Source organism: Microcaecilia unicolor, chromosome 9, assembly GCF_901765095.1.
Source record: "Microcaecilia unicolor chromosome 9, aMicUni1.1, whole genome shotgun sequence".
Lineage (NCBI taxonomy): Eukaryota > Metazoa > Chordata > Amphibia > Gymnophiona > Siphonopidae > Microcaecilia > Microcaecilia unicolor.
In genome coordinates this window covers 82,977,731-83,266,088 of record NC_044039.1, presented here as the reverse complement: position 1 = coordinate 83,266,088, position 288,358 = coordinate 82,977,731, and the positions used below count along the sequence as shown (strand labels likewise).

Genomic DNA, 288,358 nt, shown 5'->3' with positions numbered 1-288,358 from the left:
GATGAGCATGTGAAAGATTCCTTAATGTTGAATATTTTTCCTTTGTGAATGACTGTGGGGTTCTGTGAAATATTTTGGCATAGTTTGCAGCTGGATATATTGCAAGGATGTGTGACATTCTTTTCTTTTTGAGTCTGTGTTGGGATTTATTTCTAATTAGCTTGTATTTTAAGTTGGGTGGCTGTCGGAAGGCCAGCACTGGTGGGGATGGGAATATCTCTTTCAGTAATTCATCCTCCTGGAGTAGAGGCTGAAGATCTTTTATGATTTTCCTTAATTTTTCCAGCTCTGGGTTGTATGTCACTATAAGGGGGATTCTGTCTGTCTTTTTTTTTTTCTTTGTACTGAAGCAGATTTTCCCTGGGTGTTTTGAGGCAGGAGGCAACATTCTTGGAGATTATTTTGGGGTTGTAGCCTTTCAGTTCGAAGAATGCAGTCAGGGTTTCAAGGTGTCTGTCTCTGTCCCCTGGGTCTGAGCAGATACGGTGGTATCTTGTGGCTTGGCTGTAAATAATGGATCTTTTTGTATGTGAAGGGTGGAAGCTGGAGTTGTGGAGGTAGCTGCATTTGTCTGTGGGTTTCTTGTATATGGATGTTTGTATATAGCCATCGCTGATTGAGACTTTGGTGTCCAAAAAGTTGACTTTTTCTTCCAATGTAGTATATGTCATTCAGTGTAAAAAATGCAACGAAGGCTGCTACATTGGAGAAACAAGTCAGATGCTAAAGAAGAGATTTAATTTACATAGATACCATATGAAAAATGCTAGTACCAATAAAGATGTCACGCCTGTGGGGCAGCACTTTACAAAACCAGAACACTGTACCAGTGATTTCATGGTAAGAATCCTAAAAGGGAATTTTAAAACAATACAGGAACATAAGACCTTTGAAGTCAGAATGATCAAATATTTTGACACCCACCAGACAGGACTTAACAAAGATCTGGGTTTTCTAGCCCATTATAAAGCATAAAATTGTATTGCTCTGTAAATTGTATTACTCTGTCACCTTCCTGTCTCCCTAACTCTCACCTATCCACCCCTATCCTGTTAGACTGTCACTGAAATGCTTTAATGTTTCATTCAGAAATACTGTCATTGCCCTCCTGTCTCCATGCATATAGACTGTCACTGAAATGCTTTGATGTTTCACTCATATATACTGTCATCTACCAACATTTGCTTATTTCCGATCTGACGAAGAAGGGCAACCTTCGAAAGCTAATCAAGAAATGTATTAAGTTATGTCCAATAAAAAAGGTATCATCTTATTTTCTTTTCCATGTTTTATTTTGTTTTATTTCTATTGATAAACAGGAGTGGAAGTGAGCCTATCTTGTCCATTGGAAGCATGGAAGCCAATTAAGATAGCCTGAGTTTCCCCTTCCCAGCGCAGCCGTCATCCCCGTTTACTCAAAACAAAGCAAGCAGACCTATGAGCTGCTGCATCCACATTGTCGTTTTTTTATTGTTGGTCCACTATAACAAGTCTAAAACTGTTTCAATTGGACAGGCAGTGCCTTCAAAGGTGGAGGACAAAAGTTGTTTGTGTTTTATTTTAACTTATTGGACAGCTTTTTAATTTATTTGAAAGCTTCCCATATGTAGATACAGTATAAATATCATGAAATAACAGTTGAATATCACTAAGTAATTTCACAACTGGATTACGGGAAATATCTATGTAAGCTTATTGGCTGGTAATTTGAAGTGATTACAGTCTGTAAAATATGGCTGTAAGTTTACTAGGGAATTTTTAAAAATTTCATCATGTTATGCCATTGTTTAAGCACTATCATTGGCTTCCAATAGGGCAGTGGATTAAATTCAAGTTGTTAAAATTAGTTTATGCTGGTCTTTATTTGGAGCAGCCTTCTTTGAAATCTTTTATAACTCCATATTTCCAACTAGAACGTTGCAGTCATTGGATGGTAATAAATTAGTAGTACAAGTAAGTCATATGGCTTATGTCAATGGTTTTGTAAAAAGGCCTTTTTTTTTATGTCCCCACAATACTGGAATGTGTTGGGTTGCCTGAAATGGTTAGGGGTGAACTGAATGGTAAAACGTTTGACCTTGTTAAAAACTTTTTTTTTTTTCAGACAGGCTTTCCCTAGTGCAGAATTATGAGGGATGCATTTGTGAAATTTCTGCAAAATATTAGTTTTTTTTTAATTTTATTAAAATTTTAGTGTATTTAGTATGTGTGGGATGAATGTTGTCTTGGTGTGTCTTAGACAGGCTATTCTATTACTCATTGGTGTCTCTTAATTTTGATGTTGTGGGCCCCACCAGAAGGGGCAAAAGTGTGTCAGGGTGGGAGGCCCGGTGGCAGCTGTGACAGTATTGGTCAAAGTATTTTTTTTTCATGGAATCTGCAGTTCTACAGCACATAATGAAGCAGGACTGCTGAGAGGGGGGGGGGCAACATTCTCCAAGCCCAACCTCGAAGAGGGGACCTGGCTGACCCAGCAGCATAGAGGGCCTAGGCCCCTCCACTTTGCACTTGCCGCCCTGGTATGAGGAAGTCAGCGGTATGCTTTCTAGCAGCAGACGCCAGCACTCCATGCATGAACTGAGCATGCACAGAGTGCCAACGTTGGTGGTCAGAAAGCATGCTGCTGACTTCCTCACATCAGGGAAGGTTCGGGCCACGGATCTATTTGGCTGGCGAGGCTTGGGCATCCCAACCAGTAAAGATAACATTTTTAATGGGGGGGGGGGAATGGAGTCAGGGAGAGAGCAGAAAGGAATGGGTGACCCCAGAGTTCCTCCCCCTATGCGCCTGCTTTCCTGACTGATGGTGCAGTGGGGTTGGGGGGGCCCTTAAGACCTGCTTTTGTCTCTTGGCGGCCCTGCTCTGAAGGATAGATTTCAGAAAGGTGATGGTGATACAGAACTTGACACCAAACTCAAAAGTAGAAGTGGGAAATGTAATAGGTGACTCTCAGAAAGAGACCAAGATATGACATTGTTCAACACAGTGAGTACATTAACCTTAGTTAAGGGTACACATTTCACAAATGTTTAGGACATCATCTGAATCCCCTGCTATAAATGTCACCGCAGGCCAAAGTTTTCCAATAGATATGTTGATGTTCTGCTCCCCACTGCAGTGTTTACAGTGCTGCCTTTTCCTTTGAAGGCTCTTGTTGTGTGGCTTCAGGAAGTTATAACTCTTAAGATATGGTAGCATTGCTCAATAGGTCCTGAGTGATTTTGTAAGGTTTTGTATTACTTCATAGTATGCCTGGTACTGGATTCTGAATTGGGATTTAGCTCATGCCTCTTTTAGTTATAGCTCAATGCAAATTACATTTAGGTATTTTCCTGTCTCTGGAGGTTGTCTGTTTGTACCTGAGGCCCTGATAGCTTAAGCCTTGTCTAAGATCTCAAGGAGTAGCATTAGATATAGATAATACATATTCCAAATGTGTCTGGTAACTCAACAATAAACTAAAAGTCAGCAGATTTGAAGCCTGGTGGCCATTTGGCAACTTATCAAAAACATCTGATAAGCAAACCATTTTATTGTTGCCATTAACCATAAGATTTCTCTTAAGTACGCCACTGTTCAGATGGTCAACAGATGCTAGCCTCTCTGGGAGCCAAATGTCAAAATACTTGTATATATTTCCAGAATACTGAAAATATTGTTCTGTTTAATTTGTTGTATTATTTTGGTGCATTATTTTGATTTTTTTTTACACATAATTCCTGGAGTGTATTCAATGTAATTTGTATTGTGTCTGGCAACCCCAGTCATTCTGAAATGGTATTGCCTATGCACAGACAGACCCTCACCAAATACAAGCCACAAATTAAAAATAGAAATATGAAAACACAAGTTGAACTCAGAGCACCAAGAAGTCAAACTCAGCCATGTATCACAACACTGGAGAAACATAAACAGAAATGCAATTCCTCTTGTACTGAATACAATACCAAGATATTCCAGTTAATAAATTCAAAATAAAAATGTGTTTTTCTACCTTTGTTGGCTGAACACTTTAATTTCTCCAATCATAGTTCCAATGAGTTTCTATCTTCTGCTTTTCTGTCTGTCTTCTGCTAACTTTTTCCAGTGGCTGCTGTCCTTTGTCCTCTCTCCTCCTGTCTTTTTCCATTCCATATTGATTTGTCCCTTTTAGCTCTTTCCTCTCTATTTTCTTTTCTGCATTTCTGTTCACTCAAATTTCATCCTCTCTTATCCTCTAGTTCTCCACCTACCTATCAACTTTCCTTCTCCTCTCAGTCCTTACCTCTCCCATTTCCACTTTCACTCCTTCCCCAGTCTCCAATTCCTTTCTGTCATCTGCTCTCCATTACCACATTTTTACTCTGTCCTCTCCTCTCACTTGTCTGCTTTACACCCCCCATGGCCTCCCACCTAGTTCCATCTAGTTTAGCATCTCCTCTCCCTCCCTCCACCCTTGTAGCTCAGCTTCTCATCTCTCTCTCTCTCTCTTTCCTTCTCTCCACTCCCACCCTGGTAGCCCAATATATTCCCCACATTTGTAGCCTAGCATCTTCCTGACCCCTCTTCCTTTCAACTGTGCAGCTTCTGCCCTTCTCTCTCTAGCCCCCATAGTCAGCATTCCCCCTTTCTATCCTCCCCTCCCCAAGTCAGCATCTTCCATCTGCCTCCCTTCTCCTCCTTTCCCTATAGTCAGCATCTCTCCCCCTCCTCCTTCATCTCCTTCCCCCACAGTCAGCACCCCTCTCTCTCGCCACGCCTCCTCCCCTTCTTCACAGTTGGCATCGCCCCACTCTTTTCCACTTTATATCCAGAATCCTGCAATCTCTTCCTTCTCTTGTCTTCCTTTTCTCCTCTCATCCCTGTGTAACATTTCTTCTTTTCTACCCCCTCCCCCATGCTCCAATACCTTTCCCTCTGTCTTCCCTGTGACCCAGCATCGCTCCCTCCTACTTCCAAGATGGTACTTGACATCTCCCTCTCAATGCCTTCCACCACCCCTCCCCATACCTGTACAACAGAAGAAGAGTTTTAGAGGTGGCTGGCAGTGAGCAACGATTTATACAAGCTGCTCATGGCTGAACCCAGAGTCTTCCCTCTGACGCTTCCCATCTAAGCAGAAATAGGAAATATGTCAGAAGGAAGACTCTGGTGTCAGCCATGAATAGCATACATGAATTGCTGCTCCCTGGCAGCGACCTCTATAACAGAAAAAAAAGTTTTAAGGGTACAGGGGGTTGGGGGGGGCATTAAGAGACAAGGAGAGATGGCAGTTGCTGGCTGGAGAGGGGACAGGAGCAATGGAAGCCGGACTGTAGGAAGAAGTTAACCCTGGGGGGTGGGGGTGAAAACACTAGGATCGGAACATGAGGTCACTTCCTGGGCATAAGAAATGCCCGAACGCCATTCCACTCTTCCAACACAAATTAAGCCATGGCTCTAAGAACTGAAATATCCACCACAGATCTTCATTAACAATCAGGATATATCAATAATCCAACATCAAACCTTATCTTTCTGCCTGGGGACAGAGTCTTAGCCCTCCTGCCCTCCTCAGAAAGAAAACTATTATGCAAGTGGCAAGGACCTTATGAAATAGTGGAGAAGACAGGTCAATTACAAGATGGCCCAACCAGAATAGACCTTCAAAATTAAGTTTGCCTATAGATATAAGAGATCACTTTTTTAACGCCAGTTTTATCATACAGTTCTATTTCAATTTATAGAAACAATTTTTACTTATCTTAATTCTCTTGATCCAGCCAGAGAGTGATTGATTTTGTCCTTCTTGACTGACATGGGAGAGATTGGTAGACGCAATTAACTCTTTAAGATCAATATTGGACTTTTTGCTTGACTAGAGTGGTCCCTAATGGATTAAGTTTAGAAGTGGAATGGTGTTGCTGATTTGAATGTGACCACTTGTTGTTTATTGGCTGTTTGAATCATGTGACTATTGTATTAACAATACCGACACCATTGTATGCCCATACACTGAAGATTGCAATGGTATTCTGAAGAGCTAATGGCCTGGCCATTATGGAACAGAGAGAATTTTGTGAGTTTTATCCCTGATACATTATAAGTTATACACACATCTCTGGCATTTAGGTGCACACACTTAAGCCACTTTCCAGCCGGGTCAACAACCAGGAGTCAATCATTTGAGACACTGTCTGTACTTTTCTGTAATTGCACAGGTCGCTATTCACCATTACCCATCACTTGCAGAAGGCTCTGCAGTAACCCTATCCTGTGCAGAAGCAGTTAAAGAGAAATGGAGGAGATTAAATTCTGGATGTCAAATAGTAGGGTTATCTACAAGGGTTGAATTGGCCATAAGTGCCAACTTCCGTTTCTCTCTTCACTGAGCTGCCTTATCAAAGCGTTCCATGTTTCTCCATAGTGGATATCATGAGGTAAGATGGTAATACCAGCAGCTGTGAAACAGGCCCCAGTAAGGATTAGTATAGTTTATATTTTAATTTAGTTTAGTTTATTTATTTATATTCCACTTATACCTAAGTGGAGTACAATAAACATATATAATCAAAATCACAGCCCTTCAGTGCCGTGCAGGAGGTTCAATACAAGGCCGCGCAGCAATGCTGTCACAAACCATTCACTTTGAAAGGGCTGTGTCGGCATTACTGCACCAGCAGTTGCTAGCATGGCTTTGTAAAAAGGGGGGGGGGGGTTAAGTTTGGTGTGTGAAGATGATCAGATTGGTGTACAATACGTGGCCAGGGATGATATACAAGTAAAGTCACACTCACACATGCACAAGCATGAAGGAGTTGGAAAGAGTTCAATACGCCAGGCTCTACATGTTTTTCTTACTTGTTACACACTGCCAATAGCTGTAGGAAAAGTTGAAAGTTTCAAGACATGGTTAGACACTGCTATTTGTCTAAGTGTGAACCTGAGAGAAAAACTGACTTTGGGGAGATAGTTTAGGATTTTATGATGAGAAAGTCCAGAAAAATAAAGCTTTAGTTTAAATTGGTCTATTTACAAAGGTGGTCATTTTACAAGGACTATTTGTGCTTTAAACATCTCAATCCTAGAACATGTGTTTTTGCGGCCAAAATATATAAACTGGTATTTTACAAAAAGGCACTAAAATGTATAGGGCCAGCATGTTGACAGCATGGGGGAGTGTCAAGGGCAGATCTGTGTCAGCAACATCTATCCCCGATTCTGGATAGCATGCCAACATACATCTAGCACCTGACGAACACTGGGACATAGACCATCTTTAAGTCACATATAAGTGCTGCTGCAGTATGTCCCTGTGACTGTTTGCATTGGTGCTGACTGTGATACAGGTGAGAGAAAGTCTGTGAGCCTGATTGCTGTTTCTGTCCACCAAGGTCTGTCATCTGAAACCCCTCTGTCTCCATGCCTGCTTCTTCCCTCACCTTGCAATACCATGCCAAATACCTTTAGCCCCTCACCTGTTGCTTCCTCCTCCTCCTCTGGGCTACAGTAGGTCCCTTCTGTGATTCTGTCTGGTTCTCAGCTTGTTTCTCAGTTTGCCCCCTGTACTGTGTGAAATGAGGTTTCCCTTGCAGAACAAGAACTGGTTCTTTGGAGCCAATACAAACCTTTCTGTGCGGCCTCTGCCAGAGGTTGTAAAATGGCAAGCATGACGTTTACATATGCTTTTTAAAAACATCTAGGTGGGGGGTGGGGGTTGTAAACATTGCTATTTGGTATGTCCAAGTTTCTAAAATTGCTGGCAGCAATAAATGTTTAGGACTGAAAAACATCTGTGCCTGCTATTTTACAAAGCCTGAGCAGCTTCTCTGGCTCAGTACTGAAATGTGAGCCAGAGAAAATTTGGGTGGTATATCATTCTTTTTTTTTCAATTGCTTTATGTGATTATGTGTTAATGATGTATGTACTTTGTTCCATTTCTGTGCACTGCTGTGCACTGCTGAGGAAATAAAGGTTAGAAACAAAAGCCTGCTGCTAAATGTTTTGTACTGCTCTGAGGGGATTTGGAACCAGGTACCTCAGGATGTCAAGTCTAGTGCGCTAACCACTAAGCTATTCTTCCACTCACTACTAAGATACAAAATGTTTTGCCCTGTTCTCAGCTTAGTGGTTACAGCACTAGACTTGATGGTTCAAATCCCACTGCTGTTCCTTGTGATCATGAGCACATCCCTTAACCCTCCATTGTCTTAGGTACAAAATTAGGTTGGGAGCCTGACAGAGAAATACCTAGTGTACCCTGAATGTAACTTACCTTGATTTACTACTGAAAAAGGTATGAGCAAAATATTGATAAAGAAAACTTTTGCACCCCAGAGCAGGGCAAAACGTTTTACAATGGACAATGAAGTGAAGAAGTAGCTTAGTGGTTAGAGCACGGGGCTTGATATCTAGAGGTGCCTAGTTCAAACTGCAATACTGCTCAGGCACATCAATGAGTCCTCCATTGTCTTAGGTACAGAGTTAGATTGTGAGCCTGATGGGTTGAGCTACTGCTGAAAAAGGTGTGAACAAAATCAAAATAAATAAATAAACATTTTACACCCCAGGGCAGTACTAAATGTTTCGCACACACTACACATTTTGTACCACCACCACAGGTGGCACTAGACATTTTCCCCTGCAAGCACTGAATGGACACCAGGGACATGGCCACTCATAGGCTATGCTGTGCTATGGGGGCAGGGCATGATGATGTGAGATCATGTGGGAGAGCGACCAAGGAAGCCAAAGACAGGAAGATGTACATTAATAAAAAGGTTTATTTGAAGTATGAAGACTCGACACAACGTTGTGGTTCGGCCATTAGGCCTGCATCAGGAGTCTCTTACACAGGATGTTTCTGAAAAATTATGAAGAGAAATCTTCAAAAGTAGCACAATAGTCTTGAAAAAGACTGTTGCTAGCGTGGACGCGTTGGTCTAAACAGACTTCTGCACGCAGGGTCAACCAAATCGGTATAATCAAAAGCCGATTTTGGGCATCCCCAACTGCTTTCCGTCACGGGAATGACCAAAGTTCACAGGGGCGTGTTGGAGGTGTAGTGAAAGCGGGACTTGGGCATGCCTAACACATGGGCGTCCTCGACCCATAATGGAAAAAAAAAAGGGAATCCCTGACGAGCACTTGGACGACTTTACCTGGTCCTGTTTTTCTTACAACCAAGGCACAAAAAGGTGGCCAAACTGACCAGATGACCACCAGAGAGAATCGGGGATCACCTCCCCTTACCCCCCCCAGTGGTCACTAACCCCCTCCCACCCTCAAAAAACATCTTTAAAAATATTTTGTGCCAGCCTCTATACCAGCCTCAAATGTCATAATCGGGTCCCTTGAGCAGTTTTAGTGGGTGCAGTGCACTTCAGGCAGGCAGACCCAGGCCCATCCCCCCCTACCTGTTACACTTGTGGTAGTAAATGTGAGCCCTCCAAAACCCACCACAAACCCACTGTACCCACATCTAGGTGCCCCGCTTCACCCCTAAGAGCTATGGTAGTGGTGTACAGTTGTGGGTAGTGGGGTTGGGGAGCTCAGCACACAAGGTAAGGGAGCTATGTACCTGGGAACAATTTACGAAGTCCATTGCAGTGCCCCCTAGGGTGCCCCGTTGGTGTCCTGGCATGTCAGGGGGACCAGTGCACTACGAATGCTGGCTTCTCCCATGACCAAAGGGCTTGCATTTGGTCGTTTCTGAGATGGGCGTCCTTGGCCTCCATTATCGCCGAACATTAGAAACGACCAAGTCTAGGGACGACCATCTCTAAGGATGACCTAAATGTCAAGATTTGGGTGTCTCCGACTGTATTATCGAAACGAAAGATGGATGTCCATCTTGTTTTGATAATATGGGTTTCCCCGCCCCTCCACCAGGACGTTTTGCGAGAACGTCTTCAGCAAAACTTGGGCGTCCCTTTCGATTATTCCCCTCTTTTATTTTTCCAGACGTTTTACATTACCACATTTTGAGATATTGCCATTGATATGCTGATATGTTTTTGAATGCTTGTAGGATGCCTTAGTCAGGGAACAGAGATATGTTGATTTTACATTAGCCTTCTATGTTTTGTCCTGCGTTTGTAAAATATGTCACAGGCTCTACACATTTTGACTAAAACACCTATATGCTGACATCCATGACATCTGAAATGGCGCTGCACATTTTTGCTGCCATGTTAGCTCAATAAAACATAAAACACCAATTGACTGGATAGTAGCACTATTAAGATAAATAGCCAATCATCAATACAGAACTCTTACTGCATGGCCATGTGGCGGGGATCCCTTACCGCCACCCATTAAGGTGGCAATAAAGGCTCCCGCAATAACACGGCAGCACACCACCATGTAAGCCATTTCCAGGGGTTTTCTTTTTCCCCCGGAAATGGCACATGCTCAGGGCAGGACTACCACCAATGGCCGTGTTGGGTCGGCAGTAAGCCCAACACGGGCTTCCCGCCACACTGTAAAAGGGCCCCTCAATGAGGTAAACTTGAAAACAGTAAATTGAAAACTAATAATAGAACTACCATGAAACAGTACACATCACTATCTGCACCTTCGTCAAAAGAAATTGTACAATGTGATACCCGCCAGTGAGCCTTCTCAGGAGTAGCCCCGACGCTCTGGAATTTGAGGGGATACGTATAATACTTGGGAAGCAGGTGAAATCCTGGCTCTTTTCTCAAACCTTTAATACATAGGGTGACTGACTATACACTCATTCTGCACCTAGACTAGCTTGCTACACACACTTTAACTTAGATCAGTTCCTTATCTCTTGTTTAACTATACAGTGAACTTGCCTTGCGTTTAACTAACCATCAAATTATCCCAACTGACTCTGTACCATGCATCTTGTTCCCATCATATATCTGCAGGTGGTCCCTCAGCTCATGGGCGTAGACTGGGGGGAGCGAGGGGGGGCAATGCCCCCCCAAACTGTTCTTACCGGAAGTCGCGGGGCGCCACTGTTAAAGCACCAAACAGGAAACACCTCGACTTCGTCCTTCGCTTCCCTGCCCTCAGCGTTCTGCCCGGCCGAAAAGAAATGACATCAGTGGAAGGCGGGACGCTGCTGATAGGGCAGGGAAGCAAAGGATGGAGTCGAGGTGCAGGTGCTTCCTGTTTGGTGCGTTACCACCATTTGGAGTTCGCGTTCACCGCTCTGCTCTTCGCGGAATCGCGCCGGTAATAGTGGAGTGAGCCAGCCACCAGTCCACACACAAGGAAGAAGGGAGTAGTAGGCGCCGCAAAGCCAGGTAAATGAAATGTTTCCACTCCCCCGCGCAGCCAGCCGTCGCCGTTACACACAGCAAAGTTGATGGTGTTTACTGGATATAAAACCACAGTGTAATGTAATGTAAAGCCAAAAGCCTCCCAGCAGTGGCTGGCCCCGTTCCCAGAAGCTGCTCTGTCTACTGGCCCTCCTGCCTGCAGTGTCTAAGCCAGTATTCAGCAGGAGATAACTGGGTAGGAGAAACGGGATAACTCCCAGCAGACTGCTAACTGTACAGATGTTCAGTGCTATCTGGCTAGGTACCAGTATTGAACATTCAGCTATAATTCAGCCGGCAGCAGCCATCATTTAAAAAAACATTGACTGCCTTTGGCTGAATCCCCCCGGGTTTTTTTTGCTGCAGCCTCCCTTAATCTCTACCAGGGAGCATTCCCTACCAAAAACAAAAAAAAAGCATTACATTTGCATAACTTGAATTCTCTTGGAGCATATTCCTAGGTAAATATTCTCTCATTCAGTTGTTTAAAAAAAGTATACCGTATGATTGAAAACTGGCCTAACCAGTTTAATGCTTTCACCAAGTATCACATGGGGACATGGAGGGATGCTGGACTGAAGTAAGGGAAGGAGGATATGCTGGACAGAAGAGGGTGAGAGAAAGAGAATATACTGGTCAGAGGAGTGAAAATAGGGAGAGAGGGTGCTGGAAGAGGGGAGAATTAGCAAAATAAACAGGAATAACAGGATGAAGATTGGGGTGAGGGACACGTTGAGGGCAGATACTGAAACTCGAGGAAGGGTAGGAACAGGGCTACTGCATAAAACAGAAGACACTGGAACCAAAGCAAATAGAAAAACTAAATGATGAGACAACAAAGGTAGAAAAAAGTATTTTATTCAGAATTTATTAATTGGAATATGTCAACTTTTGGAAATGTGCATCTGTGATATTTTGCATGTAAGTTTCAATTTTTCTGGTATTGCTGCATGCTGAGTCTGTCCTTGGAATTAGTGCTGTTATGGTTTAGTGAGAATATGAGTGTGTTTTTGCACAAGTTTGTGTATAGCATTTTGCAATGGAGAGATTGTGTGTTGGCCTTACTGAGGTGGCACCAAAACATCAGGATGTAGAGCCTAAATCATGACACACTACCTCTTGAAGGATCTACATATAGAGCCTATGCATTTCTAAGGTCAACACTAGCATGGAATGGGAAAGGGGGTGGGGAAATACTACTGGAGATGAAGAGGGAGTGCTGGGTAAGGAGGAAGGAAGGAAGGAAGGGAGAAAGAGCTGGCTTGATATCTCATACATATTCATTATGGTTATTCCCAAAAAAAGCCAGCTCTTTCCCTTCCTTCCTCCATATTAGCATATTCATTTGCATATGTATATATGCAAATTAATATGCTAATATGCTCCACCCCCATCCTTTGCCCCCCCAAATGAAACAGTCAAACTACGCCTATGCCTCAGTATATGGTAAACCATATTGTAGTAGAAATCCACCAAAGTGGAGAACTTCAAGATCCCACAGGATGCAACAGCAACAGGAGACAAGTGGTATAACAACTGTGGACTCCAGAAACAAAAGGGACAAGCTTGATACCTTAAGGACAATTTATTGATAAAAAGACTCAACGTGGCACCGTGTTTTCACCTATGGCCTGCCTTGCTTTTTTTCATTCAGTGCATTGGTTAAGCGACCAGAGGTAGCACTGATGTCGATTGTTATCACAAGGTCTTTTTTAAGACTCCTCTTTAACATTTTTTGCCAAAAGGATACTACACTGGAGATTTTTATCATCTATTTGTCATCAACAGACTCCTGAGGCAAGCCATAGGCCGAAACACGGTGCCGTGTCGAGTCTTTTTATCAACAAATCATCCTTAAAGTATCAAGGTTGCCTCTTTTGTTTCTGGAGTCTACGGTTGTTTTCCCAAGTCGTATTGTAGAAAATCTTTAGCATCATATCTATGTTAGTTGAATGTTCTAATGCATGCTTATTAGGTGTATCATTAGTGTTACATAAGTACTTAAGTATTGCCATACTGGGAAAGACCAAAGGTCCATCAAGCCCAGCATCCCGTTCCCAACAGTGGCCAATCCAGGTCACAAACACCTGGCAAGATCCAAAAAAAGTACAAAACATTTTATACTGCTTATCCCAGAAATAGTGGATTTTCCCCAAGTACATTTAATAATGGTCTAGGGACTTTTCCTTTAGGAAGCCGTCCAAACATTTTTTAAACTCCGCTAAGCTAACCGCCTTTACCACATTCTCTGGCAACGAATTCCAGAGTTCTTCACGTTGAGTGAAGAAAACTTTTCTCCGATTCGTTTTAAATTTACTACATTGTAGCTTCATTGCATGCCCCCTAGTCCTAGTATTTTTGGAAAGCGTAAACAGATGTTTCACATCTACCCGTTCAACTCCACTCATTTTTTTATAGACCTCTATCATATCTCCCCTCAGCCGCCTTTTCTCCAAGCTGAAGAGCACTAGCTGCTTTAGCCTTTCCTCATAGGGAAGTCGTCACATCCCCTTTATCACTTTTGTTGCCCTTCTCTGCACCTTTTCTAATTCCACTGTATCTTTTTTGAGATGCGGCGACCAGAATTGAACACAATATTCGAGGTGCAGTCGCACCATGGAGTGATACAAAAGCATTATAACATCCTCATTTTTGTTTTCCATTCCTTTCTTAATAATACCCAACATTCTATTTGCTTTCTTAGCCGCTGCAGCACACTGAGCAGAAGGTTTATACGTATCCTCAATGACGACACCTAGATCCCTTTCTTGGTCTGTGACTCCTAACGTGGAACCTTGCATGACGTAGCTATAATTCGGGTTCCTCTTTCCCACATGCATCACTTTGCACTTGCTCACATTAAACGTCATCTGCCATTTAGACGCCCAGTCTCCCAGTCTCGTAAGGTCCTCTTGTAATTTTTCACAATCCTCCAGCGATTTAACGACTTTGAGTAAGTTTGAACAACTTTGCGTCATCAGCAAATTTAATTACCTCACTAGTTACTCCCATCTCTAGGTCATTTATAAATATGGTAAAAAGCAGCGGTCCCAGCACAGACCCCTGGGGAACCCCACAAACTACCCTTCTACATTGAGAATACTGACCATTTAACCCTACACTCTGTTTTTATCTTTTAACCAGTTTTTTTTGTTTTTTTTTTTAGATTTCAACTTTTTTATTGATGGCAAAGCTTATCAAACAGATACTTTCCCAAAAAAGAAAAAGGGGAAAATATTACAGCAAAAGAATATACAGTATCGTACAGCAGTTTTTAACATTGAAACCCCCTCCATCTTCCCCCCTCCCTTTTTAACCAGTTTTTAATCCACAATAGAACACTACCTCCTATCCCATGACTCCCCAATTTACTCTGTAGTCTTTCATGAGGTACTTTGTCAAACGCCTTCTGAAAATTCAGATACACAATCGGCTTATTTTCAAAAGAGAATGGCGCCCATCTTTTGACACACATTGGGAGATGGGCGTCCTTCTCTCAGGGTCGCCCAAATCGGCAAAATTGAAAGCCAATTTTGGGCGTCCCCAACTGCTTCCCGTCGCGGGGACGACCAAAGTTCCCGGGGGCGTGTAGGAGGCGTAGCGAAGGCGGGACTGGGGCGTGCCTAACAGATGGGTGTCCTCAAGCGATAATGGAAAAAAAGAAAGGCGTCCCTGACGAACACTTGGCCGACTTTACTTGGTCCTTTTTTTTTTTTTACAACCAAGCCACAAAAATGTGCCCTAAATGACCAGATGACCACCGGAGGGAATCGGGGATGACCTCTCCTGACTCCCCCAGTGGTCACTAACCACCTCCCACCCCGAAAAAAACAACTTTAAAAACTTTTGTCTTTTTTTTTTTAGAGTATGGGTTAAGGACGTCTTTCACTATGCCTCCATTCCTGTGACAGCAGTTGAGGACGTCATTTGCTATGCCTCTGTCCCTGGGATGGCAGTTTAGGACGTCCAAAATGTGGATGTTTCTGTGAGAAGGATGTCCATGCCTGGATGTTTCTGTGAGAAGGATGTTCATGTCTGCTATGCCTCTGACACCCCCTTTATTTATTTGGATTTTGGATCACAAGTAGAAGCAGTGGGATTTGAACTGGCCACTGCTGGATTGCAAGACCAGTGCTCTAACCACTAGGCCACTCCTCCACTCCCTTGAAATTTGGTCATCCCTGTGGGGGGGGGGGGCAGTATGCAGGTCCCTGGGGGGTGGAGGTATGTGTGTGTCAGCGGAGGCATAACGAAGGTGTGGACGTCCTTCTTTCAAACATTTTGGACGTCCTCAACTGCCCCCCTCCCCCCCCACAGTTCTGAGACAACAAATATTATGGCAACTAAAATTTATAAAGCCAATTGTTCCAATAGACATGAAGATTGAAAGTGAATGTGACCGCGTGGTAAACAGTGGTGTAGCTACAGGGGGCCTCGGGGGCCTAGGCCCCCGCATTCCTCTCTCAGCCCCCCCTAGCAATGGTGGCCAGCCAGGTGCCTGCATGTCCGTGCACTGCACCCCTGTCCCCAACTGTCCATGGATGTTCCCAATGCAGGCGTCTCCCCTTCTCTCTCCCCAGGGTCCTTCCACTTTGCCTCGCAGCGGCACCACAGTAATTGAAGCAGGACAGACAGCAGAGCTGCCTCGGAGCCTCAGCCATCCCTGGAGCATACCCCACCCTCCTCTGTAACATCATTTCTGCCCACCCTCGCAGAAGCAGGAAGTTACTTCAGAGGAGAGTAGGGTGGGGTATTGTAGAAGCAGATGGCTGCTGGGGCATCATTACATTTCACTGGAGGATACAATGGAAGAGTTCCATGCTGTGCTGTAGCACTAGAAAAGCTCTTGAACATTTATGTGGCTATATCAGTGAAACTCCACATAAATGTTCAAGAGCCTTCCTTCCTAGTGCAACAGCACAGCATGGAACTCTTCCATTGCATCCTCCAGTGAAATGTATTGATGCTGAACAAAGATTGCCTTTTGTGCAGTCCTGTCTGCTTGGTTTGCTTTGTAGGCATTGGCACTGAATAAGGCTGGTGCCCACAAAACTACTGGCTCCTCTTCGCCTCTGATCACAGACTACCTTGCATTAAAATGCACAGCGCTGCAGCAGTCAGAAGCACTGTTCCCTCTAAGCTGAGTGAGAATTTTCCAACTGCATTGCTGCCAGTGGGGGGTGGTGCTTCAATATTGTGTTTTCAATCACTAGACACAGGCAGGTTCTCTGGAGTCCTGCAGAGCGTGCCTGACCCTCACTATTGAAAATGTAATAGTAAAACAGCACCACCCACTGGTAGGACTGTAGGCGGAGGATTCCTGCTCAGCTTAGAGGGAACAGTGGTCAGAGGAGATATTCAGCGGCTCTAGCGTACCAAGGGCGGGGCAGTGGGGGTGGTCTGCCCTGGGTGCAGGCAGCAAGGGGGTGCATGGATCAGTTGCACAGCTCTTGGCTCCGCCGGTTCCCTGCCCCCTCTGACGTTATTTCTGGGGCAGGGAACCGGTGGAGCCCACAGCCATGTGACTGCTCTGTGCACCCCATGTGGTGAGGATAAAGGATTGCGCTTCAGGGGGAGGGGGGCATAGCAGCAACCTGCTCTGGGTGGCAGATAACCTAGGTGCACCACTGTTCAACGGCATGGTATGGTTTAAATGCCACTGAATATCCGGGAACAAATCACTGAGCAGGTTTTAAATGGGCAAGAGCCTCTCCTGTCTGCTTAAACCCCTTTGAATATCTCTACCACTTAGTAAGTAGGTCTTTATCTTTTATAACATTACAGGAATTACTCAACATGCACAATTAGTAAATGACCCCCAATGCCTCTTGTCTTACCCATTTTGTTTGTCCTCTGCTACCTATTAAGATGTTTAATTGTATTGTGCCAACACTGTGAGCATCAGATCTGTCATATAAATGTTCTACCACGCCTTCCTATTATGGTATCATTTGTATCAGTTATATGAAAGTTCTACTGTGCAGTTTTAATGTGTACATTCCTGACACTGTATCATTAATATTAAAAGGACTTAATTTGCCCATCTCTGTTTACATCATTGTTCTATCTATTACAGTGAAATGTAATCATTTTACTATTGTAATGCTGTTAATACAACATAAGTTGTTTTATTTCAAGCTATATTTGTTGTACACCACCTTGTGTAAATCTCTTCATAAAGGTGGTTAATAGACCATAATAGATAAATTACCTCTTAGGTTATCTGCTGGCTTTTGGTGGACAAATTTTAGAGGTACTCTGAAATGACTGTGCAGCTGATGTACGAACATATGAAGCTCTACAGCATTACGGCTGTTCTTTAGGTACTTGTCCAACAAGTGTAAGGAGCTTATTTTAGAAGCACTATTCATGCATAAACCAGCATTTAGATGTGTATATTTGCATGTCTAAATCCCAATTTTTCAAAGCCAGGATATACATGTCTAAAACACACAAATATGCGTATAGCAAGAGGTATGGTCTGAGTATATTTTGGGGAGGATTGGACCTAAAAAATAAATGTCTACCCCATTTCATAAGAGGAATGCACGCCTATATCCAAATAGATATACCTGGGATTTGTAGTATGGAGTGTTGTCACGATTTGGGTTTCTGCCAGGTACTTGTGACCTGGCTTGGCTACTAATTGGAAAACAGGATACTGGGCTAGATGGACCATTGGTCTGACCCAGTATGGCTACTCTTATGTTCTTATGTAAGAGATTGACATCAAAATTTACATCTGCTACCAAGAAAGTCTAGGTTTCAGAAAGGTGCTTGTATTGAGCAGTGCTCCACTGGAGGGATTTGAAAAAGTCACACACCCCTTTAATTCCCTAGTGGTTTATGTCCATCCTCGTCCCTCCCACCCTCACAAGCAAAACTGGCAAGGGATGTTGAGCTTTGTGACAGCTTAGGGAAAAAAACATATGTATGTGGTTAGAGTGGTGGACTTTGGTCCTGGGGAACTGGGTTCAATTCCCACCGCAGGCACAGGCAGCTCCTTGTGACTCTTGGCAAGTCACTTAACCCTCCATTGCCCCATGTAAGCCGCATTGAGCCTGCCATGAGTGGGAAAGCGCGGGGTACAAATAAAAAAAAAATTGCCGATATAAATATGTATGTTTTTGGTACATTCATGTTTATGTTGCTATTTCATAATGAAAATGCATATAGTAACATAGTAGATGACGGCAGAAAAAGACCTGCACGGTCCATCCAGTCTGCTCAACAAGATAAACTCAAATGTGCTACTTTATGTGTATACCTGACCTTGATTTGTACCTGCCGTTTTCAGGGCACAGATCGTAGAAGTCTGCCCTATATGTGCCGGCACATGCATGTTTATGTCCCTGCTGTTTTAGACATTTATGGTTATAAAATGGATGCTTCTGTTGCACATAAATGTCCATTCCTTAATGTATTTTAGAACAGGCTCTACGTTGGCACAGCCTGTTATAAAATAATACTGTAACTTGACACGTCTTGACCTGGGTGGTCTCAATTCTGATTTGTAGGTCCTTTCTAAAACATCATCCCGCAATGTAATGTTTATTTATAGTGGCCCTTTGCAGCCTTTTGTCTTGGTAAGACAGTACAAGTTGATACTAGCACTGCTTCCCTGCTGTATCCTTCCTGGAAATCACCCTAGGCGCCAGTTCCGAATCTGGTCTGTTCTACCGCTTTTGAGACAAAGGACAAGTTAGAAATGGGTCTATAGAACAGAATCCTGGGTCTAGTCTAGACTTTTTCAGGACACGGCAGCTGGCAAACTTCATTGAAGCATTCATTCTATCCTACCATTGAATCAATACCACTTCCCCCTGCAGTTGTTTTATAACACTACTGGTCATGATTTTAAGCAGTTGAATGTGGGTCATGGTTGACTTAATAGAATCTTAAACTCTATCATTGAACCCGCCTGAAACATCTCCAGACTGTTCTGGTGCTGGAGACACTTCAAAGTATTTTACATTCCTACTGTTTTCTTGTGACTTCTCTTTAATTTTGTTCAATGTGAAAACTAGGGATCCCAATTATCAAATTGATTTCATTTTTCTGGGTAAAAATATCAAGTTAGCTAGAGTTTTGTCTGTTTGTGACCTTAGCTGCTTTTAAAATTACATGCCAGTGAACAGTGTGTTAAACTGGCTATCGAGCCGGCTATAAATGTTAGTAACTTAATACCAGAAGAAAAAAGAGAAGAGTGGGGGAAGATAGGCTCTTTCCAATCAATAAGGGAGACGTATATTTGAAAAAGGTATAATGTTTATTATAACAGGTCGACTCAACACGGCCTCGCTTGCTGTGTGCATTTCTGTCACTACTCTGAAAGAGAAGGAACTGCATGTTCTTCAAAATTGTTTTTCTTGGAGTATTAAACACTCAAGTACTCGATATACTGTTGGAAAACTCCTGAAGAAGGCGCTACGTCGCCGAAACACAGCTGTGTTGAGTCGACCTGTTATAATAAACATTATACCTTTTTCAAATATACGTCTCCCTTATTGATTGGAAAGAGCCTATCTTCCCCCACTCTTCTCTTTTTTTCTTCCTGTATTGTTTCGTGGGGATTAAGTGCACCTCCACACTTTGTGTGGCTTCCTTTTTTAGTAACTTAATACCACCCATAACAGAATTAGAAACAAGCCAACCAAGTTCCATCAAAATCAAGGGAATGAGGTTGCTGTTAAGTTGTGGTTTTCTCTTTTGAAGAGTGATGATGCTAGCTATAAACAAAGTTGATCTCTGGGGAAGCATCCTACTATTTTTTTCATTCACTCAGCAGAGCTAAAATGTTTGCTGGAGACCTGCCATTTTTATTCATGTACAAGCACAGATGCTGAAAGCAGCCAATAAGTCCTGTAAATGTCTTTGCATTTTAACATAACATGATTCTTCATTGCATATGAGGAAAGTTTTCTTCACCTTTTGACCTGGCTAATCATTTTAAGTTACTGTAAATATAGATAGTTTAATAATTTAAAGAACATGATATATGCCACCTTTCTTTACTAAAAGATCAGAGTGGTTTGCAATGTATAGAAACAATTAAGTATTGACCTGGGTTCTGGAAGAAAAGTGATAAATTAGCTTAGGTCATATTTGAAGAAAATAGAAGTGGAGGTTATAAATGAAATGATAACCTGAGATGATTCAGACATAGGGTTCCATGAGGGTTATCATCTCGCACACCTAAATTAAGATGAATTTTCAGCTCAAAATGTTGGGAGTAATATTCAGACCAAAGCAGTCAGTGATTTTTATCCGTTGGTTGACCTGAGCATAGATTTTCAACACCGGGCCACGTCTAGACACCAGAATTGCATTTCCAGGTCACAGCAGCCACCCGGAAGCTAACTGTATAAGGTAGATATTCAGACCAGTGTGCAGTGTGGCAGATAAAGTTAGGACAGCCTTTATTCTGACCTAACTTTATATTACTTAACCGATTAACATACTGAATATCGCTTCTAGCCAGTTAAGTACTGGCTCTGCCTACAGACCACCCTGGCACTGACTGGACACTGCAACGGTGGTCAGAGCTGATAGTCAGTGGCACTGTCCAATTAAGTACCATTAAATATTGGTGGCCAGAGCGCTGAATGCAATTTAACTGGATAAGGAACCTCTCTGCCCAGTTAAATGGTTTTGAATATTGATCCTCTAGGCTCCTAAATTTGGCCGAAAATAGAACATAAATTTTGGAACCTACTTCAGGAGCCCAAATTTAGCTTTTTGTGAATAGCAGGTCCTTAATATCAGTAAAATTGAGATCCTAAAAGGTAAGCTTAGTTATCCTGTTGAACATTTCCTTACAAATGCTAGTAGCAGAGACCCTTTATACCCTAGAATCTGAGATTAGAGATCTGGGGATAGGATTCAACCACTCAACCACTCATTTTCCTTGCAAATCTGTATTCATGGAGAGGCAAGAACAGCATTCCATGATCTCCTTATTAAATTATTGTAACACCCATGTATGGGCTTCCCAGAAAGATAAACATGCAACCTGTACATGTGGGTACCAATGACACAGGAAAATGTGGAAGGAAGGTTCTGGAAGCCAAATTTAGGCTCTTAGGTAGAAAGCTGAAATCCAGAACCTCCAGAGTAGCATTTTCAGAAGTGCTCCCCATTCAACATGCAGAACTCCAGAGTCTCAATGTGTGGATGAGACGATGGTGCAGAGGAGGGTTTTAGATTTGTTAGGAACTGGATAATATTCTGGGCAAGGGGGAGCCTATTCCAGAAAGATGGACGCCACCTTAACCAAGGTGGAACCAGGCTACTGGCATCAACATTTAAAAAGGAGACAGAGCAGCTTTTAAAGTAGACACTAGGGGAAGGCTGACAGCCGCTCAAAAGTGCATGGTTTGGAACAAGGTATCTTTTTTTTAAAAGATATTCCCAAAAGGCATTTTGATAGCAAGGTTGCAATAAAGACCATAGTAGACAAGGGGCCTCATTTTCAAAGCACATAGACTTACAAAGTTAAATAGGTTACTGTGGGGCTCATTTTCAAAAGTGAAAAACATCCAAAAAGTGTCAAAGCAGCATTTGAATGAATTTCTCCTCAAAACGTCTAGATCAGTATTTCTGAAATCTGTTTTGCAGATGTTTATCGATGCAGTGCGTTCAAATCACAAGGGGGCGTTTGGGGGCGGGCTTAGGGCATTCTTAACACTTGGATGTTTTACAGCCATAATGGAACAAAACAAAAAAGTCAAGGGCTGAAACGTCAACATTTTGGCCTAGATTTGTTTTTAGAACAAATAAAGCACAAAGGATGCCCTAAATGACCAGATGACCACTGGAGGGAATCAGGGATGACCTCCTCCCACCCCGCAAAGATGTGATTAAAAATATTACTTACCAGTGGTCAGTGAAGTGCACTATAGAGAGGAAGACCCAGGCCCATATCCCACTCTACCTGTTACATTTGTTGTGTAAAGTGTGAGCCCTTCTACACTCCCCCAAAACCTACTTTACCCACATATAGGTGACCCCTTCTCCTATAAGGGCTATTGTAGTGGTGTACAGTTGTGTACAGTAGGTTTTTGGTGGGTTTGAAGGGATCAGCATACAGAATAAGGGAGCAACAGTGAGATGTGTACCTAGGAGATTTTATATGAAGTCTACTGCAGTGCCCCCTATGGTGCCCTACTGCTCTCCTGGGATGTCTGTGTGGCCAGTCTACTAAGAATACTGGCTCTTCCTACATCCCAAAGGCTTGATTTACATTAGCATTTAACTTTCAAAAAGAAGACTATGATAAAATGAGGAAAACAGTAAAAAAAAAAAAAAAAATTTAAGAGTAGCTGCTGCAAAGATCAAAAATTTACATCAGGTGTGGATGTTATTCAAAAATACCATCTTAGAAGCCCAGATCAGATATATTCCATGTAACAAAAAAGGAGAATGGAAGGCCAAACGACAGCCAGCATGGTTAAAAAGTGAGGTGAAGGAAGCTATTAGAGCTAAAAGAAAATCCTTCAGAAAATGGAAGAAGGATCCAACTGAAGATAATAGAAAGCATCATAAGAAATGTTAAGTCAAATGCAAAGCTCTGATAAGAAAGGCAAAGAGAGACTTGTACGTTGGTATGGCTGCTTCAGGAGTTAAGACATTGCAGATAGTCCACAATGCTGCTGTGAGAACATTTGTGGCTTTATCTAGATTTTCACATGTGACACCTGCTCTTAAGCAACTACACTGGCTTCCAGTGGCACAAAGGATTCATTTTAAGGTGCTGACAATTTTTCATCAGACGTTGTTTGCTTCTGCTCTGTTTTATCTGAAGCAAGCACTGCAGGTGCACCATCCTAGACGTATGTTAAGATCTGAATCTACTATTCATAACTGGGCGGAGAGGTTCCTTATCCAGTTAAATTGCATTCAGCGCTCTGGCCACCAATATTTAATGGCACTTAATTGGGCAGTGCCACTGAATATCAGCTCTGACTACCGTTGCAGTGTCCAATCAGTGCCAGGGTGGTCTGTAGGCAGAGCCAGTACTTAACTGGCTAGAAGCGATATTCAGTATGTTAATCGGTTAAGTAAGTCTATAAATTGCAATATGCTGATACAAGAGCTTCGACTTTTGTGTCAGCTGGAATCTCCTTGTGGAATGAACTATCTGGCCAGCTACGGTGATGCTCTGACCTTAAGCAGTTTAAAAAACAAAACTGCTTCAACGTTTTAGTAATAATACATGAGTCTGCTGTTTGATGCTGAGAAATGTTTTTGTATTTGTGGTTGATTATGAATGTTTTTATGGTAGCCACCTAATTATAGGTGGTATAGAAGTTTTTTTTAAATTAATGAATGAATGTAAAAACTTTTTTAGGTGTATTAGAAACAAGAAGCTGGTAAAAGAACAAGTTGAACCCTTAGATGACTAACCAGCTTATTTTCGAAAGAGAAAAATGCCTATAGTGTGACCTAAATCGGGAGATAGACGTTTGTCTCGCAAAGGCGCCCAAATCGGTATAATCGAAAGCTGATTTTGGGCGTTTCCAACTGCACTCCGTCGCGGAAACGAATAAAGTTGACGGGGGCATGTCGGAGGCGTGGTGGAGGCGGAACTGGGGCGTGGTTATCAGCCGAGGAGAGATGGGCGTCTTTAGCTGATAATCGAAAAAAAAGGCGTTTTTACCACGATATTGGGTCACTTTTTTGGATCCTTTTTTTTCACGAACAAGTCCCAAAAAAGTGCTCCAACTGCCCAGATGACCACTGGAGGGAATCGGGGATGACCTCCCCGGACTCCCCCAGTGGTCACTAACCCCCTCCCACCAAAAAAACCCCACTTTAAAAACGTTTTTTCCAGCCTGTATGCCAGTCTCAAATGCCGTACCCACCTCCATGACAGCAGAATGTGTTCGATCCTCTCATAGCCTTTCCCTGGGTCAGATGTGGCTCTCGGGTGCAGTACAGGGTCACATCAGCATTGCATTGTGGTGGGTGTAGGGTATTGGGCTCCGTGATTTCATTAGCTTGTGTTACAGTCTCACGATGTTGGTAGTTGGTAGGCTCTTCTCCCATGGTGCTTTTCCCCCTGCCTACTGGGTCAGAGTGTGCCCTGTTGTGTTTCCTGTTGTAGTCCATGCGGTAGTAGCCATTTTTGTAAGCCAGTTTTAGTTCCCTTTCCTGTGTTAGCCACGTTAGACAACTTAGTTCTTCCCTTGAATGTGGCTGAAAGAGGGCATTGTACAGCATTCTGCCAGCTCTGACCTACTGCTCATCTCAGTACCAGGGAGACTCGTTGCCAGTGGGGCACAACCTCTGATCTGCAGTTAACTGTGAGTAAAGGCAGTTATTCCAATAAAGGACGTTTTCGGAGAGATTAGTCTTCAGGTGTCAACTGGTGTGCCAATGTTATATAGCAGCAACCAGTCCTAGAGGCCTGCGTGTATGCAGGTCCCCGGAGCACTTTTAGTGGGTACCGCAGTGCACTTCAGCCAGGTGGCCCCAGGCCCATCCCCCCCCCCATCTGTAACACTTGTGCTGGTAAATGGGAGGCCTCCAAAACCCACTGTACCCACATATAGGTGACCCCTTCACCCCTAAGAGCTATGGTAGTGTTGTACATTTGTGGGTAGTGGGTTTTGGGGGAGGGGGGATGGGAGCTCAGTACCCGTGGTAAGGGAGCTATGCATGTGGGAGCTTTTTCTGAAGTCCACCGCACTGACCTAGGGTGCCCAGTTGGTGTCCTGGCATATCAGGGGGCCAGTGTACTACAAATCCTGGCCCCTCCCGCGACCAAATGGCTCGGATTAGGACGTTTTTGAGCTAGGCGTTTGTTTTTTTTAGCGATAATGGAAACTAAAAATGCCCAGCTCAAAAACATCCATTTTTTTTCGAAAATACGGTTCGGCCCGCCCCTTCACGGACCCGTTCTTGGAGATAAACGCCCATGGAGATAGGCGTTTCCGTTCGATTATGCCCCTCCATGGGGTAAAAAGGGCACTTTCCATAGTGAAAAGATTAAATGATTGACCAGGCAAGATAGTAATATATAGTAACATTGTAAATGACGGCAGATAAAGACCTGTATGGTCCATCCAGTCTGCCCAAGATAAACTCATTTTATATGGTATGCAATACTTTTTATGTACAGTGGGGGAAATAAGTATTTGATCCCTTGCTGATTTTGTAAGTTTGCCCACTGACAAAGACATGAGCAGCCCATAATTGAAGGGTAGGTTATTGGTAACAGTGAGAGATAGCACATCACAAATTAAATCCGGAAAATCACATTGTGGAAAGTATATGAATTTATTTGCATTCTGCAGAGGGAAATAAGTATTTAATCCCTCTGGCAAACAAGACCTAATACTTGGTGGCAAAACCCTTGTTGGCAAGCACAGCGGTCAGACGTCTTCTGTAGTTGATGATGAGGTTTGCACACATGTCAGGAGGAATTTTGGTCCACTCCTCTTTGCAGATCATCTCTAAATCATTAAGAGTTCTGGGCTGTCGCTTGGCAACTCGCAGCTTCAGCTCCCTCCATAAGTTTTCAATGGGATTAAGGTCTGGTGACTGGCTAGGCCACTCCATGACCCTAATGTGCTTCTTCCTGAGCCACTCCTTTGTTGCCTTGGCTGTATGTTTTGGGTCATTGTCGTGCTGGAAGACCCAGCCACGACCCATTTTTAAGGCCCTGGCGGAGGGAAGGAGGTTGTCACTCAGAATTGTACGGTACATGGCCCCATCCATTCTCCCATTGATGCGGTGAAGTAGTCCTGTGCCCTTAGCAGAGAAACACCCCCAAAACATAACATTTCCACCTCCATGCTTGACAGTGGGGACGGTGTTCTTTGGGTCATAGGCAGCATTTCTCTTCCTCCAAACACGGCGAGTTGAGTTCATGCCAAAGAGCTCAATTTTTGTCTCATCTGACCACAGCACCTTCTCCCAATCACTCTCGGCATCATCCAGGTGTTCACTGGCAAACTTCAGACGGGCCGTCACATGTGCCTTCCGGAGCAGGGGGACCTTGCGGGCACTGCAGGATTGCAATCCGTTATGTCGTAATGTGTTACCAATGGTTTTCGTGGTGACAGTGGTCCCAGCTGCCTTGAGATCATTGACAAGTTCCCCCCTTGTAGTTGTAGGCTGATTTCTAACCTTCCTCATGATCAAGGATACCCCACGAGGTGAGATTTTGCGTGGAGCCCCAGATCTTTGTCGATTGACAGTCATTTTGTACTTCTTCCATTTTCTTACTATGGCACCAACAGTTGTCTCCTTCTCGCCCAGCGTCTTACTGATGGTTTTGTAGCCCATTCCAGCCTTGTGCAGGTGTATGATCTTGTCCCTGACATCCTTAGACAGCTCCTTGCTCTTGGCCATTTTGTAGAGGTTAGAGTCTGACTGATTCACTGAGTCTGTGGACAGGTGTCTTTCATACAGGTGACCATTGCCGACAGCTGTCTGTCATGCAGGTAACGAGTTGATTTGGAGCATCTACCTGGTCTGTAGGGGCCAGATCTCTTACTGGTTGGTGGGGGATCAAATACTTATTTCCCTCTGCAGAATGCAAATAAATTCATATACTTTCCACAATGTGATTTTCCGGATTTAATTTGTGATGTGCTATCTCTCACTGTTACCAATAACCTACCCTTCAATTATGGGCTGCTCATGTCTTTGTCAGTGGGCAAACTTACAAAATCAGCAAGGGATCAAATACTTATTTCCCCCACTGTATGCCCGGCACTGTTCTTTATAAGTTCTGAAGCTAACGTCGAAGCCCCTTAAAATTTACACTCCAGCCCATCCATATCTATTCAGTCACGATCAGGGCACAGACCGTAGAAATCTGCCCAGTACTGGTTTTGCTTCCCAATTACCAGTGTTGCCACCCAATCTCCGCTAAGATTCCATGGATCCATTCCTTCTGAACAGGATTCCTTTGTGTTTATCCCACGCATGTTTGAATTCCATTACCGTTTTCATCTCCACCACCTCCCAAGGGAGGGCATTCCATATATCCACCACCCTTTCCATGAAAAAATACTTCCTGACATTACTCCTGAGTCTGCTCCCCTTCAACCTCAATTCATGTCCTCTAGTTCTACCGCCTTCCCGTCTCTGGAAAAGGTTTGTTTGCAGATTAATACCTTTCAAATATTTGAACGTCTGTGTCTTTCAAATTTTAATTACCGTTATTGAGCTGATAGCAAGGAGTTTCAGAACTTGATTATTATAAATGGTTACATTTGGTATGTGATACTTCATATGTATACCTGATCTTGATTTGTCCTTGCCATTTTCAGGGCATAGACCATAGAAGTCTGCCCAGCACTGTCCTCAGTCTCCAACTTCTGAAGCTGAAATCTGTCCAGCCACGATCAGAGCACAGACCGTAGAAATTTGCCCTATTGGTGTTGCTTCCTAATCTCTGCTAAGCTTCTTTAGATCAATTCCTTCTAAACAGGATTCCATTGTGTTTATACCATTAAGTTTTGAATTCCGTTACAGTTTTCAACTCCACCATCTCTCACGGGAGGGTATTTCACATATCTACCACCCTCTCCGTGAAAAAATACTTCCTGACATTATTTCTGAGTCTGCCCCCTTTCAACTTCAATTCATGTCCTCTAGTTCTAGCATCTTCTCTGGAAAAGGTTTGTTTGCGGATTAATACCTTTCAAATATTTGAACATCTATATCATATCACCCGTTTCTCCTTTCCTCCATGGTATACATGTTCAGGTCAGCAAGTCTCTCCTCGTATATCTTGCAACGCAAATCGCATTCCATTTTCATCGCTTTTCTTTGAACAGCTTCAAGTCTTTACATCCTTAGTAAGATACGGCCTCCAAAACTGAACACAACACTCCAAGTGAGGCCTCACCAACAACTTGTAGAGGAGCATCAACACCTCCTTTCTTCTACTGGTTATACCCCTCTCTATGCAGCCTAGCATCCTTCTGGCAATGGCCACCACCTTGTCACATTGTTTTGTCACTTTCAGATCCTCAGACACCATCACCCAAGGCACCTCTCCTGAGCCGAGTTTACCAATCTCTCCCCCTCCTATTTGGTATATTACTACTACTACTACTACTTAACATTTCTAAAGTGCTACTAGGGTTACGCAGCGCTGTACAGTTTAACATGGAAGGACAGTCCCTGCTCGAAGAGCTTACAATCTTTTGGATTTCTGCACCCTAGTTGCACCACTCTGCACTTCTTGGCATTAAATTTTATCTGCAAGGCCCTTGATCATTCTTCTAATGTTTGGAGATCCCTTCTGATGGTTTTTACTCCCTCCAGGGTATCCACTCTATTGGCTATCTTCTTGTCATCTGGCAAAATTTTCCTTCAAATCCTTCAGTAATGTCTCTCACAAATATATTACACAGAATCGGCTCCAGCACCAACCCCCTGTGAAGATGTGTTAGTATGACAGGTAAACTTTGCTCCCTACCATGAAAACATTTTACTAATCGGGTGGCCAAGTGGTGACCATAAAACCTGTCCTGAGTGCCCAGTGCTCTTCAGGAGGCAGAGGATAACCATAAAGGTTAATGGCTTTTTTTTGTTTTACATTGGTGTCCTTCTTAGTGGTGTTCTTAATCCCTACCCTTCTGGACATTTTCTCACCAATCAGAGAATTTCAACCTGCTAGAATCCTACTACAAATCATGGGTGCTAGATGTGAATCAAGGAAAGACAAAGGATATGGAAGGAAATACTCTGCATTATGGCCAATGTCCAAAATCTAAATGTATGTTGAGAATACACCTGTAATAACCCTGGATGACTAGTTATATATTTAAAGTTTGCCTTGCTATTTGGCTGTCAGCAGTTCAATGGAGAAGTTATACGTTCAGCAGTTGAATTTCATCACTGAGGGCCCTGTTTACTAAGCAGCACTATAGGAACGGTAGCATCTTTAATGCGCGTTAACTGTGTACGCACCTGCAATATCCCTACAGGCACCTACACAGTTAATGCGCGCGCTAATTGTAGGCATGTTAAAAATGCTAACAAGCCTTAGTAAACAGGGCCCTGAATGGATAATTTGATTTTTTCCCCATTGTATCTGCAACTAGTCTTCTTACATTAGTGAGATCCAGTGCTTTTTTTGAGGGGGTACTTGGGGGTACTAAGTACCGCCACCTTTTCCATTGTCTGCTAAAATTGACCCATGATCCCCAAGTTTTAATGAAAGAGCTCAGGCTCTATACACCAATTCTGCCTTATCATAGATTCTGTGGCTGGTTGCAGGGGTCTTGGCTATTGTGAAGTGGATCCCTCAGTGATCACCCCATCCCTGAAAGGTGGCCTGGCATTTGAGTACAGGCACCTTTTTCACTAGAAAAAATGCACTGGTGAGATCTGAAGTCTGTCAACCCTATACAGAATGGGGCATAATCCCAGCAGAAGCCTTCCACGCCTAGTTCTGCAAAAAAACTGGCATTTCTTGTCCAGCGGGTGCCCCTATTCATGGGAGCAAAACAGAACTAGGTATCCCCTTACCACTCACTGTAGAAATAAATATACATGCTGTGGTGTAATCTTGGTAGCAATGATACTTCTATGAGTGCCTGGTAGTAGGGGGTGGGAGATGGGGGTTAACTGAACACTCTAAAAACACATACTAAGCACCTGCGTAGCATGCCTGCCCTACCAAAACAGTACTCATTTCCACAATTTAAAGAAGCAAAAACCCTATCTATAAAATGGCAGCACTAAAAATGTTGCAGTGTTCTCGAGAACACAATACACCTTTGACTGGGAAATGCAAATTGGAGCACTGAACAAGCTGAGCACTGAGCTGCTACAGATCTCTATATATAACTATATGCTAGCAGAATATCTCAACTCGTCATACATTCAAAACACATATAAACTCTCACCAAATATAAAATGTGACCACAGATTAGAAATAAAAATATGCAGACAAAAACTAAACTGGAAACCCCAAGAAGTCATATTCTACATGCAGTGCAAAGCTAAAAGAAAAAGAAATGCATTTCCTCCTGTTGGAGGAGGCAGAAGGCCTCCAATATTCAATGCACAGAATTAATTTTTCATATTTTAGACAGGGAGGAATGAAGATTTCTCTCCTTCTGATCATGAGAAAAGTTATTGCTGGAATAGCAATTCACTCTACCCCTCCCCTCCTGCTCAGCCAGGTATTTGTCAACCTATCTGCCTAAGACTCCCCCATTAATGTGAGCAGGCCCCCAGGGGAATTCGAGGGACAGAATTCTTCCCCATGTCCTTTGAAGTAAGGCCACTTCAAACCAAGAGAGAATGACCTTTTTCTTGTAACTGTGAGAGGAAATAACAAATAACACCTTGCAGGGACTTCTGGTTCTGAGGGACAATAGATCAAATACTGTACCTCACAAAGGAGAGCCAAAGACCTCCCTTTGAGAAACAGACTTTTGGAGCCAGGTAGCAGTAGCTTTTTATTATGTATTTCTTTGAACACAGGATCTGGGTCTGTCAGGTGAGAGATATATCACCTCTAAAAGGAAACAGTTTAAACTCTTGTCTTCCTCTCTTTAGAATAAAGAATAAGAATAGAATATTGAGACAAAATATCAAAAGTTCTGACATATATTCTTTTGTGGGATACTGTAAAAATGATCAGAAAAGAGATAATGATCAAAAACATCTTGTCACTTCTAACAACAGGACAAATGCACCTTCTAAGGAAATGCAAACATATGCAATGTATTTCTTCGTTGACACTATAAATACAGATCCTGACTGTATTTACAAGATGCTAACTAGGGGGGGAGAGAACCTCCCCTCCCTCTTACTCATTGTACTATTTAAACTCTTTTGTAAGGCAGGAAGATGGTCGGCGTACATCTCTGTTGGGCCCAAGCCAGGGTGACTGACAGAATGTCCTGACCACTTTCTCACTGTATTTCCATTTCTGTAAAATGCTCTTCTTTCTATTCTGATCTGTATCTATTCTATTTCTTATCTTTTGTCCTAATTTTGGATAAAGAATAAACCTGAGTTAACCCCAAAGAAGCTTCTTTTGGTTCTGTTTCTTTTGTTATTGTTTTAAGCAGACTTAACCAGCTGTCCGGGTTTCTAAGATACCAGTTGAGAGGATTTGTCTGCGCAAGTACTGCTGGTCCAATTCGGCTCTGGGACGCAGCACGAAAAGGCGCAAACACTCCTATACTGTATAAAATATATTTTTTGATGGGCAGTTTATATAAAATTGAAATAATGACATCAAAAGAGAAATGGAGGAGTAGCCTAGTGGTTAGTGCAGTGGCCTTTGATCCTTGGGAACTGGGATCAATTCCCACTGCAGTTCCTTTGACTCTGGGCAAGTCACTTAACCCTCCATTGTCCTAGGTACAAAGAATTACCTGTATATACTATGTAAACTGCTTTGAACGTAGTTGCAAAAACCATAGAAAGGTGGTATATACTACTACTACTTATCATTTCTATAGTGCTACTAGACGTACGCAGTGCTGGACATGAAGAGACAGTCCCTGCTTGACAGAGCTTAATTAGGACAGACAAACAGGACAAATAAGGGAATTACTAAGGTAAGCATGATAAAAACATGGGTACTGAACAAGTGAGTAAGGGTTAGGAGTTAAAAGCAGCATCAAAAAGGTGGGCTTTTAGCCTAGGTTTGAAGATGGCCAGAGATGGAGAGTGACGTACCAGCTCAGGAAGTCTATTCCAGGCACATGGTGCAGCAAGATAAAAAGGAACAGAGTCTGGAGTTAGCAGTGGAAGAGAAGGGTGCAGATAAGTCCCAATTCCCTTCTCTATATTTCCCAAAATTGACAGAGAAAAATGAAAGACTTTCTACAAATGAATGGGCAAAACTCCTAGGGGAAAACAGCAGTATGTTGCATTCTGTCAGTAGCAGAACCCAGAAAATGCCTTTTCAATTTTATTTTACTGCTGTCACAATTAGGTATTTTTGCTTCTTGTAACTATTATAAACTGTCATGCCTTTGAAATTTCCTGAATTGGAAGAGGGCAGGAAACAGATTGGTGAGGTCAGATCTGGGGGTGGAGTCCATTGCCTTTTGATGCACTGTTACTAGGAAAGGAGAAGGCGTGTCGGCAGGGAATTCTGCGCTCTTTGAGTATCATTTAAAAATAAGTACAGAAACAAAGTTATTACTCCAACAGAGCAATTATTTTGTTTGATTTTGACAAAATACACAATTTAAATTCTTTTTTTTTTTCCACAGAACTCCCCCCAGAGTAGCTTTGCAAACCTAGGGGTCCTTTTACTAAGTTGTGTAAGCGTCTACGTGCACCCAACATGCGCCAAAATGGAGTTACCCCCAACTACCGCATGGCTTTTGTGGTAATTTCATTTTTGTCATGCGTCCGATACATATTTTCGGGCATGCGTAATGGATGCACGCCAAGTGGCATTTGACACGCATAGGTCATTACAACCTGGAGCAACAATGTAAATGTTTTTTTGCAGTGGCAACTAGAACATTTCAACTAAAGCCCCGGCCCTGAAGAACTAGTGTGTGGAATATCTTTCAGTATCTTGTATAAATTGCCAGAAAGAAATTGTAAAGTATTATTGGGAAATACACAAAAATCCATGTGCATATATTGAATATGAGGGGTAGAGGTTAGGGGAAAGTGGTATTAACTATGCACGCCAATGCCATTATTGTGCATTATCAGACACGTGACTCACAGCATGAAGGGGGGGGGGGATTCTATATATGGAGCCTAAAAAATCAGCACAGACAACATGTTTGCCTAAGTGTATTCTATAAGCGGCACCTAGATTTAGGCATGGTATATAGAATACGCTTAGTTGATATCCCAGTGCCTACTATGCATATCCATTTACACCAAGGAAAACATGGCGTAAATCCCGGTCTGTAAATGTAAGCGCAGAGGGCCATATTCTACAACTATGAATGTAAATTTCAGAACGCCCACTTCCCCACCCATAACCATGCCCCTTTTGCCTGTATACATTAAAACTTAGGCGCACTGCATTACAGAATACGCTTAGTGAGCTGTGCATGTAAATTCTAATTATTGCCAATTAGTGCTCATTGTTGTTTGTTAATTGCTGTTATCAATGCTAATTAGCTAGTCAAGTTATGCACGTTGTTATAGAATCCACCTGGATTTCGGCATGGTTCTCTAGGTGCGCTATATAGAATCCAGGGGGAAATCAGTAACATGTTGTACCACCTTCCGTAGACAACTAAAGCAGTTCAAAAAACATAATACATCAAAAATATCAAAACAGAATTCAAATATACAAATTAATGCAGATCATAAAAATATAAAGCATACATGTCTAACAAAATACAATACAAAAATGTTTATAATAAGCTGCAAGCTCTCTTGAGTACTGAAAGATCCATGGTGAAGTTTTTCCTAGTATCAGCACTTTTAAACATTCTCCTGTATTTCTCTGAGCTTGTTGCTTTGGGCAGTAGTATGATTTTTTTTTCTCTTGTTCAGAACCAAAATACGAAAGTGCTAAACCCTTACAGGAGAAACTACACTGGCTACCACTCAAGGAACGCATCACTTTCAAAGTATGCACCTTAGTCCATAAAATCATTCACGGTGAAGCCCCTGCATACATGTCTGATTTAAGAGACCTACCACCCAGAAACGCTAAAAGATCTTCCCGAACCTTCCTCAATCTCCATTTCCCTAAGTGCAAAGGAATAAAATACAAAGCATTGCACGGATCGACCTTCGCATACATGAGCACACAACTCTGGAATACACTACCACGCAATCTGAAAACGATCTATAAACTGACCGACTTCCGCAAACAACTGAAAACTTATCTCTTTGAGAAAATCTACAGCAAGGATCAAAACACATGAAGTCCATACAAACTAATAGATACGCACCAAAACACTCTATCCTGAAGTCTCTTCTCCCGTATCCTCACCACTCTTAAAACCCTACCCACAAATAAAAATGTTAGACCTTTATGTTCCCTTGATATTGTTTGTCCCCCTCTCAACTCACCACTGTTATCTTCTGATGTTCTATTCCCAAATGATATCCTGAATTTATTCTGTCTTCTATAACTCATCATAATGTAATCCATAATCGTACTGTAACCAATCATTTTCAAAGTATTGTAAGCCACACTGAGCCCGCAAATAGGTGGGAAAATGTGGGATACAAATGCAAATAAATAAATACAGTACATATTAACTAAGGCTGAGGCTTGATGTTACATAGAATCCCTTTATATGTCTTAAATAATCTAGGAAAGCACAATTTGTGAAAACTTGAACCTTTCAACTATGAGTAACTGGGGCACTGTTTTCACCAAGTCCCTATTTGGATGTTACATGTCCAATTTTCCAAAAACTCAGGGCAATATGCAACCCCTTCTCTCATAAAGCAAACCTTGATTAAGCATAAAATCACAACATCATATTTAAACATTTTTATTTATTTACTGGAATTTATTAACTGCCTTTATGAAGAGATTCACCCAAGGTGAGGTGCAGTGTATGCAGTGTGTAAACTAAATCGGGGGCGTAGCCAGACTTCCGTGGGAGGGGGGCCCAGAGCTCGAGGGGAGGGGGCACATTTTAGCCCCCCCCCCGTCTCTGCCGACCCCCCTCCCGCCACAAACCCTCCCCCGCTTCCACCTACCTTCCGTTTTGCTGGCGGGGGACCCCACTCCCCGACAGCCGACGTCCTCTCCGACCGTTCTACTGCAGAGAAAAGTCTTCTTCCTTGCATGCTGACGTCCTGCACGTTGTACGTGCAGGACATCAGACTCAGAGAACAGTTCTCTGAGTCACTGTCTGACGTCCTGCACGTACAACGTGCAGGACGTCAGCATGCAAGGAAGAAGACTTTTCTCTGCAGCAGAACGGTCGGAGAGGACGTCGGCTGGCGGGGAGTGGGGTCTCCCGCCAGCAAAACGGAAGGTAGGCGGCGGCGGGTTCGCCGGGAGGGGGGTCCCGACTGAAATCTACGGGGGCCCAGGCCCCCTCAGGCCCCACGTAGCTACGCCACTGAACTAAATACTTTAGAAGTACACATCTGCAAAAATAAAAAATAAAAATCTAAAGCTATACAAATCCCAGAATCAGAAAATGCTACTTTTATATCAAATCTTTGCTGCACAAAAATACAAGAATACTCTGTTTGAATTTAGAAACAGTCACCTACATCACAATACAGACAGTATTAATCTATCACTTGTCACCGTCAGACCTCAATTAGCATTTAAACCATTTTTAAGATTACATAAGAACATAAGAGTAGCCACACTGGGTCAGACCAATGGTCTGTCTAGCCCAGTATCCTATTTTCCAAACAGTGGCCAAGCCAGGTCACAAGTACCTGGCAGAAACCCAAATTGTGGCAACACTCCATACTACAAATCCCAGGGCAAGCAGTTGCTCCCCACGTCTGTCTCAATAGCAGAGTATGGACTTTTCCTCCAGTAATTTGTCCAAACCTTTTTTAAAGCCAGATACGCTAACTGCTGTTACCAAATCCTCTGGCAAAGAGTTCCAGAGCTTAACTATTCGTTGAGTGAAAAAATATTTCCTCCTATTTGTTTTAAAAGTATTTCCATGTAACTTCCTCGAGTGTCTCCTAGGCTTTGTAGTTTTGGAACGAGTAAAAAATCGATTTATTTCTACTTGTTCTACACCACTCAGGATTTTGTAGACCTCAATCATATCTCCCCCCTCTTCTGTCTCTTTTCCAAGCTGAAGAGCCCTAACCTCTTTAGCCTTTCCTCATACAAGAGGAGTTCCATCCCCTTTATCATTTTGGTCACTCTTCTTTTAGCCTTTTCTAATTCTGCTACATCTTTTTTGAGATACGGCGACCAGAACTGAACGCAATACTCAAGGTGCGGACGTACCATGGAGCAATACAAAGGCATTATAGTGTTTTCAGTCTTATTCACCATCCCTTTCCTAATAATTCCTAGCATCCTATTTGCTTTTTTGGCTGCCACCGCACACTGCGCAGAAGATTTCAGCGTATTATCTACGACGACACCCAGATCTTTTTCTTGAGCGCTGACCCCCAAGGTGGACCCTAGCATCAGGTAACTATGATTTGGACTTTTCTTTCCAATGTGCATCACTTTGCATTTGTCCACATTAAATTTCATCTGCCATTTGGACGCCCAGTGTTCCAATTTCCTAAGGTCTTCCTGCAATATTTCACAGTCCGCAGGTGGTTTAGCAACCTTGAATAGTTTTGTATTATCTGCAAATTTGATCACCTCACTCGTCATTCCGATTTCCATATCATTTATAAATATGTTAAATATTGCTAATTAAAACCATTGTATACAAATTTGTTTTAGTGAACAGGATCCCAAATTATTATTATCACCACATGACCAACAGAAGAACTCTGGAAAGGTATCACTTTGTGAACGCTGCTGCTCGTGTTACTAAATAGCAAAATATCAAGCGACTTTCCTGTAACATGAATCAGTTGACACCACCAACCTGGACAATACTCCCTTTTCTCGTGTGCTCACATGGGGCCCTTTTACTAAGCCGCATAAGTGTCTACGCGCCCAATGCACGCCAAAATGGAGTTACCGCACAGCTACCGTGTGACCCTTGTGGTAATTTCATTTTTTGCGCCTTAAAAATATTTTTTATTTTCTGCCGTGCATCAGCTATGCACACCAAGCGGCATTTGGTGTGCATAGGTCATTACCACCCAGTTACCACATGAGACTTTACCACTCGGTCAGTGGCTTGCGGTAAGCTCTCAGACCCAAAATGGACGCACGGCGATTTTCATTTTGCCGCACATGCATTTGAGGCAAAATTTTTAAAAAGCATTTTTTTGCAGGTGCGCTGAAAAATGTTTCTGCAGGCGCCCAAAACACGCGTCTACACTACCGCAGGCCATTTTTCAGCGCACCTTAGTAAAAGGACCCCATACACTCACGCTCACACATGCAACAGCAAGCATAAGATTTTCTTCAGTCTGCATCCAAAATAGTATCACTAGAGGAGCTGCTTTTGCCAATATTATGTCACAATGTACCGGATATGTGAAGCCTGCCTAAGCCTTTATGTAACAGACTCTTTAGCTTCTGGTCTCCACTACAGAAATGAGTTAGGTTTGGAAGCAGTCTGCCCGTTAAGTTCGCTGTCATCCTAGGATGGACTTGCCAAAAAAGAGAAAATCTTATCACTTAACTCTTCACTTATCTGCAGTCTTTGACACAGCCGTTCTAAAAAGGGATCAGAATCAGAAATACCCATACAGGCTCCATCAGTCTAAAATAAAAATCTTGCAAGAGATAATGGACTAGCCAGAAGGTAACGATATCTAAATTGCAGGGCTGTATTTTTCGCAAAAAACATGCATAGAAATAAATCCTAATCATAACGTTAAATACATATCCGACTTTCCTTACTTGGCAAACTTCAAGCATAAAACTATATGCTAACACATGCAACTCCAGTCATTAACCCGGCATACTAGTTAAATCGTTTCCAAGTCCACTGCATCACACTGTGGCATGCAAATCCATTTCAGTTAGATGTTTGGTCAGCGATTAAAGTATGTACATTTAAGCACACGTTCTCAAGAATGAAACGTTAAAAATAATTCAGATGTCACATTAACCCCCATTCCCTACGCATGACACAAGTTAATATGGTTTCTCAATCTCCAGTACCTGTCGTTCCTGTCCAGCTGGTGTGTGTGACCTCCTCCAGTTCTACCAGCACAGGGCTCCCTGAGAACATTTCATCATTTCCTGTTAGCTGCTGAAATCCTTGCAGCTTTCTCTAAGGTCATTCCACCACACTGCAGCTGACAGCTCCCTCCTCCCCCACCTCTTGGTTTGGGCTGCTTACATGCTGCAGTAAATTACAGCAGCATTTCCAAAGCACTAGCATGCACCTGAAGGGGTCATCTGCCAGCCAAACGAATGCAGTGTTCAAAAATGCTAGGCATCCTGACTGAGTACATTCACAGGTGTAAGTTCTCTGGGTGAACAATACCCTTATTGTATCCATAGAAAACAGGCAATTTGTGTTGAGTTTTACAACCCACATTGTTTTGAAAAGTTGACTCCCATGAATATATTGACAGTATAAAGACAAGAAAGAACACCAGTTCACTTATTTGCTAAACAAAAAACCAAAACACTTTTAAGAATCTTTAGTCAGTTAATCACACATCAAACCTCACCTTTTGCAGACCTGTCTGAATATAGCTTATCAAGGAGGTAGCTAAGCTAGTGCTTAAATTCAGTCACAAATACAAGACCAGCTGTTTGAAACAGACCTTCCATACAGGGGCATGACCCTTTACTCCTCTTTACCATTTTGTTTAGGAAGGGGGTCTAACTAATCAAACTCTGCCCCACCTCTGAAGCTCTCTAGTTGGTGATGTCCCGTGGGGCAAAATGTTTCTTGGGCCATGACCTCACCCTCCTCTGTTCCACTGCCTATGTTTATACTGTATATACTGAACAAGTATTTTTTCACGGAGAGAGTAGTGGATTGTTGGCATGCCCTCCCGCGGGAGGTGGTGGAAATGAAAACGGTAACAGAATTCAAACACGTGTGGGATAAACATAAAGGAATCCTGTTCAGAAGGAATGGATCCTAAGGAGCTTAGCCGAGATTGGGTGGCAGAGCCGGTGGCGGGAGGCGGGGATAGTGCTGGGCAGACTTACACGGTCTGTGCCCTGAAAAGGACAGGTACAAATCAAGGTAAGGTATACACAAAATGAGTTTATCTTGTTGGGCAGACTGGATGGACCATGCAGGTCTTTTTCTGCTGTCATTTACTATGTTACTATGAACACAAGTAAATTCTAATTTCATATACTTTCTGGTAATTTACAGTAGGAACTTTCTTTTTGTTTGTTTGTTTTTTTGTTTCTACACTGTATGCTGTTCAACAGAGACTGAAACACAAAAAAAGTTTAGTCTAAGTCTGCAATAATTATAATACACACATACATACATTTCTTTAAACAATTCTAACCGATTAATGAAGTTAAAGGCATTTTCTATTACAGCAAATTTTATAATACCAAAATCGTTCTAACTGTTGTTTTTCTAATGGGTAAAATATTTTACCTTTTAAATAGTTTCAGAACCACTCTTTTCCATACTGTCATTCACAGTGGACTTGGTTATCATTGATCTAAGGGGGGGGGGGGGGGTAGTTTAGGCAAGACTCAAGACACTAATTTGAAAGTTCATTATAGTAGGGAAAAAATCCTTCTTGAATTCCTGGGTAGCCTCGGAGCCTCCATCTATTTGGTCCTGGCGATGTGGGAGGCGAGAGATGCAGCACTTTCTGCAAAAAGAGAAAACTATCTTTCTATATGGGACCACAATTGCTGTCACTCACGCAGACAAGAAGCTTGATTCTGAGTCACATTTATACACCTAGCAGAGCATAGGAGGGCTTGACAAAAGTTTTATTGTTTCCACTTAATTGGATTGTTATAATCTTTGGGTTTGGGGAGGGGGAGGAGGGGGGGTTCAACTGGAAGAATTATAGTATTTGTTTGACTATGCCAGGGGGCTATAAGAAATCAAGCTTTTTATGCTGCTTGAGTTCTACTTTTCTTTTTTTGGAGCTGTACTGTTCTTTCAATAAACAGATTTGACATAAATGCAGTTTCAGGTTTTCCTAGTATATAACACCCAAAGCAGAATTTTGGCACAAACAAACTAGGTACATACCCAGACCGCAAATGTGTAGGAGGGGTCTTCTCAGATGTGTTAATTAAATGGCTCACAAGAAAGATTTTTGCCCTGGTAAATCAGCTGCTGGCAGAAAGAAATATGGGTGGAGGGGACCAGACCACCATTATCCACCAGCGGTTTGTCTGTTCTACCCATGGTGGTTTAATTGACAGGAGATGGCATAAGCTGTAGCTGCCATCTTGATACACTCAAACCAAAGCAAACTACTGGCCCATGCCAAGCCACACTTAGGCAGTCCTTATTTCTAATAAGCATTTGCTATTGTTGGCTTCAGGCCACATAATGGGCCAAGCACGCTCCCGCTGTCTCCTGTCAATTAAATCCATCCCCCATGCCTTGCCCTCCAGTAGGCAGAGGAGTCAATAAGCAGTACTTTCCTGCTGTTTCCTTCTCTGCAGTCCAAACCATTGTGGGGCTCCATTTGTTGGAGTTCTAAAATATGTTTATAGTATGGGTGCCAATTAGATCCAGATTCACCCAAGAGGGTTGATCCAGTCCTGGGCTTACTCCACTGCATGCAGGGACTAAAGCAAGGCTACAAGTCCCTGCATGCATTGGGGTAAGACCAGGACTGGATCAACTCTGTCGGGTGACTCTGGATATAGTTGGTAACTGCAATTTAAACGCTTGTGTAAGGCCCATCAAAGTGTTAACCCAGTACACCTGGGCATCTCCTGTTAAGATCCAGGGTGCAGAATAGGCAGAAAGTTCAATGTTATAAAGAATGTTGAGATGGGAATTGAAATGTCCAGATCAGGAAGTTCACAGTTCCCCTGATATTTTACAAAAGCTCTGCCAAACACAAACTATCATGCAAAATACATTTAAGGACATGCGGGACTGCACCGGTATTTGTCACCACAATCAGTGAATGCAATGATTTTAAAAAGGCACACATGGGGCAAAGAGCATGCTGTTGTTCCCTAATTATGTTTGAGAGCAGCTTTTTAAAATCATAATCACAACAATATCTATCCCCCCTCACCTACCCCTGTGATGTCCAACAACACCTGTGATACCTACCCCACCCTGGACATCCATTACCATCCCCAGCACCCAATAGTACTTCCAACATTCCTCAAACATCCATTAGCACCTCTGACACTCCCAAACATTCATTATTATCCCTTCTCACTCCCGACATCCAATAGAATGCATGATGCTCATGTTGAATATCCATTATCATGCCCCATCACCCTTGACATCCAATAGCATCCAACACCCTCTCCTGACAGCCAGTAGTACACCCTCCCCCGACTCTTACAGTGGTCCCTGGTTGTCTAATGGAAGCAGGAGAAAACCCAATTACTTCTGTTCATTGCAGCCTGAGCTCAAAATGGCACTCTTGATTCCCTAGCATTAATCTCACAGTACTACTGCTAGAGGTTATGCTGCCAAAGAATGCTCTTGTCTAATAATTTGACCCCAGCAATAATAGCAGATTACTGCTAAGTTGTCAAGGGCATCATTTTGAACCTGGGGACACAATGAGCCTGATGCACAAAACAGCACTGAAAACTAGCCCTTAATGACCAAAGCAAATGAGATGCAAATTTTATGCACGCTAGTAATGCGAAGGCAAAGGGAGGAATGTGACTGACACATGTGCACAAGAGCTGCGCTTACCACAAAACTCCTGTGTGTATGTACCAGGCAAAACAGGATGTACAAGAGAACATTGGCATCCTTCCCCCATGCCATGAAATATACCCCCCCCCCCCCAATTTTGCAGTTTAAATCCCCTAAGAGGCTCACACTATAGCGCAGGAAAACAGACACCAATGTCCGCCTTCACCTCCTGCTTTGCTCAGACTTGCAGGCATGTTTTTTTCCTCACTATCAGCACTACATGCTGCATAGGCTTCTTTCTCCTTTAAAAAAAAATAGACAAAACCCAGCAATTTAATGTGAAAATGCAGAAGAAAACCTCTCCTCAAAACCTGAACGCCATCCCTGGGGGTGTGTTTTCAGCATTAAGACCAGTGTTTCTGCGCTGTCTTCTGAGTAGTGGGAGTGAATAGTCTGAATACATAATCACCCTGATTTGAATCCATTTCAATGTATTTAAATACAATTTGTGCTAATCTTCAGTGCTCAGTGTCGCAGTCTGTCGCAGTCTGTCACGAGTGTCCTGGGTACAGCCACCTAGAGCAGAGGTACCAGGCCCAAAGGCGAGTGAAAGGACTACCAGGAGTGATACCAGTCTAGACAGCAGAGGAAGGAGGCAGGTCAGCGGCCTTTTCCAGAGGGCAGCCACCGGCCCCAGGCAAAGGAGGTTAAGGCAGACAGCAACAGTAGGCAGAGTCAGGATCAGGCAAAGGTACAGGCAGGCGGCAAACAAAAGGCAAGGTCAGGTTCAGGCAGAGGTTTAGCCAGGCATAGTCAATAGACAGTAATCGCACCAGTGCCATCCAACAAAGCAGTAGTTGAGGCAAAGAAACACTGGATGATTCTTAAGAGCTGAAGGTGTCTGTCAAAGGAGGACTGCGTCCTTCCTGCGCATGCCACCACCTGAAGGAGCACCAGAACGACGTGCTGCAGCCTGAGAACGCACTGAAATCACATGCCTAGAGCAGGTGGAGAGACACACATTGCATACACCCGTCTAGATCAGGAACGCCATGGGTGCAAGTGCCTGACACCCCATGTCTGATTCCGGGTTTGTGACAGTACCCCCTCCTCACGGGCCCCCCTCCGACCCGGGCCTAGTTTGGATGGGTAGCAAGAGTGTGAATCCAGGATCAAGTCAGGAGCATGAATATTGGTGACTGGTTCCCAAGAGTTATCTCCAGGGCCAAAGTGTTTCCAAGGCAGTAAATAATAAAGTTTCCTAGCATGTCATTTGGAATCCAAGATATGAGCTACCTCATATTCCGGATCTGGAGAGGTTTCAGGAATGATGGGCTGCTTAGGGTCAGGATGCCACTTAGAGGGTAAGAGAGGTTTCAGAAGAGACACTTGGAAGACATTGTGTATCCTGAGATTAGAAGGCAATAGTAATCGATACGTGACAGCTCCCACATTGGAGCATATAGACAAAGGACCAATAAATCTGGAAGCAAATTTAAAAGACAGTAGATGCAATCTCAGATACGTGGTACTGAGCCGCACTTTCTGGAAAGTCAGGTCTGGAAAGTAGGAGCAGCTCTTCTCTTAGGATCAGCAAAGTGCTTAAAATGGTTCATGGCTTGTTGGAGGTGTTCCTGGACCTTGTTCCATATATTGTGAATCTCCTGAAGAGTGCGGTGAACCGCTGGAGATTGAGGAGTTACAGGAATCGGTAGAGGCAGCTGGGAATTGTCAGGATGGCTGCATGTCAGGATTGATGAAACCAGTTTCTGACTTCTGAGAACTCCCCCCTCCGTCAGGAATCACTAAGGATGGCAAATGGACCAAATGGTGTCCAGCTGTCTGCTAGCCCTGTGTTTTCTTAATTATCCCTGATTAACATACCTTTTGTCCTATCTGGGAGCAGGGCTCTCTAAGAACAAAGAAAGCCAGGCAGATAGGCTCCAGAACTAGGACTTCAAAGAGTAAAACCTGTGAAAATGGTCACCTTGACTTCAGGAAAGTAAACTGGGGTTTGGCTGGGAAGGAAAGAAGTTATTTGATCCCTTTTTTTGTTACATTTGTACCCTGCACTTTCCCACTCATGGCAGGCTCAATGTGGCTTACATGGGGCAAGGGAGGGTTAAGTGACTTGTCCAGAGTCACAAGAAGCTGCCTGTGCCTGAAGTAGGAATCGAACTCAGTTCCTCAGGACCAAAGTCCACCACCTTAACCACTAGGCCACTCCTCCACACACTGTTTCTGAGGTATAAAAAGGAGAAGCACATGATTCTGGGCAGCTTTTCTTTCTTTCTTTTGCTACACACACACATCTTCAGCCCCTGGCACTGGGCCCCCCTTTCTCCTTCAGCCCTACTCAGAGCACATGGCTCTGCTTTCTTAGGCTCTTTCTCTTTCTTTGCACACACACATCTCCAGCCCTACCTCAAGGCTTCCCTCTTTCTCTGCACCCCCCATTCTTACCTTTCTCTCATTGATCCCCATCTAAACCCACACACACAGATACAGCATTGTAATATTTTCCTGTACTAAGTGCTGTGAGCCTATATGTGTACATACAATATACTTTCTATATATATCCAAACCCGTGTGGATTGTGTATTCTTTGGGAACCCACTGCCTCTACGAACCCACTGCCTCTGTGAAATGGACCCAGGACCATCCCTGGACAATGAATGCTGACATATGGGGGCTCCGTCTCAGGTTTCGCAAGAGGATCTCCAGCTGGGTAAGAAAAAATTCTTTTTGCTTTCTGCATGTTTGGATATGTACTTCTAGGCTTGTTAGGGGGGCTGAAAGTTGAATTAATTTAATGCTGTGTTTGGGGCTGCTCAGAAAAGACTGATAGATCTTCCAACTTTGTATTGGAAGGGTACCAAGTGGAACAGTCCCACATTTTAATACACTACATATCTGTCTTTGGTAATCACTTAATTTTCTGTCACTTTAAACTATTTCTCTATCCAGCGAATCTCTGTCCTGGTGAAAGTCAGCTCAGCCTGACAGGGACTGACAGTTGGCATATCTAATCTTTTAACACCTGCCTTGCTTAATCTATATTCATTCTGAAGTGTTCTCCAGTCCCTCTTCTCTATAAAAGAGGGCATTTCCAACTCCAAGAGCCACACAGAGCTAGTTCCATATACATATATCTATAAAGAAACTAGCCAGGCCCCGGTACCAATAAAAAGACAAACTAGAATTTGGCAGAATGTCCACAGAAATTCTGTTGGAAGGAAAGGATCCTCCGCCACAACAGCAATATCTGGTACCTCATCAGGCAATAGAACCCGAAGCTAAGATTATACAGGTACTGGAAGAGAGGGGCATAATTAGACCAATCTCCTCTACATGCAACTCACCAGCTTGGCCATTAGTTAAACCAGGAGGCTCCTTTAGACTGACCATAGATTTCTGCGCCCTAAATCAAGTATCAAAATCTGTGGTGCTGGTGATAGTCTCATACCCGGAAATGATCTCTAAATTAAACCCCAACTGTGAATTTTTTTCTGTCCTAGACATTTCAAATGGGTTTTGGAGCCTGCCCCTGGCCCCGGAATGCCAGTACAAAACAGCATTTCAGTGGCTAAATAAACAGTACACATGGACTGTGTTACCTCAGGGTTATAAGGATTCTCCATCCATTTTCCACAAATACATGCAGGAAGCCCTAGCCCATGTGTCTTGTAGAGACAATATAATCCAATATTTTGATGACATTCTAATTCAATCTGAAACTGAATCTGACCACTGGGCCCATGTAAGAGAGATTTTAAAAGCTCTTTTGGAAGCTGGGCTTAAAGTAAATCTGGCCAAAGCTTAGCTGTGTAAACCACAGGTTTCCTTTCTAGGAGTCACTATTGGCCAGGAAGGTAAATCCATAGATTCTCAGAGAATAGATCTCATACAGAAATTACCTCTTCCTACAGATCAGAAATCCCTCCAATCATTTCTAGGGCTTACAGGGTTCTGCCGTGATTTTATGCACAACTATACTGAAGTGGCTGCTCCACTATACTCCCTGCTTAAACATAAAGAATATGTTTGGGAGGCAGAGCACACAGAGGCAGTGACTAAACTCAAGCAGACTTTGACTTCTGCTCCTGTCCTTGCTCCCCCAGATCACGAGCAGAATTTTTTCCTATACCCAGTGGTTGGTGAGAGCAGTATAGGGGCTGCCCTAACACAGCGCTTAGGAGGGACAGACTGGCCAATTGCTTTCTTTTTCAGACTTCTCACTTCTCCAGAACTTAAAATGGGAACCTGTGAAAAACATGTTCTGGCTGCATATGCTGCTATACAAAAATTTACGTATATCATTGGTGCTCAAACCACTTACATATGTAGCCACCACATCCCCCTTAAATTAATTGTGGAGGGCAAGTTGGCTTGTAGTAGAATTAGGATGGAGAGAATAGTCCATTGGACCCTGATGTTGCAGGCACAGAATGTGAAGTTTGAATTACTAAAAGAGCCTAAAGTGCAGGTTGCAGGGATCTTACTGGAGGGACAACCTCATGACTGTCAGTCTTCACCCAGTACCCCCAATCATTTGATATTTAAAGAAGTGGTACTGGATAGAATATCCCCTTTTCTTCCTACAGTATATATTGATGGCAGTAGCCAATGTGAGGGAGGAAGGAGACTAGCAGGTTTTGCAATTGTACAACTGGGCCCAGATAACAAAGTAATTCTGCAAAGGCAGTATTCCTGTGGTCAGCCTCAGCACAATACTGTGAATTGGCTGCCTTTGTGGCCTCTTTGCAGCAATATCAAGACTCCCACCCTGAAATACAGATAATATTAGATGCAGATTACGTATTCAGAAGTGCCATTGCATTGCTGCCCTGGTGGTTAAGCCACAACTTTAAATCCACAGATGGGTCCATGGTAAAAAAATTCAGCACTATGGGCTACGGCACAAGAACTCAGTGAAAATTTTCAGAAAGTTCATTTAGTGAAGGTGAAAGCACACAGAAAGAAAGGCCCTTTAGTGAAAGGAAACATTTTAGCAGATTCACTAGCCAAGGAAGCATGTCATGTAGGCCCTATATGGCCCTGGTATGAGCAGACCCGAATGGTAGCCACAGCCACAATGTCCACTGATTATGATCAGGTGGTACCACCAGATTATTTCTGTACACTGCAGGAAAATGACTCAGAGCTTTCCAATCTGAAACAACTAGTGCAACATACCCCAGATAACACTTACCAGCATACACCCTTTCTCATACTCACCATACAGAAAGACATGCTGTATGTGAAGAAGGAGGAAGGATTGGTTATAGCTATCCCCAGAGCTCAAGGGAAAGATTGGATGCAGTGGGTTAATGGAGCAGGTCCCATGGGGCACCCTAAAACTGAAGAGATGCTGGCAGCCCTGAATGTGTTGGTCTGGTGTCCAGAAATGAAACATGACATACAGGATCATGTGGCCTCTTGTGTGATTTGTGCCTCATTTGGGAGACAACCTAAAAAGAAAAGAGGACAGCTGATGAGAGCGCCACCACGGGGCCCATTTGAGAGGCTACAGATAGATCATGTGGGTCCTCTTCCTTTAACAGCTAGGAAAAACAGATTTTTACTCACAGTAGTCGATTCCTTTTCCCACTGGGTAGAAGCATTTCCTGTATCAGATCAAACTGCCAGAACCACAGCTGAGGTCTTAACTATGCAATTTTTTACATGTTGAGGAATTCCTAAAACTATTGAATCTGATAATGGTCCTGCTTTTGTTTCTCAGCTAGTCAAGGAATTGTTTGATTTTCTAGGCATAGAACAGTAATTGCACATTTCGTACCATCCCCAAGCAGCGGGGCAGGTAGAACGTATGAATCAAACAATCAAAGCACATCTCAGCCCTATGCTGAATCTGACAGGGAAAAATTGGGATTAGGCCCTCCCTTTGGTCCTTATACATATCAGAGCCAATGTCTGTAAGTCCACAGGTTTTGCCCCCTATGAAGCCTTAATGGGAAGGCCAATGCCTTGATGGGAAAACCTGCTACACCTTTTTCTCCCGGAGGATCAGACTGTAGTTCTTGCAAATGAGTGGATGAAATCCCTGCAAGAACACCTAAAAGAAATCCAGACCACTGTGCTGGCAAACACAGAAAAGTCTATGGATTATCCACAGGAGGTGCAGGCCAAAGATTCTGATTTATGACGACTCAAAGTGGGGAGTAAAGTGATGCTCCTAAACCCTAGACCAAATCTCCCCTTTGGCACAGCAAAGTGGGATGGAACTTGGTTACAGATACCTTAGGCCCAAGCCTATATCAGATTCTAAGGCCAGACAACCAACGAAGTTAGAAACACATCACTCAGTTGAAAACATATCGATAATGAGTGGTTACCAGTTTCTGTTCTCAGATTCCACCTGAATACAGCACAGACGACTGATTCCTGAATACAGCACAGAAGGCTGCCCCCCCCCCCCCCGCCCGAACAAAGATGTTTGAAGAGTGGTAACTACTGTATAGTAGTCACTCATGATGTATAGTATCTGTATAGTTGATACACGCATTCAATAGTGATAATAATACTTAGTAAACATTATTTCTGTTGAGGTGTTATTTAAGTAAGTTTATAAGTAGGTTAGTTATTGTACTGTAATAATCAGTGTGCTTCTAGTATGGCACGTTTTCTGTTTAGTATGGTATGTGTTCTCCTTTACCCATGTCTCTTTAAAGGAACTATCGTCCAAATATGCACAATTAGTTGGGCCAATTCCACAGATGGAGTACATCGCTATCAAGAAATACCCCCCACCATTCCCTGAAGGAAAAGACCTGGTTATCCTGAGTTTCTGTTCAGCGCAAGACAGGCTGTCTAACATCAAGGTGGTCTTCCTGCCACCAAACACTACCTCTCTGATCCAAGCTATGGATCAGGGCATAATAGCCAATTTCAAACAACAATATCGGGCTCTTGTGCTACGTCGTCTGATGAGCATTGTGGATGACCAGACTAGCAAGGATAAACGTGCTGTTGAACTGGCTCGGAATCTATCGCTGTTGGATTCCCTACATTTGCAGAAAGAAGCTTGGAATCATGTTACACAGGCAACCATTGTGAACTGCTACAAGCGGGCAAGCTTTGTTAAGGATGTGGAGGGGGATGCAGCTCTTGCAAACGTGTCAGATGAACAGGTTATTGACATCCCAGCCGGTGTTACTGAAGAGGAGTTTCATCGCTACGTAGCTGTTGATTACGATCTACAAACAGCTGACGACAGCACTGATGTCGAGATATGCACCTACACGCAGGCAACAACGGCTGATGATGAAACAGAGGATGAAATGAGCAGCGAGGCACATGCTGACAAAATTCAACAACCTCCACCTGTCACTTTTGGAAGAGTGCTGGAGAGTCTCAACACCGTGTGGGCCTATCTGATTTCCTCCTCCCACCCCCAATGGCATGACTGGAGCCACCTCATCCACCCCCACTCCTCCAACACCTGAGGCTCCCGGGCCTACCATGTAGTATCTTGGTCCAGTGGGATTCTAAGAGTAGGAGCAATGCCCACTCACTCCTGCTATTGTGTCTTCTTGTCCAAAATTGCTACCGTGAGTTCTAGAAGCAGCCTCGTGGTACTAGCGTGTACCAAGGAGGTTTTATGACAGGAGACGGCATGAGCCTATCTGGCCCATTCTGTGGGCTGAAGCCAGTGGGTGGAGCTTGCTGCCATATTGAATGACCCCAAATATTTGCAGACGCTATTGAAAACAATAGCAAATTTGTGAGGTTTATAATTGAATTGTTTTAGCAAACCTCCTTGGTTTTGCATTCTTGTTAGGAGGGGATCGGGGGTGGGGGATGTAAGGGGAGTTGAGGATGGGGTTAGGGGAGTTTTTTAGGGATCTGTGAAGGAGAGTAAAGGTTATATTCAAAATGTATTTGTCATTGCTCCAGAGCTTGCTTTTTTATTTGCAGTGCTGTATTGTGGATTTCAGTGCTGCACCATATGCCTTTATTTTTGCTTATGATGAAAGCTTCCCATATGTAGATATGTATCATGAAATAAAATTGAAAATCACTAAAACTGCATACAAACTTTTTGTAGCTGGTAGATACAGCAGTAATAAACTCTCTATATTTTGTGCTCATTTTTCTATACTGTTCTGTAGAATGCTGTAATACACAGCCAAATTTCAGTGAAGTATCCTGTTTCCTGATTAATTCATCTAACTGTTGTTGTAATCTGCCTTGGGAAACCTGGTGTTACTACTCTAACCGATGAAAGGTAATTCTGTTCTGTAACCTGAGGTTAAATTGGGTTTTGTTTTAAACATCGTGGAGGTGAGTTGCAGTCATGCCGCAGCTGGAACAGCAGACTTGTCTTTGGAGCTGTGGGAGTTCCCACAATTCAGCTCCAAGGCTCAAGCAGAGCTGAGGCCTTTCTTAAAGCTGCCCCCGCAGCTCTAAAAACAAGTCTGCCACTCTGGCGGGACTGCAGCTTGGCCCCCACCCAAGGTCACCAACAGGAGTCTCCTCACCCTTCAGAGGTACAAATAATTTAACCTTGGGACAAAATTTTGACAGTTCCTCTGTGTACATCCATATGCTGATAGTTTGTTTGTTTAGGGTACACCAATATGGCAGCTATGCGAGGGTTGACGGCTTCTACTTTTTGACATAATGCCATCTCCTGTCATAAAACCTCCTTGCCGAGTACTGCAAGACTTCCGCTAGAGGTCACAGCAGCCATTTTGGACAAGGAGTCGCAATCGGCAGGAGTGAGTGGTCATTGTTCTTGCCCTTAGGATCCCATTGGACTACCAGGATGGTACATGGTAGTCCTGTGGAGGCCTACAGGAGTGGAGTGGGTGGGTGAGGGGGCCCGGTCAGTTTTTCTTGCTGTCAGGGGTGGGAGGGAGAGAGATCAGCATTGTGGGGAAGGGAGGGGGCACCAGGAAGGTAGATGCCACAACCTGAAAGTTGAGTGGAGGAGTGGCCTAGTGGTTAGAGCACCAGACTTGCAATCCAGAGGTGACTAGTTCAAATCCCACTGCTGCTCCTTGTGATCTTGAGCAAGTCACTTAACCCTCCATTGCCTCAGGTACTAACTTAGATTGTGAGCCCTCCTGGGACAGAGAAATATCCAGAGTACCTGAATATAACTCACCTTGAGCTACTACTGAAAAAGGTGTGAGTAAGATCTAAATAAATAAACTGGACACCAGCCCATATTCAGACTGGTGCCTAGTTAGCTTTGCGGCTAAAGTTTAAGACAGCCTTTTTGCTGTCCTAACTTTAGCCACTTACTTAACCGGCTAGTGACCTGAATGTGGCCACTAGCTGGTTAAATCCTGGCTCCTCCCAGGCCCAGCCCACAGACTACCCCAGCACCAATAGGACAGTGCAGGGGCAGTCTGTAGTGATATTTAGTGTACTATCCAGTTCAGTGCCACTGACTATCAACAGTTAGGCGGTTACAAGTGATTTAAGCAGGCGGGAGCTTCTCCTGCCCAGTTAAATCACTTTAACTATTGTGTGGCTTCTATTTTTTTGTATAGTTATGTTTTTTTCCCCTCTCTTCTTCTCTGTCTCTGTCTCCAGTCTTCTACATTCATCCCAGGCCTGCAGCGGAACCAGTGTCAGGCATTCATATTTGAGACCTGCGGATTTTCCACCCCTAATATTTTTTGCTCTTAAAGCAAGAATAATGCATGCATTTTGTGAAAACATCTGCTCAACCACTCTTCGTCGGATTGAGTGCTGATCACCTCGGCAAATCTAGTAAAGGAAGGCGCACTGAATAAAACAAGAGATTGCATTTTAGAAGATCATAAATATTTATGTTGTGGATCCTAACAAGAACAGTGAATTGACATGGCAAAATAGAAAGACAAGAGATTGTGATATTGCACTTTGTCAGTAAACCAATCTAGTCTCAAATAGTCTCATTAAAAATGAACTTAACTGAGATTTCTGTAAGTGTCCTAAGAAAAAAAAAAAGCTTTCTATTTCTGCCTCACTGAAGTATTTAATGTTTTGAGTATATGAGCAAAGATGCAGACTGAGGTGGGTCTGGCCCAGCCTTTAGGTCCCTGTCTTCATGATTTGCAATTATATCTGTTTCAATTGACCAGTCTCTTGCTGCTGTATCATAGTTGTAAATAAACGTCACCAATTTTTTTTTTTACTATCTTTGATAGAATACCTTTTGAGTGGGAGAAACACTATGAGCCAAACTGATCTCTTTGTAGTGTAGTCTGCAACCAATTACTGTTCATAAGTACAACCAGTTCTTTACTTCCATAACTCCCCTTAGCCCATAATAAACAGAAACCATTTGCCATGAGTCCCATTTAAGCTCAGGTCTCACATACCTTGTCAACCCTTTTCTATCTTTTTGTGCTCCAGAGGGAAATCTTGGTTTGGAAGTCCTCTGTGCTCCAGTGTACATGTAGTAGCATGTGATGCAGAGATGACACTCTGTACTAAGGTTTACTTCCTAATTTTCTGTCAACCAGCAGGACTGAATCAACCACACACATAGGAGACATCGCGCAACAGCACCAGGTCAGAATAGCTCTCCCAGAACTTAGAACTAGTTCATAATTATGGCCCTTCTCGCATGCAGCATTCATGGATTTCATTTTTTCATTTGTTGTTCTGCTTTGCATGACACGTTTGAAGGCAGTTTACAATTAAAAGCAAAGCAATAAAGAATAAAACAATTGCATTAATATGACAACTGAAAAGTTTCAACATTCTATAAAGGAGTATATAGGAGAAATCCGTGATGTTCCTTAAGGGAATACAGCTCAGCCCACTTTAACAAGATATAGCTGGGGACCCTGACTTTGATGGTGGGGAAAATTACTAAAATCAGCAGGAAGCAAGTCTGAAAGAGCTGGAAGTGAAGCCAGGTCAACAGCTGCAAAGTTCCTATACTCTTGTCTCACTTGCGAAGGATGAGATAAAACAGATGTCATAGTCAAAGAAAGAGAGATTAAGCAGTGGTCAGTCCAAGATAGCAGAACTGTATAAAAATCAGCACAAACCATAGAAGTGGCTGTGTCAGAAACGAGGTCAAGCGTATGACCTGCAGAGTGAGTCGGAAAATGTATATGTTGTGACAATCCAAGGTCAGCTAAGAAATTAAGAAAATGCAGTGACTGCAGGACATCAATAATATCTACATGAATATTAAGGTCACTTAATTCATCAAATTAGGAAACCTAATAGTTGCCTCTGCTAAGTTTCGATAGACCAATTCCCAATCTGAAGCGGAGATGGAAGGAGGACAATAGCAGAGAAGATAAATAATGTAGGATGGCCTACAATGTGAACCAGATAGACCTCAGGACAAGGAAACGAAGAAATAGAAACATATTTAACTACCAGAAAAATCCATGTAAATAAGTGTAACTTGCCTTGAGCTACTGTGAGTGAGCTACTATTGAAAACAAATATGAGCCAAAATCCCTTCCCTAAGTGGTCCTGCTCAAGCTTACAATATAATTCCCTACAAAACAACTTCTAGTTTTTCTCTCTGCCAAATGGACATGAAAGAAAAGCCCTCCTGAAGAAGTTTTTGAAGAGATCCCCCTTGTGTGTTCTGATGTTGTTTTCATCATTTCTTCTTCCATTTTAATCTTTTTCAATTATAGCCCCCCAAAATATAGTATTAGACTTGTCTTTTTTTGTTTTTAATTTATCTCACCACAAGCTAAACCACGGTTCCATGTCTGCCCCCACTCCATGATAGAAGAATGGCAAACACTAATAACTGTGACATTAATGTTATCTGTTATGACAATCATAGGTCATGCCCTGTCTTGGGAGTAGCCACTAGAGCAGGGTTGTCCAACCTAGGTCTTCGAGGGCCGCAATCCAGTTAGGTTTTCAGGATTTCCCCAATTAATATGCATGAGATCTATTTGCATGCACTGCCTTCATTGTATGTAAATAGATCTCCTGAATATTAATTGTCTAACAACTCAACTCTTACATAAATTGGGTAAATAAGTTGCAATATAGCTGTATACAATTATGTCTCTATCCAAACATCTATGCTTATATTGAAAAACTTTATTAAATATTCAAACCACTTTGCAACTTTGCAACTACCCAATTACTCTAATACCTTCACACTCTAATTTGACTAGACTCAAAATTACTCCACAAACACACGATTTATTGATAGCATACACATGGTATCCCCACCCAACCCTGATAAAAAACGTACTTATCTAATACTGAAGCACGATTGTTCCTTCCCAAAGTAATTCTTGCATCCCACTGTATGTTATATCAATTGACCAGTTCATCCATCAAATATGGTGAAATCCTCTAGGGTTTGGAACTTGAACAACCATCAGGTGTCTCATACATATGCCAGGCTGTTGCAAGTCAGTAGAACCAGAAATCCCAACTGGAACCATGCAATACTTTTACTACCTGACCTCCCATAAAAATTTCCAAATAAAAGGTAGACATTCCTTTATGTGCGTCACTCAAAATGCACATTTATATACTAATCAGCTCATTATAATAGTTTTGCATACAATTCTCATTAGCTGCTATAGTGAATGGAAAAGAGCCTGCAGAACTTGTTTGTGCATTTCTCACTGAATACCGTGCTTACTAAACTTGAACTGGTCAAACTTGCACTTCATTGTTCTAGTAAGTTTTGTGTATCAGGGATTAGATTCTTAAACAAGAAAGAGATATCTACTTTAGTGGGTTTACTGAAAAGAAGTTTTTGCAATGTGATTATGGTGATTATAATGTAGTAAAAACACTCTTATTTTGAAATAAAGACTAACCACTAGGGGTGGAGGACAGGACTGTAAGGTCATAGTGAAATATTGTCCTGTTCAAGAGGTGATGGCTGTTAAACTGAGTTCCTGGTACACTATTGCAAGGGCTCAGTTCAACCTTCTTACCAGAACTGTGTTAAAGGGCAGATAACCATCACAATATTGCTTGGAGGAGGCTAACTATGGGTCTAATTTGTATAAGCCTAATTTACATATCACCTATAATCTTCTAAGTATGTTTTGTCACCCGAAAAACCCTGATTGCTTAATAAAAAGTACAAGAACTACTCTTTTGTCCAAGGAAAGTTTTCCAGTGGATGAAGGGACTGTCTTATAGCTGATAAGAAAGTCACCCTGAGTATGAAGAGTTCCCACATTATGGACTACTAGTGTATAGGCAATACTAAAACTGATTTATTTCTTAATTTTTCTCTTGGAGAAAAAGTTTAAGTATAACATGAATGAAAGTAGTTACTAGTACTGAATATCCAGGACTTTTGCAGTTATTAGAAATTATCCAGCTTTAGTTAATATTTACTGCCAGTAATATAATAACATAATAAATAATGGCAGATAAGGATCTATACAATCCATCTAGTCTATCCAATAAGATAAACTCATAGTGTAAGGTATGATGTAATACTACATACATATGATTGATCTTGATTTGTCCTTGACAATTTTGGGGCACAGACTGTAGAAGTCTACATGGCACTGTCATTGTTCTTGAGTTACTGAAGCTGAATCTGTCCAGCCATGATCAGGGCACAGTCCAATTACTGATGTTGCCACCTAATCACTGCCATGTTTGTTTGATTCCGAGCCTTCTATACAAGATTCCTTTGTGTTTATCCCACAAATTTTTGAATTCCGTTACCGCTTTCATCTCCACCACTTCCCGTGGGAGGTTCATTCCAGGTATCTACCACCCTCTCCATGAAAAAGTACTTCCTGAGTCGGTCCCTCTGCAACCTCTATTCATGTCCTCTAGTTCTACCACCTTCCCATCTCTGGAAAAAGTTTGTTTGTAGATTAATACTTTTCAAATATTTGAATTTCTGTATTATATTACCCCTGACTCTCCTTTCCTTCAAGGTATACTTCAGGTCCTCCAGTCTCTCCTCATACATCTTGTGACACAAACCCCATTTTGGTTGTTTTTCTCTGAACAGATAACTGGGCATAGTTAGGACTGCTTTTTATTTGATCCTTCTTGCCTGGTTAGTTATCCAGGTACCAGCACTGAATATCAGTGGTGCTCGGTTACCTTCTGGATACACCCTGGTGCTAATCTGATAGTGATGGTAGTCAGAGCTGATATTTAGTGGAATTTTTCAGTTAAGTGCCTGTGCTGCTCAGTGCTATTTAACCAGACAGGAAGTTTTTCTACCCAATTAAATAGCATTGAATATCAATTTCTAAGCATTTACTGGGTGGTGAAAAATCAGGAGTCCTGCCTATCCTCCATCTAGACTCTGCCTATGTGTAGGCCTACCTGTAAAATACATGCTGTATATATACACAATACATGCAGAGCTGCTGAGATACCCATTCCAGGAGGGAGACTTTTTGGCCGGTACTGGATTTCTGCCAACCTCATCCTGTTGCATTATGGGTCCTGCAGCACTTTCAATGGATAGAATCATGGACTACAAATACTGCATTGCTTTGGGATAAGAACATAAGAATAGCCATACTGGGTCAGACTAAAGGTCCATCTAGCTCAGTTTCCTGCTTCCAACCGTAGCCAATCCAGATCACAAGTACCTGGCAGAAACCCAAATAGTGGCAAGATTCTATGTTACCAAATCCCAGGGCAAGCAGTGACTTCCTCATGTCTGTCTCAATAGCAGACAATGTGCATTTCCTCCAGGAACTTGTCAAAACCTTTTTAAACCTAGATACGTTAACAGCTGTTACTATATCCTCCAGGTTATCAATAGAAATCAAACAAAATAAAACATGGAAAAGAAAATAAGATGATACCTTTTTTATTGGACATAACTTAATACATTTCTTGATTAGCTTTCGAAGGTTGCCCTTCTTCCTCAGATCGGAAATAAGCAAATGTGCTAGCTGACAGTGTATATAAGTGAAAACATTCAAGCATTACTATGACAGTCTGACAGGGTGGGAGGAGGGGGGTGGGTAGGAAGTATGCATGGGGACATCAAAGCATATCATTGATATTCTAACAGGGTGGGTGTGGATAGGTGAGGGGAGGGTGATCAACAGAGACATACAACTTTATGGTTTATAATGGGCTAGGAACCCCAGATCCTTGTTAAGTCCTTTCTGTTGGGTGTTAAAATATTCAATCATTCTGACTTCAAAGGTCTTACGTTCTTGTATGGTTTTAAAGTTACCTTTGAGGATTCTCACTGTAAAGTCACTGGTACAGTGTCCTGGTCCTGTAAAATGTTGACCAACAGGCGTGGGAACCCTGCTGGCACCAGTATTGTTCATATGATGTCTATGTAAATTGAATCTTGTCTTAAGCATCTGGCCTGTTTCTCCAATATAGCATCCTTCGTTACATTTTTTACACTGAATGATATATACCACATTGGAAGATGAGCAAGTGAAAGATCCCTTTATGTTGAATATCTTTCCTTTGTGGATGACTTTGGGGTCCTGTGAAATATTTTGGCATAGTTTGCAACTGGATAAATTACAGGGAAGTGTGCCCTTCTGTTCCTTTTCAGTCTGTGAAGGAAGTTTACTTCTGATTAGCTTGTGTTTTAAATTGGGTGGCTGTCGGAAGGCCAGTACTGGTGGGGATGGGAATATCTCTTTCAGTAATTCATCCTCCTGGAGTATAGGTTGTAGATCTCTTATGATTTTCCTCAGTTTGGTCAACATTTTACAGGACTAACACGGCTACCACACTCCTCTACTTATATCCTCCAGAAAAGAATTCTAGAGCTTAACTATTCATTGAGTGAAAAAATATTTCCTCCTGTTTGTTAGAAAAGTATTTCCATGTAACTTCCTCGAGTGTCCCCTAGTCTTTGTATTTTTGGAACAAGTAAAAAATCGATTTACTTCTACTCGTTCTACACAACTCAGGATTTTGTAGACCTCAATCATATCTCCCCTCATCCCTCTCTTTTCCAAGCTGAAAAGCCCTAATCTATTTAGTTTTTCCTCATACGAGAGGAGTTCCATCCCCTTTATCATTATGTTCACTCTTTGAACCTTTTCTAATTCCGCTATATGTTTTTTGAGACACAGCGACCAGAATTGAACGCAATACTTAAGGTGAGATTGTACTATGGAGCGATACGGAAGCATTATAGTATTTTCAGTCTTATTTATCATCTCTTAATAATTCCTAGCATCTTGTTTGATTTTTTGGCCACTGACGCACACTGAGCAGAAGATTTCAGCATATTATCTACAACAACATCTAGATCTTTTTCTTCAGTGCTGACCCCCAAGGTGGACCCTAGCATCAGGTAACTATGATTCGGATTATTCTTTCCAATGTGCATCACCTTGCATTCGTCCACATTAAATTTCATCTGCCATTTGGATGCCCAGTCTTCCAAGTTCCTAAGGTCTTTCTGCAATTTTTTTACAGTCCGCAGGATGTAAATTTAAAACTAGGACCAGCCAAAAAGTCTCCCTCTTGAACACATATGCACATATATGCATTATTCTAATGATTTATACACTCAGAGTAGGCATGTAAACCTTAGAATTACCCCCCATAGCATGCCTGTGCTGGGCAGGGCAACCTTTGAATTCTCCCACTCCATGGTAGCTGGCTCCTCTCCCTTGGGCAGCTCTAGTGACAGGCTACTTCCTTCCTCCACATACTCCATGGAACCTCTCTCTCCCTTTGTCTCTCCTGGTGACTGAGAGCCTCCAGGAAATCTGCTCTCCCCTTCTCACGGCTGGGGGGAATTATATACTGACTAGGAAAAAAGGCCCGTTTCTGAAACGAATGAAACGGACGCTAGCAAGGTGTTTCCTCAGAGTGTGTATGTCTGAAAGAGTGTGTGTGAGAGTGAGTGTATGAGAGAGAGAGAGAGAGAGAGAGAGAGAGAGAGTGTGAATATGCAAGTGTGTGTGTGTGTGTGTGTGTGTGTGTGTGTGTGTGTGTGACAGAGAGAGAGTGAGACTGGGTGCATGTGTGTTTGTGAGAGAGAGAGTATGTGTGTGATAATGAGTGTGTGTGTGTGTGGGGGGGGTTGCCCCCTCCCCTCAGTCCCTTCCAGTTCCATTGTTGTCCATCCGTCCGAGTTCCTGGGCTTTCGTCACTCCCCACTTCCCCCCCTCTTCCATGGTCGTCCCTACCTCCCACTTCCAGGTTTGGTCCCTCCCTACCTCCCAGTTCCAGGTCCCCCACTCCCTCTCTCCAGGTTGCAGCTCCCTCCCTCCCGGTTCCGGCTCCCTCCCTCCCTCTGAGTTTGATGATCCCCCCTCCCTCCCTGTTTCTGGGTCCCTCCCTCCATCGCAGTTGGAGTGTCCTCTCTCCCTCCCAGTTCCAGAGTGCTCCCTGACTTCTCTTTCTTTTCTCCTACATTGCCCTCCCATGCAGCATCTGTCCCCACCAACCCCATGTCCACAATCACTCCCTTTCTCTTCCCATCCCTGCCCCAACCCCCTGACTCCTCCAGTCGCCCCTGCCCCTGAGATCACCGGTCACTGCCCCCCCCCTCGTCTTATCTCCGTTAAAAAGTGCTGCACGCAGCAGGCCAGGCCATCCATGCCCCTCCCCTTGAGCTGTCCATTCGCCCCTGCCCCCGAGATCGGCGGTCACCGTTTCCCCCCCGTTGTACCTCTGTTTCTAAGTGCTGCACGCAGAAGGCCAGCGCAGTAGTTCGCTTCCTTTTCGTGTCTTCTTCCTTCCTTGTGTCCTGCCCTCGTGTGACGTTACTTCCGCAAGGGCAGGACACAGGGAGGGAAGAGAAGCAATGTGCTGGACTGCTGCGTGGTATTTGAGAGGCTGTGTTCCTTCAATGGAGGGAGCGTGGGCTGTTGCTAGAAAGGGGGGAGGGGCGGGTGGAGCTGCGAAGTTGTGTACAGAGCGGTGACCTGGGTGGGGGAGCGAGCGAGCGACTTGGGGGGGGGGTACTGGCCAGAGGCTTCTGGGGATGATTTTCTACAGGAAAGGGTGTTGTCCAGTGTGTCGCGCCACGGGGGGGGGGGGGTCCGGGGGGCAGTACCATGAAGGGAGGGGTGGTGTTGAAATCGGAGAGAGGGGCGTGAGGGGCGTTGAAGTGGGAGGGATGGAGGAAGGGCGTGACATGTGTATCGGTGGGGGTGGGTTCGAATGTTTAGAGCGATCCCTTTACTGTCATTGTTCCGCCCTCGACGTCATCACGTTTGACGCAAGGGAGGGGCAGAGAGACATGGTGAGTGGGATGGCTTCACCACCATGAATTGACGAACCCTTAATGTAGTGACTGAGTGACTTCAGAACGTTGTCTTCAGAACGTTGAGGGTGCGTTTTATTATAGTAGATGGTAAAGCCAGGGAAACTGAGCTTCATCCTCCCCTCGCCCTCTAGTGGGGATGGGAGTAACAGGCTCACCCAGCCTCGAGCCATTGCTCCCCCTGCTGGGACTGGGAATCCATTCCATCTTTTTAGGACTACTCTCCTCACTCATTCTTTCAATGACTTCTGGATCCCGTAGTTCTGGGCTCAACTACTTCACTGGGGAGTCTCTGGGGCTTAACTTGTCACACCACGCATATTAGACATGTGCCAAAAATGAAGTTACCGCAAGAGCTGTGCGCATTTTGGCACGCGTTGGGCACACGTAGACACTTGCACAGCTTAGTAAAAGGGCATAGAATGGGGAAAAAGTCTTAGGGCCCCTGTTTACTAAGCTGCGCTGTAGGCACGCTAGAAATTTTAGCGCACGCTAAAAATGCAAGCGCACCTTAGTAAACAAGGCCCTTAGTGAATAAAACCTGATGTCTTGAAAGGAAAGGTCACCTAAGATCATACTTTCTACTATTTGAGTGTGCTGATAAAAAGGAATGTTTTTGAAACACCATAAATGTGTTTAAAGCAAGCAGGCAGTCACCTGCCCCCGCTTCTTCTGATAAGCACCAGATGCAGCCAAATAGCAGTACACACAGCAAAGCCCAGAATCAGCAGAGTTTATTGGCTGCACAGAGCTGGATAAAACCTTTCTTGATTGGTGGACACTAGCTTTCACTTAACAGGCAACTTCAAATTCAGTTTTGACTGAACCAATCAACTCCTACATTAAAGTATAAACATAAGCTATGCTTCACCTAAGTTTGAAAAAAACAATCCACGGCACTAAAGTGATAACAAAACTATGGGCACAAGATTATAAACCTAGAAACTGTATAATTTATGCACAGAATAAGTTACCCATACTCAAATATCTGAAATTCAGAAAAGTATTTAATATATATAATTTGAGAAGTTTTTTTTATGAAGGAAGAATAGTCAGAAGACTGTTAGGTTCGGCTACATAAGGGGGTTTCTTGATATAGCTTCTTGCGAAACATGTGCCAATTAACTCAGAACAGTATCCCCTAGCCAACTTCTTCATTGTACCAGTTGAGTATACAGTACAACCTTTTATGAAGATATAAAGTTAAACTGCTAAAATGCTGAAAAGCTGACCTATGACGATTTATGTGCAAAGTGCTCTGCAGTAAAGTATTGATCTATGTGAGGTTAAAAAAAAAACAAAACTTCTCCAATCATATATATTAAAAACATTTCTGAATTGCAGATATTTGAGTATGGGTAAATTATTCTGTGTATAAGTTATACACAGTTTCTAGGTTTATCACTTAAGTTTGAAACATGAAGTTCATCAATGTTTCAGAAACAAAATGGCAAGTGAAAGAAAACATATTTATATAAAAAGCCCAAAAAATCAAAGCAAAGCAAAACAAGAAAAAAACAACCCAGCAACAATAAAAACAATGACGTTATACACCAGATTATGGAAATGTCTGGATCTGACCTCTATGGAAATTATGAGCACAAAGGATTTTGTTATCTGTTAAATCACCTATGGCACACTATAAGCTATCTGATGGAACTGTGCTTGTATTATTGCTGGCAAGATGACAGATTGCTTGGTCCTCTGATTTTAAACTGAAAGTCTGGTTCAAAACCTCTGCAGTCAATATGGACAATTTGTGCTTTCAGATTTTTCAGTGCTCCAGCGCTGTTCTGGAAGAAAACCAAGTGTCAGGCCTGCACATGCTTAAAAAATCCATTAATGTAGACACACAGGGCCAGCAAGCAGAAGCTTCAGATTTCATTAATTCTCCTGATAAACAGCTAGGGTTTAAAACCGAAGAACTATTTTAGTCTCAGGAAACCACAATGCTCAGCAATTGCTACAGAGAGTTCAGATCCGGCTGTGCTAAGAAGGCTGTCTGAGAGAGTGCAACCAAAACCAGGCCGCTTTCAGAGGTTTTAAAACAGTGTTGCATCAAATGTTCACTTCACAAAAATGCCGCTCCTGCATGTATATACTGAAATGTTCCCCTAGTGAGAAAATAAAGGGGTTCTTTTACTAAGTTGCATTAGACGCTAACACATGCGCCAGGCATCCTACAGTAACACTCAGGCATCCTGTGGTAACTGCCACATGTGTGTGTGCTAAAAAATTAGAGGTGGGCAACTAACCCGTTAATAACACGTGTAACCTGGGTCTTGCCACTAGCTCAGTTTCAACCTCTGACCTCGGTCACAGGCATGAAAGCACTTTCTGTCTCTATCCTCCATGTACCACATTCTCACTCACTCCACACTCTCCAGTCAACATAGTCCTTCCAGTTTGAGCTTGGGAGTGGGTCAAGGTCCGGAATAGAGATCCGGGGATTGGGAAATTTTAAGTGGGACTTTTCAGTACTACTTTATCAGTCCAGGGACCAAGTGTCCTCACTCCCGATTCAAAGAAATACACAGCACTCCAAGGATATTGACTTAATACAAACGCAACTTTATTGAATCTTCTGAACTGAAACAGGCAGGCAAACCATTTGTATATCTCTATTTGTACAGTAACTTCTCCAGTACATCCAAGATTGTACACAATAATCTTAGTCCCTTTATTTAAATGTGATCTTCTTTGTACTTTCCCATATTTACACAAAATACAAGACCTCCTGTCCTTTACCCATCCCAGAGGCTGGTAATAATCGAAGGCTGCTCCTTACTCCTCTGATCACAATCCTTATCTCCTCAGGCACAGACCCTTTAGGCTGTCCTTCTTCCAGGGTCGCACTTCTTGAGTTGCAGCCTGGCCTTGGAGAGGCTCCCTCTGTCCTGATTCCTGCTTTGGGCTGGGTTCCCCTTACCCACCCTTAGCTCTCACTTCTTCACAGTTGATACTGAATGGGGCAGCACTACTCCTCAATTCAGCCTGAATTTATTTCACCACTTTGGGGTCCCCTCTCTACTATGGGACCTGATGGGGGTTACTGGCAACCAAAGACCACTCCCCCCCCCCCAAGCAGGAGCCTTTATCACCTCCAGCTCCACCTCCCTTATCAATTAAAAAAAAAACAAACCCACTTTCTTTCTGTAGTTTTTTTCCAACACCACACCCCTTGGTCTGGGCTTCCTTCCCACCCAGGGACATCCCTACTTTCCCCCCAGTGACTCCAGGGAAAGCTAACACCACTCAGTAATCCCCATGTAATGGGGGATTAGACACGATTAACATGTTAAAATTTTAACGCAAACCAGGATTTATAATGCCGCCCTATGTATGTATTTTAACACTGCCCCCCCCCCAATGCATTTATCTCTATAGACTTTCTCTTCACTGGGTATCAGGCAGCGGCAGTGATCCGGAAGCCTTGCCTCTGCCACATACTGCCTCTCTTCTGACACAACTTCCTATTTTGCTGTCGAACGCTGCAAAGACAAGGCTTCTGGGTTAGCTGAACGCAGCATGTGGGAATCACTGCTGTTGCTAGAACCCAAGCAAGACCAGCAACAAAAGAGGGTCAACGCACACAGCACAGAAACGAAGTAAAAAGAAAAACTGCACCAAGGGCCAGCAAGATTGGGATAAGGAGCAATCCTTTATTGATGGACCCAATATGGGCCGTGTTTCGGCATTAAACTCCTGTGTCAGTGGTCTATTCAAAACAATATAACACATTTATAGTTCTCAGCAAGTGTAACCCAGTGGGTTTAATTTAAAAAGTAGAGAGCTAGCAGTTGCTATAGTTAAAAAAAACTGTTCTGACTTTAGCATCAAGAGCTGTTTACACTATCATTGAGAACTCAGTAAAAGTTGGTAGTATATGATATTTGAGATTTTGCTTCTAATATGCTCCTGTTTAAAATAAATTGATGAATAAGGTGATAGAGAACATAAATGTGAAAATTATCACTTTGACTTTCACATGAAAAGGTATATACAGTAACAAAAGCCCGCTCTGAGTTGGTAGTCTGTAGCTGGTGCCCTGTGAGTACATGACTGTTATAAGAAGATATATTTGTGGGGAGGGTCAGAAGGGACTCTTGAATTAGCTGTTTGTTTTCTTAGTTAGCATAGGGAAATAATAAAATTTCTTATGATAGCCAGTGGCGTAGCTAGGGGGGTGCCAGAGGAGCGACCACTCCCCCAAACGTAGTTCTGCTGGCACCAGCACCTATTTTTTCTCAATGTGCTGCATTGAAAATGAGCACCAGCGCCAGCGGAAATCTGGTCTCGTGCCGCTTTCACTCCCCCCACGCTGTCAACCTGGCTCCGCTTCTGATGATAGCTCTAGTATAGCTTCAGGGTATTACCTTGCTGATTTATTAAAGTCAGACAGTAGGGTTCCTGAACGGAGAAATCTGGGAAGAACATCTAAGAGCTCCAACTAAAGAAAGGAGAAAAAACGAAGAATAACAAGAAAGGCCCAAAAGAAGAAAGTGAGGTGACAGACGGACATTTAAATGTATGGACTAACAATTCAAACACAAAATAATACTCACCTGATAAACTAAGTTCCCGAAGTAATTAATTTTGAAAGACAAAAAGGTGACACAAAGAATCATTTCTAGTTTAGACAGTGGGTTGATAACATTAAAAATTTTGATTATAAAGATGTTAGTGTAAAAACATTACTTATCTGATCTGGGTTTTTTTTTCTGTTTGTACATGCTTTCTCTTGTTTGCCATACAGTTTTGTAAACTGGATCCAGTCAGGATACTATAAGAAAAATATAAAAACATTTGCTTATAATTCGTCCGACCATGAATTATATGATTTGGAGGCACATGAGAGAGTTTGGGTGAAGGCACAAGGGGGCACATGAGACAGAATGGGAGAAAGGCACAGGGGCACATATGAGAGAGAGAGAGAGAATGGGTGAAAGCACAGGGGCGAACAGAGAATGAGTGAAGGTACGGAGGGAGAGAGAATGGGTGAAGGCACAGGGGAGTTACATGAAAGAGAATGGGTAAAGGCACAGGGGGGCACCTGAGATAGAATGGGTGAGGGCATGGTCACCTGAGAGAGAGAATGGGTGAAGGCACAGAGGTCACTTGAGAGAGAGAATGGGGGAAGGCACAGGGGCACATATGAGAGAGAGAGAATGGGTGAAGGAACGGGGGCACATGAGAGAGTGAGAAAGAATGAGTGAAGGCAGAGGGGGGCACATAGAATGGGTGAAGGCACAGGGGGGACATGAGAGAGAATGGGTGAAGGCACAGAGGGACACATTTGAGAGAGATAGAGAAAGAATGGGTGAAGGCACGGGGGGGGGGGGGGGGAGCACAGAGAATGGGTGATGGCCCCAACTTGACATTTCATCCTTTAGATTGTAAGCTCCTTCGAGCAAGGACTGTCCTTTGTTAAACTGTACAGCGCTGCGTAACCCTTGTAGCGCTCTAGAAATGTTAAGTAGTAGTAGTAGTAGTAGTGCTTATAACTTGGTGTTTTAAAGTTTTTTTTTAGAAGAAATTTTTGTGTAATTTAAGAAAAGTAAAATTTACCCCATTCCTTCCCTGAACTTTCCTCATTCCCTAACCTATTTTCCTTCCTTAATTTTCCTATAATTTATGTGAGACCGTCCTCCAGAAGAAAGCCACACCTGAGGTAAAGGTCATTGACTACAAAGAATAAAGTAAAGGTAAGGTGTGGTTGGCTCCTGGGTTGCGGGGCTTACAGAAGCACAGAACACAAACTGTTTAAAGACAGGTGTCTGTGCTGATTAGAAATAAAACAAATTACTGAGTCAAACATGCAATTCAAAACCGCAAAACATCGAAAGTGGAACTAAAAAATACATAGCTAATAATATTGAGTGAAATACAAATAAACATGTACAGAAAAAAAGTAAATGAGGGCAATTGAAGCATAGCAGTGCATTGGAAATATGCCGTTAATACAATCATGATTGAGCATATGAAGATGTGAAACAATCTGTGTCCAGACAACACCCTGAGTGAGAAAATAATAATAGCAAAAAATGATCCTTACTGACTAAATTGATCTGAACTGATAAAAATCCAGAGTGGGATGTTAAAACCCAAACAGTTTAAAACCTTAGGGATGATATGAAAGCTCAATTAAAACCTATTGTATCATTAAGAAATGTAAAACAAAGGGGAAAAACTTTAAAAATGAGTAGCTTCTATTTTATCGAACAAAAATTACTACCCCCAAAATACTTTTTTATTTTTGTTTATTTTACTTATATTCATTTAAATTTTACAATCAAGTATATACTTGTACAGAAAGGTATACTATTCAGAAATAGTTTTTAAGTAAATAAAAAAGAAGGAATAAGGGAAATATAATAGTTACTCTCAAGTCCTCTAAATTAGATCCAAAATTAACATAAGTGGAATTATTGTACAAGAAATATTATCATTCGCCAAAAAAGAAAACATGTTCATGATGTAACAAAAAAGAATGTTTATCCATTACAGAGCACATTAATACTTATGTAAATGACAATATATCATTAACATTCTCTTCACTCCAATGATCTTTTGGCCACAAGAAATTCTGTTAAATGTGAGAGCTCAAAAAATACATATTTTGTCGACTGAAAATGTACTACACATTTACATGGGTAACGCAGGTAGAAGGTTGCACCAATCTGAAGAAATCCTAATTTAAGCAATAAAAATTGACAACGTCTTTTTTGAGTTTCTTTTGCTACATCTGGGAAAATACATATTTTGTGTCCCATAAACTCCTTATCCTTATTCTTAAAGAACATCTTCATTATCCATGTTTTATCCAAAGTTAAAGCTACAGTAGCCAATAACATAGATGAGGAAACCAAGTCTGTATCAAAAGATTCCAAAATTGCTGACACATCCAAAGGTGGGTCAGTTTGTTCAGCGGTTGTTGAGGCTCCAGGAGGCATATTTTCAAAGCACTTTGGGAGGCTAAGTTCCATAGGTTTCTATGGAACTTTGGGAGGCTACGTGCTTTGAAAATGAGCCTCCAAGTGGCTTACTCGGCAAATAGTAGACCTGGGAGAAAGGGGGAATAGCTTCATCCGAAGCGCCAAATATTTCTTTTATGTACCTTCTCAACATTTCCCTAGGTGTTATCGATATTACTCTAGGGAAAATAAAAAATCTTAAATTATTAATTCTCAGGGAATTTTCTAGAGATTTAATTTTCCTTCGCATATTTGTTGTGCCTTTCATTGTAATTGTTTGAATTTCTTGAATTCTGTCACATCCTTCGCTCCCTCCGGCTGCTCCTCTGCGGGAAGCAAGGGCTGGGAGGAAGGACCCACAGCCAGAGAGGACTTACCCGACGGTTCCCCAGATGGACGCCTGTCTTGAGTGCAGCCGGGGCCGAGCCAGTGTCCCTTGCGGTGAAGGCCGGCCATTCTGAGGTCGCGGCTGAGAGCCAGGACCTGTCGCAGCGGTGGTCGCCCTGTCCGGGGCCGGGCCTGTGGGCCGGCGATCGCGGCTTCCGGGCTATCGGTCGCCGGCTGCGGAGTCCGCATTTGCACCAGTAGGGAAGATGGTGCTGAGATGCGATGGCCGGCGTTTTCTCCACGTTCGGGCGTGGGAACCCGAAGCTCCGCCTCAGAGGAACCAGATCGGGATGCTGGTACTGTAGTCCCGCCTGGGAGGCCGGACGGAACCAACCAGAGGGATTTCTTCAGTAGCCGAGTTCCGATTGGCCGGCCATGTCGGCTGGGGCTGGGCGGTTGAATGCTGACAGTATTTAAGGAGCAGGGCTGGAACAGGACGTTGCTTCAGGTTCTGTTTCCCGAGGCCAGTCTTCGTGTGTTCCTGTTCTCTGTGCGTTCCCTTGCTCTCCTGGTTTGACCTTTGGACTGTTACTGGACAACTCTGATAGCTGCCTGCCCTGACTTGTTGCCTGTTCTTGGACGACTCTGATAGCCATCTGCCTTGACCTGTTGCCTGTTTCTGGACTTCTCTGATTTCCACCTGCCCTCCCCGCTCCCGGTTCGGTGCTAGGTCAGTCCGTCAATCCCGTGGTTCTGGAAGTCCCGTTGGCCGCCTGCAGCTGGGGGCTCAACCCCCGGTGAACGGCGGTCGCCGCGGGTGAAGACTTGGGGTTGCACGGCTGTCCTCTGAGGTCCTTCGGGGCCTTGCGGGACCTAAGGGCTCACTCTCTTCCCAGACAAGACAGGAACCTGAAGCCATGAGCTTGCCAACGCAACCCGATCTACGAGACCTGGCTAAGATTCTCCAGCAGCAGCAGGAGCAGTTGAATGCCCTGTCGGGGGCCCTGCAGAATGTCTGCTCCCAGCTAACCACGGTCCAGGCGCAGAACCAGGCCGCTGCGGCGAACCAGGCTGCTGCAGCGGCTCCCCGTCAGGGAGGGTCCTTCCTGGGACCTCGGTTCCCTGAGCCTACCCGGTTTGATGGTGTCCCTGGAAGCTGCCGAGGGTTCCTCAACCAGTGCAACTTGTACGTTAAAATGCAACCAGAGGCTTTTGCCTCAGACCAGGTAAAAGTGGCCTATGTTATTTCTTTGCTAACTGGACGAGCACTAGCCTGGGCGTCTCCGCTATGTGAACAGCAAGATCCGCTTTTGGACAACTACGTGGAGTTCCAGCGCTGGTTCCGCATGGTGTTTGATCTCCCAGGAAGGCCGTCTTCCGCCGCTTCCGAGCTGCTGCGGATTCAGCAGGGCGAAGGGACTGTGGCGGACTATGCGAGCTGGTTTCGGACTCTGGCAACAGAATTGCACTGGAATCAGGAGTCCCTATCCGCTATCTTCCTGGAGGGGCTTCAGGATCGGATCAAGGACGAGCTGGCCGGTCGGGAGGTTCCGGGGCAGCTGGACGCTTTGATCTCGCTCTGTGTTCGGGTGGATACCCGATTCCAGGAAAGGGCTAGAACCCGTGCCGACCAGCGGAGGGGGTCCAGAGGCGGGCCCCGGCCTAGTCGGGTACTCTCTCCCCGACGGGGCTCCAGAGGGCCGAGAGAGGTCTCCGAGGAGCCTATAGTCATTGGCCGTCAACGGTTAACCCCGTCTGAGAGGTCTCAATGCCTCCGGGGGCGGCCTTTGCCTGTATTGCGGCGAGGCCGGGCACTTCATCAGCACTTGCCCCGCAAGGCCGGGAAACGCTGTTCCCAAGGCGCCATAAGGGGAGGGGTCTTGGGGCACTCTAATCTCCTACCAGACAATTTGATTACTCTCCCGGTGACCCTGCGGTGGCAGGAGACGGTGGTTCATCCCCGAACCTTATTGGAATCTGGGGCAGGGGGAAATTTTATTAGTCTAGAGCTCCTGCGACAGATGGGATGGCCTATACTGCCCTATCGGCCCGCCTTGCAAGTGACGTCCATCCAGGGAACGGCGTTACCCCAGCCGATCACTGAGGTGACCCCATTCCTGGGGCTCCAGGTGGGGGAAGACCACCGAGAGGAGGCTCAATTTCTGATCCTGCCCCGTACCATTCATCCCGTGGTGCTGGGCCTGCCCTGGTTACGGCGTCATACCCCTGTAATAGATTGGACTCTAGGGAAGATTCAAGCCTGGGGTGGCGCCTGCGCCGAGACCTGTTTGAGGGGTCGGGAGTCCAGCTGCCCCGCTGTGGTGGCCACTCCTAGAACCGTGCCAGTCTGTCAAGTTGCTCTGCCAGAAGAGTACCGGGACTTCGCAGATGTGTTCAATCCCATGGAAGCGGACGTGCTACCCCCACATCGGTTCTTTGATTGCGCTATTAATTTGATGACCGGCAAAATGCCACAGCGGGGCCGGCTCTATACGTTATCCTGAAAGGAATCGAAGGTCATGCAAGCCTACATTCGGGAGAATCTCCAAAAGGGGTTCATTTGCTCCTCCACGTCCCCTGCTGGGGCAGGATTCTTTTTTGTGACCAAGAAGGATGGCTCCTTGAGGCCCTGTATCGACTACCGGGGTCTAAATGCCATCACCGTAAAGGACCGATATCCTCTGCCCCTTATCCCGGAGTTGTTTGATCGGCTGCAGGGGGCCCAGATCTTTATCAAGTTGGACCTCCATGGGGCCTACAACTTGGTCCGTATCCGGCAGGGGGACAAATGGAAAACCGCGTTCAACACGCACGAGGGGCACTTTGAATACCGGGTGATGCCCTTCGGCCTGTGCAACGCTCCAGGGGTGTTTCAAAGGTTCATGAACTTTGCCCTTGAAGACCTGCTTTATTCCACTGTAATTGTCTACCTGGACGACATCCTGATTTTCTCTAAAGATCTCCAGGAGCATGTGGCCCACGTCCGGACCGTCCTCCAGCGCTTGCGGCAGTACCGCTTGTTTGCCAAACTTAGCAAATGCTCTTTCCACCAGCAGACTTTGCCTTTTCTAGGGCATATTCTCCTACCTGGGGGTCTGCAGATGGATCCAGACAAACTCCGCGCTATCCGGGAGTGGCCCCAACCCCAAGGCCTGAAGGCGCTGCAACGGGTCTTGGGGTTTGCTAATTACTATCGTCAATTTATTCCCCATTATTCTCAATTGACGGCTCCGTTGACAGCGCTCACTAAGAAGCATGCGGATGTCAAGAACTGGACGGCTGAGGTGCACACGGCATTCGGTCAGTTGAAGAAAGCGTTTGAATCCGCTCCCATTCTTCAGGCCCCGGATCCGGACAAACCTTTTGTGGTAGAGGTGGACGCCTCTGCTTTGGGCGCCGGGGCTGTCCTCTCTCAAGTTAACGCCAAGGGCCGGCGCCAACCCTGTTTCTTCTTCTCCCGGAAGTTTTCCCCAGTGGAGCGCAACTATACCGTAGGGGATAGAGAACTGCTAGCCTTGAAGTTAGCTCTGCAAGAGTGGAGACATCTGCTGGAAGGGGCAGAGCATCGATTTACAGTGATTACGGATCACAAGAATCTTTTGTATCTCCAGGAGGCACTAAGGTTGAATCCGCGGCAGGCCCGCTGGTCGTTGTTCTTCGCCAGGTTCCGGTTTCAACTAGTGTTCCGGTCGGCTGCGCAAAATACCCCTGCGGACTCCCTCTCCAGAGCCTTCGAAGTTCCAGAGGACCTAGAGGAACCTCATCCTATGTTGGATCCGGCCTGCCTCTGTGCAGCCCAGGGTGGGGTCACCCCTACGCGGGAATTCGTGCCTCCGCAGAACCGGGAAAAGGTAATGCACTGGGGACACTCGTCTGTATTGGCCGGACACTTCGGGTTCCAAAAAACCCTTCGTCTGATTACTCGACAGTACCGATGGCCTCGTATGAACCAAGATATCCTTCAGTTTGTCACGACCTGCCCCACCTGTGCCCGGACCAAGTCTGTTGTAGGGCGCCCCTGGGGGAATCTGCAGCCCTTGCCCATTCCTGCAGCCCCCTGGGAAGAATTATCTATGGACTTCATTACGGATCTTCCCCGCTCCCAGGGGCACACAGTGATTTGGGTGGTGGTGGGCCGGTTCTCCTGCATGGCACACTTTGTTCCCCTGACAGGCCTTCCGTCGGCAGCACTGTTAGCCCAGCATTTCATCCAGCACATCTTCCGGCTCCATGGGCTACCAGTCAGGATCATCAGCGACCGGGGAGCCCAATTCACTTCGCGATTCTGGAGAGCCCTGTGTTCCGCCCTGGGGGTCGTCACCCATTTCTCCTCTGCCTACCATCCCCAGACCAACGGGATGGTCAAGCGGATTAACCAGACGCTAAAGGGATTCCTGCGGGCTTTTGTCAACAGGCGGCAAGACAACTGGGCATCTCTTCTCCCTTGGGCCGAGTTCGCCTATAACCACAGTGAACACTCTGCTTCCGGGCAATCTCCATTCTTCATTGTATACAGACAACATCCACAGCGTCCTCCGCCCATTCCCTCTGACTCATCTACGCCCCTGGTTACTCAAACCCTTGCTGATCTGCGGGAAGTCTGGAACATGGTCCGAGAACAACTACAGAAAGCAGCTGTCAGGTATAAGTCGTTCGCAGACTGGCACCGGCACCCCGCTCCGGTCCTTCAGCCAGGGCAAAAGGTATGCCTGAGTACTAAATACCTGAGGCTCCGGGTGCCCTCCTGGAGGCTGGGGCCGCGGTTCATCGGGACATTCATGATCCAGTCTCGGATCGGAGCTGTGACATACCACCTGCGGTTACCTAGAACTCTGCGAAAACATAATGCTTTCAGGGGTCTAAGTGGCATCCACAGGGTAAAGAGTCAGTTGTTCCAGAGGCTGACCCCAATCCTGAGTACGAAGTTGAAGAAATCTTAGACTCCAAGAGGCGCCGGGGAAAGCTGCTCTACCTGTTATCATGGAAGCATTTCGGTCCCGAGGACAACTCTTGGGAGCCGGCCACCAATGTACATGCCCCAGAGTTGGTACGGGCCTTCCATGATCGTTATCCTCAGAAACCAGGACCCAGAAGGAAGGGGGCATCCGGGGAGGATACTGCCACATCCTTCGCTCCCTCCGGCTGCTCCTCTGCGGAAAGCAAGGGCCGGGAGGAAGGACCTGCAGCCAGAGAGGACTTACCCGACGGTTCCCCAGATGGACGCCTGTCTCGAGTGCAGCCTGGGCTGAGCCAGTGTCCCTTGCGGCGATGGCCGGCCATTCTGAGGCCGCGGCTGAGAGCCAGGACCCGTCGCAGCAGTGGCTGCCCTGTCCGGGGCCGGGCCCGTGGGCCGGCGATCGCGGCTTCCAGGCTATCGGTCGCTGGCTGCGGAGTCCGCATTTGCACCAGTAGGGAAGATGGCGCCGAGATGCGATGGCCGGCGTTTTCTCCACGTTCGGGCATGGGAATCCGAAGCTCCGCCTCAGAGGAACCAGATCGGGATGCCGGTACTGTAGTCCCGCCTGGGAGGCCAGATGGAACCAACCAGAGGGATTTCTTCAGTAGCCGAGTTCCGATTGGCCGGCCATGTCGGCTGGGGCTGGGCGGTTGAATGCTGACAGTATTTAAGGAGCAGGGCTGGAACAGGACGTTGCTTCAGGTTCTGTTTCCCGAGGCCAGTCTTCGTGTGTTCCTGTTCTCTGTGCGTTCCCTTGCTCTCCTGGTTTGACCTTTGGACTGTTACTGGACAACTCTGATAGCTGCCTGCCCTGACTTGTTGCCTGTTCTTGGACGACTCTGATAGCCGTCTGCCTTGACCTGTTGCCTGTTTCTGGACTTCTCTGATTTCCACCTGCCCTCCCCGCTCCCGGTTCGGTGCTGGGTCAGTCCGTCAATCCCGTGGTTCCGGAAGTCCCGTTGGCTGCCTGCAGCTGGGGGCTCAACCCCCGGTGAATGGCGGTCGCTGTGGGTGAAGACTTGGGGTTGCACGGCTGTCCTCTGAGGTCCTTCGGGGCCTTGCGGGACCTAAGGGCTCACTCTCTTCCCAGACAAGACAAATTCTAACCAGATCTTTTTCTCCAACATTTGCTTCATACCAGTTTCTACTATTTCCGACTTCTCTTCTAGTTTATTATCTGAGTTTCCAAGTCCACAATTCAAGGATATAAAATTGTTCCCAGATATGTAATTAAAATCCACAAGTTATCAAGAGTAACCTCTGATGGTTTCACCTCCAAGAAACTTAAAAAAGATTAGGTTTGTACCTTATCAGATGAAAGGTTTAAAACAGATATTTCTTCACCTGTAACCTGTCCCGCAGCGACTGATGACTTCTCCGCTACTTGTTGGGAACTAGAAAAACTTTTAGCTCCTTGGTTTCCCAATGGTTGTTCTTTAGGCCCCACATCTGCTGAGAGGACGCTGCCAACATCAGAGAACTTGTGCTACAGGGCTGCGGGGGAGGAGCTCTTGGATTGGGGCTCAAGGTCACATCCAGCACAGGCGTTGCTCCAGGGCCTCCACTCGCACTGGGCATCGCAAGCGTGCTACCCACCAAACCCTCAGACATTCCAGACCTACTCAAAAATGATTCGATAGAACCAGCTGTCAAAGCAAGAGACCGGCCTGGGGTCCCCATCGGTGCCGGCTTCCCACTGCATTTCAGCATTTCTCAAAATTGAAAAAGAAGAAAGCGTGGAGGACCGCTACAGGTTCAATCTGCCATCTTGGATCCACAATCTCATACTTTTTGTTTTATTAAGTTGAAAAGATTTTGTTCTATCAACAAATACTCCTTAGGTGCAGACGTACCACTATGCATTGAAACAATATACACAAAAACCTTTCTCCTATAGTGCTGTTAACCCAAAAAGGCATGTGCACGCAGATGCCATCAAAATATTAATGCTAATAGATGTGGAGGGGCATTTTCGATATGTCTAAATCTGAATTTGGATGTTTTATACAAAATGTCCAAATTCTGAACAGGAAAGAAGGTAATTTTCGAAAAAGAAAAACGTCTATCTTTTTTTCAAAAATACTATCAGGCTTATTTTCGAAAGAGAAAGATGCCCATATTTTGACCCAAATCGGGAGATGGGCGCCTTTCTCTCATGGGCGCCCAAATCGGTATAATCGAAAGCGGATTTTGGGCGCCTCCAACTGCAGTCCGTCGCGGGAACGTACAAAATTGACAGAGGCGTGTCGGAGGCGTGGTGAAGGCGGGACTGGGGCGTGCTTATCGGCTGAGGAGAGATGGGTGCGCTTGGCCGATAATGGAAAAAAGAAGGGCGCCAGAAGCGAGAATTTGGGTCACTTTTTCTGGACCCTTTTTTCTCACGAACAAGTCCCCAAAAAGTGCCCCAACTGCCCAGATGACCACCGGAGGGAATCGGGGATGACCTCCCCTGACTCCCCCCGTGGTCACTAACCCCCTCCCACCAAAAAAAAAAAAGAACTTTAAAAACTTTTTTTTTCCAGCCTGTATGCCAGCCTCAAATGTCATACCCAGCTCCATCACTGCAGTATGCAGGTCCCTGGAGCAGTTGTTGGTGGGTGCAGTGGACTTCAGGCAGGTGGACCCAGGCCCATCCCCCCCCCACCTGTTACACTTGTGCTGGTAAATGGGAGCCCTCCAAACCACCCCCAAAACTCACTGTAGCCACATCTAGGTGCCCCCCTTCAGCCATAAGTGCTATGGTAATGGTGTAGAGTTGTGGGGAGTGGGTTTTGGGGGGATTTGGGGGGCTCAGCACCCAAGGTAAGGGAGCTATGGACTTGGGAGGTATTTTAAATTTTTTTTTAATTGTTACAAGTGCCCCCTAGGGTGCCCGGTTGGTGTCCTGGCTTGTGAGGGGGCCAGTGCACTACGAATCCTGGCCCCTCCCATGACCAAATGTCTTGGATTTGTTCGTTTTTGAGCTAGGCGCCTTTGGTTTCCATTATCACTGAAAACCGATATCGTCCAGCTCAAATCCGCCCAAATCCGATGCCTTTGCCCGGCACCAACTGTATTATCGAAACAAAAGATGGACACCCATCTTTTTCGAAAATATGGTCTGGCCCGCCCCTTTGCGAACCCGTCCTCGGAGATAGATGCCCATGGAGATGGGCACGCGCGTTCGATTATGCCCCTCTATGGACGTTTTGTATTTTGGAAACAGCACCTTTGGACACCCACCGGTACAATAATAATACAGTCCACACAAACCGAGTGGGAAAATAACTTTAACTGCAGCTGACACTTTCAATACTGGAAATATTATGCAGGGTTGAAAAAGAGACCTCAGATGCCTGTGCTTTTTTATGCTGTTATATAATATAACAATTACAGCACAGTACTGACTTCAATCATCAGTCTCAAAATGTCCTAACAACCCAATTTTGTAATGTTCTAATTTTTATAGTGATGCAATGAAATCTTAGTGCATTAAAACATGAATATGAAAAACATATCATTTTTTGTAACTTATCTTTTGAGCAACAGTTTGTGGCATAAGTGAAACGTCCCAACGTTTCACCAAAAATGGCTTCTTCAGGGGACTTTATGATGCCATCGCTGTTGGTAAGCTGTTCAAAATACAAAAAGAACAATTAAAAAGTAGAAAGAGTCACCAGCCAAGTCTCGTAAATACAAAAATGAAATACACGAGGAGGAGCAAATTCCATTATACCTCAATGTGTGTAGCTTGTATTATAGCCACTAAGAGCCAAAACATGGTGGCACAAAGAAACGTCAGCGCATGCGCACCCCCCCTTTTTTAAATGAAAGGTGTCACTGTTAAGTAGATCAAAGCTGGAAGGTTTAAAGATTATATATATATATATATATATATATATATATATATATATACAGAAAAACATATCACCACACTTTAACAAACGTGGTGAATTCTGCTACCCTTTAGAAAAAAGCAGACCAATCAACCCTCATGTTAAGACCAAGCAGGAGAGACCCCGGCGCCAGGTCCCCCTTGGAGGCCCTCTTGGCGGCCCTGCCCTCTGGTGTCACAGACCACTCCTGTAGTTCTTAGTTTACCTCACACCTCCTCTTCTCGTCAGCGGCCCAGAAATAGAGAAATAACTCGCTACTCCTAGGGGAGTTCTCCCCATGTCCAGAAAAAAATGGCATCGTCCCACTTGTTCTGGTAATAAAATCAATTTTAGCTGGTAGGAAGTTAGGTGCTGTTTTTAAAGCCCTTTTGGGACTGTTTAGTCTAGTCGAGGGTAGGTGTGTAGGGCGGATTTAGTAGTAGCTTAGTTTTGCTCATAGTTAATCTGGGCACAGTTCTCTCATCGTCATCTTAGTCACCGTTTTCAAGGTGATCTGTCTACCAAAAGGGAACATCTTAAAAGTAGAGCTTCTTTGTTTACAAATTACACTAGAATATAGATGCTTCTCTCTGTTAACTGGTTTTCTAATTAGCTTATTTAGAACATGTCTTTGAAGTTCTGGCTGGCTTGTGTATAAAATATTTTTTGTAGCATAGTATATACTCGAATAATCTTTTACTACACTTTTCTATGTCCTAGAAAGGAGAAAGTCAATTTTCTTGTAGGGAGTTTTCTGGTTTTCAACATGACCGTTTGATTCTGTTTTGAAGGAAGGACATTTATTCAGATATAAGACTTTGCTGATGGTCAAATGTTGGGGAAATCCAGCCTGCTGCTTATATTGCAGAATCTGTTGACTCAGAAATGTGGCTACAATATAGTTTGACTTGTTTAATCAGCTTTTGAATTTGAGCCAATATTACTTATTTTGCAGATAGCTCAGGAGAACTCTTCCCCCTCTCCCTGCTTCTCAGATAGCTGGGGGAGGGGGACTCCTCCCCCCCCCCCCCCCCCCCCCACACACTCTTTCTGAGCTGTTGGGCTATTTTCAGCGCTCACTCAAAAAATGTTTTTCACGCAGCAGGGTCGCTCCTTAGAGGGAACACTGACCATATCCATAAACAACTTTAAAAACATCCTATAAAAACATATGAATACAAATCATTCTCAAGAATTTCAAGCCATGCGTTTTAGAGTGCAAAAATGAAATATATTGGTCATGATCCCCAAATGGAGAAAAGGTAAGTTGTCCAAACACACAGACGAAAAGTGAAATGTACATACATATAAGAATGAAGCATACATACAATCCACAACAAAAATCTCTACTTACAAAATCAATTATGGGCAAAAACAATTAAAAAATGATATATACCAACATACAAAAATAAAACATACATGAGATCCACATCATTAGCCACTCCAACAATCTAGACCTGTTGAATACCCTTGCTCTTATTAAGGAGCAAAATAAACTATACATAGCAGATATCTCATATTACAATAATTACAAACATATATGTTCATAGCTTATGAAACAAAACATATCAATTGCATCAATATAAAGAACAAAGAAAAATAATGAAAAATAATGAGGACATGACACAAGCATCAAATTATGATATAAAATTATGATATCAAAAGTTGTAAAATAAAATGATAAAGTAAAAAGACTTTTAAAAACCCAGATAAATCCATTTTCACCTTCTTGGGATACAGTATCCAGCTCAAAGGTACAACTCTATTCTTGTAACAAGATTTCGTCTATGATACCACCACGCTATGATATCCTTGCCACTTTGAACACCAACAATCTTATTTCTTAATGTGAAAAATCAAGACAATGCTGCACAAGTGGGGCAGTAATATTGCCCCTTCTGCTAGTGCTTCTATGTTCTATCATCCCGGTTTTACCTTTCCTTATGTTTTTTTTCCAACATACATCAAAGAACAGGGGCATATAATAATATACACTGCCTTCTCAGTATTACAATCAGAATAGTGCTTCAAGAGATATGTTTTACCTGTATGGATGTATAAAATCTATGATGGACAATGATGAACAAACAGAACATGAACCACATGGATGATGGCCTAAACTGAAATTGGTGGCTTTAATATTCTTACCACAAGTGTATGCTGTTGTCAATTTTTATCTTTAAAGCATTGGTATCCCACCAGAATATTCCAATTTTCTCCAGACTTTTCTGAATATCTCCTGAAAGACATGAAAACTTCAATTGCCTTGATTTCAACTAATCGTCAGATTATCCCAACTGACTGTGTACCACGCATCTTGTTCCCTTCATACACCTGCTCTTGGTCCCTCAGCTATATGGTAAGCTGTATTGTAGAAAATCTTTAGCATCATATCTATATTAGTTGAATGTTCTAATACATGCTTATTAGGTGTATCATTAGTATTATGTAACACTGTATTATATATCTGATATTTTAATTCCAGTGCTGTTAAATGTGTATATTTTGATACTGTTTCACGGTAGTTCTATTATTAGGTTTCAATTTACTGTTTTCAAGTTTATCTCATTTATTGTATTTATGTTTATTCTTGGTTATTTTACTATTGTTATGCTGCTAACAAAATTATAAGTTTTATGTTAAACTGTACCTACTGTAAACCACCTTGGGTGAATCTCTTCATAAAGGCGGTTAATAAATCCCAATCAATCAATCAATAAATTACATACAATATCTGGTTTTGGTCTATCTGCATGTGGGGTAAGAAGTATGTCTCTGTTTTTTTAATCCCTTAGCATGACACCATCCAGGATAACCTCTTTCTCTAAACCTACTTGTCATAGGTAGCATTTGTTTCTCAAACTCATCGAAACTGCTATGTAACCTTAAGCGGTGAAACGGTGAGTATGGTAACTTTTCCTTCAAACATCTTTATTTTTTAATGTCATAAGTTGGATCCATTTCCTAGTGGGACATAAAAGGTGATATCGGATAATTGGCACTGAACCTCCCTAACATAATCAGTGGTGTTCAGAATCACTAATCCTCCACCCTTGTCTGCAGATTTGATCATGATATCCCTATTATCTTTCAAACTCTTTATTGCTAGATTCTCCTTCCCAGAGAGGTTATAGTAGATTATTTTTTTCTTTTTTTCTAATGTATCCACATCCCTAGGCACACATTGATTAAAAGTGGAAATCAAGGGATCAGTGGGGCCAGGTGGAACCCAACAAGATTTCCTCCTAACCATTGAATTATCCAGATTTGAAGTCATTAAGTAATCCTTTGTTTCCTCTGAACTGAAAAAGATATATCCTAGTTTGCAAATGGTCATATGAGGTAGTGGGAACAAATTCAAGGCCTTTTTGTAAAACATATAATTGTGCAGCGGTTACTTGAGCCACAGATTCTCGATATCTGAGGCTCAAGTGCCAGAAGTTGCTCATTCTCCAGCCTCACCCTCTGCCTCAGCCCCTTCCTCTGAATTCCATCCTTTAAAGCGGGCGATAATCTCTGCTGGCACCTCTCTTATTGGTGTTCATTTCCCATATCATGTATAAAAAAGTAATTTGCTCACAGTTATCCCCATTATCACCTGTGGAGCCATTTATAGGTGTAGAGCAGGGTGAAATGGATAGTTCATCTGAATCATTCCTAATTCTTTTGTATGTTCTCTCATGAGTAGATTTAGATGTCCCTTCTCCACTACATATTACTGTCTGATTTAGTGCGTGGTTATCTCTAAGGCTTACCCTATGCTTGTTTAGTTTTTGCATCTTGGGTATTACCCAGGGGTAAATATTTCCCTTTTTGTAATCATTCTTATCTCTCTTGAACTTGTCATATTTAATTTTTTAAAAATATTTTTTCTAAAGCTGTACAATTTTGATTTCAGAGAGGTCATACAAGTCTCAAAATTGGAATCTTCTATTTTAAGATTCTCAATTTTCTCAGTCAAACCTGCTTTGAACCCATCTAACCTTTATTTAATGTCTCTATTAATAGGAACCTAAGATCAAGAGATCATTTGTTCAGAATTTCACACCACTTATATCCAGAAATGCTTTATCTCTAATCAATTGGTACTCTTTCTGAATTCTCAGCCCCCTTGGTATCCGTTGTACCCTACAGTATTGTATTAGGGTTGTATAATGGAGTTTATGTCTTATTAAATCCTGTTTCAACTCTATCAGGTACTGCTATTTCAGGTAAAGATCCTTAATCTGAATTGTCAAAGACCGTTGGCTCCTGGAGAAGATAATGTAATCAATCTTCCAGATAACTCAGTATATTATCCCAATTCTTGAAGGCTATCCTTCAATTGTACATAGTACAATAACAAAAGAGGGTCAAAACACACAGCAAAGAAACACAGTCAAAAACAGCACAAAGGGGAGTCAAGTCAAGATGGCCGCATGAACGACAGCGTTGCCTCTTGGAAGGTCTGAAGCTCTGGCTTATTTTCCTCTGTTCCTGTTATGCCTCTTACCAAGTGAAAAGAAGTGGTGAAGTTGGGTACCTCTGCTAGCCGTATGTCCACTCCTGTGCAACAGTCCATTGAGAAGTATCTAACTGGTATTTCTGCCCTTGCTGGAGTTGGAGAGCCCGTGGGTTTTTTTCCAGTGGAGGAGTGCTGGAAAATTTGGGCCTCAATCTATCTTGGTCTCCTCCAATCTGCAAGCCACCTCCCTGTCTGGCAGAAATGAAGGGAGAGGCAGCGGTAGCGTCAACTATGGAAGGCATTATTATATCGCCATCAAAGGAAGCCTTTCTTCGAATTGCCAGCACTGCTGAGGGTCCATTCACTGGAGGCGTCAAGTCAACTGTAGTCCCAAGTGGAGTGTCGGGGGTGTGTGTGGTAGAGTAAGGGGGTCTGAAGGTCCATCGGACCTCCCACCCCTGTGTTGGGTTACGTTTGACAGGTTCAGGTTTTTTTGTTGACAGCCTGGACCTGTCAACAACTTCTGCGGAGGATTGTGCCTTGGGTGCATGTTCAGGCACATCCTCCTGCAGAAGTACCCTGATGATAAAAACTATAGCGCATATAATTTACATGCTATTAGTTTTGATCTTTGGGGCACTGTTTCCCCGTGCAAATTTCACAGCACTGTTCAGAACAGCATGGGGAAATTGATCATTGGGGCATCAGAGAGCTGATACCATCTCTAAGCAGGAGCCGCTGAGTATCTCATCAACTGACTTGCCTTTGTGTGAGTGGTTACTATCTTTGAATACAGCACTGACACTCTGAAAAAACATCCTAGGTTTACTTAACAACTAAGGAACAGTGAGAAGTATGACTTCACCAAATTGGTAAGCAGGTCAAGGATGTAAAGAGAATGTTACTACTGATATTTGCTGCTGGAGGAGGAACAAGATGAATTGTGTATACAGTTGGTCATCTGTTTAAAGGATATGCATCTGTTACCTTAATCATTTGAAAACAGTAAAGTTGTTGGTTCAGACAAGAGACTGGTTGTCTATAAATAAATTGGTGTTCAATCCTGCAAAAACAACAGCTTGCTGGCTTACTGGCAATCACCCTAGACCCTCTTCTACTCTTACACTCTTTAATCTACAGATCTCACCAGTTGATTCTTTCAAATACCTAGGTGTTCATTTTGAGTCCAATGTTTCATTTGAGAAGCAAATCTCTCAGGTTGTTCAACAGGGTTTCCTGCTTCTTCTTAACCTCCAGCCAATTAAGAAGTTCTTTGATTTTTGACTCTGCATACATGCATCCACTCATTTCTAATATCATGAATTGATTACTGTAATGTAGCTTATGCTGATCTTCCTCAACATCAACTTCGATGCTTACAAACCTTACATAATACTGCAGTACATTTTCTTTGACAGGCTCGCAGGAATGATCATGTCACCCCACTTCCGGCTAAATTACATTGGCTACTAGTGAAGTATCACATTTTCTTTAAGGTTCTCTGTTTAGTTCATAAAGTTCTGCATTTGGGCAGCCACTATCTCTCTTCTTTGACTACACCAAGTCGAGCACTGTAATAAAAGTGAATTTTAAAGATTGTTTTTCAACTCTGCCTTGACCGACCAGTGCACTTGGGGTCTGTATTTTTGATTAGAAGTAATTCTGTTTAAAAATGATTGTTTAACTTTGATTGTGTGAAAATAAGTTGGAATGTAGAAGATAAGACACAGCTCTAATTAATTTGTTATGTGAAGGGAAAAGATGGAGCTTGTTTTGAGTTCAGATTGGCCACCTGGACTGGGAAACATGTGACCACATTCTACTACTACTACTACTTATCACTTCTATAGCACTACAAGACATACACAGCGCTGTACACCATACATGAAAAGACAGTCCCTGCTCAAAGAGCTCACAATCTAAATAGGACAGGCAAACAGACAGAACAACTAAGAGGTAAGGGAATTAAAGAGGTGGGGATAAAAGGGTACAGGGCAAGTGAGTAGTGGTTAGGAGTCAAAAGCAGCGTTAAAGAGGTGGGCTTTTAGCCTGGATTTGAAAATGGCCAAAGACGGGGCCAGACGTACAGGCTCGGGAAGTCTATTCCAGGCGTGAGGTGCAGCAAGATAAAAGGAAAGGAGTATGTTTCTCAAGCATCCTGTAATTTTCCTTAGCTCTGAACATCAGTTCTAAGCCTAATAAAAAGGGGAGTTTCTTTCAGTGAAATTGGGAGCTCATCTGTGAGTAACATATGAACTGCGCAGAGAACCGTGTTTCCTGGTCAAAGAAACTCCTGGCTTTCACTGTGAACAGGGCCCCCCAGCTGATGATAAGAGCCTGGACGATGTAAGGTCCAGTGATGATTGTTTTATTGCTTCTTTTCCTGGTCTAGGAACTCTTAGCATTGCTTAGATGTAGAGACCAGTGATGTAATGATTGTTTATAGATAGGTATTGTTTCTTTTAAGTTATATAGCTAATCGTTGTGTGTATATAGCTAATCATTGTATATATCTTAATCATTGTAGAATTTAGAACCTATAATAAAGGTCTCAATTACCTAATACGAATCCAAAAGAATCCACAGTAATTATTGAGTAGTCTGTGTCAGTGAAGCAGGCTAGTACAAGCACTTCGTTCACTTGACTTTTACTGTCTGGTCTTACACCTGCCCAAATGGGCACATTATGAAGCCACAAGGCAATCTGCTTTTTTATTTTACTTTCTAAATTATGGAACGTCTTACCCTCACACATCAGATCAGAACTTTCATTTCTGAAATGTAAATGTCAATTCAAAGCCTTTTATTTTATTTTCAACAGGCTTTTGGATTTGCTCTCCCTATTACTGGGGAAAGTGAAGTGGGCCAGTGATTGGAGAAACAGCATCGTGTGATTGATTTTTGTTTATTTATTATTTTTATTATCCTTATGGACATCTGCTATGGTTAATTATTATGAAAGGTCTTGAATTGATTAGTAATACTTTCCTTTATTAAATATGGAGTTCCTTTCCTTATTTTTACTGACATTTTATTGTAAACCGCTATGATGTGACACGTCAGTAATGGCAGTATATCAAATGCTTATTAAACATAAACTTGTGTGGACTGAATTCTTTGAGTGGGAGTCTAAAGTCTAATGCATGCTTGTTCAGCCTAGTCCTGGCCCTGGTCCCTCAACCAATAGATAAGAAAGTGTGCCCCTTTCCCCAACTTTCCAGGCTTACACTAGGCATCCACCTAGGGGAATCAACAAGGGGGTTACATTAGCAAAGGGTCTCATTGCCCAAAATGGACCCTGTGCTAAAATACCTTACTTAACAGTAGCTCACATTGATAACTTCTCCCTAAGTATCATAGTTATGCCTAGAATTATTTTCTTATATGATGAATTTCCTGAATTAGTATTTGAATTATATTGGATAAAAATGTATTTAAATAAAGGCCCATTTCTCGAGCAGTAAAAGGTTGATCACTTGCAGAATATCATTCCTTATTTGAGTCAGATTTTGTTTCCTTCCTTAGTCATACTTTACCCATAATGGTTAGATGAGTATTAATATCCAATGTATAATGCAACTGTTGCCTGCTTAAACCCCACTCAGCAACCCAGTACCTGATATTCAGCAGCACTTTACCAATTAGTGCCACTTAACATCGCTGCTGGTTGGCCATCTTCTAACCTTTAGGTTGGGCGGGCCAAAGTCAAAGCACCTACTAGCCCTTACTAATGATGTCACTACACTGTGCCAAACTCCTCCCACACATCGCTGAGCTGGAAAATACTGCCAGATGTTAGAAATCAAGTTAAATAGTGTAATCTCTTTGGATTTTGCTTTTCTGTACAAGTGGATTGCTTGAGTGTAATTTGAAATGTTCTAGAGATAAAAAATGTTTTAATATATTGGTAAGACAAGGCTTACCTTTGTTGAACCCAATGCTGATTGTTTCCATTAACTATATGGCCAATAATTTTATTTTTTTTAATATGGCTTCCACTATTTTGCCTGGCACAAATGTCAGGCTCACTGTCTATAGCTTCCTGGCTCACCTCTAGAGCCTTATAAAAATTGACATTATTATGTCTACCCTCCAATCCTCTCATAAATTTGCCATTTTGGATGATAGGTTATAGATAACTAGTAACAGATTAGCAATTTAATGTTTGATTCAGGACTCTGGGGTGAGTGCCGTCTGATACTGTTGATTTGTTGTCCTTGAGTTTGTCAATCTGATCTAGTACATCTTCTAGACTTAAAGTGATGTGCTTTAGTTGCCTCAAATCATCATCATCAAAGCAAATTTCCAGTGTGGGTATAACTTTAACATTCTCCTCAGTAAAGACCAAGGTTAAAAAATGTTAGTTTTTTCTGCTATTACCTTATTCTCCAGCTGCTTAGGGCAGTAAACAGCATCTGCAGTCAATGCAAAATGAGAGATCCTGACAACCACACAATTTCAGAGAAATATCAGTGTGTACATACACACTTTTATGTGTTTTGCATTTTGAGCTGTGGTATTGAGGTGAGTTTTGTTATCAAAATCTCAGGGAAGGAAGAAGGCTATGAACCTAAAGTTAATTGAGGTGGGCGCAAGGCGAAACATTCATGTAGGGTACTTAATTCACTTGCAGTGAGTGACCCTAGAGATGCACAGTTTATTTGCTCTTTCTAATGCATCCACAGTGTTTTTGTCAGAGTAGTACATTTATTCTTATCATATGAGAACAGGGGGCATTGAATAATTTTATAGATGAAAAATGATTCTATGGCTCTTACTCCCTGCTTGTCCAGAACAATAATCTTCTGATTAGACATCAGTCTGCTAAACACATACCTCAAGCTGTTAAAATAATGGGCTCCGAAAGACAAATTAACTAATCTGGCTTATTAAGGAGGACAACTGTGAGATACACCATGACTGTATCTTACCCAGAACCAACTCAAGAGAAAGTGGCATCCTAAGCCAACTAGCTTTGGTGGTGCCACCTCCTATCGCATCGCTTCCAGTGCCCCCTGACCCCCAAGTTTGGCATCCCTCCTCCCCCCCTCAAGGGTCCAGTCTCTCTTTCCCTTTTGTCTGTCCCCTTTCCTGTGAGTCTGGCAGTGATCCCTCATCTCTCTCCCTCCCCTGTGGTCCTGTAAAGTCTAGGTCAGTTGCCAACAGCAGCAGGAACAGCATGACAGACTGCCTTTGGCCAGCCCCAGGTCTTCCTTCCGCCATGTCCTGCCCACAGCTGCATCAGAGGAGGAAGGACACAGAAGAGGGAAGACCCAGGGGCTGACCAAAGGCAGCCTGTCATGCTGCTGCTGCTTCCAGCAACCGAAATAGACTTTATAGGACCACAGGGGAGGAAGAGATGTGAGGAAGCATTGCCAGACCCACGGGGAGGAGAAGAAAAGGCTTAACCTGCAGACCAGGTGAGGTCAGAGGCTGGGTATTTTGGTGCCCTTATTCGCCAGCGCATTGGGCCACAGCCTTACCTGGTTCAATGGTTAAGCCGGCCCTGATCTTACCTGACTGTCCAGTCTAATATGGAGAAAAGGGCATTAATTTATCCTATTAAAAAAGGTTCAAGAGGTGACAAAATTATCAAAACTATTATAACGAACAAAATGACTGAACATATACATAAACTTGAAACACTACAGTGTCTTCATCTACTACAAAAGTGTTTTATCTACTTCGTAGTGACCTCAGCTGTGCTCATTGCCAACAGTGTTTTTTTGGCAATGGATCAAGCACACAGTTCTTCATCGGCTCACTTTTAACGCCACTTTTAATTATTTTATATTATAAATAACTTATTTTTATATATATTTTGTTTCAAATACTTATCTTTCATGAGTTGTATCAGGTCAGGGGATTGATGCTATCGCCCGACATGCATGTTTCGCCCTAATCCAGGGCTGTCTCAAGGACTGACCCCCCTTGCCATCTTAGTGTCAGCTGTGCTTTATAATTAAAGGGATGTATCCCTTTGCGGGGATATATCCCTTTGCAGGGATACATCCCTTTAATTATAAAGCACAGCTGATGCTAAGACGGCAAGGGGGGGTCAGTCCTTGAGACAGCCCTGGACTAGGGCGAAACATACATGTCGGGCGATAACATCAATCCCCTGACACAACTCATAAAAGATGAGTATTTGAAACAAAATATATATAAAAATAAGTTATTTATAATATAAAATAATTAAAAGTGGCGTTAAAAGTGAGCCGATGAAGAACTGTGTGCTTGATCCATTGCCAAAAAAACACTGTTGGCAATGAGCACAGCTGAGGTCACTACGAAGTAGATAAAACCTCTTTTGTAGTAGATGAAGACACTGTAGTGTTTCAAGTTCTTGAATCTGGGACCCAAGGGTGATATAGAGAGAAATTATAGAGGTTCCTGAAAGTATACACTGAGAAGAAGCCACTTAGATTGGTGAACATATACATAGGCATGGATTAATGGGACAAAGCCAACATGGATTTAGCCAAGGGAAATCTTGCTTCACCATTCTGCTACATTTTTTTTGAATGGGCGAATAAATGTGAATCTGTATTTTCAGAAAGCATAACTTCTGAGGAAGTTAAAAAGTCACAGGATAGGAGGCAGTGCCCTATTGTGGATTAAGAGCTGATTAAAGGAAAACAGAGAGAGGGTTAATTAGTCAATATTCTCAAAGCAAAAGAGTAAATAGTGGGGCTCCCCAGGAATCTGTGTGCTGGGAGTGCTGTTTTTTTTTTAACATATTTATAAATGATCTGGAAACAGGAATAATGAGTGAGGTGATCAAATTTGCTCATGACATGAAGTTATTCAAAGTTGTTAAATCACAAGATGATTGTGAGAAATTGCAAGAAGACTTTGCAAGACTGTGAGTCTGGGCATCTAAATAGCAAATTAAATTTTAATGTTAGCAAATGTAAAATGATGCATGTAGGGAAGAGCAACCCAAACTACAGATAAATAATGCAAGTTTCCATTAGAAGTCATGACTCAAGAAAAGGATCTAGGTGTTATCATTGATGACACATTGAAATCCTCTGCTCAGTGTGCAGCAGTGACCATGAAAGGAATTATTAAGAAAGGACTAGAGAATAAAACATAGGATGTTATAATTCCTTTGTATCGCTCCATAGTGTGACTGTATCTCAAACATTGTGTGCAATTCTGGTCACCACATCTCAAAAAAGAAATAGCATAATTAGAAAAGGTGCACAGAAGAGATACCAAAATGATAAAGGGGATGAAATGACTCCCCTACGAGGAAAGGCTGAAGAGGCTAGGGCTTCTCAGCTTGGAGAAGAGATGGCTGGGGGAAGATATGATAGAGATATATAAAATTATGAGCGCAGTGTAAAGGGTAAATGTGAATTAACTGTTCACTCTTTCCAAAAGTACAAAGACTAGAGAGCATGCAGTGAAGTTACTAAGTTGTACATTTAAAACAAATCAGAGAAGAAATTTCTTCACTCACCGTATAATCAAGCTCTAGAATTCATTGCCAGAGAATGTGGTAAAAGTGGTTTGCTTAAAAGGGTTTTTAAAAGGTTTGGATAAGGTCCTAAAAGTCCATAAACCATTATTAAGGCACATTCGGGAAAATCCACTGTGTATCTATTTTACTCTTTGGAGATTGCGACTAAGGAGTGAGCTATAAATTTTGATAACAAAATATTAATGTCTTTTTAATGTGTAAATAAGCATGTAGATAAGAATGATCTGGCAAATATAGAATATCTGGATTTTTCAGAAGACATTTGACAAAGTCCCACATGGCAGAGTCTTTAGCAAATTAAAAGGCAGGGAATAAGATGAAAATAGAAATAGCTTCTATCTTAGGACATTTTTATGTCCTATTTGGGATTGGTAACCAGTTAAAAGATAGGATATAGAGTATTTTTAAATGATTAGCTTTTATCAAATAAGTGTCTACCAGGTGCCAGGTTATAGAATTGCCCCAAATGAGTGCTATCAAGATGGGAGGGGAAGGAGCAGAATCAGCATGAGGAAAAGCAGGACCTTGGAAGTGTTGGTATTAATTTGTAGGGGACAATAAAATTGCCGTTGCTAAAAGTGACTTTAGAGATTTTACAATTTCTGCTAGCGGTATATAATAACCCCTTTTAAGACAGTAGGGTTAGTGATGCAAAGTGAGAGTATCAACCTTTGTACAGGGAGGGATTTTGTCCTTCCTTATCCAATTTTCCTTGGAGGTGCCAAGATTGGAGGGGAATGTTTGGTCTCTAAGGAGAGATCTCTGAGGGCCAAGGCAGTCTAGGGACAGGATACAAAATATCCACTGTGTTTGGCATCTATCTCCCAACAGATGTTAGAAAAGTGAAGAAAGAGGAAAAGGCTGGTAGCAGAAGTCTGGCCACCAGCCTGAAGACTGCAAAGACCTATGGAGATTTTGGATTTTAGATTTATAACTCACCATTTCCAAATATGAGTGCAGGATGAATTATAATCGGTACATGTATTATTTCCTTGCCCAAATGGGCTCACAATAATCTAAGTTGCACCTGAAGCAATGGAGGAAGAAGTGACTTGCCCAGGGTCAACGCACTTACCCCCCCCCCCCCCAATATTCAACGCTATTTAACCGGCCAGAACGGCTGCTGGCTGGTTAAATAGTGCTTAACCGGCTATCCGCCAATATTCAGCAGGGGATTACTTGCTATGCTCCGCTGATTATCCCCACTTAGTGGCTAGCAAATAGCCGGTTATATTCATTTTTAAAGCTGGTTTAGGCCTCGTGAAAACATGGAATACTTTTTGGTCGGTTTAAAGATAACTGACTACATCTGAATATTGACTTAGCCGGTTATTTTTAAACTGGCCAAAAATAAACTGGCTATTCAATGCCTGTTACCAGAAGTGGCCTGGCAATGAATATCTAGGCTCAGTGCTGACCGCAGGAGTTAGCTGGTCCACAGTCTGAATATCAGCCACTTAGACTTACAAAGTTTCATAGTAACATATGGAACTTTGTATGTCTAAGTGCTTTGAAAATGAGCCCAAAGAGTATCAGTGGAAGAAACAGGATTTGAACTCTGGCTTGTAATAAGTTTGTCTACCCACTAAGTTACTTCCTCTCTCCATAGATGAATATATAAAATCTATGTGGACAGAACTTCCCTTTATCAGAAAAAGTCCCGCAGCACTTTTTGCAGAAGTCTTTACTCTTATATATTGTGAGCACTCTGGAGTGCTGATGCGGGGAAAAGGGGATAGGGGTTCTTTCAGCCGTCAGCATCCCCGGTCATTTAGCCCAGCTAGGAGAGCGGTGTGCCCTCTAGGGGCCAAAATGACAGAGAAAGCTTTAGTTCAGGAGAGAAACTACACTCCCCAGAAGCCAGTGCAGGGTCAGCTGAACTCCCAGGAGGGGGAGGGAGGAATGACTGATTGGGAGATGAGGTCTGATCCTGGAGATGGGGAATAGCTGGTGGAGCTTGGGGAGGAGGAGGAGATGGATTGTAATAAAGAGGAGGTGGAAGGAGAAGGGGGAGAGGAGTGTATGGAAGTGGCTGGTTTGGCTCAGACTTGAGGAGAAAAGGTAAAAGCTTTTGTGGCCTCCGTACTGCCAAGACTGTGGATGTTGGGGGAGGCTAAAGTGAGCGAGTGGATGAGGAAGCTGGTGGAAACAACTAACCCAGCCCTGGTTAACCCCATGCATCCGTTACCTTCGCTCCTGCACCAGATCTGCTGAACGACTCTGGAGGAAATCTCGCACCCTGTCAGAATTCACCCATTACAAATTCATGCTATCCTCCTTCCAGTCCTCCCTATTCCTTGCCAAACAGGAATATTATTCTCAATTAACCAATTCTCTTGGCTCCAACCCTCGTCGCCTCTTCGCAACCCTCAACTCCCTACTTAAAGTGCCCTCCGCTCCCACCCCCCCCCTCACTCTCTCCTCAAACATTAGCTGACTACTTCCACGATAAAGTGCAGAAGATAAACCTTGAATTCACCTCCAAGCCTTCTCCTCCCTGTGACTTCTTAACCCACTCCCTCAACCAACCTAACCTGTCCTCCTTCTCCTCCTTCCCTGAGATCACCGAAGAGGAAACTGTTCGCCTTCTTTCTTCCTCTAAATGCACCACCTGTTCCTCTGACCCCATTCCCACCAATCTGCTTACCAACATCTCTCCTACAGTTAACCCCTCAATCTGTCACATCCTCAACCTCTCTCTCTCCACTGCTACTGTCCCCGACACCTTCAAGCACGCTGTAGTCTCTCCACTTCTTAAAAAACCATCACTTGACCCCCCCTGTCCCTCCAATTACCGCCCCATCTCCCTTCTACCCTTCCTCTCCAAATTACTTGAACGAGCTGTCCACAGCCGCTGCCTTGATTTCCTCTCCTCTCAGGCCATCCTTGATCCGCTTCAATCCGGCTTTCGCCCACTACACTCAACAGAAACAGCTCTCTCCAAAGTCTGCAATGACCTATTCCTTGCCAAATCCAAAGGTCACTACTCCATCCTTATCCTCCTCGACTTATCTGCCGCCTTCGACACCGTCAATCATAATTTACTTCTTGACACACTGTCCTCATTTGGATTCCAGGGCTCCGTCCTCTCCTGGTTCTCCTCGTATCTTTCCCAACGCACCTTCAGAGTATCTTCTAATGGCTCTTCTTCCACCCCCGTCCCGCTCTCTGTTGGAGTTCCCCAAGGATCTGTCCTTGGACCGCTTCTTTTCTCAATATACACCTCTTCCCTGGGCTCACTGATCTCATCACATGGTTTCCACTACCTTCTCTATGCCGATGACACCCAGCTCTACCTCTCCACTCCCAACATCACAGTCGAAACCCATGCCAAAGTCTCGGCCTGCCTCTCAGATATCGCCGCCTGGATGTCCAACCGTCACCTGAAACTGAACATGGCAAAGACTGAGCTCCTTGTCTTCCCACCCAAACCCTCCTCTCCTCTTCCCCCACTCTCTGTCTCTGTTGACAACGCCCTCATCCTCCCCGTCTCGTCAGCCCGCAATCTTGGAGTCATTTTCGACTCCTCCCTCTCCTTCTCTGCCCATATCCAGCAGACAGCTAAGACCTGTCGCTTCTTCCTCTATAATATTAGCAAAATCCGCCCATTCCTCTCTGAACAGACCACCCGAACCCTCGTCGCACTCACTCGTTACCCTCTCGTCTTGACTATTGCAACCTTCTCCTTGCTGGTTTCCCGCTTAGCCACCTATCCCCCCTTCAATCTGTCCAAAATTCCGCTGCATGTCTTATCTACCGCATGAACCGATACTCTCATATCACCCCTCTCCTCAAGTCGCTTCACTGGCTCCCGATTCACTACCGTATTCAGTTCAAGCTTCTCCTAATGACCTTCAAATGCACTCAATCTGCTGCCCCCCATTACCTCTCTACCCTCCTCTCCCCCTATGTCCCCACCCGTAACCTCCGCTCTCAGGACAAATCACTCCTATCTGTACCCTTCTCCACCACCGCTAACTCCAGACTCCGTCCCTTCTGCCTCGCATCACCCTATGCCTGGAACAGACTCCCCGAGCCCATACGCCATGCGCCCTCCCTGCCCATCTTTAAGTCCTTACTCAAAACCCATCTCTTCTCCCTTGCTTTTGGCGCCTAACCACCTTCCCCATTCATGATACACTGACTACACTGACTACATAGTTTGTTACCTTTAGATTGTAAGCTCTCTTGAGCAGGGACTGTCCTTCCCCATGTTTTAACTTGTACAGCGCTGCGTAACCCTAGTAGCGCTATAGAAATGCTAAGTAGTAGTAGTAGAAACTGTCTGCTTATAAAAGATAGTGCTGTGGGGTTAGCAGAGTCAGTAACTGTCATGTGGAAAATAGGACAGAACTTTGTTGGATATAATGACTGTTAAGGATAAGCTGAACTATCTGTGCTGGAGGAGAGATTGAACTATGTGACAATAATGACTGTTGATAATAAGCTGAACTATTCATGCTGGAGGAACTGATGCAAGATCACAGCTAATACTGTGTTTAAGAGCTTGAACAATAAAGCCTTGGATTTTTATAAGAACTTTGAGTGTGTTAAAGTCTCTGGAAGCGAGTGGAGAAAGAAACTAAGGGCTATACTGACCCTAACCAACGGAGGGAGAGACTGAGTGAGAGGAAGCCAGTCTGATCCAGGAGGTGTGCAGGAAAGCTCAGCTCATGAGAAGCAGCTGAAGCTAAGCAGGGACAGCCTTGGTCCCATCTGGAAGGGTGACCCAGTTACAATATGGTGGTAGTGGTGGGATCGATTTGAACGACCCGCCAGTGAAAGAAGTGTGATTTCTCCGTGTTCCGGTAAGCATATATGGGACTCGGGTAACCGGAAGGAGGGTGTTGCAGGGGACTTTTGCTGTTGGAAACCGCACTTGGAGAGTGTTTTTTTTTCTTGTTCTCCTTTCTCTCAGGTGTTACGTGGTTAAGACAACATGGATCCGAAGGAGCTGCAGTCCTTTATGGCCCACCAGTTCCAAAAGCAGCAAGAGATGGCTCAGAAACTTCTAGAGGACTCCTTAGCTGCTTCTCGAGCGCAGCAACAACCTTTGTTGGATTTGGTGCAGGAAATGTTATGTGCAGTACCCTTGCAGAGGAGGGAGAGTACTCCATTGGAGTCTACAGCTACTGGGGCAGTGCCTGGGACCATGGAGCCTGGACGGGTCAATTGGCTGCCCTGGGGCAAAATTAACAGAGCATGGTGACATTGAAGACTATCTTGGGACTTTGAGAGAGTAGCGCTGGCGGCAGCCTGCGCCTTGCATTTGCTTTGACCACTCCTTATGCTTCTTCTTGTTATTTTCAGACGGTTCCTTCTTCCATTTTCTGAAGGCGTTTCTTTTAGCCCTAATAGCTTCCTTCACCTCACTTTTCAACCACGCCGGCTGTCTTTTGGACTTCCGTCTTTCTTTTCTAATTCGTGGAATATGTTTGGCCTGGGCTTCCAGGATGGTATTTTTGAACAGCGTCCACGCCTGTTGTACAGTTTTTACCCTCTCAGTTGCCCCCATAAGTTTTTTTTCACCGTTCTCCTCATTTTATCATAGTCTCCTTTTTTAAAGTTAAACGCTAACGTATTTGACTTCCTGTGTATAGTTACTTCAAGGTTGATATCAAAACTGATCATATTATGATCAATGTTATCAAGCGGCCCCAGTACCATAACGTCCCTCACCACATCATGCACTCCACTAAGGACCAAGTCTAGAATTTTTCCTTCTCTCGTCGGCTCCTGCACCAGCTGCTCCATAAAGCTGTCCTTGATTTCATCAAGGAATTGTACCTCTCTAGCATGTCCCGATGTTACATTTACCCAGTCTATATTTGGATAATTGAAGTCACATTGCCCATTTTGTTTGCGTCTCTGATTTCTTTTATCATTTCTGCGTCTACCTGCTCATCCTGGTGAGGCGGACGGTAGTACACTCCTATTACCGTCCTTTTCCCGTTTATGCATGGAATTTCAACCCACAATGATTCAAGGGTGTGATTTGTGTCCTGCTGAATTTGTAATCTATCTGAGTCTCTGATTTCTTTTATCATTTCTGCGTCTACCTGCTCATCCTGGCGAGGTGGACGGTAGTACACTCCTATTACCATCCTTTTCCCGTTTATGCATGGAATTTCAACCCACAATGATTCAAGGGTGTGATTTGTGTCCTGCTGAATTTGTAATCTATCTGAGTCAAGGCTCTCGTTAATATATAATGCTACCCCTCCACCAGACCGGTCCACCCTACGATATACTTTGTACCCCGGTATGGACAGTGTCCCACTGGTTTATCCTCCTTCCACCAGGTCTCAGTAATGCCTATTATATCCAATTTTCATTTAGTGCATATATTCCAACTCTCCCATCTTATTTCTTAGACTCCTAGCATTTGCATATAGACATTTCAAAGTATGTTTGTTGTTCCTATTTGCATGATGCTTAGTACTTGACACTATTGATTGGCCATCTTTTGTCTGATCTTTAGTTGTATTTAAGGGCACCTGACCTACCACGGTCTGTTGTGCAACCTCACTATCCAGAAACCCTGTCTTCCCTGTTTGTGAGGTATCCTTGCAAGATACCTTATCCCGAACCATGCGCTTTTGAGCGACTGTCGGCCTCCCCCCCATTTCTAGTTTAAAAGCTGCTCTATCTCCTTTTTAAATGCTGACGCCAGCAGCCTGGTCCCACCCTGGTTAAGGTGGAGCCCATCCTTTCGGAATAGGCTCCCCCTTCCCCAGAATGTTGCCCAGTTCCTAACAAAACTAAAACCATCCTCCCTGCACCATCGTCTCATCCACGCATTGAGACTCCGGAGCTCTGCCTGTCTCTTGGGCCCTGCACGTGGAACAGGTAGCATTTCAGAAAATGCTACCCTAGAGGATCTGGATTTGAGCTTTCTACCTAAGAACCTAAATTTGGCTTCCAGAGCCTCTCTCCCACATTTTCCTATGTCATTGGTACCCACATGTACCAAGACAGCTGACTCCTCCCCAGCACTATCTAAAATCTTATCTAGGTGATGTGTGAGGTCTGCCACCTTCGCACCAGGCAGGCAAGTCACCAGGCGATCCTCACGTCCATCAGCCACCCAGCTATCTATATGCCTAATGATCAAATCACCAACTACAACAGCTGTCCTAACCTTTCCCTCCCGGGCAACACTCGGAGACATATCCTCGGTGCGAGAGGATAGTACATCCCCTGATGGGCAGGTCCTGGCTACAGGAGTACTTCCTACTTCACCAGGGTGATGCTCTCCTTCTAGGAGACCTCCCTCCTCCAAGGTAGCACAAGGGCTACCAGACTGGAGGTGGGACTTCTCTGCAACATCCCTGTAGGTCTCCTCTATGTACCTCTCTGTCTCCCTCAGCTCCCTGGCAGCGCTATAGAAATGCTTAGTAGTAGTAGTAGTAGTACATGTGACACTCAATGCAAAAGACTGGATAGCGCCCCTCTCGCTGCTGGACTGCTGACTCCATCTTAGAGTTTTTCAATAATTTAAAACTTGCTACAGTATTAAGGATATTAGCCTAATATAAAAGTGTTGTTTAGTTTATATAGTAAATGGGAGAAAAATTAATGTAAAGAGAAAAATGTCCCGCGCGCGCCAGATCGGGGTGGACCTGGGAGTCACCCCGGATACAGCTGTGAGTTAATGCAGAAGGGCTGCAAGTCCTCCACAGCACCTGGTGGGAGCGCTGGGCACCTAGAGCTGAGGCCCTGAGTGGAACGGAGTGGACCTGGGAGTCACCTCGGAGAAGGCAGGATATGCAGATGTGCTTCAAGTCCTCCACAGCACCTGAAAGGCAGCCGGTGGTAGAGCTGGGCACCTCTCAGCTGAGAAAAGGCTTACCAGGGGTTAGGCCGAAACCAGCATTCCTCCCCCTGAGGGTCGCCTGATCCTAGCCAAAAAGCTAAGGCTAAGTTGGGACTCAACTCTCATGTTACCTCCTCTAAGGAACCCTAGTTTACGCATTGGGTTAGGATAGGGGGGGTCCCGGTGAAAGGACTATTAGACTCCGGGGCGGACCACACAATGTGCTCCCAGAAGTTGTGGGGTCAGATTGTCAGGAAAGGAGGAGGGCAGCTTAGAAGGGGTAGCCGGTCCGTGTCTATTCAGTGCATACACGGGGCCTCTTTGAGGTATCCGGTCAGGCTAGTAGACATACAGGACCAGGAAGGGCTTCATTGGGTGTGGGTGGCTGTACTCCCTAGGCTTCCACAGGATCTTATTTTGGGACTGGATTGGGCCCCATTTACACACTGTCTTGGGGTAAACAAGCATTGGTATCTACCCGATCACAGGAGAGGCAGGAGAAAGAACAAGAACTGTCCTTAGCACAAATATTTCCGTTCCAAGGGGAGACTGTGGGGCAGCCAGGGAGGACGAGGAGAGGCTCTCAGCAAAAAGAAGTGAGCTCAGGAGCAAAGGCGACAGCATTGCCAAGAGCTCCTTAATCAGGGAAGTTAACAAACTGAGGGAAGATGGCTTCCCCCTCCTGATCCACCCATTCCCAACCATATTGCAATGTCTGGTCATCTTTTTTTTCCAAAGAACAAAAAGATGACCAGACATTGCAATATGGCTGGGAATGGGTGGATCAGGAGGGGGAAGCCATCTTTCCTCAGTTTGTTAGTGACAAGAGGTTACTATACCGGGTGACATATCTAAGAGGGGTGGAGAAACCTCAGAAACAGTTGGTAGTACCGAAGGGGTTCAGGGACCTGGTGATGCACGTATCCCATGATTATCTCTTGGGGGGACATAAGGGGGCTCAGAATACTCTCCGGCAGGTATTAAATCGGTTTTATTGGCCCAGAGTGTATAAAGAGGTAGAACAATTTTGTGGCTCCTGTGGGCAGTGTCAGAGAGTATCCGAGCAATTACTGAGTAGAGTGCCCCTACAGCCACTTCCTCGCATTGGAGCTGTTACCCGTATGGCAATGGATATGATTGGGCCTATTGTTAAGTCCCGAAGGGGATATTCCTATATTTTAGTGATCATGGATATGGTCACAAGGTACCCTTGGGCAGTGCCTCTCCATACCACCTCAGCTAAAGTTATTGCGGCCCAGCTAATTCAGATCTTTTGTGAGGTTGGGTTTCCCAGGGAAATGATTACAGACAGGGGGGCCAACTTCATGTCACGGACCCTGGCCCAGGTATGGGAGGCCTTCGGGTACAGCGGCTTACCACCCTCAGACTAATGGCCTGGTGGAAAGGTTCAATAAAACATTGAAAATGTTGTTGAGGAAAGGGTTGGGTTCCTCCCCTGAAGAATGAGATCTGTTATTACTGTTTGTTTTGTATGTGTGTAGGGAGAACATTCAGTCCTCTCTGGGAGTCTCACCATTTGAATTAATGTATGGGAGATCACCCCGGGGAGTGTTGGACGTGTTAAGGGAGCAGTGGGTTCCTCCGGAGGAGGAGGATCGTGATGTAGTGAGCTACCTAGTGAAGCTGAAGGAGAGGTTGCTTAAATTGAGCAGCGGTGCTCAGCAACAGTGGGAGAGGAGTCAGGACTACCAGAAAGCCTATTATGATCGAAAAGGGGTGGAGCGGGCATTGGAAGTAGGGGACAAAGTGTTGATCATGGTTTCGGACTCGCCTCATAAGTTCACAGGACGCTGGCGGGGTCCTGCTGTCATAGAGAAGAAGTTAGGTCCAGTCACCTATTTAGTGAGGAATGAGCAAGGCTGAGGGCAAACATATCATATTAACATGCTTAAACCTTGGCAGGAGAGAAGGGGGCTATTGAGTCAGACTAGAGTAGAAGCTGAGGAGGAATTAGGCCCTCAGATTACTGAGATATTTAAGGCAGGAGAGCCTCAAATTGTTACTACATTGCCAGAAAGTCAGCAAAAAGAGATTCAGGCACTTCTGGAGGAATTTCAAGATGTTCTGACTCCTTGCCCAGGTGAAACCCACCTTATCATGCACGTTATCATCTCGGAGCCAGGCAGGGTGGTCAGGCAGAGACCTTACTGGCTCTCACCCCCAAAGAGACAAGAGGTTGTCCGGCAGGTACAGGAGATGCTAAATTTTGGGGTTATTGAGGAATCTGTCAGTCCGTGATCGAGTCCAGTAGTGCTAGTGCCCAAGTCCGATGGTACGTGGCGGTTCTGCATCGACTTTAGGCAGGTTAATGCGCTGTCGGTTTCCGATGCCTACCCGATGCCACGTATCGACGAGCTTTTGAATCGGTTGGGTACTGCCAGGTATCTGTCCACCCTGGACTTGACCAAAGGGTACTGGCAGATCCCTCTGACTCCGGAGGCCAGACCTAAGACAGCATTCTCCACGCCTATGGGTCTCTATCAATTTAAACGCATGCCGTTTGGCCTTAATTCCGCGGCTACTTCCTGCCAGCGGTTGTTAGACCAGGTGTTAAGACCACATCAGCAGTATGCTGCTGCCTACCTGGACGATGTTATCATTCAGAGTGAGGATTGGACCTCTCATATCATAAGGGTGAGGGCGGTATTAGAGGCTTTCCGTCAAGCAGGTTTGACTTTGAACCCTCAGAAGTGCTGTTTTGGGGCAGGAGAGGGTTAAGTATCTGGGATACTGGGTGGGAAATGGTCAGATAACTCCTCCCTGGGATAAGGTGGCGAGTATCCGAGAATTTCCTTGCCCCAAAAATAAGAAACAGTTAAGGAGTTTTTTGGGCTTAATAGGATACTATAGGAGATTCATACCCCACTTTGCCTCCATTGCTACGCCCCTTACTAATAAACTTTAGAAGGGGGCACCCAACAGTCTACGATGGGAGGAGGAAGGGCTACGGGTATTCATTGAATTGAGGTTGGCCCTATGCCAAGAACCCCTGCTGAGAGCAGTGGATTTTGCTAAGCCCTTTGTGCTGCAGGCTGATGCCTCCGGGGTAGGTTTGGGGGCAGTATTATCACAGGTACATGAGGGACAGGAGCATCCCCTTATGTATCTGAGTCGGAAGCTGCTACCTCATGAGGTTCGGTACTCAACCATAGAGAGGGAGTGTTTGGCCATAAAATGGGCAGTGCAGATGTGCCATTACTATTTAGATGGCCGTAGATTCACTCTGGTTACTGATCATGCGCCTCTGCGGTGGTTAGGCCAGATGAAGAATAGTAATGGTCATCTCACATGATGGTATCTGGCCTTACAGCCCTATCAATTCCAGGTGGAGCATAGATCAGGCAAGTTTCTAACAAACGCAGATGTTTAGCTTAGCTAAACGCGTTGTGATTGGCTCAGGGATTTCCAGGTCTCTCAGCTGAGTGAAGCACGGCCAAAAAAGACGTTTTTATTATTGCAGGGGAGGGGGGAAATGACGGCCAAAATAGACGTTTTTTTTAAATGGGTGTCCTCAACTGCACTGAGCCGCATCGGAGGGGGTGAGCGGCGCGGCGTCTTTGGGCGGCACAGGGAGGTGTATTTGGCATGCACAGAGCAGCCAGCATAATGCTTGGCTGCTCTGCACATGCTCGAACGGCCGATTGGCCGAGTGTTTAACGATGGAATAGAGAATGCAAGTGAGCTACAATGAGCAGCTCATTTGCATTCCTATTCCTTGATGCATGCCCGTTCCTTACCGATTCGCTAAGGGAATCGGTAAGGGAAGGGCTCTAACAATTGTTTAGTGCATCTAGGCCTGAATAGAGAGACACAGATCACTTTGTTTGTAGCATTCCATATGCTGGACCTGAACCGAAATACTGCTAAGTGATTTCTGATTATCTTATTCTAGTTTCTCAACTTTTTGGCTATAGGTTTAGCTACCTGATATTCACCTTAATTTAATGCTTATTGCTTAATTAATTTGTCCTGTGAATCTGTATTGTGGTGCACTTCTCTGTCTTCTAATCCTGCCTAGTTATCTGTCATCTAATCCTGCCTAGTTATATTCTAGTGGAATTTGAAAGTTAAATCAACTGAAAATTCTTTGATCAGACTGTAGCATTCTGGTCATACCTAGAGATCTTTTCTTGATACAGCACTTGGCTCACTGGGACTTATAGGCCCACCCACCCTCCCCACATCCCACCCATCCCAGAGTTTTCCAGTCATATATAGACAAGCCAAAATTCATTAACTTTACTCCTCAGTCACATACAGGTGATCTTGCAGACTGTTAACCCCATCATAGTACACCTGTTCATACCCATTTCAACCAATCAGAATGACTTTTATTCTCTGTAATAATTGTGGTGCTTTAGTTTCAAGGCCAATCATCTGGAGACTTAAGGCTTGTCCTATCTATCTTCAGCTTGCTAGTTTAAAACAGGAGCTAAATAAAGTAAAGCAGGAATTGGATGCACTTAAAGCAGCTTCTAGGACTGCACAGAATTTATTTGTTTGTTGCATTTGTACCCCACATTTTCCCAACTATTTGCAGGCTCAATGTGGCTTACATAGTACCGTCAAAGGCGTTTGCCCAGTCGGCTGATAACAAATACAAGGTTGTATAGTGATCTTATGAGGTATATGTGGAGGGTCGGAAGGGATGAAGATTGCGTGTTGTTCAGTACAAGCATAGTCATGCTGTGTTGCTGGGTGAAGAGGTTTACGTTGGCTCGTTGGGGTAGGCCTTTTTGAAAAGGTTGGTTTTTAGTGATTTCCTGAAGTTCAGGTGGTCGTGGATTGTTTTCACAAATTTTGGGAGGCCATTCCATAGTTGTGCACTTATGTAGGAGAAACCGGATGCATAAGTTGTTTTGTATTTCAGTCCTTTGCAATTTGGGTAGCGTAGGTAGGATCTTGATGATCTGACTTTGTTTCTTATTGGTAGATCTATAAGGTCTATCATGTATCCTGGGACTACGCCGTATATGATTTTGTGGATTAAGATGCAGATTTTGAAAATGATCCGTTCTTTGATTGGGAGCCAATGCAACTTTTCTCGAAGGGGTTTGGCACTTTTGAAGCATGTTTTGCTGAATATCAGCCTGGCTGCTGTATTTTGGGTGGTCTGGAGTTTTTTTTATGAGTTGTTCTTTGCAACCTGCGTAGATTCCGTTGCAATAATCTGCATGGCTTAGGACCATTGATTGTATTAGGTTTCGAAAGGTTGCTCTTGGGAAGAAAGGTTTTAATCATTTGAGCTTCCACATGGAATAGAACATTTTCTTTGTTACAGAGTTTACTTGGCTTTCGAGAGTAAGATTGCGGTCGAGTATGATGCCGAGTATTTTCAAGCTGTTTGAGGTAGGGATGGTATGTCCTGGGGTTTTATGGTTGTGGGTTTGTACTTGTTATGTTGAGAGGAAAGGATGAGGCAGTGTGTTTTTTCAGTGTTCAGTTTCAGTTGGAATAAGTTTGCCCAGGAGTCCATGATGTTCAGGCCATCATTGATTCTATTGGTTATTTCTGTCAGATCATGTCTGAAGGGGATGTAGATTGTAACATCAGCTGCGTAAATGAATGGGTTAAGGCCTTGATTGGATAAGGACTGTGCCAGTGGGATCATCATCGAAGAGTACTGGTGATAATGGTGATCCTGAGGTACTCCGCAGACTGCTTTCCACGGTGGTCCACTGCCTCAAAGGATAAAACCACCGTAGAAAGCAGATGGTTCACGGTAGGCTCAGGCAGACTACGTCATGTGGCACAGAAGCATCCGCCCTCACAAGTGTTGCCTCTACAGAATTCTTTTGCTCCATTATAGCACTGTAATATTCCTGAAAATAGAACTGAGGCGGAAGAAGAAGCAATGAAGGTGGAACAAAAAGATATGAAGGTACCCAAAGAGAAAAGACACCCCCAAATCACTAATGTTGAAACTCATACCAGGAAACTGTTGCTAGGAGAGTCCATTATCAGAGGCATTAACTTTGAAACACAGTTCACGGGGCCATGCAAATTGAAATGCCTTCTAGGCTCTTCAGCTACCAGGAGTACCAAGCAAATAATCTCTATAATCAGAGAAGAAACTAAGGAGTCAAACACTGATGTTGTTATCTACCTGGGAACAAATGACTTGTCCAGTAATACCCCACTTGCCACGCAGAGAGCTTTTCAGGAGCTCGGAGAGGGGTTAAAACCTTTGATACAAACAACAGCTTTCTCTGAAGTACTACCTACCTTTGGAAAGGGAGAGAAAAGATTGCAAAGTACTGAGAATTTCAATAGCTGGCTCAAAGCCTGGTGTCACCAAGAAGGATTTAAGTACATAGGAGGATGGGGCAATACATGGAAAAACAAAAGACTATACTGTAACGATGGGCTGCATCTCACTGTGGCAGAAAAAAAATCCTTGGAGAGAAATTCAGACAATATATTTCTAGGCATTTAAACTAGGAGGCGGGGTGGCATATGGAGGCAGTTTACTTAAAGTGGTCACCCCCAGCTAAAGCTAAAGACAAGATGCGTCAGTAGAAAAGAAAGCAATGAAAACAGCAATCTTAGCAAATCACTTCTTACCAACACAGCAAGAAGTGAGACTAAACAAAAAACTAAACAGAAGATAAAAATTCCACTGAAATGTAGATGGAAAGCGATGACCACAAATGCTCGCAGTCTAAGCAATAAAGTTCATGACCTTCAAGCCCTGATGTTGGAGGCAGACTTAGATGTTGTTGCAATCACGGAGACATGGCTCAATGGTTCCCATGAATGGGATTAAAACATACCAGGCTATAATCTATTTAGGAAGGATAGAGATGGTCGTAAAGGTGGAGGAGTAGCTCTGTATGTGAGAAATGATATTGCAGCGACTGAAATGACAGGGACCTGGAGAAAGGAAGAAGTGATATGGATCACCTTAAAAAGAGATGATTGAACCTCTGTCCACGTGGGTGTTGTCTACAGATCTCCAACACAATTGGAGGAACTAGATAAAGATCTGATCGCGGATATTCAAAAGTTGGGAAAGAAGAGAGAGGTGCTGTTGCTGGGAGATTTCAATCTGCCGGATGTAGATTGGAAGGTTCCATCTGCGGAATCAGAAAGAAGTAGAGAGATCGTGGATGCTTTTCAAAGTGCTCTGCTCAGACAAATGGTGACGGAACCCACGAGGGAGGGAGCGACGCTGGATCTGGTGCTCACAAATGGGAATAGTGTGTCAAATGTCCGAGTGGGTGTCCACTTGGGCAGCAGTGACCATCAAACAGTCTGGTTTGATATGACAGCTGAAGTGGAGGGCAGCCACTCAAAGTCCTGGATTTCAAGCATGCTGACTTTAGTAAAATGGGGGAATACCTGAGGAAGGAGCTGATGGGCTGGGAGGACGTATGAGAAGTGGAAGGACAGTGGTCCAGGCTGAAAGAAGCTATAAATATGGCCTCAAACCTTTATGTAAGGAGAGTAAATAAAAGCAAGAGAAAAAGGAAACCGATATGGTTCTCCAAGCAAGTGGCTGAGAAAATAAAGGCTAAAGAGTTGGCGTTCCTGAAATACAGAAAAACTCAAAAAGAGGAACACGGAGAGAGGAATACCAGATGAAACTGAAAGAAGCCAAGAGAGAGATACGTCTGGTGAAAGCGCAAGCGGAAGAACAAAAGGCTAGAAATGTAAGGAGGGGTGACAAAAATTTCTTCAGGTATATTAGTGACAGGAGGAAGACTAAAAAGGAAATTGTGAGACTGAAAGATGCTGCGAACCGCTATGTAGATAATGATGAAGAAAAAGCAAATTTGCTAAATAGATACCTTTGTTCTGTTTTCACAGAAGAAAATCCTGGAGGACTGCGATTGACTAGGAAAAGTACATATGAGAATGGAGTGGATATAGCACCGTTCACGGAAGAGAGTGTGTATGAACAACTTGAAAATCTAAAGATGAACAAAGCCATGGGACCGGACGGGATCCACCCCAGGATATTGAGGGAGCTCAGAGAGGTTCTGGCGGGTCCTCTTAAAGATTTGTTTAATAAATCCTTGGAGATGGGAGATGTTCGTGGGATTGGAGAACAGCAGTAGTGGTCCCTCTTCACAAAAGTTGTGATAGGGAAGAAGCTGGAAACTACAGGCCGGTAAGCCTCACTTTGGTTATTGGAAAAGTAACGGAAGCGATGCTGAAGGAAAGGATAGTGAATTTCTCGGAAGCCAATAAGTTACAAGATCCGAGACAACATGGTTTTACCAAAGGTAAATCATGCCAAACGAATCTCATTGAATTCTTTGACTGGGTGACCAGAGAATTGAAACATGGACATGCTATAGACGTAATCTACTTAGATTTCAGCAAAGTTTTTGACACGGTTCCCCACAGGAGGCTCTTGAATAAACTTGACAGGCTGAAGATAGGACCTAACGTGGTGAACTGGATTAGGAACTGGTTGATGGACAGAGGGTGGTGGTTAATGGAATTCGCTCGGATGAGGGAAAGGTGAGTAGTGGAGTGCCTCAGGGATTGGTGCTGGGGCCGATTCTGTTCAATATATTTGTGAGTGACATTGCAGAAGGGTTAGAAGGTAAAGTTTGCCTTTTTGTGGATGATACTAAAATTTGTAACAGAGTGGACACCCAGGAGGGAGTGGAAAACATGAAAAAGATCTGCAGAAGCTAGAAGAATTGTCTAAGGTTTGGCAATTAAAATTCAATGCGAAGAAATGCAAAGTGATGCACTTAGGGAGTAGAAATCCACGGGAGACGTATGTGTTAGGCGGTGAGAGTCTGATATGTACAGACGGGGAGAAGGATCTTGGGATGATAGTATCTGAGGATCTGAAGGCGACGAAACAGTGTGACAAGGCAGTGACCGTAGCTAGAAGGTTGCTAGACTTTACTTGGTCCATTTTTTTCATGACCAAGCCATGAAAAGATGCCCGAACTGAGCAGATGACCACCGGAGGGAATCGGGGATGACCTCCCCTTACTCTCCCAGTGGTCACTAACCCCCTCCCACCATAAACAGGTTAAAAATACATTTTTTCCAGCCTCAAATGACATACTCAGGTCCATCACAGCAGTATACAGGTCCCTGGAGCAGTTGTAGTGGGTGCACTGTACTTCAGGCAGGCGGGACCTTGGGGGGGGGGGGGGGGGTCAGCACCCAAGGTAAGGGAGATATGTACCTGGGAGCAATTTGTGAAGTCCACTGCAGTGCCCCCTAGGGTGCCCGGTTGGTGTCCTGGCATATGAGGGGGACCAGTGCACTACAAATGCTGGCTCCTCCCACGACCAAATGGCTTGGATTTGGCCGTTTTTGAGATGGACGTCTTTGGTTTCCATTATCGGCGAAAACCAAGGTCAGCCATTTCTAAGGGCGGCCATCTCTAAGGTCGACCTAAATGTCAAGATTTGGGCATCCCTGACTGTATTATCGAAACGAAAGATGGACGCCCATCTTGTTTCGATAATATGGGTTTCCCTGTTCCTTTGTGGTGCTGTCCTTAGAGATTGGCGCCCCCATTCGATTATGCCCCTCCACGTTACTAGAGGGGAAACACCCCCCTGCCCCCACTGAAGGCTTCAACATGGGGGCCACTGCAGAAACCGTTTTATCATTTAATGGATGTGTCATTTTGTCTACATTTGTCACATATTTAAGTGAAACATGTAGGAGATTTCTGTAGTACAATGCGCCCAATAAATCCAAGCAGACCCTAGAAAATCAATCCCTTGAAGAGGCATTCAGAGTTTTACATAAAAGCAGAGAAAGATGAAAGCAGATAAAAACCATATGGCCTATCCAATCTGCCCACCCATGCCATCTACTACCCTACAAGTAATTCTATCCTCTGTAAAAAGCTGCTCGCTAGAGTTAAACTAGTTGGACTAACTTTATACATGGGTTTTCATTCGTAAACGCTGTTATACACACATAAAATACATCTTATAAAATTTGCCCATATGAACAAGAAGGCCTTTAATGTACATGACCTGGGGGTTAGCATGTTTGGGGAAGACTTTGGCAGGGCACAGGTAGAGTCAGATAGCACATGCAGAGATTACTACATTCATGCCTATGTGCCAGGAGCATAGACAGAAGTTGATTTGGGGAAGGGGTTGGACTGCGGGGGTTCTAACCATTTCATCTCTGTCCCCCCAAGCCCTGCCAGATGAAGTTTCACTGTTGGAGCCCTGCATGTGCTGTTTGAGAAGTGGGGAAGCAAGCAGGCCGCTCCAGCCTCTGACGGCAGCACAAATACATGAACTGAGCATAGGCGGAAGTGCAAGCATCGGCGGCTTGAGCCCCCTCCCGACTTCCTGTTGCTCAGGTAGAACAGGTAGGACTGTGGAGGCGAAACTCTATGGCTGGCAGGGCTTTGAGCACCCCCACCAGCCATGAATTGGATGCTACAGTGTTGGAGGGGGCCTGAGCTCAAAGTGGGGAGGGAGGCTCAGGCCCCTGAAGCCCTCCTCCCCCATGGCTACACCACTGCTATGTGCATACTTTAACCAAGTACATTTACACCTTCTTTCAAGCCAGTGTAAATATACATGACTGCACTTTAGACACAATTATGGCTGTTTTTGTGCTTTTTTTTTATAGATAGACATGTGGAGGGGCATTTTCGATATGATGTTTAAATCCAAATTGAACAAACTTATGAGCTGAAAATAACATTCTGTTCATTTATCTCTTTATGTCAAACAATATTCAGTATACTCAAATTACTCTGAGTCTATAATCATTAATGGAGGTAAAAGACATCAAATGTCCCAGCGTGGCAGTAAGTTTGTATAATCTTCAATCATTATTGAAAATTTATATTAGAGGCACTAAAAGATTGGTGTATGTTTTATAGGTGATATGATACGAGTACTTAGTCCCCTGAAGAAACTTGATCAAATAGTGAAACAGAGAGCCCCGTTGGGCACAAGAATGAAGCTAAGTGCTTTACAGTGATACCTCAGTATTCGTTGATAATCCGTCCGAAAACAATCAACGAAAACCGAAACAGACGAAAACCGAGGCAATTATTTCCATATGAATCAATGTAAATCCAATGAGCAGGAGAACGCGTGGGTTGCCCTTTGTTTTCGCAAAATTAGCAGCGAAAACCGAGGCAACCAACGAAATCCGAGACAAATTTTTCACTGAAAAAATCAACAAAAATCGAAACCGACGATAACCAAAGTCAACGAAAACCGAGGTTTCACTGTATGTAATTATTATATCAACTGGAAAAGTAACACTGCGAGGCTCTTTTACTAAGGCGTGCTGAAAAATGGCCTGCGGTAATGTACATACGTGTTTTGGGTGCACACAGAATCATTTTTCAGTGCACCTGTAAAAAATGCCTTTTAAAATTTTTTGCCAAAAATGGACATTTGGCAAAATGCCGTGTGCCCATTTTGAGCTGAGATCTTTCCGCCAGCCATTGACCTAGCGGTAAGGTCTCATGCGGTAACTGGGTGGTAATGGTCTAAGCGTGTAAAATGCCAATTACTGCCCACGCACCAGAAAACAAAAATATTTTCCGGGTCGCCTAGTGGACGCACATCAAAAATGAAATTACCACAAAGGCTGCACGGTAGCCAGGCGGTAACTCAAAATTTACGTGCATTGAATGCACTTAGGCGCCTACGCAGCTTAGTAAAATGGCCCTTTTATGAACAATTGAATTAAAATGTGGGAAGACATGGAGACTCTAGAGTGCACAATATTTATGTATAAAATAAAAAATTATTATTTGGAGGTTTTTTAGACCAATGAGAAGACTGGAGTGCAATATGAGCTGGCACGAAGATATTTAACTTGCTGCCAAGCTGGGACATTTGAAGTCTTTTCCCTCCATTAATGATTATAGACTCAGAGTAATTTGAGTATACTGAATATTGTTTGACATAAGAGATATACGAACAGAGTGATATTTTCAGCTCATAAGTTTGTTGTATACTGACTTTTTGCTGAAATTATGTCTAGAGATTGGTTTGAATGGGTAGTTAAATCCAAATTGAGACATTTACTGAAAATGTCTCAAAAAAAAATCTAGTTCACAGCCATAATTGATCCACAAAAACATTTAAATTTTGGGTTTGATTATGGCTTTGAGCCCTACATTTTCATGTTTAACACGTCCAGTGGTGTGCTGGAGCAGGCTCTCACAGGCTTGCAAGAGCCGGTTGTTAAGTTTTTAAGAATTTTGGGAGCCGGTTGTTAAAGTAAGGCCCTCCATGGCTACTTTAACAACTGGCTCCCAAAATGTGGGCTTGGGTCCCCTGCTGAATTCTCTTTTACTTTGCTGGTGGGGATGCTGAGCCCTGCCAGCCAAGTAAATAGACTACTGCTGCTCCCCGCTCCTTGTTTCCAGCATGCTGTTCAGAGCAAGACGTTGGGAGTGGTGGCAATCCATTTATTGGCTGCCAGCAAAGGTATGCCTAGCGTGCCCGCACGAAGGGAGGGAGGAGAGAGAGGCAAGTGTTGCTCCCCCCCACCCCCCCGCCACCCCTGGCCCTTCCAACTGCAGAGCTGGCTACGTCCGGAGAAAGAGCCTGTTGTTAAAAATTTACCAGCACACCCCTGAACACATCCATCTGTAAGTACTATTTTGGGGAGGAAAAAATGTCCCAGGGAAAAAAGTAGAAAAACAAGCTGTAGGGACCTTGGTCTGGCAGCATTGCTGGTAAACTGGCCACATAGACTTCCCAGCAGTGCAGAGGGGCAGCCTAGTGGTCAGTGCAGTGGGTGTCATTTAAAGGGACCCAGGTACAAATCCCACCTAAATCCCTTCATATTATATGGTGAGCTCTTCAGGAACAAAGAAAACCTACTGTACCTAAAGGTCCACCACTACAATAGCCATCAGGCTTGCACTTATATATTTAAGTGTAAGAGGTATTTCTATGTTCTAGGAGGGCTCACATATGTTTACTGAAATTAAAGAGTTCAAGTAGGAATTAAACCTGGGTCCCATTGTTCACTGTCCACTGCACTGACTACTAGGCTACTCCATCCACTTGCTTGCTGCTTTCTTAGGAATGGTCATACCATCTGGAGTTGTCAGAGTCTGGTATCTACTGTCACTATCACATCTTTGGGGGGTGGGAGGGGGGGTCATGCCTTAATCCTTCCAGTAGTCAGTTGGTCAATTAGGGCAGGGGCGTAGCTACGGGTGGGCCTGGGTGGGCCCAGGCCCACCCAATTCCAGCCCAGGCCCGCCCAGCGCCAGCGCCAGCTCCCATTGCCGGCCACTGCTGCTTTTCGTGATGAGCAGCAGGGCCGGCGCCCGGCGCTACAAAAAGAAGAAGCGCTCAGCTGACTGAGCTGAGCGCCAACGCGTCGCTAAGGACAAGAAAAAATGTTTTAAAAAAAATGCGGCACCGCAGGCAGCCTCGAACCATTGGCTGCTGGCTCTGTGCAGGCTCCTCCCGTCTCTTACATCACTGCCCCTGTAGCGAAGCAGGGGCAGTGACGTAAGAGACGGAAGGAGCCTGCAGAGCCAGCAGCCAATGCTTCGAGGCTGTGTGCAGTGCCGCGTTTTTTTTAAAACATTTTTTCTCGTCGGGTTAGCAACGCGTTGGCGCTCAGCTCAGTCAGCTGAGCGCTTCTTCTTTTTGTAGCGCCGGCCCTGCTGCTCATCAGGAAAAGCAGCAGTGGCCGGCAATGGGAGCTGGGGCTGGTGGGCCTGAATGTGGGAGAGGGAAAATGGATGGCAGGATGGGGAGAAAGAGGGAAAATGGAAGGATGGGGAGAGAAAGAGGGAAAACAGATGGGAGAATGGCAGAGAAAGAGGGAAAATGGAAGGATGGGGGAGAGAAAGAGGGAAAACAGATGGCAGGATGGGGAGAAAGAGGGAAAATGGAAGGATGGGGAGAGAAAGAGGGAAAACAGATGGCAGGATGGCAGAGAAAGAGGGAAAATGGAAGGATGGGGAGAGAAAGAGGGAAAATGGAAGGATGGGGAGAGAAAGAGGGAAAACAGATGGCAGGATGGGGAGAAAGAGGGAAAATGGAAGGATGGGGAGAGAAAGAGGGAAAACAGATGGGAGGATGGCAGAGAAAGAGGGAAAATGGAAGGATGGGGAGAGAAAGAGGGAAAACAGATGGCAGGATGGGGAGAGAAAGAGGGAAAATGGAAGGATGGGGAGAGAAAGAGGGAAAACAGATGGGAGGATGGCAGAGAAAGAGGGAAAATGGAAGGAAATCAGGGACGCAAACAAACTGGGCAACACAATAATAATGGGGGATTTCAATTACCCGCATATAGACTGGGTTAATGTAACATCTGTACACGCAAGGGACATAAGATTTCTTGATGAAATCAAGGACAGCTTCATGGAACAGCTAGTTCAGGAGCCGACAAGAGAAGGAAAAATACTAGACTTAGTCCTTAGTGGTGCTCATGATCTAGTGCAGGGGGTAACGATACGAGGGCCGCTTGATAACAATGATCATAATATGATCGGTTTTGATATTGGCATTGAAGGAAGTGAAACTAGGAAATCAAGTACGCTAGCGTTTAACTATAGAAAAGGTGATTACGACAAAATGAGAAAAATGGTGAAAAAAAGACTGAAAGGAGCAGCTCGCAGAGTAAAAAACTTGCATCAGGCGTGGATGCTGTTTAAAAACACCATCCTGGAGGTTCAGGACAAATATATTCCACGTATTAGAAAAAAGGGAAAAAAGACTAAACGTCAGCCGGCGTGGCTAAACAGTAAGATAAAGGAAATCATTAGAGCCAAAAAACAATCCTTCAGAAAGTGGAGAAGAGAACCAACTGAAAGTAACAGGATAGATCATAAGGAATGCCAAGCCAAATGCAAAGCGGAGATAAGGAGGGCAAAAAAGGACTTTGAGAAGAAATTAGCGTTGGAAGCAAAAATACATAGTAAAAATTTTTTTAGATACATTAAAAGCAGGAAACCGGCCAAAGAGTCGGTTGGGCCGCTGGACGAAAATGGTGTTAAAGGGGTGATCAAGGAGGACAAAGCCGTAGCGGAGAAATTAAATGAATTCTTTGCTTCGGTCTTCACCGAGGAGGATTTGGGGGGGACACCGGTGCCGGAAAGAATATTTGAAGCGGGGGAGTCGGAGAAACTAAACAAATTCTCTGTAACCTTGGAGGATGTAATGGGTCAGTTCAGCAAGCTGAAGAGTAGTAAATCACCGGGACCTGATGGTATTCATCCCAGAGTATTAATAGAACTAAAAAATGAACTTGCGGAGCTACTGTTAGAAATATGCAATCTGTCCCTAAAATCGAGTGTAGTACCGGAAGACTGGAGGGTAGCCAATGTTACTCCGATTTTTAAGAAGGGTTCCAGAGGAGATCCGGGAAATTATAGACCGGTGAGTCTGACGTCGGTGCCGGGCAAGATGGTGGAGGCTATTATTAAGAATAAAATTGCAGAGCATATACAAAAACATGGACTGATGAGACAAAGTCAGCACGGATTTAGTGAAGGGAAGTCTTGCCTCACCAATCTAATGCATTTTTTTGAGGGGGTAAGCAAACATGTGGACAATGGGGAGCCGGTTGATATTGTATATCTGGATTTTCAGAAGGCGTTTGACAAAGTGCCGCACGAAAGACTCCTGAAGAAATTGCAGAGTCATGGAATCGGAGGTAGGGTATTATTATGGATTAAGAACTGGTTGAAAGATAGGAAGCAGAGAGTAGGATTGCGTGGCCAGTATTCTCAGTGGAGGAGGGTAGTTAGTGGGGTCCCGCAGGGGTCTGTGCTGGGTCCGTTGCTTTTTAATGTATTTATAAATGACCTAGAGATGGGAATAACTAGTGAGGTAATTAAATTCGCCGATGACACAAAATTATTCAGGGTCGTCAAGTCGCAGGAGGAATGTGAACGATTACAGGAGGACCTTGCGAGACTGGGAGAATGGGCGTGCAAGTGGCAGATGAAGTTCAATGTTGACAAGTGCAAAGTGATGCATGTGGGTAAGAGGAACCCGAATTATAGCTACGTCTTGCAAGGTTCCGCGTTAGGAGTTACGGATCAAGAAAGGGATCTGGGTGTCGTCGTCGATGATACGCTGAAACCTTCTGCTCAGTGTGCTGCTGCGGCTAGGAAAGCGAATAGAATGTTGGGTGTTATTAGGAAGGGTATGGAGTCCAGGTGTGCGGATGTTATAATGCCGTTGTATCGCTCCATGGTGCGACCGCACCTGGAGTATTGTGTTCAGTACTGGTCTCCGTATCTCAAAAAAGATATAGTAGAATTGGAAAAGGTACAGCGAAGGGTGACGAAAATGATAGTGGGGATGGGACGACTTTCCTATGAAGAGAGGCTGAGAAGGCTAGGCTTTTCAGCTTGGAGAAGAGACGGCTGAGGGGAGATATGATAGAAGTGTATAAAATAATGAGTGGAATGGATCGGGTGGATGTGAAGCGACTGTTCACGCTATCCAAAAATACTAGGACTAGAGGGCATGAGTTGAAGCTACAGTGTGGTAAATTTAAAACGAATCGGAGAAAATGTTTCTTCACCCAACGTGTAATTAGACTCTGGAATTCGTTGCCGGAGAACGTGGTACGGGCGGTTAGCTTGACGGAGTTTAAAAAGGGGTTAGATAGATTCCTAAAGGACAAGTCCATAGACCGCTATTAAATGGACTTGGAAAAATTCCGCATTTTTAGGTATAACTTGTCTGGAATGTTTTTACGTTTGGGGAGCGTGCCAGGTGCCCTTGACCTGGATTGGCCACTGTCGGTGACAGGATGCTGGGCTAGATGGACCTTTGGTCTTTCCCAGTATGGCACTACTTATGTACTTATGTACTTAAGGATGTGGAGAGAAAGAGGGAAAACAGATGGGAGGATGGCAGAGAAAGAGGGAAAACGGAGGATGGGGAGAGAAAGAGGGAAAACAGATGGGAGGATGGCAGAGAAAGAGGGGAGATGGATGAAAGGATGCAGAGAAAAAGGGGAGAGTGGAAGGATGTGGAGAGAGAAGGGACACTGAACAGAAAAGGGTAGAGAGATAGACACTGGTTAGAAGGAGGGAGAGAGACATTAGATGGAAGGATCAGGAGAGAGGGTAGATGGGTGGAAGGATGGGGAGAGAAAGAGGGAAGACGCTGGATGGAAGGGTAGGGAGAAAGGTGACACTGGATGGAAGGATGCAGAAAGAAAGAGGGGAGACTATTGGAAGGATGGGGAGAGAGAGGGGAGACACTGGAAGGATGGGGAGAGAAAGAGGAGAGCTGCTGCATGGAAAGGGGGAGTAGTGAAAGATTGGAGAATAAGAGGAAGGGGCATGGGGAGAACAAGGGTGAGAAAAAGATGAAAAGCCATAAGTTGATGAAGGAAATTAAAGAATGGATAGTAAGAATGAATTAAATCTGGACACAGAGAGAGGCAGAAAAATATTGAAGAAAGCAAAGAAAAAGGAGAGAAAAATGACAAATGGCCAGGAAACCCTGGCAGAAGAGTCAAGCGAAAATGAAGGAAAGCAGAATCTAGAGACTGGGAGCAACACAATGAGAAAAAGTAAATGGCCATACAACAAAGGTAAAGAAAATAATTTTATTTTTAATTTAGGATAAAGTAATATGGTGTTAATAAAGTTTCAGAGACCAATACTTCCTTCCTTAGGTCAGGAGAGGATACCGTAACAGCATTATACTGACCTGAGGCAGGAGGTTTTGGCCTCTGAAAGCTCACTGAAAAGGGTGTTAAGGCTATTAAATAAATTGTCTGAAATCTGATGCACTGAAAAGCAGCACTTTACCCTGTGTGACAAATGCATCTGAGTGTGACTACATTTTGCTGGGGGGGGGGGGGGGGGGGGGGGGGGGGGGGGGGGGGGGGGGTAGAGAGAAAATTTTGTGCCCACCCACTTTGGGTTCAGGCTCACCCAAAATTGGCAGTCTGGCTACGCCACTGAATTAGGGCACCCTTTTCTGACTTAGTTGTGACCGAGCGAAAACACAAGCAAGAGTCCACACTCCTCCAAAGCAAACAAGTAAAGAATAAACAGCGTAGGCTACAGACTTGCTATATGAAAATCATCCAATATAAAATTTAGGTGCAAGCTGTCAATCAAACTGCCAAATCCCAATTGTTGGACAAAAATACTGAAAGGAGGAAAAAAACTTCAGATGCTCAGGTCAATGTCCTCATTGTTATCGTACCGGACTTGCAGCTGAGCAGCTTCTTCACCAGTCTAAAGAACCTCCTTACATCATATAATTAAAAAAAAAAAAAGATATACAATGAAAGGAGGCTTTTAGACTGATTATGAAGAAGCTGCTCAGCTGCAAGTCCGGAATGATAACAACAGGAGGACATTGACCTGAGCATCTGAAGTTTTTTTCCTCCTTTCAGTATTTTTGTCAAACAAAAGTATGTCTTTGACAAGCAATTCTTCAAAATGACTTGACATGGTGTGCAGGCATAGTATGATATCTGCATTTACACATCTGGTTACTGGACGTTCAGTTAAACTGAACCATACTAGCAACTGCAATTCTTCACAGGTTGTATACATATAGGCGCCTTTATACAAAGGCGCGATAGGCTCTATGCTCATGTAATGTGCGCCAAAACAAGACTACTGCCAGGCTAGCACACACCCCTGGTGGTAATTTCGGATTTGGCACACGCCCATAATGCCAGGACAATTTTTTTTATTTTATTTATTTATATTTTTCAAAATAAATGACAAGTAATATATTACAATGTCAAAGCAAAACAGCACCATATTAACCATTAAATATAAAATAATGATTAATTCCAAATTTTAAAGAAAAATTAAAGAATAGGTAATTTATCATTATTATTATTCTTTCCTATAATCAAACAGTATCTTGCTTCCTTAGACCACAAAATTAGAGAAAAGAGGGGGGGTAGTCAAACATAATAGAGAAGAATTCTTACATATTCTAATTCAAAAGTAAGGCTTCATGCACTCCCAAGCTTATAGGTTACTATTCAAGCTTTTAGAATCTAGAAAGACTTTCAAATGGTCTGGTGAAAAAAAGACATATTTCGTTAATCCTAACCATACTATACATTTACAGGGATAAGTCAGTAGAAAAATTCCTCCCACTTCCAAAGTTTTTTGTTTCATCTCTAGAAACAATTTCCTTCTTTGTTGAGTAGTTTTTGTGACATCCTGAAACATCCAAACTTTGGCACCAGCAAATAGAGTAGATGAGTTTCGGAAATATAAACGCAACATTGCATTAAGGTCCTGTTCAAAAACGAACGAAACTAATAGTGTCACTCCCTGAGTAGTAGCATCCAATGACTGTTCCAATATTGCTGATATATTCTCTAAGTCCAAAGATTTATCTCCAGCAGCACCTGGTTCATCCAATCTCTTTCCTTTCTTCTGGGGTAGATAGTAAATCTTATTTAAGGGGGGAATCGCTTCATGAGGCAATTTTAATATTTCAGTGGCATATCATTTAAACATATCTAATGGTAAGATTCCAGGTGCTTTTGGGAAATTCAAAATTCTTAAATTTAATCGTCTGTTGTAGTTCTCAATTTGTTCAATTTTATTGTGAATAAAGACTTTATCTTTAACAACAGATGTCTTAAATTCAGAGAATAAATCTACTTCTTTTTGTAAATTTTGTACTCTATCTGAGAGTTCAGTTTGGATCTTCTCCACTGTAACTTGCAATTCACCAACTTTAATAGTTAGGACACTTACTTCGCCCAGAGATTCCTGTAAGGAAGATTCCATTTTCTTTAACACCAGCCAGATCGACTCTAGATTCACCTCCGTTGTTCTTCCTGGGTTCCCCTTCGAAACAGAGTCCTCTTGTTCCAGCATCTTCCTCTGCAGTATGAAATCCCGCACAGGGATCTCACCACCCGCACTTCCGGCGGAGTTTGACTCTCCTTTCCTCGCCGCCGCCACTGCTGCAAATGCAGGTATTTTAGAAGCTGGAGGGGGGATAACAATGTTTCATTAGCCCGTAGAGAGTCGTCTTCTCCAGGGCTCTCTACCGCGGGTCCCGTCTCTCTATTTTCAAGCTGGGAGCTTCCAGTCAGGAATCGCTCCAGGGTAGACTGTAGCGGCGTTGAGGATGAGGTTGGCGGGATTCCCATCCTCATCGCGCCTTTCCTCTTTGTATGCGGCATTAAACCTCTGATGTTTTAATAATTCCAAAACGCTGCGGTATAGCAAACAAAGAGGTACAGAGACCACGGAGAGTTTCACTAAGCGACCAGATGCAGCGCCATCTTGACACGCCCCCAAATTATTATTTTTTATTTCTTACCACACACAGCTTTTCCGGTGTTAATCAGCAGCTGGCACGTGCCGACCGGTCACTACTGCTAGATCAATGGGTGGTGCTAAGGGCTCAGAACGTAAATAGGTGCACGCTGGTTTCAATTTTACTGCAGGCCCTTTTCCCGGCCCATGGAAAAAAAGCCCTTTTCACAGACACGGTAAAAACTGGCCTGGTGTGCATCAAAAACATACACCCATACTACTGCAGGCCACCTTTTGCCGCACCTTAGTAAAAGGATCCTATAGTTCTTTGTCTGTGCAACCTAATGTATATAAGAAAAACAGAGAGAGTTGTGAACACCAGATTGATTGAACATCAACCTTGTATTTCATGCAACATTCAGTCAGCACTGCTCGTTGAACATTGGAGGTAGAACGAGAGGACATGAAATGAGATTGAAGGGGGGCAGACTCAAGAAAAATGTCAGGAAGTATTTTTTCACGGAGAGAGTAGTGGATGCTTGGAATGCCCTCCTGTGGGAGGTGGTGGAAATGAAAACGGTAATGGAATTCAAACATGCGTGGGATAAGCATAAAGGAATCCTGTGCCGAAGGAATGGATCCTCAGGAGCTTAGTTGAGATCGGGAGGCAGGGCTGGTGGTTGGGAGGCGGGGATAGTGCTGGGCAGACTTATACGGTCTGTGCCAGAGCCGGTGGTGGGAAGCGGGACTGGTGGTTGGGAGGTGGGGATAGTGCTGGGCAGACTTGTAGGTCTGTGCCAGAGCTGGTGGTTGGGAGGCAGGGCTGGTGGTTGGGAGGCGAGGATAGTGCTGGGCAGACTTATACAATCTGTGCCAGAGCCGGTGGTTGGGAGGTGGGGCTGGTGGTTGGGAGGCGGGGATAGTGCTGGGCAGACTTATACGGTCTGTGCCCTGAAAAGCACAGGTACAAATCAAAGTAGGGTATACGCAAAAAGTAGCAAATATGAGTTATCTTGTTGGGCAGACTGGATGGACCGTGCAGGTCTTTTTCTGCCGTCATCTACTATGTTACTATGTTACTATGCCATTTGATGACCTGCAATATTTTGTTTTGTTGTCTAGACTTCTAGCCTAAGCACATGCTTATAGGTATGCATTTGTTGACATACCATTTTTATTGTATTCTATTGACATATCCTTTTGATTATTCTAATTGTATTTTACTTATATTCTTTTATATTGTTATGATCATCATTGTAATTATTTATTAATGCAAGTTATTATTTGTATGTACATTTTTAGTTAGTTTTTATTGTAGTTTGGGGATTAACATTTTTTACTTTTAGCCATCCTATTTTGATATATATGAGTTTTATTATGTTGTTTAGATTGTATATGTATTTGTATTTTTATTTGTAGACTCCTGACACAGGCCCTGTAATTGAAACTTGGTCCGTATCAAGTCCCTTTGAAGAATTGCTTATTAAAGACACTCTGCCATCCTCATCTGCCTAGTTGTGACTTAAACAGGTTAAAAAAAAAACATACTTTTTTTCTACCCTGGGCCTTTTTTTCTGTTCCATTATCACTGAAAAACATCTAGATTGTAAGTCAACCCAAAACACGCCAACACACCCCCTTGCAATTTAGATAAACTGTGGAGTTAAATGTCCCATTTTTGAGTTTCAAAAATCGCGACTTAGACGATCTTGAGAGAAAAATGTCCATCTGTTGCTCTGTGCCGCTTTTGAGACACTTTTCTATTTTGAAAATGAGCGGCATAGGCATCTATGTATCTTTATAAAATAGACCTCAAATAGGCACCTACTTGGCCTTCCAAGCTAGGCAACCTGTTAACTCTCCTTTATAGGGCAGGCCTGTTGTCACAGGCAGTAAAGCCTCATAAGAATGTTGACATCTGAAGATGCGGGATATCTTTTCAGTTCCCTCACCGGCAGATATATATTTTGTAGAAACTATGAAGGCTGCCTTTTTGGTGACAGCTCCACTACTGTGGAATAAACTCCCCAAATATTTGTGCTTGTGGCCAAATTTGCAACAATTTAAACAGGCAATAAAAACTCATTTGTTTCTGCAAGCTTTTGTAGATGTATGATGATATGATTGTGTAGATTGAGTTTCTGGAGGTATATATTACTGTGAGTGGTTATATGTTTCTTTTTTAATTTATATTTTATTTGTAAGCTGCTTAGGTTCAAGTGGGGTATAAATGTTATAATTAAACATAAATAAATAAATACTGATAGAGGCCAGTTTCCACTGACCCGGAAGCGCAGAAAAGCAGGAGGAATCTGCTGGGACAAAAATAAAATACAACAAAATGCCCCAAGAAACTTTAAATGCAAAAAGGTAGGGGAAACAGCTGCCTTCTGAAAGGGAATGCTGTTTTGAACTATAGTGGAGAACTGTTACAGTAACCCAACTTATTACAGGAACCAGGAAAGTTTAGATTAACTTAGCCTCCAGGCTCTGTTGCCTCTTGACACAAGAGCAGACTTTATATTATTTACAAAGGTGCTCCACCAGTTGAGGAAAATAGAGAACCTGTAGATAGTACCCTGGCCAGTAAAAATACTGAGGAGTGTGTGAACCTGCTCAGTTATGTGGAAATCCAAGCAAGATACTGGCTGATGACTGTCTCTCTTTCTAACAGGATCCACTTATAGGGAATGTCTGAAGAGACAGACAATGGTCAGTTCTCTCTATTCCCCAGATAGTGAATAAGAAATAGTGAATACAACACAGGAGAAGAAAGGGAAGGGTTCAGTTCTGTTGCCTCTGCTTTTTAACATCTACATCAGTCCTTTGGCAGATCTTATTCAAACCTTCAATATCAAAATATTTTTCTATGCTGATATTTTACTCATCTTTCCAACTTCTCCTTTCAGTATCAATGTTTCTCCTCTCCAGAATCATCTTTTTGCTCTTGCTTCCTTGCTTTCTGATCACAAGTTAGTTTTAAACACGGATTGAAAATGTGTTGTACCCTTCAGAGCTGAGACCATTCTACAATGTTATGTAATAGAGGTTGCAGCATCTCTGACATATGCATGCCTTTAAAGTCATTTTTTTCAATGCAGGATTCAATATTGACCAAATTCATCGTTTTTTTTTTTTTTTTACTGGAAATGTTTCTAAAGCCTGAACTTGCATAAACTGATTTACCCTTGGGTTTTCTAATTCAAATACTAATTTGAAACAAACACCATTTATTGCAATTTCTCAGAATCTGTTTTTCTTAGTTATATTTGCCAAATTTTATTTAATGTTTATGAACTATGAAGTATATAATAATAAAACAGGTATTATACGGTTACATGTACTGTAATATGCCAGAATATTCACCACCTAGCCAGGGGCATGGCTAGGTGGGTTGCCAGGGGAGTGGCTGCTCCCCCAAATGGACTTCCGACAGCACGATTGCCTATTTCTGATGTGATCTGTCACACTTAAATTAAGTACCGGCGCCGGTCTGCTCTCTGCTCCCCCTGTACCCTCAACCTGGCTACACTTCTGCATCTAGCATCAAAGAAATTTTTATCCTAAGCAAATATCTAGTATCTTTGTGCATACACGTGTGGAGCAGAATTTTAGAAAGGATGTACAAATTGGAATTGAGACATAGAGGTTGAGACGTGGCAAGTTCCACCAGCATTTTTAATTTTTATGGTTATTGTAAATCTCTCATTTTGATCTGATGGGAAGTTTATTAAATTTTTTAATAAACTGTAATAAAAACTGTTGATGTAGAGCCTGTTCTAAAAAATACAATGAGGAATGGACTGGTTACATGCAACAGGAATATCCATTTCAGAACCTATAAATGTCTAAAATATCAATGAGGCAAAAAGGGGGAAAACATTTTTTCCTTGTCATCAAGCAGATGAAGCCATTACATATGGGTTGTGTCCATCAACCAGCAGGGAGAGATAGAGAGTACTCAACTTTTCACAGTGCCTCATGGCCAGCCAGCTCCACTGCCTCTTCAGTATTCTCTATCTCCCCAAGCAGGGTGGCTGCAGCTTCTTCGAGCTCCATCAAAAATCTGCCTGGGGGTGGCTCCTGGCTTGCCAGTTGTTAGCCGGGGTGTTAGAGGCTATAGCAGCTTCACTTTGAAGGCACATAGGTTAGCCCTTTCCCTGCCTTACCCATGGCCCCATGGATGTGGACATATTAGCTTGCTTTTCCCTGTCCTTTCCCACTCAGTGGATGCAGGCACATTGGTTCGCCTTTCCCACTCATCTGAGCCTCAGGATTTCTTGTTACCTCTGCTTTCCTCACAGCGTTAAAAAAAAAAAAAATGGAAGAGAGGTTTTCCTTTGATTCTTCTATGGGACTGGAGCTGTGATACTCGGTCCAGTGAGGTAACAGTGTTTTCTAACTCCTGCGGGGTGGGCCCGCAATCGGGGCGTTTTTGGCGCGAAACCGCCATTTTGAATTTTCCCGCCATTTTCGGCAATGGCTGCAGAGAATGTAAAGTGTTGTTCCCGGTGTGGCAAGCGCAAATCAGCAGCGGGGCTCTGTAAATCGTGCTGTACAGGTGTAAGAGCCGGCCCGAGCATGGCGAGCGATAATTCTTCCCGCTCAGAGCTGGCAGCGGACGCCATTTTGAATTCTCCGCATGGCGCGGCTTCCGTAGAGATGGAGAGCCCTGAGCCCGGGGGGGGGGGGACCTCGAATTGAGGCTATTCAGGGAGCGGCTAGCCCCGGGCGGGATCTGGGTGCCCAGGGCGAGTTTTTCTCCCCTGATTTTGTGTTATTATTGCATAAAGCATACATGCTTAAAAAGAGCTCTCCCTCAAGGGTTGTCTGAGGCCCCTTCTATTGTCCCCCCCGGTGGATTCTGGCCTGGGACTGCCCGCTGAGGCTATTTTCCCTGCTAATTGGCATAAAGCGTAGAAGGGCTAATTCCCCTTCAGAGTGTGGTGCACCTCCTCTCCCCCCCCCCCCCCCCCCCCGTGATCGGGCTGTGAGGATTGGAAGAGTTCTGGCAGGCCTTTGTGGTCTGAGGAGCCAGAGTCAGGTGCAGAATTACCACAGGATCTGGATGATCCCTCTGCGGTGAGGATTTTCCACCATGATGAGCTGCCAGCGCTTATTTCAGATGCCCTACAGGTCCTTTCTATTGAAGAGCCTGACAATGGCACAGCCTCCTCTGTGAATCCTAGGATGGCTAGTACCAAAAAGCCTGCTCGAGCCTTTCCTTTGCATGACTCCATCCAAGAGCTTATTTCCGCTCAGTGGGCTGACCCCGAGGGACCTTTGAAAATTTCCAGGACTATGGGGCAATTATACCCTCTGCGTGAGGAGCATTTGGCTCGCTTTGCAATGCCTAAAGTAGATGCCTTAGTCACTGCGGTGACAAAGAGAACAACCCTCCCTGTGGAAGGAGGAGTTGCCCTGAAGAATATACAAGAGCGTAGGCTGGAAGCAGCACTTAAACGGTCTTTTGAAATTGCAGGTCTTACTGTTCGGGCGTCTGCATGCAGTTGTTATGCTGCTAAAGCCTGCCTGGCGTGGTTGCAACAGGCAGTGGAACAGCCCGGAGATGGAGTGGAGCCCTTCTCGGATGTGGCTCCGCGGCTGGAGTTGGCCTTGTCCTTTTTGGCTGATGCCCTTTATGATATTGTCAGAGCTTTGGCTAAACAAATGGCAGTAGCAGTGGTGGCTCGCCATCTTATTTGGCTACGACATTGGGCAGCGGACATGGCCTCTAAGCAAAGGTTGGTGAAGTTGCCCTTTCAAGGCCTTCTCCTATTTGGTGAGGAGTTGGAAAAAAAAATTGTTAAAGGCCTGGGAGATCCTAAACCCCAGCGCTTGCCCGAAGATAGGCCGAGGCCTTCCTCCAAGGGCCAGGCGGTCCACTCCTCTTATAGACCTTGCTTCCGTGAACCTAGAAGGTACCGCCCGGGGCGTTCTGCTGGGTTCACTTCTCGTGCCCGTTTTTCAGCAGAGGAACTCCTTTCGCTCAGACAAGCGTTCCGCAGCCACCGGCTCTAGGCCTGGAGTTCAGGGGCGACCCTCTCAATGATGGTGAGCCGGCCCCCTCCTTGCTTCCTGTCATCGGAGGACGTCTTTCCCTCTTTGCTGAGGAGTGGGCCAATATTTCCTCAGATCAGTGGGTTCTGGACCTGATCAGAGATGGCTACAGAATAGAATTCAACGCCCCCGTAAGAGACGTGTTTGTGGAGTCCCGATGCGGTTCTGCCGCCAAACAGGCAGCGGTAGAGGAGACTTTGCAAGGTCTGATTCAGTTAGGGACCATGTCCCCGGTACCTCCCGCCGAACACGGCTACGGTTGATACTCCATCTACTTTGTGGTGCCGCGAAAAGGTGGGTCTTTTCGCCCTATTCTGGACTTAAAAGAATTAAACAAGTCCCTGAGAGTGCGGCATTTCCACATGGAAACCCTGCGCTCCGTCATTGCTGCGGTACAGCCAGGAGAGTTTCTCACGTCTCTAGACCTGAAAGAAGCTTACTTGCACATACCAATTTGGCCCCCGCACCAGAAGTTTCTGAGGTTTGCGGTGTTGGGAAAACATTTCCAGTTCCAGACCTTGCCTTTTGGCCTCGCCACAGCTCCCCGAACCTTTTCGAAGGTAATGGTGGTAGTAGCTGCTTTGCTCAGGCGAGAAGGTATCAGGGTTCACCCGTACCTAGACGACTGGCTCATCAGAGCAGACTCTGTAACAGAGAGCTATCAAACTACAGCCAGAGTGGTCTCAGTACTTCAATCTCTAGGCTGGGTCGTCAATATGGCCAAAAGTCACCTGACCCCTCGCAATCTCTAGAATATTTGGGGGCCGGTTCAACACAGACTCGGGCTATGTATACCTACCCGAGCTAAGGCGGTGCAAACTTCAGAATCAGGTCCGTCTGCTCCTGAGGATGCCCCGCCCGCGAGCTTGGGACATTGTCCAGCTGCTGGGATCGATGACAGCCACACTGGAAGTGGTGCCCTGGGCGAGAGCGCACCTGAGACCTCTACAGTATTCCCTACTTCAAAGATGGTCTCCAGTTTCTCAGGACTATCAATGCAGACTTTCTTGGCTCCCTGCGGCCCGACTCAGCATGGAGTGGTGGCTCTCAGACAGCATGCTGCGGTGAGGAATGCCGCTGGCGCTCCCCGATTGGTGTCAAGTAGTGACAGATGCCAGCCTGAAGGGCTGGGGCGCACATTGCAAGGGGAAGCATGCCCAGGGTCTATGGACACCTGAGGAGTCGGAGTGATCCATCAACCGCCTGGAGTTGAAAGCGGTGTTTCAGGCGCTTCTGGCCTTTCAAGTGACCCTGGAAGGATTGGCTGTCAGAGTGATAGCGGACACCACGACAGCAGTGGCCTACATAAATCGACAAGGCGGCACTCAGTGCAGAGCACTGGCCGCGCAGGCCGAACAGATTTGCCACTGGGCCGAGCTGCATCTTCAGTTTCTGTCGGCAGCTCACATTGCAGGTCAGAGCAACGTGCAAGCCGATTATCTAAGCAGGCATCAGTTTGATCCAGCAGAATGAGAACTAGCAGACGAAGTATTCCTACAGATATGTGCCAAATGGGGCAAGCCCGTGATGGATCTTATGGCGACAAGTTCAAATGCCAAAGTCCCGTGCTTCTTCAGCAGATGGAGAGATCCTCGCTCGGCAGGGTTGGATGCCTTGACTCAGCCCTGGCCTCCAGGCCTACTATATGTGTTCCCTCCATGGCCCTTGATAGGACGCGTGCTCCTGCGGATTCGGCTGCACTCAGGAGAAGTTGTCCTCATCGCTCTGGATTGGCCCAAGAGGCCTTGGTATGCGGACCTCCGACAGATGCTAGTGGAGGCTCCCCTTCCTTTACCTCTGGTGCCGAACCTGTTCTCACAGGGCCCGGTAGCCATGGAGGACGCCTGCCACTTTGGTCTTATGGCATGGCGATTGAGAGGGTGCAATTGAGGGACAAAGGCTATTCAAGCACAGTCATTTCCACTCTCCTGCAGGCCCGCAAGCGTTCCACGTCCGTGGCTTATGCCAGGATTTGGCGCCAGTTTGAGTCTTGGTGTGCTTCAAAAGCGATCACACCCATGCGGGCTCCTGTCTCGCCGATTCTGGACTTTTTGCAGGATGGTGTACAAATAAGCTTGGCCTATAATTCCCTGCGGGTGCAAGTGGCAGAGTTGGCCTCCCTTCGTGGTAAGGGTGAAGGCGTGTCTTTAGCTGCTCATCCAGATGTGGCACGGTTTCTTAGTGGGGTGCTTCGGCTCCGGCCTTCCGTGCGAGCACCCTGTCCAGCTTGGAACCTGGGGCTAGTTTTGAAGGCCCTGCAGGCTTCTCCTTTTGAACTGCTTCGGCGAGCATCGGAGAAAGATTTGACACTAAAGGCTGTTTTTCTTGTGGCCATTACTTTGGCGAGACGGGTGTCAGAGCTTCAGGCGCTGTCCTGTAGAGACCCATTTCTGCTATTCTCAGAGTCCGGGGTCACGGTTCGGACCGTGCCTTCCTTCATGCCTAAGGTGGTTTCAGCGTTTCACCTAAACCAGCCTATTTTCTTGCCCTCCTTTGATAAGGAGGAGTTTCCAGAATCTTTTGGGCAGTTGCACCTGTTGGATGTGCGCAGGACTCTGCTGCAGTATCTGCGAGTTACTATCTCTTTCAGGATCTATGATCATCTTTTTGTTTTGCTATCAGGTCCTCGCAGAGGGTCTCCAGCGTCTAAAGCCACTATTGCCCGCTGGCTCAAAGAAACTATCTTTTTAGCTTATCTGCTTGCCAGCCGGTCTCCGCCTGTAGCCTTTAAGGCGCATTCTACCATAGCGATTTCTTCCTCTTGGGCTGAAACTGGAGCACTCTCTCGTCAAGAGATATGCAGTGCAGCAACATGGGCTTCTAAGCTCTCTTTTGCCCGACATTACAGGCTGGATGTGGCTGCTAGGAGGGATGCGCGTTTTGGAGCACGTGGTGTGACCTGTTCTCACCCTACATAGGGATTGCTTTGTTACATCCCATACGTAATGGCTTCATCTGTTGATGACAAGGAAGGGAAAATTAGGCTCTTACCTTGGTAATTTTCTTTCCTTTAGTCATAGCAGATGAAGCCATGAGCCCTCCCTGTATGATTGTCTGTATGCTGTGAATCTGTTTCAGGCTCTGTTCTTGTTTCCTGAAGTTCCTTCCTTGGGAGAAAGTTGGAAAACAGTCTTCAGGATTCATGTTCACTTATAGGAGGATGAGTCCATTCCCTCCAGTTTATGTTTTGGAGGATGAGTTTATTCCCTCCAGGAGGTTGCGTGTATCCCCTCCAGTTATACAATAAGGAGGATGTGTTCATTCCCTCCTTTTGAGTTCATGCCCTTGTTAAGGAGCCATCGTTCGCTGTGAGGAATGTTCATGTTATTCCCATTGGGGTTTGGCATACTGCTTTGGAAGCTTCAAATACTGAAGAGACAGTGGAGCTGGCTGGCCATGAGGCACTGTGAAAAGTTGAGTGCTCTCTATCTCCCCCTGCTGGTTGATGGACACAACCCATACATAATGGCTTCATCTGCTATGACTAAAGGAAAGAAAATTACCAAGGTAAGAACCTAATTTTCCCATTTAAAAATGTCTATCCCACACTAACTCACAGTTCTAGGCAGGTGCATGTGCTGCAGTGGTGCACCCTTTCTGTTGCTGTCAGGAATCCCCAAGCCCTACCAACTGAAAACCTCATATGTATGCAACTGTGTATTTGCCCTGTGCCAGCTTCATCAAGGTCTTACGATCAGTGTCTCCTACCTACTCAGACTTATGACACATTTATCTCTATGTTGGATGTTCAGCGCTGTGTGCGTCTGGTAGCGCTATACAAATGTTAATAATGATAAGAATAATTTGTTTCAGATGTGAATGACCCCTGACACAGGCACTATTTGCCGAAACACAGCTGTGTCGGGTCTTTTTGTTTGTGGTCTTCTTCGTGGGGACCTCATTCTTCTCTGGTGTACCACCAGCTGAAAACCTCTTCCAGTACTCTGAAGGAACTCAGAACACCAGGCTGCCAAGTTTGGCAGTAAGCATTCCTGAGCCCAAGCCAGTACTTAAGGTGTACTCAAGCATGACAATCTGAGCCTGCTTGTAGGACAACAGGATATCTTCAGCTGGCAGGACTTGGGGATCCCTGCTAGCTCAGGTATTTACACTGTGAGTTGAGAGGTGGGGACAGGGAGGGGCAGAGAGTGGGAGGCAGAGAAAATATTTCATACCCACCCATTTTGCCCCCAGGCCAACCTAAAATTTGCTGTCTGGTTACACTACTGATGTGCTGACAAATACTGTATATATGTTCTGAAAGAGCAATATACATGCGTATGTGCCAGAATATACATGTTTATGTCAGCCATTTTAGAAACATACATGTGTTATTTTCCCAATGCTGTTGCAGCTCCTAGTATCCCTTACCAGTTTTGCTTTCAGAATGGGGGAGGAGAGACAAACCATCAGAGGAATGCTGCTCAATGTAAGTGTTTTTTTGAAACCTAGACTTCCCAGGTAGAAGGTGTTAATCCTGACCACTGCTCCCTCCAAACTGAGCAGAAGTACTCCACTTGCATTGCTGCCAGTGGGGGTGGGGTGGGGTGGCGCTTCAATATTGTGTTTTCAATCGCTAGGTACAGGCAGGTTCCCTGGAATCCTGCAAAGCGTGCTTGCCCCTCACTATTGAAAATGTGATAGTAAAACAGCACCCCACCCCCCCCCCCCCTGGCAAGACTGGAAGTGGAGGACTCCTGCTCAGCTTAAAGGGATAAATAATCCTGATTTCAATCTCTTTGGATATAGAAATGGGGAATACATGTTTTCTATTTAGGCCCACCCCTAACAAGGCCCAAACAAATGCATGTTTTTGAGTTTTAGACATGCATATCCTGTCTTTCTAAAATCAGGATTTAGAAGTGTATGTAATATACACCTCTAAATGCCAGTTTGTGTACATCTAAAACATGAGTGGTACTTCTAAGACAAGCACCATAACATATTTTGTGTAAGCAGCTTTCTACTACTCATTTGGGCCTCCAACTCAGTCAGAATCTGCCCCAGTAAGGACAATAATGCCATGAATTGTGGGTTTTTTCTTCATTTGGATTCTATCTCTTCTCTAGCCATACTACTGCATCAAAAGTCCTCTAGCTGGAAACGACTGACTGTGCAATTGTTTGCAAATTGGTACCAGCATGTTCCTCAGACAGGCAGTATGTGTCAGTTCTGCATGATGGTCTACCTCTGCAACATCCTCAACCCCCAAAGAGCTGAGGAAAATCAAACCCTGATCACTCATATCCCCAGAGCACAGTACTGCTGGTCTCTTCCTACATAGGAAGAAATTTCAACAAAACTGTCTCTCCATCTTCAGAGCTGCATAAATGTTTTGGGGGTTTTTTTTAAGATGCTGAGTGAAATTTCCTTGACAGGCAGTTATGGCTGAGAATACAGATGTCAGTCTTTTATATTGATTTAAATAGTTTGCACAGAACTGTCTCTTTCGTGTATCTGTATAGTGTTGCATATGCCCAGTGCTGGAACTATTTCCATGTTGTAAGGCTAGATCTTCCAGAATCTCTGGTCCTGCTTCCTTTCATTCCAACCAATTGCCCAGGGCGATTTCTGAAATCACGCTCTGTTCCTTCACTCTGTGCCAGCTCCTCATCATACCTTTAAAAAAAAAGAACATTTTTGACATATTTCTTCCATTTCATTGGTAACTCCTGCTATCTAGTCTCCATCTCTGTCAGTTTCTCTCAACTGTTTGATACCTTATACTTCTTTTCTCCTGATCCTCTATATACACATCCTCAGATCTTTCTCTCTCCTGTTCCTCTTTGTTATCTCTCCTTGCACCTTGCCTCTTTCTGTCAATCCTGATCATGCTCCTTCTAATCCATCACAATATCACTTTTTTTCTGACACTCATCTCTCCCGTCCCTTCTGTTTGTGTAATTTCTTTCTTTGTTCCATGGCTTTTCCCTCCCCACCCAACTACTTGTTCAGTTAAAAGTCACAGAGAGTCTAGAGAGCAGTAGCAGGAGGAAAAGTGTAATTGCAAAACCCAATGATATGACACCACCAATTTGTTTCAAATATGGTTTCTCTATAACTGTTTCTGCTTCTTTTGTAAAACTGTAAGCTACATATACCAGCGAGCTATGTGATTCTATTTATTTACTGTCTGGTGTCCAATCTTGCACCTGACAAGTCTTTTTCCTTTAGTTCCTTACATCAGCCTAACCGTTCTGCACCTCTACAAGTCTTGTGTCAATGTTGCCTCTTCTTTTTAAAGAAACAATATCCTTACGTAAAATACATTCCAACTACTACCCCTAATTCAGAAAATTTCGCCCAAATTTTGCAGTCCCTAACTTGGCTTCCTCAAAACCTGTCCCCCATCTTGATACCCTAAAACTGGAGCAACAGTGAAAAGCTTACACATGAGGCAGGTCTGTACCATCTAAATATGTAACCCAAACTACAAGGAGACAGAGAAAGGCATGACATTGGCAAAGCTGTCTCCTTTTCCCAACTATGAATCAGATACCAGTACCCACACTTTTCTTGGTCAGTGAAACTAAGTAGATTCTGCTATTTAACCATAAGAGCGGGAACAAACAGAACAACATCTTTGCCGTTAGGAGTTACGGACCAAGAAAGGGATCTGGGTGTCATCGCGATAACACACTGAAACCTTCTGCTCAGTGTGCTGCTGCGGCTAAGAAAGCGAATAGAATGTTGGGTATTATCAGGAAAGGTATGGAAAACAGGTGTGAGGATGTTATAATGCCGTTGTATCGCTCCATGGTGCGACCGCACCTTGAGTATTGTGTTCAATTCTGGTCGCCGCATCTCAAGAAAGATATAGTAGAATTGGAAAAGGTGCAGCGAAGGGCGACTAAAATGATAGCGGGGATGGGACGACTTCCCTATGAGAAAGACTAAGGAGGCTATGGCTATACAGCTTGGAGAAGAGACGGCTGAGGGGAGACATGATAGAGGTATATAAAATAATGAGTGGAGTGGAACAGGTGGATGTGAAGCGTCTGTGCACGCTTCCAAAAATACTAGGACTAGGGGGCAATGCGATGAAACTACAGTGTAGTAAATTTAAAACAAATCGGAGAAAATTTTTCTTCACCCAACGTGTAATTAAACTCTGGAATTCGTTGCCGGAGAAAGTGTGAAGGCGGTTAGCTAGCAGAGTTTAAAAAGGGGTTGGACGGTTTCCTAAAGGACAAGTCCATAAACCGCTACTAAACGGACTTGGAAACTCCAAAATTCCAGGAATAACATGTATAGAATGTTTGTACATTTGGGAAGCTTGCCAGGTGCCCTTGGCCTGGATTGGCCGCTGTCGTGGACAGGATGCTGGGCTCGATGGACCCTTGGTCTTTTCCCAGTATGGCATTACTTATGTACTTATGTACTTATCAGGTGCTTCGACAAATAACATGTGAAGTCTAATTTTAATTTATTTATTTGTTACATTTGTATCCCACATTTTCCCACCTATTTGCAGGCTCAATGTGGCTCAAGTCCGGTAGAGAAACAAATACAAGGTGATGTTGTGGTCGAATAAGGTTCATGTGTTTCAGACACAATGGGGATCGAGGAGAGGACAGCGTCATGTAGTGTCCATTACAAGCTTTGGTTTAGCTGTGTTGCAGGCACTTATATTGGGTCAGTAGGGTATGCCTTTTTGAACAGGTTGGTTTTTACTGATTTCCTGAAGTTTAGATGGTCGTAGGTTGTTTTCATGGCTTTTAGCAGTGCATTCCATAGTTGTGTGCTTATATAGGCGAAGCTGGATGCATAAGTTGATTTGTATTTGAGTCCTTTGCAGTTTGGGTAGTGGAGGTTTAGATATGATTGTGATGATCTGATTATGTTTCTGGTTGGTAGGTCTATGAAGTCTGCCATGTATCCTGGGGCTTCGCCGTAGATAATTTTATGGACCAGGGTGCAGATTTTGAAGGTGCTACATTCTTTGATTGGGAGCCAATGCAGTTTTTCTTGGAGGGGTTTGGCACTTTCGAATCGTGTTTACCAAATATCAGCCTGGCTGCTGTGTTTTGAGCGGTCTGGAGTTTCTTTGTGAGTTGTTCTTTACATCCCGCATAAATTCCATTGCAGTAGTCTGCGTGGCTTAGCACCATTGATTGTATAAGGTTGCAAAATGTTTCCCTCGGGAAGAATGGTTTCACTCGTTTAAGTTTCCACATTGAGTGGAACATTTTCTTAGTTGTGGAGTTCACTTGGCTTTCAAGTGTAAGGTTAAGGTCAATTGTAACGCCGAGTATTTTCAGGCTGTCTGAGATAGGGAGGGTGTAGTCTGGGGTGTTTATAACTGTGAGTTTGTTCGTATTGTGTTGAGATGAGAGGATGAGGCAATGTGTTTTTTCAGTATTGAGTTTCAGTTGAAATGCATTTGCCCATGAGTCCATGGTGTTCAAACTGAGCTCGATTTCATTGGTGATTTCTGTCAGATCATGTCTAAAGGGAATGTATATTGTCACGTCGTCTGTGTAGATGAACGGGTTGAGGCCTTGGTTGGATAAGGACTTGGCTAGTGGGATCATTATTAGGTTGAAAAGTATTGGTGATGGTGGTGATCCTTGAGGTACTCCGCAGTCTGCTTTCCACAGTGGTGATATGTTTGAATTTGATTTCACTTAGTATGTTCTGGTGGTTAAAAAACCCTTGATCCAACTAAGTAAATTTCCACCAATCCCAAAATAATCTAGGAGTCTTAATAGTATATTGTGGTTTACCATGTTGAATGTGGTCGACATATCGAATTGGAGAAGAAGTATGCTTTTACCTGTAGCTATTTCCTGCATGAATTTGGCCAGGAGAGTGACTAGCACAGTTTCAGTGCTATGGAGGGGGCAAAATCCTGATTGTGATTCATGTAACATTGAGAATTTATTTATGTAGTCAGTAAGTTGTTTGGTAACCATGCTTTCCATCAGTTTAACTGCTAGTGGGATAGATGCAACTGGGCAGTAATTGGCGAGTTTGTTTTTTTTTTTTTCTTGGTATCTTTTGGTATTGGGGTGAGTAGGATGTTGCCGTGTTCCTTAGGGAAGAGACCTTGTTGGAGCATGTAGTTTAGGTGGGATGTGAGGTCTGCTATGAAGTGGTCGGGGGCAGATTTAAGTAGATAGCTGGGGCAGGTATCCAATTTGCAGTGGTTATTGGAGAACCTATGAGTTGCATGGGTACCTGTTTCGGTGGTGAGGAGAGCAAAGTTTGACCAGGTTCGGTCAGCTGGGTATTCTCCAAAGGTTGGGTCCAAGCCATTGATGAAGTTTTGATGTCGGTGTTGTCCTGAGGGAGTGTATTGCGTAGATTTGTTAGTTTTTCATTGAAGTATTTAGCAAGTTTGTCTGCAGATGGGGTGTCTGTGTTAGCTGTGGTGACTGGGGCGGTGTTTAGTAGTTTATTTACGAGTTGGTATAGTTTCTTCATATCTTTGTAATCTGGTCCTATTTTAGTTTTGTAATAAGACCTTTTGGTCTGTCTTATTGTGTACTGTATTTGTATTTTCTTTGTATTTGTTTCCATGCGTTGAGTGTGAGTTCATCTTTTATTTTTTTCCATGCTCGTTCGAGTTTCCTGGATTGTGTTTTTAGTTTTTTCAATTTGTCTTTGAACCATGGTATTGAGTTTTGTCTTCGTGATGTTCTTGTTCTTAAGGGTGCTACTTCGTCTACTATGCTTCTGCATCTTTTGTCCCAGTCACAGAGGTAGTGTATGGAGTCCGTTTGTGCTGTCCATTCTTTGTCGTATATGTCGTCAGAATGCTTTTGAGTCTATTTGGCCTCTTGTGCTTTAGGTTGTGTGTTCTTATATACGGTACGATCCCTTCTTCCACCAGTTTAGGGATAGGTTTAGTTTGTAGTGATCGGTCCAAGGTGTTTCTGTCCATTCGATATCTGTTATTAGTAGGTTGTGGTCTGTGGACAATTTGTGTGAGAAGAGGTCAAGAGTGTGCCCTTTGACGTGGGTAGCTTGCATGTGTGGCCATTTGAGATCCCATGAGTGGAGGAATTCCTTGCATTCTCTTGCGTTGGTGGAGTTTGGGTCTTCTAGGTGAAGGTTTATGTCTCCTAGTACTAATAAGTTGGAGTTGGTTACACAAGTGTTTGAGATGAAGTCCGTGAAATTTGGCTGGCTTTTGTTCCAGTTACCGGGTGGACTGTAAAATAAGACGCAGTTCAGAAGATCAAGCAGGGATTTGTTGTGGATTCTGATTGAGGCAATTTCAAGTTGGGTTGTTATGGACTCGGCAGTGCTTTCAGTGGTGAAGTGGGAGCGGTAGATTAGTGCTATGCCTCCGCCTCTCTTTTTCTTTCTGGTCCAGTGAGTGATTTTGTATCCTGAGGAGGCATAGGTCAAGGATTATGGGGTCCTTTTGATCATGGGTCCAGGTTTCATTTATGAAAATTAGATCAAGGTTATCTGACATGATCCAGTCTGTTACTGTTGTTGTTTTATTTACTACGGATCTGGCGTTAATGTAACCCACGTGAATTTTTTGGTATGGGGCTTGTGTGTTTGGTGTTGTGTGGATTTTTGTTAGTTGTCATTTCTTAGTTAGTGTGTGTTTGTTATACTACTACTACTTAACATTTCTAGAGCGCTACTAGGGTTACGCAGCGCTGTACAATTTAACAAAGAGAGACAGTCCCTGCTCAAAGAGCTTACAATCTAATAGACAAGTGAACGGTCGGTCCGATAGGGGCAGTCAAATTGGGGCAGTCTGGATTCACTGAACGGTAAGGGTTAGGTGCCGAACGCAGCATTGAAGAGGTGGGCTTTAAGCAAAGACTTGAAGACGGGCAGGGAGGGGGCTTGGCGTAAGGGCTCAGGAAGGTTGTTCCAAGCATAGGGTGAGGCAAGGCAGAATGAGCGGAGCCTGGAGTTGGCGGTGGTGGAGAAGGGTACTGAGAGGTACTATTTTGTTGACGTTGTCCGCATGTTGGTGTTCTTCCTTTATTTCGGTTATTGTCAGTTTGGTGGGGTGTCTGATCAGTCTTTGGTGGTTCTGTAGTTTGGGTATGATATTGTTTTCTGCGAGTGGAATGGATAGTGTTAGATGGATCAGTGATACGGAGTAAATTGCTAGGAGTAGTTTGATTGTATTCATTTTATATATATCACCTAGATCAGAGAAGGAACGTCCAAATCGGGATGTTCAGAATTTGAAGCACATTTTACAAAAGGCTTGCTGAATGCAGAGCCTTTTGTAAAACATATATAAAATATGGCACATAAGGCAGGAACAGAAATTTTACAAAAATGACACATTCAAAAAACGAGCAGCATCACTTGGGGCTTGTATATATATACTAATAAAAAAGGCCCGTTTCTGGCTGAAATGAAACGGGCGCTAGCAAGGTTTTGCGCGGAGTGTGTATGTTTGAGAGAGTGTCTGTGAGAGTGACTGTGTGAGAGTGAGAATGTGCAAGTGTGTGTGTGTGACAGAGAGTGGGTGTGAGTGTGTCTGTGAGAGAGTGTGTGTGTATGTGAGAATGAGTGTGTGCGAGTGCGTATGTGAGACAGTGAGTGTCCTTCCCTGTCCCCCCTGTCAGGTGTCAGGACTGGGGGGACTGTGGACAGTCATGAAGGCAGCCCCTACCAAAATAATGAAAGCAAGACCATTTGTATAATAAATCACTGCATTCCAGAGAACAAAATGGAGCAAGTTCCCACATGTTATCTTTTGCTTTCTGTATTCAGTAGCTGACAGGCTTGCTAGACTTACCTAAGTGGCTGCAGCTGCAATACACTGAAAAGAAAGCAAGGAAACCTATTTGTATAATAATCACTGCATTCCAGAGAACAAAATGGAGCAAGTTCCCACATGCTATCTTTTGCTTTCTGTATTCAGTAGCTGACAGGCTTGCTAGACTTACCTAAGTGGCTGCAGCTGCAATACACTGAAAAGAAAGCAAGGAAACCTATGAGACATAGATACGGTGTCCCCTTGGCCTCTGACGCTCCTCTATTCTTCTATTTGACTTCCCTCTGATAGGTCTGTCATTCGGTGTGACGCTCCTCCCTTTTCCTGTTTCAGTTCCCTTTGATAGGTCAGAGCAGTGCAGCTGTGACCAGGGGCGTATCTGCATGGGGCCTCAGGGGCCTGGGCCCCCGCAGATTTCGCCCTGGACCCCCCTACCACTGCCAACCCTCCCCCTCCGTTGCTGTCGCCTACCTTCGCTGGCGGGGGACCCCAACCCCCGCCAGCCGAGGTCCGCGTCCTCCTGCCGCTGCCGGCTGCCTTTAAAAGAATTCCGTCAGCTGGCGGGGGACCCCCAACCCCCGCCAGCCAAGCCGAGGTCCTTTCATTTCTTCCACTAAAGCTGGCGCCGAAAGTTTCTTCTGAGTCTGACGTCGCTGCATGTTGTACGTGCAGGACGTCAGACTCAGAAACAGAATGAGCTTCATTCTGTTTCTGAGTCTGACGTCCTGCATGTACAACGTGCAGCAACGTCAGACTCAGAAAAAACTTTCGGCGCCAGCTTTAGTGGAAGAAATGAAAGGACCTCGGCTTGGCTGGCGGGGGTTGGGGGTCCCCCGCCAGCTGACGGAATTCTTTTACAGGCAGCCGGCAGCGGCAGGAGGACGCGGACCTCGGCTGGCGGGGGTTGGGGTCCCCCGCCAGCGAAGGTAGGCGACAGCAACGGCGGGGGGAGGGTTGGCAATGGCAGCGGCTGGGGGGAGGGGGATCGGCAATGGCGGCGGCGGGGGAGGGGCTATAATGTGCCCCCTCACGCTGGCCCTGGCCCCCCCTACCGCCGCAGTTCAGATACGCCCCTGGCTGTGACACTCCTCCCTTCTCTGATAGGTCAGGGCGGGGCAGAGATGTAGTGTGCTTAAAAATGGTTACAGAGCTTCGAATATATGAACTGTTGAAGCCTCAGAGTGTGCTTTAGAACGTTGAGGGTGCTTTTTATGTGCAGATGGGGCGTGGCCTACAGCCCAGATGGGCGTGGCTGTGGGTGAGTAGTCCGAATAGCCTAGCCTACCAGGAGGACAGGAGTTCAGGACAGATGGAGTGAGCTTCAGAACGTCTGAGGGGGGATTTTATTTATATAGATATGTAAGTGCATGTCCAAAGAAAGCCAATTAAGATGCCAAGCTCCAAAACAATTTTTTTGCTCATTGAGGTGGCTCTGAATACCAGAGAAGCAAACGTAATTTCTCCCCAATCATTTGTCCACACGCTAGCTCTAAATGTTAGCTAGTAATTATATGTGTCTTGCAGTGTATGTAAATACCAATGGGGAAATTCTTTGAATTGTGTGTGTACTTTTGTTGGAAGACAGGAAATATAGTCATATTCATTTTGACAGTAAGTCATTTTCATACATATGTATATAAATGGCCTCTTATAAAATACAAACCGATCTATGCTGGTGGGCATGCACAGGGGTAGAGCGTGTGTGCAGTTTATAAGTAAGCATATAGATCATAAAATTTGCTAATCTACTCATGCACATGAATAATCTAGGTGCAGAGATTTAGACATATGTGCCTACAAGGTGGGTGTGATTTTTGTTGCTTACATAAGTATTTTATAAAGACATGTGAAGGGGCATTTCTGATATGATGTCTATGTTGGACTTTGGACGTTTTGCACTAAATGTTCCAAATCTGAATAGCAAATGTAACCCTTTTCAAAAAAAGAAAATGGATTCTTATACATGAATGAAGATTTACAGATGTAAAATGGCAGCTTTTACATGCATAAACCATCTAAAATCATCTCATGTAGTCAGCATCTTTACAACATTTGCTGACCAAGCTAGTCAAATTCCAAGAAAACTTTACAGGTGGGTCCTACAGGCCAGCCTTACACTACACATATTTTGAACCTCAATAAATTGTTTTTTGAAAAACTGAAAAAACATCTGTTGAGAAGAAAATATTTGTAAATATTTTTAATAACCTACAAGAGTTCGTAGTTTCCAAGAACTTCCTTCAATGGAGACTTATTCCATTTACAGTCTGGAATTTCACCATTTGGTACAACTATATTAAGTGTATCATTAATAAGATTATATTTAAGTATGCGATCATTAGCTGTACTGGATGTAAGAGATGGGGAGGCATTAACCTGTAAAGAATAAAAAAAGAAAACTATCACAATATGTATTTGTTATTAATAGCATATGTTATCTAATCCTTCCTAGATTCCAGCAAGGGTATGATACATACCTGTAGCAGTTGTTCTCCGAGGACAGCAGGCTGATTGTTCTCACGACTGGGTTGACGTCCGCGGCAGCCCCCACCAACCGGAAGAAGCTTCGCGGGACGGTCGGCACGCAGGCCACGCCCACCGCGCATGCTGCGGCCGCCTTCCCGCCCCGTGCGCGACCGCTCCCGCCAGTTGAATGACAAGCAATAAAATATGAAACACACAACTCCAAAGGGGAGGAGGGAGGGTAGGTGAGAACCAATCAGCCTGCTGTCCTCGGAGAACAACTGCTACAGGTATGTATCATACCCTTTTCTCCGAGGAACAAGCAGGCTGCTTGTTCTCACGACTGGGGTATCCCTAGCTCTCTAGGCTCACTCAAAACAATAACCCAGGTCAATTGAACCTCGCAACGGCGAGGGGTACAACAGAAATTGACCTACGAAGAACAACTAACTGAGAGTGCCGCCTGACCAGAATAATTCGGGTCCTGGAGGGTGGAGTTGGATTTACATACCCCAAACAGATTCTGCAACACCGACTGCCCGAACCGGACTGTCGCGTCGGGTATCCTGCTGGAGGCATGTAGTATGATAGGTGAATGTGTGGACAGATGACCACGTCGCAGCCTTGCAGATCTCTTCCAATAGTGGCTGACTTCAAGTGGGGCCACCGACGCTGTCCATGGCTCTGACACTATGAGCCGTGACATGACCCTCAAGAGCCAGCCCAGCCTGGGCGTAAGTGAAGGAAATGCAATCTGCTAGCCAATTGGAGATGGTGCGTTTCCCGACAGCGACCCCTAGGCCTGTTAGGGTCGAAAGAAATAAACAATTGGGCGGACTGTCTGTTGGGCTGTGTCCGCTCCAAGTAGAAGGCCAATGCTCTCTTTGCAGTCCAATGTGTGCAACTGACGTTCAGCAGGGCGGGTATGCGGCCTGGGGAAGAATGTTGGCAAGACAATTGACTGGTTAAGATGGAACTCCGACACCACCTTCGGCAGGAACTTGGGTGAGTGCGGTAGAGCACTACTCTGTTGTGATGAAAGTTTAGTATATGGAGCATGAGCTACTAGGGCTTGAAGCTCACTGACCCTACGAGCTGAAGTAACTGCCACAAGAAAATGACTTCCAGGTCAAGTACTTCAGATGGCAGGTATTCAGTGGCTCAAAAGGAGGTTTCATCAGCTGGGTGAGGACGACGTTGAGATCCATGAACACAGTAGAGGCTTGAATAGGGGGCTTTGACAAAAAGCAAGCCTCTCATGAATCGAACGACTAAAGGCTCTCCAGAGATGGCTTTACCTTCCAACACTATAATGGTGAAGCACTAATCGCACTAAGGTGATTCCCTTACTGAGTTGGTCTTGAGGCCAGACTCTGATAAGTGCAGAAGGTATTCAAGCAGGTTCTGTGAGGGCAAGAACGAGGTTTCGAGGGCCTTGCTTCACACCAAACGACAAACCTCTCCACTTGAAAAAGTAACTCTTTTTAGGGAATCCTTCTAGAGGCAAGCAAGACCCGGGAGACACCCTCAGACAGACCCAACGCAGCGAAGTCTACGCCCTCAACATCCAGGCGTGAGAGCCAGGGATTGAAGGTTGGGTGTGCAGCAACGCTCCGTCGTTCTGCGAAATGAGAGTCGGAAAACACTCCAATCTCCACGGTTTCTTCGGAGGACAACTCCAGAAGAAGAGGGAACCAGATCTGACGGGGCCAAAAGGGCGCTATCAGAATCATGGTGCCGCGGTCTTGCTTGAGCTTCAGTAAGGTCTTCCCCACCAAGGTATGGGAGGATAGCATACAGGAGGCCGGTCCCCCAATGAAGGAGAAAGGCATCTGACGCTAGCTGCCGTGTATGTGTCTGAAGTCTGGAACAGAACAGAGGCAGCTTGTGGTTGGTCTGCGAGGCGAAAAGATCCATCGAGGGGGTGCCCCACTCTCGGAAGATCTTGCGTACCACTCTGGAATGGAGCGACCACTCGTGCGGTTGCATGACTCTGCTCAGTCTGTCGGCCAGACTGTTGTTTACGCCTGCCAGGTACGTGGCTTGGAGAAGCATGCCGAACCGACACGCCCAACGCCACATACCGACGGCTTCCTGACACAGGGGGCGAGATCCGGTGCCCCCCTGCTTGTTGACGTAATACATTGCAACCTGATTGTCTGTCCGAATTTGGATAATTTGGCAGGACAGCCGATCTCTGAAAGCCTTCAGTGCGTTCCAGATCGCTCGGAGCTCCAGGAGGTTGATCTGCAGATCCTTTTCCTGGAGGGACCACAGACCCTGGGTGTGAAGCCCATCGACATGGGCTCCCCACCCCAGGCGAGATGCATCCGTCGTCAGCACTTTCGTGGGCTGCGGAATTTGGAATGGACGTCCCAGGGTCAAATTGGTCCGTATGGTCCACCAGAGCAGTGAAGTGCGGCAACTGGTGGAGAGGCGGATGACATCCTCTAGATTCCCGGTGGCTTGGAACCACTGGGAAGCTAGGGTCCATTGAGCAGATCTCATGTGAAGACGAGCCATGGGAGTCACATGAACTGTGGAGGCCATATGACCCAGAAGTCTCAACATCTGCCGAGCTGTGATCTGCTGAGACGCTCTGGTCTGCGAAGTCAGGGCCAAGAGATTGGTGGCCCTCGCTTCGGGAAGGTAGGCCTGAGCCGTCTGGGAATTCAGCAGCGCTCCTATGAATTCCAGAGACTGAGTTGGCTGGAGATGGGACTTTGGGTAATTTATCACAAACCCCAGCAGCTCCAGAAGTTGAATAGTGCACTGCATGGACCGGAGGGCTCCGGCCTCCGAGGTGTTCTTGACCAGCCAATCGTCGAGATATGGGAACACGTGCACTCCCAGCTTGCGTAGGTAGGCCGCTACCACCACGAGGCACTTTGTAAACACTCGTGGGGCAGAGGCGAGCCCAAGGGCAGCACACAATACTGAAAGTGCCGTGCGCCCAGGCGGAATCTGAGATACTGTCTGTGAGCTGGCAGTATCGGGATGTGAGTGTATGCGTCCTTTAAATCCAGGGAACATAGCCAATCGTTTTTCTGAATCATTGGCAGAAGGGTGCCCAAGGAAAGCATCCTGAACTTTTCTTTGACCAGGAATTTGTTCAGGCCTCTCAGGTCTAGGATGGGACGCATCCCCCCTGTTTTCTTTTCCACAAGGAAGTACCTGGAATAGAATCCCTGCCCTTCCTGCCCGGGTGGTACGGGCTCGACCGCATTGGCGCTGAGAAGGGCGGAGAGTTCCTCTGCAAGTACCTGCTTGTGATGGGAGCTGAAAGACTGAGCTCCCGGAGGACAATTTGGAGGCAGGGAGGCCAAATTCAGGGCGTATCCGTACCGCACTATTTGGAGAACCCACTGGTCGGAGGTTATGAGAGGCCACCTTTGGTGAAAGAATTTTAACCTCCCTCCGACCGGCAGGTCGTCCGGTACGGACACTTGTAGGGCGGCTATGTTCCCATGGATCCAGTCAAAAGCCCGTCCCCGGCTTTTGCTGTGGAGGCGCAGGGGGCTGCTTAGGCGCACGCTGTTGACGGGAACGAGCGCGCTGGGGCTGTCCCTGTGCCTGACGAGGCCTTCGGGCCGGCTGGTTGTACCTACGCTTCGCAAAAGAATAGGGTGCAGCCTGCCGAGCCCGGGAAAAAACGCCCGCCCGCGGGGGGCGGGTGCTGAAGGCGCCCGGTGGGAGAGCTTGTCGAGAGCGGTTTCCCGCTGATGCAGTTGGTCAACCATCTGCTCGACCTTTCTCGCCAAAATATTATCCCCCCGGCAAGGGCGTCAGCCAGTCTCTGATGGGTGCGGTGTCCAGGTCAGAGGCACGCAGCCATGAGAGCCTGCGCACACTATACCTTGGGCCGCCAGCACGAGATTGCCACGTCACAGGTGTCAACAAATCCCCCTGGACAGGAACTTTTCTGCACGCCTTCAGCTGCCTGACACTCCTGCTAAGGCCTGGACGCTCGGCGGGAGCTTATGACCAGGTCCGCCAGCGTTGCAATTGGTCGCATGGGATGCTCATATAGAGCAGGTAAGATTTGGATGCGGTCACGAGCATGGAGGATTGGTAGGCACTTCATCCCAATGAGTCACAGAGTGCGAGACTCCCGCCCCGGGGGCGCCGAGGCGGTATCCTCGAAACTCCGTGCCCTCTTGAGAGCAGAATCCAACGACGCTGAGTCATGGGGCAACTGGGGCGCATGAGCTCTGGGTCAGAGTGGATCCTGTACTGGGACTCTGCTTTCTTGGGAATGGTGGGGTTAGTTAGTGGTCGCACCCAGTTCCGAAGCAGCGTCTCCTTCAGGACATTGTGCAGCGGTACCGTGGAGGACTCTCTAGGTGGTGATGGATAGTCGAGGACCTCGAGCATCTCGGCCCTCGGCTCTTCCACAGAGACCACGGGAAAGGGAATGCTTATAGACATATCCCGCACAAAGGAGGCAAAGGAGAGACTCTCAGGAGGTGAGAGCTTCCTCTCCGGTGACGGCGTGGGGTCCGAGGGAAGGCCCGTAGACTCCTCTGAGGAGAAATATCTCGGGTCCTCCTCTTCCCCCCACGAGTCCTCATCCTCGGTATCGGACATTAGCTCATGTAGCTGAGTCCGGTACCGGGCCCGGCTCGACGTCGAGGCACCGAGGTCTCGGTGTCGTCGAGCGGTGGACTCCCGCGCCGGCGGGGACGGAGCTCCCTCCATCGACGTCGACGGGGACTCCACCCTGCGTGGCGGTCGAGACGGCACCGCAAGCGGCGGCCGGTTGTCGACAGCCCGGCGCCGGGCTAGAGCTCGCCGGCGCCACAGTCACGGCGCCGGGGGGCTAAGCACCCCCGACGCCGGCACGCCCTGGCGCATCAGCCCTTCCAGGATCCCCGGAAGGATGGCTCTGAGGCACTCGTCCAGGCCCGCGCCGGGAAAGGCCGGTGGGGCCCGGTAAGGGTCTGGTGCCAGAAGCTGCGGGGGCCAGGAGACGGCACGAGGTGCCGGAACCCCCTGACGCGTCGGTACCTCCACCAACCGACGGAGATCTCTCCCTCTCTGCGGATGACGCTTCGGCCGTCTGACAATCCTCTTTCAGGGGGCACCGAGGGCTCCCGGTGACGGCGCTTCTAATCTTTTTCACGGGTGCACGTCACCGTGTGCGGAGGGCCATGGAGGGAGGAGGAGGTCGATCCCCCTCCGGTCTCGACCGGGTTACCGGGCTCCGACAGGGTTCGGGTCACGTGGCTCCACGAGTTGAGGGAGTGACGGGGCCGGACTGCATCCAACGCGGCCTCTCAACCCCCCTCTCACCGGCGGACCGGGGGCCAACGGGACCTGTTCTCCTGGGGTCGCTGCCCTCGGTGCCGATGTCTCGGGCATCGATACCTGGTACCGAAGAAACGGCTCTTCGATACCGATGCCGTCGAGGTCTCTGACCGTCGAGGGGACGGCGCAAGTTCAAAAAGACGGTCCGCAGAATATTGCCTCGCAACCTGAGTCCGTTTTCCGGAGACCGATACACAAAGCGCACGACTTGAGATTGTGCTCGGCCCGAGGCACTGGAGGCACCAAAGCGTGGGTGTCGGTCTGCGAGATCGGGCCGGCCGCAGAGACCACACTTCTTAAATCCACTCGGGACCTTCGAGGACATCGACGGAAAATCGCGTCGGCGAAGTCAAAGTCGGCAATGGTGGCTAAAATCACACCACGAACAACATCAACCGACCGATGCGGCCACTAGGCCGCAACGTGGCGTCCCCGCTAGAAAGCGAGGGAAAAAGGGGAGCGCGTGCTCCACACGCGCAAAAATTTTTTTTTTTTTTTTAAAACAATACAAACAAAAACAGAGGGAACCGAACGGTCCAAGCGACGATCCGCGTAAACGCGGTCGAAAATCCGGCGGCTGAACAGAGAGAGAGGCAAACGCACCACTCTCTCAGTCGCGGAAAAAAAGTAACTGGCGGGAGCGGTCGCGCACGGGCGGGAAGGCGGCCGCGCATGCGCGGTGGGCGTGGCCTGCGTGCCGACCGTCCCGCGAAGCTTCTTCCGGTTGGTGGGGGCTGCCGCGGACGTCAACCCAGTCGTGAGAACAAGCAGCCTGCTTGTCCTCGGTGAACAAGACGTTTACACACGTCCTTTATACTCCATTAAATTTCACCCCAGTTGAAGGAGAATTAGAGGGGCATAATTGAAAGGGACGTCTAAGTTTTGATGAGGACTTCCTCGCAAAACGTCCCCATCCAGGGGCGGGGAAACCCGTATTTTCGAAACAAGATGGACGTCCATCTTTCATTTCGATAATACTGTCAGGGACGCCCAAGGTCGTCCATAGACTTGGTCGTTTCTGATTTTCGGCGATAATGGAAACCAAGGACGTACATCTCAGAAACGACCAAATGCAAGTCCTTTGGTCGTGGGAGGAGCCAGCATTTGTAGTGCACTGGTCCCCTGACATGCCAGGACACCAACTGGGTATCCTAGGGGATAATGCAGTGGACTTCATACATTGCTCCCAGGTACATAGCTCCCTTACCTTGTGTGCTGAGCCCCACAAAACCCACTACCCACAACTGTACACCACTACCATAGCCCTTATGGGTGAAGGGGGGCACCTAGATGTGGGCACAGTGGGCTTCTGGTGGGTTTTGGAGGGCTCGCTGTTTCCTCCACAAACGTAACAGGTGGGGGGGGGGGGGGGATGGGCCTGGGTCCGCCTGCCTGAAGTGCACTGCACCCACTAATACTGCTCCAGGTACCTGCATACTGCTGTGATGGACCTGAGTATGACATTTGAGGCTGGCAATCAATATTTTTAAAGATGTTTTTTGAGAGTGGGAGGGGGTTAGTGACCACTGGGGAAGTAAGGGGAGGTCATCCCCGATTCTCTCCAGTGGTCATCTGGTCAGTTTGGGCACCTTTTTGTTCCTTGGTCGTAAGAAAAACAGGACCAGATAAAGTCGTCCAAGTGTTCATCAGGGATGTCCTTGTTTCTTTCAATTGTGGGTTGAGGACATCCTAGTGTTAGGCATGCCCAAGTCCCGCCTTTGCTACGCCTCCGATATGCCCCCTTGAACTTTGGCCGTCCCTGCAACGGAAAGCAGTTGGGGACGTCCAAAATCGGCTTTCCATTATACCGATTTGGACGACCCTGTGAGAAGGATGCCCATCTTCCGATTTATGTCAAAAGATGGGCGTCCTTCTCTTTCGAAAATGAGCCCATTAGGGGCCATTCTACTAAAGGGTTGGCGCGCAACTGGCTTGAGCACGTCAATCTGGAACTACCGCAGGAGCCTAGTGCTAGTTCCCACCCCCAGCGCATGCCATTTCTGTCATTATAAAAATATTTTCTATTTTTGAAGCACCAGTGTTTATCTGGCGGTAATCAGGCAGTACCATGTGCTGCCCGGTTACCACTGAATTGGCATAGGAGCCCTTACTGCCACCTCAATGGGTGGTGATAAGTGCTCCTCCCTGAAATGGCTGTGCGGTCAGTGGTTCACTGACTGCACAGCCATTTCTTTAAAAAAAACCAGACAGTCTTTTATCCGCTGCGGTAAAAGGGGGCCTCAGCGAGCATCAAAAACAAGTACTGATGCTAGCGCTGCTTAGTAAAAGGACCCCTTATTTAGCAATGTGGGCATTTGCTCACTGAAAACTGGACCAAGAGTATTAACTTATTGCACGTACGTCAGTGAATGCTTTTTCTGATGGTAATGCTGCCCTACCTAACCCAGCAGTGCATAAGCCATCCAGTTCACCACCTGACAGCGCTGATAGAGAGGACTGCCATCTCATTTTAACTTTGGAAAGACTTGGAGCCCAATGGGGGCTCTACAAGCTGTAATGGTACAGCAGTGGTAATCACCTGCAGTTTTCCAGGGCCATGTGAGACAGACTTATATACAATAGAGGTAGTATTCATGCAAATCAATCTCATGCATATTCATTAGGGATATTCCAAAAACCTGACCCATTTGCAGTTTCCAGACACCAGGCATTAATTCTACCGCAGAACAGTGTTATCACAGTGCTACAACAGGACTAATAGTTTTTCTGAGGCTTATTTTTGAAGGATATAAACATTTTTAGTGTCTCCATTTTCTTAAGCTATGATTTTCAGGCGTTAGAACTTTGTCTACAACACAGCAATGATTTCCATATGTTTACCAGTTTAGTTTGGCAGTGAAATTCAGTAGAAATCAGACAGTCTTATTACTTCAATGTTCATATTACGCTGTTGCAACTCAAAGGATGAGAGAAGTAAACACATTTTGGAAATGTAATCCAATTACTGTTTAAATCTGAAATTACCCACTAGAGTTCATTATATTCCGATGCAAATCAAATTGCTCTAAACTGTGCAGTTTTTTGGGGGTTTTTTTTTTAGAAAAAGAAATATGATTTACACAGTGGCTGGAATCTCCTGCATAGCCTGCATTATAACCATACACAGAAAGACATATGGAGCAGAAGAAAAATGTTCTAGAAGAAAAGAGGTAAAGACGAAGTATGAAACAAATGTTCATATTATCTAGCTGGTTTCGATAAGGCATTAGAAGGTAAAATTTTTCATGGAATGGCAACTTCAAGGATAAATGACTTGTTTTACGACACAAAGGGAAGGGATGCTGAAAAGGAATGTGAAAAATACTTTTTCATAGAGGATGTAGTGAATACCTAGAACAGACTTCTAGCAGAAGTTAAGGAACCAAAATAGTCCAACAAGGGACGATAATGGCAAGGCAAAGGCTGGATGAGATTAGAGACTGAGTAGGATCTGAGACAACACAGTAGGTAGGCACAAATGGGCTGTCTAGATAGACCAAGTTTCTACACATGTCCTAGGAGGTTTTACACACAGCCCCAACCTCCCAAAGATTTTATTTGGAGCAACTGCCAAAGGAACTGTTTAAAAAACATTTGTTGTATGTCTATTAACTTGGGCATAGATTTCCCTGTCACACTATTGTTCAGGACAAGAATACTTGTCTTCTGTTCCAGTAAAGTGACATTGGAAGAAAACAGGTTGAAAAGAAATATTTACAATACAGGTTGACAGCCCTTGATGCAAAATGCTTGGCACCAGACACTTTTCGGATTTCGGAATTTTTCGGTTTTGGATCTTCTCTCCCACTGCCCCTGGTCCCAGCATTTCTGCATCTTCCCCCCATCCCTCCCTGAGGCATTGCCAGCAGCAGCAGCAGCAATTCATATTCACTGCCTGCTGCAGCCCCACAGGCTTTTCTCTGCTGTGTTCTACCCTTGGTTTGCTGATGTCACTTCCTGTTTATTCGTTGGCTGAATATTGCACAGAGAAGCCTACGGAGCCACAGCAGGTAGCAAACATGAATTCCTGCTGCATCTGGTAATGCCTTGGTGTACTGGGGAGGGGTGGGGCAAGAGGTCAGAGAGAGAGTGAACACTGCCTAATGCTGATGTCACAAGATCAGCATGAGGAAGTGCCCCTGGGAGAACTGAACATGCTCGCAGTGCCAATATCAGTGGCTTGAAGTGCTGCCATTGACTGCTGTGCTTCTTTACTTCTCAGCTGATTTAGACTCTGGCTTTCTTCAGTTGACAGGCCTGGGAGATCCCCACCAGCTACAAAAATGGCACACCCAGCCAGGGGCGTAGCTACTATGGGGCCACGGGGGCCTGGGCCCCCGTAGATTTGGTCATGGACCCCCTGCCGACGACCCTCTCAATCCTCCCTCCCGCCGCCAACCCGCTGTCGCCGCCTGCTATCAGGACGTCAGACTCAGAAATCAAGAAGGAAGAATTCAGCTGGCGGGGGTTGGGGTCCCCCGCCAGCAAAGGTAGGCGACGGCGGGCAGGTGGGGGGGGTCAAGAGGGTCGTGGGCAGGGGGGGTCAAGGTTGTTGGTGGTGGTGCTGGCGGCGGCGAGGGGGTGTCGGCAATGGCGGGGGGGGGGGTCGTCAATGGCGGCGGGGGGGGGGGCTAAAATGTGCCCCCTCACCTCGGGCTCTGGACCCCCCCCCTCCCGCCGAAGTCTGGCTACATCCCTGCACCCAGCTGCTGGGGGAGCCTAGGCCCTGAAGCAAAAGTAGAGGGGCATAGGCCCACTCATAGCTACACACATGGTTTAGATCATATGTTAAAGTTGTATTCCTTACCTCAATAAGCCATGGTTTAAGCTTATTATCAATGATAATATCATATCCATAGCATTCAAAACAGTGTTTGTCATTGTTCATTACAGGCTGAAAAAAGTAGCAAAACAACTATATTAGAGATGAAAGGCAAAGAATAGTCTTAAAACAGTATCTCCAGAAATGTATCTACTCATCATTTTCATTCTCATCCACCTGTGCTGTCCATTACATGTGGGGGTAATTTCATGAAAAAACTAAAACAATTTTCCAAAATACTGTATTATGTGGATAATAACTTTGAATAGGTCATCTAAATGGGGGAACAAAAAACTAAAAATGGCCCATTCAATAGAAAACAATCACTGACCCCCCCCCCCCCCCCCCCCTCCAGATAGTCAAAACCATTTAACCGGCTAGGAATGGCACCTGGCCGGTTAAATGGTATTTGTTCATACTTTGTATTTGTTCATACCGGAATCGGCTAATGCCGTTTATGGTACTATGTAAGCTGCATTGAGCATGCAAAGAGGTGGGAAAATGTGGGCTACAAATATAACAAACAAATAAATAAATAAATATTAGTGCTTAGTCGCTAGCCAGATGACTATCAGGCTAATTTTTGAAAGAGAAGGACGCCCATCTTTCAACACATATCGGAAGATGGGCGTCCTTCTCACAGGGTCATCCAAATCGGTATAATCGAAAGCCGATTTTGGATGTCCTCAACTGCTTTCCGTCGCAGGGTCGGCCAAAGTTCAAAGGGGTGTATCGGAGGCGTAGCGAAGGTGGGAATTGGGCGTGCCTAACACAAGGATGCCCTCGACCCATAATGGAAAAAAAAGGGTGTCCCTGACGAGCACTTGGACGACTTTACCTGGTGCTGTTTTTCTTACGACCAGGGCTTTTTTTGAGGGGGTACTTGGGGTACTGAGTACCGGCACCTTTCCATTGTCTGTTAAAATTGACCCACAGACCCCAAGTTTTAATGAAAGAGCTCAGGCTCTACACGCCAATTCTGCCTTGTCATAGATTCTGTGACAGGTTGCAGGCGGCCTGGCTATTGTGGGGTGGGTCCCTCAGTTGACACCCCATCTCTGACGGGTGGCCTGGCATTTGAGTACTGGCACCTTTTTTGCTAGAAAAAATGCACTGCTTACGACCAAGGCACAAAAAGGTGGCCGAAATGACCAGATGACGACCAAAGAGAATCAGGGATGACCTCTCCTTACTCCCCCAGTGGTCACTAACCCCCTACCACCCTCAAAAAACATCTTTCAAAATATTTTTTGCCAGCCTCAGATGTCATATTCAGCTCCATCACAGCAGTATGCAGGTACCTGGAGCAGTTTTAGTGGGTGCAGTGCACTTCAGAATCAGGCAAGCAGACCCAGGCCCATCCCCCTCCCTACCTGTTACGTTTGTGGAGGAAACAGCGAGCCCTCCAAAACCCACCAGAAACCCACAGTACCCACATCTAGGTGCCCCCCTTCACCTGTAAGGGCTATGGTAGTGGTGTACAGTTGTGGGTAGTGGGTTTTAGGGGGGCTTTTGGGGGGGGCTCAGCGCACAAGGTAAGGGAGCTAAGTTCCTGGGAGCATTTTATGAAATCCACTGCAGTGCCCCCTAGGGTGCCCGGTTGGTGTCCTGGCATGTGAGGGGGACCAGTGCACTAGAAATGCTGGCTCCTCCCACAACCAAAGGACTTGCATTTGGTCGTTTCTGAGATGGCGGTCCTGGTTTCCATTATCGCCGAAAATCAGAAACAACCAAGTCTAGGACGGCCATCTCTAAAGGACGACCAAAAATTTAGATTTGGGCGTCTCGGACCGTATTATCGAAACGAAAGATGGACGTCCATCTTGTTTCAATAATACGGGTTTCCCGCCCCTCCATCAGGACGTTTTGCTGAGGACGTCCTCAACAAAACTTGGGCGTTCCCTTTCGATTATACCCACTCTATGTCATGTGACATAGTTGGTCAGCGCCAATATTCAGCGCCTAGCCGGCTAGGTTTGGTGGCCAAATATGGCCATGTTAATAGGTGGAATATCTTTGGCAATTTCAACTTAACCGGCTAGCGCTGAATATCGGCTGGCAGGTTAAGTTCAAAAACTAGCTAAAATCAATGGGATTATTCAGTAGCCGGTCACCAGAAATGGCCCTCCACAGTCTGAATATTGGGCCCTGAGACTTTTATAAATAAAAGACGGAAAGTACCACCAAACAAACACATACTTGGTGCAATGCATAACAAAAAAAGACCATTTTATAAATGAACACATTCAAATAAAGTATAGCATCAGTAGGGGTGTATATGTAGGTTAGAAAAGTGGACTGTGAAGCAGGGAAGCCTGGTTCAAATCCCACTGTAAATCTCTGTGTTCTTGGGCAAGTTATTTAACTCTCTATTGCCTCAGCTACAAGCTTAGATTATAAATTCACCAGGAGAAGGAGATACTTATTGTACCTTATGTAACTCACCTTGAGTTACAACTGAAAAGGTAGAGCTAAATCCAAATACCCTTTCTCCTACATGCACATCTAAATAAAACCTCTGTAAGCCTGCATGTGCAAGAGCAGCTAATTAGGACATTGTCCTTCAAAAGTCTCTTTCTTCTCTGGGAAGTGGTTTTGAATGCCAGAGGTAAGTACTATGCCCCCTTTCAAGCACTCCTCTGAACCCCAGACCCAAACCATATGTAAAGTTTGGGGGCGAACTGCTCACAAAGAAGATATAGAAATGCGGTATTCATGGTTAGCTACCTCGTTAGTGAGTCATCCTGTACCAGTCCTGATAAGGAATACCATCTGGATGGTTCAGGGTCCCTCATTATCTGAGGTTGTATATCATCTGCAGGACAGGTGTATATGCCACCTGATTGGTCTGGAGCAGAGCAAGTTATCTGACATCCCTGAAAACATCCAGCTATCTGGCCTGGCTCGCTGTCACAAGTTTAGCCAGCTTTAGAAGGTAGTGTTCTGGCACAACATTTGCATCAGGTGTACAGAGAAATTAATGAACTAAAAGCAGAAATAAACCATAAATGGCAGCACTGTCCACTACAGGAAAAATAAACACATGGGGGGGGGGGGGGGGAGCAAAAAAACCAACCCAAAAACAGAATCACAAGAAAGCCTATGAACCTCTATACAACAATTTAACAAAATACCTAACAAAAAAAAATCTCTGAATTCCATTCATATGCACTAAAACATAGTGCTCATATACTTTATCTAGTCTGGTTCCTTGTGCTCAAGTGTTATCAGAAGCCTAACATCAAAATAAAAAAATAAGTCAGCCCATAAATAAATTAAAATAAGATTAAATAAAACCCTGAAAATGTCTGTGGAAATAGCAGTGCGCAACACACCTTGCAGCACCAAGGAGGGAACTTAAACTAAACTGTAAAAATAAAATAACTCATTTATACTTTATGAAACAATTCCCAACATCCAAAAAAAAAGACAGAAAATCAGGCATCTACACAGGATTGGAAGCCTTACAAACATTGGATTTTCTCTACAATCACCACTGAAATCAATAAGGCAATGTTAGCACCAGTGTGGCTTCTGGAACTTCCCACTGGATAGGTCTGGAAAAATAAAAGCCCTTAGGGAGGTTACCTATGGATAGGACCATCCTAATTTTGAAAGTAACTCATAGCACCTGATGTCCTAAAAATGTTTGATTCTTTTTTTTTTTTAATCTTAATTCTTTATTCAATTTAAACATATTATACAAGAAAAACATCTTGATGGAAAAGCATCATAAAAATAAGGATAATCATATTACAGAAAATGTAAGTACATTTTTCCTTTAAATAGGCAATGATACTCAAGTCCATAATTTAGGATCCAAGATTTAGGAATTCAAGGAGTAAATCATGTAAAAATACAAAAGGAAAAATATATAACTAACGAATCACATTATTCTTACTAAGTGGAGTTAATATAATTATAGTTTAACGCTTATCCCTAGTCAACGATGCTATCAGGGCTGTCAGATGTGAAGGTTCTGTAAAGACATATTTCTTCTCAACAAGTCTTATTATGCACTTGCAGGGGTATCTTAAAAAAAAGGTGCCCCCCAAGCGCAGTACTTCAGACTTAAGGAGCAAAAATTGTTTCCTTCGTCTACGAGTCTCCTTGGAGACATCAGGAAATAATAATACTTTAAAACCCAAAAAGGGTTTATCTTTATTTCGGAAAAATAGACGAAAGATCCAACCTTTATCGGGTAATAATGCAGTGGTTGCGACCAAAGTCGCCGCCACTGCTAATTCTGTGTCAGAAGTCTCAAGCAAACGGGATACATCTAATGGGTTTTCCAAATTTTGATTCGGTTCCTTTCCTGGTATATAATATGCTAAGGTAAATGGGGGCAAATTATGTTCTGGTATATTCAGGATTTCTCGCATATATCGTTTTAACATGTCAAGAGGAGTAACAGTCATAATCCTAGGAAAGTTAACAAATCTTAGATTATGATTTTTGGTATAATTATCAAACATTTCAGTTTTTCTCCTAAGATTTGTTAAATCATTTGTCATCAACATTTGTACTGATTCCAGTTTCATAACTCTTTGTTCCATTTTCTCTCCTTTATCTTCAATAAGTTTAGTCTTTTCCTCTATCTCTTGTATAGCAGTTTCCAATGAATTTACTTTAGGTACAGTCTCATTAATTTGCTTCAAAAAAGTCTGTCCCAGATTAGAAACCAAATCCCATAAAGCGTCGAGTGCAACCTCTTTTGGCTTGACTACTAACTCAACTGGAATCGCAAACCTTTCAGAAGACTTTACAGGTGGCTTATCCTGACCCTCGGTTCCTGCCTCCTCAGTTCGTGGCGGTCTCACAGGCTCAAGGCCCTCCATTCCTCTCTCTGTTAGAAACGAACCTTCAACTCGGCGTTCTTCCGGGTCAGTAATACCCTCGCGGGGAGACCCCGTCGAGTCATCGAGAAAGGAGCTCGCTCCAACCGGCTGAGGAGGTGGGGTGCGCATAGCGGGGCTCAGCGTGGTCTCTAAGCCAGGGAAGCGATTCTCCTAGAACGCCGACGCTCCCTTCTGGCAGCATTTCGCTATCCAAATTAACCCTCTGCAGGTCTCAGAATCTCTCAATAGATCCAGTAGGAAAGGAGTCAACGGCGAGGCTCTAGCCGCTATCTTCCCTCTGCGCTTAGGCATTGTATATCGGAGGTGAGAATCACAGCAACTTAGTAAGATGCGGCCATCTTGGATCCCAGCGCGCTCCATGTTTGATTCTTTTAAATACCCTTTAAATAAACCTTGCACACACAAAATTATTTTTTAATGCTAGGGTCCTCCTTGTGGGTCAGCACCTAAGAAAAAGATTTAGGTGTCATTGTAGATAATAAGCTGAAATCTTCTGCTCAATGTGTGGTGGCAGCCAAAAATGAAAACAGGATTCTAGGAATTGTTAGGAAAGGGATGATGAATAAGACCAAAAATACTATAATACCTCTCTATCGCTCCATGGTGTGATCTCACCTTGAGTACTGTGTTCAGTTCTGGTCGCTGTATCTCAAAAAAGATATAGCGGGAATTAGAAAAGGTTCAAAGAAGAGCGACCAACATAGGCGGTCGGTGGCCCAACTGTTTAGGGAGGCTAAAGGGGGCGGGGTTAGGGGTGGAGCCAGGGGCAGAGCTTATAGCCACAATTAACACAGAAAAAAATAAGTAAAAATAAAATAGTCACAATACCTTTTATTAAATTTAGATATTAGACATGTATCATATGTCAAAGAATAAAGTGGTTGCTCAAAGCATATACTAACCACAATCGCTCAACTGCAAAACCCTATGCACAAATTTGTGCAAAAACACACTCAGAACCTTACTGTACCATAACACTAGGCAGACCCTAATACACCAATATACCACCCATATAGAAAATGCAGACCGTCAACAATATGAAACAAGGGATCATAATATCACAATTCTCATGTAGAGCCACAAAACACCCTTTTAGGGTGGATAGTGTTCACAATGAGCTCCTTTTATTAACAACTATATGTAGATCCTTCAAGAGGTAGTGTGTCATGATTTACGCTGTACACCCTTTCTGATGTTTTGGTGCCACCTCAGTAAGCCCAACACACAATCTCTCCACTGCAAAACACTATACACAACTGTGCAAAAACACACTCATAACCTTAGCAAACCATAACAGCACTAATTCCAAGGACAGGACGAGCTACAACCTTATGCGTGGAAAAGCAGCACTGTAATTACTCCGGGCTCTAAAACACCAGTACACAACCTAGTGAAACAAAAAAAAAAACCCCAAAAAGGGCTGTAAATACTACACACTAGTAGAATACTGCACCTTGATTACACATGAAAAACACATGACACAACAGATATGAAGGCAAAACTGGAAAGTTACCTCAAGAAGTCAGATTCAGCATGCAGCAATACTAGAAAAATTGAAACTTACATGCAAAATATCACAGATGCACATTTCCAAAAGCTGACATATTCCAGTTAATAAATTCTGAATAAAATACTTTTTTCTACCTTTGTTGTCTGATCATTTAGTTTTTCTATTCGCTTTGGTCCCAGTGTCTTCTTTCCATTTGATATTTTTTCTCTCAACATGTCCACCATCCTCCTGTGTCCTTATGCGTCCTGTCTACCATCTGTAGCCCTGTCCCTATCCTTTCTCCAGTTTCAGCATCTGCCCTCAAAGTGTTCCAGTCCAGCCCTTAAATTCAGCAATTTTCCCTCCATCCATATCCAGCATGTCTCCTCCATCCATGTGCATGAACTTCCTCTGTCTTTCCTCCCCTCCATCCATGTCCAGCATTTCTCCTCTCTCCCTTCCACTCCATCCATGTGCATCTCCTTCCTTTGTCTGTCCTTCCCTCCATCCTGGTCCAACATTTCTCCTCTCTTCCCTTCCCTCCATCCATCCATGTCTTTCTCTTCTACCCTTCCATCCAGTGTCATCCTTCTTTCTCTCTCCATCCTTCTACCCATTACCCTCTCCCAATCCTTCCTATTGTCTCCCTCTATCTCCCCTTCCTTCTAAACAGTTCTCTCTCTCGACCCTTTTCCATTCAGCATGTCCTCTCTATCCCCATCCTTCCAGTGTCTTTCCTCTTTCCCTCCCTACCCTTACGTCCAGTGTCTTCCCTCTTTCTGCCTCCTCCTTCCAGCATTTTCCCTCTTTCTCCCTCCTCTCATTCAGCATTTCTCCGTCTGACAGCTAGGGTCTCCCCCAGTTTTTCCCCAGCAGCTTCTCTCTCTCTCTCTCCTGTCCATGTCCCCTCTTTCTCTCCCCATCTTTCCACTAATCTCTCTCTCTCTCTCCTCTTCCATCCAGCATCTTCTCTCTGGCTCTCCCCTGCTCTCTTCCATGTCCCCTCTTTCTCTCCCCATCTCTCTCTGACTCTCCCCTGCTCTTTTGCATGTTCCTGGCTCTCCCCTGCACTTTTCCACTTTCTCTCTCTCTCTCTCCTCCAGCGTCCTCATGCATCTCTCCTCTCCCTCATGCATCCCACCTTTCTCTTCCCTCCCCTTCTTGCTTCCATCACTCTCACTCCTTTCTCCACCCCCCCTTTTCCCATTCCTTGCCATTGCTTTCCTTCCTCCCTCTTCCCCTTAGATGTGGCACCTCACATCCTCCTCTCTCCACCCCCTTTCCCTTTGGTCTGGCAGCTGGCTGGCATGATGCATCGCTCTCCCCCTCGCTCCCCCCCCCCTGGACTAGTTCGGTATCGCTCTCCCCCTGCGCTCCTGTCATGTCTTTGAACTTCGAGGCTTCCTTCCGGTGGTAGCAGCAGCAGCATCGGCAATGATGTAAGCGCTGCTTTCAGCCTGCCCCGGAAGCACTCTCTGTACAGTTTCCCGCGTAGGAGGGATGCTGTCCAGAGAGTGCTTCCGGGGCAGGCTGAAAGCAGCGCTTACATCATTGCCGATGCTGCTGCTGCTGCTACCGGAAGGAATCTTCGACGTTCAAAGACGACGTGACAGGACAGGAGCAGAGGGGGAGAACGATACTGCAGTAGTCGGGGGGGGGGGGGGCGGTAAAGATCGCAGGTCCACGCACCAGTCGGGGGGGAAGGGAGGGAGATGTTCAAGGCAGCAGGAGCTGCACCCGGGGTGGTCCGCCCCGCCCTTGCTGCACTTCTGGCTAGCCTCCCCAAGCCTCTTATACCGGGCGCCTATGGTGACCAAAATGATAAAGGGGATAGAACTCCACTCAAATGAGGGAAGGCTAAAGAGGTCAGGGCTCTTCAGCTTGGAAAAAAGATGGATGAGGGGGAGATATGACTGAGGTCTACAAAATTCTGAGTGGTGTAAAACGAGTAGAAGTGAATAAAATTTTTACTCCTTCCAAAAGTACAAAGTCTAGGGACTCAAGGAAGTTGCATGAAAATACTTTTAAAACAAATAGGAGGAAATATCTTTTCACTTGACAAATAGTTAAGCTCTGAAACTCTTTGCCGGAGGATGTAGTAACAGCGGTTAGCTTATCTGGGTTTAAAAAAGGTTTGGACAAGTTCCTGGAGGCAAAGTCCATAGTCTGCTATTGAGACAGACATGGGAAAGCTACTGCTTGCCCTTGGATTGGTAGCTTGGAATGTTGCTACTATGATACTGGGCTAGATGGACCATTGATCTGATTCAGTATGGCTATTCTCATGTTCAAATGAGTATCCTTAAAAAGGGGTCAGTCTATGTCCCCACCTTTGAAATGAGTGGCGCATCTAATCCGATATACCTAGACTTCTAGAAAATTCTGCACTTGCCTAAATAGTTATTTTTATTTAAAAAACAAGCTAAAATATCCTAATATAGATTATCAGGCATCAAAAGATTCTGATGAAGAGCAGAAGTTGAAGAATTCCCAAGACAGCAGAAGAGAGAGAGAAATATCCCAGTATCTAATATTTTATCTTTTTGGGAATTTTTGGAATTTAAAATGTCTGTGAAGCTAGATGGAAAAAGACACTTATGCTGGCATAAAGCATTTAAGTAGGACCTAAAAGCAAGACTTTTCTCTGCCACTGAAGACCCACCTACAGAAGGTAAGAACAGGTCTCTCCAGATATACAGGCCTTGGCAGGTACAAAGGGTGTCATGACTCTTGAAGCTTGGTAATTAGAAGCCCCAATATCATGGAGTATAACCCTGGCACAGCAATCACCTGAAGTCTCTATTATTTTATGAAGTCTCTTTTATTGAATAAATCACAGATAATTTACTCACAGATAGATATTCAGGATACAGAGACTTCTTAATCTGGAGGCTGTGGGAGGTGGAGATCTGAAGAGAGGTAGTTGTATTGCAGGGGGAGGGGAAGGTAGTTGAACAGCTAGAAATAGTCCAAAGCTGGGTGACTGGAATGTGCGATATCTCATTTGGAAGGAGATATTCTCAGGGTAAAAAACAGGTTCTTTACAGGGAGTTCTCAGCAGGACAGAGCTGTGTGGAGCCAGATGGTGTTAGCTCCATGTCCCTGGCTATAATGGTGAAAGAAGCCCCGCGTGGCTGAAAGGACAAAGAAGTGGTGGGGCTTCACACAGGGAGGAGCAGATAGAGACCAATGGGGACAGAGCCTGCCATCGGATAGCAAGGGGTAGTCCTAGAGATAGGAGGGAAAGGTCATATCTGGCTGACCTCTGAGGACAGATAGTAAGACTGAACAGGAAGACAAAAGAGCCAAGCTTGGCAGAGAGAGAGAGAGAGAGAGAGAGAGAGAGAGAGAGAGAGAGAGAGAGAGAGAGAAGGTCTGGGCAGCCTCACAACCAGTGGTAACAGTTCTTACACAGCCAAACAAGTGTGGTTGCACTGCCTGTGAACTACATTACCCACAGTGCATTGCTCATGTATTCCAGTGAGAAACTGCCGCAATGATAGTCCTTGGGACTGAGAATAACAGTAAAGGCATTACACACATTTTAGGATCACGTTATAAACTAGTGCGAGGCTGTCGGAGGACAGAACAAAGGGGTCCATTATATTTACATTTGTTCTCTTCTCCTTCTTGTTGCTTGTTATTTTATTCTATCATTCATTTTTTTAAAGTATTGCAAAAGGCACCCTTTCATTTGCAGCTTCTGTTCGACCCTCTGATGTTAATCAAGGTTGGCAATAATACATAGATGGTCATTTTAGAACAATGGTTCTCAACCCAGTCCTTGGGGCACACATGGAGGGGCATAATCGAAAGGGACACCCAAGTTTCCTGAGGACGTCCTCGTAGGACATCCCCAGACAGGGGCGGGGAAACCCGTATTATCAACACAAGATGGACACCCATCTTTCATTTCGATAATACGGTCAGGGATGCCCAAATCGCAAAATTTAGGTCGAGCTTAGAGATGGTCATCCCCGATTTAAGGTGATAATGGAAACCGAGGACGCCCATCTCAGAAACGACCAAATCCAAGCCATTTGGTCGTGGGAGGAGCCAGCATTCGTAGTACACTGGTCCCCCTGACATGCCAGGACACCAACCGAGCACCCTAGGGGGCACTGCAGTGGACTTCAGAAATTGCTCCCAGGTGCATAGCTCCCTTACCTTGTGTGCTGAGCCCCCATAACCCCCCCTCCCCAGCAAAAAAACCCACTCCCCACAATTGTACACCACTACCATAGCCCTAAGGGGTGAAGGGGGGCACCTACATGTGGGTACAGTGGGTTTCTGGTGGGTTTTGAAGGGCTCACATTTACCACCACAAGTGTAACAGGCTCCGTATTTGGAAGCATCTTTTGTAAAATACTGGTGGGAACTGTGAATATCCCAATCTGGATGTTCTGACTCCAGCCTTTGAATACTATATGTAAAATGGGCTTACACCCTTCAAAGCTGCATTTGATGACTGAAGAGAAAGACAAAAACAATTGAACTGTTAATTACAAACAGTGATAGCTGGGCTATCCCAATTGTCTTTGTTCTAAAAAAATTTCCTTTCATTTCCATGGGAAAGCAGAGTTTACAGTTTCTCTCTGGTTCATGCCCCATGGGCTAATTTGGGTAGGAGACCTGCAGAGGCTCAAATGTTAGAGGAACAGTTAAACCAGTAATTGTATCTATGGTAACACTTATATGTTTCTTCAGGGCGCCACTAAATGTCATTTGAACTCTGACACCCTAGTTTAGGGGAAGGAAACTATGATTCATGAAAGCCACCAATAGTCTAGTTTTCAGGGAAACCATAATAAATAATCTGTTTCTTAGATTAAACATACACAAAAGTATGTCATGACAATTCATGGTGTACAGCATGAAAAACAGATTGATTTTTGGCCCACAAGCATCAGGTTTGAGCACCACTGGCCTAATTAAAACCCTTTAGTGTCAAGTTCCCGTAATAAGCCATATGGGAACATTGGACACTAAAGAGTAAAGGAGACTTGTACCCTAAGATAGTTAGTCTTACTACAGAAAGAGTAAATACTATAATGGGTTCAAAAGAGTGCTGTGTACTCAGCCTTCCCCATCTGTCTACTTTGAAGTCAGAATTTTTGCCAGAGGGTCTCATAATGTCAAAAATCAAAGACACTTGTGCTTAGCTCATTTTGATTCATTATGATAACCTGACTTCATGGGCAGTAAAATTAGTCCCTATGAATTCTTTGCCTTACAATACTTACTGCAACAGCCCTTCAGTGACTGTACAATTATCCAATGGATTTCATCAAGAGTTATTAGTGACCTCTTTACCACGTGTGCTCTCGAGATACAAGCGCAGATTATTGACTGTCCATTTTCCTCCATGGATGTGATTGTAATCATCCTGCATGAAAAAAAAAGCATCAGTTACTCAAAGGAGACCAGAATTAATGATGTAACCATTTCTATGTTGGTTAATAACATCTTTATTATCAAGTGCTACACAGAGTCAAAAATCCACATGAAAGCTGGAATATAAAATAAACTTTTTCATTATCATTGCAGATGAGTAACAACAGGCTGAAATTATTAAAGTGATATAAACAAGTAGTTATTCCATTCACTCACCAGTTAGGGCATTCCTGTGATGATACAAAAGCCACTCTGTTTTCTGACTGCCAAGTCACAGAAACTCGGCTAACTATTTAGGAATGATTTAGCTCCTTATTCTGTCAATGGAAATCTACACAACAGCAACAGATTACAAAAAAGGAAGAACAAGTCAGCCAATCTAGGTCTTCTGCTTTCTGAACTGACTGTGACTGGAGATGCCATGGAGGCAGTGTTTACAGTCCCTGGGGGAGGGACTTCTTGTCTGCTCGAGTTCCACCTAACGGCTGGATTCAAGGCTTATGATTGCAGGCTCCTGGGAGAAGTCAAAGGGGCCAATTTTATAACTGAGCAACACAGTTTAGATGCCCACTTTATGCAGGCTGTGAATCTATTCTGAACAGGTTAAACCACTTTGAACATTGACCCCATTGAATCTAATTATCAAAATCTGAGGGCGAGTCCATATCCAATTAAGCTCCATGACCTTATGCTCAAATATCTGAAGTACCTAGCCTCTGGGAGAATTCAGGGCTTGGAAGAACTAGTTCTTTACTATGATTAAATGTTGGTGCAAAATAGGGTTTACACCTGCTGTGTAGCATCTAGATTTCTTAGCCTTCTTTTCCTATCCTGTTATAGAATTGCCTCTATATGTTATTTTAGAAAAGGTCTTCATTTGCTGAGCCTTTTCCAAGCTACTAAGGATTTTTATTTTTAATGCCACAGACTTAAATGTCCCTGTTGCATCCTAAGTGGAGTGGAGGAGTAGCCTAGTGGTTAGTATAGCAGACCTTGATGCTGGCAAACTGGGTTCAAATCCCACTGCAGCTCCTTGTGACTCTGTACAAGTCACTTAATCTTCCATTACCCTAGGTACAAATAAGTACCTGTATATACTATGTAAACCACCTTGAGTAGAGAGGTGTGGTAGCTGTGTTAGTCCACTTTTAAAAGTAATTCAATAGAAATATATCCAGTGCAAACTATGCCAAAACATTTCGCAGGACCCCACGGTCATTCACAAAGGAAAAAATTCAGCATCAAGGAATCTTTCACGTGCTCATCTTCCAATGTGATATATATCATTCAGTGTAAAAAATGCAACAAAGGCTGCTACATTGGAGAAACCAGTCAGATGCTAAAGAAGAGATTTAATTTACATAGACACCATATGAAAAATGCCAGTACTAATAAAGATGTCACATCTGTGGGGCAGCACTTTACAAAACCAGAACACTGTACCAGTGACTTCATGGTAAGAATCTTAAAAGGGAACTTTAAACTTTAAAACACTACAGGAACGTAAGACCTTTGAAGTCAGAATGATTACATATTTTGACACCCACCAGGCAGGACTTAAAGATCTGGGTTTTCTAGCCCATTATAAACATAAAATTATACTGCTTTGAAAATCATACTGCTTCGTCACCCTCTTGTCTCCATGCATATCTCACCTGTCCCTCTTCCTGTCTCTCACCTATCCACCCCCATCCTGTTAGACTGTCACTGGAATGCTTTGATGTTTCATTTATATACACTGTCATCTTACCAACATTTGCTATTTCCGATTTGACAAAGAAGGGCAACCTTCGAAAGCTAATCAAGAAATGTATTAAGTTATGTCCAATAAAAAAGGTATCATCTTATTTTCTTTTCCATGTTTTATTTCTATTGATTACCTCTAAACCACCTTGAAAACCACAGAAAGGCAGTATATCAAGTCCCAGTCCCTTAAATGCTCTGTACAAAATTATCTCAAAATGCAGTACATTCCCAAAAGACTCCCTTTGAAATTCATTTTAGGTATATATCATAAAATAAATATATTTGGAAGATTACCTCAGGAGCTTCCTTGTAATTACACTGAACTTCTGGATGCTGTCAGGTTAGTAAATTAGCCACATACAGGAGAGGCAAAACCAGTAATTCCCTAGATTTGTTTGCTGTTTTCTCAGCAATCACTTGGAATTTCAACATGAAACTTTACAGCTTTATTTGTTGTTACTATCTACACTTAAGTGTCAAGTTGAATGACAATACTTTAAATACAGCAAAGTTACAGACTTTTTAGCATGACCACCCAACAATTTTTGCACATTCAAAATATTTGAACTGTAAAACTAACATTATTTGAAAAAAAAAAAAAAAACGACGACTGTAGTGTACCAGCTTAGTGTTAATGATGTCACAATGATGTAGCCTTTTGTAAACAATTTGAATTTGAATAATTGTATTCGATAATAAGATAATTTACAGAAAAAGCATTCTGGATCGGAACAGCAATCATGGACAAGGTGGCTGCAGATGATCTAGGACAGCCTGTCATAGGGACCAATCAGCAAGGCTGTTAAGAACTTTTCAAAGCAACTGAAGGCCTGTGTTAAAGCTAGGGGACTACACTTTGAGCCTTCACAGTGACTGCAAAATTCAGACACATTGGTAATTATATCGTTGAATGACATTATTTTACTTTGTTTAGCTCAAACATTTTTAACACTCAAAAATCTCTAGGCAGTAACACTAAAGTGGACAGTTAACACACAGCTTAAGATAATTATTTATTTGTTACATTTGTACCCCGCGCTTTCCCACTCAAAGCAGGTTCAATGCGGCTTACATAGTAATTGGGATTACAAAGTATTGGTGGAGAGAAATAAGTTGAGTATTATCGGAGTAATAAAAGAAATAGGAATGGAGAAATGCAGGGATGAGGGGAGTAGGAGAAGTATGAGCAAGGGTAAGTGAGCAATTGGAGGGTAGATGAGGCGGACGGGAATTGGCAAGAGTGAAGGGAGTAGGAGAGGTGTAAGTAAGGGTAGGTGAGCATTGAGGGAGGGCTCGATGAGGCGAAAGGGGATAGAAATAGGGGATAAGCAGTGGAAAATGAGGCGGGAGATGTAGTCTAGGTCGTTGTCATTGTCTCCTGGATATGTGATGAATAGATGGGTTTGTGGGAATTAATCTGGATTGTTTGGGTAGGCTTGCCTGAACAGATGGGTTTTTAGTGATTGTTTAATAGTAATCAGGGAGTATGATGACTAAATAACAGGCCCTTTTATTAAAGGGTTGCTGTAGAACTAAAAAATGAACTTGCGGAGCTACTGTTAGAAATATGCAATCTGTCCCTAAAATCGAGTGTAGTACCGGAAGACTGGAGGGTAGCCAATGTTACTCCGATTTTTAAGAAGGGTTCCAGAGGAGATCCGGGAAATTATAGACCGGTGAGTCTGACGTCGGTGCCGGGCAAGATGATGGAGGCTATTATTAAGAATAAAATTGCAGAGCATATACAAAAACATGGACTGATGAGACAAAGTCAGCACGGATTTAGTGAAGGGAAGTCTTGCCTCACCAATCTAATGCATTTTTTTTTGAGGGGGTAAGCAAACATGTGGACAATGGGGAGCCGGTTGATATTGTATATCTGGATTTTCAGAAGGCGTTTGACAAAGTGCCGCACGAAAGACTCCTGAAGAAATTGCAGAGTCATGGAATCGGAGGTAGGGTATTATTATGGATTAAGAACTGGTTGAAAGATAGGAAGCAGAGAGTAGGATTGCGTGGCCAGTATTCTCAGTGGAGGAGGGTAGTTAGTGGGGTCCCGCAGGGGTCTGTTCTGGGTCCGTTGCTTTTTAATGTATTTATAAATGACCTAGAGATGGGAATAACTAGTGAGGTAATTAAATTCGCCGATGACACAAAATTATTCAGGGTCGTCAGTCACAGGAGGAATGTGAACGATTACAGGAGGACCTTGCGAGACTGGGAGAATGGGCGTGCAAGTGGCAGATGAAGTTCAATGTTGACAAGGTGCAAAGTGATGCATGTGGGTAAGAGGAACCCGAATTATAGCTACGTCTTGCAAGGTTCCGCGTTAGGAGTTACGGATCAAGAAAGGGATCTGGGTGTCGTCGTCGATGATACGCTGAAACCTTCTGCTCAGTGTGCTGCTGCGGCTAGGAAAGCGAATAGAATGTTGGGTGTTATTAGGAAGGGTATGGAGCCAGGTGTGCGGATGTTATAATGCCGTTGTATCGCTCCATGGTGCGACCGCACCTGGAGTATTGTGTTCAGTACTGGTCTCCGTATCTCAAAAAAGATATAGTAGAATTGGAAAAGGTACAGCGAAGGGCGACAAAAATGATAGTGGGGATGGGACGACTTTCCTATGAAGAGAGGCTGAGAAGGCTAGGGCTTTCAGCTTGGAGAAGAGACGGCTGAGGGGAGATATGATAGAAGTGTATAAAATAATGAGTGGAATGGATCGGGTGGATGTGAAGCGACTGTTCACGCTATCCAAAAATACTAGGACTAGAGGGCATGAGTTGAAGCTACAGTGTGGTAAATTAAAACGAATCGGAGAAAATTTTTCTTCACCCAACGTGTAATTAGACTCTGGAATTCGTTGCCGGAGAACGTGGTACGGGCGGTTAGCTTGACGGAGTTTTAAAAGGGGTTAGATAGATTCCTAAGGACAAGTCCATAGACCGCTATTAAATGGACTTGGAAAAATTCCGCATTTTTAGGTATAACTTGTCTGGAATGTTTTTACGTTTGGGGAGCGTGCCAGGTGCCCTTGACCTGGATTGGCCACTGTCGGTGACAGGATGCTGGGCTAGATGGACCTTTGGTCTTTCCCAGTATGGCACTACTTATGTACTATGTACTTATGGCAACCCAGAACTACTGCCAGCCCAATGCGGTTGCCGGCAGTTGTTCCACCCCAGCACGCGCCATTTCCAGCACTAGCGGAAATATTTAAAAACTATATCTGCAGGGGGTTACCTGGCGGTAACTGGGCAGCATCACACACCACACGGTTGCCGCCAGGTTACTGCAGGAGCCCCCAATGCCACTTCAATGGGTAGTGGTAAGTCCCCCTCCCCCCAATGGCTGCATGGCATGTTCAAACTTAGCACATGGCCATTTCTTTTTTCAGCCTTTTTACCTGCTGCAGTAAAAGGGACCCTGGTGCATGGCAAAAACAGTCACCACAGCTAGCTCAGGGCCCCTTTTATCACAGCTTGTGTTTGTGCAGCGCTGCGTACGCCTTGTAGCACTATAGAAATGCTAAATAGTAGTAGTAGTAGCTTAGTAAAAGGGCCCCTAAATATGTAAAATTTTCATTGAAATTCAAAGCAGTTGCTGAGAAAACTACAAAAAACTGTAAGGGGTAACTTTTTTTTGTGCCTCACCCTGTATTTCCTCACAATCAGATCCTTTTCAGAAGGGTTTTAAAAACATACTCAGCTTTGAAAGATCATGAAACAGCATCAAGAACAGAAGGTGGTATTGTTTTTAGCACCAATCAGAGGATTAAGAATGAGCACTGGGTTGATTTTCTGACAGTGTCTCCACAGCAGGGCTGGGAATCATTTTGACATGGGGCATATTAGTGGCTTTTGCTTGCTGCAGGGCTTAAGTGCTAAATCCCCTCAGAGCACAATTTGAGAGTGAAATGGAGGTGTCGTCCTTGGACAACTTTACTGTAAAATATATTGAACAGAAATGAAACTGCAATGTTTTTTTTTAACAAACATTTTAGGATAAAATATTTTTTTAATGATGCATTGCAATCTTGGACATGTATATTCATTGCTAATCTTGACAATAAAAAAGATTTAAAAATAACAATTAAAAAAAATGTTCCTCTGCAGCTTCACTTCTGCTCAGTATTAATAGTAAGCCACTGGAAATTAAAAGATGTTTGAAGAAAGACAAGTTTTAATTTACTGTAGCCCATGAGTCAAGAAGTTTTACATTAAAATTAAAGTTTACCTTACTTCATACATACTAATTTGCTGTGCTTTACTGTTTTAAATGGTGGTGGTGGCAGAGGGTAATAATAGTAATCTTTTTAATGCAAACCACCGCCTCTCCTCCCTTCTGAAACAGACTTGCAGTGGCAGTCTCAGGCAGGACCTGCAGTGAAGAACAGAGAAACATTCCACCGCAGCAGTGTTCTTTCGCAGCAGTGTTCTTTCGTTTGCCAGCAACACCATCAAAGGCTTGTATTGTCTGTGCGAAGGCACATGTGATGTCAGGCTCTTGTTGATACGGTGCTAGAGATACATATGACACTTTAATATTGGTGAGCTCGTAAATAAAGCTAAAAGTGGCATTTTTAAAAAAGGAGAACTGGCTAGATAAAACTGTCCTATGGGCTAGTTCGGGACCATGGGCTCTAGTTTACCCACACTCTGCTCCATGTAATACTGCTTACTATATATATTTTGAGAGCAATTTTCAAAAGGTATTTACCAGAGCAAATGGTTATTTACATGAGTAAACAGGCTGTCTGACAATCACCAACCGTTTCTGTAAGTGAAAATGCACATATTGTTCCATAGAATGTACTTTTACATGCATGGCCTGTGTGGATAGGCAGACTAGATAGGTTAGATGGTTGTTTTCCATCATCATGTTCTATCTGTTTATTGTGAATACATGCATGCATGTGAAATCAACTGAAGTAATATCTACATAGATTTGTAGAATAATAGCATTTATTAAGATTCCTACAACCAGCCAACTCACTAAAACATAAGAACATAAAAACATAAGCGTTGCCATACTGGGACAGACTTAAGGTCCATCAAGCCCAGCATCCTGTTCCCAACAGTGGCCAATCCAGGTTACAAGTACCTGGCAAGATCCCAAAACAATACAATACATTTTATGCTGCTTATCCTAGAAATAAGCAGTGGATTTTACCAAAGGCCAGCTGAATACTGGCTAATGGACTTTTCTTTTAGAAGTTAGCCAAACCTTTTTTAAACCACGCTAAGCTAAGCTTTTACCACTGAACACAAGAACAGGAAAATCTAACTAAAAATCATATTAATTATATTTTCTTTTTTAGCCCCCGGAAGTTTCTTTCTTCTTCTTTTGGCTTTTAGCTCAAATGAAACTGGACTTTACTGGGCTGCAATAGTCATAAGCCTTTTTTTTGTACCTTCCTGGGTTTTAACTCCTGCTTTATAAATTCTCCTATGCTTGTTTCATAAGCAGACTGGAGTACATTCTATGCCATCTACAAATGAGGATACAATATCAATAAACTAACCAGAAACAACATCGATAACAAGATATCTCCTTAAAATTTACAGCATCAGCCTGATGATCAGAATCCACCACTGAAACTACACGATCCTCTTGTTTTTGTTGTGTCTTATCTGCCTATCTTGATTGTAAGCTCCATGAAGCAGAAACTATCCATGATGGGGATAACTTTGTAAAAAGCATTTTCCGCATGTGTAGACTCTATCTTATTCAGTTCCTCTGGTAATCTGAAAGAGTTATGTAACATACCTCTTCCAGTTATCTGCTCCCTCTTGTCATGTGTTCTTGTCATTGCAAATATCACTACAGGCAGATCAGTTCATACCAGGATTGCAGCCATTATAGATGATATGACCTCTCTGCCACTTCTTCCATCTAGTTCTAATTTTACAGTCCCTTTTGCCCCTATGCCTGTTTCTGGGGTTGCCTACATCCTCCCCCATCACTTGCTCAATTGTGCTAGTGGGTCCTTCCCAAATGCCAGTATAGTCTCAGTGGAAGGCCACCAGTGGCATTCTTTTGAGATACCACCTGGGGTGGCACTGTCCAAAACTCTATTCTCTTTGAGACTATTCACCGTTCCATGATCCTCTTCCATCCAGCTTGGTGAAAGATCCTTCTTTGGGGCAACTCATTTTCAGTCAATCACTGTCCAATAAGTGGAGCAGCATTTTAGAAAGAACATCCAACTCAGAATATGGACGTCCAAGTTTGTGCGTCACATATGGATGTCTATTTCCCATATATTTTAGAATAGGATCTGCTGACATACTACTTTTTCTAAAACACATGAGAAACGGATGTCCAAGTTCTGGCTACATCCAGCGTGAACATCCATTTTAAAAACTGAAATGACCAAATTATGAACTGGCAGCATAAGAATGTCCATATTTATAAAATGGCCACACAGACATCCATGTGGAGGAGTATCTGAATGGTTAGAGCAGCTAGCAGAAAACCAGGACAGAGAAGTAGAGGTCAATGGTTCAATGGCGAGTCCTCCAAGGATGGAAAATACCTATTGTGACTTCTCTTACTGCCTCCAGTGGAGAACTGCTCAGAGCACCTTTCTGTAATCTGGACATGCCAAGTACCAGGTCTAAATATGGATGGCCATCTTTTTTGGACATGGTTGTCCTTTCCCCTTCTGAAATCAGAGCTGGACATCCATATTTTGGTCTCTTTCTAGTCCCACCCAAAACACACCCAGATCATGCCCCTTTGCCATATGAATGTACTGCAGTTTTAGACATCCATATCTTGGCTTTATAAAACTGGGATTTGGTCAGCGATGCAATATGGATATCTCAATGCTGGTTTTCAGACATCCAAACAACCAATAAAGCTTGTAAAGTGGGCATCTACTTTTCTTATAGAATATATATGCAGGTATACAGTACACTTAAATGCGGATGTGAGCACTTACGCCAGCCACAGAGCTGATATAATGTTGTGGCTAAGTTCTAGTGATACCACACGTAACTTACAGCATTCTCTAAGTTACCCATGTAATTGTTGTGCTTTGCCTAAGCTCTGCCCAGATGCTGCTCATTGTACACCCATCATCAAACTATGCACTATTAACATACACACATAGTTACAGAATAGCGTTTAGGTGGTGTGCTAATATATATGCACGTGTGCATTTACATGCACATATGATAATATTTTAAACATTTACACACATAACTAGCACATAAATGTTAGCACCTTAGGGTTAACAACAAGACAACTGAAGTGGGCAAAGAAACAATGTCTCAAGAGTAATCACAGGAGCAAAAGAGGAGTGGGAACAGAACCAGGCTCTTCAATGACAGACAGGAAACAATCGAATACCAAAATGTAATTTATTGACGACTCAACAAGGTACCCTGTTTCGGTACATTTTGGTATTCAATTGTTTCCTGTCTGTCATTAAAGAGCCTGGTTCTGTTCCCACTTCTCTTTTGCTCCAGCACCTTAGGGTTAGCACCTTTGTAGTTAGAACTACTCCCCAAGAGCCTTTTCCCATCCTGATGGAAGACTGCCCTTACCCGCCCCCTATCGAAGAGCCACTTTGACTCTTAAATTGGAAAACTACAGACCGAAAGTTGTTTACAGTCAATTCTGTCCTTCTCTTATCATTGTCAATCAGGTTTCATGTAGGTTTCAGCAAGACCCTCCTTTGGGCTAGTCTGTTTAATGTTTATTACATTTTAATGTACCACCTTTGTGTGGGCACATACCGAAGCTGTAAAGATTCAACCCTGGTCCTCCTAAACCTAAGCATACCCTTTGATGTGATTGACCACTGATTACTGCTGGCAAGATTGGAAAGGCTTTCATTAAGAGGTAGCATTCTACATGGTTCAGGTCTTTCTGAGAGAGAGGTCTTGCCAGGTCATCTTGGGCTCAACTGTTTCTTCCCCCAGACCAGTGCAATGTGGAGTACTGCAGGGCTCTATCCTATCCTTTCTTATTTTTATCCCTTTTCTCTCCCCCTCTTCTCTCTTTCTCATTCAGACCTGCTAAATTCTGTTATGTAGGGTGACATCCAAATACACTTCTATGCCAATTATTTATTCCAGACATCAGGGCTCTTAACTCATGCCTTGATTCAGCTGCTTCTCAGCTTAAAGCTCATAGTTAAAATTGAATCTACCATAGTTCCCAAAATCAAAGACTTTCCACTACCAGTAACGGATGTGGTCAATGTCTTGGGAGTGAGGTCAGACTTCCATTTAACGTTCAACAAATACATTAGCTATCTATTCAGTATAGGATTATTTATAAAATTCTACTAATGATTTTTAAATCAATTAAGAGGTTAACAGCCCTACTGTTTGATCTACATTGACACTGCATTCCTCTATTAAATCTACTCATGCTTGCATATGTGATTTTTGTGTTGTCCCTGATGGTAGTGTTGTCTGGAAGGTGAAATCAATGATAGAGCATTTTCAGTAACTGTTCTACAAATGGAGAGCAATCTGCCTAATATAAGATATATTTATGACTATGTTACTTTTCACAGGAAGGTGAAGACATATTTATTTGTGAAGGCTTTTAATGTAGCTTAAGCATATGTCAATGTGCCAGAAATACTTCTGATTGTGTTTCTGATTCTGTTATTGTTAGTAGAAACACCCGTCGGGGGAGGGGGTAGCAATCTTTGCCCATGACTCAGTACCTGCTATTTAACTTTAATTGGACTTTATGTCTTACCCAGAACACCTTCTTCTGAAAATTTTCTCACTGATTCCCTTTCATGTCCTCCTTATCTATTTCCCTCCATCATTTAATTCAGATTCTTGGTCTAGCCTTACCCAATCCTTGTCAGAAGTGGTAACTAGATTTTCTAACCTCATTGTTTTAAGTGACTTCAATTTCCATGTTAACAATCCTCAACGCTATGACAGATCATTCCTTTCCCTCTTGTCTGACCAGTCTCATTCAACATGTTGCTGGACATTCCCTGGACTTAGTCCTTTCTTCATTTTTGGATCCCCAGTTTCTATTACATGATTTCTCCTCTATAGACGTCCCTTGGCCAGACCAGTTTCTCATCTTCTGCCTTATATGTCCCTGTTCCTGAACCCTCGTTACCCTCCATTGATCTTTCTTTTTCTCAGTATCTTGCCATACAGTTACAGCAAAGAAAGTTCCTTACCATATGTTAACTGATTGCAGATGATGTAATGCAGTTAGCTACAACTATTGAGGAAACATAAAATGCAGTTATAATATGTGGCAACTACCTCTGAGTTAACTGTAAGATGCAGTCCTTACTCATTCTCCGCCTTACGTAAGAGCATTAGAAAACCAATGGTCCATCCAGCCTAGTACCCTGCTTGCAACAGTGGTCAATCCAGGTCACAAGTACCTGGCAGAAACCCAAACAGAAGCAACATTCCATGCTACCAGTCCCAGGGCAAGCAGTGGCTTCTTCAATGTCCATCTCAATAACAGACTATCAGGCTTATTTTCAAAAGAGAAGGGCACCCATCTTTCGACACAAATCGCAAGATGGGCGTCCTTCTCCCAGGGTCGCCCAAATCAGCATAATCGAAAGCCGATTCTGGGCGTCCTCAACTGCTTTCCGTCGCGGGGATGACCAAGTTCACAGGAGCTTGTCGGAAGCATAGCAAAGGCAGGACTGGGACGTGCCTAAAACATGGGCGTCCTCAACCGATAATGGAATAAAGAAGGGTGTCCCTGACGAGCACTTGGGCGACTTTACTTGGTCCATTTTTTGTTATGACCAAGCCTCAAAATGTGCCCGAACTGACCAGTGACCACCGGAGGGAATCGGGGATGATCTCCCCTTACTCCCCCAGTGGTCACCAACCCCCTCCCACCCTAAAAAAAAAAACTTTAAAAATATTTATTGCCAGCTTCTATGCCAGCCTCAAATTACTACTACTACTACTACTATTTAGCATTTCTATAGCGCTACAAGGCATACGCAGCGCTGCACAAACATAGAAGAAAGACAGTCCCTGCTCAAAGAGCTTACAATCTAATAGACAAAAAATAAATAAAGTAAGCAAATCAAATCAATTAATGTGAACGGGAAGGAAGAGAGGAGGGTAGGTGGAGGCGAGTGGTTACAAGTGGTTAAGAGTCAAAAGCAATGTTAAGAGGTGGGCTTTCAGTCTAGATTTAAAGGTGGCCAAGGATGGGGCAAGATGTAGGGGCTCAGGAAGTTTATTCCAGGCGTAGGGTGCAGCGAGACAGAAGGTGCGAAGTTTGGAGTTGGCAGTAGTGGAGAAGGGAACAGATAAGAAGGATTTATCCATGGAGCGGAGTGCACGGGAAGGGGTGTAGGGATGGACGAGTGTGGAGAGATACTGGGGAGCAGCAGAGTGAGTACATTTGTCATACCCAGCTCCATGACAGCAGTATGCAGGTCCCTGGAGCAGTTTTAGTGGGTACTGCAGTGCACTTCAGGCAGGCGGACCCAGGCCCATCCCCCCCTACCTGTTACACTTGTGGTGGTAAATGTGAGCCCTTCAAAACCCAACACAAACCCACTGTAACCACATGTAGGTGCCTCCCTTCACCCCTTAGGGCTATAGTAGTGGTGTACAGTTGTGGGGAGTGGGGTTTGGGGGGCTCAGCACACAAGGTAAGGGAGCTATGTGTCAGGTTCTCAGGTTCAGAGCCAGCGGGGACGGGCTCTGGAGCAAACGTGAGCCCTTGGGCTGCTGACGAGGAGCGACAGCAGCAGGCAAAACCCACCAACCAACACTGGGCTAGCACACCGGCACAGGCAAGGACTGCAGGCGTCGCCCAGCGTTCCGGAACACACGGACTGGAACACACAGGACTGGAGTACACCGGACTGGTCCGCACTGGACTGGAACACACCAGACTGGAACACACAGGACTGGAGTACACCGGACCGGTTCGTGCTGGACTGGAACACACTGCACTGGAGCACACAGGACCGGAACACTCTGGTCTGGAGTACACAGGACTGGTCTGCACAGCTTCATCTGCACTTAGCTACTGACCCCCCCCCCAGGAGTTGAGCTCCTGAGTTCGAGTGGCCGGCAGGACTTACTGGATACAGAATAACACCAGGACCAGGATACTAGAACAAGCTTGAAGCAAGAGTGCTCCTAGGAACTAACCTAACAGAAGAGCTCCTAACAGTAAATCAATAGCAGGGCTACTAAACCCACACTAACAGCAGTGCTACTAAGCACTCCACAAACAGAAGGACTTCCTAAGCCCTATACTAACAGGAGTGCTAACAGCAGTGCTACTAAGTACTACATAAACAGAAGGACTTCCTAAGCCCTAAACTAACAGGAGTGCTCCTAAGCACTACTAGGGTAAGCAGGGGAGCCACAGGGAAAGAGCAGAGAACCTAAACACGTAAACTAACCAAGGTGCTACTAAGCACCAAGCTAGAGCAGGGCTCTACAACACTAAACTAACCAAGGTGCTACTAAGCACCAAACTACCAGAAGTGCTTCCAAAGCACCAGACACAGAAGTGCTTCCAAAGCACCAAACCAAGAAATGCTTCTAAAGCACCAAAAGGGAAAGCCGGGGAACCACAAGGGAAAAGCAGGAAAGCTAAACACAAGTCAAAGTGCACACTGCACCCACACTAACCTGGACCTTTAGCAAAAGCAAGCAGGGAAGCTAGACACAAAGTCAGAAGTGCACTCTGCACCACCCTACCTAAAGCAAAAGTTGCAAAGGCCCTGAAGGAAAGAACACCACTTCCTTATCAAGGCCCTGCCTGATGATGTCACCACTAGCAGAAACAGGCAGACAGCATACGGAAACCCAGAGAGCACACTGAAACCCAGAGAGGCCCAACCCACCCAGATGCAGCACCGTGAAGCACTTGAAGCCACGCTGAAAGCAGCAACTACACCCAGAGAGAGGCAGAGCTAACTCAGGCAACACACACAGCTGCAGTATAGTGAAACAATTAGAGTCATGCTGCTGGAGGCAGCCAGCACAGAGAGACAGAGCTAGCTCAGAAAGGACAGACAGAAAAAAACAGAAGCCAGCTAAGAAGCTGACCACCAGAAATAAGGTAAGTTTGAGAGGGGTTCTGACCACAATCATGACACTATGCACCTGGGAGCAATTTCTGAAGTCCACTGCAGTGCCCCCTAGGATGCCCGGTTGGTGTCCTGGCATGTCAGTGGGACCAGTGCACTAGGAATGCTGGCTCATCCCACGACCAAATGGCTTGGATTTGGTAGTTTCTGAGATGGGCGCCCTTGGTTTCCATTATGGCAAAAATCGGGGAAGACCATCTCGAAGGTCGACCTAAATTTTGCGATTTGGGCGTCCCTGACCATATTATTAAATGAAAGATGGGCGCCCATCTTGTTTCGATAATACGGGTTTCCCCACCCCTTCGCTGGGGACGTCCTGCGAGGACGTCCTCAGGAAAACTTGGGCCCCCTTTCAATTATGCCCCTCTATGTTTCCAAGTTAACCAAGATTTATTTCAGTTCCTCCACATTGTCTCCCTTGAAAACCAGTTCCGGGTACAGGTAGATCTCTTACATCTCCTTCTGTAAAAACTTAAGTAAAGAATTCATTCAGTTTTCCCACTATGGCCTTGCCTCCCTGAGGGCCCCTTTTGTTCATTCAAGATCTAACGATCCAATGGATTCCGCTCACAGAGGGTCCTGTGCTGGACTCATGATTCCTAAGGGAAATGTTCCTCCTGAAGAAGGAGTGTTCGAAATGCGGTCTCGCATCGAGGAACAAAAGAGAGAAGGTGTGAAGAGTTAGAAGGTGCTTAAAGTCTGGAAACAGTATGTAAATTCCAGGAAGCCCTTGACACACTGCACTGATTCACTCTGCTGAACTAACACTACTCCAAGAAGAGTGCTGGAGAGACTTTGTTGTGAACACTGTGCTCCTGCTTGATGCGATTTAGAAGATTTTTATGATTTAAAAGGACTATAATTTGAACCTTTAAGGACGATATCTAAGACACAAGTGGAAGATTTGAAATTGAGGAAACAACAATTGGGGAGCATGTACACAGATTATGGATATATAGAAATGTGCCCACACAAGGTTTATGTGAATGGGTGGTGAAGTGAAGGGTGTGACTGGGCAAGTTCCGGAACTTACACAGCATAAGTGGTTTTATGTGATATATGTATTGTAATAAAAGAAATTAAATATTTTAAAGGAAGAACGTTTTTTGTGATATAGTTTTGGGATCTGTTCTTCTAGTTTAAATATTTATCCCCAGTAATATATATACTGTTCATTATTATGTGTCAACATATCAGTGTTCTGCTCAGATTTATAGTGGAGACCCATGAAACCAAAACAAATGAACAAACGGACAGCATATACAATATCAGCTTTCAACATGACGGCTTGAGCAAACCCAAGAGCGAATGCTACATACCTGTAGAAGGTATTCTCCGAGGACAGCAGGCTGATTGTTCTCACTGATGGGTGACGTCCTCGGCAGCCCCTCCAATCGGAATCTTCCTAGCAAAGTCCTTTGCTAGTCCTCGCGCGCCCGCGCGCACCGCGCATGCGCGGCCGTCTTCCCGCCCGAAACCGGCTCGAGCCGGCCAGTCCAGTATGTAGCAAGACAATACACTTCAAGGGAAGACACAACTCCAAAGGGGAGGCGGGCGGGTTTGTGAGAACAATCAGCCTGCTGTCCTCGGAGAATACCTTCTACAGGTATGTAGCATTCGCTTCTCCGAGGACAAGCAGGCTGCTTGTTCTCACTGATGGGGTATCCCTAGCCCCCAGGCTCACTCAAAACAACAACCAAGGTCAATTGGGCCTCGCAACGGCGAGGACATAACTGAGATTGACCTAAAAATTTACCAACTAACTGAGAGTGCAGCCTGGAACAGAACAAACAGGGCCCTCGGGGGGTGGAGTTGGATCCTAAAGCCCAAACAGGTTCTGAAGAACTGACTGCCCGAACCGACTGTCGCGTCGGGTATCCTGCTGCAGGCAGTAATGAGATGTGAATGTGTGGACAGATGACCACGTCGCAGCTTTGCAAATTTCCTCCATGGTGGCTGACTTCAAGTGGGCTACCGACGCAGCCATGGCTCTAACATTATGAGCCGTGACATGACCCTCAAGAGCCAGCCCAGCCTGGGCGTAAGTGAAGGAAATGCAATCTGCTAGCCAATTGGATATGGTGCGTTTCCCTACAGCCACTCCCCTCTTGTTGGGATCAAAAGAAACAAACAATTGGGCGGACTGTCTGTGGGGCTGTGTCCGCTCCAGATAGAAGGCCAATGCTCTCTTGCAGTCCAATGTGTGCAGCTGACGTTCAGCAGGGCAGGAATGAGGACGGGGGAAAAAATGTTGGCAAGACAATTGACTGGTTCAGATGGAACTCCGACACAACCTTCGGCAGAAACTTAGGGTGAGTGCGGAGGACTACTCTGTTATGATGAAATTTGGTGTAAGGGGCCTGGGCTACCAGGGCCTGAAGCTCACTGACTCTACGAGCTGAAGTAACTGCCACCAAGAAAATGACCTTCCAGGTCAAGTACTTCAGATGGCAGGAATTCAGTGGCTCAAAAGGAGGTTTCATCAGCTGGGTGAGAACGACATTGAGATCCCATGACACTGTAGGAGGCTTGACAGGGGGCTTTGACAAAAGCAAACCTCTCATGAAGCGAACAACTAAAGGCTGTCCTGAGATCGGCTTACCTTCCACACGGTAATGGTATGCACTGATTGCACTAAGGTGAACCCTTACAGAGTTGGTCTTGAGACCAGACTCAGACAAGTGCAGAAGGTATTCAGCAGGGTCTGTGTAGGACAAGAGCGAGGATCTAGGGCCTTGCTGTCACACCAGACGGCAAACCTCCTCCATTGAAAGAAGTAACTCCTCTTAGTGGAATCTTTCCTGGAAGCAAGCAAGATGCGGGAGACACCCTCTGACAGACCCAAAGAGGCAAAGTCTACGCCCTCAACATCCAGGCCGTGAGAGCCAGAGACTGGAGGTTGGGATGCAGAAGCGCCCCTTCGTCCTGTGTGATGAGGGTCGGGAAACACTCCAATCTCCACGGTTCTTCGGAGGACAACTCCAGAAGAAGGGGGAACCAGATCTGACGCGGCCAAAAGGGAGCAATCAGAATCATGGTGCCTCGGTCTTGCTTGAGTTTCAACAAAGTCTTCCCCACCAGAGGGATGGGAGGATAAGCATACAGCAGACCCTCCCCCCAGTCCAGGAGGAAGGCATCCGATGCCAGCCTGCCGTGGGCCTGAAGCCTGGAACAGAACTGAGGGACTTTGTGGTTCACTCGAGATGCGAAGAGATCCACCAGGGGGGTGCCCCACGCCTGGAAGATCTGTCGCACTACTTTGGAACTGAGCGACCATTCGTGAGGTTGCATGATCCTGCTCAATCTGTCGGCCAGACTGTTGTTTACGCCTGCCAGGTATGTGGCTTGGAGCACCATGCCGAGACGGCGAGCCCAGAGCCACATGCTGACGGCTTCCTGACACAGGGGGCGAGATCCGGTGCCCCCCTGCTTGTTGACATAGTACATGGCAACCTGGTTGTCTGTCTGAATTTGGATAATTTGGTGGGACAGCCGATCTCTGAAAGCCTTCAGAGCGTTCCAGATCGCTCGTAACTCCAGAAGATTGATCTGCAGATCGCGTTCCTGGAGGGACCAGCTTCCTTGGGTGTGAAGCCCATCGACATGAGCTCCCCATCCCAGGAGAGACGCATCCGTGGTCAGCACTTTCTGTGGCTGAGGAATTTGGAAAGGACGTCCCAGAGTCAAATTGGACCAGATTGTCCACCAATACAGGGATTCGAGAAAACTCGTGGACAGGTGGATCACGTCTTCTAGACCCCCAGCAGCCTGATACCACTGAGAGGCTAGGGTCCATTGAGCAGATCTCATGTGAAGACGGGCCATGGGAGTCACATGAACTGTGGAAGCCATGTGGCCCAGCAATCTCAACATCTGCCGAGCTGTGATCTGCTGGGACGCTCGCACCCGCGAGACGAGGGACAACAGGTTGTTGGCTCTCGCCTCTGGGAGATAGGCGCGAGCCGTCCGGGAATCCAGCAGAGCTCCTATGAATTCGAGTTTCTGCACTGGGAGAAGATGGGACTTTGGGTAATTTATCACAAACCCCAGTAGCTCCAGGAGGCGAATAGTCATCTGCATGGACTGCAGGGCTCCTGCCTCGGATGTGTTCTTCACCAGCCAATCGTCGAGATATGGGAACACATGCACCCCCAGCCTGCGAAGTGCCGCTGCTACCACAGCCAGGCACTTTGTGAACACCCTGGGCGCAGAGGCGAGCCCAAAGGGTAGCACACAGTACTGGAAGTGGCGTGTGCCCAGCTGAAATCGCAGATACTGTCTGTGAGCTGGCAGTATCGGGATGTGAGTGTAGGCATCCTTCAAGTCCAGAGAGCATAGCCAATCGTTTTGCTGAATCATGGGGAGGAGGGTGCCCAGGGAAAGCATCCTGAACTTTTCTTTTACGAGATAGTTGTTCAGGGCCCTTAGGTCTAGGATGGGACGCATCCCCCCTGTTTTCTTTTCCACAAGGAAGTACCTGGAATAGAATCCCAGCCCTTCCTGCCCGGATGGCACGGGCTCGACCGCATTGGCGCTGAGAAGGGCGGAGAGTTCCTCTGCAAGTACCTGCTTGTGCTGGAAGCTGTAAGACTGAGCTCCCGGTGGACAATTTGGAGGTTTTGAGGCCAAATTGAGGGTGTATCCTTGCCGGACTATTTGCAGAACCCACTGATCGGAGGTTATGAGAGGCCACCTTTGGTGAAAAGCTATCAACCTCCCCCCGACCGGCAGGTCGCCCGGCACTGACACTGGGATGTCGGCTATGCTCTGCTGGAGCCAGTCAAAAGCTCGCCCCTTGCTTTTGCTGGGGAGCCGCGGGGCCTTGCTGAGGCGCACGCTGCTGACGAGAGCGAGCGCGCTGGGGCTTAGCCTGGGCCGCAGGCTGTCGGGAAGGAGGATTGTACCTACGCTTACCAGAAGCATAGGGACCAGTCTTCCTTCCCCCGAAAAATCTTCTACCTGTAGAGGTAGATGCTGAAGGCTGCCGGCGGGAGAACTTGTCGAATGCGGTGTCCCGCTGGTGGAGAGACTCTACCACCTGCTCGACTTTTTCCCCAAAAATGTTGTCCGCACGGCAAGGCGAGTCCGCAATCCGCTGCTGGAGTCTATTCTCCAGGTCGGCGGCACGCAGCCATGAGAGCCTGCGCATCACCACACCTTGAGCAGCGGCCCTGGACGCAACATCAAAAGTGTCAAACTCCTCTGGCCAGGAATTTTCTGCACGCCTTCAGCTGCCTGACCACCTCCTGAAAAGGCTTGGCTTGCTCAGGGGGAAGAGCATCAACCAAGCCCGCCAACTGCCGCACATTGTTCCGCATGTGTATGCTCGTGTAGAGCTGGTAAGACTGGATCTTGGCCACGAGCATAGAAGAATGGTAGGCCTTCCTCCCAAAGGAGTCTAAGGTTCTAGGGTCTTTGCCCGGGGGCGCCGAAGCATGCTCCCTAGAACTCTTAGCCTTCTTTAGGGCCAAATCCACAACTCCAGAGTCATGAGGCAACTGAGTGCGCATCAGCTCTGGGTCCCCATGGATCCGGTACTGGGACTCGATCTTCTTGGGAATGTGGGGATTACTTAATTACTTGGTCCAGTTCGCAAGCAATGTCTTTTTCAGGACATGGTGCAAGGGAACAGTGGACGCTTCCTTAGGTGGAGAAGGATAGTCCAGGAGCTCAAACATTTCAGCCCTGGGCTCGTCCTCCACAACCACCGGGAAGGGGATGGCCGTAGACATCTCCCGGACAAAGGAAGCAAAAGACAGACTCTCGGGAGGAGAAAGCTGCCTTTCAGGAGAGGGAGTGGGATCAGAAGGAAGACCCTCAGACTCCTCGTCAGAGAAATATCTGGGATCTTCTTCTTCTTCCCACGAGGCCTCACCCTCGGTGTCAGACACAAGTTCACGGACCTGCGTCTGCAACCGCGCCCGGCTCGACTCCGTGGAGCCACGTCCACGATGGGGGCGTCGAGAGGTAGACTCCCTCGCCCGCATCGGCGAAGCTCCCTCCGCCGACGTAGTCGGGGAGCTCTCCTGGGAGGTGGCCGCAGTCGGCACCGCACGCGGTACCGACGTCGGGGACCTCACCCCGGGCGATGGGCCAGCCGGCGCCATGCTCGACGGTACCGGAGGCGCAAGCACCGCCGGTACCGGAGGGGTAGGGCGCAACAGCTCTCCCAGAATCCCTGGGAGAACGGCCCGGAGGCTCTCGTTCAGAGCGGCTGCAGAGAAAGGCATGGAGGTCGATGCAGGCGTCGACGTCAGAACCTGTTCCGGGCGTGGAGGCTGTTCCGGGCTGTCCAGAGTGGAGCGCATCGACACCTCTTGAACAGAGGGTGAGCGGTCCTCTCGGTGCCGATGCCTGCTGGGTGCCGACTCCCTCGGCGACCCAGAGCTCTCGGTGCCGACGCGGGAAGGGGACCGGTGTCGATGCTTCTTCGACTTCTTCCGAAGCATGTCACCGGAGCTTCCCGGCACCGACGAGGAGGACGTAGAATCCATCCGTCGCTTCCTCGGGGCCGAGACCGAAGAGGGTCGATCTCGGGGGGGCTGTACCGCAGGAGCCCTCAGGGTAGGAGGAGACCCACCCGAGGGCTCACCGCCACCAGCAGGGGAAAGGACAGCCCTCACCTGCACTCCACTCGATGCACCACCGTCCGACGACATCAGGAGACGAGGTCCCGGTACCACCGACGTCGATGCAGCTATCCGATGTCTCGGTGCCGATGCAGAGGGCCGATGCCTCGATGCACTCGATGCACTGGCAGCCAAGGATGAAGGTCTGGACGCTGATGACGTCGATGCACACGATGACCCCGGTGCCGATGCCGACGAAGCGCCCGAGAACAAAACGTTTCACTGGGCCAATCTCGCTACTTGAGTCCGCCTTTGTAACAGGGAACACAGACTACAGTTCTGGGGACGGTGCTCGGCCCCCAGACACTGAAGACACGAAGAGTGCCTATCAGTGAGCGAGATTACCCGGGCGCACTGGGTGCACTTCTTGAAGCCGCTGGAAGGCTTCGATGTCATGGGCGGAAAAATCACGCCGGCGAAGTCAAAATCCGAAATGACGAATTTGGAGCACCAAAACTTTAAGGGAGAAAAAATCTCGACCGAGGCCGAAAAGAGGCCTACCCCGACGACGAAAGAAAACTTACCGGGGCAAAACTGGAAATACGGGAAGGGGAAAATGAAACCCAAGGGGGTTTTCGGAGCACTTCCCGACAGATATAGAAACTTTTCCGAAGAAAAACACGTCAATAAAACACGGACGCGCGAGGTCGACTCTCCGGGGCTCGACACGACAAAAAAACACAGCCGTACCGAGTGCGGACGAAAGAAGACTGGCCGGCTCGAGCCGGTTTCGGGCGGGAAGACGGCCGCGCATGCGCGGTGCGCGCGGGCACGCGAGGACTAGCAAAGGACTTTGCTAGGAAGATTCCGATTGGAGGGGCTGCCGAGGACGTCACCCATCAGTGAGAACAAGCAGCCTGCTTGTCCTCGGAGAATAATGCAACTGGAATTAATAAAAGCATAAGCATGATTTCTTTCAGCATCAATTTTGGCTCATGGAAATTTAATTCTTTTTTTCAAAATTGCTGGTATCATACTGAAAGGTTTCATAACTTGAAATGCTAAGCTCTCAACCTCAAGCCACAGGCTGGCAAAGGCAACAGAAACCACACTGAAAAAATGACTGTATGTGTTTCATACTTTATTTTCACATTTTAAAAAAGTGGATTTTTAGGGGGATTTCATTTAATTCTGTTCAGCAGAACTGACTTTATTCAAAATATTAAGGCACCCTTTTACCAAGCCGCGCTCCCAGCGTGAGTCTTCCTGCGTTGAGGCCAATTTTAGCGTGGTGGCACAATGACCCCATTTTTCATTATTCTTATTAATGGCCATGCCCTAATTCCCCCATTAGTACGTGAGCCCTTACCACCACTTATTTTATAGGTGGGTTGTGCTTCCGCACTAACCACATACTAGTCAGCGCACAGCAAAGTAGCTGCACTAACCAATTAGCATTGAACATGCCTACTCCCTGCTTACTGTAATTTAGTAATACTGCACTAAATACAAAACAATACAATACAAATTAACAGAATACAATAGTCTAAAAAATCCCTACTAATCTATATAATACACATCAATATACAAGCATAACCCATTTCTGTGATTGTGTTTAAGTTAAGGGAGTAGAGACACAGAGTGGGAACAGTATCGGGCTCTTCAAAACAGACCAACGACTCTCAATATGAGATTAGAAACATTTATTGAGGGTGACTCGACACAATATTGTGTTTAGGCACATACGTGCCTGCTTCAGGAGTCTGTAGTTTTTTTGGCTGGGGGTGGAGCCAATGATGATAGCCACACAGTTGGTGTCCTAAATCTAAATGGTACCCTGGGCTTAAGAGGCTATTTGTTAAAAATTAAACAACATTAATTGTTTTAAATGCAGAACTAAGATCTAACAATTAGAGCAAATATATGGTTTAGTTTCTAATTGGAATTGCTCTATGCAGTTATATATTTTTGGAATTCTTTATTAATGACATTCAAAAGATTCACTGCCTGTGTCTTTATTTCCCATTTTGTTTTTGGTTATCAATCACCTAACAGTTGAACCCAGCTGGTACTAGCCATGAAAGCTCTTAATAGATAATTGGACTAATGACAAACACAGGAGATGCAGGAAAAGGATAGCAGTTCAAAAGCACCAAATTTAGTGGCAAGTGGGCACAATAAGTTTAAGAAGCAGAGCAACAGGAAGACATGGATGGGCTTTAATTTAAACTGAGTAATGATTTGTTCTGCAAAATAGTGTTAGTTAAAATAGCGTTTCAGAGCTCTGCCCCACTCTACTCTGCTGTCCCATCCATTCCACTTCCTGGCTCCACCCTCTGGCATACCACAACTCTGTGGCTGGGTACCAACAAGCCACCTCCCCCTCCAGCAACAGGAGCCACCTTAATAAAACTATCTCCTGCTGCCACAGGACCAATCTTGTGATGTGCAGTGAGATTTTGCAGCTCTTATTGCGAGACCGGTCTCACGGCAGCAGGAAATGACGTCTTATTAATGTAGCTCCTGCTGCTGATGGAGGGGGAGGTTGCTGAGTGGGAGTACTTGACTTTCCAGCGATAGTGCGGGAGATGACCTACTTTGCAAGATACTTGGCAGGTCTGGTGTTTATTTACTTTTCTTTTTCTTTCCTTTTTAGATTATACTGTAAAAATGAAGGTTGACAGTACTTTCTTCCTTAGGTTTTGATGCTGCCTCCATATTCATTGTAAATATTAAGGGGGTAATTCTATAAGCATTTACCACACATGGAAAAGGGCTCTTATAGAATTATATGGTCATATACATACATATAAGTTTTCATGCCAATAAGTTAGGCGCCAATACTGCACCCTAATTTCAGTGCACAAATGTGTTCCAACAGATGCAAGGCCTGAAACAGGGCTGAAACCGCAAATCAGCGTGGAAATACACTTATGTGTCCAGTTATAGGATAGTGCCTAAGTGTATCTACAAACAACTGCAAAGGGGTGTCCCCATGGAAGTGGCATAGGCAAGTCAGGGCATTCTGGAAAATTGTGTGCAGTAGAATATCGCGGATGCGCACCCAAATTGCGTGCCAGGATTTACACCTCATTTCAGTTGGTATAAGCCCTCGCACCCAAAGCTGGACACAGAATTTGGCACACAATGCTAGCCTATAAAGAGTGCTCATCCAGGAGCACCCTTTATAGAACAGCAATGGGTGCCTATTTTGTTTTTCAGCGCCCATATTTGGGCGCCATTTACTGAATCTAGCTCATAGTGCTGGGGTGGTAAGGCTGAGGACTGAGGACCTGATGCACAGAACTCCAGCGCTGTAAGGAACAGCGCCAGAGAAACACCAGCTCATTAACGAGTCGGAATTACCGACCAATGCTCAACACTAACATCATGCGAATTATATGTATGCTGTTAGTTTTGAGCATTGGTCAGTAAAAGGGTCTGAACGTTCCTGGCACATGCCTACAAGAGCTGTGCGCCTGCCCCCAAAATCTTTAAAACTCCTGGTGGTCTAGTGATCCTTCCTCTCCCATCTTTCAAACACATACCTTGTAAGCATTGGAGGCAGGAGAGCAAGAGCAACACCTACTGCCTCCTGCCTCTGGGCCCACCCTTTTCAAAATGCTGGTGCCCAGTGCATCCTGGGATGCACTGAGAGAGGCTAATCACCATATAAGGAGTTTTTTCTCTTATATGGTGCTCAGGGGCGTAGCTACGGGTGGGCCTGGGTGGGCCCAGGCCCGCCCAATTTCGGCCCAGGCCCGCCCACCGAAGCGCACACAGTTGCAGGAGCAGCAGCACGGCACGACGACGGAGGAATCCATTCCAGCCCGATTTCGCTCAGGCCCGCCGCCCGCCCACCACCACCCAAGTGCACACACACACTGCTGCAGTCAGCAGCAGCAGCCCCGTCGCGGTAGCCAGGCATCCGCTTAGGTCTCCAGGGTACGCTCCAAACATCAGCCCACCGATGCCTACCTTCAGGAATGCACTGCAGGGCCGCGTCGTAGTTTCCCATCATGATTCCATCCGGATCCTGCACGGTGGTAGCAGTAGTAGCAGCTGCGCTAATGACGGGACGTGCGCACGTGCACTATGCGAGGCAAGCCTCAGCCTGGCCCTGGACGTGGGAATTGGCATCGGAGGACCTGGAAGTTCGCGAGAGATCACTCCAGAAGTTTCAGCAGTAGTGTCTGTCTCCATAACTTTACTACCAGTGCCAAGGTAAGCAGCAGCTGCCAGCAGCCCAGCCTATCCCAGCAGCAGCCAGCAGGTAATAAAATTGCAAATGCTTTTTTTTTTTTCCATTATAATCATCATGTAATTTTTTTTTTTTAATTAAGGCTAGCTGGGGTCTGGGCACTATTAAAATTTATTGTTGTGGAATTTCTGGGTTGGGTAAACACTTCACTGCCTAGGGCAAAAAAATGTATATATTTAATGATTAAAATATACCTTTTTTTGCCCTGCAGTGAAGAGCCCACCCCGAAGTCCACCACCATGACCTGCCAGCATTTTGATTATTCTTTTGTAATCAAAATGATGGCTGTGGTCTGCTAGTGGGCTTCTGGATGGGGGGGGGGGGTGGGGGGTAGACGTGCCTGTGCCTAGGGCAATGAGGAGCCCATCCCCACCCAAAAATTCCCCAACAATAAATTTTAATAGTGCCAAGCTAGCTTAATTTTAAAAAAGTTGTCTTTCTCTCATTTTAGTGGGTTTTTGGGTGGGGATGGTCTCTGCAGTGCCTAGTTTAAAATTTATTTATCTATCTATCTATCTATATATATATATATATATATATAGTGCCCACCCATATTAGCTCTGGGCCCACCCAAAATCTCAGGTCTGGCTACGCCACTGATGGTGCTTAGCCCCTTCCTAGTGCATCTCAGGATGCACAAGGCAGGGGCTGGGTGTCACCCTTTTGAGAAAGGTGGGCCCAGAGGCAGGAGGAAGTAGGCGTTGCTCCTGCCCTCCTGCCTCTGTTTATAAGGTATGTGAAGGGGAGGGATCACTAGACCACCACAGTGTTTGAGTTGTGTGAGGGGTGGCTCAAGAGGTGTCCACCGGACCACCAGGGATTTTTTGGTTACAGAGGGGTACAAGGGAGCGTCAGAAGGAGTCTGCTGGCCCACCAGGGAGTTTTGAAGTTTAAGGGGGGTTAGGGTCCACTAGACCACCAATGATACTATGCAAAACTTAACGACAGCTCCAGGTGCTCAGTGCATGGAAATGTTTGTGCATAGGCTGGAATGCTCATTTTAGTACTGATGAGCTTGTAGTAATATATTTGCATAGGATTATCAGTAGCTGCTATGGAAAATGTTAAAAGGGATGCATTAGACATTTAGTGCCCTCCCCTTCTTCCTTCTCACCCAGTACTTCCCTCGCCCTTAATTGCCTTGTCTGTCTGTATTTTTAGATTGTAAGCTCTATTGAGAAGGGGACTGTCTCTCTGTGTCAGGTGTTCAGCGCTGCGTGCGTCTGGTAGTGCTATACAAATGCTAGTAATAATAATAATAATTAGACACTAAATAACATTTGCTTTAGACTGGCTACAACCAGAGTAAAGCAAACGTTGCAAGCATGGTAAGCTTTGTGCACTGGGCTCTGAAAGAAGCCATAAATTAACTGGTTAGTGGCAATATTCAGTCTTCTAAATGAAAGTATCCAGTTAAAGTCACGACAGCAAAAAGGTATATGAAGCAACACCATAAGATAATTGGTTAGTGGCAATATTCAGCCTTCTAACTGAATAAAATCACAATAGCAAAAAGGTATATGAATACTGCAGAACTGACCATCCTATCCAGTTATTCAGCACTGGCCATTACCCAGATACCATCACTGAATATCCAGAATTTTTTTAGCCATGGTATTGGGCAGTTAAAAATTGCTGACCACCGTGACTCAATATTGGCCAGTAAGAAAAAAAAAATCCAAGTTTTCCCAGACTGAGTTGCAATTTTACTATTTTATAAGTTTCTTTTTATCCTGCTTTTATTCAAACATTCCCTCCTCAAGCATGGGCATAGTAAAGTATAATTTCACTCTCTCCTGATGCAAAGATGAATGGCAAAGAATCTTAAGCATAATAACTTGTATATTTAAAACACTTACTCCATGTTTCTGAATGGCTACATTGGTAAGATGTACAAACATGTTATCTAATTCACTTGTACTAGGTGTGTATTTCACTGTGCAAAAACGACAAAACCCAAGTTTGTACCTAAAAAAAAACAAAACAAAAAAACAAGATGAAGTGTTTGGAAACAATGACTCAAGTAAAAACAAAAATAGCATAAGATTATATCCATATTCACGTACACACTACTTAAGATCTCCTGTTTCCAGCTGAATTCTAATACAAGAATTAGAAACTTCTATGGCACATTTTTGAGGTTCTGCAGGGATTCCGTGGCACACTTACATATCTTGTCATGCAACACTACCTAATATGAAGAAAGGTCACTTTTTCAATGTTTAAACATTTTATTCAACAAAAAAATTATTAAAATAAATTTGTAACCTTTATTTTGTGTATCTGAATTTATGCTTGTAGGCTCTGCTCCCAGTGACACCTTCTAGGCCCTCCTGCCATCTGGTGAACCTATTCCTTCAACTATTAACCCTTCCAGGTTATATTCCCTTCCTCAACTCAGTGACAGCTTCAACTTCAAGCTCTGACTCCTGGCAACCACCACCATCCTGAAGCCCTTATCTTCTTTTCCCCACTGATGCTTCTATCTCCTCAGCTAGAAGCCCTCCATTTCCTTGACCTTGCTGTTCCTTTCCCACTGGTATACACTTCCTTTCCAGACAAGAAGTATACTGGATAAGGAGGGAATACAGTGATCAGAAAGACCCTGCACATGTACTCTTGCTGTATCTCCTAAGCATGGGCACATGGAGGAGCAAATTCTTCTCAATCCTGTTGGAATGGGATCTACTAACCATGTAGGGTCTCTTCTATGGGCTGCAAAAGTGACTTGTTTTGCAAATCGCAGGAACAACTTTTCCTATTAGCATACCCACAATGGTACACTCCATATCCTCTAGTATAAGAACTTCTTTAGAAGTTAGAAGTAGATAACATTCTTACATGTAGCACTTTAGTGGACGATATGTTGAGACCAACACGTATAGTCGCAGGTCAAATTTCTTCCCACCAATTAGTAGTGGATTGTCAATATAAAGAGAGATCACATATGCTTCTTTGGAAGACTGAGACACAAACCTAAATGATATTTTTAAGATTTAAAAATGATATTGTTAATTTTTGAAACATCACACTTTAAACGCTTTGAAGAAACCTTTGTTTAACTGGAAGCAACTTGTAATCTAATCAAAACCTTACATCAGTACACTGGACTGCTTTATCATTTACTGGGCCTGTGATAGGCATTAAATGGTCTTGCAGCCGAAGGGCTGAGCAGTATATAATATTAGAAACTAAATTTAGGAAAAACCTTGTTCCTTGACCTGTGGCATATCAATATACCACACATCATATGGGGCTCTATCTGAAGTCCAAGGCAGATAACATACAAAAATGGTGAATTATAACAACATACAAAGAAATGGAATTATGATCCAGTTGTGTAGGAGGTCATAATTCACTAACTGTAGCAAAAGTATGGATTTAGTTATCATTAAAAGTAGGATACAATAGAGGCAAAATTAAAGACCTTAATTGAAATATCCCTTAATGTTAATGTGGAAGACTTCTCAATGAGGATTTTATTAAATAAAGATTTTTTATTTTTTTTTACATAGACATGGAATGGGTTACAAAGTTTCAGTTCACAGTTACATATTTCTTTCACTCAGATCGCCTAACCAGTGTGGCAGGAATGCACTTAAGTTAGACCAGGTCTACAAAATCCTGAGTGGTGTAAAATGAGTAGAAGTAAATCATTTTTTTACTAGTTCCAAAAGCACAAAAGACTAGGGGACACTCAAGGAAGTTACATGGAAATACTTTTAAAACAAATAGGAGGAAATATTTTTTTCACTCAACAAATAGTTAAGCTCTGAAACTGTTTGCCAGAGGATGTGGTAACAGCGGTTAGTGTATTTAGGTTTAAAAAAGGTTTGAACAAATTCCTGGAGGAAAAGTCCATAGTTTTCTATTGAGACAGACATGGGAAGCAACTGCTTGTCCTGGGATTTGTAGTATGGAGTAGCCATGATTTGGGTTTCTGTCAGGTACTTGTGACTGGCTTGGCCACTGTTTGGAGAACAGGATACTGGGCTAGATGGACCATTGGTCTGACCCAGTATGGCTACTCTTATGTTCTTATGATTCTAGAGATCCTGCATTACCTATGGTGAAGTGAAAGGTCTACACCATAGGGTAATGTTTTGCCCCTGAAGCAATCCTTACTGGGTGAAATACAGCCATGTTGAGCACACTTTTTAATTTTATACTCAATAAAGCGTCTTGTTCCTTCTATCACTGTGTCTGCGCCAATGATTTCTTTCCTTTTGGAATTTGCAGACCGCTTGCCAGTTTGTTTTCAAAGTATGTGAGGTGACAAGATGGCACATACTTATAAGTGTGCTGCAAATAGGTATTCCTGGGGGTGTAGTTTTGTGCAGAGCAGGGGCAGTGTTGGAATGTGTATGCGTGTTTTTGAAGCTACGGTATGTGGATAAATGTGTAGAGTACACCCACCTTTTACAAAGCAGCTGAAAACATGTGCTGGCATTTGCATGCTACTAGGGCTGTTCTGGGTTCCTATTTTATAGGGAAGGGGAATGGGACTTACTACTACTACTACTTGACATTTCTAAAGCGCTACTAGGGTTACGCAGTGCTGTACAATTTAACATAGAAGGACAGTCCCTGCTCAAAGGAGCTTACAATCTAAAGGACAAATGTACAGTCAGTCAAATAGGGGCAGTCTAGATTTCCTAAAAGGTATAAAGGTTAGGTGCCAAAAGCAACATTGAAGAGGTGGGCTTTGAGCAAGGATTTGAAGATGGGTAGGGAGGGGGCTTGGTGTAAGGGCTCAGGAAGTTTATTCCAAGCATGGGGTGAGGCGAGGCAGAATGAGCGGAGCCTGGAGTTGGCGGTGGTGGAGAAGGGTACTGAGAGGAGGGATTTGTCCTGTGAGCGGAGGTTATGGTCGGGAACGTAAGGGAAAATGAGGGTAGAGAGGTAATGAGGGGCTGCAGACTGAGTGCATTTGTAGGTAAGAAGGAGAAGCTTGAACTGTATGCGGTATCTGATTGGAAGCCAGTGAAGTGACCTGAGAAGAGGGGTGATATGAGTATATTGGTTCAGGCGGAATATAAGACGTGCAGCAGAGTTCTGAACAGATTGAAGGGGGGATAGATGGCTAAGTGGGAGGCCAGTAAGGAGTAGGTTGCAGTAGTCAAGGCGAGAGGTAATGAGAGCGTGGATGAGAGTACGGGTGGTGTGCTCAGAGAGGAAAGGGCGATATATTGCCTTTCTGTGGGTACAATCAAAGTGGTTTATATACTATATATAGGTACTTATTTTGTATTTGGGCAATGGAGGATTAAGTAACTTGCCCGAAGTCACAAGGAGCTGCAGTGGAAATTGAACCCAGTTCCCCAGGTTGTCAGGCAACTGCATAAAGGCACCTTTTTCGACTTCTCTCACAGGTATCCCATTAGAATATTAATAAATCTCACATAATTGTTTCAAATGATTGGGAATTATTTCATCATATAGGAAGTCTAACTTATCATAGCCTTTCAAAGGAACAAACAAAAACCTTGAAAAACCTATGATCTATTGGGCTGTGTACTTAAAGGGAGTTGATAATAGATTGATATACTGCCTTTCGGCTGTTCAACCATAGAAGTTTTCATTTATTATATGTGGGTACCTTCTCTATCCCTAGTGGGCTCACAATCTAAGTTTTTGTACCTGGAGAGTTAAGTGACTTGCCCAGAGTCACAAGGGGCAAGATGGATCAACCAAATGTAAAAGAATCTAAAACGTAAAAGTGCTTACTGCATTTGAAAAAATGAAGAATGCACTAAAAACACACCTCAGAAATGTTCAGTGCGGTATTCAAAAGTCGGATGCATGAAAGTTTCGCTAATCTGGTGCAATCCCCCGTAGCAGAGTAGGAAATGCATGTGCACAGAAAGCACACATTATCGGCGTGGCTAATGTGAGTAAGAATTTTAAAAAACCCAAACACGTCCTTTATGGACGTCCTTGCCCCCCCGCCCGCCCGAAGTCGCCGCTGCTCCCCGCTTCCCAAAAATCAAAACTTTAAGCTGCCCCGGCCCCCCCTCCCTTCCTTTCTTCTCTCTTTCTTCCCAGCTCCGCCTCCCGCCATCCTTACGTCAGACGAGGGCGGGCCCAGGAGGAAAGGAAGGATGTCCGAAGACTCAGCAAAGAGGCAATCAGCTGTTCTTCTTGCCCGTGCAGCACCTTCACACAGAGATGAGAGGTGCTGCGCGGGCCCGGTAAGATGGCGGGGGCGGGGCACAGGGGCGGAGAATGGCAGTAGGCGGAGCTAGGGAGAAAAAGAGGAAAGGAGGGGGGCCGGGGCAGCTTAAAGTTTTGATTTTTTGATGCAGGGTTGGAAGCGGGGAGCAGTGGCGACCTCGGGCGGGGCGGGGGGGCAAGGCCGTCCATAAAGGACGCTCCTGACGAGCACCTTTGCCCCCTCCAGATCCTTTTTTTTTAAACATTTTGATTAATGCAGGGGGAGCGGGGAGCAGCGGCGACCTCAGGCGTCAATAAAGGACGCTCCTGGCGAGCGTTTTTGCCCCCTTCGCGATTTTTTTTTTTGTTTTTACATTCAAGTTTTAGCCGGGCAGCCACAACGAGAGGTACAGACCTCTCGTTAGCTTTCCAGTAGTTTTCCAGCGTTAGGGCAAGCGTAAAACTTTAGTGCATCTCATTTCAATAGGGTTTATACACAATTTGCTCATCTGCATTCCGTTGAAGGCTGATCTCAAGTGTGATACCGGTGTAGCCATGGCTCTAATATTATGAGCTTTGACATGACCCTCAAGAGCACAGGCCTCTGTGGGTGCTGCACCCACAATATTTTGGGACGGCAATATTGTAGTTGAACTTCCCCAAGTCCCTGCTTGGCCCGAAGCTAAAAACAAACAAACAAAAGAAAAAACAACCAGAGCTGATGTCTGCAGGCAATAGAAAAAGGGCAGGAAACGGAACCCAATCTTCCTCTCCCTGCCATCACCCGCTCCCTTGTGTGCTTACCTGCTACTTCCCTGACTGCAAATGAAGAGAAACCGCTTATGGAGCCATAGAGCTGTGTGCACTGCTGCTGCCTCTGTGGTTGGTCCTCCCCAAACAGGAACTTACATCACAGGGGGCGGGACCGGCAGAGCCGACAGCAGCTCAGCATTCAAAGCTCAAGAGTTCTGCATGCAGTATCTCTTTATTTGCAGTCAGGGAGGCAGCGACTTGAGCAAATCGGTAAGCAAAGGAGTGAGCAGATGAGTGAGCTGCTACCGTTGTCGGAAATTAGGCTTTAATGCATGCCAGGGTAGGAAAACTGTTAGTTAAAGGGTCGTTAACTTGTTCGTTAAGTTTAGTGCATCTTGCCCAAGGAGTCAGAGTGCGAATAAGGGGATAGGACGAGTTCCTTATGAGGAAAGGCTAACGTGGCTAGGGCTCTTCAGTTTTGGAGAAAAGATGGCTGAGGGGAGATATGATAGACGTCTATAAAATACTGAGTGGAGTGAGCCGGTGGTGGGAGGGGGGCTGGTTGGGAGGCGGGGATAGTGCTGGGCAGACTTATACGGTCTGTGCCCTGAAAATGACAGATACAAATCAAGGTAAGGTATACACAAAAAGTAGCACATATGGGTTTATCTTGTTGGGCAGACTGGATGGACCGAGCAGGTCTTTTTCTGCTGTCATCTACTTTGTTACTATGTAAATCACTTGTTTACTCTTTCCAAAAATACTAAGACTAGGGGGCACGCAATGAAGCTATTAAGTAGTAAATTTAAACCAAATTGGAGAAAATATTTTTTCACTCAATGTGTAATTAAACTCTACAATTCATTGCCAGAGAAAGCAGTTAGCTTAGCAGGAGTTTTAAAAGGTTTGGATAATTTCCTAAAAGAAAAGTCCATAAGCCATTATTAAGATGGACTTTGGAAAATCCACTGCTTATTTCTAGTATAAGCAGCATAAAATGTTTTACTGTTCTGGGATCTTGCCAGGTACTTGTGACCTGGATTGGTCACTTTTGGAAACAGGATACTGGGCTTGATGGACCTTCGGTCTGTCCCAGTATGGCAACACTTATGTTTTTATATTCTAAACCCAGTTTCCCAGGTTCTTAGGCCACAGCACTAACAATTAGGCAGCTACTCTACTCCAATCACAACACATTTTGAAATAATATTGTACTTACGAAGATGTTTTGCTATCTCTGGACCACTTTTTAATTTGAGAAAGTTTATTGATGAGAAAAATCCCTTTTCCCTGAGCTTTTCCACAGGGTTTCATAATCCAAGTGCTAGAAGGATTCTTCCTGAATTCTTCGACAAATAGGTTGTAATCAGCAGGCAGCAAAAATGTAACTGGCACAAAATCTAAGCAAAAATATTAATTTTGTGTAAACAGCAACTTACTGTCAGAACATCAATGCTTGCCTGCCTCTGCTTATGTAAAATTTCCAAATAAGAGCCTGCTTCTGCCTATTTCATAACAGCAAAGAACTAAAGCAAAATATTCACTCTAATATTTATAGGGCTATCCTCTTCTTACTCATCTCCTTGACAACCCTCTCATGGCTTCTCTCACATAGTTCCACCATCTCTAGTGTCTCCCCTCCCTTTCCCTCACTCCACCCTTGTAGCCCAGCACCTTTCCCTCCCTCCCTTCTACCCCATCGAATCCGACATCTCTCCCTCCCATTTTCCAGCATCTCTCTCTCTCTCTCTCCCCCTCACTTTCCCTACCCACAATCTAGCATCCCCCCTTTCTCTCTCAACATCCCCCTCAAGTTTACCTTCACTTAATTTCTAGAAGTTGCCAGCAGCATCAGCGATTCATATGCTCTGTCCTGCTGCTGCTGGCCGCAGCATCCTCTCTATACTGCCTCCTGCCCTCTCTGAAGTAACTTCCTGTTTTCTCAGGGGCAGGATGTAGTACAGAGAATATTCTGGGGTGCTGGCAGGGCAGCATATGTGAATCACCAACCTCTAGAAGGTGAAGGTAGGCTCAGGGAGTGGGTAGGGAGGTAAGAGATTCCAGACCAGGAGAAGGGGTATGGATAGAGAGATGGCAGAGCATGGGGAGGGGGAGGGTATAATCTGAGGCAGCTGGGGAGATTACTCAGAGGACAGTAGGCAAGCTGGCAGCAAGAAGATAGCAGAAAGCCAGAGGGCAGCAAGGACAACCAAGTGCTGCAAGTGTTGTGTTTGGCTCCTGCTCGGCGCTCGTTTTTAGGGCTCTTCCTCAAATTGTATTTTCTTTTTGATTGGCTCTCTGTAATGCCACGTCTTGAAAAACGCCACTTGAGGCCTCCGCCTCAATTGGCTAATTATAGATCCACCTCTGCTTACCCCCACCCACCTCAGGATACCCTCCTCACGTAAATGATGAACCACAGTTTCTTCTCGCCTTTAAGCCATCAAAAGTCACACCCTGATGTTGTAACTTACTCCAACTGGTTCTCTGAAACTATTTAAACCCGAGAACTCCCACTCTACTTGCCTTTTATAGGTTTCACAGAGAGATGCCTGGCTATGCTACTACTACTTTTTTTTTTTTTTTTTTTAATTTGTATGAAGTCTTTATTTAACAATAGTGTGATACAGTGGAATGTAGCATCAAGGCAACTGTATATCAACACAGAAGTATCAGCGTCTACAATAGTCACCAAACATTCTTCAAGCTCTCTAACTAGAACATCCAAAGAATAGCCTCAATTAACTTCATTTGATTTTTAAAAATTTTAAAGAATTTTTGAAAATGGTTCCAACTTGTGAATTACCCCTTCCCCCCACCCTTCGACCTCTTCCCCCCACCCTTCGACCTCCCCCCATCTAACCAACCCATAGGGATTCATTCATTGTCACTGTCTGCACAAGTTCGTTTGTTGTGCACTAAACACCGTTGGCACCAAAAAGAAAGAAGTTCCATATCAAGTTCCATTTACTTGTCTGATGTCTACGCTCAGCCCGGAGCCTCTCCATCTCACACACGTATCGGAGTTTATTGCACCACCTTGTAACCGAGGGGACCCCCCTCTGCTTCCATTGAGATGCAAGTACCACCCTCGCTGCTCCCACTGCGTGTCGTACCAGCGCTTGCTGACTGGAGGTGAGGCCTACCACCCTTACAGAAAAAAAGAAAAATCTCAGGTGTCCACACTATTGGACAGCCCAGCCAGTGCTGTAGCCTGCTGTGAACTGCTTTCCAATAAGCTCTGGCCTTAAGACAGCTCCACCACACGTGGCCCATTTATGCTACTACTTCTATCTGCCTTCTGTTGCTGCCCTTTCTTTGGCTTCTATTTCCAAAACTGGGCTGCCCGACTCCAACAGTGCCTGAAACCCGAATATGATTCTGCCTGCACTATTTCTGATTCTGTGGTGTTGATCTGGCTTGACTGACCATGTTCCTGACTTGGTTCTGTGCTTCTCCAGCCTATTATCTGGCAACCAGTGAGTAGCACTAACTTGGAGAGGAACATCATGGGCTCATGCTTTAAGTCCTGGCAACTACTGAGCACTGGAGGGATCAACCATGAAGAGAAAGGCAGCTGATACAGGTACACTCACAACCTAGGCTTGCAGTCCCTTATGTTCCTCACTGAGTTGTCTGATCAGGAGCCAACTCTGTGGGTGCTTAAGCACCCCCAATATTGAGAAAATTCTTTGTATGTGTCCAGGGAGGGGTTATTTCCACTGGGCTTAGCACCCCCAATAATTTTGAAAAGTTGGCTCCTATGGTGACAGAAACCTGATGAAACATTCAATTTAACAGATTTGTATTCTGCCGATCTTCAAAAACTTGTCCTTGATGGGCTCCAAAAATAAAAAGAGAGAGAAGATAGTGCTGATATTCTGTCTTTGTAGAATACTACAGTCTGCCCGATTTGGTGGCTCTAAAAAGAAATAGCTATAATGCGTCTGATGGTCACACTTTTGCAGATTATTATTTCCAGTTATAATATAATCACACTCTAAAGCTCTCAAAATTTTATTTCTTTAGTTTAGTCAAAGGCAAAAATGTTAAAAATTTAAATGTATACCTAAGTAGACATATTTTCCATTTTCATCCTTCTCTGCTAGAGGACTTCCTTCTTTTTCTTGTTCTTTCCTGTATCGCTTTATATTTTTTACCATCAAGTCCTTTCTTGTCAGTTCATAGTGATTTGGGAAATGGTTGACAATTTGATCATCGGAAAGACGATAACCATTCTCCACACTGAAAATATTTCGAATGGTCTGTATGCTCATCCTGAAGAAACAAATTTAAGAAAAGAATTTCAAAATAAGTAGTTTGGTTAGTAGCATAAATGGATAAAGCAAAGTTACTTACCTGTAGCAGGTGTTCTTTGAAGACAGCAGGCCCAGTATTCTCACATGAGGGTGACATCATCCGACATAACCTGGTGCAGGCGCTGCCTAGCGCACATAGCTTTAAGAAAGATCTGGAAGTGACCCACTGCACATGCACAAGTGCCTTCCTGCCAGATGGGCAAGCGTGGGTACCTCAGTCTGATAGAACAGCTGAAGAAAACAACTCCAAGGGGAAGAGGGAGGGTATGTAAGAATACTGGGTCTGCTGTCCTCAGAACACTTGCTACAGGTGAGTAATTTTGCTTTGTCTGAGGACAAGTAGGCCCAATGTATTCTCACATGTGGGAATCCCTAGCTACCAGGCTCACTGAAAACAATACTAGGACAAAAGGGACTTGAAACATCAAGGCCTTGAATTTGATTAACCTGAATCTATACACAAACTGAATGTGAAGGTGCAGTCTGAAACAGAAAAAAATTGGGCCAGGGAGGGTGGAGTTGGATTCTAGACACCAAACAAATTCTGCAGGACTGTCTGACGAAACCAGGTGTCACATTGGGTGTCCTCCTCAAGGTAGTAGTAAGATGTGAAAGTGTGGACTGAAAATCACGCCACAGCTTTGCAAATCCCCTCAATGAAGGCTGATCTCAAGTGTGATACCGGTGTAGCCATGGCTCTAATATTATGAGCTTTGACATGAGCCTCAAGAGCACAGGCCTCTGTGGGTGCTGCACCCACAATATTTTGGGACGGCAATATTGTAGTTGAACTTCCCCAAGTCCCTGCTTGGCCCGAAGCTAAAAACAAACAAACAAAAGAAAAAACAACCAGAGCTGATGTCTGCAGGCAATAGAAAAAGGGCAGGAAACGGAACCCAATCTTCCTCTCCCCGCCATCACCCGCTCCTTTGTGTGCTTACCTGCTACCTCCCTGACTGCAAATGAAGAGAAACCGCTTATGGAGCCATAGAGCTGTGTGCACTGCTGCTGCCTCTGTGGTTGGTCCTCCCCAAACAGGAACTTACATCACAGGGGGCGGGACCGGCAGAGCCGACAGCAGCTCAGCATTCAAAGCTCAAGAGTTCTGCATGCAGTATCTCTTTATTTGCAGTCAGGGAGGCAGCGACTTGAGCAAATCGGTAAGCAAAGGAGTGAGCAGATGAGCAATGAGGTGCAGAAGCTCACAGGCAGAGGTGCCCATGAGTGAGTGAGGGTCCATGGTGGGGAAGAAAAAGAGAGAGTGACGGGGTGATGCTAGAGGTGGGGAATAGGAGATGGGTGAAGACAGAGGGGTGCAGATGGATCGTGAGGTTAAGGAAGAGAAAGACAAGAGCAATGCAATAGTGAGGGAGGTGAGAGAGAAGGTGGAGAGACAGAGAGGGGGGGCAATGCTGGATGGTGGGGGAGAAAGAGAGCAATGCTGGATGGTAGGGAAAGAGAGAGGTGGCAATGCTGGATGGTGGGGGAAGACGGCAGCTCTGGATGGTGAGGGGAGAGAGACAGAGGAGGCAATGTTGGATGAGTGTGATGATGGGATGGCGGAAGAAAGAGACAATGGTGGTCTGGTGGGGGGCAACACAGACAGTGGGGCAATGTTGGATTGGGGCAGACAGAGACAGAGAAGTTATCCCAGATGGTCGGGGAAGGGAGAGAGTGAAAGACAGAGGGGTGATGTTGGATGGGGGAAAATAACAGAGAGGAGATGTTGCATGGCCAGAGCGAGAGAGAGAGAGAGAGAGAGAGAGATAGGGGAGATGATGCATGGTGGGGGGAGAGGGACAGCAGATCCATGAATGCAAACTAAGACTTTTTTTTGTGGCGGCAGGCGGAAGGAGAATATTGGGTTGTGTTCAGCACTCCCAATCATTCTGAAAAGTTGGCTCCTATGCTCAAGAGTCAGTCCAGCCTGGGCTTAAGTGAATGAGATGCAATCTGCTGATGGCTACTCCCATCCTGTTTGGGTTAAAAGAAAGAAAAAAAAAAGCTGGGTGGACAGTCCATGGGCGTCATCCATTCCAAATAGAAGACTAAGGTTCGTTTGCAGTCCACGTTAGTATAGAGTGCTATATTAAATCACTAAATCCAATCCAAGTTATCCAGTGCACTTTCACCAGGATGGGCATGAGGTTTTAGGAAAAATGTTGGCTGAACAATTGACTGGTTAAGGTAGAAACAGATACCACCTTAGGAAGGGTGCATGTGAAGAACTACTCTGTTGTGATTAAACTTAGTGTAACCCAAAGGGTTCAATGTTACTTTTTTTACTGTTCACCTTTGGGGCTGCCAGGCTGGATGGCTGAATAGCAGAGAGAGAGAGAGAGAGAGAGAGTTGTGACTCACATGCTTTGTGGTTGCTTGGATACAAAGGGAACATTCCAATGCTGCTGGAGATATTGTTACCTCTGGAGAGGCAGTTGGGTGGGAACCTGTAAAGAAGAGTGTGTGAAGTGGAAGGTGACTGAGTCAGTGATAAATGCTTACTTTAAGGAATTTTAGAGTAGTGAGTGAAACTGAGAAAACAGTATTAGTGAGAGAACATCTGAAAAAAGTATAGTTGAAGTTTAGACTAGGAATTTGGTTGCCTGAGACAGTCTAAGTGCTGCAGAAGGGATTTATATATGACTAGTAAAAAAAGGCCCATTTCAGTTTTAAAGAAAACGGGCGCTAGCAAGGTTTTCCTGGGAGTGTGTATGTTTGAGAGAGTTTGTGTGAGAGTGAATGTGCGAGTGTGTGTGACAGACAGAGAGTGAGACTAGGTGCGAGTGCGTGTGTGAGAATGAGGGTATGTGCCAGGGTCCCCCCTCCCTCCCAATTCCAGGGTCGTTGTCCCCCCCGGTCTGTCTCCCAGTTGCAGGGTCCCCCCTCCCTCCCAGTTGCAGGGGGTTCCCCCTCCCTCCCTCCCTTTTTCCCAGTTGCAGGGTCCCCCCTCCCTCCCTCCCTCCCACCCACCCAGTTGCAGGGTCAGTCACCCTCCCTCCCTCCCAGTTGCAGGGTCTGTCTGTCTCCCCCCTCCTTTTGTCCTCCACGTTTTAAGGCACTGTCTATCCAGTTGAAACAGCTTTAGACTTGTTTCAGATGGAACAACAATTTAAAAACGACAATGTGAAGCAGCAGCTCCTAGGTTTGCTTGTTTTTGAGTGTATACCAATGACGGCTGCGTAGGGGAGTGGAAACAGAGATTAACCAATGGGCTTCCTTGCTTACCATAGACTTGCTTTGCTCACTTCCACTCCTGTCTATTAAACGTCCTGCAGCATCTCATAGGTTTGCTTGCTTTGTGACTTCACCCGAGGCGCAGCCAATCAGTGGGATTCATGACATCAGTTTGATCTACAGCACCTAGCAGACCACGGTTCCAGGCAGCCTCAGAACGTTGGAGGTGAGAATTATTATATAGGAAGTGGAGCTGGGAACTTGATATGTATAATTACAGAGTAAAACAGGTGTGTTATGTGTAAAGGGTTCCAGAGTTAACAATTAGTAAGGATAGTGTGTCTGGGTCTTGAGTGTGAGCTGTGTGATATTTATGCTGAGAGAGGGTATAGAGTGAAAAATACTGAGGGGCGGGATAATTAGTTTAGGGATTCTGTTCTTTTTAAATGAAAAGATAGACAAATACAAATAAAGATATGCTGAAGCAGGATACATTAAAGGGTACACACAAAAGGTGGACAAGGTTTTTCTTATTGATTTAGTTCAAGTCAGAGTAGGAAGGAAAAGAGGAAGAAGAGTCAAGAAGACCAAAGACCTGAAGATCTTCAAAGCCGGCCAATCCTATCCCTTCACAAAGAGAATTGGACTACCAAAGTAAGTGACTACTTTCTTTAAAGTGTGCACACCTTCAGAAGGGTGTCAATGTTTAATTGAAAAAGAGTTAAACTCTTCTGAAAACTGATTTAGTGGTGTTATTTGATGTCAGAATGTTAAAATCCTGGAAAAAGAATGTACATAGTAACATAGTAAATGATGGCAGATAAAGACCTGAACGGTCCATCCAGTCTGCCCAACAAGATAAACTCATTTTACATGGTATGTAATACTTTAGATGTATACCCGAGTTTGATTTCTCCTTGCCTTTCTCAGGGCACAGACCGTAGAAGTCTGCCCAGTACTGTTCTTGTACTAAGTTCTGAAGCTAATGTCGAAGCCCCTTAAAATTTAAACTCCAGCCCCTCCATATCTATTCAGTCACGATCAGGGCACAGACCGTAGAAATCTACCCCACACCAATTTTACTCTCCAAATACTGGCGTCGCCACCCAATCTCCGCTAATATTCCATAGACCCATTCCTTCCAAACGGGATTCCTTTGTGTTTATCCCACACATGTTTGAATTCCAATACCGTTTTCATCTCCACCACCTCCCATAGGAGGGCATTCCACGTATCTACCATCCTCTCCGTGAAAAAAATACTTCCTAACATTACCCCTGAGTCTGCCCCCCTTCAACCTTTTTAAATATCCGCTCTGTTTTTGTTACAAGATTTGTTTTCTTGGATTGTCAGCATTCATTAATTAAAACAAACACATCACACACCACCGACCAAAGTAAGAATATTCAAGAAGAAAAATAAAGGCAAATTAAATATACAGATGAAACAAACACACACTAAAGAGCTGCATCAATTGAAAACAAACGGAGTGTTGGCAAACTCTGGATTCAATACAGCTTCCCTATAGAGCAGTCTTATTTTTAGCTCTCAATTTTTTTGTTTTTTGTTGTTTTTAATTTTTCAAGAAAAATGGCTGTGTTCAAGAATTCAAACGGTCAACTCCTCACAGTACAGCATATTATTTCACACACAAAAAATGAAGATACATACCTGTAGCAGGTATTCTACGAGGACAGCAGGGATATCATCACGCATGGGTCGTCGTCCGCGACCAGAACTAATCAAAAAACTTTAGAAAGTTCTAGAGCGGCGTGCACAGGGACAATGCACTGCGCATGCACGAGTGACTTCCCGCCGGCGACGCCTACGCGCTTCCCTCAGTTATATAACAAGCAAAACGAGAAGAAGAAGAACAACTCCAAAGGGAAGGAGGGTGGGGTGTGATGATATCCAGCCTGCTGTCCTCAGAGAATACCTGCTACAGGTATGTATCTTCATTTTCTCCGAGGACAAGAAGGCTGGATATCATCACGCATGAGGTATCCCTGGCACCCAGGCTCACAGGCTGGATATCATCACGCATAGGGTATCCTTAGCACCCAGGCTCACTCAAAACAATGAACATAGGTCAATTGGGCCTCGCAACGGCGAGGACATAACTGAGATTGACCTGAAAATAAACACAACTAAGTGAGAGTGCAGCCTGGAACAGAACATAAATGGGCCTAGGAGGGTGGAGTTGGATTCTAAACCCCGAACAGATTCTGTAACACCGACTGCCCAAACCGATTGTCACGTTGGGTATCCTGCTGAAGGCAGTAGTGAGATGTGAATGTGTGGACTGATGACCACGTTGCAGCCTTGCAAATCTCTTCAATGGAGGCTGACTTCAAGTGGGCCACTGACGCAGCCATGGCTCTAACATTATGAGCTGTGACATGGCCCTCTAAAGTCAGCCCAGCTTGGGCATAAGTGAAGGAAATGCAATCTGCTAGCCAATTAGAAATGGTGCGTTTTCCGATGGCAACTCCCATCCTATTGGGATTAAAAGAAACAAACAGCTGGGCGGACTGTCGATAGGGCTTCGTCCGCTCCACGTAAAAGGCCAATGCTCTCTTACAGTCCAAGGTGTGCAACTTGTCCTCACCAGGGCGGGTATGTGGACGGGAAAAATGTTGGCAAGACAATTGAATGGTTCAGATGGAACTCTGACACCACCTTCGGCAAGGGCTTAGGATGAGTGCGGAGGACTACTCTGTTATGATGAAATTTAATTTAAGGAACATGGACTACCAGGGCTTTGAGCTCACTGACACTATGAGCTGAAGTAACAGCCACCAAGAAAATGACCTTCCAGGTCAAGTACTTCAGATGGCAGGAATTCAGTGGCTCAAAAGAAGCTTTCATCAGCTGGGTGAGAACGACGTTGAGATCCCATAACACTGGTGGAGGTTTGACAGGAGGCTTTGACAAAAGCAAACCTCTCATGAAGCGAACAACTAAAGGCTGTCCAGATATAGGCTGACCTTCTACACGTTGATGGTAAGCACTAATTGCAGTAAGATGAACCCTTACTGAGTTGGTCTTTACACCAGACTCTGACAAGTGTAGAAGGTATTCAAGCAGGGCCCATGTAGGACAAGAAAAAGTATCTAAGGCCTTGCTGTCACACCAGACGGCAAACCTCCTCCATTTAAAAGAATAACACTTTTTCATGGAACCTTTCCTGGAAGCAAGCAAGACTCATGAGACACCCTCTGACAGACCTAAAGAGGCAACTTCTAAGTTCTCAACATCCAGGCCTTGAGAGCCAGAGACTGGAGGTTGGGATGTTGAAGCGACCCTTCGTTCTGAGTGATGAGGGTCGGAAAACAGTCCAATCTCCACGGTTCTTCGGAGGACAAGTCCAGAAGAAGAGGAAACCAGATCTGACGGGGCCAGAAAGGTGCTATCAGAATCACGGTTCCGCGGTCTTGCCTGAGTTTCAGCAGAGTTTTCCCTACTAGAGGTATGGGAGGATACGCATACAGAATACCTGTCCCCCAATGGAGAAGAAAGGCATCTGACGCTAGTCTGTCGTGGGCCTGAAGCCTGGAACAGAACTGAGGGACCTTGTGATTGGTCTGAGTGGCAAAAAGATCTACCGAGGGGGTGCCCCACGCTCAGAAGATCTTGCGGACAGCGTCCATGTTCAGTGACCACTCGTTAGGTTGCATTATCCTGCTCAACCTGTCGGCCAGACTGTTTACGCCTGCCAGATACGTGGCTTGGAGAGGCATGCCGTGCTGATGCACCCAAAGCCACATCCTGACGGCTTTCTGACACAGAGGGCGAGATCCAGTGCCTCCCTGCTTGTTGGTGTAATGCATCGCAGCCTGATTGTCTGTCTGAATTAGGATAATATGATTGGACAGCCGGTCTCTGAAAGCCTTTAGAGCATTCCAGATCGCTCGTAATTCCAGGAGGTTGATCTGAAGACCTGTCTCCTGAAAAGATCACACTCCTTGAGTGCGAAGCCCATCTACATGAGCTCCCCACCCCAAGAGGGATGCATCCGTCGTCAGCACTTTGTGTGGCTGAGGAATTTGGAATGGACGTCCCAAGGTCAGATTGGAGCGAATGGTCCACCACTGTAAGGAATTGCAAAAATCGGTGGAAAGATGAATGACATCCTCTAGATCCCCTGTAGCCTGACACCACTGGGAAGCTAGGGTCCATTGAGCTGATCTCATATGTAGACATGCAATGGGAGTCACATGAACTGTGGAGCCAGAAGCCTCAACATCTGCCGAGCTGTGATCTGTTGAGATGTTCGAGCTGAGGACACTAAGGCCAGAAGATTGCCCTTGCCTGGGGGAGATAAGCTTGAGACGTCCATGTGTTCAACAGAGCTCCTATGAATTCCAACTTCTGTGCTGGAATCAGGTGGGACTTGGGATAATTTATGACAAACCCCAGCAGCTCGAGCAGTTGAATAGTAATCTGCATGGATCGTAGCTCCTGCTTCCGACTTGTTCTTCATCTGCCAATCGTCAAGATAAGGGAACACATGCACTCCCAGTCTGCGTAGCGATGCTGCGACAACTGCCAAGCACTTTGTAAAGACCCTGGGTGCAGATGCTAGACCAAAGGGTAGTACACAGTACTGAAAATGCTGAGTTCCCAGTCAAAATCGGAGGTACTTCCTGTGACTTGGGAGCACCGAGATGTGAGTATAGGCGTCCTTTAAGATAGCCAATCATTTTCCTGAATCATGGGAAGAAGGGTGCCCAGGGAAAGCATCCTGAACTTTTCTCGAACCAGGAATTTGTTCGGGCCCCTTAGGTCTAGGATGGGATGCATCCCCCCTGTTTTCTTTTGCACAAGGAAGTACCTGGAATAGAATCTCAGCCCTTCTTGCCCTGGCGCTGAGAAGGGCAGAGAGTTCCTCTGCAAGTACCTGCTTGTGCTGGGAGCTGAAGGATTGAGCTCCCGGTGGGCAATTTGGAGGTTTGGATACCAGATTGAGAGCGTATCCTAACCGGACTATTTGAAGAACCCACCTGTCGGAGGTTATAAGAGACCACCTTTGGTGAAATAATATCAACCTCCCCCCACCAGGTAGATTGGCCGGCATGGATACTTTTACCACGGCTATGCTGCTCTGCAGCCAGTCAAAAGCCAGTCCCTTGCTTTTACTGGGGAGCCGGAGGGGGCCTTAGGCGCACGCCGCTGATGAGAGGGAGCCTGCTGGGAGCGAGCTTGAACAGGCTGTTGAGAGGTAGGAGTGTACCTACGCCTATTATCGGAATAGGGAGCACTCCTTCTCCCTCCAAAAAACCTCCTAGTGGAGGAGGTAGTAGCAGAAGGCGTCCAGTGGGAGAGAGAATCCATTGCATCATGATGCTTCTTGAGGGTATCGACCATATCCTCAACATTCTCTCCAAAAAGATTATCCTCCCAGCAAGGAACATCCGCCATTCGCTGCTGGGTCTTCTGATCCAGGTCCGAGACACGCAGCCATGAGAGTCTGCACATCACGATACCCTGAGCAGCTACTCGGGATGCGGCATCAAAAGTGTCATAAGCCCCCCTGGCCAGGAATTTGCGACACGCCTTCTGCTGCCTGACCACCTGGTGAAAAGGTTCAGCAAGCTCCGGAGGGAAAGTTTCAACTAAACTGGACAGTTGCCTCACCGAGTTCCGTGAATGCTCGTGTACAGCTGATATGTTTGGATCTTGGCGGCTAGCATTCCAGCCTGATACGTACGCCTCCCAAAAGAATCCAAGGGCCTAGACTCTCTGCCCGGGGGCGCCGAGGCATAGTCTCTAGTACTCTTGGCTCTTCTGAAAGCAGAGTCCACCACCATAGAATCATGAGGCAGTTGGACCTTCACCATGGACTCTGTACTGGGACTCGGACTTCTTGTTGACAACTGAATTAGAGAAAGGGTAAGACCAATTCCGCAACATCGTTTCCCTGAGTGTATTGTGCAGGGGGGCCGTTGCAACCTCTGCAGGTGGAGAAGGATAATCCAGGATCTCGAGCATCTCAGCCCTGAGCTTATCCACAGCCTCCATGGGAAATGGAATGTCCTTACAAATTCTCTGTAACCTTGGAGGATGTAATGGGTCAGTTCAGCAAGCTGAAGAGTAGTAAATCACCGGGACCTGATGGTATTCATCCCAGAGTATTAATAGAACTAAAAAATGAACTTGCGGAGCTACTGTTAGAAATATGCAATCTGTCCCTAAAATCGAGTGTAATACCGGAAGACTGGAGGGTAGCCAATGTTACTCCGATTTTTAAGAAAGGTTCCAGAGGAGATCCGGGAAATTATAGACCGGTGAGTCTGACGTCGGTGCCGGGCAAGATGGTGGAGGCTATTATTAAGAATAAAATTGCAGAGCATATACAAAAACATGGACTGATGAGACAAAGTCAGCACGGATTTAGTGAAGGGAAGTCTTGCCTCACCAATCTAATGCATTTTTTTGAGGGGGTAAGCAAACATGTGGACAATGGGGAGCCGGTTGATATTGTATATCTGGATTTTCAGAAGGCGTTTGACAAAGTGCCGCACGAAAGACTCCTGAAGAAATTGCAGAGTCATGGAATCGGAGGTAGGGTATTATTATGGATTAAGAACTGGTTGAAAGATAGGAAGCAGAGAGTAGGATTGCGTGGCCAGTATTCTCAGTGGAGGAGGGTAGTTAGTGGGGTCCCGCAGGGGTCTGTGCTGGGTCCGTTGCTTTTTAATGTATTTATAAATGACCTAGAGATGGGAATAACTAGTGAGGTAATTAAATTCGCCGATGACACAAAATTATTCAGGGTCGTCAAGTCGCAGGAGGAATGTGAACGATTACAGGAGGACCTTGCGAGACTGGGAGAATGGGCGTGCAAGTGGCAGATGAAGTTCAATGTTGACAAGTGCAAAGTGATGCATGTGGGTAAGAGGAACCCGAATTATAGCTACGTCTTGCAAGGTTCCGCGTTAGGAGTTACGGATCAAGAAAGGGATCTGGGTGTCGTCGTCGATGATACGCTGAAACCTTCTGCTCAGTGTGCTGCTGCGGCTAGGAAAGCGAATGGAATGTTGGGTGTTATTAAGAAGGGTATGGAGTCCAGGTGTGCGGATGTTATAATGCCGTTGTATCGCTCCATGGTGCGACCGCACCTGGAGTATTGTGTTCAGTACTGGTCTCCGTATCTCAAAAAAGATATAGTAGAATTGGAAAAGGTACAGCGAAGGGCGACGAAAATGATAGTGGGGATGGGACGACTTTCCTATGAAGAGAGGCTGAGAAGGCTAGGGCTTTTCAGCTTGGAGAAGAGACGGCTGAGGGGAGATATGATAGAAGTGTATAAAATAATGAGTGGAATGGATCGGGTGGATGTGAAGCGACTGTTCACGCTATCCAAAAATACTAGGACTAGAGGGCATGAGTTGAAGCTACAGTGTGGTAAATTTAAAACGAATCGGAGAAAATTCTTCTTCACCCAACGTGTAATTAGACTCTGGAATTCATTGCCGGAGAACGTGGTACGGGCGGTTAGCTTGACGGAGTTTAAAAAGGGGTTAGATAGATTCCTAAAGGACAAGTCCATAGACCGCTATTAAATGGACTGGAAAAATTCCTCATTTTTAGGTATAACTTGTCTGGAATGTTTTTACGTTTGGGGAGCGTGCCAGGTGCCCTTGACCTGGATTGGCCACTGTCGGTGACAGGATGCTGGGCTAGATGGACCTTTGGTCTTTCCCAGTATGGCACTACTTATGTACTTATGTACTTAGACATTTCCCGCACAAAAGATGAAAAAGTAAGACTCTCAGGTGGAGACTGTCTGACTTCAATAGGTGGAGTAGGATCAGAAGGAAGCCCACAGGAGTCTTCCTCCGAAAAATACCTGGGGTCTTCCTCTTCTCCCCATGAACGCTCCTCTTCGGTATCGGACAGAAGCTCTCAAAGAGCAGCCTGAATCCGAGCCTGTCTCGACTTCGAGGATCGACGTCCTCGTGGGGGATGTCGAGAAGTCGACCCCTGCCTGGACTCCGGCGAAGCTTCCTCCACCGACGTTGAGGGAGAGTCGACCCGGGTGGCAACCAGCTCCGGTACCGCAAGCAGTAGAGGGTGGGGACCTCCTCACAGGGGATGGGCCAGACGCCGTCTCAGCAGTAGGAATGGGAGGCGCAAGCACCTCCGGTACCGAAGCAGATTGATGGAGCAGTCCTTCCAGAAGTTCTGGAAGAATGGCCCGGAGACGGTCATCGAGAGCTGCCATCGAAAAAGGCTATGGGGCCGGTGCAGGAGTCGGTGCCAGAATCTGAGGAGGCTCGAGGCTGCCAGACGACCAACCCATCGGCACCTCCTGCATGGAGAGTGAGCGGTCCTCCCAGCGCTGACGCTTCTCGGGTGCCGACTCCCTCGGCTCCCCGGAGCTCTCGGTACCGTGTCTGGAAGGAGATCAATGGCGATGCTTCTTAGCCTTCACCCGACGCCCGTCATGACGTGGAATCCTCACGCCTCCTTGGGGCCAGGTCCGACTCAGGTCGGTCCCGGGGGGGCCTACATAGTACTAGGCCTCGAGACGGGTGGAGACCCGCTTGATGCCTCGCTGCTCCCAGCTCGCAATGGTCTCTCGGCAGCCATTACCTGGACTCACGTCGCTGCTTCCCTCGACGTCGACGCCAATGCCGCCGATCTCGGTACCGATGTCGATGCCGACATCGAAGGACCAGACCGATCGGCAAAAAGTCTCTTACGCTGAGCCTCTCGAGCCACCTGGGTCCTTTTTTTCATTAACTTACACAGCTTACAGGCAGCTGGAAGATGATTGGGCCCAAGACACTGGAGGCACCACGCGTGGGGGTTGGTACTCGAGATGGTCCGGTTGCAGCGAGTACAGCATTTGAAGCCGCTAGGAGTCTTCGATAACATGGGCGGGAAAATAACGTCCACAAAATCAAACGGCTCGATTGTGCCAATAAAAAGGGCACAAAACAAGGGAAAAAAGATGCAGCTGAGCAGCCTAAGGGCGGCCGCAACGAAAAAGTATAGGAAACTTCAAAAAATGAGAAAAACTAAAAGAAATAATGGAAAGAAACTTTTTTTTTTTTAAATTTTATCTAAGAAACTAAATACAAAGAAAAAAGGGTGCGATAAACACTAAATTAGCGGTTCTCCTGAGCCAAAAAACACAAGGGAGAAGCGACAAGCACAATTCTCTTCTATTGTGGAAAAAGAAGAACTGAGGGAAGCGTGTGGGCTTCGCCGGCGGGAAGTCACTCGTGCATGTGCGGTGTGTTGTCCTCGTGCACGCCGCGCCGCTCAAGAACTTTCTAAAGTTTTTTGATTAGTTCCGGTTGCGGATGACAACCCATGTGTGATGATATCCAGCCTGCTTGTCCTCGGAGAAAAAGGTGTTACATATAGTTGTGGGAGATGTTTCAGAGAGATTTCAAATTTTCAAGCTGTGGAGTATGAGAGGAAGACCAAAGTTACTGTCACCAGGATGTTGGTGCTGCCAGCTATTCTGAGCATCTCTTGGACTTTGCACTTCAGGTTCAGATAGGACGGATAAATCTTTTTTAGACAGAGGAAGAAGTTGTCGCATCTGAGAGAGAAGCAGAGGGTCAAGGTGAATGTGGAGAACAGCTCGGGGAGAGAGGAACCAGGATGGCCAGCCTCGGCCTCCCCCAACAGAGACCCTGCACTCAATCACAAGAATAGATGAATCAGTAGTAGTGAATCTTTCCTCTTACCAATTTTCATTAAAAGAATATGAAGTTCTCTCGAGAGGACTATCTTTTATTCCAACACAGGTTCATGATTCTTTTGACATCAAAGTCTCTTTGGAAAGATGTATAAGACTTTTACAAATCAAATTATTCTTCTCTGGTAGAGAAAATGAGTATATTTGACTGAATTACAATTATATTTTCTTAACTTTTAATTATTAGTGTGATAACAAATACATTTTTAATGTTATGTTCCCTGCATGGTTTTGAGTTTACTGGGAAACCCATTACCACTGGCCTCGACTTGTTAACAACCATTTTTTAAAACTGTAATACCATTGCTCCACCAGCAGGGGGGTTTATATTAGTGTTAGGTGGATCAGCTACTAGGGTCTGAAGCTCACTGACTCTGCAAGCTAAAGTGACCGCCACCAAAAATACAATCTTTCAGGTCACATACTTCAGATGACAGGAATCCAGTGGCTCAAAAGGAGATTTCATCAGCTGTGTGAAAATGACGTTGAGATCCCATGACACAGTAGGTGATCTGATTGGGAGCTTTGTCAACAACAAACCTCTCATGAATTGAACAACTAGAGGCTGTACAGAGACGGACTTACTTCCACGTGTAGATGGTAAGCACTGATTGCACTGAGGTGTACCTTTACAGAGTTGGTTTTTCAAACCAGACTCAGAGAGGTGCAGAAGGTATTCAAGCAGTTTTTGTGTAGGGTGAGTAAGAGGACCTAGGGCTTTGCCCTCACACCAGACAGCAAACCTCCTCCATTTGAAAGAATAACATCTCTTTGTAGAATCTTTCCTGGAAGCAGGCAAGATTCTGGAGATACCCTCAGGCAGATTTAAGGAGTCAAATTCTATGCTCTCAACATCCAGGCCATGAGAGCCAGAGACTGGAGGCTGGGGTGCAGAAGAGACTCCTCATTCTGTATGATGAGGGTCGGAAAACATTCCAATCTCTACAGTTCTTCAGCGGTCAACTCCAGAAGAAGAGGGAACCAGATCTGTCTCGGCCAGAATGCTGCAATTAGGACCATCATTCCTTGATCTTGCTCGAGTTTCATAAAAAAGTCTTCTCTTTGAGAGAGATATGGGAGGATACACATACAGATGAACCTTCCCCCAAAGGAGGAGGAAGGTATCTGATGCTATTCGGACATGTGATCTTAGCCTAGAACAAACCTGAGGGACCTTGTTGTTGTGATAAATGGCAAAAAGATTAATTGAGGGCATTGGCGCCGACTCCATGGGTGCTGTGGGTGCTTGAGCACCCCCAACAATTCACCCACCGGAAGTTCGGCAGAGTCAGGCAAAGGTGACCGACCGTCCCTCCCTCTGTCCCTCCCTCCGAGACGGGCGTCCAGTCCTCCCTCCCTCACTGAAGCCGAAGCCTGCCTGCACGCAGACAGTGATGCACACTTTTCATCACTGTTGCTGACTGCCTCCGTAACCCTCCCCCCCCCCGACAACGAGGTAAGATGACTTTAAAATTTGGAGGGAGGAGGGGACGCCCTGGAACTCAGAGGGAGGGGGGAGGGGGGCCTGGCACTGGAGGGGGAGGGCGGAGGGAATGTACCACCTTAAAAAAAATTCAGCACCCCCAATAATTTTCAAAAGTTGGCTCCTATGATTGAGGGGGTGCTTCACTCTCGGAAAATCTTGCAGGCTATGCCCATGTTGAGAGACCACTCATGTGGTTGCATTACCCTGCTCAGTCTGTCCGCCAGACTGTTCTCCTTGCCAGCCAGCTTTGTGGCCTGCAGAACCACCCCATGAAGGATGGGCCATAACTCTCCCTGCTTGCTCACATGGTACATTGCAACGTGGTTGTCGGTTTGAGTGAGAACAATTTGGTTCAGCAGCTGATCTCTAGAAGCCTTTAGAGCGTTCCGAATGGCCCTTAGCTCCAGGAGGTTGATGTGAAGAGCTGTTTCCTGAGCCTACCATGCCTATTGGGTGTGCAGCCCATCTACATGAGCTCCCCATCCAAGGATGAATGCATCCATTGTCAACATCTTTTTAGGAGGCAGAATTTGGAATGGGAGTTCAGTGGTCAAATTCGGCTAAATTGTCCATCAGAGTAGGGAGTGAACTAGCTGTAGAGGGACTCAGATAACATCCGCTAGGTTCCCTGTAGCTGGAGACCACTGGGAAGCTGGAGACCACTTGGAAGCCATAGTCCATTGGGCCCCTCTCAAATAGAGGCAAGCCATGGGAGTGATGTGCACTGTGGAGATCAAGTGGCCTAGAAATCTCAACATCTGCTGAGCTGTGACCTGCTCACTGTTGCAGAATAGCAAGGTGAGCGCCACCAAGACATCCACTCTCGCTTGTAGTAGGAAAGCACAAGCTTGCACTGTATCGAGCAGAGCTCTTATGAATTCCAATTTCTATACAGGTTGCAGGTGGGACTTGAGGTAATTTATAATGAACCCTAGTAGCACTAACACCCAAACAGTTCTTTCTATGGATGCTTGCACTCCTGAGTGGAGGAGTAGCCTAGTGGTTAGTGCAGCAGACTTTGGTCCTTGGGGACTGGGTTTGATTTCCATTGCAGCTCCTTGTGATTCTAGGCAAGTCACTCCATTGCCCCAGGTACAAAGAAACTACCTGTATATAGTATGTAAACTGCTTTGATTGTAACCAGGGACTTCAAGTAGATGCTCATATAGAGCTGGTAGGTCTGGATGTGGGCAATAAGCATTGAGGCCTGATAAAGTTTTCTCCCAAATGAATTCAGAGTCCGAGCTTCCCTAACTGGGGACACCAAGGCATGAGTCTTGGAGCTTCTGACCTACTTAAGAGTGGATCTCACCACCACAGAATGGTGAGGCAGTTGCACCCTCTCAAATCTGGGGGCCTTTTGGATATGACTATATTCCATGCCTACACTCACCTTGCCCTCGGGTGACCAGGTTCTGTGGTTGCTGTGGATTGTTTTTTCCTCTTTCTCAGATGTCCTCCAGGTTCTATTCCGGTCCTGATGTTCCAGCTTTCCAGACTTGCCCCGGTGGTTCTGCTGCCAAGCCTCACCTGTGACATCATCTGTAATTGCCTTTATTAAGCACCTGGGAACTTTCAGGCTTTGCCTTTGCAACAGAGGTCTTCAGATGTGGTTTCGTCTGTAAGCGCTTGTTGCAGTTCTAGCTTTGCTAGTTCTTGTTCTGTGTGTCTTTTAAGCTTCAGTTCCTTACTGTTTGTATCTAGCTGCTCTGTGTGACTTTAAGCTTCAGTTACTTACTGTTTGTATCTGCCTTGTTTGTCTTCAGTCTTAGCTTTCTTGTAGCTGCCCTGTGTGTCTTTAGTTTCATTTCTCTCCAGTGTGTCTTTGTTCTGTCTGTTCTCAGCTCGTGCTCCCTTCCTGTTTGTATCACCCTGGTTGTCCTAGCTTCTGCCCTACCCTGCTTGGGTCTGCCTAGTTCGAGAATCCAAGCCAAGTCCATTCCAGCATTTGGTTCTAGTTCAGCCAAACCAAGTCTGTTCCAGCATTTGGTTCCAGTCCAGTCAAGCCAAGTCCGTTCCAGCATTTGGTTCCAGTCCAGCCAAGCCAAGTCTGTTCCAGCTTTTTGTTCCAGCCTAGCCTGTTGGTGTTCGTCCGCGCTTCCCTGTTGGGTGGTCTTCCTGCTGTTGCCGGTCTCTGGCAGCAGCCCAAGGGCTCACTACTCCGGATCACCTGTAGCGGTGTGACAATGACACTGCATATCTACCATCTTTGGTACAACATGCACTGAGAGGGAAGATTCCCAGTTCTTCATCAGTGCATCTTTCAAGATAGGGTGTAACGGAATCGTTACTCCCTGGGAGGACATTCATAGTTCAAGACTGATAACATCTAAGCCCTGGGTTCCTCCTCGGTTTCAAACTTAAATGGGATGGCCAAAGTCATATCCTTCAAAAAAACAGAGAATGAGAGAGATTTACGCCTCTCTGGTGGTGTGGAGGGGTCAGACAGGATACCATAAGACTCCTCCTCCGAGAAGTAATATGGATCCTCATCTGACTACCGCGAATGGTCTAGATCAGACTCAGGATGATCCGAGTGAGTCTGGGCTTGCCTCAGCGCAGTGGTACCATGTCCATGCCCCAGAGGGCACTGAGGTACAGCCCAACCCTGCCACACTACATAAGTAATGCCACACTGGGAAAAGACCAAGGGTCCATCGAGCCCAGCATCCTGTCCACGACAGCAGCCAATCCAGGCCAAGGGCACCTGGCAAGCTTCCCAAACGTACAAATATTCTATACATGTTATTCCCAGAATTGTGGATTTTTCCCAAGTCCATTTAGTAGTGGTTTATGGACTTGTCCTTTAGGAAACCGTCTAACCCCTTTTTAAACTCTGCCAAGCTAACGGCCTTCACCACGTTCTCCGGCAACAAATTCCAGAGTTTAATTACGTGTTGGGTGAAGAAACATTTTCTCTGATTTATTTTAAATGTACTACACTGTACATTTAAAATAAATCAGAGAAAATGTTTCTTCACCCAACACGTAATTAAACTCTGGAATCGCATGCCCCCTAGTCCTAGTATTTTTGGAAAGCGTGAACAGACGCTTCACATCCACTTGTTCCACTCCACTCATTATTTTATATACCTCTATCATGTCTCCCCTCAGCCGTCTCTTCTCCAAGCTGATGAAGACTAATGCTGATGCTTCTTAGGCTTCCCTTGACTCACAGCATTGGGATCCCTCGGTGCCGAAGAGGAAAACGTCGAACCCGTACCCGTCTTCAGTGTCGGGTCCGATGCTGACCAGTCCCGGGGTCTGCTATCTGTACCCAATGTCAAGGGACGTGGAGACCTCCTCAACACCAGTGCACTCCCAGAGATAGTCTGGGCAGTCATCAAGGTCATTGCTGCCGGTGCCAATGTTGATGGACTGGCCTTTGAGAAACCAAAAAGGTTTTTCTGTTGGACCTGACACGCCTCTATGTCCTTAGATGTGTTTGTAAACAGAGAGAACAAATATCAAGCTTGTGGTCAGGCCTAAGGCACCCGATGTATCAATTGGCGGGTCCATGGTGGAAAACAACCGATTACACTGGGTGCACCTTTTGAAGCCACTGGGGGTCTTCTTAGATATCAAGAAAAGAATAGCTGTCAAATTAAATTCCTCAGTTTAGAAGGTCAGAAAAAAGGGCATGAGACTGAAATTCAGGCTGGTGCTCACCTATGCGGGCCTAAAGAACAGCAAAATAAAATGAAGAAAACTTGAAAAGCCAAAAAAAACTAAGGGCTCTGTTTACTAAGCTGTGCTGTAGGTGCGCTAACTTTTTAGTGTGTGCTAAAAATTAGCATGCACTAATGCTAGAGACAATCATAAATTCCTATGGGTGTCTCTAGCATTACTAGCATTCGCACACACTAATTTTAGTGTGCGCTAAAAAGTTAGCGCGCCTACAGTGCAGCTTAGTAAATAGGGCCCTAAGAAAATAATTAGGGAAGTAGAACAAGGGAAATAACACGCTGAAGGGAGACCACAAAAACACATCCTCCCAGCTCCACAGAAGAGACTGAAGTACCTGAGCATGCGTGGTGGGATGCTGCCAGAACTTTGTTAAAGCTATGCGTGCTAGGCAGCAAACGCACCGGGCTCCATCAGATAACATCACTCACATTGAGAATACATTGGGCTTGCTTGTCCTTGGAGAATAACATTTTAACATTACAAGTTGTATACAAAAGCCTGATTCAAAACTGATGGCCCAATATTTAAAAGCCGCTGACTGGGGACAGCCAATGATTTTCAGTGGAATTATCCAGATCCAGACAGGCAAAATTTTCCCTCACCAATTTGCTATTTTAAGCTTGAGTTGCTTTCCTTCTGTATTATTTTATTGTTTTTATATCTTTTCTAGCGAAGTGATATATTAAACATTTCAATAAACATAAACATGTGAATAAAGGTGAGCCAGTTGATGTAGAGTATCTAAATTTTCATAAAAAAGAAGTGCTAATATTCTAAACATATATATGCCCAATTTATTTATTTGTTACATTTGTACCCCACATTTTCCCACCTATTTGCAGGCTCAATGTGGCTTACATAGTACCGTAGAGGCGTTCGCCAATTTGGTTGATAACAGATACAAAGTTATATTGTGGTCAGATGAGGTAAGTGTGGATCAGACATCAAGGGTCGAAGGAAGTGAAGATTATAAATTGTCCAGTACAATCATTAGTTATGCTGTGTTGCTGGGTGCTGGGATTTATGTTGGATCGGTGGGATAGGCCTTTTTGAAGAGGTGAGTTTTGAGTGATTTCCTGAAGTTTAAGTGGTCACGGTTGTTCTTTTGGAATTCTTATAGAATTGCTCTTATGACATATCTATTTAAACTCTGTTTGATGAATATCTCTTTGAAATCATAATATCTGAGGAGTTATCAATGAAGGTAAAATTATGTATAATCATACCTGATAATTTTCTTTCCATTAATCATAGCTGATCAATCCATAGACTGGTGGGTTGTGTCCATCTACCAGCAGGTGGAGATAGAGAGCAAACTTTTGCCTCCCTATATGTGGTCATGTGCTGCCGGAAACTCCTCAGTATGTCGATATCAAAGCTCCATCCGCAGGACTCAGCACTTAGAGAATTACACCCACGAAGGGACACTCTGCCCAGCTCACCACCGCCGAAACGGGGGAGGGGAATTAACCCAGCTCATCCCCACACAAGTGGGGGAGGGGAATCCGTCCAGCTCATCCCCGCGGAGCGGGGGAGGGACACCACACCCGCCGATGCGGGGGGATCTGGCTTATCCTGCAACCGCAACCGCGGGAGGAGCTGACTGACCCTAACACCGCCGAAGCGGGAGGGGTACAAAACTGCCCTACAGCCGCACGAAGCGGGAGGGAGTGCCGGCAGAATTTTAAGTCTCAATCCAGCCCCGTATAACGGAGGGGAGAGGAATGCAGCAGCTCACTGTAACACAAACTCGTCTTAACTCTTGAAGAATCCAAGTGAAAAAACTTGAACACGAAGTCTTTCTGAAGTAACTGAAGACTAAACTTGAACCTGAAATGCAACCAGAATAAAAACAGTACAGATATCTGGGAGGGGCTATGGATTGATCAGCTATGATTAATGGAAAGAAAATTATCAGGTATGATTATACATAATTTTACCTTCCATATCATCAAGCTGATCAATCCATAGACTGGTGGGATGTACCGAAGCAGTACTCACCCAGGGCGGGACATTGAAATCCCTGACCTCAACACTGAAGCTCCAAACCGGGCCTCCGCCCGTGCCGCCACAGTCAAGCGGTAATGCTTGGAGAATGTATGGGCCGATGCCCAAGTTGCCGCCTTGCATATCTCTTCCAAGGAGACGGACCCGGCCTCTGCCATCGAGGCCGCCTGAGATCTAGTGGAGTGAGCCTTCAGCTGGATAGGCGGCACCTTCCCTGCGGCCACATAAGCCGCTGCAATGGCTTCCTTGACCCATCTTGCCACTGTAGGCTTAGCAGCCTGCAGACCCTTACGAGGACCTGCAAACAGGACAAACAGATGATCCGATTTCCGGAAATCATTGGCCACTTCCAAGTATCTGATGATGACTCGTCTCACATCCAGATATTTAAAAGCAGAGTACTCCTCTGGGTAGTTCTCCCTACGAAAGGAAGGGAGACAGAGCTGCTGATTCACATGGAAGCGAGAACCAATCTTGGGCAGGAAGGAAGGCACTGTGCGAATAGTCACTCCTGCCTCAGTGAACTGCAGAAAAGGCTCTCGACATGAGAGCGCCTGGAGCTCGGAAACTCTTCTGGCTGAAGTGATAGCCACCAAAAAGACTGCTTTCAACGTCAGGTCTTTCAGAGATGCCCTCGACAAGGGTTCCAAAGGCGGCTTCTGCAATGCTCTTAGCACCAGGTTGAGATTCCACGCAGGCACCACTGAGTGCAGAGGAGGGCGCAGGTGATTAACTCCCTTGAGAAAGTGCACCACATCTGGCTGCGAAGCCAGGGAAACACCCTTCAGGCGGCCCCTGAAGCAAGCCAGAGCCGCTACCTGGACTTTAAGGGAACTGAGCGACAGGCCTTTCTCCAGACCTTCTTGCAGGAACGCCAACACTGAAGAAATTGGAGCAGTGAAGGGAGAAAGTGAGCCTGCTTCACACCATGCTGCAAAGATACGCCAAACCCTGGCGTAAGCAGTAGAAGTAGAGCGCTTCCTCGCTCTCAGCATAATGGCGATGACCTTGTCTGAGAAGCCCTTCTTCTTCAGACGCTGCCGCTCAATAGCCAGGCCGTAAGACCAAAGGGAGAGGGATCCTCCATCACCACGGGACCCTGATGTAACAGGCCCTGCTCCACTGACAGCCGCAGAGGATCGTCGACTGAGAGCCTGAACAAGTCCGCATACCAGGGACGTCTGGGCCAATCCGGACCCACCAGGATTACCCTGCCGGGATGCTTTGCCACCCGGTCTAGCACCCTGCCCAACATGGGCCAGGGCGGGAACACATAGAGGAGCTCTTGTGTCGGCCACTGTTGGAGAAGAGCATCTACTCCCAGGGATTGAGGGTCCCGTCCTCTGCTGAAAAAGCGCGGCACTTGACAATTGGCCGATGACGCCATCAGATCTAGGCTCGGCTGGCCCCAGCGCTTCGTGATGTCCAAGAACGCCTGAGCAGATAGTTGCCACTCTCCGGGCTCCAAGGTATGGCGACTGAGAAAGTCCGCCTTGACATTCATGACTCCGGCAATGTGGGCCGCTGAAAGCTGCTCCAGGTTCGCTTCCGCCCACTGGCAAAGACTCATAGCCTCTTTGGCTAGAGGGGCGCTCTTGGTACCTCCCTGGCGGTTGATATAGGCCACAGCCGTGGCATTGTCCGACAGGACCCGTACAGGCTTCAACACCAGTACCGGGATGAACTCCAATAACACCAACCGAATGGCTCTGAGTTCCAGGAGGTTGATAGACCACTTGCCTCTGCAGGAGACTAGAGCCCCTGCGCTGTCCTTCCCAAGCAGTGGGCTCCCCAGCCCATCAAAGAGGTGTCTGTCGTGACGACAATCCACTCCGGGGTCACCAGAGGCAATCCTGCAGACAACTTGTCTGTCTGCGTCCACCAGCTCAGCGCCTTGCGCACTGCTGGGTCCACGGGAAGGCGCACAGCATAATCCTCCGACATCGGAGTCCAGCGCAGCAGCAGAGATAGCTGTAGTGGTCTCATATGAGCCCTGGCCCAGGGCACTACTTCCATCGTGGCCGTCATAGAGCCCAACAGCTGCACGTAGTCCCAAGCCCGAATAGGAGAGGCTACTAGGAACTAGTCCACCTGAGCCTGAAGCTTGACAATCCGATTGTCTGGCAGGAACACTCTGCCCACTTGGGTGTCGAATCGAACTTCCAGATACACCAGGGACTGAGTCGGGCGCAGCTGGCTCTTCTTCCAGTTGATGATCCATCCCAGGGAGCTCAAAAGAGCAATTACCCGGTCCATAGCTTTGCCGCACTCTGCATAAGAGGGGGCTCGGATCAACCAGTTGTCCAGATAAGGATGGACTTGTACTCCTTCCTTTAGCAGGAAGGCCGCTATGACCCCCATTACTTTGGAAAAGGTCCGCGGAGCAGTAGCCAACCCGAAAGGGAGGGCTCTGAACTGGAAGTGTCGTCTCAGGACTGTAAAACGCAGAAAGCGTTGGAGAGGAGGCCAGATGGGAATATGCAGGTACGCTTCCTTGATGTCCAAGGAAGCCAAGAACTCTCCTGCCTTCACTGCCGCTATAACAGAGCGGAGAGTCTCCATGCGAAAGTGCCTCACTTTCCAGGCCCGATTGACCCCTTTGAGGTCGAGGATAGGCCGGACAGAACCTCCTTTCTTTGGAACCACAAAGTAAATGGAGTAACGTCCCTTGCCAATCTGATTTTTTGGCACCGGAACGACCGCACCCCGGCGGATCAGGTTGTCCAAGGTCTGCTGCACTACCACAGCTTGACCGGAGACTTGCAGGGAGAGAGTACAAACCCGTCTCTTAAGGGTTGGCAGAACTCTAGCTTGTAGCCGTCTCTGATGACTTCCAGCACCCACGCGTCTGAAGTTATAGTGGTCCACTCGCCCAGAAACGAGGACAGCCGTCCTCCAATCTGCACTGGGGCGTGGACCAAGGCCCCGTCATTGGGTACGAGACCCTGGGGGAGGACCGGAGGGAGCACCTCCGGGACGGCGGTCTCTGCGAAAGGAATGCTGCTTGGGGGAGAAATTCCTCTTGAAGGAAGAGGGGGCAGAGGAACCCGACTTGCCCGGGCGGTACCGATGGGCTTCCTGCAACCGTCCTCTGGAGGTATCGGGACGAGTACTAACCCGAGCCCTGACCTCTGGTAATTTCTTGCCCTTAGACGTGCCGAGATCGGTCACGATTTTGTCCAGCTCGACCCCAAAGAGCAGCTTGCCTTTAAAAGGCAATCTAGCCAGGCGGGATTTAGAGGCGTGGTCAGCAGACCAATGTTTCAGCCAAAGCCACCGCCGCGCAGAGACTGTCTGAGCCATTCCTTAGCTGAGGCTCTCCAGACATCATACAGCAAGTCTGCCAAATAGGCTAAGCCCGATTCCAGGGCCGGCCAATCAGCCCTCAAGGAATGATCCGAGGGGGAAGCCCGCTGCACCATAGTCCGGCACGCCCTGGCCACATAGGAGCCGCAAACTGAGGCCTGCAAACTTAAAGCAGCTGCCTCAAAGGACGACCTTAAGGCCGCCTCCAATCTTCTGTCTTGGGCGTCCTTTAGGGCCGTGCCACCTTCCACCGGCAACGCCGTTTTCTTAGTCACCGCAGTGATTAAAGAATCCACGGTAGGCCACAGATAGGCCTCACGTTCACTCACAGCCAAAGGATAGAGGCGGGACATAGCCCTAGCCACTTTAAGGCTCGTTTCCGGGACATCCCATTGAGCCGCAATTAAGGTGTGCATGGCATCATGCACGTGGAAGGTTCTAGGCGGGCGCTTCGTCCCCAGCATAATGGCAGAGCCAACAGGGGCTGAGGGAGAGACGTCCTCCGGAGAGGAAATCTTCAAAGTGTCCATGGCCTGTAACAACAGGTTGGGCAAATCCTCTGGGCTAAAAAGCCGCGCTGCAGAGGGGTCATCCGCTCCAGCCGAGCGGGGATCTATCTCCTCCAAGGAATCCGCAAAGGATCGTTGGGAGACCTCAGACACGCTGCCCTCATCTACATCGGAGGAGACAAAAGTCCTCCAAGGCCTGGAAATCAACCCGAGGGCGTTTACCTCTGGGAACCTCAACCTCTTTATCAGAAGAGGGAGCAGGGGCAGCGTTTTGCATGAGGAAAGCCTGATGCAGCAGCAAAACAAACTCGGGGGAGAAACCCCCCAGACTGTGCACTTCCGCAGCCTGGGCAACAGCCCTAGACGCACTCTCAACCGGCGCTCGCAATAGCGGGGGAGAGACATGCTGCGCATCCAAAATGGCGTCCGGCGCGAAACTCCGTGAAGGAGCCGCGCGGGAAGAACGGCGCTTAACTTTAGCCGCTTTTGTGCCGTCGCCCAAATTAAGGGCGTTCATGGCATTAATGTCTCCAACCTCAAGGGCGGCCCCGAAGAAGCCGTCCGAGCCGCGTGGCCGGCCAAGATGGCGGAGGCGAGGAGCGGGGGATGGGCGTTTATGGCGGGAAAAAACCGCCACGCCGGAGGAACGACCGGGACTTCATCGGTCACTAAACTATCACCCATCAAGGGCGAGTCAGGTTGTAAAACCCCCGCATCCCCTCTAGAAGCGCTCCAGCGATCCGGGGAGCGACCCTTTGCGCCCTCGCCCTCCGACGCCATTGCCACGAGGAGAAGAATCGGGGAACCCCCTGCCCGCTATAAAAAGGTAAAATTACCTGCTTGCCGCTCCGAGCTGTAACGAACTGGTGTCCCAGTGAGTAGCTGCAATGAACGTTTAAAGAAACGTCGAATTAAACGCCTTTAAAGACGTTTAAAAATATTTTTTTTTTTTTTTTTTTAAACGGAGCCAGCGGGAGGGGGGAGAAAAGGAGGGACCTGGCACCACCAGGTTTGCACTTGCTCAAAAGAGCCCTCAACCCCAGGCCTCAACAAAACCTAAGGATTAGGCTTGGAGGCCTAGCCAGAGCTGCTGCTGTGTGTGACCACCACCTGCTGAGATAGAGAACATACTGAGGAGTTTCCGGCAGCACATGACCACATATAGGGAGGCAAAAGTTTGCTCTCTATCTCCACCTGCTGGTAGATGGACACAACCCACCAGTCTATGGATTGATCAGCTTGATGATATGGAATTTGTTTCCTCTTCACAACCAAAGGGGCCATGCCATACAAGATGTCTGTGAAGACCAACTCCAGGTATCAATCAGCAAACAAATAACTTGTCATATCCGTTAAATCTTACAATGGGTAGCAAATTTATCAGTATCAACATACTGATGTTCCTTATCAGAGTACAATATACAGGATCATTTATTAAATTAAAACTAACTTTAAAATGAACAGACTAGGATACTGGGGTAATATTCAAGTGTGAAATCCTCATATCTAGGGATAAAGGTTCCCAGGAAAACACAAAGAGGGGAATAATCGAACGGCACCGGCAGAATAAGATTGCCGGCGATCTATTTTGGCGGCGCTGCAAACAGCTGGCCAAACCGTATTATCGAAAAAGATGGCTGGCCATCTTTTCTTTCGATAATACGGTTTGGCCCGGCCAAATGCCAGAGTTCGCTGGGTTTGAGATGGCCGGTTTTGTTTTTCAGCGATAGTGGAAACTAAAAGCGGCCATCTCAACCCCGGCTAAATCCAAGGCATTTACTCGTGGGAGGAGCCAGCATTTGTAGTGCACTGGTCCCCCTGACATGCCAGGACACCAACCAGGCACCCTAGGGGGCACTTCTAAAAATTAAAAACAAATATACAAATAGCTCCCAGGTGCATAGCTCCCTTACCTTGGGTGCTGAGCCCCCCAAATCCCCCCCAAACCCACTCCCCACAACTCTACACCATTACCATAGCCCTTATGGGTGAAGGGGGGCACCTACATGTGGGTACAGTGGGTTTGGGGGGGGGGGGTTGGAGGGCTCAACACTTAGCACAAGTGTAACAGGTAGGAGGGGGATGGACCTGGGTCTGCCTGCCTGAAGTGCACTGCACCCATTAAAAACTGCTCCAGGGACTTGCATACTGCTGTCAGGGAGCTGGGTATGACATTTGAGGCTGGCATACAGGCTGGCGAAAAAGGTTTTTATTTTTTTAGTGTGGGAGGGGGTTGGTGACCACTGGGGGAGTATATCCCCCATTCCCTCCAGTGGTCATCTGGTGAGTTGGGGCACCTTTTTTAGGCTTGGTCGTGAAAATAAAAGGACCAAGTAAACCCGGCGAAATACTGATTAACGCCACTTTTTTTTTCCATTATCCGTGAAAGCTGGCCATCTGGTAGCCATGCCCTTGCCTGCCCATGTCCCGCCTTCGCTACGCTGCCGACACGCCCCCTTGAAATTTCACCGGCTTGGTGACAGGAAAGCAGCGATGGTGTCAAAAAAGCAGCTTTCGATTATACCGATTTCGCCGCTTTTGAGAGATCGCCAGCCATCTCCCGATTTATGTCGGAAGATGCCCGGCAATCACTTTCGAAAATAAGCCTGTAAGAGGCACTTTTACTAAACTTTTTGCACTTACTGTACCTTATCTGCAAAAATTAAGGTGCAGTAAGTGCAAAGCCTGGGTGGTAAATGCAGGAGGGCATGCCCAGCATTTATTGCACAGGACAAATACTTATCACACAGCATCGCATTAAATGCATTCAGAGCAAGCACAGGTGACAATGCATGTAATGTGATGCTGCCCCATTGTAACAACAGAAAATTATCTGCCAGGGTGGCACAACCCCCAATTTTCTCCAGAACAACACCACCTCTTCCCAATCACCGTTTGCCTAGCCACCCTCTAGCAAGCCTGTCCCCGATTACCACCCCCCCCCCAAAAAAAAAATCAGGTAACCCCTCATCAAGAATTCCACTGATCAGACAAACCCTAAGATATAAATACACCCTCCAATATAACCCCTCTTAAGCAGAACCCTCTCCTCAATCTGTTCTCCCCCCCAACAAAAGCCCCCCCCCCACCCCACCTTAGCAAAATGCCCCAATCCTTTTCCCTATACTCTTGGGGGAATTCTGTGCAAAAAAAATTCAAAATTCTGCACACAATATTAGAAAATTCTGCAAACTTCTACACACTTTGGGGGGCTTTTACAAAGGTGCGCTAGCATTTTTAGTGTGTGCTAAACACTAGAGGTACCCATATATTGCTATGGGTATCTCTAGCATTTAGTGCATGCTTATTTTTAGCACATGCTAAAAACGCTAGCGTGCCTTTGTAGAAGTACCCCTTTATTTGTAATTTTCTTGTGCAGAATTCCCCCATTATAAGGGCTGGCATCTCCCCCCCAGGTATACATCCCCCAACCACCTTTTTCTAGCTCTCTACCCCATGATACAAATATACTATCCACCTTTCTCCAGCTCCCCCATGGCATACACAACCCCAACCACCTTGCATCAGTTCCCCTCCCCATAGCATATACCACCCTATTCACTTTGCTTCAGCTCCCCTCCCCCCCATGGAATACACCACCCCATATACCTTGCTTCAGCTCCCCTCCCCCCCATGGAATACACCACCCCATATACCTTGCTTCAGCCCTTCCCCAATGGCAAACACCACCCAATGCACCTTTCTACAGACCCCCCCCCCCCCAATGGCATACACCACCCCATGCGCCTTGCTTCAGCCCTCCACCTCCTTCCCATGGTGCACACACATACACACACCTCATCCACTTATTCTAGCCCCCCCCCCCACATAGTTCATCCACCTTTTTCCAGCCCCCCCAACCCACTCCATCAACCTTTTTTACAGGCACCCCCTCCCTCTCTCTCTCCCTCCCTCCCTCTCTGCCTACCTGCACATGCACCACTACAGCGCAGCAAGAGAGAGCAGCTGCACAGCCATACATTGGGCTACTTGCCGTCCTAGGTCTGATTGTTCCTTTGAGCTTTCTGGGGCCCAAGGTAGCAAAGAAGACAGAAGCAGCCCAGTGGGAACCGTGCAGGCTCCTCTCTCTTGCTGCGTTATAATGGTACATGTGTAGGTAAGCAAAGAGGGAGGAAGGAAGGGAGGCAGCTAGCTGAAAATGGAGCATATTCAGCAGACTGCACAGGATTCTGCAAGGGAAAGGTAGGATTCTGTGCAGTCTGTGGATTATGAGAATTCTACACAAATTCTGTATTGTACAGTAGCACAGAATTCCTCCAGGATTACCCCTTTCCCCAGACAAAAAATTTCTCCTTCAGCAGAACACTCCCAATATTTTAAACATCCTTCGGCTTCCCTGACCTCCTCCAGAAACTCACCTGGAGGTCTCTCTAGTAATCTAGTATCCTAGGATGGGAGTGGTCTCTCTCTGCTCCTGTACTGGCACTGCTCTGAGTTCAACATGGCAAACTTGACCCCTAGCAGTCGCCTCATGGTACTACTGCTAGGCCATATAAGAACAATCGCATCCTTCTGAACCTAGAGAAGCCAGGATGGAAGCAGAGGAAGACAAGAGCATAGGTTTAGCCATACTGGGACAGACCGAAGGTCCAGACCCAGTATCCTGTTTCCAATAGTGGCCAATCCAAGTAACAAGTACCTGGCAAGATCCAAAAAGAGTAAACCAGATTTTATATTGCTTATCCTAGACATAAGCAGTGGATTTTTCCAAATCCATCTTAATAATGGCTTATGGACTTTTCTTTTAGGAAATTATCCAAACTCGTCCCTGGCCACTAGGCTATCAAGAAGATCCCTGGGTAAGATCTGGGGGGGGGGGGGGGGGTTCTGGGGGTAAGGGAATCATATGCATGGGTCATGTGAGGTTAGGGACTGGATCGGAGGTATTGGCCCAATCGAGGTGGGGGTGAGGGGAAATCATATGCATGGGTTATGTGGGGTTAGCGATTGGATCGGGGTGGTTTGCCCAATTGAGGGGGGGGGGGTCTTGATGGAGGGGTGCTTGATCAGGGTGAAGTGTGTTTGATTGGAGAAGGGGGACATAATGGATTGGGAGCAGCTTGCCTAAGGGGGAGGTTCTTGAGAGAGTGCTTGACTGGGGTGGGGGACAAATCGGGACCATGCTGGTTACTTAATGCAACTTAGTAACAGGGCCTCCAGATATAGTATAGTATATGTCCACCAACAAAGTTAGCTGATGAAACAGATTGATCAAACCTAGGTACAGACATTGTCCCCAGAAATTCATCTACCTATGAGATAGAAGGCTAATCACAATAAATATTAAAATCACCTGATATCTGTGAATCTGATTACAAGGATGAAAACTGACTCCACTATTAGATTACCATCAGATTTATTTATAGCAAGCGCCATTATTATACAGATTGACAATATCTTAGTTAGGTTTCCATTTTTCTGAAGGAATGGCATTTCTGCTTAGGTAATTAACCTCTATGTTGAAGACTCCTGTGCCATGTTAATATACTGAGAAGATATTCCTCAGTCTCAGACAAGGCCTTAGTTGTTTTTTTCACCACTGATATTCTTTTTATTCTTCCTTGCTTTCTTATGTAGAATATAATCATATAGGCCATCTTGAGCCCTACATGCCTTTACAGTTCAGCCATAAAAATTGCCCTTATCTTGAGACTATCTTTTGGGACTTTGCTTCTAAACAAATTCCTTGTGCTGATCTGTTCAGAAGAGCTATATCCCAACGCAACCAATTATAATTTTCCAGGGAATCTTTGCTAGCGGTTTGTATTTCATTTACCACCATTTTAGGTATCTGAAAGCATGACACAGAGGGAATATAAGAACGAGAAGAACCTTCTTCTTCTGCTGCCTGCTTGATCAGCAAAATAAATTTATTTATTAGGATTTATTTACCGCCATTTTGAAGGAATTCACTCAAGGCGGTGTACAGCAAGACTAAGTCAAATATAAACAACAGACAATTACAACAGTAACAATATTCAAACTGCAGTACAAAGAAGCATATTTTCAAAGCACTTAGACATACAAAGTTCCACAGTAACCTATGGAAATTTGTAAGTAAGGGCTTTGAAAATGAGCCTCATAGTATGGCGTGGAGGGGCATTTTCAATATGACAATGTCCAAACTCCAAATAGGAAAGAAAGTCATTTTTGAAAAAAAAGGTCTATCTGTTTTGTTTTGTTTTCAAAAATACTGTTTCAAACAGGGTTTTGTGCTTTGGACGTTTTGGTTTTTGGTCCATTTTTGAAAAAAAATGAATAAACGCAAAATGTTGAGATTCATGCCATTGGGATGTAGTAGGAGATAGCATTTTTAGTAGACTGGTCCCCCAGACATCCAAGGAGAACAATGGGGAACCCTAGGGGGGCATTTCTGTGCACATCTCACCTTTGCTCCCTTACTTTGTTCACTGAGCCCCCCAAAAACCCACCCAAAACCCACTATCCCCTACCGTACATCACTAAAATAGCCCTCAAGGGTGAAGGGGGCACCTATTTGTGGGTACAGTAGGATTTTGGTGACTTTGGGAAAGGGTCACAATTTACACCACAAGTGTGACAAGTAGAGGAAGAGATAGGGACTTGGGTCCCCCACTGTGTACTGCACCAACCACTACACTATTCCAGGGACCTGCATGCTGCTCTGATAGACCCGACTTTAACATCTGAGGCTGTCATAGAGGCTGGTAAGTCATATTTGTATTCAGTTTATTGGGGGGTGGGAGTCAGTGACCACTAGGGGGGTACTAGAGGGGTCACCTTTGATTCCCTCCAGTGGTCATCTGGTCATTTAGGGCATCTTTTTGTGCCTTATTTGCTCTGAAAACAATCTAGACCAAAACGTCTTAGTTTTAGTCCTATTTTGTTCCATTATGGCTGTAAAACGTCCAAGTGTTGGGCATGCTACTACTACTACTACTACTACTATTTAGCATTTCTATAGCGCTACAAGGCATACGCAGCGCTGCACAAACATAGAAGAAAGACAGTCCCTGCTCAAAGAGCTTACAATGCCCTAATCCCGACTTCGAAATGCCCCCAACACGCCTCCTTGTGATTTGGACGCACTGCAGACGAATTGCATAGCTAACGCGAACAAAATGGGCAATATGATAATAATGGGTGACTTCAATTATCCAAATATAGACTGGGTAAATGTAACATCGGGACACGCTACAGAGATACAATTCCTTGATGAAATCAAGGACAGCTTTATGGAGCAACTGGTGCAGGAGCCGACGAGAGAAGGAAAAATTCTAGACTTGGTCCTTAGTGGAGCGCATGATCTGGTGAGGGACGTTATGGTACTGGGGCCGCTTGATAACAGTGACCATATTATGATCAGTTTTGACATCGACCTTGAAGTAACTGTACACAGAAAGTCAAATACGTTAGCGTTTAACTTTAAAAAAGGAGACTATGATAAAATGAGAAGAACGGTAAAAAAAAAAACTTAGGGGGGCAACAGAGAGTAAAAACTGTACAACAGGCGTGGACGCTGTTCAAAAATACCATCCTGGAAGCCCAGGCCATACATATTCCGCGAATTAGAAAAGAAAGACGGAAGTCCAAAAGACACCCGGCCTGGTTGAAAAGTGAGGTGAAGGAAGCTATTAGGGCTAAAAGAAACGCCTTCAGAAAATGGAAGAAGGAACCGTCTGAAAATAACAAGAAACAGCATAAGGTGTGTCAAAGCAAATGCAAGGCGCAGATTAAGAAGGCCAAGAGGGAATATGAAAAAAAGATAGCATTAGAGGCAAAAAAACATAGTAAAATTTTTTTTCGGTATATTAAAAGCAGGAAGCCGGCAAAAGAATCGATTGGGCCGCTGGATGACCGAGGGGTAAAAGGGGCGATCAAGGAAGACAAAGACGTAGCGGAGAGACTGAATGAATTCTTTGCTTCGGTCTTCACCGAGGAAGATTTGGGTGGGATACCGGTGTCGGAAATGGTATTTCAAGCGGACGAGTCGGAGAAACTTACTGACTTCACGGTAAACCTGGAGGACGTAATGGGGCAGTTCGGCAAACTGAAGAGTAGCAAATCTCCTGGACCGGATGGTATTCATCCTAGAGTACTGATAGAACTGAAAAACGAGCTTGCGGAGCTACTGCTAGTGATATGCAACTTATCCTTAAAATCGAGCGTGGTACCGGAAGATTGGAAGGTGGCCAATGTAACGCCCATTTTTAAAAAAGGCTCCAGGGGAGATCCGGGAAATTATAGACCGGTGAATCTGACGTCGGTGCCGGGGACAATGGTAGAGGCTATTATTAAAAACAAAATTACAGAGCACATCCGAGGACATGGATTACTGAGACCGAGTCAGCATGGCTTTTGTGTGGGGAAATCTTGCCTGACCAATTTACTTCAATTCTTTGAAGGAGTGAACAAACATGTGGACAAAGGGGAGTCGGTTGATATTGTGTATCTGGATTTTCAAAAGGCGTTTGACAAGGTACCTCATGAAAGGCTACAGAGGAAATTGGAGGGTCATGGGATAGGAGGAAATGTCCTATTGTGGATTAAAAACTGGTTGAAGGATAGGAAACAGAGAGTGGGGTTAAATGGGCAGTATTCACAATGGAGAAGGGTAGTTAGTGGGGTTCCTCAGGGGCCCGTGCTAGGACCGCTGCTTTTTAATATATTTATAAATGATTTAGAGATGGGAGTAACTAGCGAGGTAATTAAATTTGCTGATGACACAAAGTTATTCAAAGTCGTTAAATCGCGACAGGATTGTGAAAAATTACAAGAGGACCTTACGAGACTGGGAGACTGGGCGGCTAAATGGCAGATGATGTTTAATGTGAGCAAGTGCAAGGTGATGCATGTGGGAAAAAAGAACCCGAATTATAGCTACGTCATGCAAGGTTCCACGTTAGGAGTTACGGACCAAGAAAGGGATCTGGGTGTCGTCGTCGATAACACACTGAAACCTTCTGCTCAGTGTGCTGCTGCGGCTAAGAAAGCGAATAGAATGTTGGGTATTATTAGGAAAGGTATGGAAAACAGGTGTGAGGATGTTATAATGCCGTTGTATCGCTCCATGGTGCGACCGCACCTTGAGTATTGTGTTCAATTCTGGTCGCCGCATCTCAAGAAAGATATAGTAGAATTGGAAAAGGTGCAGCGAAGGGCGACTAAAATGATAGCAGGGATGGGACGACTTCCCTATGAAGAAAGACTAAGGAGGCTAGGGCTATACAGCTTGGAGAAGAGACGGCTGAGGGGAGACATGATAGAGGTATATAAAATAATGAGTGGAGTGGAACAGGTGGATGTGAAGCGTCTGTTCACGCTTTCCAAAAATACTAGGACTAGGGGGCATGCGATGAAACTACAGTATAGTAAATTTAAAACAAATCGGAGAAAATTTTTCTTCACCCAACGTGTAATTAAACTCTGGAATTCGTTGCCGGAGAAAGTGGTGAAGGCGGTTAGCTTAGCAGAGTTTAAAAAGGGGTTGGACGGATTCCTAAAGGACAAGTCCATAAACCGCTACTAAACGGACTTGGAAAAATCCAAAATTCCAGGAATAACATGTATAGAATGTTTGTACGTTTGGGAAGCTTGCCAGGTGCCCTTGGCCTGGATTGGCCGCTGTCGTGGACAGGATGTTGGGCTCGATGGACCCATAGAGGCATATTTTCAAAGCACTTTGGGAGGCTAAGTTCCATAGGTTTCTATGGAACTTTGGGAGGCTAAGTGCTTTGAAAATGAGCCTCTTGGTCTTTTCCCAGTATGGCATTACTTATGTACTTATTATGTACTTATAGCTAAACATCTGCAAAATAGGTTTTGAAAATACCAATTTGGATATTTTTGGAAGAAAAACATCCAAATGGTGCTTTATGACAGTTTTTGGATGTTTTTCTCTTTTGAAAATGAACTCCATAGTATGCTACACTACAATATCAACATAATACTTGTTAAAACATTTTAATAGCATTGGGTGTAAGCAATGTTTTCTGCTCCATTTGGTGGTCTGTCCCAGATCTGACACTGCAGCAGTACTATCAGCAAAGTTTATAGCTTCCCCTCTCCTTGCCCTGCAGGACTACAGCAGCTACGTATGTATTTATCCTGATGCATACCATAGGACTGCAGCCTCTGTATCTCAATTATTCTGATCCCAGCACTATGGGCTAAAGGCTTTTTCCAGCGTATATGACAGGATTCACAGCAATTATTTCCAGTTGTCTTTAATCAATGCTTCTGGTCCCAGCACCACAGGACTGCAACTTAATTTTATGCCAGCACTGCTACTCTGAACTCCCTTAAGAACACAGTACGACTCCCAAATCCAGCACTTCACAAAAGTTGACTTAATGAATCCCTAGCCCTGAGACCCCATACAATGTCAGTAGTAGCTTACTTCAGAGCTCACATTAGTCCTGTCATCACAAGTTTCCTATTCTTTGTAATTTGTTTATTTATTGATGTGTTTGTTTTAATGATTATGTATGTAATAATTGTGATCCACTGACAATTGTTGAGATTGAGTGGAATATATATCCTATATAATAAAACGCACCAACAATCTGAAGCTGACTGCATGGCTGAGGCATTCCTGCTCTATGTATCCATCTCCTGAATTGACATCATGTACTTCCGGGTTTGTCACAAGCAGAAGTGACCAACCACACGTTTCTCGGCTTCAGAATGTTGGAGATGCATTGTATTAAATAGGATTGGTCAGTTCCTTGCAGCACAGCCAGAGCTCAGCGTCCTGCACAGTAACGTTCAGACACCAGAGAGAGAGGGGGGGGGGGCCTGACACCAGGGGGGGGGAGATAGCTCTGTCACACACACACACACTCTCTCTCTCTCTCTCACAGTCAATGTCTTTCTCTCTCTCTCACACACTCTATGTCTCACACTGTATCACATTCACTCTCTATGTGTCACACAGTCACTCACACACTCTCTTGGTCTCATACACTCTCAGTCTCACAGAGAGTCTGTGTCTCGCACACACTGTATCTGTGTGAAACACACTCTCTCTCACATTGTGTCTCACATACGCACTTGCACACACTCTCATTCATTCACACATACACAGTCTCTCTCACACAGACAGACACACTCACTCTCTCTCTCTCTCACACACACACTCGCACATTCACTCTCTCTCTCTCACACACACAGTCACTCTCACATACACTCTGTAAAACATACACACTCCGAGAAAACCCTTGCTAGCGCCAGTTTCATTTGTGTAAGAAACGGGCCTTTTTTTTACTAGTGATTTAAATAAAAACAAATAGATAAATAAGACTACCTAGTTCTTGGTGCTAGTTATCCTCACTATAATACTATCACTTATTTCTCTGTAGACCTGAATCAGGTCTTTTTGCAGCTGATGCACCAGATTTTAGCACTATGATGTTACAGAGGTACAGGTACAGTGTTTCCCCATGCATAGGCGCCCGGTATAAGAGGCTTGGGGAGGCTAAGCCTCCCCAGCTGGCGCCTGAGGGGTTTTGGCCGCCCGCCCACCCGTTTGTCCGAATTTCTGGGCGGGCGAGCGGCGCCATGAGTCTCCCCTTCCGCTTCCTTCCTATCTGCCCCGCGCCGCCCTTTAAATCTTTAATTTACCTCGTCCCAGTGACGGCTGCGTCATTTCAGCCCGCCCTGCCCATCTCTAGTCTTCTCTCCCTTCGTGACGTGGTTCGTTTCGCAGAGTCCCGCCTTCTGACATCATTTCCTTGAGGGCAGGACTCTCAGGGAACGAACTCACGAAGGGAGTGAGTTCATTCCCTCAGAGTCCCGCCCTCGAGGAAATGATGTCAGAAGGCGGGACTCTGCGGAACGAATCACGTCACAAAGGGAGAGAAGACTAGAGACGGGCAGGGCAGGCTGAAATGACGCGGCCGTCGCTGGGACGAGGTAAATTACAGATTTAAAGGGCGGCGCGGGGCAGATAGGAAGTAAGGGGAAGGAAGGGGAGACCCAGAGCGCCACTCGCCCAGATGGATGGAGGCAGGGGAGAGGAGAATCGCGCTGGGTATGGATGGAGGGGGAAAGGGGACAGAATGTAGGGCAGGGGAGAGGAGGTTTGCTGGACATGGGTGGATAGAGGGGATGGCAGGGGAGAGAGGAGGATTGCTGAACATGGGTGGATAGAGGGCAGGGGAGAGGAGATTTGCTGGACATAGGTGGATGGAGGGGAGGGTAGAGTTGCTGGACATGGGTGGGTGGCTAGAAGGGAGAGGAGGGTTGCTGGACATGGGTGGATGGAGGGCAGGGGAGAGAAGAGGGTTGCTGGACATGGGTGGATGGAGGGCAGGGGAGAGAAGAGGGTTGCTGGACATGGGTGGATGGAGGGCAGGGGAGAGAAGAGGGTTGCTGGACATGGATGGATGGAGGGCAGGGGAGAGAGGAGGGTTGCTGGACATGGATGGCTAGAGGGGAGAGGAGGGTTGCTGGACATGGGTGGATGGAGGGCAGGGGAGAGAAGAGGGTTGCTGGACATGGATGGATGGAGAGCAGGGGAAAGAGGAGGGTTGCTAGACATGGATGGAGGGGAGGGCAGGGAGAGAGGAGAATTGTTGGACATGGATGGAGAGAAGGGGAGGTAAGGGAAGACAGGAAGGAGATGCACATGGATGAAGGGGAGAAATTCTGGACATGCATGGAGGGGAGGGAAGACAGAGGAAGGAGATGCACATGGATGGAGGGGAAGGGAGAGAGAAGAAATGCTGGACATGGATGGAGGAGAGGGAAGAGAGAGGAAGGAGATGAGATGAGAGAAAAGGGAGAAAACCTGCATATCGATGGAGAAAATAGGCAGAAGCTGGATCCACTGGACAGTCAAGTCTGCAGAGGACCCAGCTTTTACTTATGGATGTAAGGCAAGAAATGAAGAAGAAAGGCGGAAAGTAAAGAAATAAATGGAAAGGAAGCCCTGGAAACGGAATTAAGAGGACAGATAGCAGCAGAATCGGTTACTGGGCCAGCATGATCAGAAAAACAAAGTCACCAGACAACAAAGGTAGAAAAGATCATTTTATTTTCATTATAGTGTTTGGAATATGTCCACTTTGAGAATCAGGTGCTCAACATTAAAAGTTTATATTTACTTACTTATTTATGGCATTTTATCCCACATTAAACATGAATTAGGGTGTTTTGTGGCTCTACATGAGAATTGTGATATTATGATCCCTTGTTTCATATTGTTGACGGTCTGCATTTTCCGTATGGGTGGTATATTGGTGTATTAGGTTCTGCCCAGTGTAATATTTATGGTACAGTAAGGTTCTGAGTGTGTTTTTGCACAAAGTTGTGCATAGTGTTTTGCAGATGAGCGATTGTGGTTAGTATATGCTTTGAGCAACCACTTTATTCTTTGACATATGATACATATCTAATATCTAAATTTAATAAAAGGTATTAATTGTGACTTTTATTTTTATTTATTTTTTTTTCTGTGTGTTATCAGACAATTATGGATTTAAGCTCCACCCCAGCCCCACCCCTAACCCCACCCCCTTTAGCCTCCCCAAACAGTTGGGCCACCGACCGCCTATGTCCCCATGGTTACTAATATCTAATCTGGCAGCCTTTCCTGCTGGAGACAGAACCTACAATAGAAGAGCCAGATGGGTCTGTTTGAGCTGTAACTCTTCCTCCATCTGCTGGTGAGAAGGGGAAATCTCAGTGGTATAAGCTATCATGTGATTGTGTACTTTTCTGCCTATGGATATAAACCAGAAAGACAGACAATACCAGGAACATGATTTATAAAGAGTTTCTTTCCATGTTCTACCTGCAGGAAACGGCTTTAATAAAACAGGTCCCCAAACCATGAAACTATTATATGGTTAGTACATTTTAACCATACCAAAAAGAAAGAGTGAGTATGCATATACTTCTGAATGGGTGAGTCAAATGCATAGTTGTTAACAGTTCTAGACCAGAGCTTTTTTTCAGAGGATACTCAGTAGTACAGAATACTGGCATCTTTTCCATTGACTGCAAAACTGACTCATGGTCCCCATGCCAATACAGAAAGGCCCATAGTAGAGTCGCAAGTGGATGTCTGAGCATGTACCATCTGCCACAAACGTAATATCGTGCCAGGCAGAAATCTACTGCATGCAAATTTTATGCACAGAAACCATGTGGATAACCGGGGGGGAGGGGGGGGGGCACACCGAACACATTCACACAAAGGTTTTGCGATAAGCAGGCTTCTTGTGCACATGTTCAAACAAAAATTGAAAATAAGCACACATCAGTACTTGCTCTTCTGCGCATAAATATGAGCCTCGCAAAAATCGCTTGCACATAAAATTATTGTGAAATTTATATTTATGAATAGAACAGGCACTAATGCGTGTGTCTCTGAAATAAAAAGGTAAAGCTCTAACGTAAATCATAAAAATGTATAGTCCGCCAACTCCAAAAAGAGACCCAAAGAGGAGTACATTCAAAGAATAACAATAAAAACAGCATGCTAGATTACAAAAGATATTTTAAAAACAAATAGGTCTTTTTCCAGGTTCGGTCCGCTGGGTATTCACCAGGGGGGTTGGGTCCAAGCCAGTGATGAAATTTTCGATATCGGTGTTGTCCTGAGGTAGCGTGTTATGTAGGTTTGCAATTTTTTCATTGAAGTATTTAGCAAGGTTGTCTGCAGATGGGATGTCTGTATTGGTTGTGGTGACCAAGGTGATGTCTAGTAGTTTGTTTACGAGTTGGTATAATTTCTTCGTGTCTTTGCAATCTGGCCCTATTTCCTTAGCTGGCTACAGGAAAAGTTTATAAGATGTTATTTTTGTCAAAGGAGGTGTTACAAAGTACTGACTGAAAAGGTGGTCAAACTTTGCACCTGCTATATTTACTGTTTTCTTATTTTGAATCTGTAACCTGGTCAAACTTCGCTCTCCTCACCGCGGAAACAGTCACCCAGGCGATTAATAGGTTCTCCAACTCTCACTGTAAATTGGATACCTGCCCCAGCTACCTAATAAAATCCGCCCCCCACTGCTTCATAGCAGACCTTACATTCCACTTAAACTACATGCTTCAACAAGGTCTCTTCCCTAAGGAAAATGGCAACATCCTACTCACCCCTGTCACGGTCTCAGGCTCTCGGACACTGGCACCATGTGAGCCCTTGGACCGCTGCCGACAAGCGGCAGCAGTAGGCAAGACCCTCAACCAGGACTGGGTAAACAAGCAAGGCAGGAGAAGCTGTAAACAGGCAAAGCTGGAACAACCGAACTGGAACCACAGGACTGGAACTACGGCAGTAGGCAAGCAGGGAATAAGCAGGACAGAGCAACCGGTCTTCACCTGTGCTTGACCACCATTCCCCAGGGGTTGAGCCCCCAGGTGCAGGCGGCCGACAGGACTTACTGGACCTAGCTTGCAGACAGACTAGACCAACAGGATTCTCACACTGGACACAGGATACTAAACAAGCTTGACTAACACAGGGTTCGGGACTACTAAGGATTCGGGGTTCTCAGACAGGGAATAGGATACAGAACAAGCTTGACAGAAACAGGGTTAGGGTTCAAAACAGGAGTGCCTACAGGCACCCAGACAAGAACAAGGCATACAGGTAAGACACAAGACAAGGCAGGAGTGCTTCTAACAGCACCAAAAGGGTAAAGGAGGGAAGCTCAAAAGGGCAAAGCCGGGAAGCTCAAACAAGCAAGGCAGAAGTGCTCCTAACAGCACAGCAAGACAGAAGTGCTCCTATCAGCACCAAACACTAACCTGGACCTTTGGCGTTTGCAAAGGCAAACTAGAAATTTTCCAGGTGGCTAATAAGCCCATCAGCAGCTGAGCTCAGCTGCAGCAATCTCAAGGCAGCTAAGGGTGAGGCTAGCTGCCAAACTTCCAAGCAAGACTGGAGGGCTAAAATATCTGTACCGAAAAGAGAGTCTGGAAAGTTTATGGCAGCCAGCAGTTCTGGCCACCAGAGGGCGAGAGGAGCACAAACCAAGAAAAAGTCACAATCGTGACAACCCCAATACCAAAAGATCCCAAGTAAAAAATCAAACAAAATCACTAACTACCGCCCAGTAGCATCAATCCCACTGGTGGTCAAACTGATGGAAAGCATGGTAACCAAACAACTTACTGATTATATAAACAAATTCACAATATTACATGAATCACAATCAGGATTTTGCCCCCTACATAGCACTGAAACAGTACTAATTACCCTCCTAGCCAAATTCAAGCAGGAAATAGCAACAGGCAAAAGCATACTTCTCCTCCAATTCGACATGTCCAGTGCGTTCGACATGGTAAACCATAAAATACTACCAAGACTCCTAGATTACTTCGGGATTGGCGGACACATACTTAGTTGGATCAAGGGTTTCCTAACCACTAGAACTTATCAAGTGAAATCAAGCTCAAACATATCACCACCGTGGAAAGCAGAATGCGGAGTACCTCAAGGATCACCACTATCACCGATCCTTTTCAACCTAACGATGACCCCACAGCCAAATCCTTATCCAACCAAGGCATTATTTATTTATTTATTGCATTTGTATCCCACCTCTTTGCAGGCTCAATGTGGCTTACAATACTTCATGAATGGTGGAATTACATTAGAAGATAGACATTTTGTGTTACAGAGGATCTTGGGTAACATGATAATGGTTAACTGTTTCATCTATGCAAACGATATCACAATATACATTCCTTAAAAACGTGATCTGACAGAAATCACCAACGAAATCAAGCTCAGCTTGAATATCATGGACTCATGGGCAAACACATTTCAACTAAAACTCAACACAGAAAAAACACACTGTCTCATCCTCTCATCCCAATACAATACGAACAAACCCACAAACATAAACACCCCAGATTATACCCTCCCTATCTCAGACAGCCTGAAAATTCTCGGTGTTACAATCGACCGTAACCTCACACTAGAGAATCAAGTGAAATCCACAACAAAGAAAATGTTCCACTCAATGTGGAAACTCAAACAGGTGAAACCATTCTTCCCAAGGGAAACATTTCACAACTTGATACAATCAATGGTACTAAGCCATGTAGACTACTGCAACGGAATTTATGCGGGATGCAAAGAACAAATTATAAAGAAACTTCAGACTGCTCAAAACACGGCAGCCAGGCTTATATTTGGAAAAACGTGATTCGAAAGCACCAAACCCCTCCAAGAAAAACTGCACTGGCTCCCAATCAAAGAACGTATTGCTTTCAAAATCTGCACCCTGGTTCATAAAATTATCTACAGTGAAGCCCTGGGATACATGACAGACCTCACAGACCTACCAACCAGAAACACAACAGGATCAACACAAACATACCTAAATCTCCACTATCTAAGCGGCAAAGGACTCAAATACAAATCAACCTATGCATCTAGCTTTTCCTACATAAGCACACAACTATGGAACGCATTACCAAAAGCCGTGAAAACAACTTATGATCACCTAAACTTCCGGAAATCATTAAAAACTAACCTGTTCAAAAAGGCATACCCTACCGACCCAACTTAAATGCCTGTAACCTGCAACACAACAAAACCAAAGCTCATAATGGACATATAATAACGCTTCCTCTCTACGATTCTCTTCCTCTCTATGATTCCCTAATGTGTCTGTACACACAAACCTTATTCTACCACATTACTGTATTTGTTCATACTGGAATTGGCGAACGTCTTTACGGTACTATGTAAGCCACAATGAGCCTGCAAATAAGTGGGAAAATGTGGGATACAAATGTAACAAATAAACAAATAAATAACATAAATAAGAGACCTTCTGTTCCTGTTTTGGGGATTTCCCCCACCTTGCCTTGCAGAACTAATTTAGACATATTCTTATATTTCTTTCCATTCAAGCCTGGAAACTGTGAAAGCCATTCCAAAACCTTCAACTTTTTTTCCTGAAAATATTTCACAGTTGATGTACTGTGGGATACCCTAAATAATGCTGCAAAAAAAGCACTGCAACCCGCGCTAGAGTCATTTAACATGCATTAAAGGGGAAATCCACCTTGGGGGTTCTCCATGCTTGGAAGATCTTATGGGCAACGCCCATGCTGGGAGACCATTCGTGCAGTTGCATAACTCTGCTCAGTCTGTCGCCTAGACTGTTGTTTTTGCCCGCCAGATAAGTGGCTCGAAGGAACATGCCGGGCTGGCAAACCCAGCACCACATCCGGACGGCCTCCTGACACAGAGGGCATGATCCGGTGCCACCCTGCTTGTTGGTTAGAGCATTCCAGATTACCCAGAGTTCCAGAAAGTTGATCTGAAGACCAGTTTCCTGGACTAACCAGGCTCCTTGGGTGTGAACCTCATCTACATGAGCTCCCCAACCTAGGAGAGATACATCCATTGTCAGCACCTTTTGAGGCTGAGGAATTTGGAATGGGAGTCCCAAACTGGATTGAATGGTCCACCAGAACATAGAGTGAACAAGGTCTGGGAACATTTGGATGACATCTTCCAGACTTCCCGTGGCTTGGCACCACTGGTAGGCTAGGGTCCATTGGGCTGATCTCATGTGAAGGCATGTCATGGGTGTCACATAAACTGTGGAAGACATGTAGCCCAACAACCTCAACATCTGCCGAGCTGTGACCTGCTGAGAGGCTTGAACTTGAGAAGCAGTGCGGCTAGACTGTCTGCTCTTGGTTCTGGGAGGAAGGCTCGAACCTTCTGTGTATCGAGCAGTGCTCCAATGAGCTCCAATCGCTGGATAGGGTGTAGATGGGACTTGGGGTAGTATATAATGAACCCTAGTAGCTCTAACACCTGAACAGTCCTCTGCATGGACTCCTGAGCACCATCCTCTGACATGCTCTTCACCAGCCAATCGTTGAGATAAGGGAACACATGCATCCTCAGCCTGCATTGCAATGCTTGGACTACCTCTAGGCATTTGGTAAAGACCCTGGATGCTGACATGAAGACAAAAGGCAACACACGGTACTGGAAGTCATGTGTTCCCAGTCAAAACCGAAGATACTTCCAGTGAACTGGAAGTATCGGGATGTGTGTATATGTGTCCTTTAAATCCAGAAAGCATAGACAATCGTGTTTCTGAATCATGGGAAGAAAGGTGCCCAGGGAAACCATCCAGAACCTTTCTTTGACCAGGAATTTGTTCAGGGCCCTTAGGTCTAGGATGGAACACATCCCCCCTGTTTTCTTTTCGACGAGGAAGTACCTGGAATAGAATCCCCATCTTTCTTCCCCTAATGGAACAGGTTCTACTGCATGGGTCTTCAGAAGAGCGGAGAGTTCCTCTGCAAGTACCTTCTCAAGCTTAGAGCTGAAGTAATGAGCTCTCGGTAGACAATTTGGAGGATTTTGAAGCCAATTCAGGGCGTATCCAATATGGACTATTTGAAGACCCCACCAATCGAAGGTTATAAGGGGCCACCTTTCAGAGAAAAATGTCAGCCTCCCTAAGACTGAAAGATCGTCCAGTATGGACACTGACAGCGGCTATGCTCTGCTGGAGCCAGTCAAAAGCTTGCCCCTTGCTTTTGTGGGGAGCATCAGGGTCCTTAGGCACACGCTGCTGACAAGAACGAGCGTGCAAGCATGCTCTGGTTGAGGCTGGCAAGCGGGGATGGCTTACCTACACCTCTGAAGGTAGTAGGCACCCTTCCCTGACCTACCAAAATACCTCCAGGATGAGGAGGCAGGTACAGAAGGTGTCCGGCAGGAGACAGAAGAGATGGTATTAGTATCTTTCTTGATTTGGTCAGCGACCTCCTCAACCTTCTCTCTAAAAAGGCTATCCCCCTGACATGGGGCATCTGTTAACCTCTGCTGAACAGAATGTTCTAAGTCAGAAACACGCAGCCATGAGAGTCTGCACATTGCTATACTCTGAGCAGAGATCCTGGATGCCACGTCAAAAGTGTCGTAGGCACCACTGGCCAAGAACTTAAGACGCACCTTCTGCTGTTTGGCCAACTGGCATACTGACTCGGCCTGCTCCGGAGGGAGAAATTCCACCAAGTCCAGCAACTTATGCACCGAGTCCTGCAAGCAGACGTTCGTAAAGAGTTGGTAAGATTGAATATGGGACAAGAGCATTGAAGCATGGAACATCTTCCTCCCAAAAGAGTCCAAGGTTCTAGTTTCTCTGCCTGGGTTGCGCTGAGGCACAGTCTATAGTATTCTTGGCCCTTTTGACAGCAGATTCCACCACCATGGAATTGTGAGGCAATTGGGGCCTACTAAAACCAGGCTGTACTGTGTAATCCGATACATGGTGTTGATCTTCTTGGGCAGAATAGGGACCAACAGAGGGGACTCTCAATTCCTATCGAGGACTTCCTAGAGTACCTCGTGGAGAGGGACAGTCACAGCTTCCCTAGGAGGAAACGTATAGTCCAGGATCTCGAGCATCTTAGCCCTGGGTTTGTCTTCCACTTCTAAAAGAAATGGAATGGCTGCAACCATTTCCTTTACAAAAGATGGAAATGAAAGGCTCTCCGGAGGAGACTTCACCTTTCAAGTGGAGGGGAGGGTTCAGAATGGATGCCATAGGACTCATCCTAGAAGTACCTTGGATCCTCCTCTGACTCCCATGAGCATTTTTCATTGGTGTCGGACAAAACCTCTGCATGGGAGTGTTGACACCAAGCCTGCCTCAATATAGAGGAACCATGTCCCTGTGAGGGGCATTGAGGAGTTGTCTCCCGCCTCAACTCCGGCTAAGCTTCCTCCACCGATGTCGAGGGGGTACCTGCCTGGGTCGCAGTCAACATAGGTACCACATGTGACACAGGCACCAGAGGCCGCACCACAGGCTGAGGGCCAAGCGAGCATCAACGGCAGGTACGGCAGGTGCAAGCACCCCCGGTACCGACAGACACCACTGCATGAGGCCATTCAACATTTCAGGTAACAAGGCCCGGATACGCTCATCGAGGGCCAACATCGGGAAAAGCTGGGGTGCCGGCTCAGAGAAAGGTTGCAGAACCAATGGGGTTGAGACAGGAGACGGGTCTTGGCTGCTCAGAGACCAGCCATTGGCACTTCTTGCTGACGTTTCTCGGGTGCCAATTCTCTCGACACCCCAGATCTCCCTGCACTGTGTGTTGAGGAGGACCAATACCGATGCTCTGAGACTCCTTGGTAATGATGAGGACGACATTGATTCCGCACATTGCATCAGGGTCCGACACTGGTTGGTCCCAGAGGCCCTGTCTAGCAGGTGGCATCGAGGCAAGTGGAGACCCACTCAACACACTACTGCTCCCAGCATCCATAAGTCTCAAAGTAGCCATACTGATGCTCCTGATGCAGTCTACAACGTTGGTGCTGATGCCATCAAGCCCAATGTCAATGCAAGCGTCGAGGACTTGGATCTGGCTCCAAAAATCTTTTCCCGTTGAGCTTCTCTGGACAGTTCTCTTGTGCATACGCAGACAGAGGACACAGTGACCAGAGCTATGGTCGGGTGGCCCTAAGCACTGAAGACACCAAGAATGGGTGTATGCACCAGAGATGGTCTGATTGCACCACGTACAGCGCTTAAAGCCATTGGGAACTTTAGATGATAGAGACGGGAAAAACCCGGCCAGAGTCAAGGCCTAAATGCGGTCTACTAACCGGAAAATAAAGGAAACTTTAAAAAAGGTAAGGGAAAAGAGGAAAAGGGGACTCAAAGACGGGCAGAAGAAAAAAATCTTCCCAAAAATAGCCGAAAGGCACCAAAAAAGCTCTTTGACCGGGTGCGTGAACTGACACCAAAAAAAATACAGCCTCTCTTCACCGTGGTAAAAAAAGAACTGCGGAAACCGTGCCTTTGCGGCGGGCAGGAAGGAACTTGCACATGCAAGGTGGAGCGTGTCTCGCCTCTGTTTTGAGCTTGTTAGAAGTTCTGGACCGGGCAACACGGGACCGCGTTACCCACTTGTGAGAATAAATAGGTCTGCTTGTCCTCTGAGAATAAGGAGTATGCAGCTAGCTGGGATTTATTTTATTTATTATTTTATTTATTGCATTTGTATCCCACATTATCCCACCTTTTTGCAGGCTCAATGTGGCTTACAATACATCATGGGTACTGGAAATAGACGTGAATATACATTAGGTTTACAGCGGGTTTGTGTTACATGGTGGTGAATTACATGATGGTGTTAAAGCAAAAGACATTATAAGACAGTACTAAAAGTTCAGAAGATTATACAATTACACATGTTGATCTTTGTGATATATCTCGTCAAAGATATTTAGTAATTTGCGGAAATTGGTCAGTTCATAGGCCGTTTTCAAGTTACGTGGCAGCGCATTCCAGAGCTGCGTGCTCGTATAGGAAAAGGTAAATGCATGCATTGATTTGTATTTCAAACCCTTACACTTGGGGGGATGAAGAATGAGGGGTGTGCGGAAAGATTTTTTTGCGTTCCTGGGTGGTAGTTCTATTAGATCTGACATGTAGGCTGGGGCATTACCACACTGGGCCCGCAGGTAGGTGGGAAAGTGTGGGATACAAATGCAATAAATAATTGATGATTTTGTGGACTAAAGTGCATAGTTTGAACGTAATGTCTTCTTTTAGTGGGAGCCAGTGTAGTTTTTCTCGTAGGGGTTTTGCGCTTTCGTATTTTGGTGTGCTGAATATTAGCCTGGCTGCCGTATTCTAAGCTGTCTGGAGTTTTTTTTTAGTATTTGCTCTTTACAACCAGCGTAGAGTGAGTTATAATAGTCCAGATGACTGAGTACCAGTGATTGTACCAGATTGCGGAAGACAATCCTTGGAAAAAATGGTCTCTTTTTAGCTTCCACATTGAATGAAACATCTTTTTGGTTATGTTATTTGCGTGGTTCTCAAGTGTAAGATGTCGATCAATGGTGACTCCGAGGATTTTCAGGGTGTCTGAAACTGGTAGATTTAGTTTAGGTGTGTGATTGGTGGTAAATTTATTCTTATTGTACTGCGAGGTGTGTACCAGGCACTGGGTTTTCTCAGCATTGAGTTTCAGCTGAAATGCATCTGCCCAGGAATTCATAATATGTAGGCTTTGCTTGATTTCATTGGAGATTTCCCTTAAATCTTGTTGGAATGGGATGAAGTTCGTTACATCGTCAGCGTATATATATGGGTTTAGGTTCTGATTCGATAGTAATTTGGCCAAGGGTGTCATCATTAGGTTGAATATGGTCGGTGAGAGGGGGGATCCCTGTGGAACTCCGCATTCAGGTTTCCATGTCGCTGATGTAATCGAGTTTGAAGTCACTTGATATGAGCGTGTAGTGAGGAACCCTTTCAACCAATTGAGAACGTTGCCTCCAATTCTGAAGTATTCGAGGATGTGTAATAAAATTCCATGGTCGACCATGTCGAATGCACTTGACATGTCGAATAGTAGCAGTAGAACGTTGTTGCCGTTTGCTATCAATTGTTTGAATTTGTTCATGAGCGTGACTAGTACGGTTTTAGTACTGTGGTTAGAGCAAAATCCTGATTGAGAATCGTGTAATATCGAGAACTTGTTTAGATAGTCTGTGAGTTGTTTGGTCACTATGCCTTCTGTTATTTTGGTAATTAAGGGGATGGATGCTACTGGTCTATAGTTCGTTAGTTCATTTGCATTTTTCTTTGCATCCTTGGGTATAGAGGTGAGTAAAATGTTACATTTTTCCCTTGGGAAAAGTCCATTTTGTAGCATATAGTTTATGTGGTTTGTTAGGTCTTTTATAAATTGTTGAGGGGACGATTTCATGAGGTTGTTTGGGCATATATCTAGTTTGCAGTGAGATTTGGCGAATCTTTTAAGCGTTTGTGAGATAAGATCTTCCGGTATTATTGTGAATTCCGTCCAGATTCTGTCTGCTGGATATATTCTAGGATCTGGGTCTAGGCAGTCCAGGAGTGTGCTGTATTCGGTGTGGCTGACAGGTATTTTAAGTCGCAGTTGTATGATTTTCTCCTTAAAGTACTTCGCCAAGTCGTCAGCTCCCGGTATGTCTTTGCTGTTGTTGATGACTGGAGTGGTGTCTAATAATTTATTTACAAGTTGGAAGAGTTTGTGTGTGTCTTTGTAGTTTGGTCCAATTTCGGTTTTGTAGTATTATCTTTTGGTTTGTCTTATGGTATATTTGTATTTCCTTCGGAGCTGCTTCCAGTCGTTAAGTGTGGGATCGTCTTTCTTTTTGTTCCAAGCTCGTTCTAGTTTCCTAACTTGTGTTTTGAGTTTTTTCAGTTCTTCGTTGAACCATGGTATTGAATTCTTTCTGTGCAATGTTCTGGTTTGGATTGGGGCAATGGTGTCTAGTGTTAGTTTACATCTGTTGTCCCAATTTGAGAGCAATTGAGTTGTGTCTGTTTTTGTTGTCCAACCGTTGTTGTAGATCTGTTGCCAGAATTTAACAGGGTCTATTTTTCCTCTTGTGGTGTAGGTTTTTCATATTTGTTTGTTAGGTAAGTCTTTTGTTCTCCATTGGAGGGTTATATGTGCTTTGTAATGGTCTGACCACAGTGTAGGTGACCATTTTGTGTGTGTTAGTATAACGTTTGCGTCGTGGTCAAATTTGTATGTTATGAGGTCTAATGTGTGTCCTTTTTCGTATGTTGGTTGCGTATTTTGTCCTTGTAGATCCCATAGTTGTAGGAACTCTCTACAGTCTTGGGTATTTGTTTTGGTGAGATCTTCCAGGTGTAGGTTAATATCTCCTATTATGATGAGGTTGGAGGAAGAGATGCAGGCGTTCGAGATAAAGTCCATGAAGTGCGTTTGGCAGCCAGTTGCCTGGTGGTCTGTAAAATAAAACTGCGTTAAGGTGTTCCTGCAGTTTTGGGTGATTAATTCTTATTGAAGCGATTTCCAGTTGTGGCATTATGGATTCAGCTGTGTTTGTGATATTGAACTCAGATCTGTATATTATGGCTATTCCTCCTCCCCTTTTTCCATTTCTTGTCCAGTGTGTAATTTTATATCCTGGTGGGCATAGTTCTACAATTATAGGATCTTGAAGGTTGTGGATCCAGGTTTCAGTGATGAAGAGGAAGTCCAGGTTATCTGCAGTGATCCAGTCTGTTATATCCTCTGTCTTGGTCACTGCTGATCTGGCGTTCAAGTATCCAATTTGAATTGAATGGTAAGATTCGGTTAGGGGTGTTGAAGTCTTAATTTGTATTAGTTGCCTGTTTTCCTGATGTCTAGTTTTGTTATGTCCTTTCTTCCCTTTCTGTTGGTTGTTTCCATATATATTTGTTTTTCCTTTTAGTTGATTGCTATTCTTTTGTTCTAGTGGGTTGTATATGAATTGTTTGTAGGGTGTATGTGTTGTAGGTAGATTGGTGTTTGTGTTGGGGATAGTCCATGGTATGTTAGGGAGAGGAAGTAGATTATCATAATCAGTTTGTTGGTGTTCATGTTGGCTATTGGTCTGAAATTAGTAATATGTGTTTAAAGTATATAGCAGGTAGTAGATCGTGTCTCCTTATAACCTTATTGGATGTCTAACAGTCGCTTATAAGACGTTTGTGAGGTAGGCATTTAAGGACGCTAATAGCAAGTAATTTTAAAGGTTTAGCATATGTTTAAAGTACCAAGGCAAATTAGAACATTTAGTGTACATTTAAACATTGAAGTGTAGCAATTCGTTGTGGTGCGAGGCAATTTAGATGTGTTGGAAGCAGGCGGTTAGAGCACGGCATTTAAAAGATCCTGAGATGCATTAAAGAGTAGCAGTACAGTTAGGTAATTATGCTGATCAGATTTAGGAGTTTCTGCTGTAATATTTCAGCAGACAGGGTAGCAGTTCGATTAAGGCATCTATTTTTGCAATTTATCACAAGAATTCTTTGCTACGCTATTCAGCGTTAAAGCGTCTATGCTTGCAATTTATCACAGGAGTTCTTTGCAACAATGTTACAGCAAACAAAGAGTTAGCCTGTGCAGGTTAAACAGCTTTACAGATCTTACTTCGGTGTAATGCTATGGAAAACCTAGCAGACATTTAAAAGGCATTTACATAACATTTTTTAATGACCATAATGTTGTTAGGTTATTAATTAGCAATTAAAAGCATTACAGTTCTCGCTTCAGTGTAATGATATGGGGAGCCTGGCACACATTTAAAAGGCATTTAAGTTACAGTTGTATGTTACTTATTAAAGCTTTATACAAGCAGGTTAGCTTCTGTATTTCAGACAGTCATTCCAAATGAAGAGCAGATAATGTGGAGAGAGAGAGAGAGAGAGAGAAAGAGCGAAAAGGAAAAAAAAACTCGCTCGCACTGGGAACTCGCAGGGTGTGCCGGTGGTGTCTCGTCTCCCAATATGTCCTTCCTTCGCTGTTCGCACAATGGGATGCTCCGTTCCAATCGTGTAATGAGCAGGCCCTGATTGGGTTCGCTGGCGCCTTGGATATAGGCCTCCGCGATGGAGCTCGGTCCCCACGTGGCCTCCCGTCTCCCAGGGTACCGGTTGGTTCTGATCAACGTCCTCCTGTGGTCCCTATCCCGCTCGGAGAGGTGTTCCGCCTCTCCGACGGCCACCGAGGATCTGGGCCTGGATCGTGATCTCGGCGGAGCTCTCTCGTCAGGAGCCAGAAGCTCCACGCGGTCCTCCAATCTCCCGGGCTCCGCCTGCCGTGCTGACTCCGATCTCCCTCCCTCGCTCTCCCTCGAGGAAGTGAGTCCGTTCCCCGATGGCGTCGGGGACCTGAATCGTGAATTCGACGGGGCTAACTCGCAGCTTCGCTCAGGACCCGGTCAGAATTCGCCTAGAATTCAGTCCTGCTGCGGAGCTCCCGTCTCAGCGTCCGTTCAGGTCGCCATCTTGAGAAGTTATGTTGCTCAGTCTTGAAAATACCTGTGCATTTTGCTAGTACATGAACTATTTAAAAATGCGGCCCTAAAGAAGCAATAACGATCTATTAGATCTAAACCATAATTAGATAAGAACTTGCTAAAAGAATTAAGCACCAACCTCATTATTTTAGAAACTTTTCTAACCAAAGGGAAAAACTGTCTTTGGTGCTTAATACTTCTGTTCTGCTTTCATACACCAAAGAGTAACTGTGACATTTACATACTAGCTAGTAATAACGATTTAATAGGTTTTAACATCTCCAAAGCAGTGACGTAGCCAAACTTGACATTTTGGATGGGCCCAGAGCTAATATGGGTGGGCACTATGTATACAAGTATGAGTAGTATTTCATGGGGGTATTACAAAATAATGCCTTAGAATGCACTTGATGAAGGATTTCTAAGTATATAATTTGCCCAACAGTTGTCCTGTGTCAACATAAACCGCGTACATACTTTATGGAACACCACCATTTAAAATTTTTCTATCCTGCACAATCCCACAATTCTAGGCAATTGCTAGACAAACAGCACTTAAACCTGACCAGACATAAGTCTACTATAATGGCAAACATCTCAACACACATCACAGTATCCTGCAAAATAATTATAGCAATGGCACATATCCAACAAGTATAAATGCCTGATTAAACTGTGTTAAAACCACCTTTTCTAAAACTTTAGATAAAAATGGCAAACTGGACACCAGCCTAAAAATATTTGGCAGATCTGTCATAGTCCACAGCTAAGATGTTTCCTCTTACAGTTTTCCATTGAAAAAAAGTGTATTCAAATTCTAGTAGGGCTTCAGTAATAGTAACATTGTCAAAATCCCTTCCCTTCCAGATTCTTTGTGAAGTAACATTAAATCTTATGAAGCTTCTTAGAGCCTATGTAGCAAACCTTTACATCATCAGTTCTGAACACACAAATATCAGTAACAGTACCTTTAAAAGGGCAGCAGTGAATATACACAACAGCAATATATGTCCCATTGTAAAAGCCAGACAAGTCAGATTGATATAGGTCCTCACACAAAGCACATGCCAGAATACAGAACAACTCTCACCAATTACAGAATAAAGGATCAAAAATTAGGAAATGTCCTCTAGCCCAGCATCAGCCCCAGAGATGCCAAGTTACCCAGTTCCAAGCTGGAAATTTTGGGGCAGGCCTGGATTTCTGCCCACTCCATGCTGTTGCATTATGGGACTCGAAGTACACAAAGGGCACTACAAATTCCACACTGTTTTGGGATACAAGTTCAAAACCAGGACCGCCACAAAATCTCCAGCCTGGAACTGGATAACTTGGCATCTCTGCAGCCCTGCTCTACCCTTCATACCCCAGCATCAGCCCTGCCCTTGCCTACCCCTTTCCCCATCCCTCCTTGTAGCTTGACATCAGCCCTGTCCTTCCCCCTCCCCCATAGCTCAACATCAGCCCTCCTCTACCTACTCCTCATAGTCTGCCCTTCCTTCCCTGTTCCCCCATAGTCTAACATCTCCTCTTCCCTTTCCAATCATCCACCCCACCCAGAAGCCCAACATAAAATATATATATGTATTTTACCTGGCCACTGCAGAGCTCACCCCCCACCCAGAAGACCACCAATAGGAAATATACAGCTTTTCTTTAAACCGAACAATGTGAAGCCCACCACCATTAAATATAAAACTGCTTTTCTTTTCTTTTTGTACCTGAGTCCAACGCTGAGAACGTTTCCTGTAGGTTTCAGAAAAGTCTATGATCTCGATTCGAAGAAGAACCTTTCCCAATTCCCACGTTTCCTCAGGGCAGGGCCAGGCTGAGGCTCGCAGCCTTGCACTAGGTTTTAAGCCAGGTATTGTAGGGAAAACAATTTTTCAAGACTAAAGTTGGGACCCAGAAGAATTAACCCGAAACATTTACACTTTCACTATATACTGATAGATAAATCACTGCTTGGCGTCAGGAAGGCGAACACGTTGTTCATAAACAGCAGGTAGAGCCAAACGCTCCCAACTCAGCAAGCCTCTAATACTCCCAACACGGACACAGGAAATTCTTGAATTCATTTCAGCTGTTGCCAAAATATTAAAGTGTATAGTCTCAGCATTTAATTGCACAGGTTGTAAAAGAATGCAATTTGTAAACGGGTTGAGGAGGTCGCAATACAGGAAGTTCTTCAGATTTGGGATAAGGAGATTTTTTTTTCTTCCTTCCAGACTCTGGCAAGTTTTGCAGCCGCCCTCTGGCCGTGGTTTCCCCCTGCTGCATCAGTGACATTTAGCACACTCTGATCAATAAATACATCCCTTACCTAGAACCGCTATTCCCACTTCCCTGTATGTCAGACTATCCCACTCTCTCAGATGCAGAGGTCAACAAGCAGTACGGTTCCCCCCCCCCTCACGACACCCCTTTTGCTGTCACGTTCCCAAAAGTTAGAACACTCAACCCAGCCTGCGTGCACGACACGACATGTGCAGCTATTTCTTTAGTCTGCCCTCAGAAGAGCGGAGCGAGAGTGAGGCTGAACACGCCGCCGCGCACACACAGCCACGTCATCATACAGTACCGCTACTGAAGGATGGATGGAGGGAACAACAATGCGACCTGCTGCTGCTGCTGCAAGTGCATTTTTCAGCGCCGACGCCGAGCCGAAGGTAGGCGGACTGATGAGCTTGGAGAGATCAGCTGACCCTGAGCGGGTGCCCGTGATGTGCTGCTGCACTGTGTGCACTTGGGTGGGCGGGCCTGAGCCTGGAGAGATTAACTGAGCCAGAGCGGGACACGGGTGCAGTTTCTGCTGTGGTCGCTAGGCTGCTGCAGTATGTGTGTGCTTGCCGCTTGGGTGGGCAGGCCTGAGCTGAAATTGGGTGGGCCTGGGCCCACCCAGGCCCACCCGTAGCTACGCCCCTGCTCCAAAGATCTCTTTTTTCCTCAAGGTCAATAAAGCGGGGGAGGGGGAGGGAAGGAGGGGGAGACAAACACATATTCCACTACTTCACCTGAACCAAAGTTCAGTTCTCTGTCAGCTAAGACACACCTCTTCCTACATGTGGTTTTCAGTAATTTGATCTTTTTTAGATTGATAATATGATGGGAGAGTCTACATAAAAACCAAATTTTGGCTTACCAATAAAAATTCCAGTCTTCATTTTCTGACACTTGAATCCATCCTCGCTTTTCAAAGTTATTTATAAGCACAGATTTTTCTATATCAGTTACCCACTTCAGTTTTCCGGCCATGACCTACAAAAATTCAATTTATTATTCATATCAGTTAATGCAGAATGTTAATTAAGCAATCTTCAGTATGCAAATCAGTAATATAACAAGCTAGAAAATCACTGCAATCATTTAGCAGTTGTACTTTTTGTTTTGCTTTACAAAATAAAATCAAATACACAGTGAAGCAACTGAGGCACTTTCCAAAATCCTAGATGTGAAATATAACCTGTAAGCCAACTGTGTCTCTAGTAAACAGAACTGCCTGTTAGATATTAGATACTGGACTTTAAAAACTTTTTTTACCTTGTTTCAAAATTTAAACGCATAGAATGAGCAGTTCTTCGAGACTGATGCCTGACTGACTATATATCTATTAGAGAATCTCAACTTTCCCAGGAAGCAAACACTTCAAAATGATTCAGACCCTCAGTACATAAGTACATAAGTATTGCCATACTGGGACAGACCGAAGGTCCATCAAACCCAGCATCCTGTTTCAAACAGTGGCCAATCCAGGTCACAAGTACCTGGCAAGATCCCAAAACAGTACAATACATTTTATGCTGCTTATTCTAGAAATAACAATCAAAAAAATTCTAAATGGCAATGTTCCACCTATACAAAGTGAATCATACACAACCAACTGGTGGTGGATCAAATAGTGCTCAGTGCTGATAATTTGTAAGGGGACGTCTCATCCAGTCACTTAGGCAATTTCTACCACACAAATACATAGTAACATAGTAGATGACGGCAGAAAAAGACCTGCACGGTCCATCCAGTCTGCCCCACAAGATAACTTATATTTGCTACTTTTTGTGTATACCCTACTTTGATTTGTACCTGTGCTCTTCAGGGAACAGACCATATAAGTCTGCCCAGCACTATCCCCGCCTCCCAACCACCAGCCCCGCCTCCCAACCACCAGCTCTGGCACAGACCGTATAAGTCTGCCCAGCACTATCCTCGCCTCCCAACCACCAGCCCTGCCTCCCAACCACCGGCTCTGGCACAGACCATACAAGTCTGTCCAGCACTATCCCCGCCTCCCAACCACCAGTCCCGCTTCCCACCACCGGCTCTGGCACAGACCGTATAAGTCTGCCCAGCACTATCCCCGCCTCCCAACCACCAGCCCCGCCTCCCGATCTTGACTAAACTCCTGAGGATCCATTCCTTCAGCACAGGATTCCTTTATGCTTATCCCATGCATGTTTGAATTCCGTTACCGTTTTCATTTCCACCACCTCCCGCGGGAGGGCATTCCAAGCATCCACTACTCTCTCCGTGAAAAAATACTTCCTGACATTTTTCTTGAGTCTGCCCCCCTTCAATCTCATTTCATGTCCTCTCATTCTACCATCTTCCCATCTCCGGAAAAGGTTCATTTGTGGATTAATACCTTTCAAATATTTGAACGTCTGTATCGTATCACCCCTGTTTCTCCTTTCTTCTAGAGTATACATGTTCAGGTCATCAAGTCTCTCCTCATATGTCTTGTAACGCAAATCCCATACCATTCTCGTAGCATTTCTTTGCACCGCTTCAATTCTTTTTACATCCTTAACAAGATACGGCCTTCAAAACTGAACACAATACTCCAGGTGGGGCCTCACCAACGACTTATACAAGGGCATCAACACCCCCTTTCTTCTGCTGGTCACACCTCTCTCTATACAGCCTAACAACCTTCTAGCTACGGCCACTGCCTTGTCACACTGTTTCGTCGCCTTCAAATCCTCAGATACTATCACCCCATGATCCCTCTCTCCGCCCGTACCTATCGGACTCTCCCTGCCTAACACATACGTCTCCCGTGGATTTCTTTTTTTATTATTATTTTTATTAACACAGTGCAACAGTGTTTGTACAAATTCCACAACTTCCAATTATAGTTATACAACATCACAAAGAAATGTTATCTATCAAAAGGATTGATCCATAAATCGCCAACATGGCTTACGCTGCACACTGCATTTTCCATTTTATTCCCCCCCTTTACACTCATGCATCATATGCACCACTCTAACCCATTCCATAACTCATCAACCGCATCCCATACACACTCCACTTACCCTTCCCCCCTTCCCTCATTACCCTGTAAAGGTAACACTTTTAAGCATGCTGTCCACAAAGCATGATATTGTCTATTAGCAAGTTTTGCGGAATCAGAATAAATTCGGCACTCATTCTCACCAACCATTCTCATTTTGTTGTACCACACTTCCCCCGAAGGGCTCTCTGGTTGGATCCAATATTGTAGGATGGTCTTTTTGATCAGTAAAAGAGAGGTGTATATGAATCTTCTGCACGGCTTAGTAAGTCCTTGGGCAATCAAAAGGTCTTGGTCTCCCAATAATAAGGTGGCATAGTCCCACTCTATCTGTCTATTTGTGACTTCAGTAATCAGCTGAAATGCTCGGTTCCACAAGGAAAGGGAAGGGCACTCCAAAAAGGAGTGAAGAAAAGTCCCCCGCCCCTTCTGGCATTTGGTGCATTGTCCCTCTTCCCACAGTCCTATAGCTGCCCCCTTGGCCTTTGTAATGTATGCTCTATGGAATATTTTGTATTGGGTTTCTTGGAGATCCGCTACCTTAACCATGTCATATATATTAGAAAAGAGTTTATCAAACTCCTTAATAGTATAATTCCTTTTCAACTCTCTATTCCACTGATCCATTAATCTTTCCATCCCCACCAAGGGTCTATGCATTTGCAAGACTTTGTACCATGTAGTTAGGCTATTCATCTTGTACGGTGTGCGCAGTAAAATCTTGTCCATAGGTCCCCACAACCATTTGTCCCTGTGTGCCTGTTGCAAAGAAGAGTAATAATGCCGTACTTGTAGATATTGCAATAAATGATTATTAGGGATTTCCCACCTTTCCTTCAGCTGTTCAAAAGTGTCTATGTGCTCCTGTCCCTGCTCCATAAGGTGGACCAACATCACACATCCCTTCTCTCTCCATTTATCAAAGATAGAATATCCCAGGCCTGCCAGAAAATCTGCATTGCCCACCATGCCCAAGAAAGGGGATGCCTCCGACGCTCTATTTTGTTGCCCTCTCCACCAAGCCCATGCCCTGCGTAGAGGCTGCAGAAAGGTCAGTCTCCCTGCGGTGTCATATATGTTACTAGGCCTCATGTGCAGTAAATTTGTGAAGGACCACGGGGCACTCCAGTCCTCTAATCCGCCACCCGGCAAAAACCGGTAGCTACCCGTCAGTCCCTCAAAAATAAGTCGCATAAGTGCAGCCACATTGTACAAACGTAATTCAGGCAATGCCAGACCTCCCATGGCCCTACTCAAAGAGAGCTTTTGATGTCCGATCCTTGCTCCCTTCCCCCGCCAGATAAAGGCGCGTATAATAGACCGATATAGGCGCTCGTCCCTCCTCAACACCCACAAGGGGGCCGCTTGTAGTGGGTATAGGATCTTTGGTAGTAAGACCATTTTAACTAAGGCTATTCTGCCCATCAGGGAGAGCGGCAATTGTTTCCATCTATCACATAGCTTTCTGATGTTGTCCAGTGTATCCACTATATTTTTCTTATAGAATATCAAGGGGTTTACACTGAGGAAAATTCCCAAATATCTCATAGCACCTCGGGCAAGCGGTATTGACATCCCCAACAGGCCTGGGTCCGCAGAACTTCCTGACAATGGAAGTACTTCTGATTTTAGACAGTTGACCCGCAGACCTGATAATTCCCCATAATCCCCTACTATTTCTAACACCCGGGGAAGATCTCTAGGCCCATTGGCCAAGTATACTAAGATGTCATCTGCAAACAGATTCACCCGGAAGTCCTGTGTACCCACCCTTATCCCCCTTATAGCCCTATGTCCCCTAATTTTTATAGCTAACGGTTCTATGGCCAACAAAAAAAGGAGCGGTGACAGGGGGCATCCTTGACGGGTTCCCCTTTGTAAGGGAAAGCTCTCTGTGAGTTTACCGTTAATTAACAATCTGGCCACTGGGAGAGTATAAAGCGTTTTAATCCATGAGATATAGGTCCCTGTTATGCCGTAGCGATTTAATGTCCAAAACAGATATTGCCACGAAATGCTGTCAAACGCCTTCTCCATATCGAGGCCCGCAATGACTTCCAGCCCCCCTCTACCCCTACATTCCTGTATGGCCAAAAGAGCTCTCATAATGTTCATGGAGGCGTGCCTCCCCGGGACAAATCCCACTTGGTCTTCATGAACTAAACAAGAAACCACCCCATTCATCCGCCGAGCCATGATAGCAGCCAGGATTTTAATATCCTGGTTTAACAATGAAATGGGACGATAAGAACCCACCTGGGTTGAGTCCTTACCGGGTTTTGGAATTAACACTATATGGGCCATATTGTTCTGTATAGTTAATCCATTCCCCATCCCATTAAACCAATCTCCCAAGGGGGCCGCCACCAGGTCTGCCAAAATTTTATAATACTCCGGGCCGTATCCATCTGGTCCTGGCGCCTTGGTCAACTTTAAAGATTTGATGGCTTGTTTAACCTCCTGCTCCACTATTGGACTATTAAGAGTACTTAACTGGTCAGGTGCCAGGGTAGGAAGGTGAACATCCTGAAAAAAGGCCTCACATGCCACTTGATCAAACTCTCTTACCCCGTATAAAGAACTATAAAAATTAACAAATTGCTGTGTGATGTTTTTTTCTGTGGTACACTCCCTGCCTGCCGTATCCCTAATAGTGGTAATAAGTTGCCGCTTACGATATGGCCTAACTAATGCTGCCAGTAGCTTCCCAGCTTTGTTTCCCCACTTGAATAATCTGAATCGTTGGAAGTATATATCTCGCTGCGCTCTCTGATTCAAGATTTCATCTATTTGATGTCTAACCTCTAATATGCGTGCACTATCCTGCTTTAACAGAGTGGTCAGATGTGTTCTCCTCAAAGTGTGGTACTCATTAGACAATCTCAACAGGTCTGCCTCTCTCTCCTTCTTTTTCCCCGCTGTGTAAGCTATTATGTAACCTCTCATTACTGCCTTTGATGCTTCCCAGTATGTACCCGCGTCTACGTCCCCTGTATGATTATACGTTTGGTAATCTATCCACTTGTTCCGTAGATATTCTCGGAACTCCTTGTCATGATACAGATGGGGATGAAGTTTCCACACTCTCTCTCCCTGGCCTTCTGCAAAAGATATCGTCATGGTGACAGCTGAGTGATCGCTAAGGGTGCAGTCCACTATGTGAACGTGAGAGGACCTAGAAAGCAGGGATGGTGTAGTAAGCAGATAGTCAATCCGAGAGTATGTGTTGTGGGGGTGAGAGTAGAAGGTGAATTCCCTGTCATGTGGGTGCAAAAGCCTCCAGATATCCACCAATCCTAGCTGGGATAGTAAGAAATTAACCCCCCTGCTCCCCCAATTCCCTCCCCTTAGCTTCCTTGGTTTACAATCCACTGTCTGGTCGGCCAAACAGTTAAAATCTCCCCCCATCACTATGTGACAGTCCGGGAATGGTACCACTTTAGCCACTAATTCTAAAAAAAACTTGTGGGAGTAGATGTTGGGTCCATAAACGTTACACAATAGGATACTCTGGCCCCATAGGTCTCCCAATGCAAGTACATATCTTCCTTCCGTATCTGAGATCACCTTATGCATGGTAAAAGGCAGTTGCTTATGGATTAAAATAGCCACCCCCCTTTGCCTAGAGTTATAAGAAGCATATTCTACCTCACCCACCCAATCCCTCCTAAGTTTTTGGTGTTCTATCGCGGTTAAGTGTGTCTCCTGAATGAAAGCTATATCAGCCTTCTCTTTTTTCAACCAGGAAAGCACTTTGGTTCTCTTAACCGGGGAGTGAAGTCCATCAACATTAAGAGTAACTACTTTTAGGTTAGCCATCTTCGCCCCCAATAAGAGTACTCGTTATGGTTTTGCCAGCGTCCCTTTCACTGGTCTCCCAGCTGGACCAGCGAAATCCCTCTTGTTGCCCCTCAAAAGACCTTCCAAATCTATTCCGCATTCCTCTCTCTCCTCCTCCCCTCTGAATCCCTATCTGGGTTTCAATTCGCTTTCGTGTTCCTTTTACTCCCCGCCCCACCCCCTTCACCCACACTTCCATACACCAAACGCGCACACACACATCCCCCTTCCTTTCCCTCCCCCCCTTATTCTCCCTCCCCTGTCCCCTTGCTGTCATCTCTCCTCCCTTCTCCTTCCCCTCTGTAGTCCCCTTCTCTCTCCCCATCCTTCACCTTCCCAGAACCGCCCTTAGCCCCTCCCCCTTCCCAGCTCATTGAGCCCTAAATGATCAGATCCCTTCTCTTCCACTTAATAAAGCACTAAAATCATTAATAAACCTTCTCAACTAGATAACAACCAATTCAACTCCTGCTTCCCTCTCTCCCAACAGACTTTTAGCAATGTTCTCAGTCCAAACCTCAAAGGCAGTAGGCTCGCCAGTAACTAGTGCAGAGATCCTCTTGAACTATGAATCTGCAAAGGTATCACCAGTCCACCGCCACTGCAAACAGATTGCTTTCCAGCTCCACAGTTCCAGCTGTTTCAGCCCTCTTGCGCATTGGCATTTAACGTGCGCAGAAACGCTTGGGCCTCCCCGATCTCCTGCATGAGTAATGTCTTCCCTTCATGCCAGATTCGCAGTTTCGCGGGATACAGGAGCGCGAAGCGCACTCCCTTCTTATGGAGCTCGGAGCACGCGGGGGCCATTGCCCTCCTCTGCGCTGCGATCCGGGCGGAGTAATCATTGAACAAAAGTATGCGATGATTTTCATAATCCACACTTCCACGCACCCGGAATGCTTTCATCAGCTTTTCCTTGGAGAGCCAGTTAGTATAATGGGCTATAGCTGTACGTGGCTTGGCATTAGCATCTCCCTGCGCTCCCACTCGATGGGCTCTATCACAGCAAAAAGTACTCTGGGATTCCTCCAAGCCCAGCGCATGGGGTAGCCAGGAGTCAAAGAACCGGTACAATTCATTACCTGCCACCGTCTCCGGTAGCCCGATCACCCGCAGATTGTTCCTGCCATTCTGGTTTTCTTGGTCTTCAATTCTTTCTCGCAGTTCTCCCGTCTCCTTCTGCAGTGCGGCGACCAAAGTCGCCGTGGCCCTCGCCTCCTCCTCGCCCGTCGAGATCCGCTGTTCCATCTCCTGCAGCCTGTTGGAATGCGCATCGAACTTCTCATGTATTTCCTCTACAGCTGATTGTAATTTATTCAGGCGATCATCCAATGCCGCCGATACCGAACGGGTGATTTCCTGGACCCACTCCGTTGTCTGCATGAGCGTCGGGTTCGGGGGCACGCTTGGATCTGGATTTTGGTCACGCTGTAGCGCCGCCATTTTATTCCGGGCCTGAGTTCGCGGTGTTTTAGATTTTCGTTGCGCCCTTGTGGGCATAACTCAGACGTTCCGTCTTTCCGAATTCAGCCCCACAGTAGCCGGTGATGTTCTTCTCGCCCCCGCACTGCTTTTCTGGCTTCAAAAATTTCAGGATCTTCGATATTTCAGCAGATTTCGGCTGGTGTCAGGGGGAGCTGCACAGGTCTGCATCTTCCTAGGAAGCAGGCATCACGTGACCCCCCCCCCTCCCGTGGATTTCTATTCCCTAAGTGCATCACTTTGCATTTCTTCGCATTGAATTTTAATTGCCAAACCTTAGACCATTCTTCTAGCTTCCTTTATAATCATTGACTGCCCCCAGCCTTCCGTAGTGCACAAAACATCATTAACAAATATGTCCAATGTTATGCTCTTAATCCTAAGTGTCTCTATTCATCACTTTCTCTGTTTTTTTTTTATTTTTCGCCTCTGCTATTTATAATAGTGTACACTATCTATTCAATAACTAGGCTACAGCACTTCTTGCTTATACTTCTGTGGATTGCAGGAAACAATTAAATATCTTCAAACATTATACTGCCACAGTCTTCACAGTGTCAGGCGCATATCTCTCAGTGCTATGCCTTGAAACAAACTGATTGCAGCTATCTGTTCATTCAACAGAATCAGAAACAAATCTGTGTCACTTATCTGCATTTAATCCCAGGTATACTCTTGATCCCGACAGGAGCCTGTTTCGCATCAACAGCTTTGTCAAGGGAATGTTCTTCGTATAAGGTCTCATTTCGTTGACATCAGATACAGACATCAGTTTATCTATTGCAACGCAGTGGAGTGCGGGGTCTCAAGGCATTAAGCCTGATTTCTGTATCCATCTTGGTCTATGGGATGTATTGATAAGTGGTTTTTCATGGGGGGGAATGGGGGTGTTCAGGAAAGGGAGGAGGGAGGGCTGGGGGCAAAAAAACTGTTTATGGGAACAATTGGTATCACTGCTGGGGGAATCTGATTTATTCTATGTGTGGCTGGGATGTACATATGACTATGTAGTCTATTGCATATGTGTCTTTAGAATGGGCTGCCTTGAAGTGAGGCTGGGCACATCAGGGTCTGTTTGTAAGAACTCTACTACTCTGCTGTCTCTTTACCTTTTGGCTAAAACTTTAGGACATCCTATTCGTATTGTCTCATGGAATGTGTGCGGGATTACTTCCCCTGTTAAGAAAACAAAAATATTGTCAGCTTTTGAAAAGCCTGCTCACCAGCATCGAGGCGTCAGGCGACTGCATAACTAATAGTCCACTGTTGATTGCTGCCAAAGACAAACTGGCCTTTTGTTATACTGAATAGCTAGAGAGTTCTATAATCTTACCTACTTTAAACAACAGTATGCTTTGGCCCAGTAAACCAAAGATCATCATACATCCCAGTAATCTGGGGAAGAAGAAACAAGAGACTCCCATATTGCCTAAAGGACACAAACTCAAGAGACAAAACTCTTTTCTAGCTATACCCACACGAATACCTGCCTACCATCATCGAGTAACCCCTAAAACTACAGCTACAACCACAACTAACAGACTAGTACTTGGAAACTTGGGCCCAGTAAATGCCAGATCAGCCAATAAAAAATTTCCTATGATCTATGATGTCATTGTGAATACCACTCAGACATCTTGGGAATAACTGAGACTTGGCTGGATGAAAACAGAAGAGTACTATTGGCTGAACTATGCCCCACAAGATTCACTATACTGCACCAACCAAGACAGGGGTAGCAGTCCTGATCCAAGAGACAATCAAACTACGCAGAGTCTCCATCCCCTAATCCTGCTAGGAGATAAGGAACCAGTGTGGCTGCTCTTGGTCCACAGAGCACATCGCAACAACACATCATCTGCACAAGAACTGCTGAATCTGGTGAATGAAGTAACCCTGACCTACCCTAGGTTACTCATAAAGGGTCTTTAATCTACAAATCGAAACTCCTTGATATAATGGCAGCTCTAGGATTCATTCAGGTGATCAAATCTCCAGCCTATGAAAAAGGGTAGACAAAGTAACACCCCTGTCATGGACTGATCATTTTCTAACCAAATTTTCTATTAAGGACTACATTAAACAGATGGGCCCAATCAAAGTTTGGAAGGAATTCCGAGACATAAGAAATTTGATTGCTGATAACTTTCTGGAGGCCTTGTCCTAACCCCATGTGGATGAAAATATGATGATAGTGTCAGAACAGGTTGATATCTGGAATGCATGCTTAGCAATGGCGTTAGAAAAAACAGCCCCTCTAAAGAAGGTCCTATGCTCTACAAACAGACGATCCCCGTGGTTCTCCCCAGAACTACAGGTCCTTAAGCGTCAAGGATGTCAACTTGAAAGAAAATGGCAAAAATCTCGCCTAAAAACAGGCTCAACTGTAAGAGACACAGGCTTTAACCAAAGCCAAAAAACCAATATTTCTCTCAACACATAGAACAAGCTTAAAATTCAACCAAGCAACTATTTAAAATAGTAAACAGCCTACCTCAAACCCCATAACAGAACCAGTCTTCCCAGTCACAACTAATCAGCAATGATTTTGCCACATACTTTGCCAACAAAATTAAAGGTCTCCATCAGGACCTATAGAAAGTCCCATCAAAGCTCCCACCAGCTGGAACTCCTTTAACCAGGTCACAGAGAAAGCTCTTGAAAAAATTTCTGAAATGCTTATGGCCTACAACCTGCCCTTTTGATCCCTGCTGTCCCGTCCGTGGCCGTGACAACCCTCAGACTTACCCTGTTTCTGGGAGTCAGTGTCTGTGCTGGCTTCTGCTTGTCTCTGTGTCTGTCTTAGGTTCTCTCTGGCTCTGTGTGCTGATTGCCCTACTGAACCTCACCTGTGTGGGCTATGCCTCTTCCAAGATGGCTGCTGCCTCTTCCTCTTTGCCAGTATCCAAGATGGCCCCCGCTGTTCCTTCCTATGGGCTGACTGCTCTGTGTGTCAAGCCTCTGTTTGGTTGCAAGGTGATTGCTGCAGCTGTGGCTCTGGTGTTGAAGGGCTTTATTAATCACTTGGAGACTACAGTCCTGGCCTTTGCATCTCATCTAAAGGTCCTGGTGTATAGAGTGCTCTGTACACGGTTTCAGTGTTTGCTCTGTGTGAGTTTCTATGTTTGTTAGGCTAGCTAGCTTAGGCACCGTCTGGCTTGTTGCCTGTGTATAGCTTTGCTAGTGTTCTATGTTTGTTTAGACTAGCTAGCTTAGGCACCGTGTGGCTTGTAGCCTGTGCATAGCTCTGCTAGTTCTCTGTGTTTGTTTCCAGTGCATGACTAGCTAGCTTAGGCACCGTGTGGCTTGTAGCCTGTGCATAGCTCTGCTAGTTCTCTGTGTTTGTTTCCAGAGCATGACTAGTTAGCTTAGGCTCCGTGTGGCTTGTAGCCTGTGCATAGCTCTGCTAGTTCTCTGTGTTTGTTTCCAGTGCATGACTAGCTAGCTTAGGCACCGTGTGGCTTGTAGCCTGTGCATAGCTCTGCTAGTTGTCTGTGTTTGTTTCCAGAGCATGACTAGCTAGCTTAGGCACCGTGTGGCTTGTAGCCTGTGCATAGCTCTGCTAGTTCTCTGTGTTTGTTTCCAGTGCATGACTAGCTAGCTTAGGCACCGTCTGGCTTGTAGCCTGTGCATAGCTCTGCTAGTTCTCTGCGTTTGTTCCTAGTGTTAGACTAGCCGCCCTTGCTAGCCACTATCCCAAGACTGTGTTTGTTCCTAGTGTAGACCAGCCAGCTTAGGCACCGTCTGGCTTGTAGCCTGTGCATAGCTCTGCTAGTTCTCTGTGTTTGTTCCTAGTGATAGACTAGCCAGCTTAGGCACCGTGTGGCTTGTTAGCCTGTGTATAGCTTTGCTAGTTCCCTGGGTTTGTTCCTAATACTTGACTAGCCAGCTTAGGCACCGTGTGGCTGTAGCCTGTGTAAGCTTTGCTAGTGTTCTGTGTTGTTTCCAGTGCATGACTTGTTAGCTTGGGCACAGCTTTGTGGTTAGCTGGTGTATAGCTTCCTAAGTCTCCTGAGTTTGCTCTGTGTATGTTTCTTGTGTATGACTGGTTTGCCTGGGTATAGCGTTCCTATTAGCCTGGGTACAGTTTACTAGTCATTGTGTGAAACCTGCCGACTGCCAGAACCCGGACAGTCCCTGCCTGTCTGCCTTGCCTCCGCCTAGGTGCCAGGGGGCACTCCTGGATCTTCATTCCTGCTGTTCCTGCTTGCAAGTTCCAGTTCCGGGTTTTCCTGTAAGTCCTACCGGCTGCCAGAACCTGAGGGCTCAACCCTCGGGGAAAGGCGGTCAAGTGTAGGTGAAGCCTAGGTCCAGTGTGTTCCAGTCCAGTGGGGCCACTCCAGTGTGTCCAGGCTAGCGGGCCCCACTCCAGTGCGCACCCGTCCGGTGCGTTCCAGTTCCGAGTATTCCTGTGTAGAACTCCAGTCCGGGGTTCCGGTCCAGGGTTGTCTCATCTCCACCTGGAAGGTGATCTTGCCTGCCACTGCCGCTCCACGGTAGTGGCCTATGGACTCACAAACCCCGTGCTCCCGGGGAAGAAGCCTGAAAGGATGCCAAGGTCCCCGAGAGCGCGGCAAGCGCGAGAGACGCGACACCTGCCCCACAAAGATAGTACAACGAGCTAGCATAGGCCTCATTGAAGGACTACTAAAATTATTAACACCTCTCTTGTGGCAGGGCAATGGTGCGCCCCCTACTGAAAAAGAGCTCACTTGACCAGGACAAGGAAATACTGATCTGTCTCTAACATTCCTTTCTTGGCACAACTTATAGAACAGACAGTCTGAAAGCAACTCAATGACTGGCTGATTGAAAATAAATGGCTAGACCCATATCAATCTGGCTTCAGACCTGGGTACGTAACACAGACAGTTCTTGTGTCTCTTCTTGATGATCTACACATAAATCATGACAGGGGATCTGCCTTGATAACAGTGTTGCTGGATTTCTAAGCAGCCTTCGACACTGTGGATCATAATATCGTTCTCTGAGTCTGACGTCCTGCAGTACGTGCAGGACGTCAGCATGCAAGGAAGAAGACTTTTCTCTGCCAGACAGTGCCGCTGCGTTCTACGGGAGAGGACGTCGGCTGGCGGGGAGTGGGGTCCCCCGCCAGCAAAACGGAAGGTAGGCGGCGGCGGGGGCGGGTTCGCGGCGGGAGGGGGGTGGCGGCAGGGGGGGCCTAAAATGTGCCCCCTCCCCTCGAGCTGTGGACCCCCCTCCCACGCAAGTCTGGCTACGCCCCTGGCCTGAACCCAAGCAAAACAGAGATTCTTTGGGTACCTAACACAAGTGGACAAATACCTGAATTCAAAATACCTTTAGGGAAGTATGAACGCCCCCTAAAATAACAGGTCAGAAATCTTGGGATTCTGCTAGACTCATCACTCACACTGATCCCGCAAATTCAAACAACCTTTAAAAACTGTCTATCACCTACAGCAACTACGAAATCTCTCTCCATATAATGAAATGGCGAGTCTGACCACAGAGGTCCATACCATCGTATTATCAACGATGACGCCAAGATCCTGGATGCTATGTCAAAAGAATCATATGCACCCCTGGCCAGATACTTTCTGCACTCCAGCTGCTTCTTGGCCAACTGGCGAATCTCTGCAGCCTACTCCTGTGGGAGAGAATCTGCCAAGACTGAGTGTACTACGGACCACAGAATGTAAGTACAGCCTCATGTAGAGCTCATAGGACTGGATGTGGGCATTGTGAGCATCAAGGCCTGATAAGCTTTCCTCCCAAATGAATCTAGAGTCCGGGCCTCTCTACCTGGGGGAACCAAGGCATGAGTCCTAGCTTGTTTGATCCACCAGAGAGTGGTATGTTAATTTGGGCCTCTCAAATCCGGGAGCCTTCTGGATACGATACTGCAATGAAAGGGGAAATTCCCAGTTCCTCGTCAGTACATCTCTAAGGATAGAGTGCAATGGTACAGTGACCTCTTCCTTTGGTGGAAACTCGTAGTACAGGACATTCAACATTTCCGCCGTGGGCTTTTCTTCAGTTTCTAATTTAAAAGGGATGGCCGAAGCCATCTTCTTCATGAAACAAGTGAGAGACCCTCAGGTGATTTTCATCTCCTCCTCCAAGAAGTAACATGGATCTATGTTCCAATCAGACTCTCAAATCTGTCCACGAACTGAAGAGCGCCAAGGTACAGCCTACTCTCCAACTCCAGTGAAGCTTCCTCCCCTGATGTCGAGAGTGGTACCGTATGTGTTGAAGTTGAAGTCGACACCCTTTGATTTGCCGGCGCTGAGAATGTTTGCACAGACATGGAAGGAGCCTCAGGAGGATGCTGGGGCTGGTGAAAGTGCCCTCAAAGCCTGAGCAGGCTGCAGCTGCAGCAGTATATGCGCCAGCTCCTCCCTGTGCATGGCTCAGAACCGCTCATCGAAGGATGGCATCAGCAAGGGCATGGGAGCTAGTTGAGAGGCAGCCTGAGGTGTCAGTGCCAAACCGGGAGACCTGGCACCTTCAAGGCTCGTGCACTGGTACCTCTTCCAAAGAAGGGGAGTGCTCCTCTCAGTACCGGCGCTTTTCAGTTACCGGTTATGCCAATGCCCCAGTGCTCCCGGCACCATGTGTCGAACAGGACCGATGCTTGTGCTTATTGGGCTTCCCCTGATACACTGCATTGCAGTCCCTTGGTGCCAATAAGGACAATACCAAATCCAAGCGCACCCACAGCGTCGGGTCCAATGTTGACCGGTCCTGAGGCCTATCAGTACCTGATATCAAGAGAAGAGGAGACCTTTTTGATGCCGGTACACTCCCAATGGATGTCAACGCCTGTGCAGCCATTGGGGTTGATGCTTCCAGTGCCGATGTTGATGGATCAGACTTCGAAGAGCCAAAATGTTCCTCCTGCTGGGCCTGCTGTACTCTGTGTCCTTAACTGAATTGTCAAACAAATATGCACCATGAGTGCAGGTCTGTAATGAAAATCACCCAATTACACTTGGAACACATCTTGTAGCCACTGGGGGTCTTCTGGGACATCGAAAAAATAATCAAGGCCAAATTACACTCCTCAATTTTGACCAAAAAAGAGGCAGTGGTAAAATTGAAGTTGGGACTCTGGCCGAACAAACAGGCCTAGCCTGTCGCAAAAAAATAAAGAAAAGGTCGAAAAACACTAAGACGGAAAGAACAAAATAAACAAAATAATGAAGTAAAACAAAAAAGAAATAATGAAGGGACCACAAGGAAGGCACAAAAAATTTGCGCCATGTTGAGAAGATACTTCCTCTCAGCTCTGTGGAAAAACTAAGACTGAGGGACCTATGTTTGCGCATCAGGCAGGAAGGCACCTGCACACAGGGCCGATCTTAGCAAGTGCGGGGCCCTGTGCAGACCAATTTGGTGGGGCCCCATCCTAGCCCCGCCGCCACCCTAGCCCCACCCCCACTCTAGCTCCACCCCATTGATAAGATTATTCAATTTTTAGAAAAAATTTTATTTATGAAATTTCAAATAAAGACAAATGCAGACCGTCAACAATATGAAACAAGAGATCATAATATCACAATTCTCATGTAGAGCCACAAAACACCCTTTTACGGTGGATAGTGTTCACAATGAGCTCCTTTTATTAACGTCCACATGTAGATCCTTCAAGAGGTAGTGTGCATTGATTTAGGCTCTACACCCTTTCTGATGTTTTGGTGCCACCTCAGTAAGGCCAACACACAATCTCTCCACTGCAAAACACTATACACAAACTTGTGCAAAAACACACTCATAACCTTACCAAACCATAACAGTACTAATTCCAAGGACAGGACAAGCTACAACCTTATGTGTGGAAAGGCAGCACTGTAATTACACCAGGCTCTAAAACACCAGTACACAACCTAGTGAAACAAAAAAACAAAAAGGGCTGCAAATACAACACGCTAGCAGAATACTGCACCTTGATCACACATGAAAAACACATGACAACAGATATGAAGGCAAAATACTGAACTGGAAAGTTACCTCAAGAAGTCAGACTCAGCATGCAGCAATACTAGAAAAATTGAAACTTACATGCAAAATATCACAGATGCACATTTCCAAAAGCTGACATATTCCAATTAATAAATTCTGAATAAAATACTTTTTTCTACCTTTGTTGTCTGATCATTTAGTTTTTCTATTCGCTTTGGTCCCAGTGTCTTCTGTTTTATGCAGTGTCTTCTTTCTATTTGATATTTTTTCTCTCACCATGTCCACCATCCTCCTGTGTCCTTATGTGTCCTGTCTACAATCTGTAGCCCTGTCCCTATCCTTTCTCCAGTTTCAGCATCTGCCTTCAAAGATCCATCCCTTAAATTCAGTAATTTCTCCTCCATCCATATCCAGCATTTCTCCTCACTCCCCTCCATCCATGTGCATCTACTTTCCTCTCCTCCCCTACATCCATGTCCAGCATTTCTCCTCTCTCCCTTCCCCTCCATCCATGTGCATCTCCTTCCCTTGTCTTTCGTTCCCTCCATTCCTGCCCTACTTTTCTCCTCTCTTCCCTGCCCTCCACTCCATCTATGTCCAGATTTCTCCTCTCTTCTCTCCCCTCCATCCATGTGCATCTCCTTCCAGTCTTCCCTTCCCTCCATCCATCCATGTCTAGCAACTCTCCTCTCTCCCTTGCCCTCTCCTCCATCCATATCTAACAAATCTCCTCTCCCCTGCCCCCTCCAGCCATCCAAATCCAGCAATTCTCTTCTCCCCTGCCCTGCCTTCCCTTCCATGTCCAGTGATTTCTCCTCTGCCCCGCCCTGTCCTCCTCCCCATGTCCAGAGATTTCTCCTCTCTTCCCTCCCCTCCCCTCCCATCCATGTCTGATTCTCCTTTGTCTCCTTGTCCACCCCTGCGACGGCTCACCTCCAGCTTTTCCCTTCTCGCTCAGTGACTCCCGCCCTTGCGGAAACAGGAAATACCTCATCAGAAGAAGGCGGGACATTGAGCGGGAAGTGAAAAGCTGGAGGTGAACTGCCACTGCAACTTAAAATAAAAAAGTTTAAACACTGGGCGGCCACGGCGGCAGGAACGGAAGAGACGGAGGGCTGTCGGGGAGCTGAGGGCGGGCTCAGCGGGGGAGTGGGCGGCGGCGGCGCCTATGGGACTGTGAGCGCTGGTGCGGGAGTGGAGCGGGATGGAGCGAAGGAGACAGAGTTGAGGCGCGCCGCGCGGGCCCCCTTAAGCACGAGGCCCTATGGGTCATTCCATGTCACGTGGTCTGGTGGTCCCTGCGCGACCATCACGGATTTTGATGAAATTTTCTGTGAACATTCATACATGTCCCCAATGAACATTGCTAAAGTTTTACGTTCGCCAATGCAATACTTGCTGAGATATAGTAATCTGTTTGACTCCATACTGCAGCCTTCGCGCAGGGACCACCAGACCACTTGACATGGAATGACGATGCAGCCGCCTCGATCTAAGACCGGCCCTGCCTGCACATGTGAAGTGAAACGCTGCTAGATAATTATACTCTTAGCTAGTCAGCATCCGCATCAGGCTCTGTCGGATGACATCACCCATCTGTGAGAATACAAAGGCCTGCTTGTACTCAGAGAATATCTCTTTATTCATGTTGAATAAAATTTTTAGTTCTGGGATTTAGGGCCAGGACACACCAGATTTAATTATCACTACTCTTGGATGACTTGTTTTTCCTTAATTATATAGTATGTGCTGTTACTTCCTGCAAAAAAAATAAATAAAAGTTTCCCTGCAGAAGAAATGTTGAAATTTTATAAATCTTTGGCATTTTAGCAATTAAGGACTAAAATAATAGATCTGATTTTAAATGAAAAATACCCTTCAGCTTTACTTTTTCTGACACAAAATCAGAATGAGGTTAGGCAACAGTAGTTGTCACCTATCACCACTAGAGGCTACTTCACAGGCATGCTGGGGGTATAGCTCAGTGGTAGAGCATTTGACTGCAGATCAAGAGGTCCCCGGTTCAAATCCGGGTGCCCCCTTGAAAAAATATTTTAATTTATTTTTTTTAATTTAGCAGATAATTACATTCATTATACACGTAAAACAATACATTACATTGTGTTAAAATTTTCCTTAATACAAAATTAAATATCAAATTAAAAAGGCATAAATGATGAGGAATGCTGTTTTTTTGGTTGTTGTTGTTTTTTTTTTTTAAACCTTCGCCTTTGGCTATGGTCTTAATACTTTCATGTCCTCTAAATCGAAGGGTGTTAGGACCTTGAGCCACCCCCAATTGTGTACTAAAAGGCTTTCAAAGCCTGTCATATTAGCCACAAAGCCACAGCCAGCTTAATCATTAGTCACCTAGAGAGATGGCTTCTGGAGAATGGCAAAAAGCCATTCACAGTCACAGCAAACACAATATATCATGACAGCCACACAAACTCAAAGAACCTGCATACTTTACTACCAGGCAGGGGCGTAGCTACGGGTGGGCCTGGCTGGGCCCAGGCCCACCCAATTTCAGCCAAGGCCCGCCCAGCGCCAGCCCCAGCACCCATTGCCGGCCACTGCTGCTTTTCCTGTTGAGCAGCAGGGCCGGTGCTACAAAAAGAAGAAGCGCTAACGGCGCTAAGGAAGAAAAATGTTTAAAAAAAAAAAAAAAAAGAGGGGCACCGGCAGGCACTGTCTAGGCAGCCTTGAGGCATTGGCTGCTGGCTCCTCCCGTCTCCTACGAGGAGACGGGAGGAGACGGGAGGAGCCAGCAGCCAATGCCTCAAGGCTGCCTAGACAGTGCCTGCCGGTGCCCCGCTTTTTTTTTTTTTTTTAAACATTTTCCGTCCTTAGCGCCGTTAGCGCTTCTTCTTTTTGTAGCGCCAGCCCTGCTGCTCAACAGGAAAAGCAGCAGTGGCCGGCAATGGGAGCTGTGGCTGGCATGCAGGGCGGGCCTCGTCGAAGAAAAGAGGGAAAACATGGAAGGATGGGGAGAAAAAGAGGGAAAACAGATGGAAGGATGGCAGAGAATGAGGGAAAACATGGAAGGATGGGGAGAAAGAGGGAAAATAGATGGAAGGATGGGGAGAGAAAGAGGGAAAACGGATGGATGGGGAGAGAGACTCTGGATGGAAGGATGGGGAGAGAAAGGGGAGAGACTGGAAGGATGCAGAGAGAAAGGGGAGAGACTGGAAGGATGGGGAGAGAGAAGGGACACTGAACAGAAAAGGGTAGAGTGATACAGAGACACTGGTTAGAAAGAGGGAGAGAGAGACATTAGATGGAAGGATCAGGAGAGAGGGTAGATGGATGGAAGGATGGGGAGAGAAAGAGGGAAGACGCTGGATGGAAGGGTAGGGAGAAAGAGGTGACACTGGACAGAAGGATACAGAAAGAAAGAGGGGAGACTACTGGAAGGATGGGGCGAGAGAGGGGAGACTGGAAGGATGGGGAGAGAAAGAAGAGAGCTGCTGGATGGAAAAGGAGAGTAGTGAAAGACTGGAGTATAAGAGGAAGGGGCATGGGGAGAACAAGGGTGAGAAAAAGATGAAAAGCCATAAGTAGATGAAGGAAATTAAAGAATGGATAGTAAGAATGAATTAAAGAGAGAGAGAGAGAGGCAGAAAAATATTGAAGAAAGCAAAGAAAAAGGAGAGAAAAATGAGAAATGGCCACGAAACCGTGGCAGAAGAGTTAAGTGAAAACAAGGAAAGCAGAATCTAGAGACTGGGAGCGACACAATGAGAAAAAGTAAATGGCCATACAAGAAAGGTAAAGAAAATAATTTTATTTTTAATTTAGGATAAAGTAATATGGTACCTGTGTTAATGAAGTTTCAGAGACCAATACTTCCTTCCTTAGGTCAGGCGAGGATACCGTAACAGCATTATACTGACCTGAGGCAGGAGGTTTTGGCCTCTGAAAGCTCACTGAAAAGGGTGTTAGGCTATTAAATAAATTTTCTGAAATCTGATGCACTGAAAAGCAGCACTTTACCCTGTGTGACAAATGCATCTGATTAGCGTGACTAAATTTTGCTGGGGGAGGGGGGTAGAGAGAAAATTTTGTGCCCACCCACTTTGGGTTCAGGCCCATCCAAAATTGGCAGTCTGGCTACGCCACTGCTACCAGGGAGTGTAGACAATTTTCACATAGTCCATTTACCCAGGTAAACTGATTTTGGAAAGTCCCATGTGAGGAATAATTTTATAACAGAGTACCTAGAAAATTTTTCAAAAATGCTCCTGTTTTTATTTTTACAAGAAACATAAGGGCCCTCTTACTAAACTGCATTAGGAACTAATGTGCACCTAACACAGCTTAAAATATCATACTGTGAGACATGTTCAGGCATCCTGCAGTAACTGCCAAACTAGCACGCACTAATCCAGGTGCCAAAACAATACTTTTTTGTTTGTTTGTTTCTTTGGAGGTGTCATGCCAGGGAGGCAGAAAGTGGCCATTCCTGGACTAACTAGTTAGTGCACTCTAATATGGATGCGCTCACTGGTTAGCAAAGGATTACCACATGAGCCCTTTCCGCCTACAAAATGTCTCACGCAGTCATTTTTTTTAATGGCCATATGGTAAAGGCAACATTGGCATATAGCAATTAATATAAAAAGAATTTAAAATAGGTCATTGTACAGCTGCAGTAAAAATACCTCAGTATTCAGGAAAAACCTGTGCAAGGGCGTACTGAAGCCAATTTTTGACACAACTTAGTATAAGTACCTCATAGGCACCTATTAGTCTTTATCAAACAGACTCCCTACAACAATTCCCAAGACTGTGCAAATGCACATTGTGAAAATGATGAGGCTATTGTGAAGATGAAGCTCCCACCTCAGGATCCCCGGTCCCTCTTCACTCAGGGTGAGCTGGTTCTCAGTATGCAGATTTAATGCAAATTAGTATCCTACCCCTTTCTACTCGGGGTGACCTGGTTCTCAAAAAGGCAAACATAGTCAGGTCTTATCAACAGGATTTTTCTCATACAAATCTTTATTCCCGCCTCTGGGGCACACTTCTTTTAGCTTAAAACACTTCTTCTTGCACAGTTCAAACCCAACAGATTTCTTCCCCCTGAGCCCTCTCACCCAGGCATTTGGGCTCAGTACTAACTCAGTCCTGGACACACAGTCCCTCCTTGTAGCACACAGCTCTAGACACACAGTCTTTTCATCTTGGACACACAGTCCCTCTTTGAACACACAGTTCTTATACTTGGTACTCTAGGGCCTTCTTACCCCAGCCAGCTTCCTTCTTGGGAACACACAGTTCTAGACACCCAGTCTTTTCATCTGACACACACAGTCTTTTCACTACCAGGCCATAGGGCTCAGCCAGTACTTCTCATGGGGGATCCTCCTGTAACAGCTACCAGCTCTCTTCTGTAGCAGCTAGCTCTCCTCTCCCCCTCACACTCAGGTGGGGTATTAAGTGGTTAATGGCCAAACAGGACCCGGCCCATAACCTGCTGCACCTGTTTCTATCCCCAGGACTCTCCTCGGTCCTAGCGACCTCCTGCTATACACCCCTTACTGGCTCCCTTTAGTGACTCACCCAGCCCTTCTCCCTGGACATTTTATGGGAACAGCGCCCTCTAGGGGCCTAACCAGGGTAGGACAGCCTCTTCCTTCTCACAACATACAAATTTATACCTGCTTCAAGGCAGGTGTAAATGTGTGTGTACGCTATGCATGTAAGCACATACAGACACAATCTGCCATTGCTCCTCCTAAACTACACCCCCAGGAACATCTACACACAGATCACATTAAAAGCAAATGGGCTCTATATTCAGCGCTATTTAACCAGCCAGGAACATCTCCTGATTAAATAGCGCTTAGCCGGCTAACACTAATATTCAGCACGAGATAGCCAGTTATCTCAGCTGTTTGCCGCTAACTGGCTATGGAGCTCATTTTTAAAAGAGAAAAACGTCCAAAAAGTGGCATAAATCTGCATTTGGACGTTTTTCTCACAAAAACGTCCAAATTTGGTATTTTCAAAACCAATTTTTAGACGTTTTTCTATGAAGTCAATCAGAAGTATGTTCAATTCACAAGGAGGTGTGTCAGGGGTGGGATCTCTGGGCACTCCTAACACTTGGATTTTTTTTTTCAGCCATAATGGAAAAAAAAAACAATCCAGGACTAAAACTAAGATGTTTTGCGCTAAACATGTTTTTGAAATGATAATTTTCAACTCTAGTCAAATCCCCACTTGAAGAATTTGGTAAAAGAATGATTTCAGATAATGCTTGTGGATAATCACCTTCCAACAGCAACCCGTTTATAAATTCTGTCAACCACTGAAGGACTTATGCTGGGTCATCACATAACAAATAAGATGGACATACATCCAAAACACAGCCCTTCTCTGATAATCTAATAAGAAATTTACAAACAGAGACAAATAGTACTCATAACCACCATCAGTCCACATAGATTGAATTAAACTCCATGTCCACCCTTCTCCTCTTCTGGGCAGGGAGTTTGAGAGGCTCCTGAGAAGGAGATCCCAAATCCTGAGATAGCCTCAAGGAGGAGGAATTAGCCAAGAGCTGTGACTGAAGGAATGTCCGCTTTAATAAGTAGGACTGGTGAAGCAACAGGATAAATTCAGGTGAAAAGTCTTCCGCTGGCCCCCCAATTCCACTAGAAGAGCCCGAGGCAGGGGCAAGGGAAGAAACAGGAACCCCAGGTGAACCGGAAATCAAAGGAGGAGAACCGCAGGGAACATCAGACACCGCCGTCAGCTCATCAGCGGGAAACACCACAGTGTCTGAAGGCAAAATGGTGCGCGCACCGGAAGACTCAGGGCAGTAACCCAAGGTACCTGATGCGGCGGCGTGGCGGGGGGCGACGGCGGGGGGGGGGGGGGGGGTCAAATGTAGAGGGGGCCAGGGCGTAATCTGTGGGGGCCCATGCCTCCATGGCCCCATGTAGCTACGCCCCTGTACTAACCCAACATGCACCAATGCAGTTTTTAGAACTTGAGCCTGAATTATCTCAACATCCTTCAAATTTCCCAAAACCCTCCCTGTGTTGTTCTTACGTGACACAGAATTCAATTCACCATACCTCCCCTTCCCAACAATTACCTCAGTTGGATTCATAAAACACATTTTTACAATTCACACACCATTTCCTTTGTACACAGTTACAAAACCCAACCTTACAATTTCCAAAGTCCACCAAAGGAGCACCCTGAGGAGCAACGACAAGGAGGCGCTCTTGCCCCTTCAGTGCTGGTCTGGGCCTCTTCACTCCGTAACCGGGAGTGACGTCACTCAAGGGGTAACGCTAGCTCTATCCTGGATCCAACCAGCTGTATTACCACAACGGAGGCTTCCCTCAAGATAACCCAGGGAAAAGAAGAAGCACTAGAGCAGAAACAAAACACAGGCTGGAGCAGCAGATGGAAAAGCAGGTAGGTGCTCTCGCCCCTCTGGAACTGGTCTGGGCATCTTCACTCTGTGCCCAGGTGCGATGTCACCGAAGGGGCAGAGCTAGCTCTGCCTGGGACACGACCAGCTATATTACCACCATGGAGGCTTCCCTCAAGATGACCTGGGGAAAAGGAGAAGCTGCACTGGAGCAGCAACAAAACACAGGCAGGAGCAGCAGATGGAAAAGCAGGTAGGCACTATTTTATGTTCTTTCCTATTTGATGATTGGAGTTCTTTTCTTAATTTCCTGACAATTTGTTATTGTACACTGCTGTATTTTTGTATAAAGTTAAAGGATATAGCAAATGGAATAAACCATAACCATCATCATAACTTGTGCTAGTATCCTATAATCAAATCTGGGCACCCAGATGATGTTACAGAATTAGTGTTTAGCACGCAATATGTTGGACTTTTGAGGCCCTTCAAAGCATTGCCCCCTAACCCCCGCATTCTATATTTGTGCACAAATCAGCATGCGTAAATTGATTAATGATCAAATCAGCGCCAATAATTGACTGCTGACAACCAATTATTGGCATTAACTGGCCTTAATTGGGATTTACATGTGCATCATATTCTACAACAAAGTGCATGAAAATCCTATAGCGCGTAAGTTCAAAGGGGCAGGACTGGGGCATTCCCACAATTTATGCACTTTCAGCAGAAGTAACTGCCGATGCCTCGAGTTAGGCATCGTTTATGCGCTTAGCTGCTATTCTATAAAGGGCACGGATCTTTATAGAATAGAGTCAGCACCAATTTCCCAGCGACATTTATAGAATCTAGCCCTTAATGTTTAAATTTAGTTATTTTATTTTTAAAATAATACAGGACCAAGCTCTCCAAATGATATTCTTCCCAAATTATATAAGAAATATAAGACTAGGGAGATCTTTGATATTTCACTTTCCTGATGTTAAAGTGATAAGACCTAAAAAAGGATTATCGCAGTTGTTTGCTTATCAAGCAGTTTTGGTTTGGAACACCTTGGTGCTAATTTTCGAACGAGAAAAAACACCAAAAAAAGTGGCATAAGGCAGCATTTGGCTGTTTTTCCAGCAAAACATCCAAATCAGTATTTTCAAAACCTATTTTCCAGACATTTTTCCAGTGGTGTAGCTAGGGTAGTTGACACCTGGGGCCGGTCATTTTTTAACACCCCCCCCCCCCCCCCAAATCCAGTACTAGGCATACCGAGAATACAAAACACTCAGGACCTATAGAGCAATTCTACCAGATCCATAAGCAGTAATTTGTACGAGTCACACAAGGAAAAGGAAAGCATCTTAAACACTACAGTGAGCACTAGAACATCAATTCACCTATTGTAAAACGAAAACAGACAGATTAGTACAGATCGTCGATCCTGCACAGTCAATGCCAACCGAAAGCCACGTCTTTTTCACAAACACAGATACACCCTAATCCACAATAGAAAAAGTAATCACAAACTTTCTATTTAGACAAAAATTAAACTGAACCCCCGATGCCAGACTCTGCATACAATGCAACATCACAGAAACAGAAAATGTCCCTTAGTACTGTGCAAAATATAAAGACAGCAGATGTAAATTTGAAAAAACTAACAAATACCAATCACCACTTTACAAATTAACAAATAGAAATAAAATAAATACAGAAAATAAAATAATACCATTTTATTGGACTAATACATTTAGCTTCCAGAGGCCAAAATCTCCTTCCTCGGGTCAATACAGTATAGTCCTGTTACAGTATCCTATCCTGACCTGAGGAAGGGGGTTTTGTTCTCTGAAAGTTAAGTCAAAATGTATTAAAATTAGTCCAATAAAAAGATTACCTTATTTACATGTTCTATTTATAAACATTTATTAACACAGCTACAATACTATATCCTAAAGCAAAAAAATATATATATATATATTTTATTTACAGTTTGTTGTCTCTGGTTTCTGCTTTCCTCATCTTCTTTTCACTATCTTCCTTCCATCCAGCATCTGTCTTCGCTCTCTCTCTGCCATCCACTGTCTGCCCTCTCTCATCCTTCCATCCACATCTGCCCTCTATCTCTGCCCCTTCCATCCACCATTTGCCCCAGTCTGCCCTCTTTCTCTCTCCCCCTTCCACCCACCATCTGCCCTATCTCTGCCCCTTCAATCTGTCTGCCCTCCCTCTCCCATCCATCCAGGGTCTGCCCTCCCTCACGCTCCCCCCTTCCATTCAGGGTCTGTCCCCTCTCTCTCGCCCCCTTATTCCACCTGTCCCTAGTTCCAGCCCCAGCCCACATCTCCCACTTGCCCCCCTTTTCAGCCCCATTATCCCACGTCCCCAGCCCTTTTCTCCCATCAGACCCAAGCTTCAGCCCCCAGCCACTTCTCACTGTCCCCTTTTCAGCCCCTAGTTTCAACCCCAGCCCTTTTCTCTCACCAGTCCAGAGCTTCAGCCCCAGCCAGTTCTCCCTGTCCCCTTTTCAAGCCCCCAGTCCCCACAGTTTCAGCCCCTGCACCTTTTCAGCCCCCAGTTCCAGCCCCCTTCATCCACCACATGCCTTGCATCCCCCCTTTTCAGCCCCAGACCCATTCTCCCACCTGCCCCAGGCACGGACCCATTTTCCCTCCTGCCCCCTTGTCAGACCCCAGTTCCAGCTTCAGACCCTTCTCCCCTCTGAGCACCCCACCCCTCCCCTCCCCTATGCCCTTCTCCCCTCTGAGCACCCCTCTGAGCTCCCCCACCCTCCCCAATCCCCTTCTCCCCTCTGAGCCCCTCTCCCATCTGAGCCCCCTCTGGGCTCCCCCACCCCTCCCCAATCCCCTCTGGGCTCCCCCTCTCCCATCTGAGCACCCCTACCCCTCCCCAATCCCCTTCTCCCCTCTGGGCTCCCCCACCCCTCCCCAATCTCCTTCTCCCCTCTGGGCTCCCCTTCTCCCCTCTCGGCTCCCCCTCTCCCATCTGAGCCCCCTCTGAGCACCCCCACTCCTCCCCAATCCCCTTCTCCCCTCTGGGTCGTCAAGTCGCAGGAGGAATGTGAACGATTACAGGAGGACCTTGCGAGACTGGGAGAATGGGCGTGCAAGTGGCAGATGAAGTTCAATGTTGACAAGTGCAAAGTGATGCATGTGGGTAAGAGGAACCCGAATTATAGCTACGTCTTGCAAGGTTCCGCGTTAGGAGTTACGGATCAAGAAAGGGATCTGGGTGTCGTCGTCGATGATACGCTGAAACCTTCTGCTCAGTGTGCTGCTGCGGCTAGGAAAGCGAATAGAATGTTGGGTGTTATTAAGAAGGGTATGGAGTCCAGGTGCGCGGATGTTATAATGCCGTTGTATCGCTCCATGGTGCGACCGCACCTGGAGTATTGTGTTCAGTACTGGTCTCCGTATCTCAAAAAAGATATAGTAGAATTGGAAAAGGTACAGCGAAGGGCGACGAAAATGATAGTGGGGATGGGACGACTTTCCTATGAAGAGAGGCTGAGAAGGCTAGGGCTTTTCAGCTTGGAGAAGAGACGGCTGAGGGGAGATATGATAGAAGTGTATAAAATAATGAGTGGAATGGATCGGGTGGATGTGAAGCGACTGTTCACGCTATCCAAAAATACTAGGACTAGAGGGCATGAGTTGAAGCTACAGTGTGGTAAATTTAAAACGAATCGGAGAAAATTTTTCTTCACCCAACGTGTAATTAGACTCTGGAATTCATTGCCGGAGAACGTGGTACGGGCGGTTAGCTTGACGGAGTTTAAAAAGGGGTTAGATAGATTCCTAAAGGACAAGTCCATAGACCGCTATTAAATGGACTGGAAAAATTCCTCATTTTTAGGTATAACTTGTCTGGAATGTTTTTACGTTTGGGGAGCGTGCCAGGTGCCCTTGACCTGGATTGGCCACTGTCGGTGACAGGATGCTGGGCTAGATGGACCTTTGGTCTTTCCCAGTATGGCACTACTTATGTACTTATGTACTTATGTACCCCTCCCCAATCCCCTTCTCCCCTCTGGGCTCCCCCACCCCTCCCCAATCCCTTTCTCCCCTCTAGGCTCCCCCTCTCCCATCTGAGCACCCTCACCCCTCCCCAATCCCCTTCTCCCCTCTGGGCTCCCCTTCTCCCATCTGAGCCCCTCCCCCATGACCCGGTCCCGTCGTCTCCCCTCCGTCCAGGCTGACAGGGCCCTCTTCTCCTGCCACCAACCTGCCTGTTTTAAAAAAAATCCATGCAGCGATGCAGGCAGCGCTTCACGTCTGCCCTGTGTGTGCTGTAAAAGCTGAAAATCGCCTCACTGGCATCGGGCCTTCCCTCGCGATGTCCCACCCTCGAGGAAATAGGAAGTTACCTCAGGGCGGGACATTGTGAGGGAAGGCCCGACGCCAGCGAGGTGATTTTCAGCTTTTACAGCACATACAGGGCAGACGCGAAGCGCTGCCTGCCTGCGTCGCTGCGATGGATTTTTTTTTAAACAGGAAAAGTGGTGGCAGGAGATGACGGAGCACCCCCCACCCGCTGACACCCGGGGCGGACCGCCCCCACCGCCCCGCCCTTGCTACGCCACTGCGTTTTTCTATGTTGTTTGTCTGCAGCACATCCAAATCTCAAGGGGGCATGTTAAGGGTGGGATTTTTTGTTACATTTGTACCCCGCGCTTTCCCACTCATGGCAGGCTCAATGCGGCTTACATATTGTATACAGGTACTTATTTGTACCTGGGGCAATGGAGGGTTAAGTGACTTGCCCAGAGTCACAAGGAGCTGCCTGTGCCTGAAGTGGGAATCAAACTCAATTCCTCAATTCCCCAGGGCACTCCTAAGACTTGGACGTTTTTCAGCCATAACGGAACAAAACAAATACATCCAGGACTAAAACTAATACATTTTGGTTTAGACCTGTTTTAATAATGACTAAAGATTGAGAAAATGCCCACTAAATACAACGCATTATCAGTAATCCAATATTCCTATGTAATACACAGCTTAGTAAATGATTACTGTATTATATATTTTTTTGTTTTTTTCCTTTTTCTTCAGACCATCAGAGGTAGACCCAAGGTCACTTGTTATTCACCATATCACTATTTATATATGGTGACAGGGTTCATACCCTTCTCGTCATCAGTCGCTGATGTTTATATATTCATAGCATTCATATATTTTGACAAATTTTTCTATTTTCAAAAATCTCTTATATATATATCCATAAGGAAATGAAATGAACTTCTTTTACTTAGCTTTTATGAATCTTGATATCATGTCAAGCTGAAAGGTGGGGCTGGATACCGACATGTGTTTCGCCAGCACAGCTTTTTCAAGGTATGCCCCTATTATGTCTCGGATCGAGTACCCCGTCAGGGGGTTTGAATAGTGGATACTCGATCCGAGACATAAAGGGGCATACCTTGAAAAAGCTGTGCTGGCGAAACACGTGTCGGTATGCAGTACAGAGAACTAATTTGTAGCTGTGCACAAGTCCCTCCACAGGAATTGCAGTACGGAACAAATTGAGCTTGCTTATTGATCAGCAAAGCCTTAATTGGATTATGATTCTGTATTAATAAATTTGAATCTCTTTTATACATCTGCTTTCCTGTGTTAAATTTTTACACATACAAAGTGAGACAAAGAATGATCAGCCATAGTGTTGTGAACTCACTAAAACTTTAGGAAAACTGGGGATAAGCCCCAAGATTATCCTCCTGAGGTAATCCTAGATGAGGTCTCAGGGGTTTAAACACAGTGCAGCTGTAAATCTGGCCTTTTTCAATTATTTCTCTTTCTGGCCATGATATGGTATTTATATTCCACCAACTCCCCAGAAGCAGATTCAAAGTAAATTACAAAATAACCAAGAAAACAGAGAGAAAAATTAACCTAATAAAAATTTACTAAAAAGATAATGGGCCCTGTTTACTAAGCCACGCTGCAGGTGCACTAATGTTTTTAGCACACGCTAACACTAGAGACACCCATAGAAAGATATGGGTGTCTCTAGCATTAGTGCGTGCTAATTTTTAGTGCTATGGATGTCTCTAGCATAAGCACATGTTAATTTTTATCGTGCTAAAAATGCTAGCACGCCTTAGTAAACAAGGCCCTTAAGTTTTTAACTCCTTTCTAAAAGTTAGGTAAGAAGGTAACCTTTTCAGCACTGGTGGTAAGGCACACCAAATGTGAACTGCCTGATATGTAAAGGATTTTTTCAAAAAAGTTTTATGAAAACAATCCTGTGAAGTATTCTGGACATGTACCATCAAATAATTTAGAAGTCGAACAGGCCAGTTTACAAGTCACACATGCCTGAAAAGGTAACCAATGCAACTTGATCAAGGAGGGAGTTGCCCTGTCAAACTTCTTAAGACAAAATATCTTTTAATCAAGACGAAATATAATCTTAGCTGCAACATCCTCTCAGGGGTAGACTGACCATTCGGGCAACTGGGCAGTGCCCGAGGGCCCTGAGGCTCTAAGTGACCCAGAGGCTCTGTCCGATTGCCCACTGCCGCACACTACAGCCACCATGGGGCCCTGGTGGTCTAGTGGCCGCTGCCACTATTCTCTCTGGTTGCACCGCTCTGTTTACAAAATGGCTGCTGAGACCACCGTGGGAAGTCTCAGCAGCCATTTTGTAAACATAGCGCCACGCCAGGCAGAGTAGATGCTGCGGGTGGGCAGGAAAGGGGGGATTTATTTCCTGCCCCCAAAGAAGCCACAGCTGCTAGACCACAAGGGCCCTTCAAGGTGTGTGTGGGGGGGGGGGGGGACAGTGGCAACACGGTGAGAGGGAGGCAGCATGGCGGGGGTAGTGGCACTGGTGGCAGCGGCAGCAGCATAGCGGGGGGGTGAAGCGGCAGCAGCATGGCAGGGGGGCCCAGAGTACTCTCAGTCCGCCCCTGCATCCTCTTATTTATTTTCTTCAATTCATTCATTCATAGTCGGCTGGATAACAAAAACAGTCAATGACTTGTTCAAAATAGGTATATTACCTACAGAAATGGGTCAAATAGCTTTGACTCCTATTCCTGAGGCTTCCAATTTAGATCTGACAGTTTAGCCCATATAAGCACATAAGCACTGCCACGCTGGGAAAAAAACAAAGGTCCATCAAGCCCAGCACTGTCTCCGACAGCGGCCAATCCAGGCCCCAAGAACCTGGCAAAATACACAAAATTTAATAACGATCAATGGACTTTTCCTTCAGAAATCTGTCCAGACCCCCTTTAAACTCAGCAAGGCCAGCTGCCATCACTACCTTCTCCGGCAATGAGTTCCAGAGTCTAACTATGCGCTGAGTAAAGAAAAACTCTCTCTGATTTGTTTTAAACCTACCACACTCTAATTTCATCTTGTGTCCCCTGGTTCTATTATTGTTAGAAAGCGTAAACAAACGCTTCACATCTGTCCGCTCTATCCCGCTCATTATTTTGTAAACCTCTATCATATCACCTCTCAGCCGCCTTCTCTCCAGGCTAAAGAGTCCTAGCCGTCTTAACCTCTCCTCATAGGGTAGTTGTCCCATCCCTTTTATCATTTTTGTTGCCCTTCTCTGCACCTTCTCCAATTCCTTTATATCTTTTTTGAGATGAGGTGACCAGAACTGAACACAATACTCCAGGTGCAGTCGCACCATGGAGCGATATAACGGCATTATAACATCCTCATACTTGGTTTCCATCCCTTTTCTAATAATACTCAACATTCTGTTCGCCTTCTTAGCCGCCGCAGCACATTGAGCAGAAGATTTCAACGTCCTATCCACGATGACTCCCAGATCCCTTTCTTGGTCCGTAACTCCTAACGCGGAACCTTGCATAACATAGCTGTAATTCGGGTTCCTCCTTCCCACATGCATCACTTTGCACTTATCAACGCTGAACTTCATCTGCCATTTGGATGCCCAATCCCCCAGTCTCACAAGGTCTTCTCGTAATTTTTCACACTCCTCCCGCGACGAGACGACCCTGGATAATTTTGTGTCATCTGCTAATTTAATTACCTCACTAGTTACTCCCATCTCGAAGTCATTTATAAATATGTTAAAAAGCAGCGGTCCCAGCACAGACTCCTGAGGGACCCCACTAACCACCCTTCTTCATCGAGAATAATGGCCATTTAACCCTACTCTCTGCAATTTGACATCTCTGCTGCCTTTGACGCAGTAGATCATGGTCTGTTGTTGGAGAGGCTGAGTGAGATTGGGCTGACTGGATCAGTGTTCAATTGGTTTCAAGATTTTTTAGTTAACAGGAGGAGTGTGGTAGCCGTGTTAGTCCACTCTTAAGGTTATCAATAGAAATCAAACAAAATAAAACATGGAAAAGAAAATAAGATGATACCTTTTTTATTGGACATAACTTAATACATTTCTTGATCACCTAAAGAAACTCATACCAAACCAGCCTGCTGTGGGCACATTCTACATACTACCCAAGATCCACAAACCGGGAAACCCTGACAGACCAATCGTATCAGGTATTGGCACACTCACGGAAGAAATATCTGGATTCATAGAGGGAATTCTGAAACCTCTCGTACACAAAACTAACAGCTTCATACAAGACACCACAGACTTTCTGAATAAATTGAAAAATATCAAGCAACTACCACCTAACACCCTTCTGGTCACGATGGATGTAGAATCACTATACAGCAACATTCCACATGCGGATGGCATAGCTGCATGTGGAAGACTCCTAAAAAAATCCACACTGGACCATCAATACTCACCAGAAACTATTACAAAATTAATCACATTCATTTTAACTCACAACTACTTCCGCTTTAACAATGATATCTATCTACAAATAATGGGCACCAGGACAGCACCCCAATTTGCCAACCTTTTTATGGCTGAGCTGGAAAAGACATTTCTGAATACACACCAGACCAAACCTCTAAAATACTACCGGTACATCGATGACATTTTTATGATTTGGACGGAGGGTGAAGAAACTCTGAAACAATTTTATTCTGCCTTCAATACATACCATCCTACAATCAGATTCAAAATTGACTACTCCCCAGAAAAAGTCAATTTTTTGGACACCACGGTCTCAATCAGTGATGGCTGTATACAAACATCTATATACAAGAAACCCATAGACAGATGCAGCTACCTCCACAACTCCAGCTTCCATCCTTCACATACAAAAAGATCCATCATTTACAGCCAAGCCACAAGATACCACCGTATCTGCTCTGACCCAGGGGACAGAGACAGACACCTTAAAAGCCTGACTGCATCCTTCAAACACAAAGGCTACAACCCCAAAATAATCTCCAAGAATACTGCCTCCTCCCTCAAAACACCCAGGGAGAATCTGCTACAGTACAAGGAGAAAAAATCCACAGACAGAATCCCCCTTGTAGTGACATACAATCCAGAGCTGGAAAAACTGAGGAAAATCATAAGAGATCTACAACCTATACTCCAGGAGGATGAATTACTGAAAGAGATATTCCCATCCCCACCAGTACTGGCCTTCCGACAGCCACCCAACTTAAAACACAAGCTAATCAGAAGTAAACTTCCATCACAGACTGAAAAGGAACAGAAGGGCATACTTCCCTGTAATTTATCCAGTTGCAAACTATGCCAAAATATTTCACAGGACCCCAAAGTCATCCACAAAGGAAAGATATTCAACATAAAGGGATCTTTCATTTGCTCATCTTCCAATGTGGTATATATCATTCAGTGTAAAAAATGTAACGAAGGATGCTATATTGGAGAAAAAGGCCAGATGCTTAAGACAAGATTCAATTTACATAGACATCACATGAACAATACTGGTGTCAGTAGGGTTCCCACACCTGTTGGTCAACATTTTACAGGACCAGGACACTGTACCAGTGACTTCACAGTGAGAATCCTGAAAGGTAACTTTAAAACCATACAAGAACGTAAGACCTTTGAAGTCAGAATGATTGAATATTTTAACACCCAACAGAAAGGACTTAACAAGGATCTGGGGTTCCTAGCCCATTATAAACCATAAAGCTGTATGTCTCTGTTGATCACCCCACCCCTCACCTATCCACACCCATCCTGTTAGAATATCAATGATATGCTTTGATGTTCCCATGCATACCTCCTACCAACCCCCATCCTCCCACCCTGTCAGACTGTCATAGTAATGCTTGAATGTTTTCACTTATATACACTGTCAGCTAGCACATTTGCTTATTTCCGATCTGACGAAGAAGGGCAACCTTCGAAAGCTAATCAAGAAATGTATTAAGTTATGTCCAATAAAAAAGGTATCAGCTTATTTTCTTTTCCATGTTTTATTTTGTTTGATTTCTAATGATTAGTTAACAGGAGCTATTGTGTCTGTAAGAATAATGAAACGTCCCAATTCTGGGTTCCAGTCTGCAGGGTGCCTCAGGGCTCTCTGCTCTTACCACTTCTTTGCAACCTGTTCATATCATCTCTTGGAACAATTAGTCTGGGGAAAGATGAATTATTATTATCATATGCAGATGATATTTTTATGCTAGTACCAGCTTATGATGATTTGTTTATAACTGCTACAAGGCTAACTTCCTGTTTAGATCGTATTCAAAATTGGGCTATAGGTAATAAAATTGAACAAGAATAAAACAAAGTTATTGTGATTTCATGACTCCAATGTCAATGTTCCTAGTAAGATAACCCTGCCTTCTGGCTTGTCTTTTCCTGTTGAAAAGGAATCTAGGGTATCCTCTTGAATCACAAATTAATCATTTGTGGCAGAAAACATTTTTTAAACTTATTGGTTAGATCTTACTTTGATCAGACCACCTTTGCTTTGTTAGTTCAGATGTTAGTTCTTTCCCATATTGATTATTGCAATTCTCTGTATTTGGGATTATCAACTAAGCTAATGCCTAAACTCCAATTTATCCAAACATCTGTTCGTCTAATTTTTAGGTTAATAAAGTTTGATAGGGTTACTTCCTTTTTGCAGTTATTACTTGGGCTTCCTGTATGTAAACGAGTACTATTTAAAGCTGCTTGCTTATTATTTCAAATATTATATGGTCTTAATCAACATGTTCAAAGATGTCTTATTCTGTCACTCTGTGCGACTACAATAAGCTTTGGTACTTTGCACTCCAAATGCTAGGAGTGTCCGTTTTCTTACATATTTTTAAAACTCTTTATTTTCTTTCATTGAAGTTCCATTTTGTAATTCCTTACCAGTTCTAATATGTTTGGAACCTTTTTTATATTGTTTGTAGGAAGAAATTGAAAACTTTTATTATTTGATAACTGAAGGTTTATTTGTTTTATTGAGTTTGTATTCAATGTTATTCACTGACCCCCCCCCCCCCCCCCCCCCCCCCACCAAATTCTATATATGGCGCCTTAAGTTCAGCACATGCTAATTTGGCCACATGACCAAATTGCGTGCTCAACTTAACAAGCTGATCAGTGCTAACTGGTACTTAACCAATTAGCGGCACTAATTGGCTTTAATTAGCAATTACACGCACAACTTTTTAGTTGTATTCTATAACATGATGCACATAGATTTTCATGTGTACGGCCGAAAAGGAGGCATAGCCACAAGCATGGAATGGGTGAATTGGGGGCATTTCAAAAAACTATGTGGGCCTTTTACAAAGGCACACAAATGTCTTTAATGTGCGCTAAAAATAAGAGTGCACTAAACGCTAGAGATGCCATTATATGTGCATCTCTAGTGTTTACCGCATGCTAATCATTAATACATGCTAAAAATGCTACTGCGCCTTTGTAAAAGACCCCCTATGTGAACAGTTATGGAATACACCCGATCTGCCTAACTTAGGTACAGGTATTTAAGCCTGGTTTTAGGTGGCCTAAATGAATGCGCCTAAATTTTAGTTGCAAGAGTGGCACGTGAGCACATTCTATAAACTACTTGTAACTTTAGGCGTCGTTTATAAAATCAACTAACCATGTGGCTTTTTGGCACTGATTTTTAAGGCGTCATTTATAGAATTTGGCCGTGAATCTGTATATTTTGAGATGTTCCTTTCTTATTGATTTGTTGTAAAACCATGGAGAACCATTCTGGGGATAAAGCGGTATATAAAAAATAAATTGATATTAATATTCTGAAGCATCTGAAGTTTTGAAGTCAACTGATCAGAGAGAGAACAATATGGTCCATTACTGTAATGCAAGTGAGACAAGATAAGTGCTTGAATTAAAATAAAAAGTTTCTCAGCAAACAGGAAACGCATGTCGTGACACTGTCAAAGTAAAAAAAAAAAAAGTATGAAAGATAGTGTTGTATCTAAATAAACTCCTCAAATTTTTAAAGTTTGCTCTACTTTCAATGAAAGATTACCAGAAAAAGTTAAAACCTCTGGCACTGAAACTACACATTGATTCAACCAAAGTGGCCATGCGCTAATCTTAGTATTAGCGTGTGGCCACTGGAAAAAAATGAACACGGGAGCTTTTATTGCCTCCTATATAGGAGGTGCTAAGGGCTCCCGCGTTAAGTCAGTGTTACTCACGAATGTCAGCACTAGCTGAATAGCACTTCCACACCCATTCTCCACCTCCGACACACTCCCTCCACAAGAAAAAATGAATAAAATATATATTTCCTGGTTAGACCACACAAATGGCAAAACTAATGTAAAACGCTTTACTGTGTCCTGCATTATGCCATTTTTTCAGTTAAACTTGCATTGGCGCTTAATGCAGTTTAATAAAAGAGCCCCTCTGTGTCTTTTTTGGTCCCCCCCCCCTCTCCCCCCGCTAAATTAGATCCCAATATGTTAAGCTTTCAGAGAGTTATTTTGCCCCAGAAAGCCAAACATTTTCATCCCTTTATGTACAGTATCTTTCAACAATCCATTGGATTGGAAAGAATAAAAAGGCCTCACTGCAAAAAAATGTTACCCTACATCAGTGATGGCAAACCTTTCAGAGACCGAGTGCCCAAACAGCAACCCAAAATCGAATTATTTATCGCAAAGTGCCGGTACTCATTATGGGTGGGGTTACCACATATGACTCCACCCCTATGATAGCCACACCCCCTACACCAGCCATGGCGCATATAAACAGACATCATTGAAAATATTATACTAGTATAGGAGGAAAAAATAACATGATTTTTTTTCATTATAAATCATTTCTGTAAGCTGTTACAGCTCCAGTATACCCAGTGCAAAATAAGACAGCAGATGTAAATTCTCAAATTGGACGTATTCCAAACACTAAAATGAAAATAAAATGATTTTTTTCTACCTTTGTCTGGTGATTTTGTTTTTCTATCCATATTGGTCCAGTCTCTAATTCTGCTGCTATCTGTTCTCTTAACTCTGTTTCCAGGGCTTCCTTTCCATTTATTTCTTTACTTCCCTCCTTTCTTCTTCATTTCTTGCCCTCCATCCATGTCCAGCAACCCTCCTCTCCCCTCCAGCCACCCATGTCCAGCCACCCTCCTCTCCCCCTGCCCTCCCTCCCAGCACCCAGTATCAGGCCTGCCTCCCTCCCACTCAACACCAGGCCTGCCGCCCTCCCTCCCAGCACCCAGCAGCATCTAGCCTCCTTCCCTCCAACCCACCCAGCACCAGGCCTGCCTCCCGCCCTCCCTCCAACCCAACAAGCATCAGGCCACCCGTCCTCCCTCCCTCCCAGCACCAGGAACCTCCCCTCCTCCTGTGAAATTTAAAAAGCGTACCATCCTCGGGGTTAAGGCAGCGTGCAGTGGCAGCGAAGCGTGTGTTCTTCGCTCGGCGCGCCTTCGGCCTTCCTTTCTGTCTCTCAAGCTCTGGTCCCGCCTATGAGGGGTGGGACCAGAGCTTGAGAGACAGAAGGGAAGGCCAAAGGCGCGCCGAGCGAAGAACATGCGCTTCGCTGCCTCTGCACGCTGCCTTAATCCCGAGGACGGTACGCTTTTTAAATTTCACAGGAGGAGGGGGGTTCCTGGTGCTGGGAGGGAGGGAGGGCAGGAGGCGGCGAACTGGTGTTCGGAGGGAGGGAGCGTGGGCGGACCAGCGACGGCACGCGTGCCAAAGGAGAGGGCTCTGCGTGCCCTCTCTGGCACGCGTGCCATAGGTTTGCCATCACAGCCCTAGATCCTAGCAGAACAATAAACCTCCTTGTGGGAAAACAGAATAAGATGGACGTCTAGAGAACCCTACACAGAACTACACACAGGGCAAAATTAACCCTCTGGTGGGCCCTAGGCAAAGAAGCGCATCCCTTCACCCTTTGAAATATAGATGCATTTTATAAATCCCACAAATCCCATTCTTTCCCTCATGCTTCTACAGAGGAGGAAGTATCGCCCACTAATTCCTCCTGCTGATTTGTGAGCAAAGCAAAGGAGTTAGGAAGAACAGACAGACCTCTGAGGGCAATGATGGCTCTTGTCCCCCCCCCCCCCCCCCCCCCCCCCCCACATACTCTTATTTCTGCCATCAGCTGACTTACCAAGGCAAAAATCTACCTAGCGAACCACTGAATTAGAACATCTAAAAAGACCCCTCCTAAACATTTGGGCCCTAGGCACATATCTACTTTGCCTATGCCTTAATCCTGCCCTGACTACACATCAGCAAAATACAGCACAGATTCTCACCAAATAATGAAAAAAATAAACAAACAACCAGACCCCAAAAATGAAAATATGCAAACCAAATTAACTTGTAAACCTCAAGAACCCAAATTATACATGCATGCAACACAGGAAAAATAGAAATAAATATATTTTTCTCTTGCACTGAGCAAAATCCAAAAACAGATACATATTAACCAAAATTGATATAGCCCAACTACTAAACTGAAAATAAGGGCTGCCGAGAGGGGGGGGGGGGGGGCAAAATTCCCAAGGGTGGCCCGGCACCAGTGTCTCTCTCTCTCTCTCCTGCTCCTGACGGGACCTGGGTGATTGTGTCCCGACAGGAGAAGGAGGGAGAAAACTCTGACGCCGGGCCCTCCTTGGAGGCTGGGGAGGACCTGAAGGAACAGACACAGCAGGCTGCTCTTCTTGACAGTCTGCCACATTGCCTTGCCCTGCAGCTGCTTTTCCCCTCAGGCTGCACATGCGTGACCTGAGAGAAAGAGCAGCCATAGGGGACGGTCACGTGGTAGAAGGGAAGAAAAGCAGCGCTGGAGGATGAACTCTTCTGCTGGCGGGGCCTTCAGATCCCTGCCAGCCAAGGTACTTAACAGTTATGGTGACCAGGTGGGCGGGCGGCAGCAGCAGCAGCAGCGAACAGGGAGGCTGGGGTGGCGGCGGCGACAGCAGTAGCGATCGGGGAAGCGGCAGCAACAATCCTGGGGGTGGGGCCTGACAGCGACCTTGCCCTGGGCCTGCCTCAGTCTCTCGGCGGCCCTGCTGAAAATAAAATCTTTTCTAACTGTATTGTAAGAGCAGTTTATATTTATAATTGAATTTGTTCAATCCATATCCCTATGTCTTGTGTTTATTCCTTCTCTGGTATATTCTGTCCATTTACCACTTCCTCTTTCTCCTTTTGTCTTATACATTTCCTTCCTTATTTTTACCTCCGACATTGATCCACTGATCTTTTCCTTCACTTTTCCTTTTACTTTCTTCTCGCACTCTTTCATCCCTCCAGCATGTTCTAAAGCAGAGGTGGAAGAAGTCTTGACTATCTCTCTCTCCAGCATGTTCTAAAGCAGAGGTGGAAGAAGAAGTCCTGAATCTCTCTCTCTTTCTCACACATGGAGTGGGAATTTTAGAAAGGACGTACAATTCAGAATATGGGTGTCCATGTCTCATGTATTTTGGAACAGGAAATGCTGACATGCAGCCTGTTCTAAAATGCTGAGAAATGTATGTCCAAGTTCTGGCTACATCCAGCATGAACACCTATTCAACAAACTGAAACATCCAAACTATAAACAGGCCAAAACAAAGGATATAGACATTATGTAGGAGCAGAGGATCGTCTATATTATAAAATGGCCTACAGCCCCCTATATGAAGGAACAGTTTAATGGTTAGAGCATCCTACAGAGAATGAGAGGTTGCCAGTTTAAGTCCTACTGTAGCTTTTTGTAATTTTTTTCCAATTTGTGAGCCCTCCAGGGATAAACAAACCTACTGTGACTTTCCTTATCCCATTCAGTTGAGAACTGCTCAATCTGAGGAGCTTTCTGTAACTTGGACGTATCAAGTACCAGGTCTAAATCTTTTTAAACGTGGATGTCCCTTCCCTTTTTGCAATCAGAGTTGGACATCCATCTTTTGGCCCCTCCCAAGGCCCACCCAATGCATGCCCAGACCACGCTCCCTTGCCATATTGACATACAGAAGTTTTAGATGTCCGTATTCTGGCTTTATAAAAATCGATATCTGGACATCCATGCAATATGAATGTGTAAATGCCAGTTTTCAAACATCCAAAACACAAATAGAGCTGTCCCTCCATAAAATCAGAGCAGTTTACAATACAATAAACAAATTCAAGGAAAATAAACTGTATAGACAGAACAAAAGTATATATATATATATATATATATAAGGAAGAGGCTATCCTACCCTGGTTAGGCCCCTAGAGGGCGCTGTTCCCCTAAAATGTCCAGGGAGAAGGGCTGGGTGAGTCACAAAAGGGAGCCAGTAAGGAGTGTATAGCAGGAGGTCTCTAGGACCGAGGAGAGTCCTGGAGATAGAAACAGGTGCAGCAGGTTATGGGCTGGGTTGGCCATTAACCACTTAATACCCCCACCTGAGTGTGAGGGGAGGGGAGAGCTAGCAGCTAAAGAAGAGAGCTGGTAGCTGAAGCAGAAGGATCCCCAGGAGAAGTACTGGCTGAGCCTTTGGACTGGTGGTGAACTATGTGCAAAGCAAGGAAGCTGGCTGGGGTAAGAAGGCCCTAGAGTGTCAGGGATAAGAACTGTGTGTTCAAAGAGGGACTGTGTGTCCAAGATGAAAAGACTGTGTGTCTAGAACAGTGTGTTACCAAGAAGGACTGAGTTAATACGGCTGGGGTAAGAAGGCCCTAGAGTATCAAGTATAAGAATTGTGTGCTACAAGGAAGGACTGTGTGTCCAGGACTGAGTTAGTACTGAGCCCAGATGCCTGTGTGGGAAGGCTCAGGGGGAGGATCCCCATGAGAAGTACTGGCTGAGCCCTTTGGACTGGGGGTGAACTGTGTGCAAAGCAAGGAAGCTGGCTGGGGTAAGAAGGCCCTAGAGTGTCAGGGATAAGAACTGTGTGTTCAAAGAGGGACACACACACACACGTCTGGAACCAAAGAAATGCATGCAGTTAACCGGAGCGTGCACTTAACCGTTGTGACCCAAGAAGCTTGACATCTGATAAACATATGTACAGTACAGTTTATTATTATACGTACAGTATACAGTCTCAGTTAACTGACATTGGGCTTTACTTGAAGTAATCAGTTATAGTCCTCTGTACACTCTTGGGTCTGTGAGTTCCATAGACTATATCTGCCAGACGGTAAAAACTGTCACAGCACTGACATCCAGTGGCCTCCAGATAGCCCGCACGGTGTTGAAACTCTCAAGCACTCTTCCAAAAGTGACAAGAGTAGGTTGTTGAATTTCGTCAGCATGTGCCTCGCTGCTCATTCTTCATCTGTTCCATCATCAGCCATTGTTGCCTGCGTGTAGACACGTATCTCGACATCAGTGCTGTCTTCAGCTGTTTGTAGATCGTAATCAACAGCTACGTAGCGATGGAACTTCAGTAACACCGGCTGGTATGTCAATAACCTCTTCATCTGACACGTTTGCAACAGCTGCATCCCCCTCCACATCCTTAAAGCTTGCCCGCTTGTAGCAGTTCACAATGGTTGCCAGTGTAACATGATTCCAGGCTTCTTTCTGCATATGTAGGGAATCCAACATTGATAGATTACGAGCCAGTTCAACAGTACGTTTATCCTTGCCAATCTGGTCATCCATAACGCTCATCAAACGACGTAGCACAAGAGCCCAATAATGTTGTTTGAAATTGGCTATTATGTCCTGACCC

General features: G+C 45.3%; 2 protein-coding genes and 1 non-coding gene across 3 annotated transcripts in view; 1 reads left to right on the top strand and 2 right to left on the bottom strand.

The window, feature by feature from the left end:
* The window catches only part of PACSIN2 (protein kinase C and casein kinase substrate in neurons 2), a 192,962-nt gene extending 154,947 nt beyond the window's left edge, over window positions 1-38,015 (bottom strand). The window contains exon 1 of the mRNA XM_030215522.1: window positions 37,913-38,015. The gene's annotated coding sequence lies outside the window, so the exon portion shown is untranslated. The remainder of the gene's footprint in view (window positions 1-37,912) is intronic.
* An 88,434-nt stretch (window positions 38,016-126,449) lies between these two features.
* TTLL1 (tubulin tyrosine ligase like 1) lies at window positions 126,450-257,668 on the bottom strand. Its single transcript, XM_030215397.1, is given in 12 exon segments — window positions 126,450-127,422; window positions 135,720-135,883; window positions 146,085-146,171; window positions 152,407-152,411; window positions 157,697-157,740; window positions 157,742-157,833; window positions 184,359-184,467; window positions 185,341-185,475; window positions 190,625-190,805; window positions 193,475-193,683; window positions 247,557-247,672; window positions 257,586-257,668. Coding segments are annotated over 12 exon segments (1,299 nt in total). The 5' UTR covers window positions 257,613-257,668; the 3' UTR covers window positions 126,450-127,292.
* Window positions 257,669-264,943: 7,275 nt separating this feature from the next.
* On the top strand, window positions 264,944-265,015 carry TRNAC-GCA. The gene has a single exon. It is a non-coding gene; the product is annotated as a tRNA-Cys (tRNA).
* Window positions 265,016-288,358: the final 23,343 nt, after the last annotated feature.